The 238,087-nt window shown below is 46.1% G+C and overlaps 6 protein-coding genes and 1 long non-coding RNA gene across 16 annotated transcripts; 3 read left to right on the top strand and 4 right to left on the bottom strand.

The window, feature by feature from the left end:
* Positions 1-48,525: 48,525 nt before the first annotated feature.
* LOC309371997 (cysteine-rich protein 2) lies at positions 48,526-97,283 on the top strand. 3 transcript variants are annotated; one of them, XM_081915193.1, is made up of 8 exons: positions 48,526-48,590; positions 81,170-81,264; positions 86,822-86,879; positions 89,522-89,659; positions 91,403-91,471; positions 92,838-92,932; positions 95,583-95,640; positions 96,098-97,283. In XM_081915193.1, exons 1-8 carry the CDS (start codon positions 48,548-48,550, stop codon positions 96,163-96,165), a joined length of 624 nt encoding a protein of 207 aa, XP_081771319.1. In that variant the 5' UTR covers positions 48,526-48,547; the 3' UTR covers positions 96,166-97,283. The 3 variants fall into 3 exon arrangements, with proteins under 3 accessions (XP_081771319.1, XP_081771318.1, XP_081771317.1); XM_081915192.1 differs by lacking the exon at positions 48,526-48,590 and adding an exon at positions 78,824-78,857; XM_081915191.1 differs by lacking the exon at positions 48,526-48,590 and adding an exon at positions 80,315-80,351.
* Positions 97,284-105,869: 8,586 nt separating this feature from the next.
* On the top strand, positions 105,870-114,881 carry CRIP1 (cysteine rich protein 1). The gene is made up of 5 exons (XM_081915229.1): positions 105,870-106,035; positions 111,197-111,291; positions 113,046-113,103; positions 114,408-114,455; positions 114,564-114,881. Exons 1-4 carry the CDS (start codon positions 105,996-105,998, stop codon positions 114,446-114,448), a joined length of 234 nt encoding a protein of 77 aa, XP_081771355.1. The 5' UTR covers positions 105,870-105,995; the 3' UTR covers positions 114,449-114,455; positions 114,564-114,881.
* Positions 113,315-118,211, bottom strand: LOC309372041. The gene is made up of 2 exons (XR_014169391.1): positions 116,405-118,211; positions 113,315-113,469 (listed from the first exon to the last, which is right to left on the bottom strand). It is a non-coding gene; the product is annotated as an uncharacterized lncRNA (long non-coding RNA).
* Positions 118,212-132,855: 14,644 nt separating this feature from the next.
* On the bottom strand, positions 132,856-153,307 carry ALDH9A1 (aldehyde dehydrogenase 9 family member A1). Of its 4 annotated transcripts, none has more exons than XM_081915124.1 (12): positions 153,210-153,307; positions 151,053-151,259; positions 142,820-142,965; positions 140,842-140,971; positions 138,976-139,110; positions 138,003-138,199; positions 137,167-137,307; positions 136,112-136,300; positions 135,149-135,236; positions 134,382-134,523; positions 133,928-134,040; positions 132,856-133,383 (listed from the first exon to the last, which is right to left on the bottom strand). In XM_081915124.1, exons 2-12 carry the CDS (start codon positions 151,231-151,233, stop codon positions 133,289-133,291), a joined length of 1,557 nt encoding a protein of 518 aa, XP_081771250.1. In that variant the 5' UTR covers positions 151,234-151,259; positions 153,210-153,307; the 3' UTR covers positions 132,856-133,288. The 4 variants fall into 4 exon arrangements, with proteins under 4 accessions (XP_081771250.1, XP_081771248.1, XP_081771249.1 ...); XM_081915122.1 differs by lacking the exon at positions 153,210-153,307 and adding an exon at positions 153,090-153,188; XM_081915123.1 differs by lacking the exon at positions 153,210-153,307 and adding an exon at positions 152,443-152,462.
* Positions 153,308-155,092: 1,785 nt separating this feature from the next.
* Positions 155,093-179,797, bottom strand: TMCO1 (transmembrane and coiled-coil domains 1). Of its 4 annotated transcripts, none has more exons than XM_081915164.1 (7): positions 179,279-179,797; positions 177,786-177,863; positions 177,062-177,121; positions 176,096-176,142; positions 164,809-164,876; positions 161,288-161,432; positions 155,093-155,515 (listed from the first exon to the last, which is right to left on the bottom strand). In XM_081915164.1, exons 1-7 carry the CDS (start codon positions 179,688-179,690, stop codon positions 155,417-155,419), a joined length of 909 nt encoding a protein of 302 aa, XP_081771290.1. In that variant the 5' UTR covers positions 179,691-179,797; the 3' UTR covers positions 155,093-155,416. The 4 variants fall into 4 exon arrangements, with proteins under 4 accessions (XP_081771290.1, XP_081771293.1, XP_081771291.1 ...); XM_081915167.1 differs by having other exon boundaries at positions 179,254-179,412; XM_081915165.1 differs by lacking the exon at positions 161,288-161,432.
* Positions 179,798-179,897: 100 nt separating this feature from the next.
* On the top strand, positions 179,898-212,729 carry UCK2 (uridine-cytidine kinase 2). Its single transcript, XM_081915182.1, has 7 exons — positions 179,898-180,041; positions 198,106-198,265; positions 199,591-199,687; positions 208,109-208,251; positions 209,807-209,904; positions 210,920-210,968; positions 211,307-212,729. Exons 1-7 carry the CDS (start codon positions 179,925-179,927, stop codon positions 211,444-211,446), a joined length of 804 nt encoding a protein of 267 aa, XP_081771308.1. The 5' UTR covers positions 179,898-179,924; the 3' UTR covers positions 211,447-212,729.
* Positions 212,730-222,474: 9,745 nt separating this feature from the next.
* FAM78B (family with sequence similarity 78 member B) lies at positions 222,475-226,998 on the bottom strand. Of its 2 annotated transcripts, none has more exons than XM_081916145.1 (2): positions 226,730-226,998; positions 222,475-223,839 (listed from the first exon to the last, which is right to left on the bottom strand). In XM_081916145.1, the coding sequence occupies exons 1-2, from the start codon at positions 226,990-226,992 to the stop codon at positions 223,317-223,319; spliced, it is 786 nt and encodes a 261-aa protein (XP_081772271.1). In that variant the 5' UTR covers positions 226,993-226,998; the 3' UTR covers positions 222,475-223,316. The 2 variants fall into 2 exon arrangements, with proteins under 2 accessions (XP_081772271.1, XP_081772272.1); XM_081916146.1 differs by lacking the exon at positions 226,730-226,998 and adding an exon at positions 225,604-225,760.
* Between the last annotated feature and the right edge of the window lie 11,089 nt (positions 226,999-238,087).

Below are 238,087 nucleotides of genomic sequence, written 5' to 3'. Positions count from 1 at the left end.
GGAATCTTCACTAGTTGCAGATCTTGCAAAAATCCCTGTAATTGCTCTTATAAGTCTTATTAGAAGAACGTCTTTTTCAAAAGAGTGCAAAGATTTTTATTCACCAGCTGATGTCGCTGTTTGAATCGCTCCCTCTCTGCGATTTTCAACCCCCTTCTCAATCTATGTCAGTCTATGTCCGTCTTATACAATTCATTTCCGTTCCTCAAACCAGGAAATGCCGGTCTAAGAAAATGTCAGAGCGCGTGAGTCAGCAGAAGTACTCTTAGCTGTTGTTAAATTGATTTATACTCCGTTGAGCGTCCGTAGTAGTCCACAGCCAAAGACAAACAGAAGCCCCCAGAAAGAAAGGTTAGCAGCACTTCGTGGAAGAGGGGAGGCAATGCTTATCAGTCTTGTGACAGTTTTATAACTTTGTAATCAATCACCCTCTCATTCACCACTGTTCTCTGAGAGGCTCTGGCTCTTACATTCCCTTTGCCAGCGTAAACAGACAGTTGAAAACTAACTTGTGAACAACAGTTAATTTTGTACTGAAGAGTCTGGAAACATCCTCAAATCTTCACCACTTGGGAAAGGTCTTCCCTTATTTCTTCTTCATGACTTCTTGGTTTATTTCTGTCGCAACAATAATGAAGCCACAGGTATAACTCATAACTCCAGCAGAAAAAGATGGCTAAAATGTCTTAGGTATTAATGGAATAGACGTCTTTTTTAAAAAACCAGTCTGGTATAGCTTGTAAGTAAATCTTAAGTCAGTTGCGAAAAGCCATTTATGTTCAAACACTTTGTTTTAGGTTCAAACGCTTTGTTTTAATCGTAAATTAGCAAGTTTAGTAAGTAAAATAGGCTAATTGTTTAGGTTTGCTTCAGTTTGTTAGAAGTATAGCCATAGACATACCCACGGGCTCGAGCTTCTCGTCAGAGGAGGGTTGCAGGAACTACCACCGAAGAAGTTCCCCCTTCTTGCTCAGCTTTTAGGAGCTTGAAAATGGTCTGGGGGTCCTCTTCTTCGTGCTGCAGCAACACCATATCGCCCTGGAATCTCCTTCCAAGGCTTTGGGGTCAGCTTAGCCTTAGCTCCCCCTTCTAGCTCCGCTAACGAATGCGTACCTCCCGACCTTGTCAAAGTGGGAGGTATGCATCTGTCCGTGAGCAAAGACTACCAGGAAGTCGCCCCAAAGTGCTGTCAAAAACCTCGGCAAAGTCTTTGACCAGACCCTCAGTCCCTGCGTTAGAGAGGCAGTTGATGCCGGTGACTTCCAGGCCAAGGGCATCAAACCAGTCTAGCCCTAGGAGGCTTGGCCGCTGACCTTCGACCACCACCGGTCGGAGCAGGCCCGAAAAATCCTTGAAGGCGATCCGGAACCGGCCAACGCCTACCACGGGAATGTTGTTTCCCTGGTAGTCTCTCAGGTGTACACAGTGAGAGTCGAGTTGCCTTTTGGACACTCTGGGACCAGTCTTTTGATGGTGCTCCAAGACACGATGGACAGAGCAGACCCGGTGTCGATCTCCATGTCACATGGAGCTCCTTCAATGAGCACCGTGACGTTCAGCTTGCGTCGCATAGGCGAGTCGGTTTGGCCAATCATGGTTCCAGACGGGCAGCAGCAGTTGGTGAGAGCGAAACAGCTTTCCTTGGCGGACTGGAGTGACGACTTGGACTTGTGAGTCAGTGAAGGGGGGGTGTCAGACGGAGCCAATCGGCAGATCTTAGCGATGTGGCCCTTTCTGGAACACTTCCAACAGATGGCCTCTCTGAATCAACACTTGGCACGGGAATGGTTGCCTCCACAGCCGGCACATTCCGATTGGCCCTTGGACTTCTGTTAGACCTTTCTGCACTCCCGCTTTGTCTGGTGCACGTCATCGTCTTAACTGGAGGATGCCTCATGACTGCTGGCCTCTTTGTGATGCACTGGAGCTGGCTTCTTAGCAAGACGCGGGCTGCTGGCCTTGCGGATCTCCTGGGTGGAGAGTTCAGCAGCTTCCAGGCCGCGGCCTCCTCAGTGGCTTTCTGTAGCGTGAGGTGTGGCTTGCCAAGGAGACAGATGTCCCATACCCCGCAGACGATTCAATCCATCAGGGCATCATCTAAGTCTCGGAACTCGCAGTGCATTGCAGCCTGTTGGAGGGCAGTGGTGTAGTTGTTGATTGACTCCCCCTCTGCCTGGTTCCGGTGGTAGAACGCATGGCGGGCAGCAATCTTGGACGGCTTTGGTGCGTAGTGGTTGTGGAGCTTCTCTTGGATCGTGTCCTACGATGTTGCCTGCATTGCTACAGGCACAACCAATGCTCGGGCCGTCTCAAACACCTCAGGCCCACAGAGGCTGAGGAATAGGCCCCGCTTACGCTCCTGTGATACTTGCGTCAGCTCGTTGGCTTGGAGGTAGCAGTCAAACCGAGCGAGGTAGGAGTCCCATGATTCAGAGGCTGGCGCAATCAGCAGTAGAGGCACAAGTGAAGCCATGATTCCGATGCCGGCGTAGAGGGTGATGGATGGAACTCTGTTCTCTAGCCCAGTGTTTCCCAACCTTGGGCCTCCAGATGTTTTTGAACTACAATTCCCATCATCCCTGACCACTGGTCTTGCTAGCTAGGGATGATGGGAGTTGTAGGCCAAAAACATCTGGAGGCCCAAGGTTGGGAAACACTGCTCTAGCCAGAACATTCAGCTCTGAATTGGTTCTTTTGAGTGATTTCGCTCAGTGATTCAGATCAGTTCAGAGGGTGGCTGCATCTGGTTGTGCTCTGATGTCCATCGATCCCACCTTTGTCACCAGAGTTAAGTTGTGGGTGAACATATCAGACGACACAGCGATTCTTCAAACAACTCTTGTTTATTCAGACATAACTGAACTGAAGGGCTCAGTTAGCCTGCTTATATAGAGCTCCAGTACCATGTTACTGTAACAACTTTCTAAAACTATCCAATCACTGAATGTCACTTTCGATCCTTCATTTGCATAACTATCTACAGTATCCCCCTGCTGGCCCAGGGTGAGAACTTCAGTACATAACTGTTTGGGGGCTACAACTCCCATCCTCCCTGCCCCTCAGGTACCCACTTACCCAGAGACACACAGAGATAGGCTGATAAGGATTACAGATAAGGACATGGAAGGATAATGTCCAACTCCTCATGCCCTGTCTCTAGGCAGAACCTAATGTATCTATCTGGAACACAACCTCCAAGCAAAGCAGTTCGTATCTCTAAGCAGAATCTATAGTATCTATCTGAGTATGTGTAATGCTGTAACTTTTGATTGGATAAAGACCTGATTCAAGAATGTATAAAGGGAAGCTTCTCCTGTTGGGAGAGGCCGGACTTTGGAACTTATTCCTCTGTGCCACTGCTTGTTGCTGGCAAACAATTAAAACTTTCTTGCTGCGTGGTCATTTGACTGGCCTAACCTATTGCTACAATGGGAGTTGCAGTGCAGCAAAAGCTGGGTGCCCAAGTTTGGGAAACTATGCCTTATCACAAGACTCACTGGCCAGCAAAAAGTATCCCACGCTAAAACAAGCTAAAACAAGACTCACTGGCCAGCAAAAAGTATCCCACGCTAAAAAACCTACAAAATCCATAAGTTTTGCAACAAGGATAAATCTATCTATATTTATAATCTATTTCTGCTTGCGCGTCACCTGTCGCATGCTACTACCCTGTTGTGTATTGAGTCAAAGGATTTTATATCTGTATTATTATTGTCTGTATTGCATTAGGGTAAAGTAACTGCCTTTTGGTTCCAGAGGGTACAGCTACTATTGGTTCATTTAAGCTGCTGTATTTGGATCCTCTGTCTTTTGGTTTCCTCCAAAAGGCAGGACTGTGATTGCCTGAGATGGTTCCCTCCAAAATGTATCCTTTCTAGTTAGTTCCCTGTCCCTATAAATGTAGCTCTCCCCTCCTCAAGTCTCAGTCTTGTTTGCTTTAATAAAGAAGTGTTACAAGAGAACTGTCTCCAGCATATTATGTCAAGACAGCTGAAATCACAAACCCCATGTCACAACAACTGGCGACGAGGATGGGATCTGGAATGCTGAGGAGCGGTTAACGCAGCCCTGCCTCAGAGTCCAGTTTGTAGCTAAAACAAGACTCACTGGCCAGCTGAGAAGACGACCCTGCCCACAGGACAATGGAGAGTCCAAGGGTATTGGAGCCCTTCCAGCCATCAGAGCCCCACACGTGGGAAGACTACGTCGAACGCTTCGAGTTCTTCGCGGTGGCTCAAGGGATCACCGATGCAAGCAAAAGAAGGGCCACATTCCTGAGCTACTGTGGGCCTGAGATCTTCACGCTAGCCAAGGCATTGTTTGCTCCAGCAAAGCTAAGTGAGACATCTCTCAAAGATATTCTTGCCTGCCTAACAAGCCTTTTGGCGCCTACTGAGACCAAGATGGCCCGGCGGATGGAGTTTCATAAGAGGCAGCAGCGTGCTGGGGAGTCTGTATCTGCATTTCTAGCTGAACTGCGGAAGCTCGCTCAGCACTGCGACTTCCAAGATCTGGAAGAGACTCCTGGATCGTTTTATCGGTGGTCTGAGCAGCAAGAAAGCCAGAAGACGCATCGTGGCTAAAGAAGAGGTTACCCTTGCTTCAGCCTTGAAGGAGGCCACCGCCACGGAGAATTATGAAAGAGAGGAGCTTGATGCCAGTCGCAGGGCCCCTAAGCCACAGCTAGAAGTTGCGCATGCCATGAATGAGCTAGAGGCTACTTCGAGCCAGAGCCCAGTCCGTGGGGTCGAGTCAGTGCGTCAGGCCTGCACAGTGCACAAAGATCACCGAGGCAGGTGCCCTGGTTGTGGCGGAAACCATGAGCGGAAGAGTTGTCGTTTCCGGGATGCTATGTGCCAGACGTGCGGGAAGACAGGTCACATCGCCAGGGTCTGTAGATCGGCGGCGTTGGGAGCGACAGGAGCACCTAGACTGGAACATCGCAGACCGCCCACAGCAACCCACGTTCTACAGGACTGCCACTACATAACGGAGATCAACGGGAGGGTTGTGCAGTTTCCAGCGCAAGGCAAGGCACACGTCAAGGTGAAGATTGAGGGTCAGCTGTGCGACATGGAGGTGGACTCCGGATCTGGATTCACTATCGTGTCGGACCAGACCGCGAGGACATTCTTCCCCAGGGGTAAGTTGCCCCCTCTGGAGCCCTTCCCGGCAACTTTGCAGTCATACTCAGTGGGCTGCATCCATGTCATGGGAATGTGTGCCGTGAGAGTACAGTTCCGGGACAAACAGGCGGTACTCAAACTGGTGATTGCGAAGGGCAGTCACCCCAGTCTCCTGGGCACTGACTGGTTCCCCGCCCTGGGACTGAGTATATCAGGGCTTAATTCAATCCAAACCTGCCCCTGAAATGAGCGAGGCATTATGCAAAGAATTTGCTGGTCTCTTTAATGGAAAACTGGTTTGTTATAAAGGGCCCCCAGTTGACTTCGAATTGGACCCTGGGGTGGCCCCAATCCGACTCAAACCAAGGCGAGTGCCATTTGCACTGCAACCCAAGATCGAAGCAGAGCTGGATAAATTGGTCAAGCAGGGAGTTCTCTCACCTGTGGACTCTGCTAAGTGGGAGACTCCAATTGTTACGCCCCTTAAAGCAAATGGGGAAGCGACCCGCGAAGAGCCTTTTTAAAGGCTGCGGAGTGGACTGGGGTGCGGCGCGGTGCTGAGAGTCCATTGCTACCTCGGCGGAGCGAAGCCGCGAGCCATGGCTGGAGAGCGCTGTCTTCCTTCCTGAAATTTGGACTGAAACAAAGAACCCGTGAGTAAAATGAAAATTCGACACTAAAATTTTACCTTTGATTGGAGTACGACCGGGGGATGTGCTAAAAGGAAGTCCACACTCCCCCCCCCCCACAAAAAGATTCAAGCAAGGAGAGGAGCACTAAGGTGGAAAGACTTTTGTGTTTAGAAAAACAACTTGCACGAAATGGATTAAAAGTTATTGTGCTGGAGAGGAAAGAGGAATATTAGAAGCTTTTGTGTAATCCCCCCCCCCATTCTGGACCCGGGAGTGTCCTGCGTGTGAGCCTGAGAAGAAAAAAAAAAGAGAAAGTTTGACAGCTGTCAAAAGAGCTGTTAAACGGACGATTAGAGGCTGGAACTGTGATATTTAGAAATCTCTCTTTGGATTAAAGGTGACATATTGTATCTGAACTGATTGGAAACAAAGTATTTTGAACAACAAAGTAACGAATTGCTGGAAAAGAACTATTAGACTGGCAATCCCCCTGGAGGGAACAAAGGATACTGCAATGGCTGCAGAAGGAAAATTATGGGCAGAGATAGAAAGGATGTTTTTTCTCGTGGGAACTTTACAAGAGCAGACTGCAGATATGAGCAAACAACTTGTGACCTTGAATCTGAAATTGAGCAACTCTGCTGACGATACAAAGTTGGAAAAAAACCTGGCAGCCGGAAAAGAAGAGACAGCTTCGGAAATGGGGGGAAAAGAAGAAGAAGAAGAAGGAGAGGATGTTCAGATGGAAAGCACCAACCAAAAGTCTGCAGCTTTAGGAAACAAAGGAACTGAAGAAGAGGACCAGTGGACCGTAAATCTGCAAAAGGAGAGAAGGACAAAGGAAGAAGCCCCTGGAATATCTGGAATACTGGAATACAAAAAAACAAATAAACATGATTGGGACTTCTTCCTCAAGTTCGAATATGGGAGACTGGCAGATCCATGGCAGCAATTGCTATTGACTGATTCGGTGGAAGGAAAGAACAAGCATGATTGGGACCTTTTCTTTAAGATTGAACATGGGAGATTGGCAGATCCTTGGCAGCAATTGCTACTGACTTTGGTGGAAGGAAAGAAGATGGAACTTGGGACACAACTCCTTCGAGAACTGAAGGCCAATAAGCAACAAAACAGATGGAGAAAGACTAACTGGGGCTTGAGAGCCTCGGATGTGAGAAATCCGGGCTGAAACTGTCCTTTTAGAATAGTGATATGGGAAGGGACAGAAACCGGGCCAGGGAGGGAGGGGGAGAGTAGAATAGTAAAAATTTATGATTGTTGTTCTTTTTAATTTTGATATGGATTGTTTAATAAAAAGGGAGGATTTCGTGGGAGAGAGGGTAGGACGACCTTAGAGAAAGGAGCTAACGTGTAAAAATAGGATAAGTAAACTTGAGCCCAACAAGAGATGTTAAATATTAAGAACAGAGGACAAAAATATAATAGAGAGAAGAGGAAATAACTTGCTGAATTAACTATTGAAATTGGAATGGGGGAAGGAGAGATGTGGGGAAGTCAAGGAAAGAGGGTAATGAACATTATATATGTTTTGTTTTGTGTTTTGTGTTTGTGTGTGTGTATGTCTATAAAATGTGAAAACTCAATAAAAAATATTTAAAAAAAAAAAATTAAAGCAAATGGGGAAGTCAGGATCTGTGCTGATTACAAATGTACTATCAATAAGGCACTCAGGGGAAACTCATACCCCATTCCAGTCGTATCACATCTGTTGGCTAAACTGGCTGGGGGCAAGGTGTTCGCCAAAATTGACCTGGCACAAGCTTACCAACAGCTGCCAGTAACCCCACAATCAGCGGAAGCACAGACTATTGTCACACATAAAGGGGCGTTCAGAGTTAACAGATTACAATTTGGAGTTTGTGTGGCCCCGGGGATTTTTCAAGGGCTCATGGAACGCCTGTTAAGAGGTCTGCCGGGGGTCTTGCCATTTTTTTATGACGTTTTGATTGCTGGAAAAGACCCACAGGAACTGGTTGCGCGTGTCCGTGCAGTGTTGCTCAAGTTCAAGGAGGTGGGGTTGCAACTAAAAAAGGAAAAATGCAGTTTTGGGGTGCCAACTGTGGATTTCTTGGGGTTTAAAATTGATGCATCAGGCATCCACCCCACAGATGCTAAGGTTAAGGCCATCATCGAGGCACCACGACCACAGAACAAGACGGAGTTGCAGTCATTCCTGGGACTTATTAACTCTTATCATTCGTTCTTACCCCAGAAAGCTTCAGTAGCTGAACCATTACATAGACTGTTGCAGAAAAAGAATGTGTGGCGATGGGGGCAGGGGCAGCAGAAGGCTTTTGACTCCTTGCGAGGAATGCTGAGTAGCAGGAGCGTCCTTGCTCATTATGATGAGTCGAAGCCGCTGGTCCTGGCATGTGATGCCTCTCAATACGGCCTGGGGGCGGTGCTGAGTCATAGGGAACCGGATGGGTCGGAAAAGCCCATCTCTTTCTATTCCCGTACGTTGTCGGCCACGGAGCACAACTATGCTCAAATTGACAAAGAGGCGCTTGCAATTGTGGCAGGAATCAAAAGGTTCCATGATTATGTGTACGGTCGCCATTTCTCCATTGAAACGGACCACAAACCACTGTTAGGGTTGTTCAACCCGAACAAACAAACACCACAAATTCTCCCCCCCAGAATGTTGCGTTGGTCTATATTCCTGAACGGGTTCCAGTACACCTTGACCCATGTGCCGGGGAAGCGGTTGTGCCACGCTGATGCGCTGAGTCGATTGCCCCTTCCTGGCGGGAGCAATGAGGATCCTGCTCCAGCGGAGCACATAATGATGCTGGAAACACTTCTGGGGGCTCCTGTAACGGCTACTGATATAGCTGAGAAAACGAGGAAAGATGCTGTTCTCTACCGTGTGCTCACTTGGGTGGGGAGGGGGTGGCCAGGTGGTCCGCAATACCCCACCACAGTGCCCCTGAACTGTCAGTTTCTCTCCCCCACCGCCATGAATGGGCTGTTAATTGTCAGGCGGCAGAGAAACCAATCCCCAGATAAGACAAGGAAAAGTCCTTACCATTTGCTTTTTATTCAATTCAGTATTTACAGAGAGGCTTGGGAATGCAGCCTCTTGGAATAATGGCATTGTCCCAAGTAAATTTCCTCTACCCTTCTGTTGTGTATTGAGTCAAAGGATTTTATATCTGTATTATTATTGTCTGTATTTGCATTAGGGTAAAGTAACTGCCTTTTGATTCCAGAGGGTACAGCTACTATTGGTTCATTTAAGCTGCTGTATTTGGATCCTCTGTCTTATTGGTTTCCTCCAAAAGGCAGGACTGTGATTGCCTGAGATTGTTCCCTTCAAAATGTATCCTTTCTAGTTAGTTCCCCGTCCCTATAAATGTAGCTCTCCCCTCCTCAGTCTCAGTCTTGTTTGCTTTAATAAAGAACTAGAGAACTGTCTCCAGCATATTATGTCAAGAGAGCTGAAATCACAAACCCCACGTCACAACACCTTCTCTCCCACCTCATTCGTCAACAGCACCACCCCCTCAATTGTTGCCACTAAGTGCCCTCTGTCTTTGAGCTCGTTGCTCTCCTATTTTTAAGGCTTGCTGGGTTCTGGGAGATGGTGGGTCTGGGATGCAGTGATAACTGCCAGCCAGCTGCTGCGGCTCTGCCTGCTCCTCCTCTCCCATTATTTCCCAGCTTTTCACCTCATCTGCTTCTGAGCTGTGGCCTCCCTCAAACCCCTGTTGTAATTCTCAACTGTCATCTTCTTCTCTGGAAGGATCAGGCTGGGAAAGCCATCTCCACCATTTCTCCTCTGCCCAGTCCCTGACATCCACTGATGTGGATAAACTGTCCAAGTCACTCCTTCTGAGCCTCCTTATACAAGCATCAAAATGTCAGACTACTTTAATAAAAAGTTTCAGCAAGAAAATATTAACATCAGCTAATATCAATGAGACTTCTGCACAAGTAACTCTAGTTGGGATGTAGCAAGATATATATTCATAGCAAATTTCAAGAGGAAGTTACAGATAGGTAGCCGTGTTGGTCTGCCATAGTCAAAACAAAACAAATTTCCTTCCAGTAGCACCTTAAAGACCAACTAAGTTAGTTCTTGGTATGAGCTTTCGTGTGCATGCACACTTCTTCAGATACACGGTTGATGGACTTCCATTTCATCTGAAGAATGAAATGTGTATCTGAAGAAGGTACTACTGGAAGGAAATTTGTTTTGTTTCAAGAGGAAGAGTATGCTTTGTTTTTGGAAAAGTGAGAATGGATTTATTACTCAACAGTGAAGGAAAGACAAGGCACATGAGTGGGAATGAGAAAGGAGACTTTGGTTCTTAAAGGCATGGAAGCCACATTTGCCACTTTAAGCCTCTGTGCTCCTTTAGGACCTGATGCTCCTTTTTCTTAACATAAAACAGAAGAGGTGCAGTTCAACAAGACAAGGTTGTCCCTTTTCCCTGTTCTTGTTCATATTAACATTAGAAATACTAAATTCGGTAATGAGGTAGGAGGAAGAAATCAAAGGGATTGCATTAGGGAAAAGGTCCTTTAAACTAAAAGCTTTTGCCAATGATTTAATATTAACAGTTGAAGATCCAAAAAAAAGTATTCCCAAAGCTTTAGAAAAAATAACAGAATTTGGCGAAGTGTCAGGATTCAGACTCAACAGAGCAAAAACAAAACGAATGGTTAAAAATATGCAGGAAGAAGAATAAAAAGGATCTGAGGGAAATAACAGGATTGGAAATAGTTTAAAAAGCACAATATTTGGGCATCCAAATCACAATGAAAAGCATTAATTTGTCTGATGACAACTACAAAAAGACCTGGAAAGAAATTAGTAAAGATCTAGAAATCTGGTCAAGATTGAAATTATCATTTTGGCGAAGAATCTCGGTAATAAAAATGAATATATTGCCCAAGTTACTTTTTCTTTTTCAGATGATTCCAATCATAACAAACAAACAAAATAAAAAGATTGGAGGAAAGTGCTGACAAAATTTATCTGGCAAGGAAAGAAACATCACATCAAATATAATTTATTTCCTGATAGGAAAGAGAAAGGAGGATTTGTGTTGCCAAATTTCAAAAATTATTATAAAGCTGAGTGTTTAATCTGGATAAAATATTGGATTCTATTGGAAAAATTAGATATATTAGATCTAGAGAGCTTCAACAAGAGATATGGGTGGCACATAAAATAATAAAAGTCCACAAAGGATTTAACAACCATATTATTAGCAACAACTATATTATTGGAGGCATTTGCGGTTAAAAAATGAAACATGACAGGGAATTGGGAAACGTATAGGCAACTATATAAGCAGGCTGGCTGAACCCTTCAGTTCAGTTCTGTTCTGGCCTGTGAATAAACAAGAGCTGTTTGAAGAGTCACTCTGTCGTCTGATATGTTCACCCACAATGTAACTGTTTCTTAATAGAACTTTTTGTAATTTTGATTCTTCCTTTTCAAAGCCTAATTTTTTATCCAAATTACAAACGTTGTTTAAGTGGTGATATTGGAGCCAGTCTGTGAGGTGGTGCCTTATTATCTTCAAATGATTTCAACTTTATCTGGTCTTCTTCTTCCTTTAATAGTTGCCTATACGTTTCCCAATTCCCTGTCATGTTTCATTTTTGTTTCTGTTATGTACTGAAGTTCTCACCCTGGGCCAGCAGGGGGATACTGTAGATAGTTTTCACTCAGGTCCACATATGCAAATAAGGGATTGAAAGTGACATTCAGTGATTGGATAGTTACAGAAAGTTGTTACAGTTGCGTTGTAACTATCCAATCACTGAATGTCAGGGTGAGAACTTCAGTACATAACAGAAACAATAAAAAATTATTATCAAAAGTATATGATTTCATATTGGAATGGAATTTAAAAGATGAAGTAAAAGAAGTACAGATCAAATGGGCCCAGGACATCGGTCATGCAATACATTTAGAACAGTGGGATAGGCTTCTAAAGATTGATATAAGGTTCACCGCCTGTTACTCCATAAAATAAAACATGAAAATGTTTTACAGGAGGCACATAACAACTTCAAAACTTGCCAAAATATACAAGTCTAGATCCAACCTTTGTTGGAAATGCAAGGAGGTAGAGGAAACCATGATGCATTTATGGAAACCATGATGCATGAGGAATGAAAAAAGATGCTCAAAATTCCTCTAGGAAAAAAAAAACCTGAAGCATTTCTTTTGAGCATAATTGGAAAGGACATACCACAGGACAGGAAAGCAATATTTCTATACGCAGCCGCCGCAGCCAGGCTCCTACTTGCCAAAAACTGGAAAAGAAACTAGATACCCACAAAGGAAGATTGGCTAAATAAACCTTTTGAATTCACTGAAGGTCACTGGAAATGGTTTGAAGAATACATGAGTAAACACTGTTCTACAAACAACATGGTGATATGTTTAGACTAAATGTGTAAAGCTGACTCAGAAAACAAAATATTAAGGATGAGAGATAAAGATTGCTATGTAAATAAGAATATTAAGGAATAAGAAATGATGTACACTGGTGGAGGGAAGTCACATAAGTGTAGTGTTTTTGTATTATTTGTATTTGTATTCAAGTTTTCTAAAGTAAGTGAGTATATGTTTGGTTGTATGTGCATATTAAATAATAAAAGTAAAAAAAATAAAACAGAAGGGGTGCAGTTCAAATGCAGCTAAACTAGGCAAATAATAAGCAATTAAGCCTCTAATACAGAGGTCGGCAACCTAAGGGCCATGGGTCAGTAGTGGCCCATGAGGCTTGTCTAACTGGCCCATGGCGACCCCTGCTGCCCCCGCCACCCGCTCTTACTGGCACAGCGCAGAGCGGGGACTGACTTCCGGGTTGATGGCGCCTGTACACATGGAAATAGTATGTGCACATGGGTGCTCCGCTGACCTGGATGTGCACCGGAAATAGTGTGTGTGCAAGCATGTGGGACCCCTTCATGGATCACTGCCTTGCCGTGGCGAAGAGGCTTGAATAACTTAGAGAAGCTATGAACTATGCCGAGCAGGGCACCCAAGATGAACAGGTCATAGTGGAGAGTTTTGACCAAACGTGATCCCCCTGGAGGAGGAACCGGCAAGCCACTCCAGTATCCCTGCCAAGAAAACTCAATGGACAAAGACAACAGGCATATAAAAGTTATGACGCTGGAAGATGAGCCCCTCAGGTCGGAAGGCGTCCAACATGCTACTGGGGAAGAGTGGAGGACAAGTACAAGTAGATTCAGAGCTGAGGAAGCGGCTGGGCCAAAGCCGAAAGGACGCTCAGTTGCGGATATGCCTGGAAGCAAAAGGAAAGTCCAGTGCTGTAAAGAAAAATATTGCATAGAAAATATTAACATCAGCTAATATCAATGAGACTTCTGCACAAGTAACTCTAGTTGGGATGTAGCAAGATATATATTCATAGCAAATTTCAAGAGGAAGTTACAGATAGGTAGCCGTGTTGGTCTGCCATAGTCAAAACAAAACAAATTTCCTTCCAGTAGCACCTTAAAGACCAACTAAGTTAGTTCTTGGTATGAGCTTTCGTGTGCATGCACACTTCTTCAGATACACGGTTGATGGACTTCCATTTCATCTGAAGAATGAAATGTGTATCTGAAGAAGGTACTACTGGAAGGAAATTTGTTTTGTTTCAAGAGGAAGAGTATGCTTTGTTTTTGGAAAAGTGAGAATGGATTTATTACTCAACAGTGAAGGAAAGACAAGGCACATGAGTGGGAATGAGAAAGGAGACTTTGGTTCTTAAAGGCATGGAAGCCACATTTGCCACTTTAAGCCTCTGTGCTCCTTTAGGACCTGATGCTCCTTTTTCTTAACATAAAACAGAAGAGGTGCAGTTCAACAAGACAAGGTTGTCCCTTTTCCCTGTTCTTGTTCATATTAACATTAGAAATACTAAATTCGGTAATGAGGTAGGAGGAAGAAATCAAAGGGATTGCATTAGGGAAAAGGTCCTTTAAACTAAAAGCTTTTGCCAATGATTTAATATTAACAGTTGAAGATCCAAAAAAAAGTATTCCCAAAGCTTTAGAAAAAATAACAGAATTTGGCGAAGTGTCAGGATTCAGACTCAACAGAGCAAAAACAAAACGAATGGTTAAAAATATGCAGGAAGAAGAATAAAAAGGATCTGAGGGAAATAACAGGATTGGAAATAGTTTAAAAAGCACAATATTTGGGCATCCAAATCACAATGAAAAGCATTAATTTGTCTGATGACAACTACAAAAAGACCTGGAAAGAAATTAGTAAAGATCTAGAAATCTGGTCAAGATTGAAATTATCATTTTGGCGAAGAATCTCGGTAATAAAAATGAATATATTGCCCAAGTTACTTTTTCTTTTTCAGATGATTCCAATCATAACAAACAAACAAAATAAAAAGATTGGAGGAAAGTGCTGACAAAATTTATCTGGCAAGGAAAGAAACATCACATCAAATATAATTTATTTCCTGATAGGAAAGAGAAAGGAGGATTTGTGTTGCCAAATTTCAAAAATTATTATAAAGCTGAGTGTTTAATCTGGATAAAATATTGGATTCTATTGGAAAAATTAGATATATTAGATCTAGAGAGCTTCAACAAGAGATATGGGTGGCACATAAAATAATAAAAGTCCACAAAGGATTTAACAACCATATTATTAGCAACAACTATATTATTGGAGGCATTTGCGGTTAAAAAATGAAACATGACAGGGAATTGGGAAACGTATAGGCAACTATATAAGCAGGCTGGCTGAACCCTTCAGTTCAGTTCTGTTCTGGCCTGTGAATAAACAAGAGCTGTTTGAAGAGTCACTCTGTCGTCTGATATGTTCACCCACAATGTAACTGTTTCTTAATAGAACTTTTTGTAATTTTGATTCTTCCTTTTCAAAGCCTAATTTTTTATCCAAATTACAAACGTTGTTTAAGTGGTGATATTGGAGCCAGTCTGTGAGGTGGTGCCTTATTATCTTCAAATGATTTCAACTTTATCTGGTCTTCTTCTTCCTTTAATAGTTGCCTATACGTTTCCCAATTCCCTGTCATGTTTCATTTTTGTTTCTGTTATGTACTGAAGTTCTCACCCTGGGCCAGCAGGGGGATACTGTAGATAGTTTTCACTCAGGTCCACATATGCAAATAAGGGATTGAAAGTGACATTCAGTGATTGGATAGTTACAGAAAGTTGTTACAGTTGCGTTGTAACTATCCAATCACTGAATGTCAGGGTGAGAACTTCAGTACATAACAGAAACAATAAAAAATTATTATCAAAAGTATATGATTTCATATTGGAATGGAATTTAAAAGATGAAGTAAAAGAAGTACAGATCAAATGGGCCCAGGACATCGGTCATGCAATACATTTAGAACAGTGGGATAGGCTTCTAAAGATTGATATAAGGTTCACCGCCTGTTACTCCATAAAATAAAACATGAAAATGTTTTACAGGAGGCACATAACAACTTCAAAACTTGCCAAAATATACAAGTCTAGATCCAACCTTTGTTGGAAATGCAAGGAGGTAGAGGAAACCATGATGCATTTATGGAAACCATGATGCATGAGGAATGAAAAAAGATGCTCAAAATTCCTCTAGGAAAAAAAAAACCTGAAGCATTTCTTTTGAGCATAATTGGAAAGGACATACCACAGGACAGGAAAGCAATATTTCTATACGCAGCCGCCGCAGCCAGGCTCCTACTTGCCAAAAACTGGAAAAGAAACTAGATACCCACAAAGGAAGATTGGCTAAATAAACCTTTTGAATTCACTGAAGGTCACTGGAAATGGTTTGAAGAATACATGAGTAAACACTGTTCTACAAACAACATGGTGATATGTTTAGACTAAATGTGTAAAGCTGACTCAGAAAACAAAATATTAAGGATGAGAGATAAAGATTGCTATGTAAATAAGAATATTAAGGAATAAGAAATGATGTACACTGGTGGAGGGAAGTCACATAAGTGTAGTGTTTTTGTATTATTTGTATTTGTATTCAAGTTTTCTAAAGTAAGTGAGTATATGTTTGGTTGTATGTGCATATTAAATAATAAAAGTAAAAAAAATAAAACAGAAGGGGTGCAGTTCAAATGCAGCTAAACTAGGCAAATAATAAGCAATTAAGCCTCTAATACAGAGGTCGGCAACCTAAGGGCCATGGGTCAGTAGTGGCCCATGAGGCTTGTCTAACTGGCCCATGGCGACCCCTGCTGCCCCCGCCACCCGCTCTTACTGGCACAGCGCAGAGCGGGGACTGACTTCCGGGTTGATGGCGCCTGTACACATGGAAATAGTATGTGCACATGGGTGCTCCGCTGACCTGGATGTGCACCGGAAATAGTGTGTGTGCAAGCATGTGGGACCCCTTCATGGATCACTGCCTTGCCGTGGCGAAGAGGCTTGAATAACTTAGAGAAGCTATGAACTATGCCGAGCAGGGCACCCAAGATGAACAGGTCATAGTGGAGAGTTTTGACCAAACGTGATCCCCCTGGAGGAGGAACCGGCAAGCCACTCCAGTATCCCTGCCAAGAAAACTCAATGGACAAAGACAACAGGCATATAAAAGTTATGACGCTGGAAGATGAGCCCCTCAGGTCGGAAGGCGTCCAACATGCTACTGGGGAAGAGTGGAGGACAAGTACAAGTAGATTCAGAGCTGAGGAAGCGGCTGGGCCAAAGCCGAAAGGACGCTCAGTTGCGGATATGCCTGGAAGCAAAAGGAAAGTCCAGTGCTGTAAAGAAAAATATTGCATAGGAACCTGGAATGTAAGAACCATGAACCTGGGTAAGTTGGATGTGGTCAAAAATGAGATGGCAAGAATAAATATTGATATCCTGGGCATCAGTGAACTAAAATGGAAGGGAATGGGTGAATTCAGTTCCCATAAAAGAAACAGAGTGGCCTTCATAGTTAACAAAAGAGTGGCAAGAGCTGTACTGGGATGCAATCTCAAAAATGATAAAATGATCTTAATATGAATCCAAGGCAGACCTTTTAACATCACAGTAATCCAAGTTTATGCACCAACTACTGGTGCTGAAGAAACTGAAATTGAGCAATTCTATGAAGACTTACAGCACCTTATAGAAGTGACACCAAAGAAGGATGTTCTTCTCATTATAGGGGATTGTAGGGAGTCAAGAGATAAAAGGAACAACTGGCAAGTTTGGCCTTGGAGTTCAAAACGAAGCAGGGCAAAGGCTAAGAGAGTTCTGCCAAGAGAACAAGCTGGTCATCACAAACACACTTTTCCAACAACACAAGAGATGACTCTACACATGGACATCACCAGATGGGCAGCATCGAAATCAGATTGATTATATTCTCTGCAGCCAAAGATGGTGAAGCTCTATACAGTCAGCAAAAACAAGACCTGGAGCTGACTGTGGCTCAGATCATCAGCTTCTTATAGAAAAATTCAGGCTTAAACTGAAGAAAGTAGGAAAAACCACTGGGCTGGTAAGATACAATCTAAATCAAATCCCTTATGAATACACAGTGGAAGTGAGGAACAGGTTTAAGGATTTAGATTTGGTGCCCGAAGAACTATGGATGGAGGCTCATAACATTCTACAGGAGGCAGCAACTAAAACCATCCCAATGAAAAGGAAATGCAAGAAAGCAAAGTAGCTGTCCAACGAGGCCTTACAAATAGCGGGGGAGAGAAGGCAAGCAAAATGCAAGGGAGATAGTGAATGATACAGGAAATTGAATGCAGATTTCCAAAAAATAGCAAGGAGAGACAAGAAGATCTTCTTAAACGAGCAATGCAAAGAAATAGAGGAAAACAACAGAATGGGAAGAACCAGAGATCTGTTCAAGAAAATTGGAGATATGAAAGGAACATTTCGTACAAAGATTTCCATAATAAAGGACAAAAGTGGAAAGGACCTAACAGAAGCAGACGACATCAAGAAGAGGTGGCAAGAATACACAGAGGAATTATACCAGAAAGATATGGATGTCTCGTACAGCCCAGGTAGTGTGGTTGCTGACTTTGAACCAGATATCCTGGAGAGTGAAGTCAAATGCGCCTTAGAAAGCACTGCAAATAACAAGGCCAGTGGAAGTGATGAACTATTTAAAATTTTAAAAGATGATGCTGTTAAGGTGCTACACTCAATATGCCAGCAAGTTTGGAAAACTCAGCAGTGGCCAGAGGATTGGAGAAGATCAGTCTACATCCCAATCCCAAAGAAGGGCAGTGCCAAAGAATGCTCCAACTACCGCACAATTGCACCCATTTCACACACTAGCAAGGTTATGCTTAAAATTCTACAAGGAAGGCTCAAGCAGTATGTGGACCGAGAACTCCCAGAAGTGCAAGCTGGATTTAGAAGAGAAAGAGGAAGTAGAGACCAAATTGCAAACATGCGCTAGATTATGGAGAAAGCTAGAGAGTTCCAGAAAGACATCTACTTCTGCTTCATTGACAATGCAAAAGCCTTTGACTGTGTCGACCACAGCAAACTATGGCAAATTCTTAAAGAAATGGGAGTGCCTGATCACCTCATCTGTCTCCTGAGAAATCTCTATGTGAGACATCACCTTGCCAACAAAGGTCCCTATAGTAAAAGCCATGGTTTTCCTAGTAGTGATGTATGGAAGTGAAGGCTGGACCATAAAGAAGGCTGATCGCCGAAGAATTGATGCTTTTGAATTATGGTGCTGGAGGAGATTCTTGAGAGTCCCATGGACTGCAAGAAGATCAAATGCATCCATTCTTAAGGAAATCAGCCCTGAGTGCTCACTGGAAGGACAGATTGTGAAGCTGAGGCTCCAAGACTTTGGCCACCTCATGAGAAGAGAAGACTCCCTGGAAAAGCCCCTGATGTTGGGAAAGATTGAGGGCACTAGGAGAAGGGGACGACAGAGGACGAGATGGTTGGATAGTGTTCTCGAAGCTACCAGCATGAGTTTGACTAAACTGTGGGAGACAGTGGAAGACAGGAGCGTCTGGCGTGCTCTGGTCCACGGGGTCACGAAGAGTCGGACACGACTAAACGACTAAACAACGACAAAGCATGTGGGACAGAGAAGCGCCCGTGCGCATGTGCATACACTGTTTCTGGTGCACTTCTGGGTCGGAGGAGTGCCAGAAATAGCATGTGCACACATGCACAGGTGCTCCTCCCACCTGGTTGGAGCGTGGACCAGCCCATCATCGGATAAGGTTGCCGAGTAGTAGCTCTAAAACCATAAGTTAGCAGTGCTGGGGGGCGGGGGGAGATGGGTTCAGTGGGAAGATCCAACAGTAGGACAGGCTGCTAGTACCTGCCACAACTTAATCCGCATCATACCTCCCAAGAATTTGAATCCTGCATTGCAGGGGGTTGGGCTAGATGACCCTCGGGGTCCCCTGTGCTGCTCTACAAGTTGATCCTGAACTGATTTGGGCAGATCTTCTTGAGCTAGGCGTGCAAAGCACCTCCTCATTTGAAATCTCCCAAAACAGCCATTCAAAAGCTCTTGGGGAAGCTAAGCTCTGTGTCCACACGCTCTCTCTGTAGGCACTGCAAGGCAAAAGACTGGTCAAGTGAAGCAGTGGGAGTGGAGAAAGAACAAAGAAACCTGTAACTGACTGTGATCAATTAATTATAAGTACCACTGCAATCGGACCAGCCGAAACTACTGAGTGTCTCAAAATGTATTTATACCTGTACTTTGTATCGACACACATGTTACAGTGAATGATTCTTTCCCATTTCCCCCCCCACCCCGTAAACAAAAAGCCAACTGGATTCTGAGGATAAGTACAACGACGACTTCCTCCAAATATCAAAACTTGCATCCAGACGTTTTAGAAGCAAAATATCTCGGGGTTTTTTAGTTCGATTCTTGCATCAAAGGCAAGGAAAACCGCCGTGTAGCATTATGGGTACGTCCTATGCAAACGAAAGAAGGCTCTCGGCCAATCAAGAAGGCTTGCAGATGACTGGCTCCCTCCCAGGTTTCGATTCCGCTTGCAAAGCGTCTCAAAGGCAGAAGTACAACCGGTGCAGCGCGTGGGGTCGTGTGCAGAGGCGGGAGGCAAAAGCTGCGCTGCATCCGCTGACCCAGAGGGCCGGAATTGCACGGGGCATCGGGCTCCCCACCGGGGCGCGCCGGCCACCAGCGCCATCCGCCCCAGCAGCGGCGCCTCCCGCTGAGCGCGGCCCGCTCAGCCCGGCAAGGAGCGCGGGGCTGCTGCTCCCGCTCCGCGGTCCGGGGCCCGCCGCCTTCGCCCGGCCTCGGGGCAAGGGACACTCCTGCCTCGGCCTGCCGGGCTTCCTTTCTCCCCGGCACCCGAGGGAGACTCTCCTGTGGCCCAAGCAGCGGGCTCAGGCTGGAGAGGGAGGCGGCCCTGAGGCCCAGGACCCAGAGCGCATCGCCGCTGGGGAAATGGAGCCAGGCCGGGCCAAGAGAGGGGCTGCCTGGGGCGGGGGGGGGTGCATCACTGCAAAAGACACAGAGGAAGACCTCTCCCGACACCCCCAGACACCAAGGGGGGACCCTCCCCCTTAGAGGCAGCTCCTGGGGCCGCTCCCCCCCCCCACCAGCCAAGCAGCGCCCAGAGCGCCTGCCCTTGAGGGACACGGGGGGGATTCCTCGGTCCCACACGTCCCCGACTCCCCCCGGCTGCTACACCCAAGAAGGAGGAAAACCAAGCGGGTGGGTAAGCAGAGAGCCGGTGGGAGGAGGAGGCGGCGGCGCTCCAGCCAATTCCAGAAGGCGAGAGGGCGCCGAGACTGACCGCTTCCCTCTGGGAGGAGGGCCGCTATCTCCGGAGACCCCGGCAAAGACACGCCGCCCGCCCCCCCCCCTTCACGGCAGCGCTGATGGGAACGGGAAGCGGAGCAGGATGGCCAAGGGGACGGGAGGGGGCTCCCGATGCGGGGCCAGCATGAGACTCTGTCGGGGGCGCGTCAAGATGGCAGAGGCCCCCCCTGCAAGGAGACTCTTCTGGTGCCCTCCCTTCAGATGTCAAGGAAATGATCTGACTCTTCCTAGAAGACATCTGAGGGCAGCCCTGCTCAGGGAAGTTTTTAAGGTTTGAGGTTTTACTATGTTTTTATATCTACTGTAGGCCAACCAGAGTGGCTGGGGAAACAGCTAGAAAGCGGGGTATAAATCATAACATTATTAGTATTCTTATTAATTATTACTACTGCAGCACTCTACTCTCCATCTACTGGCAGGCTATATTGCCCCATGGGATCCTTGTTCCATGAAGCTGCTCCCCGGCAGGACTCTGGTCCAAAAAGTGGGGTCACCTGTGTCAGAGATTTAATGCAGACAATTTCTCATAGATGCTTCACTCCCTGATTTGCCTCTGTATTGCTGTGCAAACTATTAAACTCTGCTTGCAAGAGGCTGTGAGGAGAGAGTCAAGCCTCACGGATTGGAATGCAAGTCACACAACCATTAGCCCCAATCAGGGTCCCCATCTAGGTGGCGCCAAGGGCCTCCCATTCTCTCCCCCTCCCCCCCATTTTCAATATTTTGCAGCGTGTGGCTGGCCCCATCAAGCCTTCCCACAGCTGCGCCAGGCCTTGCGGCATCTTCTCCCTGTGTGACATCACACACATGGGCCTGCACACCCACCCAAAAGTTGGGCGGAACCTGGTACCTGTGGTCCCATTGTTACTGTGTAAATGCATGTGGGTAGCAGGGATAACTGTAAAGTAAGGTTATCAGATGTCCCTGGGGACAGTCCCTGGATTTGCAGATCTGTCCCCGGGAAACAGGTAGCACCGGCCTCAGCCCTGGCTGGTGAGCCGACTGTGCTACCAGGCTGGCTCCAGGCTGCTGACTGCCGCTGCTGACGCCACTGCCGAAGGGGAACCAGGGATGTCCAGTGGTACAGATTTCCTGCCCCCTCCCCCCTTTGTTTTGACTGATTGGGGGAGGCTTGGGAGTTGCTGGCAGACGGCCGTTGCCCAGTTTTTAAAAAACTCTGCTCATTTATGTTGCACAGGGTGTGGAAGAAGGGCTTTGCACCTTTATACAATATGCATGTGTGCTTGGGCCCAGGATCTTTTGCCTCACTATCCCCACTACAGACTCCCTGTTGCTACTCAACTTAAAAAAAAGAAAAAAAAGTGTCCCTGGATTCATTGAAGAAAATCTGGTAACCATACTGTAAAGCATTCAATATCTACCTAACTCCCTATCAAAAAGTCATGGCCCCAGTCATATGGTAGCTTAATCTCAGAGCTAAAAGTATTTTTGAGAGATTTTGAGCATTTTTCGATTAAAAAAAATGAATTTTAAACAAGTTTTACTGTTGCAATTTCTGCTTTGGCCAATAGATGGCAGTGTTGTGATGTGACGCAGCCAAGCTATTGTAAAAGGATCAAGCTTCTCCTTTTTTCTCTATGCTTTAAATTCAATGCAGGTACCTTGGTTCTCAAACAACTTGGCACTCAAACAACTTGAAACCCAAACACTGCAAACCCATAAGTAAGTGCTCCAGTTTGCGAATGTGCTGAATGTGCTCCGTTTTGAGTGTTACGCTTCCAATTTGAGTGCCACACTTTTGTTTTGAGTGTTATGCTGAGGTCTGTCTGATTTTGCTATTTTGCGTTTTTGTTTTTGCGGTGCTTTTTTGTTTGTTTTTGTGACTGTGTGGAACCTAGTTCAGCTACTGATTGCTGGATTGTGTAACTGCAGTACATTGTTTATTGTTTTCATTTTATAGACCAATGGTCTCGTTAGATAGTAAAATTCATGTTAAATTGGGTTAATTCATTTTGCATTACCTTCTATGGGAAAGCACACCTTGGTTTTGGAACGCTTTGGTTTTGGAACGGACTTCTAGAATGGGTTAAGTTTGAGAACCAAGGTACCACTGTACAGGCAGGATTTTTTGATTTTTGAATTTTTGTTTTTTGCATCCTGAGAAAGTTTTGAAATACTAGCATTTTTGCATTCTATTTGTGCATTTAAAAAATAATAATTTTTGGAAGCTTTTTTTTCCTTTTGCATTTTTTAATGTATTAAGAAATCAAAACCCGATAGAGGCGAAGACTCAAAGTCCTGGGGGAACCAAAACAAGTGAGCAGTGTTTATCATCTTCAGAAATTTCACAGGGCCCCAGATGATTTACACCAAAAAGGTAAGAGGCAAAGATGCTCCAAAACTTAGAAAAAGCATATGGATTCACAAGCATATGCATTGCATATTTAATCTGAGGCTTGAATCCAAGAAGGATTGTAATGAGCATGTGACAGAGTTCCTAATCATTAATAAAAAGGTAGAAATTATAGACTACAAAATAGATGAACAACACACATCTTCCTGGCAGTTTTAGAAATTGGGATAGAAAAGCTATTCGCCGCATAGTTCCTGCAACCTGGTTACAGGCATAATGAATGGCTAGTTGCCTTTTGTCCCCCCAGTGCAGCAGCACTTTCTATTTATATTTTTGTACAGAATCCGAATCTAATCCCTAACCCAATCCTAAACCCCCTGACCGTCAACTCACCCCAATCCCTAACTCTCACCTGCTAAACCTATTCCTAACTTAACCCCAGCCCCTCCCCCTACCTTAACCCAAACTCTACATCCATCCTAACAAACTTTCACCATAACCATCACACTAAATCCAGGCCTAACCCAAATCTAACACTAACTCTAAACCTCACCCTTGCCTCTAAACCTTCCCCAGCCCTAACCCTCACCCCACCCCAACCTAATCCTCTAACCCAACCTTCACTCAACTCTCACCCACTCCAAACCCTCATCCATCCACTTGACCCTAACCCCCAAACTTTGGGTGTAGCAGGAGACCCTAATTAATAGGAAGGTGTACCTGATCAAACTAAGGGCACGGATAAACTCCCCTCAGCCAGACCTAGGAAAGACATCCAGAAAGAAGGTTTGGGGCCACTTGGATAGAGGCAAAGTGGTGATTTCATGCCCGTCTGGTTCATATGTTATGGCTTCTATCAGCATTTAAAGCTAAACTAACGCGGGTGGCGCTGTGGGTTAAACCACAGAGCCTAGGGTTTGCCAATCAGAAGGTCGGTGGTTTGAATCCCTGCGCGGGGTGAGCTCCCGTTGCTTGGTCCCTGCTCCTGCCAACCTAGCAGTTCGAAAGCACATCAAAGTGCAAGTAGATAAATAGGTACTGTTCCAACGGGAAGGTAAACGGCGTTTCCGTGTGCTGCTCTTTTTGCCAGAAGCGGCTTCGTCATGCTGGCCACATGACCCGGAAGCTGTACGCCGGCTCCCTCGACCTATAGAGCGAGATGAGCGGTGCAACCCCAGTCGTCCGCGACTGGACCTAATGGTCAGGGGTCCCTTTAACTTTACTAAACTGCAACATGCCTGGGAAAAATCAAGCAGGTCACCAGAAGAAACAGTGACTTGTGTGCTGATGCCTCAGAAGACAAACCTGAGAATGAGCTGCTCTATGCTGTTCAGTGCAGGTGGTGTCAATAATAATAATAATTTTTTTATTTATACCCCGCCCTCCCCAGCCAAGGCTGGGCTCAGAGCGGCTTACAAGCAATAATAAAAACAAGATGAATGATTACAACTTAAAAACAAAAATAAAATACAACATTAAAATAATGGAACATTAAAATATTAAAATGTAGCCTCATCGCAGGAGGAGAAGGAAAAGAAAGAAAGAAAAAAAGAGAGGGAGGGAATCAAATTGGTTCCAAGTCAAAGGCCAGGCGGAACAACTCTGTCTTACAGGCCCTGCGGAAAGAAATCAGATCCTGCAGGGCCCTGGTCTCATGAGGCAGAGCGTTCCACCAGGCCGGAGCCAGAGTTGAAAAGGCCCTGGCTCTGGTTGAAGCCAATCTAACTTCCTTAGGGCCTGGGACCACTAGGGTGTTGTTATTTATGGACCTTGAGGCTCTCCGTGGGGCATACCAGGAGAGGCGGTCCCGTAGGTACGCGGGTCCTAGGCCGTGAAGGTCAAAAGGTTAAAAGGTCAAAAGCAGCACCTTAAATCTGACCCTGTACTCCACCGGGAGCCAGTGCAGCTTGAAAAGCACTGGGTGAATATGCTCCCATGGCAGAGACCCCGTGAGGAGCCTCGCTGCAGCATTCTGTACCCGCTGGAGTTTCTGGGACAGCTTCAAGGGCAGCCCCGCATAGAGCGAATTACAGTAGTCAAGCCTGGAGATGACCGTCGCATGGATCACTGTGGCCAGGTCGGGGCGGGAAAGGTAAGGGACCAACTGCTTGATGCGGCGAAGGTGGAAAAATGTCGCCTTGGCTGTTGCTGTAACTTGCGCCTCCATGGAAAGGGAGGCGTCAAGGATTACACCCAAACTCTTAACAGAAGGCAATGGCACTAATTGGGCCCCCGCAAGAGGTCCCTCATCCCCATGCCATCCCGACCTAGCCATAGGACCTCTGTCTTCGAAGGATTTAGTTTCAATCGGCTCCCACGAAACCATCCAGCCACAGCTTCCAAGCATCTGGTCAGTGTGTTCGGGGCCGAGTCAGTGTGGCCATCCATCAGCAGATAGAGCTGAGTGTCATCAGCATATTGGTGACAGCCCAGCCCAAAGCTCCGGATAATCTGGGCAAGGGGGTGCATAAAGATGTTAAAAAGCGTTGGGGAGAGAATTGCGCCCTGCGGCACTCCAGACACCAAGGAATGGCGCGACGACATTTCCCTCCCTAGTGCCACCCTCTGTCCCCGACCAGAGATAAAAGAGCACAGCCAGTTACGGGCTATGCCCTGTATCCCCACGTCTGCGAGGCGGTGGTCCAGAAGATCATGATCAACCATGTCAAAGGCTGCTGACAAATCTAAAAGGATCAGCAGTCCTGACCCGCCTCGATCCAGTTGTCTACGGAGATCATCTGTTAGGGCAACCAGAGCCGTCTCCGTCCCAAAACCAGGACGGAAACCGGACTGAAATGGATCTAATGCCGATGTTTCCTCCAGAAACCTACCAAGCTGTTCAGCAACCGCTCTCTCAGTTACCTTACCCAGGTATGGAAGATTTGAAACTGGGCGGTAATTGGATAGGTCTAAGGGATCTAATGAAGTTTTTTTTAAGAGTGGAGACACCACTGCTTCCTTCAGTTCCCCTGGGAATGTCCCCGTGTCAAGGGACAAATTGATAATTTCAACCAGGGGGGTCCGCGCAACATCTGGACACGCCCTAATCAGCCAAGACGGGCATGGATCAAGGAGGCAGGTGGTGGGCCTACCAACTTGGAGGAATCTATCCACATCAGTAGGGAGTATCCGATTGAAATGGTCCAACACTGGACCTGAAGTCAGTCGAGGGGCCTCCAGTTCAGTCACTGTATCTAAATTGGCAGGGAGGTCACGGCGGAGCAACAGGACTTTCTCCTCAAAAAAACTCGCGAATGCCTCACAGCTGTGGGTCGAATTTGTGCTTAAATTTGGTTGTCCTCCTAAGGACATTATTGACCTAATTATTTTAAAAAGTTGTGCTGGGTGAGAGCTAGCGGATGCAATGGAAGCTGCAAAGTAAGATTTCTTAGCAGCTTTCATAGCCATCTCATAGGCTTTCATAAGCGTCCTATAAGATGTTCTTGAGGCTCCGTCACGAGTCTGTCGCCATACTCGCTCTAGCCATCTGAGATCCTGCTTCATTTTCCGGAGCTCCTCAGTAAACCAAGGGGCCCGGTTTCGACGGGGTCGCAGAGGGCGCTTAGGCGCGATCTCATCAATGGCTGCCAAGAGCCGGTTATTCCAGTCCTCAACAAGGTCATCTAATGAGTCGCCAGGAGGAGCAGGGTTCCGCAAGGCTTGTCGGAATCTATCAGGATCCATCAGTTTTCGCGGACGAGCCCAAATAGGTTCGCCACCCAAGCCGGGGAGGAGCAGGAAGTCTATCTTGGCTTTCAGAGCGTAGTGATCAGACCATGGCACTTCCACAGCAGGGAGCATGATCACATCTATGCCAGCCCCAAAGATCAGATCCAGCGTGTGGCCTGCTTGATGAGCGGGGCCCAAAACAACCTGGGAGAGCCCTAGTGTTGCCATGGAAGTCACTAGGTCCAGAGTCTGTGAGGAGGGAGCGGCATCGGCATGGATGTTGAAGTCTCCCAAAACCAGTAGGTTTGGGAACTCCAAGGCCCAGCCCGCCACCACCTCCAGCAGGTCTGACAGGGTGGCTGCAGGTGTGCTGGGTGGTCGGTACACCAGCCAGATAGCCAAGCTCTCCTTGGTGCCCCACACGAGACCAACACATTCAATGCCGGAGATCGCCGGTGATGGCAGAGCTCTGAAAGAGCAATCCTCCCGGAATAACAACGCTACTCCTCCCCCCCGACCCACAGTCCGCGATTGATGGAGGACAGAGAAACCTGGGGGTGTTACCTCATGTAGGGAGACTTCTTCACCTTCCCGTACCCAGGTCTCTGTCACGCAAGCCAGGTCAATCCCCTGCGAGACAAAAAGGTCACGCGATGGTGGCGGTTTTGTTGCCTATGGACCTGGCATTGCACAGCACCAATGACGGAGGTGTGTAATCCTTGCTCTCCCTACCCTCATCCCTTGGGATGGGGCGTAGATTGGAAGGGGTTCGAGGATCACTGCATCTCGAAACCCTTCGCTGATAGAGATATCTAGCCCCACCACCATTCCTCCCTAGCCCTTCAATTGTGGAAATCCCAGATCCCATACTAGCCTCCCCAATAGATGGGTAACATCCCCTCAATAACAAGTCATCCTTGGGCCAGGACTCATGGGTCAAAGTGGTATGGGAAAGAGGTGGAGGTCTGATAGGGTAAGTATCCCTAGAAGATAAAACCCAACCAACCGCACCCCAAGCAGGGGGGACAGTCCCATGGTGTTTCATTAACTGTCAATCCCCCTCTCCCTCCTGGGTTAATTGGAGGATTGTTGGTTCTATCTGTGGCTGTGGAAGTATTAAGTATCAAGAAGACTTAGTAAATCTCTCCAAAGCAGGGGTCAGCAAAATTTTTCAGCAGGGGGCTGGTCCACTGTCCCTCAGAACTTGCGGGGGGCCGGACTATATTTGGGGGGCCGGAAATGAACAAATTCCTATGCACACTGCTAATATTGTATTTGCGTGGCTATTCCCTCCCCCCCACAGGTGGAATAAATGAAGACAACCGACACAGAGTTTTTAGGTTAATGGGCGAAAAATGGCCACAACTTTATTGATTACAGGAAAGAAGGGTATTGGCTTTAGGCATTGGCCCCTAACCGACTATCCGGTCTAACCGGGAAGGGTTAAACACCAACAGGGGGAGCCACCCGAGATGCATATCCCTAGGCGCTCCCCGAGGGGTTACCGCTCGGGGGCGCGCTTTAGGCCCTAGCCTCCGTAGGTTTCGGACGAGGCGTCGCCCCTCGGAGTCCTTTAACGAACTACCCTTCAAGCATTGGGGGAGGTGATGGCGTTCCTCCCCCCAACCTCTTCTGCATGACAATACCCCGGCCAATGCCTACCGCCACCGAGCCGCAAGCCGGCTCGCCGCCAATACCCTCAGACCTGTAACCAATCCGTGACGCCTTGAAAAATATCTGCCAACCAAATATCATTGCCAGCATCAGATAGATGCACGCCATCCCAGCGATAAAGCATTTCCTTGTCAAACCGTATGCATGGGTGCTCAATGACCCGACCGCCCAATGCGGCCACTCTACGTGCCACCGTGCGCTCCACAATCCTCCTAGCTTTATTCACCGCCACGGGTTTCTCTGCATCCCGCCAACATCGCCTTTCCAGCAAAGATGACCAAATTATTGTAATGTTTCCATGGGATGCCCTTAACAATTCCAAGTCATTGATAATGTTCCACATCAAGTCCACCCCTTTCCTATACGCCAGGTCGTTCTCGCCCAGCTGGATGACCAAGGCACTGGGTGGGCCCTCGGCAGCGATTTTATTGGATACTACTGGGAAAAACTCTTCCCAACGCATACCCCTCCTAGCGATCCATGACAATTTGACCCTGCTGGGTAGCCGTAGCTCTTTTTCCCAGCCCCTTTGTTCGGCGCGCCGCTTCGCCCAATAAACGATGCTGTGGCCGAGGATCCACAGTCAAACCACACCAGTACCTGAAATGAGAGAATCGGAGAACCAGATCTGGAGGAGTGCCCGGGGGAAAGCTGAGGGGAATTTAGAAGGGCTTCCGGATGTAACCCCGGTATGCGTTAGATTTCCAGCGCCCCATGTCCATAATTCTTTCTGCCGGTAAACCCATATGGGCGGCGGTGGTCGCCGCCCCAATGCGAAAGGGGTGCGCGGCGTACTCCTCCTGGGGAAGCCCGATGGCGGCAATTGCCTTGCGCATGACCCTCGTGAACTGTTGCTTTGAGAGGGCGGAACCGTCGGAATGCAAGAAAAAGGGGCCACTAGACTCTGGTCTTACACACAGGTATTTTCTAGCATCCTTTACAGGGCAAGGGCTCGCCTTTTGAGTCGCCTGAAGGCGAACCAAGGCTCCCTTGCCAAGCTGATCAGTCTTCGAGCTACGGATTTTTAACATTACATGCGCACTGTCCACAGTTACGTCCTCCAACAATAGCCCCTTAGAGGCTGTGCGGTCCTCACAGACCACTTCGCCTATGTGTAGGGCGCCAAAAAATGCGAAAGAAAACGCTGCTGAAAATAATCTGGCTTCATATCTTGACCAACACAAGGCCCTAAGCTTCCTACGGATTTGGGTGAGTATATCTAGCGTTATGGGCCTTCTCCTGTCCTGGCCGTGAGGCCTGGACCTGCGCCAGCCCTCAAGCATCTTCCGCACCACAAAATGCGAACAGGGATCAACGGAAAATAAGGTTTTAGAAAAGAAGGATATAGCTGCTGAATGAATATTGAGGGTTTTGGGGGCCCGGCCAAGATCTCTAAGGTGGACCAAATACTCTATGACTTCCGACTTGGAAGGTGGCCTGCCTGGCTTGAACCGCTCCTTTTTGATGCGGAAGGATGTGAAGTCTAGCCATGCCTTATTATACGATCTCAGGGTAGAAGGCGCTAGCGCCGACAATACTCCCTTTATTGCTTCTCGTTGCCAATATTCCAGAGATGCTCCGGGAATGGTTGCGGCTGCTGCTGCGCATCCGGCGCCAATGAGCGAAAGCGTTCCATCTGGAAACGAGATAGAGCGTCCGCGATGTTATTATCAATACCAGGGACAAACTTGGCTGAAGCGTGAAGGTTCAACCGCAAGCAGGAAAGGACAAAGTACCGTAAAAGGGACGCTACTCTGGGTGAACGTGACGATTGTTTATTCAAGACTGACACAACCGCTAGATTGTCCGTCCAGAAACAGACCCTATGGTTTTTAAACTGGTCTTCCCATAAGTGGATTGCAACTACGATGGGAAAGAATTCTAAAAATGTCAAGTCCCGTAGTATTGGTTTACCTTGCCAGGAGGGAGGCCAGTTCTGAGCACACCACTGACCCCTGAAGTACACCCCAAAACCCAAGGACCCAGCCGCATCCGAATGTACTTGGAAATCTGACTGCAGCGCAACACTATCCTGCCAAAGCGATATGCCGTTGAAACCATCCAGGAATTGCAACCAAACAAGGAGGTCCGCCTTTACTGCCTTGGAAAGGCGTACCCTATGATGGGGTGATCGTAAGCCCGTGGACAGCTTTGCTAGGCGGCCGCAGAAGGGACGGCCGGGGGAAACCACACGGCAGGCGAAGTTGAGGTGACCCAGGAGGGATTGGATTTGCCTCAAGGTGACCTTTAAAGGCAACATTTGGCCGATAAGCTCTCTAAGGGCAACCAATTTTTCAGCTGGTAAATGCGAGGTTTGGGCTACGGTGTCAAGTTCAATGCCCGGGTAGGTCATGGTAGTGACCGGACCCTCAGTCTTCTCGCTTGCCAGAGGGACCCCCAGTTCCCTAGCTAAGGACTCGAAAGCCAGGAGGAGGGACCTGCACTCCTCAGCGTCACTTGCCACCAAAATAAAATCATCGAGATAATGACCCACCCCTAGTGTGCCAGTTCTAAACTTTAGGGCCCATTCCAGGAATGTGCTGAAGGTCTCGAACGCAGCACAGGCAATAGAACAACCCATGGGCATTGCTTTGTCAATGAAGTAAGCTCCCTGGAATTTGAAACCCAACCAGCGGTAGTCTTCCGGATGAACCGGGAGTAGACAGAATGCCGACTCAATGTCGCATTTTGCCATAAAGGCGCCCCTGCCAAAACTCTGCACCAACCGCACGGCTTGATCAAAAGATGAATACTTCACCGTGCACATTTCTTGGGGAATGGCGTCATTAACTGAGGTTCCCTTGGGATAGGACAGGTTGTGTATCATTCTAAATTCCCCGGGGGCCTTCTTTGGGACAATACCGAGCGGGGAGATATGAAGCCCTTCGATAGGCGGAGTTTCGAATGGACCGGCCACCCTCCCGGCTGTAATCTCCTTCTGTATTTTCTTTGTCGCAATGTCGGGCCTTTCCAGGACTGATTTCTGGTTAGGGGGGCAACTGGAATTGGGTGTGAAGGCAACCGGAATTCTAAAACCTTCAGAGAACCCTTCATCCAGTAGGTGGGCTGCTGGTCTATCCGGATAAAACTTTAACAGTGCTCTCAAGGGCTCCAATTTTATCGGCGAGCATGCTAGGCTTAAGGAGATGTTAGCAACGCGCCCCAGCTGTCCCATGGGCGGGGGCTGCGGATCCAGCGGGGCCACCCCTGTTTCCCCGGGAGAGGTGACCCCGGCCTCCCCGAAAGGGCTGCTGCCTCCCTTTGACGCAGTTGATTGCCGGGTGGCTGCCTAAGCACCTATCGCATTCATGCAAGTACTTACAAGCTACGCGCTGACAGGTACCCTTGTTGAAGTCCCAGCACTGCCTACGGCGTTGGGCCTCCACCTTACCAGATTTTGGCTGTTGAGCGGTTTTCCTCTCGATATTGGGCCCCACATGGTCAAACCAGCAATTGTCCTTCTGGTCCCAGCGCGTTGAAGACAGCAGCGAGGCGTTCCTCCGAAAGTCTTCGTCATACGCCAAAGCGGCTTCATCTCCTGACTGCTCCCGTGCCCTCCTGACGTGTGTCAGGTAGGACACGAGGTGCATGGCCCTCTTGGGATAGCAACCAGACACTACTGCCATAAAGACTTGATAGCCATTAAGCCAATTCTCAAACGTTCGCTCTACCCGAGGTGCCCTGTACCTCCTTTTCCCATAGTACTTTGTTTTCTCCCCTTTCCCTTTGACCTGCGCTGGGGGCAGCAAGGAAAACATATCTACATAATTGCCATTCAATATCTTGTTCCTTTTCCTCTTGGAGAGGAATAAAGTCAGTGGCAGCGTTGGTTGAGACTTTTACGTCTGGAACCAGAGCCCCATCCTTCCAATCAAGCGTGCCATTAAATGTCTTCCTGTGTGAGTTGGCCCTCCGTTCATGCACCCACTGGGGTACTCCTGTGTCCTCCCCCTCGCCCCAATATGTCTCCATTGGAGCGTCACTATCCCCATCTGAGGAAGATGTACCTGTTTCATCGTTGGAGTCCGAAGTGTCCCTCTTCTTGCTTTTCTTGGACCGGTGCTTCTTCTTCGCCTTCCGCTTTCCGCCCCGTGATGTGTCGTCACCGGGGGCCGGGTCGCTGGCTGCGGCTGCCTGCCGAGAGGGCAGCTCCTCCTCAGAAGATGACTCCTCCGAGGTGCTTGGTTGCCTAGGGTTGTCCTGGAATACACTGGGAACATCAACCACCTCTTGGCGGGGGGCTGATGTAGAGGCCACCGCTGGCCTGGCCTTTTGCGCGCTCGCCCTAGGTTTTTTAGCTGGTGCCTTGCCTTTCAGTGGGCCTGACTTAGATTTTTGAGTTCGAGCAGCTTGTAAGCGTGTCCGTGGCCTGCTGGGGGCCTGCTCAACCACGTTAGCTGCACTAGTGGAGGGACCATCCTGACCTTGCTGACTGGGGGGGGGGTGTCTGGTATGCAATCTTGTGACACCTTGATGATGTTTGGAGAGGGAGTGATAGGTGTCCTGCACTGCGCGTAGAATGATTGCAGCGCGGAAAAGAGCTGGGCCGGGGCCTGAGGGTTACATGGGCCTGCTGGTATCAGGGCGTTACCATGCTGAGGTTGTTGGGGATTGTTGTTCCTCTCCATGTCCAAGCTGAAAGCGGTGCCTCGGGGGGAGGGCGCAAGTCAAGTTTTATGCAAATCGAGTTGTCTGCAAATCGAGTATTTGTTTTATTTATTGATTTTTTTTGTTTAATTTATTTAATTATTTATGTAATTTATTTATTTATTCCTATAATTATTTATTATTTATATTTATTTATTTATTTATATTAATTTATATATATATATATAATTACTTGTTTATATGTATTTATATGACTGGGGCTATATCCCTATCTATCTATCCTGCTATAACTGTCTGGAGACCAGGGAACAAACTCCAGTAAGATTAAGCTGGCAGGAAAGCCGCTAAGTATGCCTCTGGAGAACAAAGGCCCTTATTACTGGTCGTTAGCGTTAAATTGTCCTGCTGGCCGGCAAGATAATAGGGCTACTATGGCAACAAACGAGCTAGCCAGTAGCGGTAGTTAACCTTAATGCCACAGGACAGGCGTTCCTATGGCAACGCTAAATGAATCTCCAGGCAGAGCAGGCCTGGAAACGCAACGAAAAGCAGCAGGAATAGCAGTCAATGGGACCAGCTTGCCCTTATCAACCAAGTAAAATATTCTGTATTTATATATTAGCAACCAGAAAAACTGACGGCCAATTTGGGAATAGCCCTATAAATCACAAATATCCCTTTAAATACCCTGTGTAAGGCTACCCAATTATAGATCAGCTCCAATGAATTTAGCGCCAAACCACCAACTAATTATAAAATGCGGGGAAAGCGGCTGGAAAACAGTCAAGGTTAAGGGCCCCTGGGACTCCTTCGCAGTTATGTTACCACCAATTAAATATAAAATGCAGTGAAATAAACCAGAAAACCGGCTAGGTTATAGCCTAGTAAACGTAAAAGATAACTCTGTAGAAGCTAAATCAAAATGCCAACCAATGCCTTCCTCCGACCAGGCTAGGTAACAGATCTGATTTCAATATAAGGGGCTCTGCGGGCCCAAGGCAAAACCTTCTTTTTGCGCACCTAAGCTGCCGCTGCCGCTATTATGTGTTGCAGAGAGGCTGCCTAGTGGAGAGAAGCTTCTCAGGCTTGCCTGCCTATGGCAAAATGGCGGCCGTCTTCAGGCCACGTGGGCGGAAGCAAATGGCGGCCGGAGGCAACCCGTAGCCTAGCAACGGTGCCGCTTCACGCTCCAGAACAGGCTAAACAGAAAATTTTCGGCAACGACAGAGAAACAAGCCCCTCACATGAGCCTATAATTAAACCGCAAAATTTAAGCTACCCGGGCCGCCCGTCCTCTAATCGGCGAAACCCACGGCGGCAGCGAAAACCACAATAGACGCTACCCCGAAAATGCAGGCTCCCTTTCAGTTTCCACACCCCGAACCCTCAATTTATTTAAGCTTAGAGCCAGACAGCGCTCTCCAGCAGCCCCGGATCCCCCTGCCCCTGCCGCGGCGCCCGCCGCACTGATAAAGCAGCACTCCGAAACCCCTTAGGGAAAACCTGTTAGAAATGTCGCGTTGAGAAGCCGAGGACGTAAAGGAGACGAGCCTGGGAACGGCGGGAAGCAACCAGCGTCAGCTGCCGCAAGCACAGCTGATGAGCGGCCACTGGGAAACTGCAGAACGGCTGCTGGCGCGACGATCCGGACTGGCTGAAGGAGACGAACTCCAACGGCTTCCAAAGGGCTAGTGTGAGGAAATGACTCTACGACGATGGAGGAAGGCAATCGCGCTGAAACCGCGTAAACCGCGTCGTCTCCAAGGGAAAAAGGGGCGAGCCAAGGGCTGCCCCGACCTTAAGTGGCCTTACGAAGGCACGCCCCTGCCGCCAGCCGATTGGCTGGCGCCACAGGGGATGCTAATTGGGGGGAATCCCTGCCTCCCACGAGGCTGGCGCCAGCCTCACGGGAGCGAGTGTGGGCGGGGTCGTGATCCCGCAACCCCCCTCCTCCTGACGATCGGAAGGGGCATTGTAGTGCACAAAAAACAGGAAAAACTACAATATTTAAAATGAAGAACGATTTTAATCAACATAAATAAACTTATAAATAATTCAGTGGGAAGTATGGGCCTGCTTTTAGCTAATGAGATGGTTGATATCCTGTTCCATATTTGTCACTGCTAGTCATAGCAAGTGATGCAGGTATTCATCAGTTAGTCTGGATCTAGTTGGAGATTTCAGATGTTTCATTTGGGAAAAAGTCTGTTCACAGATATAGGTGCTGCCAAAGATGCTTGCAAATTTGAGTGCATGGCTCCTGAGATTCAGATACGTCTCAGAGGGGAAAGATGCATAGAAATTTGTGAGGCTGCTTGATTTGAAAGTATCTTTCAGAGAGTCACAATTCTGTAGTTCGACCAATTCCATTTGGTAAATTGGATCAGCAGTTTCAACGTCAAAAGAAAATAGGTTCCGGAAAAGCTGTATGCCCTGCTCATGGATGTGAAGCTCTTTAAATCGAGTTTGAAACTCCTTTTGCAAAATTTCCAGTAAATCCACACATTTCGTTTGGGAATGCAACTGGTGTTTTTCCCGCCAACAGGTTTTGAGTTGTGGAGAGATGGCAGAAGTTTTCTTCCTTCACTTGTTTAATGAGAAGGTCTAATTTTGCTTGAAACGCTTTCACGTGAAAACATATCACAGATGAGCTTCCCCTTTCCTTGAAGTTGAACATTAAAAGTGTTGAGTATTTCTGTTACGTCTGTCAGAAAGGCAAGCAGCCATTTCCATTCTGCATCTTTGAGCTCTGGTACTTTATCGTTTTTCATAAGCATAAAATCATAAACATGTGGAAGTAAGTCATAAAAACGTTTCAAAACTCTTCCTCGACTCAGCCAACAGACTTCTGTGTGGTACGGAAGATCTTCATGTTCAACATTCAACTCAGACAGAAATTCCTGAAACTGTGGTTTAGTAAGGTAAGGGACCCCTGACCATTAGGTCTAGTCGTGGCCGACTCTGGGGTTGCGGCGCTCATCTCTCTTTATTGGCCGAGGGAGCTTCCGGGTCATGTGGCCAGCATGACTAAGCCACTTCTGGCAAATCAGAGCAGCGCACGGAAACGCCGTTTACCTACCGGAGCGGTACCTATTTATCTACTTGCACTTTGACGTGCTTTTGAACGGCTAGGTTAGCAGTTTAGTTTAGTGGTTTAGTACAGTTTAGTGGTTTAGTACATGAGCTCTAATGAAGTTAACACAAGATACCACAGTTTTCATGACACAGTCCAACTTCAGTGATTTTTTACAACACAGTGCTGGTAGGTGGATGAGGCAGTGTATGGCTATTGGATGTGAATGGTTGTGTTTGTCCATCTCTTGGTTAATGTGTGCAACCTCTCCTCTCATAGACCCCATCATGCTAGGGGCACCATCAGTTGTCACACTGGCTATTTTAGCCCAGTCCAGCTCCAAATCACGCACAGTTTCGCAAACTTTTTCAGATATAGCCTCTCCTGTTGTTGTTCCCTTGATGGTTTGCAGTGCAGCAAGCTCCTCTGTGACTTTGAAATTATCATTTGTCCCACGAATGAAAATTAGAAATTGTGCAGAATCATGAACAACAGTGCTTTCGTCAAGTGCCAATGAAAAATAATGTTTTTTCGAGGAGTTTTGCAAATGTTGATGCAATTCCCCCCCCCCATTTCTTCAGTACAGTACTATGTGTAACTGTACGTCCTGAAAGACACAGTGTACTAAATAAATCAGTCTTCAGTCTAAAGGTAATCAAAAGTCCACTGTTCGCTGAAAACCCTGCACTCGGAGTCAACTTTTCTTTTACTTGACATGATTTCCTAGGGATGGAAAATTGCTATTAGGTAAAGGTACTCCTAACCGTTAGGTCCAGTTACGGATGACTCTGGGGTTGCGCGCTCATCTCGCTTTGTAGGCCGAGGGAGCTGGCGTTTGTCCACAGACAGCTTCTGGGTCATGTGGCCAGCATGACTAATCCGCTTCTGCCAAACCAGAGCAGCACACGGAAACGCTGTTTACCTTCCTGCCAGAGTGGTACCTACCGTATTTTTCACTCTATAGGACGTACTTTTCCCCCTCCAGAAATGAAGGGGGAAAGTGTGTGCGTCCTATGGAGCGAATGCAGGCTTTCGCTGAAGCCTGGAGAGCGAGAGGGGTCAGTGCGCACCAATCCCTCTCACTCTCCAGGCTTCAGGAAGCTATCCGCAAGCCTGCGGAGCCCGGTGGGAGTTTCTGCCAGGCTCCGCAGGCTTGCGGACAGGTGCCTGCAGCCCAAAGTCTGGGGAGTGCGGCGCTGCGCACAAGCTGTGCAAAGCCTCCGCCTCCCTGCGGAGGCTTGAAAGGCTGTCCCCGAAGCTGCGCTCCAAAGGTTCTAGGGATCTTTGAGGTTGGCGGTGGGGGGAAGCAGCTCTTTCCCCCACCAGCAGCCCCACAAGCTCGGGGGGCAATGGCAAGGGTGCGCGCAGCCTTTGCGCTGTTCCCCAACCTGCTCTTGAACGCACCTTGTTTTTGAGGGGGAGAAAAAGGGGGGGAATCCCTCCCTATGGTCCGGTGCGTCCTATACAGTGAAAAATACGGTATTTATCTACTTCCACTTTGACGTGCTTTCAAACTGCTAGGTTGGCAGGAGCAGGGACCGAGCAACGGGAGCTCACCCCGAACTGCCGACCTTCTGATCGACAAGCCCTAGGCCAGGGGTCAGCAACCCACGGCTCTGGAGCCGCATGTGGCTCTTTTACACCTTTGCCACGGCTCCGGGGCAGATAGTAGCGAGGGGATGAGGCGCATTGTGCGCCCCAACACTCCCCACTGTGGCGGGCGCTGTACTGGCTGTGACGTCGCATGGGGGCAGTGTGTGCGTTAGTCACGCACCGTCCCGACGTCAACTTCCCGCCCGCTGTCAGATCGGAGGGCAGCAGCGCGCATGCAATGGTTTTGCGGCTTCCAGTTTTTTTTTCTTCGGAAACGGGTCCAAGTGGCTCTTTTTGTCTTAAAGGTTGCAGACCCCTGCCCTAGGCTCTGTGGTTTAACCCACAGTGCCACCCGCGTCCCTATGCTATTAGTCAAATACCAATAAATACAGAGCTACAAAAACAATATACCAGCAATAGTGACTGCTAAACTAAAATACAAAAAGTCAGTGCTCAGAAATAGTGTCACATATACCACATTCCAGTGTATTCGACAACCCCCTGTATAAGGAGACCCAGAGATGCATTTTAATTTATAAAAGGACACAACATTCCATGCAAGGACACATGTAAAAACACCAGGCAGGCCCCACATATAACACAGAGATGCATTTTAAATAAAAGGACATAGCATTACACAGGCCCCACAAAGATTCCACAGATGCATTTTAAATAAAAGGACATAGGTTACCTGTGCCTGCAGTGCCTTGCGAGTGGCAGGGGCTGGTGGCAGCCGGATGCTGAGCAGCGCAAAAGGGCTGGCTCCGGAGAGGGGCTGCTTAACATGGTGTTCAGCCAACTGCGGCTCAACAAAGTCCAGCCCCCTTCCTCCTCTAGGCAGGGCGGGGAGAAGCCGGGAGGAGGCGCTGTTGCGGTGTGTGTGAGGGAGAAGGGAGGGAATGACACAGCCTGAATGATCAGAATCCCCGCGCCAATCCACGGACCATCTGTGGGCCAGATCCTGAAGGCAATTGGGCCGATTCCGGCCCGCGGCCCTTAGTTTGCTGACCCCTGCTCCAAAGAGTTCAGATTCCATTGTTCTTTGAAATACTGACTTTTTGCCATGTCTCCAGAACCCACACCTGTTACACCTACTGTTGTAGATGTTGTTCTACTGTCATGTAAATCATTAACAAATCATGACACCTACTGTACATTCCATATTATGGGCACTCTCAGTCCCATTACTTGAGTTATTTGGTTGTGATTGCAATAAGTTATTTGGTTGTGATTACAAAAAGTTCTTGGTGATGGAGACTGATAGTTCTCTTGTGTCTCGTGCCCAGGGGTCTACTAGCCCTATAAGAAACACAACTTATAGCGCCAGCTCAACCTTTGCATTTTCTTTAGTGCAATCATAATCAGCCTAGCAGGGCCCAGCAAGGATTGGGGTCCACAGCTACAGGTGCCAGTCTCAGTTTTAAATTATTTAAGAATAATAATAATGGCACAACACTTTAAAGAGCCCCACCACGAGGCAAAGCAGCTGCAGCTCCGGCCTTGCCCAGCATTTCTCTTCTGAGTGCCAGGCTGCCTGGGCCAGGTTCTCCACAGACCTCACTATGTATTTTGTGAAGCAGCTGTACCTTGGTCTCCTGCCTTCCACCATCCTGTGAAGGACATGTCAGTTGCAAAGTGCTGCCAGCCATGGGGTGGCATGTGTCTGCCCTCCCTCTGGGAGGAACAAGGTGCTAACCCCGAAAGTGGGTGAGTGGACCCATTGTCTGTCTATTGCAAGAACAGCTGCTCATTCCACTCTTTCTCTCTCTGAGCCACAAGGAAGAGGTTGGGCCTCAACAGGGCTGCCCACAGAGCATACAGACATGAGAGTTGGCACCACCTGTTGCTTGGGGGAGCAGCTGCTGCTCACCCCTCCCTCTCTTGAAAGATGGGGGTGGGGGAGGAGAGGGGGCCACCAGAGCCACTTGCCCCCCTAACCTCCAGGCAGTAAGTTGCAATCCCACAGGCAATGGTCTGATCCAAGGTTCTGTGGGAATAAGTTTCCAAAACTATTTTAGTTTTTCTTGAGTGCTTCTCTCTGTTTTCAGTGGAAAGCAAATTATGCTTTTGAAATATATTTGGTTCTACATTTCTTGCCCAGCTCCGACACAAGCAAACTGTTCCAAAGGCAGAAAATGGCCACCAGACATTTTCCTCACAGCACAGTTGCCTTTACAGTTAGGCTATATACTCATAATACATCCAGTAGGAACACTCTCTCAGAAACGGCTCCTTTTGTTCTCCCTCCCAAAGTGCTGTCTCCACCTCCCCTCTGGCTGCTGTCTTGATAGCCAATCAGAGAAAGGCTCTAGCCCTCTGGTGGAATTCTAAGGGACTGCATCACCAGACTGTGGCCAGGCTCTGCTGTCTGTCACAGAGCTGCAGCCCAAGATAGGAATAGAGGTGGTCCGGGAACACCGGGAAATGAATTCAAATCTCCAGGGCCTGATGAGCTGCAGCCAAGGGTACCAAAACAGCTTGTGGATATAATCTCGGAGTCTATGTTCTTTAAGAATTCTTGGAGAACAGGGGAGGTCCCTGCAGACTGGAGGTGGGCAAATGTCCCCATGTTCAAAAAGTGGGGAAAAGACCCAGGTAACTGGGTACGTTTCCAAGCACAATTCAAAGTGTTGGTGCTGACCTTTAAAGCCCTAAACAGCCTCGGTCATACAGCTGTCATACAGTTGTTCCACTACTTCCTCCTGGGCCAAAGGTCAGCAACCCACGGCTCTGGAGCCGCATGTGGCTCTTTTACACCTTTGCCACGGCTCCGGGGCAGATAGTAGCGAGGGGAGGAGGCGCATTGTGCGCCCCAACACTCCCCACTGTGGCGGGCGCTGTACTGGCTGTGACGTCGCATGGGGGCAGTGCGTGCGTTAGTCACGCACCGTCCTGACGTCAACTTCCCGCCCGCTGTCAGATCGGAGGGCAGCAGCGCGCATGGAATGGTTTTGCGGCTTCCAGTTTTTTTTTCTTCGGAAACGGGTCCAAGTGGCTCTTTTTGTCTTAAAGGTTGCAGACCCCTGTCCTGGGCCATGCTCAGAATTGGTGGTGGGGGATGAGTGTTCAGACCCCTGGGCTCTCACTTGTGGGGTGCCTCAGGGTTCTGTCCTCTCCCCCATGCTTTTCAACATCTACATGCAGCCACTGGGAGAGTTCATCAGGGGGTTTGGGCTGGGTGTTCATCAGTATGTGGGTGGTACCCAGCTCTACCTCTCTTTCAAATCAGAACCGGTGAAGGTCCTGTGTGAGTGTCTGGAGGCAGTTGGAGGATGGATGGCGGCTAACAGATTGAGATTGAATCCTGACAAGACAGAAGTACTGTTTTGGGGGGACAGGAGACGGGCAGGTTTGGAGGATTCCCTGGTCCTGAATGGGGTAATTGTGCCCCTGAAGGACCAGGTGTGCAGCCTGGGAGTCATTTTGGACTCACAGCTGTCCATGGAGGCACAGGTCAAATCCGTGTCCAGGGCAGCTGTTTACCAGCTCCATCTGGTACACAGGCTGAGACCCTATCTGCCTGCGGACTGCCTCACCAGAGTGGTGCATGCTCTGGTTATCTCCCGCTTGGATTACTGCAATGCGCTCTACGTGGGGCTACCTTTGAAAGTGACCCGGAAACTACAACTAATTTAGAATGTGGCAGCCAGTCTGGTGACTGGGGGTGGCCGCCGAGACCATATAACACCGGTCTTGAAATACCTACATTGGCTCCCAGTACGTTTCTGAGCACAATTCAAAGTGTTGGTGCTGACCTTTAAAGCCCTACACGGCCTCGGTCAAGTATATCTGAAGGAGCGTCTCCACCCCCATTGTTCTACCCGGACACTGAGGTCCAGCACCGAGGGCCTTCTGGCAGTTCCCTCATTGCAAGTAGCCAAGTTACAGGGAACCAGGCAGAGGGCCTTCTCGGTAGTGGCGCCCTCCCTGTGGAACGCTCTCCCTCCAGATGTCAAAGAGAACAACAACTACCAGACTTTTAGAAGACATCTGAAGGCAGCCCTGTTTAGGGAAGCTTTTAATGTTTGATGTATTACAGTATTTTAATATTTTTTTGGAAGCCGCCCAGAGTCCAGCCAGATGGGTGGGGTATAAATAAATTGTTGTTGTTGTTGTTGTTGTTTTATTATTATTTATTATTATTATTTATTATCTACAATTGGTTTTCTATGCCAAGCCTTATTAAGAAACCTATTTTTTACAGATGGACTTCTATAATTAAGTATTCAACTGCTTTACTTAGACTTGAAAGACTTGATAAAGATGAAAGAAGAAACAAGACGGTGCTTTTTAATATGACGCAGAACGGAAAAATGAGAATTCCTCCCTTTTTTGAGGGAAGCAGGAAATATTTGCTGGCTGACTTTACAATGACTTGAGATAACAATTTGGGACAACATATAGTGCAGCTGTTTGCAGAGGTTTTTCATTATAAGCGAGAGAGAAGGCTGAATGGATGTCCAGCAGCCCCCCCTCTAGGGCCCGGGGGGGATTGTGTGGTCTCTGAGAGGCTGATCAATCGCCAAATGACTTATATCTGTGGAATACAGTTCATTTACATTGCAATACTGCAAACAGAATGCTCAACAATTTACAGCAATAAGTTAACAATGTGGAAGCTACTATGTTATTAAATCTCAAACGAAAAGCCTGGACAACAGCCTGGATTGGAATGATGTAACAACTTCGGAGTTGCTGCATCATTAAACTTCAGACGATAGACTTGGACAACAGCCTGGATTGGAAGATTGGAATGAAGTCAGGGAAAGCTGCGCTGGCAGTTGAAATATATATATACAGTTGAAAATATATATATATACACAAATAAAGCTGTATTAGACGGATGAAAGGATACTGTATATGATTTCTGACATGACTGAGAATCGCAGAGCCAGGGATGGAGAACTTTAAAGCGTTAAGATGGAGATGTGGAAAATATGAAAACAAGAAGAAGGCGGCAGGAATGAAGATACTGGAGATACACTTCAAAGGTCCAGACTGTGGGGACAAAAAAATTATAATTAATAATTCGGACAGTAATTTGGTCGTTTTTTATTTTAGTTTATTGTTTTTAATTGGATTATGATATGGATTATAATTGGTTGTTTTTATTATAAAATCAATAAAAATGATTTAAAAAACAACAACAAAGAAGCACAAAGGGGGTGCCGCCTGACTGATAACAAAGCTGATTTAGCTCAAGTGTATCAGGTAGCTTGTGAACCTCAAAAGTTACCAAGAAGTACGGTATTAGAGTTGCCATGAGAAGAAGCTTTGCTCTGGGAAGGGGCAATGAAAGAAGAGGTGCAATCTCTTCAGGAGCACAAGGTGTTCACATCCACTTCGCTGCCAAAAGGCGGTGGGGTGTAGATGGGTATTCAAATTAAAGCCTCTTGCTTCAGGCAGATTTAAACACAAGGCACGCCTGGTAGCAAAGTGTTTTTCCCAGAGGCCAGGGTTTGACTTTGATGAGGTGTTTGCACCTCCTGCACGGAGGGAGAGCATGCACTTGCTCCTCGCCATTGCAGCGAAACTCAAGTACAAAGTCAATCATTTTTATATCCAGGCTGCATATCTGAATACAAACCTGGAGGAAGAGCTGTATATGTCTGAAGCGCCAGGTTTTGAGACAGGCGCAGACAAGGTGTATAGGTTACACAAAGTTCTGTATGGCTTACGCCAGTCTGCCTACAATTGGAACAAGTGCTTGGACAAAACCCTGGTATCTTTAGGGTTTAAACGCAGCATAGCTGACAACTGCATGTATGATCATGGGGCAGGAGACAAGCAGGAATTCTGTTTGGTTTTCATTGATGACCTTTTGCATATGGCAAAAGAAAACAATCAAATCAAAAGTTGTTCCACACAACTGGGCAAGAAGTTCAAGGTTAAAGATTTGGATTGTGTTCAAACTTACTTGGGCGTGAATGTGTGCAGGGCTACTGATGGCAGCTTTCTGCTGAGCCACAAAACTAAGATTGTGCAGCTGCTGGCAAGGTATGGCATGCAGAAATGCAAAAGTGCAAAAACTTTGCAAAATCATTGCAGGAGATCTTGGGGTCTTTACAAGGCCCCAAAGTAAAGGTGGTTCCATGAAATTGCGAACCACCTGAAAGAGTCTCCTGCTACTATTTTCTGCAGAGGCAATACAGGCGGTGAAGAAAGTCTTCTTCACCGTCACCATCGCCTCTTGGTAGGCTCGACATTGAGCTCTAACCCATGTCCGGTCCGATTCAGAGTGAGTTTTCCACCACCAGCGCTCTAGCCGTTTCAGCGATTATTTCAACACCCTCAGCTCCATGGGAAATCATGGGGCTGTCCGGGCTCCATGCAATCAGAGAGGACGCATCAGAGCCAGGCAGTCAATAGCCCTGGTTAACTCCATATTCCAATGGGTCACCAGGGAATCAGCTGAAAGGCCATCAACATGGGATAAAGCATCCCCTACCACTCTCTGGAAACCATTTGGATCCATTAAGTGGTAGGGGCGAACCATCCAAATTGGTCCCACCTCCGTGCAGAGGGGAAGGGTTGCGGAGAAGTCCAGTTGCACCAGGAAGTGATCTGACCATGGCACTTCTTTTGTTTCACATTTACTTAGTGTCAGATCACCCACGTCACTAGAGGTGAACACCAGGTCTAAGGCATGTCCGTGACTATGTGTTGGGCCAGATGTATTCAGGGACAGCCCTATGGAGGCCATGCTTTCTTTCTTTCTTTCTTTCTTTTTGGAATAATATTTTATTAAGTTTTAACAATAAAGAAATTATAAAACAACAAATAGAAAAAACACAAGAAGAATACAAAAACACAAAAATACAAAGATACAAAAGTACAAAAATACAAACATTTAACACAAAAAACAAAAATCCCTCTTTTTTAATTTCTCATCTTTGATTAACTTATTTTCCTGACTTCCTCACGCCTCCCTTTTTTGTATTCCATTTAAAAATTGGTTCAGCAAATTCATATCTTCTGTTAGTTTATCCTTAATTATTTTTTCTCACATATTATAGCTTCAAGTTTTCCTCTAGTATCCATCCAGTCTTACATTTTACCTTATTACTAGAACCCCTTCATTTCATTTCAATGTCATCAACATTCAAAAATTTTACAATATTTCTGTAAGTAGATTTTAAATTTCCTCCAATCTTCTTCCACCAACTCTTCTCCCTGGTCTCGGATTCTGCCAGTCATTTCCGCCATTTCCATGTAGTTCATTACTTGCACCTGCCATTCTTCCAGGGTGGGTAGGTCTTGTGTCTTCCAATGCTTTGTGATGAATATTCTTGCTGCTGCTGTAGCGTACATAAAGAAAGTTCTATCCTTCTTTGGCACCAATTGGCCAACTATGCCCAGGAGAAAGGCCTCTGGTTTCTTCAGGAAAGTGTATTTAAATACCTTTTTCATTTCATTATAGATCATCTCCCAGAAAGCCTTAATCCTTGGGCACGTCCACCAAAGGTGAAAGAATGTACCTTCAGTTTCTTTACATTTCTAGCATTTATTATCGGGCAAATGGTAGATTTTTGCAAGCTTGACTGGAGTCCTGTACCACCTGTACATCATTTTCATAATATTCTCTCTTAGGGCATTAGATGCCGTAAATTTCATACCTGTGGTGGAGGCCACGCTTTCCACGACATCCTGAGTGGCCCCTTGTAAGGTTGTGTCGGCATGGATGTTAAAATCCCCTAGGTGTCTCCAGGAGAACATCTGCCATGACCTGAAGCAGCTCAGGCAGGGAATCCCTGGTGCAGCAGGGAGGTTGGTACACCAAAAGGAATCCTGCTCCAACTGGTGGTGGTCGAAGGTGGTCGAGTGAAGAGGTTCCATGAATACCTCTACAGCAGGACTTTCGACCTCATCACCAACCACAAGCCACTCCTGGGCCTCCTTGCCGGTGATCGACCAACTCCACCAGTCCTCTCACCACTCATGCTACGATGGACTGTTTTCCTGGCTGCCTACCACTATCAGCTCGTCCATCGCCCGGGAAAATCAATGGGCCATGCCAATGCCCTCAGCTGTTGCCCTCTTCCAGTGTTTGTGGAAGACCCGGCTCCTGCTTCATCAGCCGTGTGCTCAACTGGGTGTGGAGAGGGTGGCCACAAGGGCCTTTTGCATCAGAGTTCCAGCCGTTCGCAACCAGACAACATGAACTCTCGGCTCATTGCGGCTGTCTGCTGTGGGGAGACCGTGTCGTGATTCCCCAAAGACTCAAAGATTCGTCAAAATGAAGGCATTGGCTCGGTGTTACGTCTGGTGGCCTAACATGGACGATGCCATCACTGCCTGGGTTTCCGCCTGTCAAGCGTTCCAAGAATCGAAGCCTGCGCCACCGGCAGCTAAGGGACACACCTGGGAGACACCCAAGACACCCTGGTCTAGGGTGCACATCGATCTTGCTGGCCCCTTTCACGGCCGGACCTTTATGGTAGTGGTGATCGCCTATTCCAAATGGCTGGAGGTGGCCCTGATGCCCTCCCCCACTACCTAGGCTGTTATCCGGGTGCTGTGAGGCCTCTTTGCAAAGCATGGGTGTCCTGATGTCCTCGTCTCCGACAACGGACCACAGTTCACGTCAGGCACTTTTGAGCGGTACCTTTTGGGACTGGGCATCCACCATGCCCGAATGGCACCATTTCATCCATCCAGCAACGGGCAAGCAGAGAGAATGGTGTGCTCAGCAAAAGAGGCACTGGCACGCCTGGACCAGGGAGACTGGCACGAGCGAGTCGCTGAATACTTGTTTGTGCAACACATCACACCTCATGCGGCCACAGGGCGGAGTCCTGCCGAAATACTTATGGCCTGCCACCTCAGATCTCCACTTGACTGGCTGCACCCGGACTTTGCCGTGGCCGAACCCCCGGGCTGTGCTAATGTGCCACGGTCCTTTGTTCCGGGAAACCAGGTCTTTGCCTGGAATTTTGTGGGGGACATTCCTTGGGTGCCAGCCACAGTAGTGGGAGTCACTGGACCTTGCTCGTACCAGGTGGCACTCGAAAATGGAGGTTTGTGGCGCCGGCACATAGACCAGCTTAGGCGCAGGGTTGGGGATTTGGACACTACCGCGGTGCCCCCAACCGCGCTTGTGGCTCCGTAACAGACACTTACAGATGGTGAGGCTGCACCTACACCTCTCTTGCAGACTGCGGGCGGGGAGCCAAACCAAGCCATTTCAGAGGGTCTGCCGAACTCCCCATAGACTCAGATCACTGCCGTGCCTGACATTCCGCCAACTCCACTCGCAGAGGTTCCACCCACAGCAGCGGATCCAGGGGACTTGGGTTCAACGCCACCTAGGGTTGCGCCACAGCCTCAGCAAGAATTGGGTGGCCCCCCGGACCTGGGTACCGGTCCCCGCCGGTCCAGCAGAGTTTCCAAGTACCCAACCTATTTAAAGGACTATGTTGTTGGACATGTAACACTGTCGGTCTAATGGAAACAAAAAAAATTCCTTCCAGTAGCACCTTAAAGACCAACTAAGTTAGTTCTTGGTATGAGCTTTCGTGTGCATGCACACTTCTTCAGATACACATCTGAAGAAGTATCTGAAGAAGTATCTGAAGAAGTGTGCATGCACACGAAAGCTCATACCAAGAACTAACTTAGTTGGTCTTTAAGGTGCTACTGGAAGGAATTTTTTTTGTTTTGACTATGGCAGACCAACACGGCTACCTATCTGTAACTGGTCTAATGGAAGTGGGTGAAATGTAACCGATATGCTTTTTTGCCTAATTGAACCATTACGTGTAGTGTTGTATGTATATAAGGAAACCATTACAATTGTAACTAATAATAAATAATAATAATAATAAATTTTATTTATATCCCGCTCTCCCCAGCTGAAGCCGAGCTCAGGGCAGCTAACAATAATTGGGCTAGAGTTCTGTGAGGCAAAAACTAATGCCTTATATCAGTGGGGACGGGTGTTATGTACTGTTATGTACCCTGGGCCAGCTGGGGGATTCGGTAGATAGTTTTCACTCAGGTAGATAGTTTTCACTTATTTGCATAAGTGACATTCAGTGATTGGATCGTTACAGAAAGTTGTTACTGTTGTCATGTAGTTGAGCTCTATATAAGCAGGTTGGCTGAACCCTTCAGCCCTGTTCTGTTCTGTGAATAAACAAGAGCTGTCTGAAGAATTGCTGTGTCGTCTGATATGCTCACCCACAACTTAACACCACCAACTGCTTAAGGACATTTTAAAACACATTAGACACTTGGAACAGGGAAGCAATAGCAGAACAACCCCCGCACTTCCCCAAGATTTTGTTCCAAAGAGTCCAGCCCGGGGACTGCACTTAGGCAGGAAGATGGGCCTCCACCAGTGTAAGATGGGAGACACTTGCTTGCCAGTAGTTCATGTGAAAAGGATCTAGGTGGGGGTCTTATTAGGCCATAAGGTGAACATGAGTGGACAATGTCATACAGCAGCAAAAAACGCTAATGCTCTTCTAGGCTGTATCAACAGAAGTTGAGAGTCCAGATGAAGGGAGGTAAAGTACCATTCTATTCTGCCTTGGTCAGACCACACCTGGAATACTGTGTCCAATTTAAGGAGGAGATTGACAAGCTGGAAGGTGTGCAGAGGAGGGCCACCAAGATGTTCAAGGGTCTGTAAACCAAGCCTTGTGAGGAACAGTTGGAGGGGCTGGGTGAAGACAGCCGGAGGGAGATAGGATAACCATCTTCCTATCCCTCGAGGGCTGTCCCACGGAAGAGAGAACCAGCTCCTTCTCCGCCCCGGGGGCGATGGGGGGAGGGAAGGGCACCGCCGCCTGCCTCTCCCTCGCCGGCTTCTCCCTGGGGGGCTCCGCCCGGAGAGGCGCGCCCCGCGGGAAGCGGCGCCCCGCGCAGCCGCCGCCCTGCCCCGCCCGTCCCTCCGGCTGCCGGGTGGGGGGGGCGCTCCTCGCCCGCCCGCGCCACGGCCCGCCCCCTCTCGGTCCGGGCGGAGCGCGCAGCCAATGGGCGCCGGCGGAGGCGGGGCGCGGCTGGCGGGGGGGGGGGGTCGGGCGGCGGCGCCGGAGACGCTCCACTCTGTCGCTCGTCCGCCTCGCGCGCGCCATGGCATCCAAGTGCCCCAAGTGCGACAAGGCCGTCTACTTCGGTGAGTGGCTCCTTCCTCGCCTCCATCCCTCCCTAAGACGCGCCCGCCAGAGCGAAGATGCTGGCTGCCGCGCCCGGGCAGAGCGCTCTGCCCATGCTCAGAGGCCATGCCCGGGCGGGGACAAAGCAGAAGAAGCCGGCGGGCGCCGCCTTGGCGAGCTTTGCGCTTAGCCACGCCTTCGGGGGCTCCTCGTGCGTGCGCGGTCCCCGGGCCGCGCCATCCTCTGGGGCGAAGGGCTTCTTGCCCCCGAGCCCGAAGGAGCGGCTTCTGGGCGCAGCCGCGCACCTCCGCCTCCGCCTGGCCACGCGCGCTCGGTGGAGCCTCCCTCTTCAGAGGCAGTGTAGCGCGGACTATCCGGCGCCCTCGCGGAGCAGCAGGCCCGCCTTGCGAGTGCCCCGAAGCCGATAGGCGGCCGCTCCTGGGAACTGGAGGGACCGGAGCCAGACCCGGCAGGGATGCTCTTATGCAACAACCAAACCTCAAGCCTCTCCACTAGTCCAAATGTACGGAAAATACTTTCTCGTTATCGAATCATTTGCTCTCGCAGCCTCCTCCTCCTCCGATCATTTCTCCTTGTCAAAAATTCACTTTCCCACCCGGCGCATTCATTCCTGCCAGATTCCCTCTCCTACTGAAAGAAAACAGTGGACGTGTCTTCTTCATTCTTACAGAACTCAGATTGTTGCTAGGTTACCCGCTCCTCTTTTGAGCACAGGGCTAATCATGCAGATGTCTCCTAAACAAAATGGTCAATTAAAAATGAGCAGCAGCAGCCCCCTCGGTCTGCAAGAACAGGCCGGTGTGTGTGAGAGAGAGAGTGCTGGGTGAAACCGTTTGCTAAGAGCATGTCGAGTGTGTTGGCGGTTGTAGAAAAGTGGAGCCACTCCCCGACTTCACCCCATCCCACTTAGCATACCAAGGGCTTGGAGTGAGCGGCTGCTACTGGCTCAGTCCCATTTTTTGTTGTTCCTGGAAGCTGTTTCTAGGCATGCAATGCAGGTGCCTGAGGTCAAGGAATTGAGAGGCATCCTGCATCCTTCTTTAGAACCTCTATTGCCAAGAGCAGGACAGAGAGAACTGGAGCCTCAGTAGGATGCAGTGGGGCTCCCCATGCTTAGAACCACACATTAATTTTGTATATTGCACGAGAGTTTGGAAATCTAATGTATCCATCTTCCAGGCAGGACCATAGCTAGGGGGTGGCAAGGTGGGCCCCGCCAGGGGCGCAGGCGATTGGGGGGCACAAAATTGGCTAAAAATATGTCCATAAATATAAATATTGATTATTGCCTCATAAGAAATGGTTTTAAATAGAGGGTGAATTGAATGGGTGGAGGGGGGGTTGGAGAAGAGGCGGCAAGAAGAGCTCATTTGTCCATGGCTAGAGGGTGCAATCTGGACGGTTCTGCCAGGGGCGCAAGATCACCTAGCTACAGCTCTGCTTCCAGGATGACCAGAATATCATATTCTCTGCCCCAAATGCCATTAATACAGAATGAAGGTGAATAAGTGAGACCTGGGCAGTTCATGAGCCACCACGTGATGGGTTTCTGGACAACATTTTAGGGTCCTTAACTTGGCAGCTTGACTGTTTTTGTGTGTTAAATTAAGCGAGTGCTGAACACCTCAGAAAGACAATTTCTAAATCTTGGGTGTTGGTTTGTTTAGTTCAGTCAGTCAAAGGAGGCACGAAAAATGCAGGCAAGTCCTCTTTTACTGCCACTTTCTTGCCTTTGTCAGGGGAACGTTATGGCCTCTTGTTCAGCAGCAGATGGTTCAAAATGTGGGTTTGTAGCCACTGCATAGTGGCCCGGCCAGATTCTGTTCTCTGCCTGGACAGCTTTTGTTCTGGGAATTGCTGTTTTAAATTAGACTGCCTTTAGGGGACCCAAGCGCTCACCAGATCACTTTCTAATGGAATTAGGGTGCAGCATTCCCTTGTTACACCCAGTCAGGCATCATTTCCATGCTGAGGATTTGCTGTGCATTGTTCGCTTTTCCTTCCTGGAATTGGTTGAGGCTCTGTGAAGCATGACATCACAATGGTATCTTTCCTGCTTGTTTCTGTTAAGGAGTTATGCATAAGCCAGTGTGCTTGTTTCTCTCCCACCATCTGCAAGTAAACACACAAAGGAAGACAAATTCGCTGTTTTCTATTTAAAGACATTTGTGTGGGGGTGAAAAAACTCATTACCCCTTTCCTTGGGATCATGTTTGTGATGGGAATAACACATATTCTTTCTTCTGCTCTCTGGGGGAGTTCTGTTCTCTTGAGCATGATATGAGAGAGACAATCTATTTTTTTTTAATGACTCCTGTGAGAAATATGCATGGGAAGCATTAAAGTCAGAACTGAAAACCTGAATGAATTTCTCAGGAAAGATACTTGACTAGTTACTGGCCTGGTTTAGGCAGAACAATACTGGACCAGGAATTAGCCATGTGGTCTTCATTGCACTCTCAGCTTTGACAGAGCTTTTCTGGTTTCTTAAGTCATAGTTTCTCTTGCTATCCAAACTGGGAAACTGGTCTGAGTGATCTTGGAGATGCTGTTTGATATCCTGGTTTGTTGGTAGTGCTCAGATCCCAGTATCTCAGTTCAGATGTTTCTGGAAGCAGTGCTTTAAACAAGAAAGGTTTTGCTGAAGCTGGATGTGTGAGCAGAGGAAGATGGTGAGGTGAATAGGGAACACACAAACATACAAGTTGTTCCTGGTACAATAAGACAGGTATCTTCAGACCCAGGACCCGCTTTTAACCCCATGCATTTGGGGACTCATTTCTTAACATTTCCCCTTATATTTGCATGTGATAGTTCTCCTGTTTGTGGCCCAGGCCTCCGCCTACTAATGGGTCCTCAGAAATGGTTTCTGTTGTCCCTTCTTTAGAGATATTTCCTGAAAGATTTATTCCCACATGGACTTGTGCTTTTACTACTGAAATGCATCAATAAGGTTCTATGATTCTATGCGACAATGAATTCTTATATTGTGCCTGGCTCTCACTCTTAGTCACTACAATCACTACAGTGCAATCACTACAGTGGGACCTCGGGTTAAGTACTTAATTCATTCCAGAGGTCCGTTCTGAACCTGAAACTGTTCTTAACCTGAAGTACCACTTTAGCTAATGGGGCCTCCTGCTGCCGCTGCGCCACCGGAGCACAATTTCTGTTCTTATCCTGAAGCAAAGTCCTTAACCTGAAGCACTATTTCTGGGTTAGCGGAGTCTGTAAACTGAAGCGCATGTAACCTGAAGCGTATGTAACCTGAGGTACTACTTTATTGTGTTTGGAAATACTTAGGTCATGTGTACAGTTGTACCTTGGAAGTCGAACGGAATTTGTTCTGGAAGTCCATTCAACTTCCAAAACATTTGGAAACCAAGGTGCAGCTTCTGATCGGCTGCAGAAAACTCTACAAATGGATGTATGAATTCTACAAATGGATGCCATGTAGCATAGAACAAGTCTTTTGGGTAGTGCCTCTCGTGACTCAAAAATGCCGGTCAGTTTTTTCTGACTGGACTATGTATCTGCCATAATCTGTTCAGCCATTTGTTGTATGACAGTGCACTGATGTCTAGTGGGCTGCTAGTTCTGATCTGGCCGCTGCTAGGCCAGGAATGTTTTGGTAGGAGTTGGTATGCAGTCTATAATTGATGTTTGACAGGAGAGTCATTGTTGGGAAAGGTGGCAGCTTGTGTCTGGAGATGGAGGAGGGTGGCAAATATCTCTTCCCCAAAGTGGGTGATCTTTGCGCAGGTCCACCACATATGAATGGTGGTGCCCGGCTTGGAACAGCCTCACCAGCTGATGGTGATAGAAGGGGAGTCAATCTTGTGCAAACAAAGGGGTGTGCTGTGCCATCAAAATATTGTTTTTAGTGTCATCTCCTGTGTTTTGGCCAATATAGATTTGAGCGGTGGGTTAACCCATAGCCTGTTCCATGTGTCTTCATCAACCTGGGTTCCCACATGGCTCTACAAGATATGGATGAGCTCTTCTTTGTGTCAGTAGTTCATAAAGCTGAGAAGACATACCTTTGTGTTATTGATTAGTTTGGGTGCAAAAGCGTCATCTGTGAGCGCATTGCTTGTGAATGAATCACAGAACTGGGGTTGCAAAGCCTGCCTACAAAAGTTCTTAGCTGTATGTATTGTAGCCAGGAGTGAGAGACTGAGTTTGGAAGCTAGTGCTTATTCTTTACCCATTGGTCTCTATGCAGGATGTCCTGCAGACTGCATATGCCTTTTGACTTCCCGTCCAGCTGCTATAATCTCTTCCAAGCTTTGTTTATTACAAACCCTGAAAGTTAAATTTAAAATTGTGATATTTTATGTATGTATCTTTTGAATCCTGGAGCACAGTCCTGGGGTTCAAAAGTGAGAAAATGTCCTTGCAATTCAACTCCTCCCCCCTTTGTCAGCCCCACTCCCCCGTCAGTCTATATCCTTTGAAAGAGATAGCTGTGGGCACTTTGAAAATTCTGGTGTCTGTTGTTGTCTTGTGGTGGCGAAGCTTTTCATTGCATCTGTAGTAACACATCTGTAGAAGTAATATCCTGTAAGGGGCAGGGTTTTGGGGACTTAAACAGTTAGAAAAAGGAAGGGGCAAAAGGCAAAAAGGATGTCCTTGTGCTTTCCGTGGGAAGCTGCAGATAATAAAAATCTTAGCGCATTAAGCATTTTATTCATTTCAATATTATTATCACATTTCCATATAAATACTGTTATTATCTGCTAAGTTTGTTTGCTTTCCTTCATTTAGTTTTCCCCCCCATATTATTAAATAAAAAATTACCCCACATGTAGAGAAAGAGAACTATAAACCATACAAGAAAGACATCAGATTCAGAAAAGAATTATTATTAAATAATACAAAGATATAATCAAAACCACACAGATTACTACTGGACTAAAAAATGGGGAAACAATGGAAAAAGGCTTAAAATTCAGCATGTGCTATCTGATAAGTAGAACTTGATGAAAATGACTTTCAACATGTGATGGACATGTCCCCAAAGTCTCTCTCTCTCTCTCTCTCTCTCTCTCTCACACACACACACACCGACCTATGAGGAACCAAAAATAAATAAATGCTAAGACACACAATTTTTTAAGAAACCTGAAGTAATCTGTTTTGGCATTCTAACAACCCAATGAAAAACTGATTAATAAATGAAAAACAGATTATTTGTAGCCTAAAAAAGTGTCAAAGCCACAAAGAGATAGAGAGAAATCAACTAATATAGCAGGGATTCAGACTTGTTTTGCTGAACAGAAAGAAAGTGACTGTTTGGCTTTAAGGGAAGAAAGACAAAAAGAAATACAAATGCAATTACTTTTTATAGAGTATTTAAATCACTGTTTGCATCCCCTCATTATCATTTGTGCTGTGGGAGAAAAGAAAGGACACTCTGTTAAAAGGGAAAATTATTTCATGTGAGAGGTCTGTCAGGAAATGCTGTTCCTAAAATGTATAGGCATATACACATACACACCAAAAAAAAAACTGTTATAAAATTTAAATTCCATTGGGGAGGCGAACCCTTTTGTCTTACGGAGCCCCTGGAGCAAAAGACACATTAAGGGTGATTTCCCTCAATGGTTCCAAGTTTTACATAAGGAAATTTGGATAGGTTTCTCCCTGCAGCCCAAGCTCTCCAAACCTCCTCTCTCCCCCCTCCTCCCCCCCCTCTCTCTCTCTTTGTAAGCTGATCTAGCCTCTGTGCATGTGCAGAGTTCATGTCTCAGCAAACCTTTTATACTATTGAAAATGTTGCATCTTTTGGCTAAATTAGAATTTGAATAAGGGAAGGGATGGGTAAAGAGTAGATTTTAAAAATAGGGTTAGATTTTAAAACAAAAAAGAGAAACTCAGCAATTCAAGTATTCACCAAAGCTAGCAATTGCAGCCCAAGCAAAGGGACTGCTTCCTTTATGTACAGGAAAGGGCTAATATCCCTCTGACCATTCACGGAACAATCTGCCACGCCCTTATATATGGGGGGAAATGGCCAGAGAGTCAGAATTCATAAGATTTTTAACATTCTCAGTCATTTCAGCCTTACCATTTGCAAACAAAATTTTCCTGCCCTTTAATTACAGGATGGTCAAGGCTACTCAATTATATGTCAAGGCTCATTCTACTTGATTATATGAATTTGTATGTGCTTAAACTTTGAGTAGACTTTTAAGTCTGATTTTTGTAAATAATAGACAAAATGATAAACACTGTAATCACTCAAATGCCTGATAGCACCAGTTCTGCTTCAAAACATCACAGCTTTCACCTCTCACCTTTAAAAACAAAGAGCAAATCTGGGCTGAATTTCAACTCATCAGCCACAAATTGGGAAAGTTGAAAGGGACCTGGGGTCATCTAGTCCAACCCTAAAATACAGGGTTCATAGCAAGATTTGTACTACCAGAAACATGCACATACTTATGTACACAGACACAACTGGGGAAGAGACCACAAGCCATGCGCCTATCACAAGCCATGCGCCTATCATGTACTAAGGAAGAGGAAAATAAAAGTACCCAACTTTATACAGAACCCTTTTAGCAGATCTTGAAGCTAGTTTGAGTGAGAGTTTACTTCCTTAGACTAAAGAGTGCAAGTTCCTATGGAAATGATCTTTAAAGGAAGATTGAAGTGAACATTTTTCCTAAGATAGGGAGAGGATCTCTTATAAAGCATAGTTAAAACAGCCATAGATTTGATTTAAAAGGAATACAAAAGTGACAATTTTTCCTGAACTTGCAGAGGAATAGTAAGCCTAATCTATGCCCCCCCTTGCAGTTTCCTTTAAAGGAAGCTTACTCGGGAGTAAATTTACCTGGCACAGAAGTAAGAAGGAGAAGGGGGAAAAAACCTGAAAGAGACAGAATGAAACAAGGGGGGGCATTTTCTAAGAAAAGAGGCCAGGAAGTCTTATAGAGACTGATATCAGGAGCCTTACAATAACTCTTCTGTCCAACCAAATCAAAGTTAAAACTGGACTCAGATATTTTTCTTAGAAGGAAGACCATACTTTCATAGGCATATGCTTAATGAAGTACATACAAGGAGGAAGACTCTTTTGAGCCTCTCTCAAATAACAAACATTTGCACACTTCATTCTCATTTTTGTCTTGTTTAAGATTGATAATGCCCAACATGGCTTTCTTAGATTTAAAATTTTGGAGCAAGCTTGCATTTTTATTTTAGATGGCACATTTAAGATAAGCAGCTGCTGGATGTCACCTAAGTACAATTTAAACACAGGAAAAATGTTTCTTAAACACAAATTGAAGGGGACTGTCAGAGTCCAGGTTGGAAATAAGCGCCAACTGGGCTTCTTTCCCATCAGGAGTCTGTGGGTTCATTTCTTTTGATTGAGGTGCACCCATTTTAAGAATTTTAATAGCGCTAGCTTTTACTTTTATACTGCAGTCGGGGTTTTATCCCCACATTTCAGGAAACACAATAAATAACCCACAGTAGACTCAATTTGGACAATTCCGAGAATTAGTACTGTGACACACCGCCGTTCGTCTGGCCTGACTTACTAGGCTGGTACAGCTGTTGGCCTTTCCTGGCTACTAAGCTAACAGTGCGGTCAGCGATCTCAACCCCCCCCTTTGGTCATTATCCAGCCAGGGAGCCCACAGCAACCTCCTGCCTCTTACAATCTAACCTGAGAGTTCCCTACTGGACGCTTGCGTAGCGCAGTGCCAGATTGGGACTCTGGAATATGAAAGATGGAAAGGAATTCAGCGCCCTTGCGTTCTCTGTTCACAGGTCATTTCTAACAAAGATCGCCATGGCAGAGGTGCGGCTGCGCTGGGAGTTATAGTTTTGGGAATTATAGTTTTCAGTGCAGAAGAAATTGCACAACCTTTCTGGGCAAAACTCCGAAGGAATAGGTTGGCATATAGAATTAAGTGGAAGAAGTCACACACAACCCTTGCCTGGGCATACTCCGAAGGGCTAGGGCTGGTGTTGAGATCGAGAGGACAGAAAGGAGAAGGCAAATTTTCAAGGGTTAGTAAGTAGAAGTAAAGTAGAAAGTTTAGATTTGAAGGGAAAAGGAAGAGTTAAAGAATGTTGGTTGCTGTGGTTTAGAGAACCCAACCCACTACCCGTGTTTCCTACTTCATACTCACTTCTGCATGCGCTGTTCCTGGTGATCCCACGATCTCTTGACTGGTTGTTTAAGGCTGGCCAGATCAAGCGTTGCTTCCTCTGGTTAGCCCCGCTGAACCTCTAGTTATTTCCAGACCCTGGGATCGATGGAAGACTGGCTATTCCTCCTGGCAAACTGCCTGGTGCGCGCTGGATAACCAGTCCTTCCTCGCCTCCAGAATCCGGGTAACCAAAAGTCCCTTCATGGTCGCCATCTGTTGTAAAATAAAAAATATGCCCTTTTCCCTTATGGGGTATCCAAGAGCCCATATAGAGTCCTTACATAGGTTCCCTATTGGTAGGAGAGAATAACAGAGACCAACCTGAGAATATTGAGAAGCAAAGCAGCTAGTAAGCTTGATCTTTATTGATCTGTTGCAACAGGGTGCTCCCCTCACTCGCAGGAAAGGCGGAGGACCCACAAAAATGCTGTGCAAGGGCTTATAAAGACTTTTGAAATTCCTATCCTCTGGATCAAGACCACCCCCAGAAACATGCATACATCACAGAAGGGGTGTAACCTAAGACCACCCCTCAGATACATCCCACCTACATCACAGAAATTTTAATATTGTTTTTCTCCTGTTGTTGTTTATCTCCTGTCTAGCAGGTTACTTGATTGGATTGCCTGAGGAGCCTGGCCATTCTTTTGTAGTGGTAAAATATTTATTCCCTGGGCCAGGTCACAGGCTCACACCTTATTCAAACAGACATATCATTGAGACAGGATTTGTGAGGAAAGAGACAATGGGGAGGCTTTTCCAGTTTAACCTTGCAGAGAAAGGATTTGGTCAGTTTAGGAATCAAAATGGTTCCAGGTTGGTCTTCCTGTGTTGATCTATGTATGTGCAGTTATGAACATTACCATATATCTAAGACCATAAAATTCCTATCACAGTTCCTAGAATCATAGAATCATAGAGTTGGAAGAGACCACAAGGGCCATCGAGTCCAACCCCCTGCCAAGCAGGAAACACCATCAGAGCACTCCTGACATATGGTTGTCAAGCCTCTGCTTAAAGACCTCCAAAGAAGGAGACTCCACCACACTCCTTGGCAGCAAATTCCACTGTCGAACAGCTCTTACTGTCAGGAAGTTCTTCCTAATGTTTAGGTGGAATCTTCTTTCTTGTAGTTTGGATCCATTGCTCCGTGTCCGCTTCTCTGGAGCAGCAGAAAACAACCTTTCTCCCTCCTCTATGTGACATCCTTTTATATATTTGAACATGGATATCCTATTGCTTGTTGTTGATGCCTCCCTGAAAAAAACAGGAGTTTGATTTCCATTTTCTCTTTTGTGGACTGAGGGAGAATTATTAGCTCTCACAGTGGCTTGGGACATAACAGGGGGTTTGGCAAAAGACCTGGGAATCAAGTATGAGTGAAGTTGTACAACCCTTGCCAACTTCTAGGTTTGCCTTATTCCTTCTCAATGCCTTCATTTTGCTTTAGGAACTATTTGCACCACTCCTTATTGAATCTCATCTCATAGAGTCTGATTAGGAGGATCTTATCTCTCCTTAATAAAGCAAGATATGAACAAGCCTTTTGCCTGTTAACTCAGCTCCGTCACAACTCCCTTGACGGAGTGAACAATCAGATGAGGAAAACTCTAATTAATCATAGTTAATGAACCACTTCAAATAGTAGTTTGAACTGTAGTTTAATATTCTGGCTTGTTCCAAAGCTGATGACTATAGTTTCCCAGTTTGGAGCACATGGGAAGCTATGGTTAATGAGAGACTTTCTGGATTGTTTTATTATTCATTCACTACACTCCATTGTCTTTCAAGACAGACAGGTGTGAACACAATAGGCAAAAGACTTGTTCTTATTGTCCCTTCAAGGATCCTGTTTCACATTTTTGTTCATTTTAAAATAAATTCTGTCCAGCACATTTTTGTCAAAGAAAATTTACTGCTTGGGGGTGCTGTGGTGTGATGTGCCTTTTTCATTAAGAAAGGAGGAAAATGGGGGTTATTGCATAGAGTGCTGAGGACTCATGTACCTCATGTGGTACCTCAGGTTACAGACGCTTCAGGTTACAGATGCTTCAGGTTACAGACGCTTCAGGTTACAGACTCTGCTAACCCAGAAATAGTACCTCGGGTTAAGAACTTTGCTTCAGGATGAGACAGAAATTGCGTGGTGGCGGCACAGTGGCGGCGGAAGGTCCCATTAGCTAAAGTGGTACCTCAGGTTAAGAACAGTTTCAGGTTAAGAACGGACCTCCGGAACGGATAAAGTTCTTAACCCGAGGTACCACTGTACAAGGAAAGTGAAACGGAAAACAACTCTCTAGTCTGCTTAACCTGACAAAGACGAAGGAGGAGCAGATGGAGCGCACAGTCGTATTCGCAGAGGGGAAATAATTGTCAAACCAAACTGTACCCATTTAAAGATTGCCAGGCTCATTCGCACAGAAACAACTAGGTCACTTGGTAGCAGAGAGATAGCTGTGGCTGAAGGTGAGCTGCAAAGAGCAGGAGCTAATCACTGTATGAAAAACATCCTGAGGCCAACTACCTGTAATGCAGAACAAGTGCAAGATAACTTAGGTTTAATTTTTAAAAGAGAAGAGAGAAAGGTCACTTTTGGAGCAGGAATTTGCATTGGGGAAAGAGTTTTAACCAGAATGAGTTGATTTTTTAATCAAGGCAATGTATTAGTTTCAAATCCCTAACAAAGATTAGCATGGATAAATCAGTTTCTCATTTTGTAGTACAGATTTCCAGAACGAGCTTGCATTGTATACAGTTTGGACCATAATTTGAGAGAAGCACATTTGAGGAGGTGAGATCCTGAGTCTTAGAACTTGTACGTCCACCTGTGCTCTCTATGGGGGTTGTTGTGTATTGAGTCAAAGGATTTTATATCTGTATTATTATTGTCTGTATTGCATTAGAGTAAAGTAACTGCCTTTTGGTTCCAGAGGGTACAGCTACTAATGGTTCATTTAAGCTGCTGTATTTGGATCCTCTGTCTTATTGGTTTCCTCCAAAAGGCAGGACTGTGATTGCCTGAGATTGTTCCCTCCAAAATGTATCCTTTCTAGTTAGTTCCCTGTCCCTATAAATGTAGCTCTCCCCTCCTCAAGTCTTAGTCTTGTTTGTTTTAATAAAGAAGTGTTACTAGAGAACTGTCTCCAGCATATTATGTCAAGAGAGCTGAAATCACAAACCCCACGTCACAACAACTGGCGACGAAGGTGGGATCCGGAATGCTGAGGAGCGGTTAACGCAGCCCTGCCTCAGAGTCCGGATTGTAGCTAAAACAAGACTCACTGGCCAGCTGAGAAGACGACCCTGCCCACAGGACAATGGAGAGTCCAGGGGTATTGGAGCCCTTCCAGCCATCAGAGCCCCACACGTGGGAAGACTACGTCGAACGCTTCGAGTTCTTCGCGGTGGCTCAAGGGATCACCGATGCCAGCAAAAGAAGGGCCACATTCCTGAGCTACTGTGGGCCTGAGATCTTCACGCTAGCCAAGGCATTGCTTGCTCCAGCGAAGCTAAGTGAGACATTTCTCAAAGATATTCTTGCCTGCCTAACAAGCCTTTTGGCGCCTACTGAGACCAAGATGGCCCGGCGGATGGAGTTTCATAAGAGGCAGCAGCGTGCTGGGGAGTCTGTATCTGCATTTCTAGCTGAACTGCGGAAGCTCGCTCAGCACTGCGACTTCCAAGATCTGGAAGAGACTCTCCTGGATCGTTTTATCGTTGGTCTGAGCAGCAAAAAAGCCAGAAGACGCATCGTGGCTAAAGAAGAGGTTACCCTTGCTTCAGCCTTGAAGGAGGCCACCGCCACGGAGAATTATGAAAGAGAGGAGCTTGATGCCAGTCGCAGGGCCCCTAAGCCACAGATAGAAGTTGCGCATGCCATGGACGAGCTAGAGGCTACTTCGAGCCAGAGCCCAGTCCGTGGGGTCGAGTCAGTGCGTCAGGCCTGCACAATGCACAAAGATCACCGAGGCAGGTGCCCTGGTTGTGGCGGAAACCATGAGCGGAAGAGTTGTCGTTTCCGGGATGCTATGTGCCGGACGTGCGGGAAGACAGGTCACATCGCCAGGGTCTGTAGATCGGCGGCGTTGGGAGTGACAGGAGCACCTAGACTGGAGCATCGCAGACCGCCCACAGCAACCCACGTTCTACAGGACTGCCACTACATAACGGAGATCAACGGGAGGGTCATGCAGTTTCCAGCGCAAGGCAAGGCACACGTCAAGGTGAAGATTGAGGGTCAGCTGTGCGACATGGAGGTGGACTCCAGATCTGGATTCAGTATCGTGTCGGACCAGACCGCGAGGACATTCTTCCCCAGGGGTAAGTTGCCCCCTCTGGAGCCCTTCCCGGCAACTTTGCAGTCATACTCAGCGGGCCGCATCCATGTCATGGGAATGTGTGCCGTGAGAGTACAGTTCCGGGACAAACAGGCGGTACTCAAACTGGTGATTGCGAAGGGCAGTCGCCCCAGTCTCCTGGGCACTGACTGGTTCCCCGCCCTGGGACTGAGTATATCAGGGCTTAATTCAATCTAAACCTGCCCTGAGATGAGCGAGGCATTATGCAAAGAATTTGCTGGTCTCTTTAACGGAAAACTGGGTTGTTATAAAGGGCCCCCAGTTGACTTCGAATTGGACCCTGGGGTGGCCCCAATCCGACTCAAACCAAGGCGAGTGCCATTTGCACTGCAACCCAAGATCGAAGCAGAGCTGGATAAATTGGTCAAGCAGGGAGTTCTCTCACCCGTGGACTCCGCTAAGTGGGAGACTCCAGTCGTCACGCCCCTTAAAGCAAATGGGGAAGTCAGGATCTGTGCTGATTACAAATGTACTATCAATAAGGCACTCAGGGGAAACTCATACCCCATTCCAGTCGTATCACATCTGTTGGCTAAACTGGCTGGGGGCAAGGTGTTCGCCAAAATTGACCTGGCACAAGCTTACCAACAGCTGCCAGTAACCCCACAATCAGCGGAAGCACAGACTATTGTCACACATAAAGGGGCGTTCAGAGTTAACAGATTACAATTTGGAGTTTGTGTGGCCCCGGGGATTTTTCAAGGGCTCATGGAACGCCTGTTAAGAGGTCTGCTGGGGGTCTTGCCATTTTTTTATGACGTTTTGATTGCTGGAAAAGACCCACAGGAACTGGTTGCACGTGTCTGTGCAGTGTTGCTCAAGTTCAAGGAGGTGGGGTTGCAACTAAAAAAGGAAAAATGCAGTTTTGGGGTGCCAACTGTGGATTTCTTGGGGTTTAAAATTGATGCATCAGGCATCCACCCCACAGATGCTAAGGTTAAGGCCACCATCGAGGCACCACGACCACAGAACAAGACGGAGTTGCAGTCATTCCTGGGACTTATTAACTTTTATCATTCGTTCTTACCCCAGAAAGCTTCGGTAGCTGAACCATTACATAGACTGTTGCAGAAAAAGAATGTGTGGCGATGGGGGCAGGAGCAGCAGAAGGCTTTTGACTCCTTGCGAGGAATGCTGAGTAGCAGGAGCGTCCTTGCTCATTATGATGAGTCGAAGCCGCTGGTCCTGGCATGTGATGCCTCTCAATACGTTCTGGGGGCGGTGCTGAGTCATAGGGAACCGGATGGGTCGGAAAAGCCCATCTCTTTCTATTCCCGTACGTTGTCGGCCATGGAGCGCAACTATGCTCAAATTGACAAAGAGGCGCTTGCAATTGCGGCAGGAATCAAAAAGTTCCATGATTATGTGTACGGTCGCCATTTCTCCATTGAAACGGACCACAAACCACTGTTAGGGTTGTTCAACCCGAACAAACAAACGCCACAAATTCTCTCCCCCAGAATGTTGCGTTGGTCTATATTCCTGAACGGGTTCCAGTACACCTTGACCCATGTGCCGGGGAAGTGGTTGTGCCACGCTGATGCGCTGAGTCGATTGCCCCTTCCTGGCGGGAGCAATGAGGATCCTGCTCCAGCGGAGCACTTAATGATGCTGGAAACACTTCCGGGGGCTCCTGTAACGGCTACTGATATAGCTGAGAAAACGAGGAAAGATGCTGTTCTCTCCCGTGTGCTCACTTGGGTGGGGAGGGGGTGGCCAGGTGGTCCGCATGAAGACATATTCAGGCCTTATGCGACAAGGCAGCACGAGTTGTCCATGCATAAGGGTTGTCTCCTGTGGGGAGATAGGGTGATCATCCCAGCACCACTGAGAAACAGGGTTCTTGAGACGCTTCACATGGGACACCCGGGAATGGTCAGGATGAAGTCGCTAGCCCGATGTTATGTGTGGTGGCCTGGAATGGACCAGAACATAGAACAATGGGTACGAACATGCAAGGCATGCCAAGAGGTGCGGCCAGAAGTGGCCAGAGCACCAGTTCACTGGTGGGAGCAGTCCAGAGCTCCCTGGAGCCAGCTGCACTTAGATTTTGCTGGGCCATTCCAGGGGAAGATCTTTTTGGTTATCATTGATGCATATTCCAAATGGTTAGAAGTGGCGACGGTCCCTAGCATGGCATCAGCTGCCGTAATCAAGGTGTTGAGGCAGCTGTTTGCAACCCACGGGTTACCTGAGACCATTGTATCAGATAATGGGGCAGCTTTTGTATCCCAAGAATTCAGGGCATTCTTGGCTGATAACTTCATAAGAGGGGTCACCCATCCTCCAATGGGCAGGCGGAGTGCATGGTAAGAACAGCCAAAGAATCCATTGCGCGCTTAATGGAGTGTAACTGGTCAGCTCGCATCGCGCGAATGTTATTTTTGCAGCATGCGACGCCGTGTACTGCAACGGGCAAGTCGCCAGCTGAGCTGCTCTTGGGTAGAAGACTGGTAACGGTGCTGGATTATGTCCACCCGGATAAAATGCCAAACCGTAATTCAAGAGCAACCCCCCAAGCTGAGACTGACACAACAAGGTATCTCGCCCCTGAAGATCTGGTCTGGGTGAGGAACTATTCACGAGGTTCGCGGTGGGTGGCTGGTGTGGTCACCCGGGCTAGTGGACCTGTGTCCTATTATGTGACCTTGGAAAATGGGCAAGTTTGGAAGAGACATAGATCAGCTGAGGCGCCGGGCGCTCAGCAGAGAGGAGTCTGATATTTCATCTCTGGCTAACGATGCAGAGCTGCAAGACCAGGGTGAAAATGGCCCAGAGGTGCAGTCACCAGGGGCCTCAGCAAATGAACCAGGGTCTGCTGGTCCTCAGGATGACGAAGTACAGGTAGGGGACCCTGAGATGTCTGGGACTCCATCTGTTCCTGACGAAACCCCTATAGCAGCCCCCCTACCACAGGTGACACCCAATCCAGAACCGGCAACACCTGTTGTCAGGAGATCAAGTAGAAGTTGTAGGACCCCACAGTACCTGAGAGATTACGTCTGCTGTGCTCACTAGGGGGGGAGGGGTGTTGTGTATTGAGTCAAAGGATTTTATATCTGTATTATTATTGTCTGTATTGCATTAGGGTAAAGTAACTGCCTTTTGGTTCCAGAGGGTACAGCTACTATTGGTTCATTTAAGCTGCTGTATTTGGATCCTCTGTCTTATTGGTTTGCTCCAAAAGGCAGGACTGTGATTGCCTGAGATTGTTCCCTCCAAAATGTATCCTTTCTAGTTAGTTCCCTGTCCCTATAAATGTAGCTCTCCCCTCCTCAAGTCTTAGTCTTGTTTGTTTTAATAAAGAAGTGTTACTAGAGAACTGTCTCCAGCATATTATGTCAAGAGGGCTGAAATCACAAACCCCACGTCACAACAGGGGTTTTCACCCTTGTGCGATCAGGCAGATTCCTGAAGAGGGTTTTTCTGAGGCTTATAGGAACGAAGTGGGTCTTTTGATTAAAGTGTACCTTTGCAAAAACAAGGGCTGGTGGAAAGTGGAAAGTGGGATGGAAATTAAATGTTTACAATGTTTGGTTCATAAACACTCTGAATTTGAGAAATGAATATTTGGACAGTTAGTTGAAAGGCATAAAATATTAGATCACCCACATTGAGAGTGAAATGAAACCTCTAATTAAAGCTCCCACCCACAAAACAGAAACTGACTAATTTAAAGACAGTGGAGAATGCAGTTATGCATTTGTAAAGTTATAAAGCAGGGCTGATCTGCAACTGCAGGGTGAGGCTTCCTTGTGCTTTGACATGGAAAAGGACATTGCTTTTTTGACTGGCAATCAGCCTTTTGCAACTAGATGGAGCCACCCTTGGCACCTAGCGTCTCCACCTGTCTGGCTGCAGTCAGCTGGTCTGCTGGCCCAGCGGCAGCAAAAGACACGCATCCTTTTCTGTAGCACTACCCCTGCCAAACACCTAATTTGCCCAGCAGTGCTGCAGCAAGAGATGCATCTTTTGCTCCCAATTCACCCAGCAGATTTTTTTGGTTGTTGTTGTTACAGGGCTTCCAGGTCTGGTAGCAAGGCAGCAAAAATAAAAGGGGGGGGGGAGCGCCTAGACATTTTACTTTTAGACAGACCACAATCTAGGTCCCAGGAGCCCCACGGCTCCTAACATTCCTATCCCAGATCCTAACACTGGGTGTTAGGTTAGGGACAGGAAATGATATAATTATCCCCTTTTACTATAGAGGGCCTAGGCTAAGTGCCTGCCCTCTTTTCCCCAATGCCTCTCCTCAGAGTGTCTTCTTCCCACCAAACTATGAAAACCCTCTGAGGCTGCTGCTTCCCAGAAGTTTACTGGGTGACATGCTGCTGCCTACAGTTTCTTTCCTGGGCCATGCTGCCCTTCCTCAGGCCTTCCTGATGTTGCGTGCCTTGCTGCAAGGGCTGCCTGCACAGGTGGGAAGGACCCCAAGACCTATATCAAAACACCCTGGCTCTGAGACCACAGGTGCACCTTTTGCAGATTTGAAGAGGTCTTGGCCTTCCTCTAGGAGCTTGGAACAAGCTCTGTTCTGTAGCTGAGCTGCTGGAAACTGTCGTCACAGCCCACCAGCCACCACATGCCTCTGAATGCATACGCCCAGCCAGCTGCTGTGAGGCAGCAAGGGAAAGAATGACATCCATGGAACTACCACCTCCTTGGAAATGCATGCATTGGATATGGTCGAGCTTAATCCCGTGTGTGGAATTAACAACTGCATATAGATACCCCTGACCCTTGGCTACGTCCCAGATGCTGGCTTCCCCCCTTCCTTTCCCACTAAGTTGCCTGCTGTGTCTTCCAGCCATGAAGGCAGGGAAGTTGGAAGAAATAAAGCAGGCTGTCATCTTTTTACTTTCTGAACTGTTGCATTCCGTACAGTAGGAAACATTTCTCTGCTTCATGACCAGCTCACTTTCCTCTCTGGAAAGAACACTGGGCTTCTGTCCTGGCTGCTGGCAGGCTGTCTCTGGGGCATCATGTTGTTGCTGCTTCCTTCACTGGCTGCTTGTTAGAGGGAGAGTTTTGCTTTCCGGGTTGGATTTTGTTTCCTATGTTCCCTTTATGAGCAGCCCAGCAAGTTGGACTGATTGCAGTCTGGTTTCTTTCTTATTGCTTTCCTTTTTATAGCACACCATCACTTCTTCCCTTAGTATGCTCCATTGATTTTGAATGACAAAAACATTAGCAGTTTCTCAGATACTTAAAATGAAGTGCTCTTTGAAAGCTTATGGTGTTTGTGGTTTAAGATGCTACAGAACTTTTTGTTTTGGCTGCAACATGGGTAATGTGGCTAATTGTACAGAAATTTGTACCACTGAAAACAGTACCACGGTGAATAGCTAAGCTTGGTGTGGAGTATGAAGAGAGCAAGTAGAAGCATTTTTAGATTTTCCCTTAATATTTTTTGTGAAGTTCCAGAGATTACATAATCATCATGATCTGGTTTAGGTTGAAGCATATAGTGAACATTTGACAGGGGTGATACCATGTGCATGTGTGCATGGAACAGCAAGTGCCTGGGTGTTTACATTCCAAAGTGCTTTTTTCATTTGGGTGCTTTTTCTCTGGATTTACCATCTTTTGTTTACTTACTTACTATGGAACAGCTACATGATTTTCAGAGTAAACCTTCAGCGTTCCCCCCATCAATTTGTAGCTAAGATAGGCTTTTTACTTCCAATGCTTTGCAGGACTCAGAGGAAACGGCCTTATTCCAAGTCAGACCATTGATCCCTGTAGCTCAGTATTGTTGACTATTAGCAGCTGTCCAAGGTTTCAGGTGGGTGTCTTTCTGGTATTCTGCCACCCAGCTATGGCCCTTCCCACTATTTAACCATTGAAAAAATCAAATAAAAAATAGAGGACATGAGTAATTTTAAGATCTCCCCCTGCAGGAAGAAAAAGTGTCATCAGGGAAATTTCAAGGAGCAAATCAGAAGTACAGTACTCATCACGAATCCCTAGCCCAGATCAACAGGAAGCAATAACATAGGCTGAATTTGCAAACAGAAGCCTTTCACTTAGTAACACAATGGATCTTTGCTAAATGGGATATACTTGTGAGTAGACACTATAGAAAGAGCATGGTTATGGAGAAGGGCATCTTTGTTGGGTAATCTAGAAAGCTATATAGGACTGTGTGGACCACCTTTTAATCCCACGTCCAGGTTATTGTAGAAAATACTGCATCAGCTGTGCTGAAGGGCTTTAAGGGAGAAGCACCTTCTGTTTGTCTTTACTTTCCTGCAGAGCTTCAACAGCACCATGGGATGAGCCATGAAGAGCCAGTTCTCCTTAGACTACTATATTATGCAGTAGGGTGTGGTCCTTACCAGCTGCTGGGAATCCTTCATGGGGAGAGTGCTGGCCCAGAATGTGGCCTTCCTGTGGGGGTTGGTTTGGCCATTGTGAAACAGGAGGCTTGTGCTAGATGGGCCTTTGGTCTGAACCAACAGGGATTTCCTTATGTTCTTAATTTAAACCTCACTGCTACATTCTGCAAAGAATGGATGAGAAACTGAAGAAACCATGTCCCTCTTTTCTCTTAGTTTATTTATTTATTTTTACAAAATACTTCCTTCTTAAGCCCAGCTCCTTGCAGCAAACAAAGAGAAGGATGAAGAAGGGAGAGGTGGCTTCTGTTCTACAAGTTGGGTTTCAGAAGGAAGTGCCATCAATGTCTCACTGCTCCTGCTGTTAAGCTGTGGGTGAACATATCAGACGACACAGCGATTCCTCAAACAGCTCTTGTTTATTCAGAGGCAAGAACAGAACTGAACTGAAGGGCTCAGTCAGCCTGCTTATATAGAGCTCCAGTACAACGTTACTGTAGCAACTTTCTAAAACTATCCAATCACTGAACAAAAAAATTCCTTCCAGTAGCACCTTAAAGACCAACTAAGTTAGTTCTTGGTATGAGCTTTCGTGTGCATGCACACGAAAGCTCATACCATGAACTAACTTAGTTGGTCTTTAAGGTGCTACTGGAAGGAATTTTTTTGTTTTGACTATGGCAGACCAACACGGCTACCTATCTGTAACTACAATCACTGAACGTCACTTTCGATCCTTCATTTGCATAAAAACTATCCAATTACTGAACGTCACTTTTGATCCTTCATTTGCATAACTATCTACAGTATCCCCCTGCTGGCCCAGGGTGATAACTTCAGTACATAACACCCCTCCCCACCAAGATAAGGCGTTAGTTACAATCATAATGGTTTCCTTACATACAGCACTACACGTAATGGTTCAATTAGGCACAAAAGCATATCGGTTACATTTCACATACTTCCACATACTTAGACCAACAGTGTTACATGTCCAACAACATAGTCCTTTAAATAAGTTGAGCGCTTGGAAACTCTGCCAGACTGCCGGGGACTGGTAGCCAAGTCCGGGGGGCCACCCAATTCTTGCTGAGGCTGTGGTGCGACCCTAGGTGGTGTTGAAACCAAGTCCCCTGGATCCGCTGCTGTGGGTGGAACCTCTGCAAGTGGAGCTGGCGGAATGTCAGGCACGGCAGTGGTCTGAGTCTGTGGTAAGTCCGGCAGACCATCTGAAGTGGCTTGGTTCGGCTCCACACCGGCAGTTTGCGAGAGAGGTGTAGGTGGAGCCTCACCATCTGTAAGTGTCTGTTCCGGAGCCACGAGCGCAGTTGGGGACACCGTGGTAGTGTCCAAGTCGCCAACCCTGCGCCTAAGCTGGTCTGTGAGCCGGCACCACAAACGTCCATCTTCGAGTGTCACCTGGTACGAGCGAGGTCCAGTGACTCCCACTACTGTGGCTGGCATCCAAGGAATGTCCCCCACAAAGTTCTGGGCAAATACCTGGTTTCCTGGAACAAATGACCATGGTGCGTTGGCACAGCCTGGGGGTTCGGCCACGGCAAAGTCTGGGTGCAGCCGGTCGAGCGGGGACTCGAGGCGGCGGCCCATAAGCAGTTTGGCAGGACTCTGCCCTGTGGCCGCATGAGGGGTGATGTGTTGTACGAACAAGTATTCAGCGACCCGCTCGTGCCAGTCTCCCCGGTCCAGACGCACCATTGCCCGTTGCTGGATGGATGAAATGGTGCTGTTAGGGCATGGCGGATGCCCAGTCCCAAAAGGTACTGCTCAAAAGTGCCTGACATGAACTGCAGTCCGTTGTCAGAGACAAAGAGGCCTCGCAGCACCCGGATGACGGCCTCAGTAGTGGTGGAGGGCATCAGGGCCACCTCCAGCCCTTTGGAATAGGCGTCCACCACCACCATAAAGGTCCGGCCGTGAAAGGGGCTGGCCAGATCGATGTGCACCCTCAACCAGGGTGTCTTGGGCATCTCCCAGGTGTGTCCCTTAGCTGCCGGTGGTGCAGGCCTCGATTCTTGGCGCGCTTGACAGGCGGAAACCCAGGCAGTGATGGCATCGTTCATGTTAGGCCACCAGACGTAAGACCGAGCCAATGCCTTCATTTTGACGATTCCTGGGTAGCCAACGTGCAGAGCCTCAAGGACGCGTTGACGGAGTCTTTGGGGAATCACGACGCTGTCTCCCCACAGCAGACAGCCGCGATGAGCCACGAGTTCATGTTGTCTGATTGTGAAGGGCTGGAACTCCGATGCAAAAGGCCCTTGTGACCACCCCCTCCACACCCAGTTGAGCACACGGCTGATGGTGTGATCCTGGGCAGATGCGGAGGCCACAGTGGCAGCCGATACGGGTGCTGCAGGAGGATCCTCAATCAGGAGGAGTGATGAAGCAGGAGCCTGGTCTTCCACAAACGCTGGAAGAGGGCAACAGCTGAGGGCGTTGGCATGGCCCATCGTTTTCCCGAGCGATGGACGAGCCGGTAGTGGTAGGCAGCCAGGAAAACAGTCCATCGCAGCATGCGCGGCGAGAGGACCGGTGGAGTTGGACGATCACCGGCGACAAGACCCAGGAGTGGCTTGTGGTTGGTGATGAGGTCAAAAGTCCTGCCATAGAGGTATTCATGGAACCTCTTCACTCCAGCCACAAGTGCCAGTGCCTCCTTGTCAAGCTGGCTGTAATTCCGTTCAGTCAGAGATAGCGTTCTGGAAAAGTAGGCAAGCGGTGCTTCTTTTCCATCTGGAAAACAGTGGCTAAGGACAGCGCCGATGCCAAAAGGTGAGGTAAGGACCAGAGGCCTGGCTTCACTGTACTGTACCAGCACACTGTCCGATGAAAGGAGAGCCTTGGCCGCCTTGAAGGCTGCCGTCTCCCGATGACCCCAGGACCAAGGCGTCTTTGTGCTGAGGAGTCAGTGAAGAGGCTCAGCAACAGTGGCTTTGTGGGGCAGGAATATGTTATAAAGGTTCAGCAGTCCCAGGAATGCCTGCAACTCCGTCTTGTTCTTTGGGATGGGCGCCTGCTGGAAACCGTGGATCTTGGATGTGGTCGGGTGAAGGCCGGAGGCGTCGATAAGATAGCCCAGGAACTCCACCTGTGGAACGGCGATCTGGCACTTCTCCCTCTTTACCTTGAGCCCGGCCTCCTGGAACCTGGTCAGCACGGCACGGAGACACTCGAACAGCTGCTGGTGTGAGTCTGCGGACACCAAGATGTCATCAAAATATGGCACCACGCCCGGAAGCCCTTGCAGGAGATGCTCCATAAGGCTTTGGAAGATGCCAGGAGCCACACTCACCCCGAACTGCAAACAGCGGCAATGGAATGCCCCTTGGTGGGTTACGATCGTCTGGGCTTCAGCAGTGGCATCATCGACAGGCAGTTGTTGATAGGCTTGGGCAAGGTCCAGCTTAGCGAAGACCTTACCCTCACCCAGGGAATGCAGCAGATGTTGGACAACAGGAACCGGATAAGCGTGCTGCTGAAGTGCCTTGTTGATCGTGCACTTGTAGTCAGCGTAGATTCTCACCGACCCGTCTGGCTTGACAGGTGTGACGATGGGGGTTTCCCACTTGGCGTGGTCAACCGACTCCAAAACTCCTTGGGCGATCAGCTTGTCCAGTTGTTCGTCCACCTTAGCCTTGAGAGCAAAGGGAACCTGGAGTGGCTTTAGCTTGATGGGGGCGACTTGTGGATCAAGGCTAAAGGAGATGGGCGTACCTGTACATTGCCCCATAGTGCCGTCAAAAACCTCAGCAAAGTCTTTGACCAGACCCTCAGATGTTAGAGATGCAGTTGATGCCGGTGACTTCAAGGCCGAGGGCATCAAACCAGTCTAGCCCTAGGAGGCTTAGCCGCTGACTTTTGAGCAGTACCAGTCGGAGCAGGCCTGAAAAATCCTTGAAGGCGATCCAGAATCGGCCAACGCCTACCACGGGAATGTCGTTTCCCTGGTAGCCTCTCAGGTGTACGCGGTGAGAGTCGAGTTGCCTTTTAGGCACTCTGGGTACCAGTCTTTTGATGGTGCTCCAAGACACAATGGACAGGGCAGACCCGGTGTTGATCTCCATGTCACATGGAGCTCCTTCAATGAGCACCATGACGTTCAGCTTGCGTCACATAGGCGAGTCGGTTTGGCTAATCGTGGTTCCAGACGGGCAGTGGCAGTTGGTGAGAGCGAAACAGCTTTCCTTGGCGGACTGGAGTGAAGACTTGGACTTGCGAGTCGGTGAAGGGGGGGTGCTGGACGGAGCCGATCAGCAGACCTTAGCGATGTGGCCCCTTCTGGAACACTTCCGACAGATGGCGTCTCTGAATCGACACTTGGCACAGGAATGGTTGCCTCTGCAGCCGGCACATTCCGATTGGCCCTTGGACTCCTGTTGGAACTTCCTGCGCTCCCACTTTGTCTGGTGCACATCATCGTCTTCACTGGAAGATGCCTCATCACTGCTGGCCTCTTTGTGATGCACTGGAACTGGCTTCCTAGCAAGACACGGGCTGCTGGCCTCGCGGATCTCCTGGGTGGAGCGTTCTGCAGCTTCTGAGGCCACGGCCTCTTCAATGGCTTTCTGCACTGGAACTGGCTTCCTAGCAAGACGCGGGCTGCTGGGTGAGAACTTCAGTACATAACACCTGCCTTCTATGAAATCCTGAAGAGCCTGAGAAGCAGTGGCCCCTTATTTTCTCTATGGGTAGCATGTGGCAGGGAGGGAAGGTTGTTTGCAGGAGGGAGCAGCATGAGGCACTGCTGCTGCCTTTCCAAGAGAGAAATCCTTTGTCCTTCCCACCTCCCAGAGGGACATGTAGTTTTTTGCACTTCCCAGTTGGGCTTTGCAGTGAGGTGCTGCTTCTGCAAAACCCAGAACAAGGGCAAAGCCACTGTCTTCCCTGAATTCTAAGCATGTGATTTGTGTCCCATGAAATGGAGGGTTAATAGCAGCCATGACTAATGAAGCAGTGGTGATGATGAAGCAGTGGCAACTCCTGCAGCACTACTATGGCACAATGTATATGCGTGCAGCAGCAAGCATATTCTCCTGTAAATATGTAATTATAACTTAGAAGTCCTGGGTCCTGCAGTCTTTCTAAACAGCAAACACCTTCCCGTGGGTGCTGGGTGGGGAGAGAGGAAACCGTAAGTGGCAGACAGCCATCAGCCCTGCCATCCTAATCAACTTGTCTGGACTCTGTCACAAGCGGCTTATCCTCACTCACTTGGCCACAGTGTCAACGGCTGGTTTGATAGCAAAATAAAAATAGAGGTTGGTTTTATCACACTGGTATGTCCAACCTCTGGACAGTTTCATCCAGCAGCTTCATTTGGCATTCCAGAGGTGATAGCACTTATACTTTCAGGACAATTCCAAAGTAGCACAGAAACTTGGCCAACATGGTCTGTGGGGGCAACTTAACTTTTAAAACTCTGTTTCTTTCAAGATTCCACAAGCAGTTTGCCAGAATTTGCCACCCTAAAGTATTAAAAACTGCTGAGAGTTCTAAAGACCATAATGCAATAATGATTTGTGGATCTCGTGAGATTTGTGAGAGAACATAACATAGCGGATAATTTGTGAGACTGCAGCTGCCTCCCTCCCTGCCTGCCACTTCCATGGGTCCATTTACAACCAACTGCCTACAGAGTGTGAAAGTAATATGTACATATCAGCATATTTGCATTGAGAAGTACAATGCCTATGGACATAAAGGTTGTGTTTGTCTGCAATAGTGACTAGCCGTTGGTAGGCCTCTACTCTAGGAACTCTTCCTTTAAGAACATCTAAGCTAGTGGTGATAACTACGGTACTTCTTGGGGAAGTGACTTCCCAAAGGAATTGGATTCCTTGGGTAAGAAGCTGGAAGTAGACTAGGAAGCATCTGAAATTTTGTCAGTAGAAAATCTGCCTCTGTTTGGATTCCTCCGGGGGGTGGGGTCTTTGCTTTGAGTGAGGCACTTGACTTTGGATGGCCCCATGCCTTTCTGAGGAGGAAGAGCTGTAAGTCTGATTCATTTCCTCTTGTTCTTCAGTGCTTTCACTGTCATACCACTGAGGACAAGTTGAACTGTCAAGGAATTGCAGAGAGACTAGGCAGGATATGAAGGAAATGGGACCTGCAGGTCTAGAGAGCCAGTGTGGTGTAGTAGTTAAGAGCGGTGGACTCATAATCTGGGGAACCGGGTTCGCCTCTCCGCTCCTCCACCTGCAGCTGCTGGGTGACCTTGGGCCAGTCACACTTCTCTGAAGTCTCTCAGCCCCACTCACCTCACAGAGTGTTTGTTGTGGGGGAGGAAGGGAAAGGAGAATGTTAGCTGCTCTGAGACTCCTTAGGCTAGAGATAAAGCGGGATATCAAATCCAAACTACTATTCTTCTTCTTCTTCTTCTTCTTCTTCTTCTTCTTCTTCTTCTTCTTCTTCTTCTTCTTCTTCTTCTTCTTCTTCTTCTTCTTCTAGTTTACAGCCAGAAAAGCATTTGATGTCTCAGCTTTTGAGAGGAGTTGAATAGTGGGCCTTAGCACTGTTTCTTCTGCTCCTGCTCCCCAGACCTGCCTATTAGTGCAGTGGCTAGCTAACGCCATGGCAATTGTGCCATGGGGTTGAAATCTGGCGTTTTTATTCCAAGGCTCAAAATGGCTTGTCCCTATTTTTCCAGAGCATGTGGATTTCTTAGCCACCAAAATGTGTAGTCACCCTGGAGACCGGACTCTGCCACGTTGGCTGCAGCTTTTGGTATGTGAGAGCAAAGGCCGCATGCGTCTTCTCCTTTGCTTGAGGTTCTGCCTCTGGTGTTTGATGTGAGGCAAATGGGCCAGGAAGGAAGGCTCCATTTCGCCTGTTATTCTATGCACAAGAGAGAGTTTTAGTGCGCTCCGTGGCAGCTGATAATGTTGCAGTCAAGCTGGAAAGCCTAAGCCTGTATGCTCTAATTCGAAAATAGCCTAAAATATTAAAAGGCAGATACCTGATCCACGCAGTGTCAGGGAGGACTTCAGTTCTAAGAGTAACTGAGATGGCAGCTGCTGCTTTGTTGCGTTCTCTCCCCCTGCCCGGTTGGTGCTTGGGCTACACTGGCTGTGCACGTTCTCTGCTGCTGATATGGGAGATGCCAGTGGCTATTGCTGTTGAGTGTCAGGAAGAGGATGGTGCTGAATGTGCTGTCAGGGTGTTTTTTTCTTCTCCCTGTCAGGATACCAACACCAAAGTACAGTGGTGCCCCGCAAGACGAACGCCTCGCAAGACGAAAAACCCGCTAGACGAAAGGGTTTTCCGTTTTGGAGGCGCTTTGCAAAACGAATTCCCCTATGGGGTTGCTTCGCAAGATGAAAAAAATCTTGCATCCCCTCACGGGTTTTTTTTCGCTTTTTTCGCCCTTTTCTTAAGCCGCTAAGCCGCTTATCAGCTGTTCCGCTGATAAGCCGCTTAACAGCTGATCGCTGGAAGCCGCTTGACAGCTGTAGCGCTAATCCGCTAAGCTGTCAATGGGCTTGCTTTGCAAGACGAAAAAAACGCTATACGAAGAGCCTCACGGAACGGATTAATTTCGTCTTGCGAGGCACCACTGTAATTTGCCTGAGGTTCTGAGCTTGGGTTACATGGTGTCTGAACCTCTTGAGCTTTCAGAGTCACTTTGCTTTTGTGATGAAGCAACTATTCTGTGTTTACAAATGCCATGACAGCAAGCCATGTTGGGAATCTCAGGTGAGATACACTTACAGTGAAGTTGTTCCCAGTTTGCAACTCATTCAAGGAATAACAATTTCAGGTTTGTTCCAAATCTATTAAATATTTAGGTATGTTAATGTCAAGAGATGAAACACAGTTAGTTACAGTTCATATGAATAAATTAATAAAAGAGGCTTCTTCAGATATCGATAGGTGGGAGTCATTGAACCTTACCCTTTGGGCAAATGCTCTCAAAATGAATATTATTCCCAGATTCATTTATATCTTGATAGGACTTCCAGTTTTTATATCTGGATCATATTTTCAAAAGATAAACTCATTGTTCATTGAAATACCTTTGGGGCTCAGCAGCACCAAGAATATCCTTGCAGAGAATGCAGCTACAAATTAAAGAAGGCGGTTTCGAAATCCCAAATTTGGAATTATATAATTATGTTTACCTACTGTCAAGTACTAAATATTGGAATTCCACTGTTGGCCATAATTTTCCAATGTGGGCAACACTAGAATATATGTACATAGCACCTTTGGTTGGTTGGACAATACTAGGATTAAAATATCTGAAATGTCAGGGGACTCTGGAAACAATTAAATCACAGAAGAATATGGAATACATTGGCTAATAAAAATTTGTTCCATTTTTACATGCTAAACTTTGTTCCAAATTTGTTCCATTTTTACATGCTAAACTTACCCTGTGGGGAAACCCCACAATAAGAATTGCAAAAAAAAGATGGTGATATGGAAAAATTGGATGGAAGAAGGTGTACTGACATTGGAGCAACTGATAGATGAGGAAGATGAATTTTATGCTCTTAATGTTTTAAGACAAAAATATCACCTATCACATGCAGCTCAATGACAATATCTTCAAGTACAACATCTCCTAACAAGTGTGTTTGAGCCATCACCCCTTTCAGCTTCTGAGACACCTGAAATATTGGAGCAATTGGACAACTATTCAAAAATAAAAAGCCAGCAATTACTTTTTATAGATATCTATTAACAATACACAAATTCAATATGCAGACTGCAAGAGATGATTGGAATAAAGAACTGGAATTTTCAATATTACTCAGACAGTGGGAAAATGTTTTAAAATGTTTTAGCTTCAGTACCCAAGGTGTCATTAGATTTCAGAAAATAATATTTAGAGTTTATTGGACTCCTTTACAGTTGTATAAAAAAGGGGTAGCTAAGATAGCTAAGTGTTGGAGATGTGGCAAGGACAATGCCTCTCTGAAACACATGTTTGTATAGTGCTCTTTACTTAACAAGTTCTAGGAGAAAATGCTGGACTGTGTAACTATGACTATGCAGAAAAAGTTAAATCTTTCAGTGGAGAATATTTTATTGAACTATATACCTGCTGTATGGAAATTTTCAAAGGGACAATGGAAATGGATTTTCTGTGCCTGAAAGGTGGCCAAGAGATTGAGGAATTGGAAAAATGAAGCTTTGATACCATTCAATCAGGACTTCCGGGTTGGCGCCTCCAGCAATGGTGGAATTCCTCTTATCGGGAGGAATTTGCTTCGTGGAAATAAGGGTCTGGCCGCCACGGCGAAGGCGGAGACCCACTAAAAATCACAGGCGGGAGAAGCCTGTGAATGTGGATTTGGCTGGCACCTTTTGCGCCTCCCCTACTCGTGGGGAAACCCGGTTTCGGGGATCCGGAGCGACGTGGGGTGAGCGGCGCGGTGCTTCAAATTGACTGCTTCTTTCACGGAGTGAAGCCGCATTGCTGTTGCCGGAGAGCGCTGACTTTTTCCTGTGGACAATTTGATCTTAAAACTACCCGTGAGTAGAGCGGAAAATTGGATTTTTAAACGTCTTAATTTGGCACCGAAACGGGGAGGTTTAAAACAGGAAGTCCGCCTTCCCCTTTTGTATATAGACTGAAGCAAAGAGGCTGCAAGCTAAAGCCTTGGAAAGCCTTCCGTAAAGGATTAAACTTCCATTGGCTAAAATCATTAAACCCCCCTTGGAAGCAGGAGAAGAGGGGGGAAATTTTGGATTGCGTAAGCCTGCAGGAGAGAGTGAAGAAAGTCAAATTACCACCGCTATGAACCTGGAAATGGGCTGCTGGTAAGACTGACGTTTTTGGAATGTTCATTGACTGTGAATAGAACGTTCGTTGACAGCTAGTTAAATAAGAGAAATACATTGTTTCCACTGTCTCCTTCTGCGTTTAAAAAGGAGTAAAAGTAACTGAAAATTGAAACTAACTTTATTGTTGGAACTGTGTTTAAAAGGATTAATACAAATAGAAACTGTTTCCCTCTAGAGGAAGCCTTTGAAACTGTTACAAGAGCTGAGCTGGGGGAATTTCCAGCTGCAAGATAAAAAGCTGTGAGAATCTGGGACTGACCTTGAATCGGTTAAGAATGTCGACAGAAGAATCCTTAGTGGTTGCATTATGTAAGATAAATGATTCACTGGAACAGCTCCACAAGAAGATGGATGTGATAACTACCAAAATTGATAATTTGGGACAAAAAGTGACCAATTTGGGACAAAAAGTGAACATCAATACAGAAACTATTCAGGAATAGATACAGGAATCTACTTTGACATGGCAAATTGTGGAGAAGGCTAGGGAGAAAGTTGTTGTCGTTGAACCTGAAGTAACACAAGTGGAGAGCAAGAGAGCCCCAGCCTTACAGATGCAATTTGATGACCATAAGTTGATGCCTTTCATGATTGAATTTAGAGAAAGTCAAATTTTGAGGATTGGAGCCCTGCTTGGATTGGAGAAGGAAAGTTTGATAGATCCCCTCACGCAGGGATTTGCTGACTTTTGGGACCTGGACTTGGGTCAGGAGGAGATTGGAGTTGTGGGGGCTTTCAGATTTGGAGGAATTTTGAAACACGTCCTGAAATATCTTTTGGATCTTAGTTTTAACTACGGAGATTTGGTTGCCCTGTCGAGAAGGAATAAAAACATTGCTAGGTGGGAGTTTCCCCGAGATCTACTCTTCAGCATCAAAGGAAGGAAAATAAGAACAAGATCAGTAGAAGACAAAGTAAAGTGCATGTATAAATACGAAGAAGACTTGCAGAAGGGACTTGGAAAAGAGTTAAGAGCCTCGGACAGAAGATTACCAGGTTGATGGACTACATGGAATTGGCGGAAATGACTGGCAGAATCCGAGACCAGGGAGAAGAGACGGTGGAAGAAGATTTATAGAAAAATTGTAAAATTAATGAGCATTAGAAAAATGTTAGAATGGAGTTATATGGCTTTAGTAGAAATGTTATAAGGAATTAAGCACAAATAAGTATTATAGTATTAATGGAAAATAAGGTTAAAATATGTTAAGATATGTTAAAATATGACAGAAAATAGAGAAAGATGGAAAGGAATTGCTGAAACAATTAATAGAAGTGGAATACAAAAAGGGAGGTGAGAGGAGGTCGTTGAAACAAGGGAATGACAGATAGGGTATTGAAATGGTATGATGTGTGTTTTAAATTGTTTTTGCTCTGTCTTGTTTAGTTTATTGTGTTAATGTTGTGTTGTGTATTGTTTATATATTGTATTGTATTGTTTTTTCTTTATTTTATCTTTTCTTTTTTCTTTCCTTTTTTCTTTTTTGTGAGGTTTAAAAGTAATAAATATTTTTTTAAAAAAAGATACCATTCAATCAATGGACTGACGATATGACATCACTGACAATTTATGAACAGACTGCTGACAGGTGCATAAATAAATATGGATAAATGCGATAACATTTGGAATGAGTTTATACAAAATGCAGTAGGCTATTAATATTTACATAAGCACTAGGACAATAACACTATGCCAATTTATATAAGAATGTATGGGGATATTGTATATTGCTTCCCCCCTCCAAATTCCCACTTTTATATGTACCTTTGTTGTTGTTTTTGTCCCTCTCACTCTTCCTTTTTTCTGTATCACTATATTTCTTTTGATTGAAATCACCCTAATAAAATATAAATATTTTAAAAGTTGCTCCCAGTTCCAGTAACCATATGGAAGCAGCTTAAGGTCCAAATAGTTTTTACTGTTGCAGAAGATAAGGCTTAGTAAAACTGTTCTGGACATGGATATATACAACCTGTAGGCTTTTGCAGATGTTGTTTAGTTGTTTAGTCGTGTCCGACTCTTCATGACCCCATGGACCAGAGCACGCCAGGCACTCCTGTCTTCCACTGCCTCCCGCAGTTTGGTCAGACTCATGTTTGTAGCTTCGAAGACACTATCCAACCAGATACAGATATATATATCGATACATACAATTACAAAGTATCTCCATCGCTCCAGATAAACTCCAGCAATGCTTGACAACTAACACCAACAGACGGATGACTTATAGACTAACAAACATTACTGAACTGACATACATTAATCACAGATATAGTTGGGGCACTGGGCTGTTAGCAAAGCAACTGGAATGGCTAATCTTTCACATCCATGGGGTGATTTACACTTATGAAGGAAAGCAACCCCTTCTCATGTCCAGTTATTCCAACAAGGCATTGCAAGCAAAAGCAATTTAAGAATTTCCAAAAAGGAAGGGGTTGAACTTGAAAACAGAGAGATTCTTTTCAGTGATCTAGGATTCACCCCAATATCTTAACTGACTTGAACACAAACTTGAATTAAACCTCTGCAAGTCAAATACTGGTTTAACAGCGAATGAGGTTATTTTAGTCTTAAGGTGCTTCAGTCCCCAAGAGAGAAAGGAAGAAAGGGGGTTCATATTATTTTTTCTGAGACGCTATTGCAGCAGCAGCAAGAGGAATAGAGGGTTCTTCAACTGGTACAGTGGTACCTCTGGTTACAAACTTAATTTGTTCCGGAGGTCCGTTCTTAACCTGAAAGTGTTCTTAACCTGAGGTACCACTTTGCCTAATGGAGTCTCCTGCTGCCACTGCACCACCGCCGCACCATTTCTGTTCTCATCCTGGGTCAAAGTTCTTAACCCGAGGTACTACTTCCAGGTTAGTGGAGTCTGTAACCTGAAGTGTTTGTAACCCGAGGTGTTTGTAACCCGAGGTACCACTGTAATTCTGTCTATTTTTCAACTGCCTAGGTAGAGGACTGTCCACTGGGACAGCATCCAGCAACTGGGTCCTGGAAGCAGTGTAGGATTGAAGGGCATCACAACACTTTTCTAGCTACCCATTCCTTGTGGTTGTCCCCATGGAGAGCTCTGGAAAGAAAGGTGTGACTTCTCTCCCACATGCTTGGCTCTTACAAGAGGTGCAAAAAGTCCACAGAGAGAAATGGTCCTCCTTTTCTCTCTCTTGTTCTCCATGTTTGCTCTTGCATCTCAGCAGGAGAAACACAAAAGGTGTCTCCTCTCTCAAAGTGAGGTTGAAGAAGAAAGAAGGAAATGAGGCCCTTATCCCTAAGAGTATCAGTCTAGACTGGAGGAAAGGTCAGCCCAGGTTAGGTCAGAAAGGTCAGTCTAGGAAACTTGGCAGTTCCTGTTTCTATCTGCTCTGTCCTAGGCAGACACATCAGCCTCCAGCGCAAGCTGAGTTGCATCCCAGTCTGGGGGGAGCATCTCATGCCTTTTCAAGATGAACGGAATCTGGGACAGGAAAAGAGGGCAAAGGGTTCACCCCTCCTGGCAGTATCCAAATTGCCCTCCCTGCCTCTTCTGCACATGAATTTGCCTTGCCTTGCTCTGCATTTTGCTTCTCAGGCTTTGAGAAGCAGATGCAAGGCTTCTGACAGGATCCTGCAGCCCTCCTGCCTCCTCTGAGGTGGGAAGTGCTTGCCTGGCTTGGAGAAGGAAATGGGAAGGCTCTTGGACGCTGCCAGAGCATTTCGCCTCCCTCCCTAAGCCAGGCAGAAGCTTCCTGGGCTTTGGGAAGAAGGCGCAGGGCTCTGATTTAGGGAAAGAAAAAGGTCTCTGGAGCGTTCTGCCAGAAAAAAAAAAACCGCTGGGCGTGGTGTTTGGCATGGGGAGCCAGTTTGTAGGTATCTGAAAGTTCATATTTTGATTACATGTTCTCTTGTTTCTCTGCTGTGCAGCTGAGAAAGTAACTTCGTTGGGAAAGGACTGGCACAAGTTCTGTTTGAAATGTGAGCGCTGCAACAAGACCCTGACTCCTGGTGGGCATGCCGAGGTAAGAGTCCCACTGGACATGGCCTGCTGCATTGGGGTAGTTTCTGGGAGCGCTTGCCTTTGAATTGTTAACTGGGTGGACATATTTTAGCCAATAGCCTCTCTTCTGAATTCTGCCAACAAAGTGTTTACCCTCAAGATGTTTGGGGCAATTGTAGTGTCATGCAGGATAAGGTGTTCCAGCTCTTCACTGTCACAATTACCCAGAGGAACAATTGGGGCAGCACCTCCCAGTCTGTGAGGCTCCAGCGCAGTAGGCGCTTTCCAGTTCACAGGGTTGTGTGGGATTTGTTGCATGTTAAGATGGGCTTCCAATTTCACTTTGCACAAGGATAGTTCATCAGGAGTATCTTTTCAGTGGCAGAATAAGAAACAGGAATGACAAATTAGAAACGAAAGACATGATTCTACCTAATTCTGTGTTGCCTGAAAGCAAAAGCTTTTCATTTTTATATTTTTTTTCTAAGTTTCTGTGCCATTTCAGATAAGTTTATGAAATGATTTATGCCTATCTTTCCCCCTTTCTGTCTGTACGTGTAATTACTCCATTTGAATCTGGAGGGTAGTTCCTCTTGTTGCTCCTTGTAAAAACTAAATAAGGAGGTTAAATCATACCTTAGACAATACCTTGATTAATTATAAAAATATTTCTACCTTGAACACTGTATCTATACATGGGGATACAAGGGCAGTTCACAATTCCAGTATAAACAAGAAAATCACCAAAATAATTACAACACCTTAATAAACAACAAAGCAGCAGCAGCAATAACAAAATGTTAGAGCAGCCACAGAGTAGAGCATTTAAATCACCTAGCATTCCATTAAAGTGCAAGGCAAAACAAATGCATTGGCCTCCAGTGGCACCTTCTGCAGGCTGGGTGCAATTGAGAAGTAGGCCGCACTGTGGGTGGGCACAGAGCAGAACAGGCACGGAGTGCAATAAGTCTCATCCCACAAGCATGGTTTGCCATGTTTAGCTTTACTGGGCAGTGTAAAGACAAAAAACCCTGAGAGTGGCTGACTATAGAGGCGGGAAGCAGGATGTTGTACAGTCCTTGGGCCTCCCCCATTGCGTGGGGGCCCAGGCGCTGCCCGGCCAGCTCCCTCCCTCAAGGCTGCTGCTGCTGCTCCAAAGTGCTTGGCATATGCTCCTAAGCCTAAACTTCGAGTTATTGTAAATTGTTGGAAGGTGACTTCTACTCTTCCTTCCCACTTGGGAACCAGAAATTATTATTGCTTCAGCTCTTCTGCTCCTGGCCTAGGGGCACTTTGCCTCCATCAGCTCAAGCAAACACCATTTATTCCCCAATTAATGTTGTAGAGAGAGCAGAAGGAAAGTGTATCTGGGTACTGTATCAAGTGTGCCCGCATAGAGAGCTGTAGGTAGGAATCATCTGCTTTCAAGGCATGAGGTTCCCCATTATGTGAAATCTGAGGAAAGTGACTCACCCGAGAAGCACTTTCTCTCTGAAGGTGTGTCTTAGCCAGCACACTGGAGTGCTTCCAGGGAGCTGGGAAAGTTTCTTCCTGACTGCACCACGTCCCACACTTGGAGGAGTCACACCCAGCAATTTTCTTTCCGTGCTTCACGTGGCGGGTGAGCTTCTCTCTTGTCTGCTAACTGATGACAAGCCTGCTGTTGCTACTGGAAGGATGTTTTCTCAAGCTGTATTTGCTTTTCCTTCTATGGAAGTACAAGCAGTGCATTCCTCGCATTAAGGGAGAAATATGTTCATGCCTTATCACCATTTCCTCTCACAAATTGACTCCTGTTGACAGTTAAGTGCAGATACTGCCAATATTGTTTGCTATGCCTGTGATGTTCATGCTAGAGCAACACGGCACATTTACGTAGGTACTAGAGCACTGAATGAAACCTAATGAACAACTAAACATGCAATACCTGAATACATCCTCATACATATGCATCTCAAAACCTCAATATAAACAAGTATAGACATGTTCCTCCTAGTTTTCTATGTGGAAATATGATACTCCTGTCACTAAAAATTGTGGACAATTGACAAATTCTCATCTTCCATTTGTTATAAGCATATGAAAAGACACATGTAACATCTGAAAAGGCCCATGTCAAAAAATTGCTGCTTTACAGCATAATCTGTTATTGCTGAATTATTTGCTTTGTTCATCTGTTTATAAAACTTAATAAACACAGTTTAAAAAAGAGAGGAACAGGAAAGGTGCTGGTTTGCTGAAAGGTTATTCTGGTGCCCCAGGGCGATGAGGAGGCAGGGAGAGAACAAGCCTCTTTCTTCTCGCTGCAAGCTGCTGCTGCTACTGCTTGCCAGATGAGTAAAAGGAAGGATATTTGGCAGCTGGTGCAGACGGCTTTGGTAGGCCTGCCATAGGAAAGGCGGCGCTTTGTCCTGGATCTTAGGCAAGTCAATCAGATTTTTTGCCAGCTCAGATTTTGATGTGAGCTGGATAATTCAGTTGACTTCAAAAGCTTGCATTTGATATTTGATAATTTGATTTGATTTTTTAAAAAATGCTTTATTGATGTTTTTTTTTTAAAAAACTACACAACACAAAGTACCGGTAATCAACAGAAAGAAAAAAATAAACAAACATTCATTCCATAATTAGCGCTTGTTGTAGGTAAGTTTGTAGTTGGTTTCCACATGACCTCTGGTCCCTGCATTGTGGTTCCCAAATTACATTATTTTTACTACACACTAAGCTTTATCTCTTCTAGGTTATTTTGATAACATTGCTTTTATAAAGTTCTCTTGTTACACGCGGAAAGTCAATCCAGACCTGCCAACGGATTTATGTTTTTGCAGTGTTCTGTTAAATAAACTGTATAAATCTCACTCTCTATTAAATTTTTGATCAGTGACATCTCAAAACCTTGCTGATAGTCTGGCTAGTTCTGCATATTCAAAATATAGTCTGGCTCCCCACAAGATCTCAGGGACGGTAGACTGGCCCCCTGATGAAAAAGTTTGCTGATGCCTGCTCTAACTCTTTTACAGTTTCCCCATATGTGGATTATTGAGCCTTCTGCCTCCCTGCATTTCCAACAGGTGTTTGGCCTAGATTTAAACATTCTGGCCAGTTTGACAGGTGTTAAATACCACCTGTAGAGCGTTTTCATGCAATTTTTCTTTTAAATCATAACATGCAGTGAATTTTAAATTTTTCCTCCCCAGCCGCTCCCATGATTCCATTTGAATATTATAGCCAAAGTCCCTGGCCCACTGCACAATTACGGATTTCACTTCTTCCTCCTTGTCCTCCCAGTCAAGGAGGAGCCTATACATTTTGGAGAATAAAGGTAAAGGGACCCCTGACCATTAGGTCCAGTCTTGGCCGACTCTGGGGTTGCGGCGCTCATCTCGCTTTATTGGCCGAGGGAGCCGGCTTACAGCTTCCGGGTCACGTGGCCAGCATGACTAAGCCACGTTAGCGAAGTTCGTAACCCTAAGCATTTGTAACCTGAGGTACCACTGTATAATGATTTCCTAATCACATGGTTTGAGAAACATTTATGCACTTTGGCCTTCTCATAACCTAGATAAGCATGCCAGCCGTATCTATTATCGAACCCTTCTAGGTCCAGTCTTTTTTAATGTCATCCACTCGTGTATCCTGGAAAGGCAAGCTGCTTCATGAGACAGTTTCAGATCCGGAACTGCAAACCCTCCCCTTTCTTTTATATCGATTAATAATTTATATCGATTAATAATTTTAATAGGTTTTCTGCCATTCCAATAATAATAGTAATAATTTTTATTTATACCCCGCCCTCCCCAGGCTGGGCTCAGGGCAGCTAACAAGCAATAATAAAAACAAGTTGAATGAATACAACTTAAAAACAAGATTAAAATACAACATTAAAATATTGAAACATTAAAATGCAGCCTCATCATAGGAGGAGAAAAGGAAAACGGAAAAAGAAAGAGGGGGAGGGAATCAAAGTGGCTCCAAGCCAAAGGCCAGGCGGAACAACTCTGTCTTACAGGCCCTGCGGAAAGAAATCAGATCCTGCAGGGCCCTGGTCTCATGAGGCAGAGCGTTCCACCAGGCCGGAGCCAGAGTTGAAAAGGCCCTGGCTCTGGTTGAAGCCAATCTGACTTCCTTAGGGCCTGGGACCACTAGGGTGTTGCTATTTATGGACCTTGAGGCTCTCTGTGGGGCTTTAAAGCAGCGTCTTTAAAGCAGCGCCTTAAATCTGACCCTGTACTCCACCGGGAGCCAGTGCAGTTTGAAAAGCACTGGGTGAAGATGCTCCCATGGCAGAGACCCCGTGAGGAGCCTCGCTGCAGCATTCTGCACCCGCTGGAGTTCCTGGGACAGCTTCAAGGGCAGCCCCGCATAGAGCAAATTACAGTGGTCAAGCCTGGAAATGCCAGTTGCATGGATCACTGTGGCCAGGTCGGGGAATAATAAATCTTAATATATCCTTCTGACAATCTTTGAAGCAGCTCGCTGTTCCTATAACCGGGATGAGTTGAAACAAAAAGATCATTTTTGGAAGCACACTCATTTTTATCGTGGAAATTCTTCCCCAAAAGGAGATATTTAGCCTGTACCAGATTTCCAGTTTGTTTTTTATCTCCTTCCAGATGCTGGCATAATTACCCTGAAATAAAATTGGTGTTCTTCACTGTGAGCCATATGCCCAGATATTTAACTTTTTTGCTAATTTCCGGATCACAGAACTCGTGTATTTCACTTTTTTCCTGGGCTTCCATATTTTTTGACCAATAATTTGACTCGAACTGAAGGATACCAAACAGTCTCCCAGCCGCTTGTTGGCTTTTGCCACACTAGTTTTTACTCTGAATATTTTTTCAGTTCCCTTAAGTATTTTGCCTTCTTGTAGCTCTAACCACTTGGCTAGCTCCTTAATAATTTGCTCATCTATAATCTCTTCGGTCTCTTAGGGGATACCTCTCAATCTCAGAGTCAACTCAATTAATTTGGCGTTTTGGTCGATTTTATTTCCCATCCTTTCAAGTTTGTCATCTATTATTTTGGTATTCTCATTCATATCTTTTTTCATCTCTAATATGTCTCACTTGCTTCTCATTTGAGGTGAGATGCTTTTTGAGCCCCCATGTGCCCTTCTCCTTCATGTTTGGCTAGTACCAGCAACTCTTCTGGGAACTGGAACGGCCTTTCTCTTTTGAAGTCCACAGGAGTTAGAACTCCTTGTTCTCATCACTACTGTCTATATGTGTGGGGTTTTTTGTTCTTTTTGCCATGCCTTTGCTCTAATTTTGTGATTTTCTAAATATCCCTGAAAACTGTGTGCGTATTTTATGTTCTCAGTATCTTTTAAAAATATTGATGTATTGTTTTTAAATTTTACAACAAGCACTTTGTGAGTGGATGGCAAATTTAGAATCTCAAATAAAATAACAAAACCTTTTGGCATCTCCAGATTCTTTATAGACTCAATTCACATGAAATAGTCAATGCCCTCCCTTTATGATTTAGTGATTTATCAGCCTTCAGTGAATAATTGTTTGAAACTAATAATCTTTTCTTAACACTGGCTAATCTAACAGTTGCCATTTCTGTCTTAGCACGATGGAAAGCCGTATTGTCACAAACCCTGTTATGCAACATTATTTGGACCAAAAGGTAGGTTTGACCGTTTCAACTCCAGACACAAATGCTGATCTCTCTCTCTCTCTCTCTCTCTCTCTCTCTCTCTCTCTCTCTCTCTCTCTTACCTTCTCATCACTTTTGAGTTTATATAATGTCTGTCTTCACATATCTCTGGTGTGGCACACCTTGTGGTTTGAGGTGTGCTCTATTTTAAATAGGAGCAACTTTGAGCAGAGCAAAACATTACATGTAAACTTGTGGAACAGAGAAGTGCTGAGGTGGATGTTCCACTCTTTCCCTGCTACAACTACCCAAGTCCTATTCCCCCACCCCCAGGTTTCTGCCTCATGAATGAAATAAGAAGTGAAAAATACTGCATGCTTTTGATTATTATCCCAGAGGCAGGGATGCTCTTAAGACAATGACTAAACCAGCCTCCTTAATAACAACGTGGTCTGGCCCTCAGGCAACTCCTCCCCATGCCTGGGATCACTGGGGTCAGGTGTCCCAGTGCAACCCCCGTAGTGGAACCAGCTCCAGCCATTCTCTTGGCTAGGGCCCACTCCCAAGGCAGCTCTGACCTTCTCCCCTTAAAAACAGATTAACTTATACAAACTACAAAATAAACCAATAGGAAATAATGAAAACATGAAATGCATGTTAACATTTGCTTTTAGGGGACTTCCTTGGGTTGAGCTTGAGCTCTTATGATGAAATCCCCTAACATGTTACTGGATAGTGACAGCATCTGCATTACTAAACTCTGGCTTTCTAAGATAAGGGAACAAGGGAGGCCTTTAGGTCGGATGTTCAGATCCTTAGTAGCACAGGCTCTCAACAATACAGTGGTGCCTCGCAAGACGAAATTAATTCGTTCCGCAAGTCTCTTCGTCTTGCGAGTTTTTCGTCTTGCGATGCACGGTTTTCCATAGGAATGCATTGAAAATCAATTAATGCGTTCCTATGGAAACCGCCTTCCCCCGACCTCTTCTGGCGGGCGGCATTTTAAAATCGCCCGGGACAGCGGAGGACTTCTCCGCTGTCCGGGGCGATTTAAAAGCCCCTGGGAAGGCAGGCAGGGGGAACAAAGACTTTTGCCCCCCCCCCCCCGCCTGCCTTCAGAAAAGGTCCAGGAGAGGCGCGGACCTCTCCGCAAGGAGCGCGCTCCTTGCGGAGAGTTGCAAGCGCGCCCAGGCTTTCCCGCCCCGCCGCCGGGCTTCGGGACATCGTTCCGATGCCGGGCGGCGGGGGGAGGCTTTCTCGCCCCGTCGCCCGGCATCGGGACGATGCCCCGAAGCCGGGCGGCGGGGAAAGGCTTTCTCGCCCCGTCGCCCGGCATCGGGACATGGTTCCGATGCCAGGCGGCGGGGGGAGGCTTTCTCGCCCCGTCGCCCAGCATCGGGACATGGTTCCGATGCCAGGCGGCGGGGGGAGGCTTTCTCGCCCCGTCGCCCGGCATCGGGACGATGCCCCGAAGCCGGGCGGCGGGGGGAGGCTTTCCCGCCCCGTCGCCCGGCATCGGGACGATGCCCCGAAGCCGGGCGGCGGGGGGAGGCTTTCCCGCCCCGCCGCCCGGCATCGGGACATGGTTCCGATGCCAGGCGGCGGGGGGAGGCTTTCTCGCCCCGTCGCCCGGCATCGGGACGATGCCCCGAAGCCGGGCGGCGGGGGGAGGCTTTCTCGCCCCGTCGCCCGGCATCGGGACGATGCCCCGATGCCGGGCGGCGGGGGGAGGCTTCAAAAGCCGTCCGGGGGCTTTTAAATCGCCCCGGACAGTCCCGGGGCGATTTAAAAGCCCCCGTTAGGCAGGCAGGGGGGGCAAAGACTTTTGCCCCCCGCCCACCTTGGGAAGAGGTCCAGGACCTCTTCCCAAGGCGGGCGGGGGGGCAAAAGTCTTTGCCCCCCCTGCCTGCCTTCAAAAGCCGTCCGGGATAGCGGGAAGCGCTTCCCTGCTATCCCGGACCGCTTTTAAAATGCTGGCGGTGGGGAGCAAAGCCTTTCGCCCCCGCCGGCCTTCCTGGACCTCTTCTGAAGTCCGGAGGGGGGAAAAAGGCTTTGCTCCCCACCGCCAGCATTTAAAAAAAGGTCCCCGAGATTTCCCTATGGGCTTTCGTCTTGCGATGCAAGCCCATAGGGAAAATCGTCTAGCGAAGCGTCGCAAAACCCGAAAAACCCTTTCGTCTTGCGGGTTTTTCGTCTTGCGAGGCATTCGTCTTGCGGGGCACCACTGTATCTTGATTACTTTTGAAAACACCCCTCTAACACAGACAGTGCTGCTGGGTCCAAAACTTTGAAAGCACTGGGGACAGAGTAAGGGCTGGCGCTCACTGGGAGAGCACATAATTTTGTAGGCAGCTTCAACTCACTATGTAAGACTGCGAAAGACCCCTGTCTGAACATCCTGAAGAGCTGTCTTCAAGTCAGTATGCTAAGCCATAGGGACCAGTAGTCTGACTCAGTTATGAAGCTGCTGGCTCCCTGTATGTTCTGATGCTGGTTTTAGCTGGCTGGGCTAGGCTGAGGAACCTTTTTGCCCATTGCTGCAACCAGGAACATGGTCCAGATGGGAAGGTGTTTATGGCTTCCCTCAAATACATAGACATGGCTGTGGAGAACGGGAAAGCAATTCTTTTGGGGCAGAAAGCCCTTCTGACCTCTCCTGCTCCATTTTCCAGGTGTGAACATTGGAGGGGCAGGATCCTACATCTATGATAAGCCCCAAACTGAAGGGCAAGTGGCACCAGGTCCTATCGAGCACATATCCAAAGTGGAAGAAAAGAAAGCAAGCGCAGCACCCAAGGGACCCAGCAAAGGTGAGCATTGAGTCCCAGAAAAGGCAGCTGGCCCAGGAAGCAGGAGAAGGGGTGCTGCGAGGGCGTTGGGGTTGTGGCAGGCAACAGCCTAGGCACGTCTGCGTCTTCCATTCCCTACTGAGCAATTGGGAGACTCTGTGGTTGGCTCAGAGTCTGAAAACTAGCTTGCTATCCATTTTTGTTGCTCCTTGCATACTCAGTGCTGTGTGTATGTTGCAGTTCCACAGAAATGGAGAAAATTTCCATACATTTTAGGTCCAGGTAACCTGAAAAGCCATGTTCCCTCATAAGAACCTGTCTGGGTTCTCAGATCTTTGGGGGAGGCCCTTGTCTTGTCTCGGTCCCTCTCACCCTCATAGGCACACTGGGTGGTGAGGCAGGACAGGGCCTTTTTGGTGGTGGCTGCTCACAAACTTGGAACTTGCTTCCTAGAGAAGATAGACTGGTTCCCACTTTGTTGTTCTTCTGCTAACTGGTGAAGACTGTCTTGTTCCAACAGGCTTTGGAAACTGGCTGTTTAGAAGGAAAGGGTGGGTGCTGTGCTGTGTTGTGCTGTGCTGTGCTGTGCTGTGCTGTTTTTTATTGTGAATATCTGTGTGTTTTAATAGTAGAGAGAGAAAGAGAAAAGTGACATTTCAAATTGCAAGGTACAAGAGGGTTTGTTTCTTTATTGCCTGGTGCAGTAGTTCAGTACATTTGTCAAGTGATGCTCTGAGCTCCAAGCACCCATTGAAACCTGCAGACAGCGGCAGGTAAGAACTGTCTTGACTGGAAGCTGCCTGGCTTAAGGTGGGCAGAAACTGACCAGTGAGACATGATGTTCTCTCCCACCAATGAAGGCAACCTGTAGCACTTGAACCTTACGCCAATCAGGTTGAGCTTCTGCTGCCTCCTACGTTCTTTTTGCTGCATTAGCAGCACCAAAGTGACCTCCCTGCAGCACAAGTGTGGAGGTCCAGGGCTGCCCAGATAAGGAGGGCTGCCCCCTCTCGGCCTCACTGGCTGACATGGACCAGAGGAAAGCAGAGCAAGACATTTGGCACCAGCTTGGCTGCAGGAGTTGCCAGAAGGAGGCGTACAGTGTGCCATCTGACCATCTTAAGGACTCAATTCTGGATTTATTTAGGGTTTACTCCTTAGCCTTTTCTTCTCCCAAAGATACCCCACAACGCAGCAGAGGGTTAGTATCAGAGTTTTCTGTCTCCTGGATGGGCTCCCTTTCCAGGGTGACAAGCCGCATCTGCCCCTCACTTATGTCCACAGCACGGGCAGAAACCGCCTTCTTTACCATTGGACCCACTCTTGTCCGCTTAGTCTGCCAGAGCCTGTATTTGGGTCCTTCACCTGGTTAAGCCGGGCAGTCAATATCGTTTCCTGGGGTGCGGCTGCTGTCACATGCTGGCAGCTTCTCGGAGCCACAGGCGAGATTTCTCACTGTGTCAGCTATAGGAGAGCAGAGACACCCCTTGTGCATCGACTTCCTAGACCTGACAAAGGCCTTTGACCTCATCAGCCAAAAATGACTCTTCACACAGCTCCACAAGAGAGGATGTCTACCTCAGTGCCACAAGATGATTGTGTCCTTCCAGGAGAATAGGTGTGGTGTTGTCCAGTATGATGGCTCCTCCTTGGAAGCTGTATTCAGAGCTGGTTGGCTGAAGAGGATCAAGGTCTGTCAGATCCAGTTATTGAGGTTGGAGCTGAGCATTTTGGAGAATTCATGCCTTCCCATTTGTGTTTCAGCTACCAGCATTACCACCTTCACTGGGGAGCCAAACATCTGCCCACGCTGCTCTAAGAAGGTCTACTTTGGTGAGTATTGGCCTGTCCTGCAACTGCCCCACCTTAGCTTCGAAAATACAGTGAAATGTTGCAGCTGGATGAAACCAGCGTCACCAAGCCAGAAATGGTCATGGCCTGGAATGGCAGATAACATTTGATTTTTCAAAAAAGGAATATATCATCTCTAGCAGACAAGCAAGCTCCGATAAGAAGTAATTGACTCTCTGGCAGTTCTATGTAGGTATATTTACAAAAAGACACATCCAGACCCCAGCTTCTCGCCTGTTCGCATTTACGTTTGTTGGTCAGTCTGAAATCTCGCCCCTCCCACAACAGGAAGGATGCCAGGCTCCTGCCTTTCCCCTCTTGCTCTTCCGTTGCCTTCTGATTTTATCCAAACACCTGGATTGAGGACTGAGAGGCTGACCTCCCCCCTCCTGCTCACTCTCACTCAACCCAGACTCAGACCTCTGCTTATCTGCTGATTGCCTAGCAACGCTTTGACTGCTTTCCAACTCTTTCTCTCCTTAAGAACTAATAGAGTCTTCTCCAAAAAGGGAGGTTGAACTCCCTTTCTTGATTCTGACAGGCAGTTATCTGCAAAGTTGGTCCCTAGTTCAATCTCTGAGCCTAACTCATCCCCTGCACTCTGGGGGGCTATGTTCCTGACATCCTGATTTCATAGTACACACCAAGTTCTACCTTGGCCTATAGAGTTGTGGCAGAGCAAAGAATGGCCAAATGGAGCAAGTTCCACCAGGTCTGTTCTTGGAAGTTTTTGGCAGAGAACTGATCAGTCCAGTGACTGGCTACAATTTCTAGATTTATACTTAAGTAGCATGCTCACACTGTTAGAAAAGTGGGGCAATTTCTAATGGGACTATTGATGTGCATAAGGGGATGGAATTCCTGCTGACCCTTGTACACAGGACTGAACGGAACAAAGTAACAAGGATTCTGCACCTAGAAAAGTTGAATTCTGTGCCCTATATAAATCATAAAGATTTGCATTGCTGTATGCAGTATCTATTCTGCTTCTGCGAGGGGCAAGAAGCTATGAAGAGCACTGTGGCTTCATCTCTCAGTCCATGGAACTGCGCCTCCTTCTAGCTTTGGGGATTTTGCCCTAAATGAGCAAGCCTTTCATTTCACCCAGACTGGGTGGAAACTTGCTTTAAAGGAAAAGGGGAGCTGAGATTCTGAGGATGCGGAATTGTGGCCAGAATGTTGCATTGAGATTCTTGTGTCAAACCCTTCCGGCACTGCTTTGGATGTGGTTTGTCTGATCTCTGGAGGGTTTTTTTGTCTGATGGTTTTCTGTGAGGCACAAGTGGCATAAGTTGCCATGAGGACAGATTGACTTGCAAATTCGCATGCCACTTCTTGTCTGTTCTAGCTGAGAAGGTGACTTCACTGGGCAAGGACTGGCACCGCCCCTGCCTGCGCTGTGAGCGCTGTGGAAAGACTCTGATCCCCGGAGGCCACGCTGAGGTAAGGCTTGGGTGCAAACGCTGCATTCTAACACAGGTGTCTCCGGGTTGGGCAGATATTTTGCACATTTAAAAGACATGTAGTGCTTGATAAAATTGTCACAAAGTGAATTCTTTTCTGAATGGCTTTCTCCTTATGTAGAAGTAATATTGGTGAAGGATACTGAGAAAACACTGCCCCCCTCCCCGCACATCAATCCAATAGAATCTCTCTCTATGTGCATTTTCTTATGGAGATTTTCCTACTCTAAGGGATAGGTGTTGTTTTCAATTCATAAAAGGTTGTACACTACAAATTTCAAACCACTCACCATAATAGCAACACAGTCACTAGCAATGCATTGTTAGGGGTCATGGTTTTAGTAAAAACACAGAAGCATTTGCCTGTGAGAATGCCACCAGAAGTTTGGGAAATGGCTTACAACCTGAGGATTGGGTTAATGACATGCTTTGAGATAAGCAGGTACACACAAAATGTATCCTGGAGTGATCTATGGTTTTGAGCAACTTCACATGTGCACTTCCAAAATATCATGGTTGTGAAAGCCCTCTGAGAATCGGTAAAAACCATTAACAAGAAATGCTTGTTACATAAAGATAATGAGGAAGAGCCTCTGATTAACTGACTTTTACCAGTGGCAGGTTAATGTGGCATTGGTTTATTCCAAACTTAGTTGTGAAGAGCTTACACAGTATGTATCAGTCCAGTTTAGAGAGGGGTTTTGCTTACCTTTCAGAAAAGGTCCACTCCATCTCCTCTGACATTGGAGTCATCCTGCCTTAATGACTGTGACTTCTCATAGTGTACTTCTAGTCCCTGTGACCTGCACAGGGTCTGCTCTGGAATATTAAACACTCCCTCCTGTTTTAGGTTCTCTTGAGCCACTTCATACAGTTGTTGTGGATTCCCAGCATACACTTCCAGAGCCAGATAACATTTATATGTTCTTCATGTGTGTAAAGTGCTTTTTTGACATAGCATTTCATCTTCTAGAAGGAAAAATGCAATGTGAGAACTGTCAGAAGTTATAAACCTAGAGGCAGACTGAACCTTGTATGTTTAGCTGCCTGTTTGCTAACTGATACAGCAATTTGATGATGAGCCCTGCTTTGTAGCCAGAAATCCTGGCTGCAGCTCTTCCCCTATGAACTCAAGTTGGTTTTGGCATGCACAGCTTCCTCTGCTACTGCTCTGAAAAGCAAACAAGCTGCATTCTTCTGTGTCCAAAGAGCAGCTGTATGTATGCAAAAGGAGCAAGCAAAGAAGGGCCCAGGTGCCCCACAGCATCTGAGACGTTGACCTGGGGGTCTCTCGGGGTTTGGCTTTGTCCTCTTTGCTATTTACCATTTATATGAAACTGCTGGGAGAGTTTGGGAGTTTGGTATCTCCGGTATACTGATGACACCCAGCTCTATTTCTCCTTTTTCAGCTTTCCAAGGAAGTGTCTTAGTTCTAAACTGGTGTCTGTCATCAGTAGTGGACTGAATGAGGGTGAACAAATTGAAACTTAATCCAGACAAGACAGAGGTGCTCTTGGTCACTGTGAAGGCAGAACAGACAATAGGAAGCCTGTGCTGGATGGGGCCACCACCCCCCTGAAAACACCAGTTTGCATTTTGTGTGTGCTCCTGGACTCAGCCCTGAGTGTGGAAGCCCAGGTCTCTGAGGTGGCTGGAAGTGCAGTGGCAGAGTTAGTTGCCAGGTGTGCCTCTTTGTGGAGATCTTGGCTTGGGCCACTGTGATACACGCCGTAGTTAGATCCTGTTTGGGTTCTTGTAATGAGTTCCACGTGAAAATGAGTTCCTATGAAAACGGTTCAGAAGCTCCAACTGGAGCTGCCTGTTTTAAAGGAAATGACTGTGATTTAAAAAAAAAATTGTAATTATCTGTATGTTAATTACCCCCGCCCCCGGTGTTTTTAGCTGTTTCTGTTTTATCTGTATGCCTCCTTGAATTCATGTTAAGGAGAAAGGCAGAATATAAATAAATAGAATAGGAGGGGGAAATTGCAGTTCTGCACTGTTCCTAGTGGCTATACACACTGTACATTTAAATCTCATTCTGTCTCCAAAGGATTCTGGGCAATGCAGTTTACCCCTGACAGTTACCAGTCCCAGAATCCATAACAAACCACAGTACCTAGAATTGTTTGAAGGGGAAACGTGTTTCAAATGGGCTATGAAGGCATAATGTAGACACAACCAGAGAGTTCCAGCTCTGGATGCGAAAGCTCCCATGTTGTTCAGGCACAGGATACCACTGCTTCATATTAATGGCTTTGGCCTATGAGATCTCAGACATGCAGAATCCTTGGGTACCAGCCACAAGAGAGGCAGGCCCAAGCCTTTTGGGTTGCCCTTGTCCTTAGGCACAAGGTCATTTCCAGGCAGGGAGATTCAGCATTTCACTATGATCGGTGCCACACGGGCCAAGTTGGATCCTTGGCCAGCATCTGCTTTTGGGAGGGGTCTTTGAGAAAGACCCCTGCCTCTCCCTTCCCCCAGCACTTCCACACATACCTGTTACTGGCCAGTAGGAAAGGCTCCTTGGTCATGCAATAGTTAGCCATCCAAATAAGCCTTCCAGTGGTGGAGAGACTAGTCTTATGGTTTACAGCAATGTATTTCTCTCCCATTTTCCTTCCCTCCAGCATGATGGACAGCCTTATTGCCACAAGCCATGCTATGGGATCCTCTTTGGACCAAAAGGTGAGTCTGATATTGGGACAGATGGATTTTCTAGAACTCGGTTGTTAAACAAGAGACAAGAAGGTTAGCAGGCCTGACATAAACTGATGTAGTAAGAGATAATTAAAAGAAAATACAATGAGAAGATAACAACAACAACAACAATAATAATAGATACCAGTTTGATCTCAAACTTAAACACCATTGCCCACGTACATGGAGTATTTTTGAAGTTAGTCAGTGCTGTGCTGTGTCCCCAAACAGAGAGAGGCTTTCTTTCTCACATGGGATGGCAGTTACAAGTCAGATCTGCGTACTCCTCTTGGTCCAAGTGGGAGGAGCAACACCATTTGAAGCAGAAAAGAAAGTTAGCACAGAAAGTTGTGCATTCTGCTTTCCTCTTCTGCCTGCTGGGTGTTAACTGGGCCTCTCTGCTTTCAACCATCTTCCTCCATTGATGCTTCTGCTGTTTTTGCAGGTGTGAACACAGGTGCCGTCGGAAGTTACATCTATGATCAAGACTCTGAAGCAAAAGACCAGCCTTGAGAGCTTCTTCTCTCCAACTCCGCTTCCTGCTCAGCCCACTTCCACTCCGTTCTCTTAGACTAATCTCCATGTGTGTTTAGATGTAGTGAAATCAACTCCTGGCTTGGCCCTGTGACAAGAGCGGATGACGTAGCTGTGCTTGCCCTGCTGTCTCCTCCCTGGGTCAGGCTGGCGTTCTATTCCCTCCTCTGTTTTTATAACAAAGGCTATGCTATAAAAGCACAGAGAGCCGCCTCTCTCCCCTGGGTCCTCCTTTACTTTTCCCTTCATCTGTCAAGTGTGTCCTGGGCAATGGCCTGAGCTGTCCTCACATGGCTGCTAGCGGTCACACAAACCAGGCTTTATTCCAGGGACGTTCTGCAGCCAACTATCGCTCCAGCTTAGTGTGGGTCATTTAATGGCTGCCTGCCTAGAGAGGGTAGGACAAGCTGAGCAAAGCAGGGGATTTGCTTCATTTTTTGAGCCATCTTCTTCTGGGGCTGCTGGTATAGCATCTAGATTCCAAACAGCCCCAGATATCGTCTAGCAGGCAAAGACTCAGCCATCCTGGGAGCAAATGCAGCAGCTGGCTCCATCTGCCGGCTGACCTGGACTCCTGCATGCTTGGCCAGAGCTGTCTTGCTCCCACTAGAAATCTCATCTCTGGACGGAATCTGTGGGCTTGTGAGCCCAGGAGAGGGCTTTTGTCATGACTTGGGAGAGGAGGTGAAGGCCTTTGGAGACCTGTGTAGGCCATCTGCCAAAGGATGTATTTGTCCCTTTTTGGCTGATAAGTTTAAATGTGAGGGGTACATTGTGTCTGTTGCTGTGGGGGTGGGGAAGGAGGGGACTCTGGTTACTTGCAAAGTGTCCCATTGTGGGTGTGCCCCCCTAAGTGTTTGAGGTTTATTCATAACTAGATAGTGATGTGCTTTTTGCTTTGGAGAATGGCTTGCCCTTTCCATAGCCTGGGCTATTAGCCAAAGACACAGCCAGCACCAGCCGCGGGGGGTTGGGGGTCAGAGGCTGAATTAATCAATCCGCTTTGCAAAGCCTGCACTACCCAAATTGCAGACCACCTTCTTTATCCCAAACTGCCTCGTCTAACTTTTGCTGACAATAAAGGCATTTGGCAAACAGTTTGTGCAGTTCAGCTGGAGCCTTTGTTTGTGTGGAGAGGGAGGGGCTTTTCATGCTAACCTTGAAACTGTTTTTTGCCTGGTGATGTTTTGTCCTGGCTCCCCTTCAACGGATGACAAAAAATGCAGTCTCATACCCAGAGAACCCTGAAGATTGCTATACACAAGGGCCTTTTCTTCTAAAAGTGTGAGGACAAAAAGTTGGCTCATTTGATTCCTGGGAGGAAATAAAACACTAATCAAACAAACCCTTAACTCCTAAAGTGTTTACTGCAAACAAGAAAAATTATTTTTCCATAAAGCCACCTGAATTTTAAAAATGAAACTATCATAATAGTATATTTCCCCCATCAGAGGGAGCTAGAAGAGCTAAGAGAACCACACAAAGTAGCCTTTTTCTGGGACTCCCGCTAGGTGGTGAAAGGATGGCTGTTAGAAAGCAGACAATCAATCCATTACACATTACCTGTTCATTCCTACGTCTTGGTTAAAATATTAACCTAACAGAAACAAAAGGAATGTGGGGGGGGGGGAGAGATCAACAGTTTATGGTATAAAACCATAAAGCTCCCCTTTAAAATAAAAATGTGGATTAGAAAATAAATACAATACAACAAAAGGTGTCTAAGAAAATCATGTCCTCCTTAAGAGTATTTTTTATTTTAAAAAAATTTAATTTAAAATTTAAAAATAAAATAAAAAGAGGGCTGGTTTAATCTTCCTCCTTACAAACAGAAATTTAGGGATGCTTCTCTCCAAAACACTGACACTGTATGGATTGCTCTCAAGTTGTTCGCAGGAGACAGAAAATGGGCACAAAGAAAAGACTATTGTAAAACCAACAAGGAGAAGAGAATTCCAGAATACAATCCTAGAGATGGGGTGGTCGTACTCTCAAAGGATTATTTGTCCACTAGAGGCAGATATAGATTTTCTGGGTCATCCACATCTCTTCACTCTGCTGCATAGACTTCATTTTTTAATAGAAGAAAAAGCAGCAGCTGCAGTCAAGACAGTCCAACCGGGCTGGAAGTCGGCAGAGACACCAGCTGAGAGCCTCCAGGAAAGAAGAAAAAGAGTTTGGATTTGATATCCCGCTTTATCACTACCCTAAGGAGTCTCAAAGCGGCTAACATTCTCCTTTCCCTTCCTCCCCCACATCGAACACTCTGTCAGGTGAGTGAGGCTGAGTGTGACTGGCCCAAGGTCACCCAGCAGCTGCATGTGGAGGAGCGGAGACGCGAACCCGGTTCCCCAGATTACGAGTCTATCGCTCTTAACCACTACACCACACTGGCTCTCGCTTTAGCCCTTTAGCTCTCGCTGTTCATCTTGGACTTGTCAGGTCAGGAAGCAGGGGCATGTGGGACAGGAAGGGCAGAGGCACAGCCTCACTTGCAGTGACCTCATTCCAGTCATTCTTCCCCACCAAGCAAGCTTTTGCTCAGTTTGCTCCAGGGTAAGCCAGCATCTGACAGATTGTGGGACAAGCATCACATTGCAGTTGCAGGCAGCAGTTCCACAGGCAACCCCACTGCAATCATTCTCTCCAGTCACCGCCTTGGATAGACAGCAGGGGGGAGGCTAGCAGAGAGATCTAGTTGCTCTACTCCAGAAATGCCTTCCCACCCAACAGCCACTCAGTGACCCTCTCCCACAGCCCATGTTACAGCCTGCAGTCCCACAGTGTATTCATTCTGTAGGTTACACTGGCATTTTAATCCTTGATAAAGTCCCAAATGGTCATGCTATTTGGGCAGGGCCAGCACAAGACATTTTGGCACCTGAAACGAACCCAAAATGGCACCCCTCTGCCTGCCAGGAAAAATCTACATCAGGAACAAGGGGAGAATAAAGATCTAGACTGGGGTCTGCTGCCCCTGTGGATCCTGCCAACTGAGGCAGTCGCCTCACCTTGCCTCATGAGTGGGCCGACTCTGCATGTATGAGAAGGTAGCAAGGCAATTTGAGTTACTGTTGCTGTGGGGAAAAGCAGAAAAGAGGCTGGCATTCAGCTGGCTAGCCAAATTCTCCTATGTCCCTCTGCCCATTAGATACTGTGAGACAAGTACCCTGCTCTCCTCAACTGTTATAAACTATAGAATTAGCAGTTTGACTAGAGCAAAGAACAGTCAAGCAGCAAACTCAGCATGATGTGAAAATTAAAAGTGCAAATATCAGAGCCCCAGAAAAAATATATTAAAACTATCCTCTTATAAGTTTACAGTGGAAAGACTCCCCTAAATTCCTGGATTTAGTGGGGAACCTGCAGTTTAAACCAGTTTTTCTGTGTCCAGAAAACTGCCTGGCAGAACAACAAGATTTAATCTCTAGATTGGCTCAGCCATTAACCCATTAAGCAGGCCGTTAATGGAGACTCACTTGCCAGACTGAAAATGAGGAAAGCCCCTCCCTGAGGGGAGAGATGGAGACAAAAGCCCAGAATTTCAGGAGGGAGGGGCAGAACTGCAGTACAGGATGAGGTAAGTGGACAGGCGAAAGGCACAACTTTTGCAGGCTGCCTAGGTGGGGGTGGGGGTTGGCAGAGCACGAGGCGGGGAGGCTGTTTTATGCTGCAGAGTGCACCAGATATGAAGTTTGGGGGTCTCTTGGAATGTGAGACTGCAGCAATGGGAGGAACAGGACTCTTGGGGTGTGAATGCTCTGCACTCACTCTATCTAGAGACAGATGGAGGGGCCAGGTGCTAGTCAGCTGTGCTACGCCACTGCATCTAGACACATATAACCTGTGTGTGTAAATCAACCCTAAATCATAAAGACACCAGACTCCTTGAGAGATCTGAAGGGTGGCAACATGAAAACGGGCCTTCTCTGCAGTGGCTCCCCATCTGTGGAATGCTCTCCCCAGGGAAGTTTGCCTGGCGCCTTCATTATACACCTTTAGGCGCCAGGCAAAAACATTCCTTTTTAACCAGGCCTTTGCTTGATAGATCAACATCCTATACCCTTTCAAAGGTGGCTCTTTTGGGGGGGGGGGGTTATTGAATTATTTTTATTTTTGATGTTATATATTGTGATTTTTATTGTGAACTGCCCTGAGACCTCCGGCTATAGGGCAGTATATAAAATCAATAACTGAATGAATGAATGTTGAACCTCTTTGTCCAACCTCCCTTGCCTTTTTTGGTGCTGCACCATATTGTTGACTCATGTTAAGCCTGTGGTCCACTAAAATCTGTAGATCCTTTTCACATGAACTACTGGCCAGCTAGTTGTCTTCCGTCTTATATGCTTTCTAAGTGCAGAACCTGCCATTTGTCCCTATTGAAATTCCTGTTAGTTTTTGACGAGTTCTCCTATCTGTTAAGATCATCTTGAATCCTGATTCTGTCTTCTGCAGCACTAGCTACCCGTCCCAGATGGGTGTTATCTGCAGATTGAAAGAGCATCCTCTCAATTCTTTCATCCATGTCATTTATAAACAAAAATGGGCCCAGGATAGAACCTTGCGGCTCTCCATGTGTCACTTTTTCCAAGGATGAAGAGGAACTGTTAGTGAGCATTAGTGGGTTTGATCAGTCAAACAGCTACAAATTCACCTAGTAGTTACCTTGTGCAACCCAAATTTCAGCAGTCCCTTTATCATGAGGGACTTTACCAAAAGCCTTAGTGCAGGGGTCTGCAACCCGCGGCTCCGGAGCCGCATGTGGCTCTTTTACACCTTTGCCGCGGCTCCGGGGTGGATACTAGCGAGGGGAAGAGGCGCATTGTGCGCCCCGACATTCCCCACTGCGGCGGGCGCTGTACTGGCTGTGACGTCGCATGGGGGCAGTGCGTGCGTTAGTCACGCACCGCCCCGATGTCACCTTCCCGCCCGCCCGCTACATTGTAAGGGGCATGTATGCTGGTCACTGTTTTGAAGGGGAGTGAAGAACACACACACACAAAAAAGGTAACTTGTTAATTTAACGTTTATTTCTATGAGGAGGAGTAATTCTGAGGGGTCAAAGAAATAATAAAAAAAAGTGACAAAAAAGTTATTTTTATAATGACGAGTTTTGCGACTCCCAGTTTTTTTTCCTTCGGAAACTGATCCAAGTGGCTCTTTTTGTCTTAAAGGTTGCAGACCCCTGCCTTAGTGAAATCAAGATACCTATGAAGCTTGTAACTCCATCAAAAAAAAGAAATGATATTCATCTGGCATGACTTATTTTTGAGAAACCCATGTTGGGTCTTAGTAATCACAGCATCTTTTTCTAAGTGCTCACAGACCAACTGTTGAACTATCTTTCCAGACACCAAAGTCAAGCTGACTGGTTGGTAGTTACCTAGGTCTCCCCGCCTCCACCCTGCTTTTGAAGATAGGGACATTGTCTGCCTCCAGTCTACAGGGACCTCACTTGTCCTAAAATTCTCAAAGGTTATAGACAGAGGTTCTGAGATTCCATCTGCAAGCTTCTTTAGAACCCTTGCTTACAGCTCATCAGGCCCTGGAGATCTGAATTCCTTTAAAGTAGCACCTCTTTTCCTTTCTTGGGCTGCAGCTCCCTCCTTACACCTTTTGTTCTCTTATCACCAGGTTGGGCATTGCTTTCCTTTGGAGTGAAGGCAGAAGCAACACAGGTGTTGAGCAGTTCCATCTTCTCTCTGTCACCCCATAGCATTTAAAACATAAACAGTTGTAAAAAATATATGCACATTCACAAAAAATGGAAGGTAATCAATGAAAAATACACAAAAGAACCCCCTCAATTAAAAAAAGTTTGTTTCTTTGTTGTTTTGTTGTCCATTTACTCAGTTAGAAGAGCTATTCATAGTTCATATGAGTTTTCACCATCCTAAATAAGTTGGTGTCATTTGCAAACCTACACAGTTCATATGACAGCATTATGGGGAATAACTTGGTGAATGTTGATTGTGGTGGAGGTGGGAGTTACCTGTTTGCTGTGGGAGTTACCGGTACCTGTTGCCATGTAGCTTTTGTTTCCAGTGACATTGTTTTTCTTTCTGCTTTGCTTCTGGGAGAGCTTAGGATCACAACAACCTCATGCTCACGCTGTGATTGCATAAAAGACCAGAAACAGACTCCAAACAAAAGGTTGGTTGCTGCACAGCTTCTAATACTCAAGCAAGAAATTTGAGTTTCAGCTTTCAAATACTGGCAGATACAGCCTACATGTCACCTGTGCAACATTTAGTTATATATTTTATAAATATATGTGTATACCGCAAAAAACAAAGCTGTTTACAAGAATAATACCATAAAACCTATAGAGAAATTAAAACAGATCACTGATTAGTTCATCGGTTTGTAAAATCCAGGCCGATTCCCTTCCACCTGGCTTTTGAATCTTCCTTTGCTGAATAGTTTTCTTTCCCTTTATAAAAGAAGTAGGGAGTGCATGTCAAAATTAGGACTAGTCAGTCGAGGACTCCCCCAGTGCTTTTGACTGTCTCCACTATGGGGGGCTAACAAAAGATAAGGCGTTCCCAAGAACCAGCAGATGTACTTCTGGAATGCTGCTTCGTGTACAAGGAATCCTGATTCTGTGCTGCACTTAACTGTCTGACAAGCCAGTCTGCTAAGGGAATTTTGCTTTGATGGCCAGCAGAAAGTAACACAGTTGCTCACGAAGTTAAACTCAAACTCTGAATTTTACCTGGGTAGAAACAAAAAATAAAAAAATGTCCAGTAGCACCTTAGAGACCAACTAAGTTTGTTCTGGGTATAAACTTTCATGTGCATTGTATAATTGCTCTGTTCAGGGGCACCAACCACTGGGGACAGAGCCCTTTTTGCCCCTCCTCATGTCCAAAGAAATCAGTGGGTGGGGAAGGAGGGTCAGAGCAGCCCCTGACAGTGTGGCAGCAGCAGCAGCAAGAGGAGGAGGAACAGCTGCCAGCCATTGAACCCACGCTGCTACGCTGCCAGCTGCCACCGCTGCATTCAGCTCTGCCCAATGTCCTGACATCACGCAAGGCGTCGCCATCGCCCTTTTGAGCTGGCGCCTCTGTCGCTGTTCAAGTGCTTTTCTAAAAGAAAAACAAAACTTAGTATGTGTGGGGAAAATAGAAACTTAGCTAGGGTTAAGAAATTAATTTAGCCTCCCTGCCTCCTGTGGGAGCGAATTCCAGTTTTAACCCTGCACTGTGTGAAGAAGCCCTTTCTTTTATCTGCCCTGAATCTCTGAACATTCAGCTTCATTGGATGTCCATGAGTTTTACTGTTATAGAGAAAAATTCTCTATCCACTTTCTCCATGCCTTGCATACTTGTATAAACTTCTATCATGTCACTTCTTGGGCACCTTTTATCTATACTAAAAAGTCCCAAATGCTGCGAACGAACTTCATAGGGGAGCGGCTCCCTTGATGATTTTCAATGCCCTTTTCTGAACACTTTCCAACTCCCACAATGCCCCTTTTTAGGGGAGTTAACCAGAACTGTGCACAGGAAGCCTTGCCTGGATCCAAAGAAGTTTAATACCGTGTAATATGTGGTCGTACTTTATTGCCCTACGTGAAGACAGATGGGTGGAGCCTCTTGATCTCAGCCATTGTTTTGGATTGAGCTTGGCTATGCAGAGAGCAGAGAGTTGACTGGCCAGAGAGCAGGAAACTGAAAGAAAAGTATCCAAGGCTCTCTCTGCAATAACATGTGGAAGGATGCATGGTACAGGAAAGGAAGAATATAGCTTTGAGGTTTTCGGACGAACTTTTTGTTTCCATAAAAATGCTTGCCATTTCACTTGATACAGCTGAGCCCTGACTGCTCTAATGAACCCGTCTCCATGTGATAAATGCCCCACATGCAGATACTGCCTTCAGGAAAGCACACACACCATAGGTGTGTGCAGCGGGGGGCGGGGGGCGGCACACACTAATTTAAAAAAAAGGATCTAGGGAAGCAGAGAGGTGCAGACAGAATAAAAAGGATGCTGAGGAACTCCCTCGTCCACAAGGCATAGATCCATTCCAGCTCCGGTCTGTTTCTATTTCATGGCTGTGTCTTCCACTGAGCTCCTCTGGCCATCCTCTGTGAGGATGAGGGGCTACTACTTTGTGGTGTGCAAGCAAAGAGGAACAGTCATTCAGCCACCAGCCTTTCAGATTTGCTCTGCCTCTGGCCAACTTGGCACAAGTATTTTTCTCTGCAGGAAAAATCTCCTGTTTTGACTTCCCAACAACTCTTGGTTGTTTGCTAACTTTTTGTCTCTTTACCTCTTCCTTGTCCTTATTTGTTTGTCTTGCTATTTTCTCCCTTCTCTCATTGACATAAATTGATCCATCCATGGGTGCACACCTCAACTAAATTTGATGGGCCACATCTATGATACACAAACAGAACACAAGATCCTGTCATTCATCTCATGACAGCATGTCTACTTTAGCCCTCATCAGGCTGCTGGGAGGGGAGAAAATAGTTCAGCTGGTGGTGACTGTATATAAAGATGTATTTAATACTAGTGGTAAAATTGAGCAGAGCTTGTGTCCATCAGATTGAGGGCAACCAGCTGCCCCCGCAGGATGCTTCATGGGAGCCAAGCAGCTATTATGGGAAGGAACTCCAACACTCAAAGGACGAAGCTCTAACTTTTCTTTTTGTGGAGACAAGGTAAGACAAAAATGCTGAGCTGAAGTTACAGGAATTCCACCCAAAATCTGTTTTATGCTGGGTTACTTCAGCATGTAAGAACAACCAGCAGTGTAGCTGTTCTATTAACATACATATGGCAATGGAGGCAAGAGTCCCACTCTCCTTCCTTAGCCTCAACTTGTTCCTGTGCCAGCCAATGACATATTACTGATTCAGACAGAAGGGTTCAAAGGAGAGCAATAATGCTCTGATTCAGATGAGATAGGGAAGTGCTGAATCAGTGCTTGAGCACATTAATGCACTGAATGAGAGCCAATAAAGTGAAACTCAATTCAGGCAAGATGGGTTCATGCGTTCAGGTTGGTAGTCCAGCCAGTGTTGGATGGAGCTGTACCCCCTTAAAGGAGCAAGTTCACCATCGGGGTGCGTGTGTATACCTAGACCCAGGTATGTCACTAGGGGTGCATAGGGACTCTGGACATAGAATGCCTTCTATCAGCTTGCCACTGGGGAATTGCCCTATTCAGTGGTACAGCAGCTGCTCGGCATGCAGAAGGTTCCGGGTCCAGTCCCCCATGGCATCTTCAGGTAGGGCTGGTGGGAGAGAACCCTGCCTCCAATCCTGGAGAGCTGCTGCCGGTCAGTGTGAACAACACTGAGCTAGATGGACTGATAAGCTGACGTGGGATAAAACAGCTCCTGTCTTTCTGTATTCATTACTGGTCAGAGAGAGAGCTTAGCCCCATATCTCCATCTCTGGTAATCGCTAAGGGGCCGCCTTTGGAAACAACTGAATTCTAACTACCTGGGTATTTCGGGTATTTCCGTTAAACAACTACACTGGTTGGTAGCCAGGTCATTTCTGAGCCCGCCGAGTTCAAAAGGCTGGTGCCTGTTTAATGCAGGCTGCTGCGAACTTGGAGGAGCTTCGCTTGCGTTGAAGCCAAGGGCCGTCGGCTTCGGGCGGGACGCTTCCTCGCGGCGAGGAAAGGGCGAGGCGTCGCTTCGAGGGTGCGGCCCGGCGGGCGGGCGGGGCCGGAGGCGCCCAGGCCAGGCAGGATCCTCTCCGCCAGCAGCGAGCAGGCAGTGCAAGGGCTCTCCGCTCGTAGCTGCCACCGCCGCCTCCGTCGGGGAGACCGAGTGCTCGACGCCGCCATGCCCAAGTGCCCCAAGTGCCAGAAGGAGGTGTACTTCGGTAAGACTGCCCGTCGGGGCGCCTAGACGGGGTGGCGGGAGGCTCTCTTGCCCTGGATCCGGGGCGCGTCTCTCGCGCGGGCAGCCCTGCTTCGGGGACCCGCCGCTTGCCGCGCGGGCGAGGCTGGGCCAAAAGGGAGCCCCCCCCCCGAGGGTCGCTTGGGCCGAGCTGCCTGCGGTCCTGGCGGCGGGCGCAGCGGAGGCGGGAGGGTCGGGCAAATGCGCGTCTGGACGGGACGGGCTGGGCAACTGGGCAACCGGCTTCCCCGGGGAGAAACGGGGGTCCAATTGCAGGACCGGGACAGCTCTGTCCAGATTTGCGGGAGCCGAGCAGCCTCGGAGCCCGCGCTCCCGGGGATTCCTCGACGCCCAGCCCCTCGGCGGCAACAGTGATGGCGACACGGAGATCCGCAGGCTCGGGCTCTTTGCGACGACGACGTGGGCTGCTCCGCGGTGTGGCGAAGGCACAGAAGAGCCAAGTTCGAAGGCTTGGCCAAGCCTGTTGTCTGGCAGACCCAGAAAACTGGGAAGAACCAAGACTGTATTGTCAAGGAATCTGCTCCCGACAGCCCTGTTTGCAATGCAGGCCCAATGAAATAGCGCTAAGTTGGGGGGGGGGGAGCCATAGGATAGAGGAAAATGAGTAGGAAGGAACCTGGAGAAAACAAGATGAGAGGATGGGGACTTCCAGACATAAGTTGCCATGTTGGTGCAGCAGGTCTGGTCCAGCATGGATGATGCAGTGGTACCAGATGAGGGAATAGAATAGACCATAGGAGAGAAAGTTCAACTTCGCCCTCTGCATCCAGCCAGTGAGGCGGCCTTTGGGGGAGCCTGTGCCTCTGCGTCCGAGCCCCTCCCTGTGTGACGTCGCACGTCCACCTTGCAGCAGGGGATACCCACAATCCTGAGGGTGAGTTGGCACCCCGATATTAAGTATCACTATGGACAAGTAAGAAGATAGGCAAACATCTTACAGAGGGGAGTCACATGTAATAAGCATGTATAAAAATTTGGCATCAATATGAACTGTTCTTATTCCTCAAACTCTCCCCATTGACTTCTCTACTAGAACATATGAACAGTTCGATCTAAAAGGACAATTGGGAAATTTCCAGATATGGAAAGAAAATAAATAGAAAATCTTTCAAGATTGGAAAGATTTCCAGACCACTGAACAAGTATAAGCAAAACTGAAGGTAGACCCACTCAGTATTTGCAAATTGGGACTTTTCCGAACAGGCTGACAATTAGGAAATTTGGAAGGAGAAGACTGAGTCAAACAAACTGAAAGATATCTCAAATGTTATCCAAGATACTTAAATTATTTTTTATTAAATATAGGTAAATAATCCATAATTATATGATGAAATTGAATTACAATACAAATAGAGAAATTCCAAGGGAATAATTTTGAAAACTAGTTGAACAAAAAATCCAGTTTTTGTTTCAGAGGGGCTCTAATTTTTCAATTGCCATATCTTATAAATAAAATTACATAAAAATGGCAGTTCAGTGGTACTGGAGGGGAAAAATCTGTAAATCAGGAGAGGGAAAGAGTTGGATTTGACAGGAACCAAAAGGTGATTTTTATTGGGGGGGAGCCTTGTAAGAAAGCAGTAATATTGGCAAATGGTAATAGAAATATTTAAGGAAATGTTTCACATACAAATCTTTACGTTTGCTGAATTTTACACACCGACAAGAGCATTAAAAACATAAAATACAGATTTTGCAAATACCAATCCATTGCAAGGATACTGATCGTAGAAACAACAGAACAGAAGACCAAAAACTGAACTAATCAGGAAAGTTTGGGGGGAATTAGAGGTCATAGAACTAACTGTGATGATGTGTCATTACAAAACAATTAGAGAGGAAATGGCTAAGTGAGTTCTGACAGCCCCCAAAATAGAATTGAGTACAGTGGTACCTCAGGTTACATACGCTTCAGGTTACAGACTCCGCTAACCCAGAAATAGTGCTTCAGGTTAAGAACTTTGCTTCAGGATGAGAACAGAAATTGTGCTCCGGCGGCGCGGCAGCAGCAGGAGGCCCCATTAGCTAAAGTGGTGCTTCAGGTTAAGAACAGTTTCAGGTTAATAACGGACCCCCGGAACGAATTAAGTACTTAACCCGAGGTACCCCTGTATAATGGATATAGGGCTGCCAATAACTTGGATTCATATGTTCATGTACAGATCAATATTTATGTGTATGTACGTTTATGATTGTGAATGATTATGTAAAATATTCTTGCTTTTCGCACACACACACGTATTTAAAAAGGAACAATGTCTAAGTGATACAACAGTCATGTGGAATGAACATACAGTCACAGCATATTGGTTTACACAGCTGGAAATACAAAACAGGCAGCCAGAACCATAAAAAGATTAAACAAATGAATCTTAAAAGCTAAAGAACACCAATTAAGCCTCCTTTTTTCAAATAGGGAAAAGGTGTACAGTATTTGTGTTACAAGTTTGTATGGGACCCAGAGAATTAGTGTTCAAGCATCATCTGAGGGAGTCTGGACTGCCAAGCAGACACTGTGTTCACCTCTAAGACACGGTAATCAATTTCAGAGCTCCTGTGTACATTTGAGGACAAAATGTACAAATCCAACTATATGTGCAGTTATGTCTGATCTGCAGCAGAGCTCAGCCCTGGAGTCTTACAATATGGGAAGGGGAGCTCTGAGCATGTGCAGAGGCCAGGGCACACTTCCACAGGCAGCTTCCTCCTTAGATGAGTGAGGCTTCAAGTCAGATATGCATCCTGCCACTGCTGTATTTAGAAAAACCATAACACTTTGTTCATGTCACTTTTCTTTTCATGTAGTAGGTGCTGTTGAACAGGAAATGGTTAACAGGAAATGATTGCCTTTGACATTGATAGCTCCAGTTCATGGGGAAGTAGCTAGAAGTTTTCTGTAGATGGAGCTGGCTTGATGCCACTGACTTGAGTTGGCTCATATCACCTTTCATCCTGTGCTGCTTTTGGCATTTTCTTACCTATTTGCTTAAGGTGTTAATGCAGGGCCTGATCAACAGAAATCCAGCAATGTAGCTCTTGCTTCAAAATGTACTTGCAAAGCCCTTTAAATCTCCCAGCCCTTATAAATTGTAAACAGCAGTGTTTTAGCCTTTTAAAAAAACTTTATTTTTTGAAGTGTGTCCAGCAAAGTCTTCTCTTTCTGCATGCAGTGGATATTTGCCTGATTTTGTTGAGTTTTTCCTTTAATTTGTGGTTTGTGATCTGGAGACTTTTGCTCTTAGATTTCTAAATGACAAAGAGCAGGGCCACAGTATTCTGAAGCAGCAAAGCTATTACACTGCTGCAAAAGGAAATGAACTTGCAGGAGCACCTCAAGGCATGTTTGAAATTGGGTAGTGCTTGGAACAATGGATGTAGCGCATCTTTAAGTGTGAACATAAAGCTAAACAATGTTGCTGTGAAAAATCTAAGCCTTGTCCCTTGGAAATTATTTGTGAGCTGCAGTAGTTGTAAATAGGACTAGGAGGGGAAGCAGATAGATTGTACTGGTGGTGGTTGAAATCTATGTGTTTGACTGAGCTGATGTGGCAAGTGAGTTCAAATGATACTTGCGGCAGGAGAGGCTGTCAGCCTGCAGTCCCTCAGAAGCTGAACAAGTAGGTGATCTATTTGGACAAACGTGTCGCAGCAAATTCCCAAGTTCTTGGTTTGGGGCTTGCAGCATTCAAAATTTGCCAGGCGCCAAGCACATTTTGCACCTGGCTTTTGGCCACTTGCAACCAGGTGAAGATGCCAGGATGGCACCTGATGTCTCCCCCAACTGGAGGTGCATGTCTGGAGATCCTTGGATCTTGATTGTTTTCACACACCAGCAACACATCCTGTAGAATTCTATCCGTACTATTTTATCTGCACAATTAGAATGAATTTCAGGAACTGAAATGTTGTATGGAAAAATATGGCTTTCGAGACGTCTGCCCCCCAAATGGCAACTAGTCATTCCATTTTGGTGACTGTAACCCTGCTGTAAGGAGCCACTAACACTGAGTGCTTGTATACTGGGCTCTCACTTGTGGGGTGCCTCAGGGTTCTGTCCTCTCCCCCATGCTTTTTAACATCTATATGAAGCCGCTGGGAGAGATCATCAGGGGGTTTGGGCTGGGTGTTCATCAGTATGCGGATGATACCCAGCTCTATCGCTCTTTCAAATTGGAACCAGTGAAGGCGGTGAAGGTCCTGTGTGTCTGGAGGCAGTTGGAGGATGGATGGTGGATAACGGATTGAGGTTGAATCCTGACAAAACGGAAGTACTGTTTTTGGGTGATGGGGCGAGCAGGTGTGGGGGACTCCCTGGTCCTGAATGTGGTAACTGTGCACCTGAAGTACCAGGTGCACAGCCTGGGACTCATTTTGGACTCACAGCTGTCCATGGGGGCGCAGGTCAATTCTGTGTCCAGGGCAGCTGTCTACCAGCTCCACCTGGTACGCAGGCTGAGACCCTACCTGCCTGCGGACTGTCTTGCCACAGTGGTGCATGCTCTAGTTATCTCCCGCTTGGACTACTGCAATGCGCTGTATGTGGGGCTACCTTTGAAGGTGACCCAGAAACTGCGGCAGCTAGACTGGTGACTGGGAGTGGCCGCTGGGACCACATAACGCCAGTCCTGAGAGATCTGCATTGGCTCCCAGTACGTTTCCAAGCACAATTAAAAATGTTGGTGCTGACCTTTAAAGCCCTAAACTGCCTTGGTCCTGTATACCTGAAGGAGCGTCTCCACCCCCATAGTTCAGCCCGGACACTGAGGTCCAGCACCGAGGGCCTTCTGGCGGTTCCCTCATTGCGAGAAGTGAGGTTACAGGGAACCAGGCAGAGGGCATTCTCGGTAGTAGCGCCTGCCCTGTGGAACGCCCTCCCTTCAGATGTGAAGGAAATAAGCAGCTATCTTCTCTTTAAAAGACATCTGAAGGCAGCCCTGTTTAGGGAAGTTTTTAATATTTAATGCTGTATTGTTTTTAATACTTGATTGAAAACCGCCTTGAGTGGCTGGGGAAACTCAGCCAGATAGGTGGGGTATAAATAAATAAATTATTATTATTATTATTATTATTATTATTATTATTATTATTACCACCATTTCTTGTTTGTGTCCCTGCCACGGTAGCTGAGAAAGTCACTTCCCTGGGAAAAGACTGGCATCGGCCGTGCTTGAAGTGCGAAAAATGCAGCAAGACCCTGACTGCAGGTGGCCATGCAGAGGTAATTCGAGGTTTGAGGTGGCTGCTTCTTACCTGCATGACAAACATCCAGGTGGAGCCAGTTTGCAGAGTAACTGCATATGTGCATGTGGCTTTTTCTGACGTGATGCATCTGAATAATTTGCTGCAAACATATGCATGTGCCTCTAAAGTGGGTTGAGCAACAGAAGCAGAATTGTGATGTGTGCTTGCTCTGACAGTTTGTGCAGATAGCCTGCTAACTAAAGCCACTGGCTTCTTCGTCTTATTATTTATTACGTTTATATGCCATCTTTATCTCCCAAGGATATTTTAAGATACTTGCAGAATATCTATGTGAAATGGACTTTAGTCAATGATTTCTGTTTCTTACTGTTTTTCACATGTCTCATTGGGGAGAACAATATATGATATCATCAATTATATTTATTTCTAAAAGCTACCTGTGCATGAAGATGTCCCCTTTTTAAAGTTCTACACAGGACCTATGGTTTACCCAATTTATTGGTGGGTTGTTGTTTCCCTCCAGTTAAATTATTGGGGTTCCCATTGTTTCCCTTGCACATACATATGAGCAGGAGGAAAAGAGGATCACAAAAACATTTCTTTTGGCAGCTTATTAACTGGTCTCCCACCTTTCAGGAGTGAATGTATGCTCCCCCTCCCTCAAGTAGAAGAGGGAAATAATTCAGAAGGAATGCCGGATGACAGACAGCCTTATTGTTCAGATTAGTTGGCTGCAGGTTGTCTTTGTGCTGCCAGGGTGGCTGGTTTTCACACCACGGTAACCACCAGCTAACAAACAAATCCCTGGTTTGCAGTGCCGTTTCTCACGTTCATGGAAGGAGCAAAGCATTGACTGCAATGATTTGCCACTTGGATTGCCCAACTCTGTGTGCGGCCCCTCCTGATTCTTACAGAGTTACAATTTATTTTCTTTAGTTTAACTTTGGGGGCGGGGGGGGGAGAGAGTCCCATTACTAGTCCCATTACCAGCCATCCTGTTCCCTTCTCTCTGTGCAGAAGCTGAGCAGCAAAGGAAGAGGGTGGTGCAGCTGGAACGTTGCTTTGCAGCACACCCAGCCCAGCAGCCTCTTTTGAGAACAGGAAGAGGGGAGCGCATGGGGAAAGGGAGCTGGGGCTGCCTGGCGAGGGGCGGGGTGCCTGTTTGAATGCTTTGTGCATTCTTCCTGAGTGGGTGCGGGTGTGTTGTGTTACCATGGTATCTTTGTGAGAGTTTATTGTGAGCTGTGGAATGAGTGAGTTTGGGTTTCTTCCTGGGTGGGGGAACTGAAGCGCTCTCTCTCTCTCTCTCTCTCTCTCTCTCTCTCTCTCTCTCTGTGTGTGTGTGTGTGTGTGTGTGTTTTAAAGGGAGTCAGAGGACATATTGCTAGGTAGGTGGGGGAATGTGGAGTGGGAGTTTTTGGAGGGGTTGGTTTGGGGTTTTGGAAAGGAGAGACTCTTGTGGGGATTGGGTTTGTCTGTTTGTGAGGGGACTGTCACAACGGTTTGTCAAAATTGGCCACCCCTGCTTTGCCATTATTTGTGGACTCCACTCCTCTGGCGGGGCAAACAGAGCTGCAGGCAGCTGCTCTGAGCAGCAGGCCTGGCTTTTGCCCCAAGAACAGACAGGCAAGTGATGCTCTGCCTTCTTAGCCTCCAGCAGGAATTGGTTGGTGGCTCTGGGTCTGTCCCATCGTCCATACATGCTACAATCCTTCCATCAACTGTCCCGTCTACCCTGCTTCCTCTGAGATGTTTGTATTCTCTCTGCAGCACGATGGGAAGCCTTATTGCAACCACCCTTGCTATGCTGCCTTGTTTGGACCAAAAGGTAAGATTCCTCCAGACAAGTACTTGTTGCTCCAAAGATTTCATCTTATGGAAATAGGATCACATGCCAGAGTATCCCCGTGTATATTGGAGTCTCTCTGGCTCACAGGAGGCAGAACTCTCTCTGTCAAGTAGTTATAAACCGGATGCTGGCCGGGCTGCACATTAAGTGCCTCTGCTGTTTGCTGTTGTACATTAATGTGTGGCAGCCATATGGTGACAGACTTTACTATCACATTTTGAAGATTGCCTTGGAGCTTCCTAATCCAATTCCCACCCAAGCACCTTTGCAACACGTCCGAGGCTCCATTTTCCATCTCTTCGCACCATCTGTGCAGTTAGATGATTCTGAAGACATGGGGAGACACTGGAAAAAAACAACATATTGTAAATGCTTATTGATATTTTTACGATTTCCATTCAGATAAAATGAGAGTATTTGGTCTGGTACAAAGTATGCAGCTATATGTTTAAACTATTTACAAAACTAGGGTGGGTCCCAACATTAAATGCTTTTATTTAAAAAAAATAATGCAAGACAATCTACAGTATTAGAGAATAAATTATTATATTGAACACTCAGATGCAATATATATTTCCGCACCAAGTCTATGAAACGAGCATACAGGTAAATTGCATGTGAATTCTTCTTGCCTTTTACATTCTAAGTTGTAAATGATACATTTTACATTGTTAAAACAGTAAAATAAGATTATTTGATATGCTTTTTTATTTGATATGTTTTTCTGAGAAACACCAGGAAGAATCTGTTTTTTTAATGGCTTCAACAATTCCTGTAATCTGACATAGCTGGTACCAATGGCAAAAGGGTGTGGACGTAGCCCCAAATCCCCAAACTAGGATTTCTGCACCCATTCACAAGTGGGTCTGGGAGATGATCTTCAGTCTCTGTTTGAGGGCTAATTGCCGCAGAAGAGCCAAATAGCCAAATGTACCCTTTGGAGGAGTATATTGAAAGAACTGCCTTTCCATGTGGCAGGGACTGATGAAGCAAGCTGCTTGGTGATCATGGTCCACCAAACTAGAGATGTACTGTCCTTTCATTAAATTAATATGACTTTTCAGATCCCTGGATAACTATGGATGAAGAACTAATCTTGTCCCTTGAGGGAAAAACCCCTTTTCTGTGTATGTCTGGGAGGCTACAACAGAGGGAATTGTCATTATCTTTAAAAAGTCCTGGCCTAGGCCCATTCAGAGCCTCATCTTGGGTGGCTCTTTTCATGGCTAGATAACCGGGTGTGGAAAATGCCACTAGTATTGATTTGTCTGGTTTCCTTTCAGGGTTTGGCCGTGGAGGGGCTGAAAGCCACACCTTCAAATGAAGTTCAGGTAAATTCCTGTTATTAAAGCTTCTTCTTGATAGACCCAGGATTGCTTTTGTAGCCCTGATGGCTTAGATCCATTTTGCTCACAGTATTCTCTTTGCCTTCTTTTTAGGGCTGGAAGGATGGAATTGGCTGTGGATTCCAGCAGTTTCACAAATCATAATAGCTGCAATGTGCCTCCCCCCCACCCCAAACATGTAGCAAGCTAGCTTATTATGAAGGCTTTCAAAAGAAGCATCATGCTAGATAACTGGGAGATTTCCTGCTCTGTATAAATGGAAACATACTTTGAGGTGGAGACCAGAATCTTTTTTCCTAATTTTAACACCGAGTTTCTTGGAAATGAATTCCTGCCCAAAGCCTAGCCCTGCTTTTAGACTCTGCTGTCCATGATGATGATTGTGTCTCAGTAATAAAATATTGATTTGAAGAGGTTTGCTGCAGCTCATCTTTGGAAGCGGGGGAGGCATGATGTGCTTGTATTTGCTGCCCTGGAGGCTCTTGAGCAGACCCTTTGGAATCTTCTTTGGAATCCCAGATGGAATGGATACTAGCCATTGCTGTGGGGATGTTTAGGATAATAGGGAAGGAAATATTTGTTAAGTATTTTTTTTTTAAGAATAATTTTTTATTAACCGACCAATCACATCAAATCAAACCAAATTACATAAATTCCAAATTACACAGCCGAATTTAAATTTTTTGTTGGGGGTACCCATATTTCAAGTTCCGAAGGGGATCCAATCAACTTCTTGCTTCTTACTGCTGTTTTAATGTCTACAAATCTGACCTTATGATGTTCACATAATCCAGTCCTTTCTTATTATTTTTCCACATCTCTTGTTATTTTCATATATTTTTCCTTTCTCTTTGTGACCTCTGATAGTCTCCGCAAGCTGGTTAGAACAGTTTGTAATCCTGTGTGGATATATATATTTTTTATCCAGTAGCCATATCCAGTCGTTTTCCATATAACATCACTTCCATACATCAAAACAGTCTTAGCGTCATTAATCTTCACCAATCTGCCTCCTTTCTCAAAACCTCTGAGGAGATTCACTAGGAATGCAGTCTGAAAACCAAGTCCATTCTTCCTCCCGGCTATAAATCCTTTGGCAAGATGGCGACTCCAAATTAATTGCTGCACCATTCCCAAAAGCTCTTATTGCTTCTCGGTCTCCATAAAGCATATTTTTGGTTAAAGTTTATCTCCACACAGACCTTAATCATCCTGCTTGGGTCAGTTCAACCGACGGTTCTAATGAGGAGGGGTTCTTGTAAATCACATAGAAGGAAAGTAAAAAAGGTTTCCCCCCCCCATTCAGCCCCGTTGTCAACATACCCCGCCTTTGGTGTATCTTCATCGTAAAATATTCCTGTTTCTCCAGCCCATCGTCTTCTTTCGCAGAGGTCACTTAAATTAGCAGACTTCACTCCCCTTCTTCACTTGAAAAATGTGCATTTGCTTCTTTTGTAATTAATTATTCCAAATTGCTGCAACTAGTGCGCGATCAGAGACAGCGTCCAGGAGAGCCGAGGTCCACACGGGGGCATTCTGCCTAGGGCCCTCACCCCCTTCTTTTGAATTAGGGGGTGATTTATGGGCACAGCAGGCAAGGGCAGTGTTCCCCATTTCCTTGGGGCAACAAGGGAGGCGGCCTACTCCCATAACAGCCTCTTAATTACCCCGTGTGGGTCGGAGAGATGGTATTGTCGGCCATCTTCCAATGCACCCCCTAGTGGCCCCGAAATATTTGTTAAGTATTATCCTTCCTTCACTCATGCTAGTGAGTGACGTAGCAGAACAAATCCCCTCTATATTCACAGAAGCTGGCTGGTAGATTCGTTTGAATCTCTACAAAATGACTAATCCAATCTCCCCTTTTCACCTTCCTAAAATATAATAAAGACTCACAAGTCTGTATTTAAAAGTATAACAATAAGTTTACTTACAAGTTGTTCACAGTACACATCCTAGAAGGCAGGCTTTAAGCTTCAGGTTACAAACATATAACGTGGCTTACATCCTTTGTGAGCATGGGCCTAAGTGCTAACAAAATGGATTAGATTTAACTATGAGTTGAATCGAAAAGGAACAAACAGGGCAGAGCATGAGTCATACTCATAGGCTGAGTCACTTAGAGCAGGAACAGGAAGTTACGCACCCCCTGTCTCTGTCCACTCTAGGAAGTAAAGCATGTTGTAATTGATTGTACTGATGTAACACATCCCACAATTGCACCCATGGAGAATTCCATTCAGGCGCTGAAACTGATTAGCTGGTGACATCCATCATAGCCCAATGTGATGCTCCACCCACCTCTGGCTGCTGTCTTGGCAGCCAATCAGCAAGAGGCTTCAGACCCCTGGTGGAATTCTGAGGGACTGCATCAGCTGTGTCCCCCTTGCCTGGGGGGAGAGGTAGAGAAGAAGAGGGGAGAGGGGTGTTGGGGATAGAAGGAGAGGGAAACACAGAAGACACTCCTCACTTTCACAGTTATTTTTACATCTCTCCTCATAGAACTGGGGGACTCTCAAAAAAAGAAGGGAAGTTGTTGGTGCTGGTGGGGTTTTTTAGTAGGGAAAACCCAAACCCACAGGAGGGGGCAAACTTACACTTCTGGGCACACACACCATCAAGCTACTTTGCTATTTGCTTGCATTTCTCAAACCCTGTGTGTAGAATTAAGGAACTGTTACTGAAGCTGGGGTGGATTTGGGGTTTTTTGGGGGGTGGGATTTTAAGCAGATAAAAAGCAGTAGCAAGCAGTCGTCATACAGAAGCCTCAGATGCTACCTCAGATGCTACCTGAAAGGGGAAGGGCAAGGCACACAGGGAAGGAATCACAGTATAAATCCCCAGATACCTGCACATCAACAACAGACAAGGGCAGCCACTTGGGAACCTCCTCACCCAAATCCGTTGTCAGGGATGCTGCAGCAAGCAAACAAAGGCAAGCTTCCTGCTTCCCCCAGATGTGCTTGTTATGTACTAAAGTTCTCACCCTGGGCCAGCAGGGGGATACTGTAGATAGTTATGCAAATAAGGGATCAAAAGTGACGTTCAGTGATTGGATAGTTACAGAAAATGATTACTGTTGCGTTCTAGTGGAGCTCTATATAAGCAGGCTAGCTGAACCCTTCAGTTCAGTTCTGTTCTGGCCTGTGAATAAACAAGAGCTGTTTGAAGAATCGCTGTGTCGTCTGATATGTTCACCCACAACTTAACAGTGCTTGTGCTCTTCCTCGCCCTGAGCCCATGAGAGGACCCTTGGCATAAAGTGTGACAGAACTGGAGTGAGCAGAGGGGGAGACTGGGAGGCAGCAAGCAGGAGGAGGAGGAGGAAGAGGACTCCGGGAAAGATGGCCAAGGCTCACTGTTTGACAACAAATGTCCTACAGTGAAGATAGTCAACAGCGTCTTACACAAGCTACACATTCAAGGGGCTTCTCAAATATTCCTAAACCATGACACAATACACATACACAATTTACTATGTTATTTACATTTAAGTACATTTATATGTATTTTACTTATAATTTACTAGTTCACACTTTCTTTTTGAGGGGACACTTCTGCTGCAGAGGTTCTGTGTTATTGCTGCACTGAAAGAGCAATGTTTTGAACTGTAGTCACAAAATGACCCTTGAGAAACAACTAAACCTTCTCTTTGTACATGAGGCTCTAATATTTACAGAATAAGGTGACACCACTCTTGTTCTTTGAGCATCTTGGCTCCCCATCTCCTACTGCAGCAGCCATATAGAATCATAGAGTTGGAAGAGACCCCAAGGGCCATCGAGTCCAACCCCCTGCCAAGCAGGAAACACCATCAGAGCACTCCTGACATATGGCTGTCAAGCCTCTGGTTAAAGACCTCCAAAGAAGGAGACTCCACCACACTCCTTGGCAGCAAATTCCACTGTTGAACAGCTCTTACTGTTAGGAAGTTCTTCCTAATGTTTAGGTGGAATCTTCTTTCTTGTAGTTTGGAACCATTGCTCCGTGTCCGCTTCTCTGGAGCAGCAGAAAACAACCTTTCTCCCTCTTCTATGTGACATCCTTTTATATATTTGAACGTGGTTATCATATCACCCCTTAACCTCCTTTTCTCCAGGCTAAACATGCCCAGCTCCCTTAGCCGTTCCTCATAAGGCATCGTTTCCAGGCCTTTGACCATTTTGGTTGCCCTCCTCTGGACACGTTCCAGTTTGTCAGTGTCCTTCTTGAACTGTGGTGCCCAGAACTGGACACAGTACTCCAGGTGAGGTCTGACCAGAGCAGAATACAGTGGCACTATTACTTCCCTTGATCTAGATGCTATACTCCTATTAATGCAGCCCAGAATTGCATTGGCTTTTTTAGCTGCCATGTCACACTGTTGGCTCATGTCAAGTTTGTGGTCAACCAAGACTCCTAGATCCTTTTCACATGTACTGCTCTCAAGCCAGGTGTCACCCATCTTGTATTTGTGCATCTCATTTTTTTTTGCCCAAGTGCAATACTTTACATTTCTCCCTGTTAAAATTCATCTTGTTGGTTTTGGCCCAGTTCTCTAATCTGTCCAAGGTCGTTTTGAAGTGTGATCCTGTCCTCTGGGGTGTTAGCCACCCCTCCCAGTTTGGTGTCATCTGCAAATTTGATCAGGATGCCCTTGAGTCCATCATCCAAGTTGTTGATAAAGATGTTGAATAAGACCGGGCCCAATACTTGGATTGTGGAAATTACTGTCTCTGACTTGAACTTAAGCAATCCTACTGAAGGGAGGAAAGGAAACCCTAAATGGAACCTTTCCCTTATTTTTACAAGTAAGGGTCAAGGGCCACCCTTTCCTTTTGCCAGTTCTACTGCTGCTACAGCTATAGCTCCTGCTTATCTTTAGGTGAATGTGCAACAAAGAGGATTACAAAGGCGTTGGCATTAAAATTCATTTGCCAGACTACAAAGAGATAAATGTGACAAATGTCAGATCATGATAGGGTAGGAATAATATGCTTTCAAAAAAGCATGGATGAAATATGCTGCCTTTATTGTGGTTCACTGCAGGAAATTTTAAAGTTACTGCTGCATCATTGGTTGTTTAAATGGTAAATCCATCTAACTAGCAACATGATCACTTCAAACTCCCAAAGCAGAAAGTTAAAAGTGCATTTATCTGTTCTTAAGGGTATTTTTGTTCATGTTGCAATAGGAAATGAAAAATAAAATAATAAAGGTGATACTTCCTTCTAACAGTAAGTGTGAGCTCCCACTTATTTTAAATGGAGTTTTTCCACTTCATTCCAACACCTGGATTGGTGTTTGGGTAATATTGGGTAAAATACAAATACATTGATATGATAAATTAATCTGTTACAAAGCAGGTGGCTGAGTATTCTTCAATAGATTGAGAAGCCTTAGATAACATGGGTGGTTTTTAAAAAGACCGAGGCCCCTGGTGAGTGAGGCTGGAAATAGGGTGGACATCTGCTATTCTGTTCTCAGAAGAAAATTGCAGCTTCTTGCCAAAGAACCCAAACAGTCTCTTGTCATAGCAAGCTTTTCCCAAGCAAATAACCTGACACCGAGAACATGAATAGGAAACTCTTGCTGTGCCATTTCAGAGGTTTGTGGAAATTCTGGTTGCTATAAACATTTAGTCATCAAAGCAAAAAACAATCTGTTACGCTGGGCGTGGGTGGAAATGGACAGATAATGAGTGGAATGAATCAAACAGGAAGTTGGCTGTCTTTGCAACAGATGCATAGTTGTAACAGCCTGAGACCAAGAAAAAGGGGAAGGTTATTTATACAATATCCAATTTATGCTGCTTTTGCCCATATCCTCCTCCTCCTCCTCCTCCTCCTCTTCTTCTTCTTCTTCTTCATCATACAACCCTTCAGCTGTAGATATCAATATAATACCACAAAACACATAAGAACAACAACAAAATAATAATAATCCTCCTCCCACAACACATTTAAAAGTTCATCAAATGTCAGTCAGCCAAAGACCTGCTTGAAGAGGAATGGTTTTGCCTGGCACCTAAAGGTGCCAGCTGAACCTCCCTGGGGAGAGCATTGCACAAATGGAATAACCACCCATACTCTATTTTTGGCATAGCAAAGGAGACAGAATCATAGAATTGGAAGGGATCTTGAGGGCCACCCAGTCCAACCCCCTGCAATGCAGGAATCTCAGCTAAAGCATCCCTGACAGATGCCCATCCAACATCTGCTTGAAACCTCCAATGAAGGCGAGCCCACAAACCTCTCAATGGGAGACCGTTCCATGTCAAACAACTCTGTTAGAAAGTTCTGCCTGATGTTCAGTCAGAATCTCTGTTTCTCCATAGATAATGTGATATCTATGATGTCAGAGCCACCCGTCTGGTCCCAGCTCACAAGAGACCCAAATCCGATCCAGTTTATTTACAAAAAGTCTTTATTGAAGATCATTGCTCCATTTACATTCCATCTTTGTGACTCTACGTCTGTAACGTTAGACCGCTGAAGTACCCTCTGAATCCGTCCCGCCTCTACACCAATTTAAGAGGCTTGTGCTGGACCACCTCTTCCTCTCCTTCCTTTTCCGCAGGGTCTTTCTGCCCCCCTGGGTTCCCCCTCGCCGGGACTCGCCCGAGGCTGAATCCTCTGACGCCTCTGCCCCCCTCCTTCTCGCTTTGGGGCCGGGCTCCTCCCCAGGGCTCTCCTCACTTCCGCGCGCCTCTACATTTGAACTTGGCGCGCGTACGTTGCTTCTGACCTTTCTCTCGACCGCTACACTGCTCCCGGTGCTGCTCTCCACCCCTTCCGGCTGAGCGCCCTGCTCCGATCTCCTTCCCCTGTCTCCTTCTTGCTCTGCTCCCTCTGACACACTGGTAACTCCACCCCCTTCACTCCGTTCCGGCTGAGAAGCCGGCTCCGGTGTCCAACTCCCACTGGGGCTTCTCCCTTCGCTCCCCTGCTCCTCACTGCTTCCCCCTTGGCCTCCCTTTGGTCTGACCAGGGGGGCCCCCTTTTGGGAGTCCTCTGACTCACTGGTCAGACTCATGGACGACCTTTGGGCATCGTCATCCTCCTCCTCATCTCTCTGGGATTCTTCCCCCTCGCTCTCTGTCTCCTCCCCCATCTGCTCTTCTCTCCCTGAAACCCTGACATCCATCCCCCCCTCGAAGCCCCCCCTTCCCCCCTCCCGCTCGGCGGGTGCCGGTTGTGGAAACTGCGGCTCCTCGGGGGTAGGCTCCGGATACAGGTCGTCTACGTCAGTGTTCTCTGCTGGCAGTTCTGTGTATGTGTGTTCGAACTCGGGTTCTTCACCCAAAGCCATCTCAGTCTCTTCTTCCATTGCTACTTCCTCTGGTGCTGCCCGCCAAGGCCCCATCATCCACCTCTTTCGCCATTCCTCCTCTGGTTGCTCCTCCCACCAATCCGAAGGTAGTGTGTCCACTCCCGAACACGATCCCCTGGGCGGGCTCGATTCTGCTGTTCCTTCCTCGGAGGAAGAGAAACCCCTGAACGTGCTATCTGACAATGTGGGTGTGAAAAGCCAGTCATCAAAGTACTCAGCTGGCATGGGTCTATGTGGGAAAAGTGCATGGAACTCTTCTTTCAAAAGGGGTTCATCTAACGCGTAGCCCGGCACCCAACTATTGGCAGTGGCTGGGGTGCCCTCTCTGGCGAGAAAGTATTCAACCCCCTCTGCCCCCCATCTCGAGTCCAGTATCTCTGTGACCTTGTTGAGGGGTTCGGCCCTAGGCGACCCCCCCCCTCTTGGGTGACTCTTTGCGTGGGTCTGGTACTGTTTCTGACTCTTGAAACCTATGCGGGGCCTTGTAGGGAGTGAGCACCAACCTATGAAAGACCGGGTGCACTCTGGAGCCTTCTGGAAGGGCCAGGCGAAATGCTACAGGATTGATCCTAGCCTCAACTTGGTATGGTCCTAGCTGCCTGTGTCCTAGCTTCTTCTTGGCTAACGATTTGGCTGGCATCGCTTGGGCCGCTAACCATACCCAGTCCCCCACCTGGATGTCTTCTCCCGCCCTTCTGTGTTTGTCCGCCTGCACCTTATAGGCTTGTTTGGCCAGCTCCAAATGTCTCCTCAGCTCCTCGTGCACCTCTTGCAACTCTGCTGCAAACTGGTCGGCCTCTTGCGGCACTCCCTCTCCTGGTGCTATAAGCCTCGGAAAGGTTCTGGGATGACGGCCATTGTTCGCGAAGAACGGCGTCACCCCCGTCGATGCGTGCTTCGTGTTGTTGTAGGCAAACTCAGCCATCGGCAGGTAGTCCACCCACGCTGCGGGTCGCTGATTGGCGTAACACCTCAGGTACTGCTGCATGATCGCGTTGACCCTCTCTGCTTGGCCATTGGTCTGTGGATGTCTCGCCGACGCTAGGTCGATCTTGACGTGCAGGATACCCAGAAGCTTCTGCCAGAAGTTGGAAACAAATTGGCGCCCCCTGTCGGACAGGACGGACTGCGGTAGTCCATGCACTCTGAACACGTGGTCGATGAAGAGTTTGGCGGTCTGTTCTGCCGTCGCCACCTTGGCACAAGGAATGAAGTGCGCCATCTTGGTGAACAAGTCCACAACCACCAGTACCGCCGTCTTGCCCCTGGAGCTGGGCAGGTCAGTAACAAAATCCAGGGCTACCCTCTCCCACGGCTGCTGCGGCGTCTCCAGCGGTTCCAGCAATCCCGCTGGCTTCTGGTGTACTGGTTTGGACCTCTGACAGGTGTCACATCTGGCGACGTAATCCGCCACCTCTCCCCGCATCTGGGGCCACCAAAAGTCCCTGGCCACTAATTCTATTGTCTTCTCCTTGCCGAAGTGGCCCGCACTGGGGGCGTCGTGCAATTGCTGCAGAACCTTTGCGCGAAGCTCGTCGTTTGGCACGTAGAGGGCACCCTTGCGAGTCAAGAGCCCGTCTCGCAACTGGAACTCATCGTCTCTCTGCGACCCGCTGCGCAGCTCCTCCATCTTGGATTGTGCAAATTGATCCGCTTGCAACGCGCGTCGCACCGCGTCCAGATCGACTGCGATGGCTGCGCACGCCCATGCCTGCGGTGCGAAAATGTGCTTCGCTGCTATTGGTGCCGTCTCCTCAAGGTATTGCGGTTTCCTGGAGAGTGCGTCGGCTATAACATTGGAGTCCCCCGGGATGTATTCTATTTTGAAGTCGAAATCCGCAAAGAATTCTGCCCAGCGCATGTGTCTTTGGGTCTGCAGCTTCGCCGTTCGCCAATACTCTAAGTTCTTGTGATCCGTGCGCACCTGCACTGTGTGCTTGGCTCCTATGAGGAAGTGTCGCCACGCTTTGAAAGCTGCATGAATGGCCAACAGCTCCCTGTCCCATATGGTGTAGTTCTGCTCCGTCTTGCTGAGCTTCCGGGAGTAGAAGGCGCCCGGCCTCCAATTGCCTTGCGGATCCTCCTGCAGAAGGACGTCTCCAACCGCTCTGTCTGACGCGTCGGTTTCTACCCGCATGGGCCTGCCAGGATTCACGTGCAGTAGCTGTTCCTCGGAGGCGAAGAGGCTTTTAAGCTTCCGAAAAGAGCGCTCTGCCTGTTCCGTCCAAGCGAACTTCTTCTTCTTGGAACTGAGGGTGTCCGTGATTGCTGCCGTCTCCTTTGCAAAACCTTTGATGAATTTGCGATAAAAATTGGCAAATCCGATGAATCTCTGGACTTCCTTCCGATTGCGTGGGCTCTTCCAGTCCAACACCGCTTGGACCTTGACTCTGTCCATGGCCAGCCCCTCGTCGGACAGCTTGTAGCCAAGGAAATCCACCTCCGTCACATCAAACTGGCATTTCTCCAACTTGGCGTACAGCCTGTGCTCCCGCAACCTCTGTAGGACCTCCTTTACATCCTTCTCGTGAGCTTCCGGCGATTCCGAGAAAATCAGGATGTCGTCGAGAAAACATACACACTTCTTGTATAGGAGTCCCGCCAGCACGTGATGCATAAATGCTTGGAAAACGTGGCTGCCATTTTGGAGACCAAACGGCATAACTCTGTATTCATACGTGCCCAGAGGCGTGAACATGGCAGTCTTCCACTCATCGCCCTTCCGAATGCGGATGAGGTTGTACGCTCCACGCAAATCCAACTTGGTGAAGATCTTACCCTTCCTAACGGTCGCTAGGAGGTCGTCAATCTTGGGCATGGGGAAGGCTTTGGGCTTAGTCAGTCTGTTTATGAACCGGTAGTCCACAACGAGTCTTTTTTGGGGCGTGTCTTTCTTCTTCACAAAGAAAACAGGACTGCCTCCCACTGCTTTGGATTCCCGGATGAACCCGCGCTTCAGATTATGCTCTATGAACTCTCTGAGCTCTTGCATCTCGTCCTCAGACATGGAATACAGCTTTGCAGTTGGCAGTTGCGCCCCCGGCACCAGGTCGATCGCACAGTCGTAAGGCCTGTGAGGCGGCAACTTGTCAGCTTCTTTCTCGCAGAAAACCTCCAAGAATCCTTCGTACTTGTGAGGCACTGCCTGCACCATGCCCAGTTGCAGCTGCTGCTCAGCCCCCTCCTCCTGATTGGTTTGGATGCAATGCTGAGCACAATACGATGAGCAGAAGGTGATTTGCCGCTGGTACCACGCTACAGCGGGACTATGCCTCTCCAGCCAACTCATGCCCAACACAATGGGCGTGTCTGACAGGTGGGTGACATTGAAGCTAATGACTTCTCGATGGTTTCCAATCTGCATCACCATGGGAGGCGTCTGCTGCACAACTTGCCCTCCCAGCAATTTCCTGCCGTCCACCGTGACCACGTTCAGAGGCGTCGTTGCAGGCAGGAGCGCTATGCTATGCTGCTTGACAAATTGTATTCCCACAAAATCCGCATTGCTCCCTGAATCAATCGTGATGGGAACTTCCAGGGAGTGTCCATTCGGCAGCTGAAGGGTTGCAGTGAGTTGCACTGCTGGCTTGGGTGGTAAAGGGTCTGTGCGTTGCAAGGGTGCTGGGGACTGTTCTACAGATCCGCCTGGCTGAGCCCCAGTAGCTCCGCTTCCAGCCAGGCACTGTCGTTTCCCTGAGGCTGCTCTCTTTGCACCACTTCCGCTGCCACCGTTGCTAGAGCTGCAGTGTGTTTTTGGAGCCTCTGGGGGCACTCTTTCGCCATATGGTGTGCACTGTCACAGATGTAACATTTCCTGGTTCCTCTAGGAGGCTTCGCCTTCACTGCACCGGAAACAGGGGCTCTGGATGGTGTCTGAGCCCTAGCACCACCAATTTCCATCGGCTCTTCTCCCTGCCTCCCCAAGGGCGAGGGGTGCGTCTGGCTGAAGTCCCTGGGGACAAAAGGGGGGGTTCTCGCTGGTGCACACGCCTGGGGTCCCTCCCCCTCGTGCCACGGGCGTCCCTCATGTCGTATTCCGATTGCCAAAGCCCTCTGCACTACGTCTTCTAGGGTCTGGGGTCTATCTCCTCTGGCGATCTCATCCTTGACGGGGGGGCTAAGACCTTCCCAGAACAGATCTCTTACTGGTTTACTATCCTTCTCCCAGCCCAACGCAGTTAGTAACGCAAAGAATCTGGAGTGATATTGACGTACAGTGGCTTTGCCTTGCCGCAGTCCGTGCATCTGCCTACGAGCAATATCCACATCCACAGATGACTGGAAACAAGCATCCATCGCTTTAATAAATTCATCAGAATTGCGGCGGGCAGGGCCATCTTCGCGCCACAAATTGCGCAACCAAGCTCTGGCCTCCCCATGCAAAAACGAAATTATGAACCCCACTTTTTCCTCCTCATCCTTAAAATCATGACGAAGCAAATGCAGTGCATACACGACGTCTGCTCTGAAGTTAGGGTAGTTTTGCAGGTTGCCATCAAAGTGCGTAACTAGGGCGCCCCCCCGCCGTCCAAGTGCAACTCCCTCCGATCTGGAACCCGGGACCCCTGCCCCTCTTGCATGCTCCCACCTTGTTCGCAGGTCCTGGCAAGCCTTCTCCAGTTCGTCATTCTTCTTCTGAGATGCAATGACTGCAGCTGTGAGGTCGGTAACCTGCTTCCTCAGCGTAAGCAGCTGTTCCTCCGTGCTCATGGCTGCTCCCGTTGGTGAGCTTTGCAAAAAAAAATTTGTGCGTTCTTGAGAGGGTACTTACTGTCAGAGCCACCCGTCTGGTCCCAGCTCACAAGAGACCCAAATCCGATCCAGTTTATTTACAAAAAGTCTTTATTGAAGATCATTGCTCCATTTACATTCCATCTTTGTGACTCTACGTCTGTAACGTTAGACCGCTGAAGTACCCTCTGAATCCGTCCCGCCTCTACACCAATTTAAGAGGCTTGTGCTGGACCACCTCTTCCTCTCCTTCCTTTTCCGCAGGGTCTTTCTGCCCCCCTGGGTTCCCCCTCGCCGGGACTCGCCCGAGGCTGAATCCTCTGACGCCTCTGCCCCCCTCCTTCTCGCTTTGGGGCCGGGCTCCTCCCCAGGGCTCTCCTCACTTCCGCGCGCCTCTACATTTGAACTTGGCGCGCGTACGTTGCTTCTGACCTTTCTCTCGACCGCTACACTGCTCCCGGTGCTGCTCTCCACCCCTTCCGGCTGAGCGCCCTGCTCCGATCTCCTTCCCCTGTCTCCTTCTTGCTCTGCTCCCTCTGACACACTGGTAACTCTACCCCCTTCACTCCGTTCCGGCTGAGAAGCCGGCTCCGGTGTCCAACTCCCACTGGGGCTTCTCCCTTCGCTCCCCTGCTCCTCACTGCTTCCCCCTTGGCCTCCCTTTGGTCTGACCAGGGGGGCCCCCTTTTGGGAGTCCTCTGACTCACTGGTCAGACTCATGGACGACCTTTGGGCATCGTCATCCTCCTCCTCATCTCTCTGGGATTCTTCCCCCTCGCTCTCTGTCTCCTCCCCCATCTGCTCTTCTCTCCCTGAAACCCTGACATATGATATCAATATTTATGGTGTGGCTATAATTAATTACCACCTAATTATCTCTGTTGACAGACTGTGGACATTAGATGGCTAGATAGATAGAAAGGGGGGGGACACACCTTGGAGAAAACTTTTAGTCAGGGAGCCTGAATCAGACTCCATAGCAGCCAACTGCTAAGGCTTTGTTTAAGACACGGGGCTGGCTAGGACTGAGAAAGAGTGAGAGAGCCACTCCAAATTCCTATTCAGCCACTGGATGGCTTTGTTCAAGCCACTCTCTCTCCCACGATATAAGCTTATAAAACACACTGTGCACTGAAAGATGAGATAGAAATCTATGGAGGCAGTCCCTATGCCTTCCTTATGCTCAAGAACTATAACCAGAACCCCAAAGAAACAGGGCTTCCCCTCCTAAAAAAAGCTCAACAACTTTGACCTGAAACCCTCAAAAGGTGGTAGATCACTGCCAGTTTTTAACTCTGCGATTAGATCGCAGTGTCCTGGGAGCTGACCATCCCTGATCTAGAATAACTGCCCTGTTTTGCATAGTGATGGCCGTCAGTCTTGGATGGTTTTAGACAGATTCCTGGCTCTGTCCTGCCTTTCCATGTTTGAGGCAGCAAATCCTTCCGATTGCATTGCTGGGAACCACAAGCAGGGTGAGTTGCTGCTGTTGCCCAGGGGTCCTGCTCCTGGTTGGCCCCTGAGAGTGCAGGATGTTGGACTAGAAGGGCCATGGGCCAGATCCTGCAGGTCTTTTCTTTGATTTTAATGTGTTTATAAGTTGCTCACCTTAAAGATTAGGATCTCCATCCCCAAGCATGGCAGGGGGTTCAACATATGCAGGTGGGGGTGCCAGATCTTTTTCAAATGATTTTTAATTTGCACTCTGACCCTGAGTGTGTGAGCAGATCTTTCTTTGCTTTTCTCCTTTTCCCACTGAGGTGGCAATTGTAGTTTCACTATCTGTCTCATCTTCACAGCAAACCTATAGTCTATTGACATTTAACACTTTCACCATAGATTAACATTCAGCCTCTTTAGAGCACCCTTCAAGTGTTTAAGCAGACATATGCTATCCCAGTAACAACAGTCCTGTGAAGTTACAGTATTTTCACCTTTTTGCACACAGAGGCTGAGATATGGTGGCATCCTTGAAGAAACCTAGCAATGGTGTGTTTCATAGGTGACTCTGCTGTACTTGCATGCTTTTGGCATCACATATAAAAGTTGTTATTGTGGGAACAAAGTCAGAAGGGGGGGAATGACAACACATATTTTATTTTCATGAATGTAGGTCAATTTGAAAATGATCCTAGTTGCTACCCACATCTCTCAGAATTGAGGAAACAAGAGAATGGCTGAACTGTGGCTCTTCCTGGATCCAGATTTAACTTAGTACTCTGTGATGCAAGCTGCTGCCTGGAAAGACCGCAAAGCTTCCCTTTGTGATCAAACACAAGGGGTACTCCAGATGAGGGTTTTAAACACTGCTACCCATTGTTCTCCAACTTCAAGCTACAGAGCTTTTCATGCATCCCCGTCACCTCAATTTTCACTCACTTTCTCCAGGGCAGAGTGGGAATTCCATATTTAATGACTAATGTGGAAATCCCCTCTCTACTGGGCTCAACCAAGCAAAAACCTGTTTTCACTCACAAGATCACTCAAGTGATCTTTGGCTCCTTCCTGCAATTGCAAGGAGAAAAGGTACCATGGCTAGTGAAGGGAGGAGGAACTGCTAAGTTGGCAGTAATCAGCTGATTTCAAGAATTTGTGGTCAAAGGTTGAGCAGCAACGCGGCCCACTTGCTCTCCTGAGAATATGGCAGCTGGGCCAGCCTCTTTGCTTGCTGCGCTGCAAGTAATATAATGGAAGAAACTCCTTTGGAGTTTCAGAAAGGAGGTTGAACAGCAACCTACCAGAGATGCTTTTATCCTGATCTCACTCCAAGAAGTTTCTTTAGGGTTTTGATGACCACTTTTTGCCAGTGACTGATTTTGCTTTTAGCTTTAGGCTCCCCGCCCTGCCTTCTCCGTGGACCAAGAATGAATTGCGTCTAAACATTGACATCTGCCTGCTATGGAAAGTCAGAAGCTGGCTGTTTTCAGAAGTTCACCTCAGACAAAGCACATTCCATTAATATTTTGGATTTCCTATTTATGAAAACAGGGCACATTAAGGGCAGTTATTTTTATTCTGACATTAAGGGGCCTGAGAAATGCCAATCATCATCATCATAAACATGCCATAAGACTTTAGATGATGGGAAAGCTGCTGTGAGAACTGAGGGAACATCAGAAGCCAGCTGAGCAGACCAAATTAGCAATGGAGATTCTCCCTAGTATTTTTTCTTTCTTTCCCCACAGTATCCTCCACAAGAAGTTAAGTCCATGAAGTCAGAGAAACTCCAGATTACTCTCCTACTGGGCTGGCTGATGCCTGTTCTTCGAACAGCTACAGCTCAGCTTCAAGGTTTTTTGGTGCACAGCCAAAGAGACCAGGGGCAAGTGTTGCAGAGACAAATGTCTGTAGGCTCCCATGGAAAGGAACGGCCTTTCCCATGTTCACTTCTACAGTCGTCTACAATTTGGTCGTGAGGGAGATGTCGGCAGTCCCGCCTCCTCTGCTTACAAGTGAAAGTTGACTGTGCTCCCTGAAGACAGGGAACAGGGAAAGAGTGTCCTCCAGTCTGCAAGTAGGATGACTTGTGTTCCTCTTCTTCAGGGATGATGCTCCCACGAGGGGCCTTCCCTCCCCCAGCCATCATGTTTCCACCTTTCCCCTTCCCACATATGGATATTCATTCAAAATATTTATACCCTGCTTTTCAGCCAGAAAAGCTCACAGGGCAGCTTAGAAAACAACAACAATCTGAGCATGACAATCTAAAAGAAGAAATGACCACAAAAGGAAAAGAGGATTTGTAGGGAAGATGCAAACTAGCAAAATCTACTTTTTTATAAATATACAGGGTTCAACAGCTTGGATGGAAACATATGGTTGCATGCCACCCCAATCTTTGTGCGGCAAGAGGTTCCTGGGGCGCCGGCATTTCCTTGGTGTCCTGGAATGAATGTCATCCCAAGATGGTGGTGTCTTTAGGATATATGGTTTTATTTACACATATGTCCATGAGACCGAAAGGTTCTTGCTTCCTCATTTGGTTTCCAGGAGAGCCCAAACTCAGCTTTGGATCCAACACCAAGCAAGACGTTGCTGTCTCCTCTAGCTTCCAGCATCAGCTCAGCTCTCATGCGCAACTCTGGCTATTGTTCTTCTACCTGGGGTCATGTGGTCGAGTGTGAGAAAAGTGTGGGAAATGCCTAAGCCACCCATTTAGAGAGCCACATTGAGCTCATTCTTTGGGCTTCTGCTGATCAGCTAAAGTCATTGTGCCTTGATAAGGCAACTGGTTTGGCAGGCTTCCTCTTTTACACTCTGCCCTCACAGTACATTTACAAAGAGGTAAAGGACCTCTATCATAGACGGAGAGCTCCTCTTCATAGAACGCCCCATAAGGGAAAGAGTTGGCACCACCTAAAAGACATAAAAGGATCTCACAGATCTCCCTTAAGCGGCAGGGTCCCCTTTCTGCCCATCTTCCAGGGGCTTTTATTCTGTCGCCCTGGGGCTGGCTAAGGAATGTGCTAAGTGGACAGAACGTGCAGCTAACACTTTAGCTCAGAGTTTTCCAAATTTGTCATGCTTTTTAGACATGCATCATTTCACAACACGGTAATTCAGTTTTATGAACTGGAGGTTATCCCTTTCTAGCCCCGGGAGGAAGCATTACACGGCACACTGCAGCCAACAGTTTGGAAAGCTCTGCTTTAGCCTCTCTACAGTGGTCCTCTGTAGGGAAGCAACTACCAAGCCTGCTGGGGAGGAGGCTGAACTGTCTTGAGGAAGCAGAGGTGGCTCAACCTCAGCCAAGGGTCGATTGCTTCTGGGTTTTTTAGCTCTTACAGGCAAAAGCACGGAGGGTGTTAATAGCTGATGGAAGATGAAGTTCCTGTGGGTTACTTCCCTTTAGTTTAATTTCTGCCTATATTTTTTGAATTTCTGAACATCTGGCATGTTCCCTCTCTGTGCGGGAGTTACAAAGTGAGTCTCCCAAACTTTCAACTTATCTGTGCCACCTCCCTTCTCCCTTAATGGGCAAGATGTCTGGGGAGGAAACTAAGAAAGCTCCAGGACTGTTTCTGTGAAGAGGTGAGACATGTTTCTCCTCAGAACAGGCAGGAGGGATATGGGAGTAGCCCTCTAACAGAGTCCCCCCTCCCCCTCTTCACCTGCCTGGAGGTGCTAGAATTCAGGATCAAAACCTTTCTCTTTAGAGTTGTCTGCTTTGCCATGTGGCCCCTGGAGAGGAGGCAAATGTCTTCCAGAGGCATTGTCCCTCTGGTGTTATTTATTAATCATCCCCAGGAAACAGATTCACAACATACCACGTTTTGCTTGCCACACCTGGCTTTCCACTTGCATCTTTGGGGCAGGTATGGCCAAACTTGGCCCTCCTAATGTCTGGGACTACAACTCCCATCACCCCTAGCTAACAGGACCAGTGGTCAGGGATGACAGGAATTGTAGTCCCAAAACATCTGGAGGGCCAAGTTTGGCCATGCCTGTCTTTAGGGTGTGTTGGCCACATGCCTTGTGCTATTTCTGCATTGCAAGTGGCTGGACTAGATGGTCCTTGGGGTCCCCCAACACTACAAGTCTAGATTCTGTTTTACAGGACAAGCACAAAGACCCCAGACTTACTGTTCCAAGGGCAATACTGGCCCTAAGAAGCAGAGCACATCTTGCTCAGGCTGTAGGGAAGGAAGTCTGGCAAATACTCCTCAAAATGCCCCTTTCCCCTCTTACAGACTAAGGGAAAGGCCACCTGCAATCCCTTAGAATCCTAGAATTGTAGAGTTGGAAGGGACCCCAGGGGTCGTTTAGTCCAACCCCCTGCAAGGCAGGAATCTCAGCTGAAGCATCCATGGCTCAGTGGGGAAGCCAGAGAGGGAACCACTGCTGCTGCTTTCCCACAATCTGTGAGGAAGGAACATGTGACAGATTTTGTTCCAGGTGGAGGTAGAGGCTCCCAACTTTGGGGAATTGATTCTGAAGCTAGCTGATAACCCGCTTTTTACAAAATGCTGCAGTGACATTGCTTCCTACATAAGTGGCATGGTTTGCCAGAGAGCTCCATCCCTCTTTAAAGCAGCCATGGCTCCTTCCCACCTGGGCACAGCTGATGGCCTCTGGGTTTAAGGCAGTTCTACCAGAGGCTGATTGCATTCACCATGTGAAACTGTCACATGTGGGTGAACAATGCAGCTTGTCACCCCTGCCAGCCCCCCCCCCCGTTGAATTTTGCATTTAAATCAAATAGCTATTAGGGACCCTATGGATCGCATGTCTGTGATGGGTGCACGGGGACGGCTAAACTCTGTGCATGTATATATGCCCACCCCTCCACCTCCACAGCACAGGTGTCCCTTGACGGCAAAGAGAGCTATTACCTCTTGCTCTATGCAATTAATACTGAAATAGCAGCTCTTTTATTTGCTCAGAAAACTGTGTACAAAAGTGCCAGATTAGAAAAGGTAGCAGATATATATGATCTACCTTCATTGCGGTAGTAGATGTCTAGTTACCTGACAGCTAAAATAGAGAGCTCGCAAGCAGATACGTTGTCACAGCCCCTCTAAATGGGAGCAGGTGGTTTTTGGCATGCACTGCTCCTAAAGTCAGAAAATTAGGCAAGAGGCAGAATGTGAGAACTGGTGGATAGGAACATTTTCTCCTATCTTCACTGTGAATTATTTCAAGGAAGCGGAGTAGAATAAGGGAATTCAAAGAAAGAGAGGGGCAGCAACAGCAACACACACTCCAGCCCCCCTCCCCCCATGGCACACAGCACTTCAGTCGAGTGTTAGCTGGAATAAATGGACAAGACCAGGCCATTAGAACAATGTTTCCACGTTGCCCATCTCCACGCAGACAGTCTTCAGCTGAGAGTAATATTCTATTGCTGCTTCGCCATTCTCTCGGCCAAACCCTGCAAGAGAGAGGTCCATGGTAAGACTGCAACTCTATGGCTCCCTGTGAGAAGAACTCTGGAAAACTGCATGGCAGGAATTGCACCATGGAATGGCGAACATAGCATCTGATGCCACTATTTGCTCTTAAAAATATGTTTTTCCTTGTGAAGGTTTCAGAAGTAAGCTTGCTGGCAACTTACCTGTGAGAATGCAAAGGACCCAAGGGAAGGGACTTCCTTACTTAAGTGTATGTACAGGTGAACCTAAAAGCTGGAGTTAGCATGTGCATGTCCTTTCTCACAGGGTGAGCACTGCAAACAACAGATGTATGTATCTCCAACTGTTTCACGCAGGCTGAATGGCCAACACCCAGAACGACCTTAAGCCAGAGGAACTAAATGACATCAGGATTCTTGGCGAGCACCACATCCCTCTGGAAGGCTGCAGCTCTCTTGGTCCACAACCCAAGCTTGGCTAATATTTCCATTCCCTTTTGCCAACTGGTACGTAATAGGCTGAGAACCAGAGCCCAGCACTGTTGCCACCAGCTGAGCAGCTCACCTGACATCTTGTATCCTCCGAAGGGCAGCTCCACAGGGCTGACGTTGTAGTTGTTGATGAAGCACATCCCCGCCTGGAGACCAGCCACGACTCGATGAGCCCGCTGGATGTCCCTAGGAAGCAGAAGGATGGGGTGAAGCACCAGTGTGTCTCCCAAAGCCCAGAAACCCTGCAGTGTTCCCTGGCCTTCCTATGGGACAGGCTAGAGTAGGCCAAATGCCACTAGGCACAGCTGTCACTTTGAAGGAATGCCAGCTGATGAGGATAGCACACAATTCCAACTGAGCAGAGGCAGCAAGCATTTGCCATCATGCTCTGGGCTGATGTGCTGCTTCCCAACTTGCATCTTCCACAGATGCCACATTACAGAGCAGGCAGCCCCATTTACTGTCCAGTCTGGCCCGTTTCATTTTCCATCTCCCTTCCTGAAACCTATGCCCTTCCTTGATGGTACCTGGTAAAGACACCTCCTGCCAGGCCAAAACGAGTGTTGTTGGCTCTTTCTAGGACTTCCTCTTCGGTGTCAAAGGGCAGGATGGACATGACAGGTCCAAAAATCTCCTCTTGTACACATGTCATGTTGTCATTACAGTTTCCTGAGAGCAACACAGAAGTGATCAAATAATATTAAATAGGTATGCAACTGTTCTGAATGCACAAGTGAGGAAGAAACAGATTCTCCCACCCAGTTATTCTGCAGTTATGAAACAAATTGGAATTTCAGATCTACCTGCTTGTTGCATTAGATCTGGACAAACTATCAGCCTATAAATCTATGCAAGTTTATCTGAAAATAAATTCCACTTTGTACAACAGGACTTGCTTCCAAGTAAAGTGTGGACAGCAGCTCAGTGCCTGACAACTGAATTATTTACTGCACCCTCAATACTCTAAATATGAAAGCTTCCTGCATAAATAAAACTACTATGTAAGGAGAAGAAATTACTTCTCTGCACAGGAGGTTATTTATAGTACAGAACATTCAAACATTCAAACCTTGAGTACCATCCCAAACGAATCATCTGATCATGTAGTTCAGATCATAGCATTAGGTGCCTGCAGAACAATGAAAGGGGCCATCAACCTCAGGAAAGATTATTCTTCAGCTAAAAATACCATACTCCAATTTCTTCAGCTAAAACACCATACAAATCTGTGCACTGTGCTCATCTTCCATGGTACTGACCATGTTGGAGAATCAACCAATAATGGGGTTCGTACCTAGCACACAGGGAGACATGTAAAAGCCACCACTCAACTTAGGGTCATCTGGCACATAGGCTTCTCCTCCACACAGCACCACTGCGCCCTGTAAATGCAAAATGTCCAGAGCAAACCATTAGACTCCTTAAAAGGAAACTATGGGAAGCATCCAGTGAAGTTGTTGCATTAGCCATGGGTTTCCGTTTGTGCAATGGAATTTCACCTCTCTGTCTCTTTCCCTCTTGCCCCCCTCCTTACACAGCCTCCCCAGATATGCTCGAGGGTTGGGCAACTCCCAGAACAGATTTAGGGAGAGGAGAGGGAAGGGAAGGGACAGAAGTTGCTGCAATAACAGAACTACTTTGCTGGACAGTGCCCTTTATTTATAGTCCTTTGACCAGTCCATCCTAGTCTCCATAGGGTTCTTTTGCAACTGACAGCATTATTCAGTCTTGAAAAGAGATAATCTGAGCACCATGCAAACAAAAGTCATAACCCTTGCCAGAAGGCAAAGTACAATTGAGGTACAAAGTCCTTAAATGTGAATAGTCAAATGGTCTCGAATTCCTTGGGGTTATGTTGACTCTGGATTTCATAACCTTTAATCTTGCAGGGAGAATGTACTCCAACAGATCTGAAGCGACCTGCTAGATCCATAAGCAGAGAACTGACAGCATGGCCACCCCTGCAAAAGAGCCCTATTTATTTGCTTGACATGAATGGCTGAATCTGCTGTTGCTACTTATGGGGAGGCACAACACTGACAGCACATCCCAAGAAGTCAACTTTCCTGTAAGTTATCAGGAACTGTTCAGATGTAGTCTCTCAGAAGCTAGCAAAAGAGGGGAACACAACTTCACATATATCAAAATTCCATGTATGCCTTGCCAGGCACAGCCTTTGTTTTGAGCACAGAATATGGTGTCTGTATGATGTTCTCGGGGTGAAGAGAAGCTATCTGATATACTTCATGACTCTCACCTGATCCTTTGCTTGTTTAACAAAGCTCAACACCTTCTCTAGGTGGGAATGGTTGATAAGTGCTCCCATCCGTGTGTCTTCCAGCAGGGGGTCGCCAATTTTGATATTCTGTGTCTGTTTCATGACTTCCTTAGTGAAGGAATTCAGTATCTCGCTTTGCACAAACACCCGAGTGCCATTGCAACAAACCTGAGGCACAGAGAGAGATCTAAGAAAATACCAACCAACCACACCTTGCTTGCTGGCTCTGGTAGCCACAATGAGCCACCTGCTCACTGGATCTTTGGCACTAATTTTAAATCTCCTGGGAATGGAGAAAATCAGACTCTTCCACACAGTACAAGAGTGTGAGCTGTAGTGCCACTTTTTGCAAAGCAAACAAATGTTAGAATATAAGAATAGCACTGAAGTGTCTTCTTATGTGTCCTCTGAATATTGAGAATCTAGCCCACCAGAAAAACTGGAGCTGCCCTCCCTTGAATGAGATAAGAAAAAAGTTTGTTGGGAAGTAGAGCAGAAAGATTTTCTTAGAACCCTCAGTGCCACCATGTGGGGAAAATATAAAGAGCAGACAAGAGTGAACTACGGTATAAAGCAAAGCAGAAATGGCCTGAGACATTTGGGTGTCTATGGCCCAAAATCCAAATGGAACTCCATGTCAGTAAAAAATATAATCAAACGTTATATTCTTGTTAGTGGTATCTTGAAGAAAGTCTGACTTACAGTTACAACATGAGTACTCTTGATGGAGCCTTATGGCTTCAAGTTCAAGAGTGGACTAAATACAATAAGTTGCATCAAAGGGGCAAACGTGAACCTAGCAGGCCCACCAGTAAGAAAGGGATAGGCCTTGGCCTCTTGCCCTAAATAGTTGGGACTTTACAGGCATCTGTTTTCATGTCAAGATCAGATTCTCATTTATCTTAAAAACCAAGGCCTTCCATGCTGCAGTAATTTAGAAATGACAGATTTCTTTTTCAGCTGTAGAAGAATGTTACCACTGAACTTTGGACTTCCCTGACAAGACATAAACAAGCTCCTCAGGAGGTCCACACCTCGCCTTGTGTGAGGAAGTTGGCCATGAGAGCTCCTTTTACAGCATTCTCCAGGACACAGTCAGAGAAGATAATAAGGGGGGATTTGCCCCCCAACTCCAGAGTAACTGGCTTGATCCCTTTGGCTGCCATCTCCATGATCTATTGAAGCAAAGATGGAACAAGGTGTATGAGCAACACAAGCAAGTCTATCACAACTCTGCAAAATCTCTAGAGAAGTGAAAAGGGACACCCTCATTTGGGAGTCTGCTGAATAAGCATCTTTATCTTTTGCTTATGGAAGATACAGTACTTTCTGGTGATAAGTCAGGATTAAATGTCAAGCAATTCTGAGCCTACAGTGATGTTACGCTAACACAACTCTGTCTTCCATGCATAAAAGCATTTTGTAACACATGATAGATTTAACCACTCAGGGCTGAAATTTCATCTTGCTTTTCATGTGTCCTTGCCAGACAATTCTCCAGCAACATGGATTGAAAGGCAGGCAGTGAAAGGCTAGCGCTTTCCCCAAAGGATACAACATGGAAAGCTCCGACTGTAAGTACAGTGTTGACATGCTTTACATCTGCGGCTTGCTCAAAACACACTGTCCTCTAGCAATTCAAAAGCCTAAAGGGATTTGACTGAAGCGAATGGCAAAGGCATAAACAGAAACTTCTCCTATCCTGCTCTCTGGGGCCTCTCCAGCTGGCCTTCCCCACTCCAGAGGCATGCCAGGTACTCCGAACTGGCCTTTGCATTGCATGCTTGCGCTCCTGTAGACTTACCACCTGGGAAGCCAGAGGGCTAAACTTTGCAGTTCAATATTGCCAGCCGGCATTGGTGTCCTGTACCTTGATTCCTGTAGGAACGCTCCCGGTGAAAGAGACCTTGGCCACATTCGGGTGCTGGCACAGGAACTGGCCTGTGGCAACTCCACCTTGCACCACATTGAAAAGCCCCTTAGGAACTCCAGCCTCATGGTAGATTTCTGCCAGCATCACGGCGGAGACAGGGGTGAAGGGAGAAGGCTTGAAGACCATGGCATTACCTAGGCAATTCACATGGGCCAAGGGGGAAAGAACAGCTGTGCATTAACTCTATCTGGAGGTGCAAAGGAGAAAGCTGGGGTGGGCAATGGATTTGGCCTCTCTGATCCCAGCTGAATGCCCAGTCCAAACATGATTGTTGAGTAAAGGCTTCTACTAGGGACAGAAGCAAGAAATGGAGCTACCACAATGCTCATCCCGCAAATCCCCATCTTAATTTGGTGGCCTCACAATCCACATTAATGTGTTCTCTCTCCTTCACGGGACGCAGGTGGCGCTGTGGGTTAAACCACAGAGCCTAGGACTTGCCGATCAGAAGGTCGGTGGTTCAAATCCCCGCGACGGGCTGAGCTCCTGTTGCTCGGTCCCTGCTTCTGCCAACCTAGCAGTTCGAAAGCACGTCAAAGTGCAAGAAGATAAATTGGTACCGCTCCGGCGGGAAGGTAAACGGTGTTTCTGTGTGCTGCTCTGGTTTGCCAGAAGCGGCTTAGTCATGCTGGCCACATGACCCGGAAGCTGTACGCCGGCTCCCTCGGCCAGTAAAGCGAGATGAGCGGTGCAACCCCAGAGTCGGTCACGACTGGACCTAATGGTCAGGGGTCCCTTTACCTTTACCCTTTACCTCTCTTCTTCATCTGCCATTTATATATTTGACTTTATAATATTGCAGAGTATTGTTCCCTATTCCATGCATGGGCGCCCTACAAAGCCACCCCCTGGTACTAGCTGTTGGGATGACACCCACATTCTCACTCCTCCTATAGAGCATCTCTTTTACCACAGGCCAAAGCCGGAGCAGACTTCCAGCAGGCAATCTGGAAAGGGTAGTTCCAGGCTCCTATTCCAACACAGACTCCAAGAGGTTCTCTTCTCGTATAAGCAAAGGATCCGCCGGGAAGCTGGATGTGCTGGCCTGGACAGGAAGGACAAAGCAAGATGAGCAGGAGCAGCACAGCTGGTCAGAGTGGCTTGCAAAGTAAAAACCACAACAAACCAAACCAAAACATTTTAAAGAGGTAAGAATAAAAAGAGTATAAAACATATGGTATATTTTATATTATAAAAGGTAAAGGTACCCCTGCCCGTACGGGCCAGTCTTGCCAGACTCTAGGGTTGTGCGCCCATCTCACTCTATAGGCCGGGAGCCAGCGCTGTCCGCAGACCCTTCCGGGTCACGTGGCCAGTGTGACAAGCTGCATCTGGCGAGCCAGCGCAGCACACGGAACGCCGTTTACCTTCCCGCTGGTAAGCGGTCCCTATTTATCTACTTGCACCCGGAGGTGCTTTCGAACTGCTAGGTTGGCAGGCGCTAGGAGCGAACGACGGGAGCGCACCCCCTGCGGGTATTCGAACCGCCAACCATGCGATCAGCAAGTCCTAGGCACTGAGGTTTTACTCACAGCACCACCCGCGTCCCACATTTTATATTATAAAAAGGATTGCAAATAAGTCCCCATTCCTTGAGTCCATTTGAATGGCTTTTTGCTTTGGATTCTGAGTGCAACCTTCTTCCTGAGGAAAAAAGATTTCATTTAATTGCTCCAATTTACCACCTGTGTGGTTCAAGGTCACCAGTGACTGCAGATATTGATTTTTAGCCACTGCATGATCTTCCAGCACTATACTCAAATTCCCAAAGGTTTCTTTATACTGCTAGTTTTCCTTAACTGTATTTTTGAGGTGAAAGGGTTCTGTTTTGCTTTGTAACCTAATAGTTTTTGCATTTCTTCCCTCATGGTGCTTTCTGCGATACGCTTTCGGCTCTGAATTGGCTACCTGGGCGGGCTGGGTGATACCTGGTTTTCAACACTGTGATCTATCAGCAGCTAAATATTGGGATATGCTGATACATCCACCACCCAAGTCATCTCCCCATTCCACAGAGTGAAACTCCCCACGTGCCCACTGGAACCTAACAAATTCAGCATGGAAACATTCTGTAGGGGCCCTGGTTGGTTGTGGCTGCCTGTGAAGTTTCTTTCTGCAGCTTTAAAAAGAAGAAATAATGCATTTTAAATATTAGACTAGTGATGGGGAACCTCCAGCCTGCTTATTCGGCCTGCTAGATCTCAGAGGTTGGCTCAGCAGGTTGTTTGGGGCAAAATTTGCCCATCATATGTGATGACAGGTGCAAGAAAGCTCAAGCTGTGGATACAAGGAAGAAGAAGAATTGAGAATGCTTTAAGTGCACTCCCAATTTTTCCTTTGCATCAAGAAGTCACTGCTCTTTAAACTTGGCACCTTTTTTGTTGCACCACATTTAAAAAGGGCCAACTTTCTGATGCAAAGGAGGAACTGGTAATCCTGATTCTTTCCTTTGTAGCTGAGCCACCTGATGTCATATTAGTTTCAGAAAGTACACAACACTGCACACATGGAACCATTTTTCATGCCCAGTAGAAGAGCTGGACTCCAGACATCACTGCATAAAACGGAATACAAGAATTCTGGAAAAAGTAGCAAACCATATTATCTAAGCAACAAATGTTTCCTGTCTGAAAATTCAGGCTCCTCCCATGACTTGACGCTGTTACCCACATTTGACTTCTGTACTGTTTCAAGGAGTGTATTAGACGACATGGGAAGAATGAAAAAATACAGAGCTAATGGAACAGAACTAACAAATGGAGTTGCAGACTCTCACCTGCTAGGGAGCCAGCTAAGCCAGCATAATACTGCAGACACTGCCAAGATGTATCAATATCTATTCGGGCTTCAGTTATGGATTTGCCATTATTGATTGTTTCCAAGGTAGCTATTTCTTCCCTTCGCTCCTAGAATCCCAACAGAGACACAGTATGAATCAAACTATGCTAGCAGCAAGTGGAACTGGAATTAAGTGGCTGCCCAAGCTTCCTTTATATTCCACCAAAAGAAAGTCTGTGCCAAAAAAGCTAGAACTGCGAAGTGATACACATTTGTGCATATTTCTTTGTGCTCTATAATCAGCTATTTCTAGCCATTCATTTATTAAAATAATGTATATACCACTTTTGAAGCAGAACATGCCAAGGCAATGTGCACTATAATAACTGAAGACAATTCACTAAAACACTACATTTATAAACATTTATATCTGCTGTGTCTAAGGAACAAAAAAAAGGTACCGTGTTTTCGCCCTACAGGGCGCACTTTCCCCCCTCCAAACATGAAGGGGAAATGTCCTATGGGGCGAATGCAGGCTTCAGGAAGCTATCCACAAGCCTTGGGAGCCCGGCGCGACTTCTCTCGGGCTCCCAGGGCTTGCGGATGGCAGCCTGCGGGCTTTTCAGAAAAGCCAGGAGAAGCCGCACGCTCTTTAAAGGGGTTGCGCGGCTTCTGCAGGCTTTTGCGAGGGAATCCCTTCACCTCCCAGAAAAGCCAGGAGAAGCCGCGCAGCCCTTTTAAAGAGCGCGCGGCTTCTGCCGGTTTTGCGGGTGCCCTGCAGAGGCTTTGTGTGCAGCCGTCCCCAAGCTAGAAGAGCGAGATGGAGCTGGGAACAGCCTTCCGTTGCGCGCAGCCGTCCCCAAGCTAGAAGAGCCAATAGAAGCCGTGCAGCCCCTTTAAAGAGCGTGCGGCTTCTGCGGGAGGTGGGGAATACTCCCAGTTTGTCGGGGCTGGTGGGGGAAGGCTTGCGGAAAGCAGCCTGTTCTGGGGGCTGGGGTCGGTGGAAGCTCGGGTTTCCCCCTCCCCAGCCCCGCGCCTGGGGGGAAAAATAATATTTTTCTTTATTCCCCCCCCCCCAAAAAAACCTAGGTGCGTCCTATGGGCCGGTGCGTTCTATAGGGCGAAAAATACGGTACAACAGGAAGGCCTCAATGAACAGATACATTTTTAGTAGCTGATAAAATAGCAGTACTTTTGGCCCCTGCTGAATGCTCAGGGTGTGTGTGTGTGTGGGGGGGGGGGACATTCCACAAGGTGAGCAGCACCATGGAGGAAACATGCAACTCCAAGTAGCTGTAACGTGTGTGTCGGCAGGACGTGGCAGGACCAAGAGGGCTTTTCTCTTGAACTGCTCTTATTTACTACCAGCAACCTCCTGCAATGAGCCTTTAAGCAACATGCAAAATAAAAACAAACATTAAAACATATCAAAATACCACTAAAGTACAAATAATTCAGAATAATGCAGTCAGCCAACAAGAATAAAAACCACCTTAACTCTTTTTGGCGAATTAAGCAATGGCTATATGGCAGAGGCATAACGGCAGCTATGATCCAAGGGCCTCCAAGCACATGTCATATAAAGCAGCTCTGAGCAGTGTGATAAGGTTGGGAAGGCAAGGACACCCCAAGGCCTTCAATCTGAGCAAAGGTGACTTTTACTTACCTAGAGCTGTTAATAGGGTAGTGATTGACACAGCACTGCAAACCAGAATCCACAAATCTGGCTTCCAGGGGCAAATGCACTTCCCTCTCTAGCAACCTCTCCTTCTATTGACACCTTGCACAAGATCTCCTCTCATTCTTTAAGTATTGCACAGAACTCAGGAGAAGAGAGAGGCCAGCAGCAACCACAAACTAGAGTTATTAAGCCAAGTCAAAACTGGTGGGCAATGGCTGAAAAGGTATCCCCTTGGAAAGCAGCCAACGCTGCCTGAGAAGAGGCTGGGCTGGCTCATGTGATTTTTAACACATACCCGTATTATCCTGGCAGCCTCCAGCAGGACAGTGCTCCGTTCCATGCCTGACTTCTGACTCCATATTTTAAAGGCAGCCTGTGCATTTTGCACAGCCAGATCTACTTCCTTCTCTCCAGAGAAGAGAAATTTGCCAATAACTCGCCCTGAAGGGAAAATAATAACAACAATAATAATTCAGGTTTCTAAAACACAACTTGTTAGCATACCTCTGTCACAAAAAGCTTTTTACAGAAGCAGGTCTTGCATTTTGATTTTATGTTACTATTACAGATTTATCTGAATGGCCACATTCCTTAATTTTGAAAAGCCACAATCCAGAAATAGGATTATTATTTATTACATTTGTATACTGCCCTTCATCCACAGATCTCAGGAAGGTTCACAACACAAAAATATACTTAGACCAATGCACACTTAAAAACAAGCACCCAAGATAGTCCACATTCAGCAACAAGAAAAGCAGAATTCTGCACAATCATACTGATTAAGCAAGTTTAATTTGTAAATTGTTTGCTTTGCATAATATATCCTGTTTCCACCAGTCATTAGGAAGGTTAAAAGTGGAGGCAAAACTGGTTTCTCCTAATTTCCCCCCATGCTTTTACAGTTCTACGATGAGTTGACTGAAAATCTTTTGAGATGTCAATAGCTATTAGAATCATAGAGTTGGAAGAGACCACAAGGGCCATCGAGTCCAACCCCCTGCCAAGCAGGAAACACCATCAGTGCACTTCTGACATATGGTTGTCAAGCCTCTGCTTAAAGACCTCCAAAGAAGGAGACTCCACCACACTCCTTGGCAGCAAATTCCACTGTCAAACAGCTCTTACTGTCAGGAAGTTCTTCCTAATGTTTAGGTGGAATCTTCTTTCTTGTAGTTTGGATCCATTGCTCCGTGTCCGTTTCTCTGGAGCAGCAGAAAACAACCTTTCTCCCTTCTCTATGTGACATCCTTTTATATATTTGAACATGGCTATCATATCACCCCTTAACCTCCTCTTCTCCAGGCTAAACATGCCCAGCTCCCTTAGCCGTTCCTCATAAGGCATCGTTTCCAGACTTTGACCATTTTGGTTGCCCTCCTCTGGACACGTTCCAGTTTGTCAGTGTCCTTCTTGAACTGTGGTGCCCAGAACTGGACACAGTACTCCAGGTGAGGTGTGACCAGAGCAGAATACAGTGGCACTATTACTTCCCTTGATCTAGATGCTATACTCCTATTGATGCAGCCCAGAATTGCATTGGCTTTTTTAGCTGCCGCGTCACACTGTTGGCTCATGTCAAGTTTGTGGTCAACCAAGACTCCTAGATCCTTTTCACACGTACTGCTCTCAAGCCAGGTGTCACCCAGCTTGTATTTGTGCCTCTCATTTTTTTTTGTCCAAGTGCAATACTTTACATTTCTCCCTGTTAAAATTCATCTCGTTTGTTTTGGCCCTGTTCTCTAATCTGTCAAGGTCGTTTTGAAGTGTGATCCTGTCCTCTGGGATGTTAGCCACCCCTCCCAGTTTGGTGACATCTGCAAATTTGATCAGGATGCCCTTGAGTCCATCATCCAAGTCGTTGATAAAGATGTTGAATAAGACCGGGCCCAAGACAGACCCCTGTGGCACCCCACTAGTCACTCTTCTCCAGGATGAAGAGGAACCATTGATGAGCACCCTTTGGGTTCGGTCAGTCGGCCAGTTACAAATCCACTGAGTGGTAGCATAGTCAAGACCGCATTTTACCAGCTTCTTTACAAGAATATCATGGGGCACCTTGTCAAATGCCTTGCTGAAATCAAGGTAGGCTACATCCACTGCGTTCCCTTCATCTACCAGGCTTGTAATTCTGTCAAAAAACGAGATCAGGTTCGTCTGACATGACTTATTTTTCACAAATCCATGCTGACTATTGGTGATCACAGCATTCCTTTCTAGGTGCTCACAGACTGTTTGCTTAATGAGCTGCTCCAGAATCTTCCCTGGTATTGATGTCAGACTGACTGGGAGGTAATTATTTGGGTCCTTTCTTTTCCCCCTTTTGAAAATAGGGACAACATTTGCCCTTCTCCAGTCTGCCGGGACTTCGCCTGTTCTCCAGGAATTCTCAAAGATGACTGCCAGTGGTTCTGAGATCACATCTGCCAGTTCTTTTAATACTCTTGGATGCAGTTCATCTGGCCCTGGAGACTTGAATACATCTAGACTAGCCAAGTATTCTTGTACTATCTCCTTAGTTATTCTGGGCTGTGTTTCCTCTGCTGAATCATTTGCTCCAAATTCTTCAGGTCGGGCATTGTTTTCTTTATCGGAGAAGACTGAGGCAAAGAAGGCATTGAGGAGTTCAGCCCTTTCTGTGTCCCCTGTTTGCATTTCACCATCTTCTCCTCTGAGTGACCCCACTGTTTCTTTGTTCTTCCTTTTGCTACGAACATACCCATAAATGCCTTTTTTGTTGTTTTTAACCTCTCTAGCAAGCCTGAGTTCATTCTGTGCTTTAGTTTTTCTGACTTTGTGTCTACACGTGCTGGCTATTTGTTTGAATTCCTCTTTGGTGGTTTCCCCCTTTTCCATTTTTTGTACACATCCTTTTTTAATCTTAACTCAGTTAAAAGTTCTTTAGATAGCCACCCTGGCTTCTTTAGGCACCTTCCATGTTTCCGTCTCATTGGTATTGCCTGAAGTTGTGCTTTTACTATCTCCCTCTTAACAAACTCCCAGCCATCATGAACTCCCTTTCCTTTTAGGTCCATGGGATCTCACCCAGCTATTACTTACATGCTTAAATCATATGTAACTATACGATCCAGAAAATTGGTAAAGAAAATGTTTTTCAGAGTTCTTGGAAAGCTGCCTTTTCTGCACTTGCAATGGATTGGGCTTTCAGACTCCTCTTCCTCAGGCTGGTTCAGGCTGCCTGGTCAGAGTGGTTCTCACAGGTTACTCTGAGCTGTTTCTTCTTCTTCTTCTTCTTCTTCTTCTTCTTCTTCTTCTTCTTCTTCTTCTTCTTCTTCTTCTTCACATTTGTGCCACTGTCCATTTCAACTAGCTTCCCGCCACTCTCAGCAAGCTCTGATTCTATCATCTCTTTCTTCTTCCTTGATTTCTGCTTGTAGCTCTGAAGAGTCTGAGGTACATGAGGCTGCTGCTCCATGTTCCCCAACACTCTCCATGACCTTCTTTGTCTGGCTCCACTGGGACGACTTCTTTTATGCTTTCCTTTCCAGCAACCCACATAGTTATACTTCCAGGCCTGGGGATTTTTCTCATGGGGCTTGCTGTGAGTGTCCAATAAGACTCGCCTTGATCATCATCGTCTTCTGGGCAGCTTTCGGGACAAGCACCCACTTGTGAGCATAGGTGTCTTTTCCATTATCACATGCTTGATTTTTGGCATAACTCCATGACTGCAAGTAACTGCAGGCCAGGTCACATGCTCTTTTCACCATAACAAACAGCGTTCACTGCATTGTCCTTCATAACCAGTTGCTTGTAGGATGTCTTTTTAAAAAATATATAATTTTTATTAGCAGGCCAATCAAATCACATTATTTCCAAATCACATTAGTTCCAAATTATACAGCCAGATTTTTAAATTTTTTGTTGGGGGTACTCATACTTCAAGCTCCGAACAGGGGTCCAAGCATCACTTATATTGCTGCTTTAATTAGACAGTTCTATCCAGTTCTGTCCAGATAGTCTCTTTATTACTTTCCTCATCTTCTTGTTGTTATCATATATTCCTTTCTTTGCGATCTTTGATAATCTTCACAAGCGGGTTGAAAACAAACATCCTCTGTGTAGGTTTTACACTCTCCAAAAATCATATCACATAAGGACAGACACCATTTCCACACCTCCGTAAAAAACTTTCCCTCAGTCTGTCCGTTGATTTCCCCAGGCTTGCCAAGCATATCTCAGAGGGCTCTGCCAGGTCTAGATCACATTCCGATCACCATTCATACTCCGATGACCCTGGTCCTCCTCCCCCCGTCCTTCTTAGGCAAGCCTGTCTTGGCATGACGCCATTTAAAACTGCGTCATAAAACTTTCCTCCGTTCTCTGATGTTTACCAATCCTCTCTTTGATCAATAATTCAATCCACACAGTTCTTGAATTCCTGCTTGTGATTAATAAATTGCAACGATTCTTTTCTCTGGGGTGGAGGGTTATTAATACTCACATAAGGCAAAAAAAAGAAAAGTTTTTTCCTCCACCCCCTTTCCGTTTCACTCCAAACATACCGGTCTCTTAATGGTGATTCATCACTTGATTTATTTGTCCCGCCCGTCGCTCCACTCACAGAGATCCATTAATCAGCAGTCTTTACTCCCGATCTTCGCTTGAAGTATGTGCTTTAGCTTCTTTCCAATTATATATTTCCAATTATATATTTCGAGCTAAAGCAAACCAGTGCGCTGATTGGAGACAGCGTCAGGAAGAGCCAACTTCACCCGAGGGCTTGTGCCAAGTGTCCGCACCCCTTTCTTTCGAATCCGGGGGTGAATTATGGACACCGCTGGCAAGGCAGTCGCCCCGATCTCCTTGGGGGGGGGGGGGAAGGCTGCATACTTCCCATAGCAGCCTCTTAATTACCTCGTGTGGGTCGGAGAGATGTTATTGTCGGCCATCTTCCAATGCGCCACCTGGTGGCCCCTGTCGCTTGTAGGATGTCAGCAGCTTCTCCAAGGGGAAGATCAAGGGGAAGTCTCATACTTGCTGTTGTCATATTGCCACTAGGCATCCAGCACTGCCCTTCTCTCCCATGACCCCAGATCACACTTGCCAAAGCTCCTGCTTCTGACCTGCCACTCTCGGCAACGAGCCCAGGTGCACACATAGCATCCAGATGCAGGTCCTGGCTGCACAGCTCACCCAGAAAGTACCCAATCTTCTTTCTGGTTCATATTCATATGCATGTGGCTTGCTCAATGTACACAATCAGAACCCCAGGCACTTTGGGGTCCAGCGTGCCACTGTGCAGTCTTCTCAACATGGAGGATGCAGCAGACCCAGACCACCACTTCATAGAAGAAGGGCTGGAAAGCTTGTTCTAATTGATGAAGCCCATCCTTACACACTCGCCAATCACTCTCCTTAAGAGATTGCAACCGGAAGGAAGGAGTGTGTAGCATGCTGTCCTCACTTTCAGCTTGTCAAAGTTCTTGAGATGTAAAGGCCATTGTGATATGTCCAATTGAGCCTCTCTGGATTCAGGCTTGACAAGGAATTCTTCTGAATATTGTACATCAGCAACTATTTATTGGGCAGGGTTTCTATTCTTTCTTTTTCCTATGCTTCTTAAGAGACAGAGTGTGGTTCATCTATTATCTTCTGCATAGGACTGCAGGCTGTGTGCTGAACAGGAAAAGCTATTTATTCTGCAACATGGCCTACCAAGAGGAAGAGCTTGAAGCGTCCCATCACACCCATGCCTGCAACAGGGGTAGGCAATTCATGGCCCTTGGCCTAATTTCATGAAAGTGGCGAGGGGGAAAACCGGAAGAAAAGGGCAGGCAAAAACTCACTCACAGCTCTGTCCCTGCCCACCTTTAGCAGGGTAATTAGCCATAAAAACACAAACTGATGTTCAAGACTAAAGTATTATAAATTTGGTTCTTTGGTGTCAATGAACAAGATAATAATTAAAAATAAAATAAGCTTATATAAGCAATATTCTATGCCAATTAAATTGGGTGGGAAATGGTCTGACTTCTCAGACACGGAAACTCAGCAACCTCTATCCCATTTGATGGCACTGCAATGGCATCAGGACACTTTGGTTTACGATGGAAAATGCATTACCACAGATTTTTTAAAATTGCCTTTTCTCCCCAAATAGTTTTATTGAATAATGTAACAAGCCAAGTTCAATATTTGCTTGTTGTTGATTTGCTAACTGTAGCAAGAAAGTGATTTGTCAAATATTTGACACTGCACATCTCTGAAGAAATTGCTCCAAAAGGTTTGTATTGAAAACAGGACCTGACATTATATTGTGTAGACAGACGTATAAAGAGACATACATAGTCATACACAGGGAACTGAATAAATGGTGTTTATTTGTTGAATATTAGAGAGGGGGAAATCCATGCTTGAGGGGAAATGATACAGTAAAGTATCAATGATTTTTGGTAAATGACAGACAATAAAGACTCTAACTTATCATAGAATCATAGAGTTGGAAAGGATTCTGAGATTCATGTAGTCCAACCCCCTCTGCTTAAAAACCTCCAAGGAAGGAGAGTCTACCACCTCTCGTGGGAGACCGTTCCACTGCCAAACAGGCTACTGTCAAAATGTTTGTTCAGATGTTTATTTGGAATCTCCCTTCTGGTAACATGAATCCATTGGTTCAAGTCCTACCCTTCAAAGCAGGAGAAAACAAGCTTGCTTCATCTTCCATTTGGCAGCTCTTAAGATATTTGAAAATGGTAATCCTATTTCTTCTCAGTCTCCTCTTTTCCAGGCTCCCTCAACTGATCCTCATAAGGGTCTGGAAGCTGGGCTTCCAGACCCTTGATTACCTTGGTCACCCTCCCCTGCATATGTTCCAGCTTGTTAACATCCTTCTTAAACTGTGATGCTGAGAACTGGACACAAGCAGGGATGAAACTAGACTTGATTTCACCTGGGTCAAAAACAAGGTTTTAGGAGCCTCAATGGCGCCCCTCTGAAGACTTCACCTGGGGCAAAAAACCCCTGGCTAGCCTTACCATAGCTATGGCTCTGCCACAAGGCAGAATAGAGCAATTCTATTGCTTCCCTTGTTTGGGTCACTACACATCTGTTGATGCAGCCTAGAATAGAATTCCCTTTTCTTGCTGCTGCATCACTCATGTTTAGCATGTGGTCTACTAAGACCCCTAGATCCTTTTCACATGTACGTCTTATAGTTGACCAGGTGTCTTATAGTTGTGCAGCTGGTTATTCCTGCCTAAGTGTAGAACCTTAAATTTGTCCCAACTGCAATTCATTCTGTTAGCTTGGGCCCAGTTTTCCAGTCTGTTAAGGTCATCTTGAATCCTGATTCTGTCTTCTGTGGCATTAGCTCCCCCTCCCAGTTTGGTGTTTTCTACAAATTTGATGAGCATCCTCTCAATTCTTTCATCCAAGTCATTTATAAAGACACTGACCAACATCTTTATAAACATCTTTATCATTTATTATTGTTACAGCAAATACAATAGTTTAAAAAATACATGTGTCTGGACAAAAACCAGTACTCCACTGTCTCCATTATTTGCAAGTCTTGCATATCAGCCCTCAGCCACATTTTTTTACCAATCAGCAAATTCAAAGTTCAAGCATTAAAAGATAAACAATTCAGAATGCACCTTGGCACGAGTGCAGCCAGCCAACAGCTTCAAAGGTCATAGATTCCTGTTTCTTCTGGTTGGAATAAATCTAAGACAGAAACTTATTTGAATAATGTAAATAGTGATGTTAAATTCTCGAGAATAATCTTTTGGAGAAAATTCTTGAGAATATTCTCAATTAATGAAAATATTGGAGAACTTTCATTTAAAATAGTAGAATATGGCACCTTGTACCACTGAATGGCACTGCAAAAACCAGTTACTGGCACTAAATAAAAATATAGAAACAACAACTGTTTAAATCAAGGCCACCTCACATGCTGTTACACATAATTGTATAGGCCTAGGTACTTTATGTGTATAAAGCATTAAAGCTACTTTCTGTAAAAATAATCACACTGTATGGCCAAGATATAGAATTGCTAAGAATAAGATCACACCAAAATAGAAAAAAGGCTATTACATACAGTTGAAATACATATGAATTCAAATGTTCATCATATTAAATGAAAAGCACTTTTAAAACTAAAAAAAAATTGTTTTCTGTAGCTCACATTTCAAAACTGCCAGTGGTGAATGACACAAGGCCCAGTAATGGAACAGGATCAAAAAAATCATTATTCATTACTTACATTGCCAATATCACAGCTTGACTTATTATTTACTAGGTTTTTTTAATGAGTGTTGTAAAACTGGTTCTTACACTAGAATTTACAGTTTGTGGAGTGGAATTTTCTAGTAGAGAATATTCTCGAGAATATCTCACCTCACATCACTGAATGTGAATGCTATCTAAAATGCCAATTCAATAGCAAAGTGATGTACTACAGAGTCTGGGGTGGGGATTCCAAAGCCACCTTTTGCGGCAACTGGGCTGCACTCCCTGAAGCCCACATCCCCCCAGAACATCACCCTGGAGATAATTACCAGTTGCTGGTTCATATGTCTCCTCGCTGTGATCTCCATCCACAGGCTCAATGCGGGCACCCTCTCGGTAGTTGAGGGGCTGCTGCAGCTGAAATGTGCCAGTGATGGTGCTCATTGCTGCACAACGGAGCAGACCAGGAAAACCAGGGAGAATGAGTAAGAAGCGGGGACTGTGAAGCATCTGATAGCTGGCAAGCAGGAACAAGGCTGCATTGGACAGAAGAGAGGCCTATCAACCTCTGCTCCCGTAAAGCAGCAGGCAAGGTGCCTGGGAATCTGCCTACTGCTGTGTCATTTATCTGAAAGATTTATATACTGCCCTCCATAGAGCTACCAGGACAGTTCACAAAAACAAGATAAAACACACTATCTTATCAAGTTTTACCCTTCAAAGAATTTCAAGCATGTCTATAAAACACAGAGCCATGTACAATCCACTTTTAAACCCTCCTATTATTTTACGCAATTGGCTACAGATTGTCCCCAAGAGATAGGCCACACAAATCAGCCAACAGAGGGAAGGCTCCTTTCACCTTGTGCCAAGTGAAATCCAGTTGCTCAGAGCCACTCAGAGCTGTAGAGGAGCACTGTGGGAGAGGGCGTAAGCATGGCACCCGGAAAAATCAAAAGCAAGAGCAGCAAAAGCTTCCTGAAGACTCCTGCATCCATATGGGTGCTGCGTGCAGGGTTGCCCTCCAAACTGGCTCTGGAAAGGGACAGGGAACCCCCCAGAACAGCCCGTGGGGGTGGGGACGGAGATTAGAGTGCGGTGTTGAGAAACTTTTGCAAGCTGTTTTGAGGCTCCCCAAATGATGCATCCTCATCCCCAGGAGTAGTCTCTAACTGCATGGGTGAAGGGTTCAGGGTGGCCCAAAAGCTTCCTGTGGGGTGTATGCCCCTATCACTTACTCTTTTTACAGTTTGTTCACAGAGCTAAAATTCCCAACACAACAAAGGTTCCGAATGCACATTAAATGCATGGCTGTGGATGTGACTGGGTCAAATGTGATTCAATAGCATCTCACAGAGACACTAACAAATCAAGGTGAGCGTCAAGATTTGGAGCAGTCCCAACATTATTTTAGTGTGCATACCCCCTATTCCTTCATCACTTCTATATACCACAATATCATGGGCAGGGGCACAGCCCCCTGGCAGGTTCTTCTTCTCAGAACCACATTTGGCCAGAGGCTATTCAATACTGTCTCATGGAAGACACTCTCCTGGAGCAAAGTTTTATTGTGGCCCTAAGCTTATTTGGGGGGAGGGGGCACATATTAAGTCTTTATCGTTTTCTACATATTTTAGTAATTATTGCTGGGAAGAGAGCAAAAGAATTGAGTTAAGGGAGTTTAAAGCATGAAAATCCATATGCTCAAGAGTATTTTACTTTGTTTCTTGAAGTTGGAAGTGCTTTTCTGTTTGTGCTTTGCTGATAAAACTCCACAGGCGCAGAGAATATTTTTGGAATCTATGAAAGCTCACGCCATGACTGGCTGGTCCTTAAAATACCACCAGGCTTGCTTTATGGCGCTTTAGGGGGGCGGGGGGGGGGGGATTTACAGCGCCAAGCCCGGCTTTGCGGCAAGGTCCTCCTTGACTCCCAAGACCATTTCATTTCCCGCTTTGGGCCCAACCGAGGCAGCGCCGCCGAGCTCCCATGGCCTCCTCTGCAGCGGCCCCGCCGCCTCTCTCCACAGGCCTCCCGCCTTTAACCACCGAGGCCTCTTCGAAGCTGGCGGGGGGGGGGGCGTCTTACGTCCTCGCGCAGGAGAAAGCGAGCAACCAACTGAACCACAGTAAGGACAGCGGCCCTTGGCGCCCCGGCCCAGCCGACGCCTCCCTCGGCGGGACTCCCTGCACAGGCCCCGGCCAGGGAGAGGGGAGGCCCGTCGCGAAAGGCCCAGCGGGGCCTCCAAGCGCTTCTCCGGCCGCCGCCGCCGCAGGCGGAGGGGCTTCCCGGCCTTCTGCCCTGGGGGCGCGGTGGGACCCCCCCCCCCGTGGGACCCCCTCCCCTCTCCCGCGACCCTCACTCACTCCGCCTCCTGGCAACGTCCGCGCAGCCCCGGGAGCGGCCGAGGGAGCAGGGGGGGCGGCCCTTGGCGAGCGCGGCGCGGGAGGGGCCGCCAGGACCCCGCCCCCGCCCCGCCCCCTCACCTGAATCGGGCTTGCCTTTGGGGCAGAGAGAGGATCCAGGCAGGTTTGAAGACTTGCGTGTTGAGGGGAAACCATCCGAGACACAGCAGCTCTTTTCGTTGCCCCCAAATTCCTGTCCCCCCAAACTGCGTCGTGCGCGCTTTCTGCTGTCTCAATAGGGAGAATCTAGGCAGCGCAGTTCTTTACCCCTCATGAGACCCACTCCCAGGTAACTGCAACCTAAACCCGGTGCTCTTCTAAATGTATTTTTTAGCAATTATATTAATGCATACCAAAAATGAATAAAAAGAAATGTTTGCACACAAGTTATTACAATAATAAAAACCTATTGTACAGTTGTATCTTATCTTGAGAAGTGCGATAAAGCTCATTGTTATGGGCTGGTTATTAGTAGCTCTTCTATAGGAAGTTAACTTATACTTTGTTATGGCAGTCCATACTGCTCTGAGATTGAAGGTGCACAATGCTTTTTCCTATTTTACGCTGCGCAGTTTCACAGCAATAAGATTTGTTACTATTTCCAAATCATTTAATACTGTGTTTTAAAGTATCCTAATAAAGTTCTGTGTTTGCAAGGCTATGATGCACTGTTCTCCTCTCCTCTCCAGGCCCCTAAAGCACCCCTTATTTCAAATTAATTGAATTTGGGGCAGTTTAAGATGTTTTACATGATGCTGCTGGCAGATCTTTTTTTGGCAAAAGGGAGATTAACTACTGTAACTCTAGCTTCTGTTTACTGACCCAGTGAGGGGCAAACTCCCTTTCTAAAAAGAACCCTTCAAACTCTGATGTCTTTTCAAGAAGGTGTTGTCATGTTAAGGGTAAAGGGACCCCTGACCATTAGGTCCAGTCATGGCCGACTCTGGGGTTGCGGCGCTCATCTCGCTTTATTGGCCGAGGAAGCTGGCATACAGCTTCCAGGTCATGTGGCCAGCATGACTAAACCGCTTCTGGCGAACCAGAGCAGCGCACGAAAACGCCGTTTACCTTCCCGCTGGAGCGGTACCTATTTATCTACTTGCACTTTGACGTGCTTTCGAACTGTTCCTGCTAGTTTGGCAGGAGCAGGGACCGAGCAACGGGAGATCACCCCGTCGCGGGGATTCGAACCGCCGACCTTCTAATCAGCAAAGCCCTAGGCTCTGGGGTTTAACCCATAGCGCCACCCGCGTCCCAAGCGCCACCCGTGTTAGGTGATTAAAATGTGATTTCTGATGGTCACATGGATAGCAAGGGCTCCATAACTTCTAAAATGAAAACACAAGCCAATACTTCACTGGTGCATGGCACTTGCTTCACCCAACTTTTGTTTCTAGCCTCATCCCCACCAGCTATACAGTCATATTGATTTTGTCCGTTTGTCTTCTGCTGAATCATGCAAGCGGGCACCTGGCCTCATCAGTTCCCTCCCATGATGTTGCAGCACCACCTGGTGGTCAAGTGGATTGGGGAAGAATGGAAGTCGTATTTGGAACCAACACAGAAGGAATCAGAACTGCGACCGTATGGGATGCAATGAAAGCTGTTATACAGGAAAACTGCATCAGCAAGACAGGAGACATGAAGAAAATGTGTGTCTGGGAAATGACCCATCTTGAGGTAGTTGTAAAACTTTTGGAGCAGCACTACAGATGGAGAAGACTGCCGGAGACTTGAAATCAAGCCGCCATTTGACTCAGCAGCAAGCCAAACCTCCCTCAGCTGTCTCTTGACATCGCTTATATACAATGCTAATCTTAACCAACTGCAATCGAAAAACATCCAGGGGAAGCCAGTGGCTGAAACAAACCAGTGCTGCCGTTCTGCAGCTGTCGGGAGTTTGTGGAATAAAAGCCTCCCTCAGAATAGTGTCTGATGTGAACTATATGAACTGGAAGCACAGAGACAAAACAATTTTTGTTTTATTTTCACTTTGGTAAAGGTAAAGGTTATTACACAAGAAAGAATACTACTGCTGCTTACTTCTAAGTCACACTTTTCTCATCAAACAGCATCCCATTTAATTCCACTAATATACACTAATATATTTCTCCACTGCCTCAGAGTAGTAAGTACAAGATCTAGCCCAAAGATGTGCTTTAGTGCTGATCTCTTTGCAAAACAAAGGTATGATAGTTACATAGGCAACATGTTCAGAAAGTCTTCTGTGCAATCCAGAGTTTCTTGTAAAGTCAGGATGTTTCGACTAGTGAGATGCAACTCTTATTTCAGGAGAACTTCCCAGATTGAGGTGGGGGGCCAAGGAATCCTCCAGCTTGCTTGGTGGCAGCTCGAGAAGGAGCCAAACCCAACAGCTTCTGAATATTCTGGCAAACAGGAGAAAAACACAAACTCACATTGGTTTGCTTTCGTGCAAGGGTGTGCATTGTTTAGGGCCCAACTGGGGTGATTTAGGGGTCTTCTCAGCATAGTCGGAACAAAGCCTTGTTGTATTTGTACTCTTCTATATGGATTAGCTCTATGCTTTGCCCACAGAGCACTGAAGAGCACAGCATTGGTTTTCACCAACTAAAAAAAATTAAAGTTTTTAGAAAACTGTATTTTACTGCAAGCAAAGAAACAAACAAAACCAGAGTTCTTCCAAACTCTGCAAGGAGCATTCTATACAGCCTTACATTGCCAGGCCTATCAAGAGGTGTGCAAGTCTAGCACTGGAAAGGCTGGTGTAAAGTTGCAAGTTTTAAAAAATGCACACAAAAAATGCACCTTTTAATTGTAAGAAAGAGCAAGAGACAAACCCCCACTTTCAAAATATGAAACTGGGAGGCTCTGACCCTCCAATACACATTAAACCCCTAGAACCTCGTACTGGTTGAAAACCTCATTCCCCTTTCCCCAACCCTATTTCGAAGCCACTTTTCTCTTCTATTCTGCAGCCCTGCTTTGCTTCCAAGTCTACGCAGCTGCCTCCTCCCCTTGCACACAGGACACCTCCATGGGGAACCTCTTGCACCTGTCCCCTCCCACCAATTGCAACTACAGTACAAAGCACCCTTTACACCTTTCATCCAGTTATGAAGCTGCCACCCCCATCTGATTCTGCAGACCCTTTCTTTCGTCCCTTGGCTTTCATCTTTGTCCCCATTCCCATGCCTACCTCTTCCTTTATTGCACCCCATTTTTCACCTTTCCCTTTCCCCTTCCCCCCTCCTCACTCTTCTCAACTCTCTTGCTCCCAGACCGTTATCCTCTCTCATATTCTGCGGCCCTCTTTGTGCACCCCCAATCTTTAAGTTTGCTCAGTTAGACATTGCCCACACAGCAGTGTTTGCTTGCAGATTAAATGTATGTTCAAAATTACTACACTGAAATGAAAGATAAAGTGCGAGACTGGTTACACTATGCTCAGATTAAGGAAGTGTTTAAGATTGATAAAAAGTTAGGATTCCAGGTGGAGAAATCGAAACTGGAGACAGAACTGCTAGAACCTAAGACCAAGGTACTTTCAAAAATGTATAACTTGCTGCTGAAATGGAACACACAAGACGAATTGGTTAAATCGGCTATGATAAAGTGGGCCCAGGATATTGGGCACAACATTATGTTTGAGGACTGGGAAAGGTTATGGACTACCGGGCTGAACTTCACAGCATGTAATGCTCTGAAGGAAAATGTAATGAAAATGATATATAGATGGTACATGACCCCAGTGAAATTGGCTAAAATACACCATTCGTCTGATAACAAATGTTGGAAATGTAAGGAAAATGAAGGAACATTCTTTCACCTCTGGTGGACCTGCCCTAAAGTGAAGGCCTTTTGGGAAATGATATATAATGAGTTAAAAAAGGTATTTAAGTATACCTTCACCAAGAAACCAGAGGCCTTCCTTCTGGGCATGGTCGGCCAGAACGTGTTAAAGAAGGATAGAACATTTTTTATGTACGCTACAACGGCGGCAAGGATACTTATTGCTAAGAGCTGGAAAACCCAAGATCTACCAACACTGGAAGAATGGCAGATGCAGCTGATGGACTATATGCAACTGGCCGAGATGACTGGCAGAATCCGCGACCTGGGAGAGGAGAGGGTTGAAGAAGACTGGAAGAAATTTAAGATTTATTTACAAAAGTATTGTAATTTGGTTGAATTCTAACAAGGAAGCCAGAGCAGAAATAACTGTCTACCATTAAAATTATAATTTTTTATTTGAGTTTAACCTAAACATTGCACTTAAGAGTATAAACAAGATGATAATTTGCTTGGAAAAATTCGTTTTTAATGATGAGAGTGGAAGCGGGAGACGTGAGGGAGTCCGCAATAGAATGAAAAGATGTTATGAAACCTATTTTGTTTGTTAAATATGTATCTGTAAAAAATCTTAATAAAAATTTTTATAAAAAAAACAAAATTACTACACTGAACCTGGACCTTCATGTTGAAGACAACACAGGGAACCAGGAGTGACACACATTGTATGAAGGTGCAATGGGATATTTGAGGGCTCTGCATTCTTGTGCACAAGGCAGCTGAGAAACAGAAGAGAGAACAGTGCAGCAAGAAAGGAGAGATGCTGAAAGGAAAAATGGGGCTATTTTAATCAACAGCAGAAGTTTGAGTAAACCAGGGATGGACCTACACTGGTGGACTTTCCCCCCTCAAATAGCGCCCCCCACCCAGCTGTAACAAGGAGAAACAGCAGAGATCACAACACAGAAGCTAACACCAAAACACGTAACACAACAGAACCTTTCCAAACTGTACTCAGTCCTTCCTTCAAACTGCCACTTCCCCCCCCCACCCCCTGCTCTCTAACCTCTGCCATTATTTGAAATCACCACTTTCCCCTTCTTATTGATTGATTGAATTTATATACAGGGGTACCTCGCAAGACGAAATTAATTCGTTCTGCGAGTTTCTTCGTCTTGCGGATTTTTCGTCTTGCGAAGCACGGATGCACCCTGGTATTAACGGTTTTAAGAAAAAGGAAACAAACTCGTAAGACGTTTCGTCTTGCGAAGCAAGCTCGTAGGGGAAATCGTCTTGCGAAGCAACTCAAAGAACGAAAAACTCTTTTGTCTTGCGAGTTTTTTGTCTTCCGAGGCATTCGTCTTGCGAGGTACCACTGTACCGCTCTATACCTGGAGATCTCAGGGTGGTTCACAGAAAAGATCAACATAAAAACCACCAACTACTTCACCCCTACTCTACTCAAACCTCTGCTGAGGTTTAAAACCACCATTTTCCTCTCAGTGATCCCCTATACCAACTTCGCTCAAACTTCTGCTGTTGTTTAAAACAACTACTTCTATCCTCTCTCTGTTTCTCCTTCCTGGCTCCATGCCACAGCTGTTGCGCAACCAGCCTTGTCTTTGCTCCCCAATTTCAACCTGACGTTATGCAAATCCAGGGTTGTGATGACACGCTCCCAAACCTCCAATGGGAGCTGTACCTCCACCCAATGGGAGGGTGATAGACCAGTTGAGATAAAATTAAAATAAATTATGGAGGAGAGTGAATCCTTTTTACTTCTGCCACAAAAGTCCCGTCTGCAATTGGGCATGTTTAATCCACTTTGGGGATAGCAAATTGATGGGATGCCATGATTCTACACATGACTGTGGCCTGATGGGAAGTCTTGCACATGACTGTGGCCTGATGGGAAGTCTTGCTCCTAAGCTTCGCTTCTGTACATAATGCTGCACAAACCATTCTAATACTAAGACATTCACTCACCACCTTAGAATGTTCAGTTCACATTGAGTTTAGGAAAACATTGTACTTGACCCGTTCTTAATGCATAGTTGACCACATCTACGGATGAATGCTATATCAATCACTAGTAAAAGTTTAATAAGGAGGTTTTCATGACTGTCCAATTCAGTGTTCCCTTTCCCAGCCTTTAATCTATTGGTGATTAATGCCTATATGTAACCTTTGCTTTGTACTTGTGTTAACCAATCAGCAATAAGCACATACGTGGCAATGCTGTAATATTCTATAAAAGAGACTCGAGAATTGATTGAGGTGCCTCCCAGATGACGCACGCTACCTGTCTGTCGTTATTTCAACCCAACAGCAAATTTCATTCATTTTGACCAAAATTCACAGCAGTTTTTAGATTCTACATTATGGTGAACAGGGATCGAGAGCTCTGTTTTATACAGAGTGACATGGAACCCCAAACACAGATCAAAGTGGAGGGAGCACAGAGTGATTCACACACATACAAAGCAAAACACTCCATTTCTTGTCCCACTACGTGTTTGAATTTTCTCAGCAATGCTAAAACTACTCTATTACCAATAACTGCTTCTGGGACACATCACTGTGCTGCTTTAGCATAAACTTAAGATCTAATCATGCTACCACTTGACACAATCATATCAGCATTGCCCACCACTCCTGTTGTGAACGATAGTTTTGCCTATGGTTAAGCTCTAATTGAATTATCTCTGACTATACTTTTGTGCTCCATTCAACTCCAACTTTAAATTCTCCCAACCCCCATTTACACGGTATGTCTGCATATGTATCTGTATGACCCCCCCCCCCGCCCGACAATAGAGCATCTCACCCTGTATGCATTTGATGAATGGTCTCTAGTCCATGAATATTTATGTTGTAATAAAACTGGTTAGTCTTTAAGGTTCTATAAATTAATCCATGCTAACAGAGGCAACTCAGTTATGGAAGAGGAAATGGGAACAATCTGCCTTGAGGCATTTTAATCAGCCAAATTGTCACATGGAGTCAGCAGAGGAAGAACAAACAAGGGACAGGATGTACATCTTCACACCCAGTCCAGATGCTGGTCAACTTTCCCAGCCACTTAAGGGTCCTTGAAAAACAATCCATGCAGCACTTCACACCCTCAGCAGGAAGCAGGAAGAACTCCAAGGCAGGATTGACGTGCCAAGGGGACATGGAAACAGCACAGAGGAAGTTGCTTACTGCAGGGAGATATTTCAGGCAACCTCAAGCTCAAGTCAGGAGTGAGCAGTGTCCCAGCCAAGGCTCAAAACATTTCCTCAACATCAAAACATCCAAGGGCAAATCAATTGAGACCTAAGCTATTCACATCTCCTGGAGATCACCAGTGCAATGGCCTCAAACATTCCTCCCCGAAGTGTGAAAGTGTTAAATCTCTGCTACCCTCTTCCAATCAACAGTTCTGCAATACTGCAATGTCTCTCTAATGTACTTCCACTCATCAACGGATTCCAAACAATATATTATAATGTTTATACATTAATGTACACACATTTAATTTGCGTGCATTCAGCTTTATCTGCTTCTACAAAAAACAAAAAAGGGGGTGGGAGTCCAGGGAAAAAAGACTGGCCGTCCCACCCACCCTTGCACTTACTGTGTTTTGACTACATGCGATTTTGGCTTTTGTTGCTTTCCCCAGAATGTAGCCCCAGCATATTTTGTGGGGTTACTGTATTGCAATGTCTAATGGGATGGCCTCTGTGGTGCATGTGAAACTTTAGCCCATGCAGAATGAGGCACCTGTTAACCAGAGCTAGTTATTGGGGCCATGTTACTCTTCCGTTTAAACAGCTGCAATGGCTGCTGGTTTGTTTTCAGCACTAAGAACTTAGTTTACGTAAAAGATCACTTGCTCTTATATGAGTCTGTAACTGCTAAGCATGTCCTGCCAATTTCTGAGTTGAATTTGGCTGTTTTTAAAATAGGAAGTACAAAGGCAAGGATACTGAGGACATGGACATGAAATACCATTATTATAATACGAGACTTCAGATATGCTTACAAACACAGTCAAAACAAAAATACTTACGCTAGTCATTTGTGGCCTCCAAAAATAAGGGAGAGCAGCGCTCTCTCATTTACAATAATCTGGAGACAATTCTTATTTGATACATGTGCCCCCCTGAATGAGTGGTTATTTAATAAGCCCAAGAGAAAATATCAAGCTCATATGAATGAGTATCAAAATGGTGGAAGGTTAGGAGAAAGGAGGAAGAGAAGGCGGCTACGGCTGCATCTTTATATCACAGCATTGTAGTTGTGCCAGCCCTCTCTATCAATTATGATAAAAGTAATAAAATGTGAAACACGGTGTTCCCAACAAAGTTTCTGAATAAGGCAACCCTCCACAGAGTAGCACTTACCTGCCGAATAGACATAGTGCAGAGAATGTAGAGGAAGATGAAGGAACAATCTGTATAATCCTCACCCAGAAGATTACGATGGGACAAACCCTGGATGTAGGAAAGTGGCACAAAGGGGAGCTTGGCAACTACTCGGCCATCAAATCTGGGAAAAGCATACAGATGTACTTGGTTATCAGTACAAGTTGTCTGTGGTCCAGACTCACATTCTACAAACAAGGCAGCAGATGGAGCACTTAAGCCAAACAGTGTAACATTCAATGCATAGCATGAAGAGGATTGCCATATTTCAAAAAAGTGAAAACCGAGACACAAAAGTTGTTTCTTTGGGGGGGGGGGCGGGCGCAAAGTCATTGAGCTTTTGGAAATTCACCAAAATCTAGACTTCCAACATGGGTTGCCATACGTCTGGATTTCCCCAGACATTTCAGTGACTTCCACCTGGACACGGTTTCCGACTGACATATTCTGGTATTGTAAGAGCTGCTGAACTGAACTGACAGTTTGATCTTAGAGCTGTTTGTGCCAAAGTATGGAATACAGTGGTACCTCGGGTTAAGTACAGTGGTGCCTCGCAAGACGAAAAGAATCCGTTCCGCGAGTCTCTTCGTCTTGCGGTTTTTTCGTCTTGCGAAGCAAGCCCATTAGCGGTTTAGCGGATCAGCTGATAAGCGGCTTAGCGGATCAGCTGTTAAGCGGCTTAGCGGATCAGCTGATAAGCGGCTTAGCGGATCAGCTGTTAAGCGGCTTAGCGGCTTGGGGAAAAGGGGGGGGAGGAAAAAAACCCGCAGGAACTCACAAGACATTTTCGTCTTGCTAAGCAAGCCCATAGGAAATTCGTTTTGCAAAGCACCTCCAAAACGGAAAACCCTTTTGTCTAGCGGGTTTTCCGTCTTGCGAGGCATTCGTCTTGCGGGGCACCACTGTACTTAATTCATTCCGGAGGTCTGTTCTTAACCTGAAACTCTTCTTAACCTGAAGCACCACTTTAGCTGATGGGGCCTCCTGCTGCTGCCACGCTGCTGGAGCACGATTTCTCTTCTCATCCTGAAGCAAAGTTCTTAACCCGAGGTACTATTTCGGGGTTAGCAGAGTCTGTAACCTGAAGCGTATGTAACCCGAGGTACCACTGTAAGTCTGTAAACACATGCTGGTACAGTCAAACCTCGGTTGTCTAACATAATCTGTTCTAGAAGACCGCTCAACTTCTGAAACGTTCTGACAACCGAGGATCAAGGGGCAGCTGGCAAAGTCAATGGAGAAAAAAGAAAAAAACTCCCCAGAAGCCATTCGGTTTCTGAAAAACATTCGAAAACCGGAGCATTTACTTCTGGGTATTCAGCGTTTGGGAGCTGAAATGTTCCAAAACAGAGCCGTTCGGGAACCGAGCTTTGACTGTAGTAAAACTTACCCAGAAACAATCCGATTGTGAAGAGTGTGCCACCAGGAACCTTAAGCCACTGGAATACTACAAGGACTACAGGAAATTTGTAGCTCCCAGGTGAAAACGCCAAATTTAACTATATATAGTATTTGGTTCAAAGCAGATTAGTCCTCTCCTGATTAGAGCAACCACAATTTCTTTAGGTGTACAGAGATAAAGAAAAACCCTTTTGTTTACTTCAGAGCCCCAACCCTCTGAGGTATACAGATTGAAGGCTGTACAACTTTTTTACAGATTGAAGACTGTGTTTTGGAGCTGAGCTCAGATCGCTCAGGTTCAATATAGTCACTCAGTGTTCAGATCCTTTAACAGAAGGAGAGCAACAGCATGCAAAATAAGGGACAAACTTCTCAGAAATCAATTAACCAAACTGGGTTTTGAAAACATTTAATGAGTTTCCAAAGGGGAACGAAGTTTCTTCCAGGCTCTACTTATACAGAGGAGAAAAGAAACTTGTGCATTTTAAGCTCCTGGCAGGGAGAGAAGTGCATAATGCTCCTTAACCAAGGTTACTGTGGGGACAAATGTAGATGGTGGACTCTAGGCATCGGGCTAACTAGTTTCCAACTGCATGTCCTATAGTGCATTGCTATATGAAGCTCTCTCTCATTTTCAGCAGGTGCTTCTGGTACTGTAAACTCTTAAATGAGTGTTTCTTCCTGCAGAGTTAACAATACAAGGAGCTGCACTTCCAGTACGTGCCAACTGGAGAGCAAAGGAATTTTTGGCAGAACAGATAGGAACAGATGTTTATCTCCCTCTGACATTGTTGTGATATTCTACGTGGTTCCTGTCTTCTTTTCTGGACACAGCTAAAAGAAAAAATATCAGGAAGTGCTACAGGGTATGGGCCCCATGCCTTTTACATTGTTAGGGAAGAAAGATGAATGTAGGAATTTAATCTAATTATCAAAATGAATATGACTAAGTCACTTTGGGAGTTCTTACAAAAACTCACTTTTAATATAATGCAAGAAATACCCTGCTGGAACAGACCAAAATCTAGTCCAGCATCTCAAAGTCAAGGTCTTTCTTAATAAAGCTCACTGAGTAGCCTGACCAGATTACTTGATCTCAGCCTAGCTCATCTCACAGAAATGCTGGGGAGATAAATGAGAATTGAAAAGCACCTTTTCTACTATGAAAAGATACCAACATTACCAATGAGAATCCATATTGCTAGTGTGAGGAGCTCTCAGCTAATTTCTGCTAGAACTGTAACACTGAATATTTGGGATAAAAGTAGAAGATTGAAGTTCACTGCAAACAGAGAGATGCATATGTTTGACCAAAAATCTTGCTGGAGTCTGAGCTGAAATTCAAGAGCCAGTGCAGACAGACAGCTTATGACTGTATGACATGGGAATTAATGGGAAGTCACAGTGGCTACTTCCATTATTTGGAAAACTGCAACTTTCCCCTGCAATCATGAAAATAGCTCTGTGATCTTCCACAGGTCCTATGTCACACATACAGAACTCAGTTTGTGGGAGATGGCAGTCAAATATAACTATGCATGCCTGCTAGTTAGTGAATGAAGGGGTTAAGGACCAGAGCTGTATGGCTAGATAGACTTGGGTCACACCCACTCTCCTCTGCAGAGGAAATTAAGCTTCCTATCCTCTTCTTTCCACCCCCCTTTATATATAAATTCCTCCACACACACTCACACACAGTTGACATCAACCGCTTGCAAGAATGGCTATTGCACAGCTGCAACCACGTCTGCACCAACACTGTTTCCTTTTATGCTAATTCCATGCAGTTCCCAGGAAGGCACAGTGAGCTAGGGAAAACATATACAGTATACTTCCAACTTATGCGCATTTAACTTGAGCATATTCAGCTTTATGCGCATGGCAAAAAAATAAAAAATTACAAAGGGGGTGGGTGGGAAATAAACTCTGGCAATCCCACCTGCCATATCACCCAATGTGTTTTGGCTATATACAGTTTTGGCACTGGGTGCTTACTGTAGCCCCGACATAAGTTGTGAGCTCACTGTACCCTGAAAGAAGAAGAGAACATAGAGCATTGTGAACAGTTCTTAAAGAAAAGAAGAGTGGTAACCACTTACATGGAATTGAACATTCCCATCAGAGCAGTGAAACAAAAACCAATTGCAAACATGGACTTCATGCGAACCTGCAGTCAAAAGAACAATTGAGGACCCATATTAGTGTCTGGCAAATGCAGATTCAATGGAGAGGAAAAATTGGAGAAGTGACTATCGCCACTGAGTGTCTCCTCCCACAAAAACTGATGAATCAACTGAGATGTGCATATGCATTATCTGGAGCCACTAAATAGTCAACCGTGGTGAGGCCAATGGATGTTTATGGAGTCCTCAGCTAAAGGCTATAGAAGGTTAGACCAGGAAACGTAGTAGCACAGGGGTCGGCAAGGCTTACCGGGCATGGGCCGGATCACTCCCGCGGAGATCCTCTGTGGGCTGGACCAGCGCAGCGCAATGCCAGAAATCGCAACTGCGCATGTCCGCAGTGCCAGAAATTGCTTCTGCACACGCCAAGACGCAGAAAATTGCGCCTGCGCAGAAGCGATTTCCAGTGCTGTGGACATGCGCAGACACTATTTCTGGTGTCTGGGCATGTGTGGAAGTGATTTCCAGAACCACGGAAGAGAGTCTCTGCGCTGTGCTGTGCCGGTTTAGAGCAGTGCGTGGGGACTCACCAAGTGGGCAGCTCGGTTTGGGGGCGGCTTTTGGGCTGGTTAAGCAACCCTCATGGGCTGCTTCCGGCCCATGGGCCTTAGGTTGCTGACCTCTGTACTAGCACTTGACTTCCAGATGCCAACTTGCTCTCAGTCTAAGTGAAGCAAAGTAGATTTTAAAAACTTAACTGGCTGGCAAAACTAACACAGTATTAGCACTCGTTAAATTGTCGTAACTATGGTTGGCTCCATTCAAAACAGCCATCCCTATTTCTATTTTAAGGGCTCAGGTCAGCAGTGAAGGTCGCCAATAGCTTGCCTCCTAACCTATCAGTGATGCTGACTCTAAAAAAAACAAGTAATGGCCTCATTTTATGCATCTTCCCTCCTCTTTTTTATTATGAGTTAGCATCTTTTATCCTGAAGCTCACACTTAATAGGAAATGTTGAGCTGACCTTTTCCATCTGTGGCCTTGGCATTCATGAGACTGGGCCATTTTGTTGGCCCATGCTCAGAACATGATTGCTTACTAGGTCTCAATGAGAAGTTTTTCTTCCTTCATAAGAGGTGTGTCCCGTCTTAATATGCTGCTGGGACTGACATGCACTGGTTTCCCAATCCCAGTCTTTGAACCACTGCACCCTGTAACCTGCCCCTTCTTCCTGCCAAGAGCCCACTGTTTACCAACTAGCATCAGTCTCCCATTCCACAGAGGAAGGACTGGGGGCAGGGGTGGTGGTGGTGGGAGATGTGCTTTACTGTAGACTGCTCATCGTTTGGCGTATCCTCCTCCACCTGGGGCACGGATGTCAGGACTCATGACATACAATTAAATGCATCATGTAGTTGCACAGGTATTGTACCGCTGCCTGCCTTAACCCTACAGTTAGCAAATGGGAACCAAAACATTACAAGCCACTTAAGGAGTTTCAAATAAGCTATCCTTCACTAGTTGCCCAAGTACAATTCAAGTGTCAAACGTCACTACAACCTACAGAACACCTTACTTCCCCAAGCAATCCATGGTCACCATATGCAACTATTTAGAGGTGTTCCAGGGGTGGGGTGGTTCAGCAAGTCTATAAAGGTCATCCTAGTTGTGGCACGGAGAGTCGCACTATTTATAGATATTGTAACTTCTTAATGGTTAACTCTGCAAAGGAGATACATGTTGAAGGTCTTCTCTGGATTTGAAACTGTTGCTTGCTTTCTGGAGTGGGACTTTGGAAAGTTGGAAAAGACTCTTTATTGTAACTTCAATGACTGTTACAGTGTCCCCCTAGAGGAACATTGAAATTGCACACCCAGCTGCGGGATTTTTCCATTCTTGACTCTGGGGATTTTCCACGGTAAGATCTGACCGTGGGATTGACCTTGATTCACAGACAAAAGTGTGTTGACTGATAGGACAACAAGATCGGGCAAGGCTAGAGTGCAGCAGCCCAGCGCAGTTTCCCAGCAACGTAGATCATCTGTTCCCTGCCCTCCTGTGACACAGGGGGAAGATTTTAGCACAAGCAAAAATAAATTGAGGAAATGAATGAAAGAGAAAAAGCAAAATAATAATATGTTAAAATAAATTATTAAGTTAAAGTTGAGAAATAAGTACCGTATTTTTCGCTCTATTGGACGCACCGGACCACAGGACGCACCTAATTTTTAGAGGGGGAAATCAAGGGAAAAAATATTATCCCCCCCCCCAGCCCCAAAGAGCAACGGACAGGCTGCGCACTTCCTCTTTAGCCTTGAGCAGCATCTTTAGCCTTGCACAATGGGATGGATCGTGCCCGCTGTCCACCGGGGCTGGACTAGATGACTCCTGGGGTTCCCTTCCAACCCTGCAATTCTGTGACCTCGGAAGTTGTTGGGGGTCTCCACCACTGGAGGCTTTTAAGCAGCGGTTGGGGGACCATCTGTTCTTTAGCTGTGATTCCTACATTGTGAGGGGGCTGGGCTAGATGACCCTCGGGTGGCCCTCCCAACTCTATGCAGTCCTACACTTCTGCGGCAGGAGATCCACAGCCACTTCACACAATGCCCACTCCCAATTTTCATTGGAGAGACATGTGGCTTCACTGTCTAGGTAGGTACCCCCCTACCTGCCACTCTTCCCCCACCCCACTTAAGCCGAGGGAATTCCTGCCCAGAGAAGCTCCCAGGTGAGGCAAGGGTTAAGCTCTACCACTGGTAAATGGCTTTGTATCCTCCCTCTTTCCCTTTTCTCTTCTTCTTCTATGCTAGTTCCTTCTCTTGTGTTTTGTTTAATCTGTTTTTATTGTATACTAAAATAAAAGCTGCAAAGTTTCCTTTTTTATAATATTCCCCCCCCAAACTAAAACGTTAATCTAGATAAAAACACTGATCCAGAGGAAAATAAGGGGGTGGAGAAAGGACGAAAAAAGAAAAAGAGGTAGAGATAGAGAGATTTTTAAAAAGTTGGCTTCTTTAGCCTTGTGCAGCTGGAGAGGCTGTTGGAGAGGCTGCTAGGCAAAAGAGGAAGCCCGGGCAGCGAGTGGGATGGATCGCGCTCGCTGCCCGGGCTTCCTCTTTAGCCTTGCACAGCCTCCCACGGCTGGAGAGGCGCGCACGGTTAAAGAGGAAGCCCGGGCAGCGAGCGGGATGGATCGCGCTCGCTGCCCGGGCTTCCTCTTTAGCCTTGCACAGCCTCCCACGGCTGGAGAGGCGCGCACGGTTAAAGAGGAAGCCCGGGCAGCGAGCGGGATGGATCGCGCTCGCTGCCCGGGCTTCCTCTTTAGCCTTGCACAGCCTCCCACGGCTGGAGAGGCGCGCACGGTTAAAGAGGAAGCCCGGGCAGCGAGCGGGATGGATCGCGCTCGCTGCCCGGGCTTCCTCTTTAGCCTTGCACAGCCTCCCACGGCTGGAGAGGCGCGCACGGTTAAAGAGGAAGCCCGGGCAGCGAGCGGGATGGATCGCGCTCGCTGCCCCGGCTTCCTCTTTAGCCTTGCACAGCCTCCCACGGCGGGAGAGGCGCGCACGGTTAAAGAGGAAGCCCGGGCAGCGAGCGGGATGGATCGCGCTCGCTGCCCGGGCTTCCTCTTTAGCCTTGCACAGCCTCCCACGGCGGGAGAGGCGCGCACGGTTAAAGAGGAAGCCCGGGCAGCGAGCGGGATGGATCGCGCTCGCTGCCCGGGCTTCCTCTTTAGCCTTGCACAGCCTCCCACGGCTGGAGAGGCGCGCACGGTTAAAGAGGAAGCCCGGGCAGCGAGCGGGATGGATCGCGCTCGCTGCCCCGGCTTCCTCTTTAGCCTTGCACAGCCTCCCACGGCGGGAGAGGCGCGCACGGTTAAAGAGGAAGCCCGGGCAGCGAGCGGGATGGATCGCGCTCGCTGCCCGGGCTTCCTCTTTAGCCTTGCACAGCCTCCCACGGCTGGAGAGGCGCGCACAGTTAAAGAGGAAGCCCGGGCAGCGAGCGGGATGGATCGCGCTCGCTGCCCCGGCTTCCTCTTTAGCCTTGCACAGCCTCCCACGGCGGGAGAGGCGCGCACGGTTAAAGAGGAAGCCCGGGCAGCGAGCGGGATGGATCGCGCTCGCTGCCCGGGCTTCCTCTTTAGCCTTGCACAGCCTCCCACGGCTGGAGAGGCGCGCACAGTTAAAGAGGAAGCCCGGGCAGCGAGCGGGATGGATCGCGCTCGCTGCCCGGGCTTCCTCTTTAGCCTTGCACAGCCTCCCACGACTGTAGAGATTGCGCAAGGCTTTTCTAGAGGAGGGAGAAGGGACTGACTGGCCGCGTCAGTCCCTTCTCCCTCCTGGGGAAAAGCCTGCAAGTGCCGCGCGAAGCTTGTGTGTGGCTCTTGGGGGCTTTTCCTGCTTGCCTCCCCCCCTGCATTCGCTCCATAGGACGCACAGACTTTTCCCCTTAGTTTTTAAGACGGAAAAACTGCGTCCTATGGTGCGAAAAATACGGTAATAAGGATTTGCTGAGCTAATAATTTGAATTGGAATACAAGAAGGGAAGGTGCGAGGAGGTCTGAGAAATAAGTTAAAAGAAAATAAGCAATTGAAATTTTATGTGTTTTTAATTGTTTTTAAGTTTTGTATTTTTGTAATTTTTTTGTTTACTTTTGTTTTTGTTTTATTATAGAAAATGCTAATAAATATTCATAAAAAGATAGACTTGGAAAAGGAGAGAGAAAAAACAGGGTGAGAGACTGTTTGGTTACCCTCCGAACGAAAGAAGAGAGAGATAAAATACTGAGTGCGCACTTCCAGAAGACTTTGGAAATCAACGATTCAAGAGTGAAGATTTTTAAGGATATTCCGAAACATCTATTGGATCTTAGAACCAACTACAGAGATCTGGTGGCCCTACTGAGAAGAAACAGAATTGTTTTTAGATGGGAATTCCCCCAGGGGCTATCTTTTACCTTTAAAGGGAAAAAGTTCAAAATAAGATTAGTGACAAGGAAAAATTTTTGAGAGACCACGAAGAAGACCTACAAAAAGAAGTTCTAGAAGAGCTAAGAGCTTTAAAACCAGGAGCACTAGACATAGTACCAACACCTTTGGGATTGGACAAACTAGGAAAAGCAATACCACCGTCAGAAGAAGAAGAACTTTTGGGAGCAGTTGGAGGAAAATAGAATAACTATGCCATGTCTCTGCAATTATTAAGTTGGAACATTCATGGATTTAACTCCCCGGAGAAGAGGAAGAAAGTCTTTCATTTATTGAAAAAGGAACAATTGGACTTAATTTGTTTACAGGAAACACATGTGACTAGGCTACATAGGAAAGTACTGATTAATAAAAGATTGGGCCAAGAGTTTATTTCATCAGACAAGGTTAAAAAGAGGGGAGTCGTCATTTATGCTAAAGAGAGCCTATCACCGAAATTTGTTTTTAAAGATGAACAAGGAAGAATTGTGGCAATTGAAATTCAATCACAAGGAGGAAAATTTTTGATTGTAGGAGTCTATGCACCAAATGAGGAGAAATCTGAATTCTTTAAGAAATTGCATGAGACATTGTTAGACTATATGGATTACAACATTATTATGATGGGAGATATGAACGGAGTGGTATCTACAAATATGGACAAGTCGCAGAGACAGCTGTAACTAAAGATGGCAGACTACCAAAAACTTTTTTTGAATTGACTGACAATATGGACTTAATTGACATCTGGAGAACTAAGAACCCCCTCGGAAGAGAGGGAACATTCTTCTCTGAAGCCAAAATGACATGGACAAGAATTGACCAAATATGCATAACTAGAGGACTGGCACCTAAGACACAAAAAGTGGAAATTTGCCCAAAAACTTGCTCTGACCATAATGCAGTGAAGATGGAGATGAAACTAACATCAACCGGTTCCTTCAGATGGAGGATGAATGACACCTTATTTAGAGATCAAGAGGTTACCAAGAAGGCCCCCAAAATATTGAGAGATTATTTTGAGATAAACTTGAATACCACGGTTGAAAAAAGAGTAATCTGGGATGAAAGCAAAGAGGGTTTCTGATTCAACAGAATGCAATAAAAAAGAGAATTCAAAATGAGAAAAAAGATAAAATTTTGGAAAAAATAAAAGAAGGAGAGAAGAAATTAAGAGCGAAACCTAAGTCACAAGAGATTCTGAGAGAAATAAAGCTATATCAAGTACAATATATGAAAATGATAAATCAGGAAGTAGAATGGAAAATTAAGCAGATGAGACAAAAGGCATTTGAATCGGCCAATAAATGCGGGAAACTGCTAGCTTGGCAGATGGAAAAAAAGACAGAAATTAAACATTATTACAAACCTGGATGTGGAAGGAAAGAACATGCAGAATCCATTGGAGATTAGAAAGTGCTTCCAGAGATATTTTGAACACAAGGGCCACAGAAAGAGACTGATATAGACCAATTTTTAAGAACAAATGGATTACAAAAAATCTCTCAAGAAAACAAGATAATGTTGAACCACAAAATTACAGAACAGGAGGTAGAAGGTGCCATTCAGAATATGCAGCTGGGTAAATCTCCAGGGCAGGATGGACTAACCTCAAAATACTATAGGTCTTTGAAAGACTGGTTAATTCAGCCACTAAAGGAGGTTTGTAATGAAATTTTGGAGGGGGAAAAGGCGCCAGAGTCGTGGAAGGAAGCTTATATTACACTTATACCAAAAACTGAGTCTGAAAAGACACAACTTAAGAACCACCGCCCCATATCCCTGCTCAATGTGGATTACAAAATTTTTGCTGATATTTTGGCTAACAGATTAAAAAAGGTATTAGTTGAAGAGATACATATTGACCAAGCTGGCTTTCTCCCAGGCAGACACTTGTCTGACAACACGAGGAATATAATTAACATTTTGGAGAAGCTGCAAGTGAACATCAATACCAAAGCAGTTTTAATTTTCATAGATGCGGAAAAAGCCTTTGATAATATTTCTTGGAATTTTATGAAGAAAAATCTTCAGGGAATGGGGGTGGGCCAAGGGTTTGAAAATGGTATAAGTGCAATTTACTCAGAACAAAAGGCTAAGTTAATAGTCAATAATGTGATGACAGAGGAATTTAAGATAGAGAAAGGGACACGACAAGGCTGCCCAATTTCCCCATTGCTTTTTATTTCGGTCCTGGAGGTTTTGCTGAATATGATTAGAAGGAACCGTCTGATTAAAGGAGCCAAACAATATAAATTGAAAGCTTTTGCAGATGACCTAGTTTTGACGTTACAGGAGCCAGAATCTAGTACGAAAAGAGTATTAGAATTGATTCAAGAATTTGGTCAGGTGGCAGGATTCAAGCTGAACAAGTCAAAAACTAAAGTGCTTGAGAAAAATTTTACACCGATTGAAAAAGAGAGGTTTCAGAAGGAGACAGGTTTAACATTAGTTAAGAAAGTAAAATATTTGGGGGTTAATATGACTGCTAAGAATATAAATTTATTTAAAGATAACTATGAGAAATGTTGGACAGAAGTGAAAAAAGATTTGGAAATATGGTCAAATTTGAAGCTTTCCTTGCTGGGTCGAATTGCAGCTATAAAGTTGAATGTATTGCCAAAAATGTTATTTCTGTTTCAGTCATTGCAAATTTTGGACAAGATGGACTGTTTCAAGAAGTGGCAGAAAGATATTTCTAGATTTGTCTGGCAGGGCAAGAAGCCCAGAATAAAATTTAAAATACTAACTGACGCAAAGGAAAGAGGTGGATTTGCCCTGCCAGACCTTAAACTTTACTATGAATCAGCAGCATTCTGCTGGTTGAAAGACTGGCTGCTTCTTGAGAACACAGACATTTTGGACTTAGAAGGTTTCAATAATGTTTTTGGGTGGCATGCATATTTGTGGTACGACAAGGTTAAAGCACACAAAGCATTTAAAAACCATATTGTCAGGAAAGCATTGTTTAATGTCTGGATAAGATACAAAGACTTATTGGAAAATAAAACCCCAAGGTGGTTGTCACCAATGGAAGCAAAGGCTCAGAAAAAGCTCAATATGGAGGCCAAATGGCCGAAATATTGGGAAATATTGGAACAAGATGGAGACAAATTGAAATTGCAGAGTTTTGAGAAATTAAAAGATAAAGTGCGAGACTGGCTACATTATTATCAAATAAGAGAGGCCTATAATTTGGACAAAAAAATTGGCTCCCAGGTGGAAAAATCAAAACTGGAAACAGAACTGTTAGATCCCAAAACTAAGATACATTCAAGAATGTATAGCTTGCTATTAAAATGGAATACGCAGGATGAAACGGTTAAATCTGCTATGATTAAATGGGCACAAGACATTGGTCATAAATCATTCATCTTGTTTTTATTATTGCTTGTAAGCCGCTCTGAGCCCGGCCTTGGCTGGGGAGGGCGGGGTATAAAAAAAAAATATTATTATTATTATTATGAAAATGATATATAGGTGGTACATGACACCAGTCAAGCTTGCAAAAATATATCATTTGCCCGATAACAAATGTTGGAAATGTAAAGAGAATGAAGGTACATTCTTTCACCTTTGGTGGATGTGCCCAAAGATTAAGGCTTTCTGGTATTTAAATATACCTTTCTGAAGAAACCAGAGGCCTTTCTCCTGGGCATAGTCGGCCAATTGGTGCCAAAGAAGGACAGAACTTTCTTTATGTATGCAACAACAGCAGCCAGAATACTTATTGCAAAGTATTGGAGGACACAAGATCTACCCACCCTGGAAGAGTGACAAATGAAGGTGATGGACTATATGGAATTGGCGGAAATGACTGGCAGAATCTGAGACCTGGGAGAAGAGTTGGTGGAAGAAGATTAGAAGAAATTTAAAGACTATCTGCAGAAACACTGTAAAATTAATGAATGTTAAAATGATGTTGGATTGAAAATGAGTGGCATTAGCAACAAAGTTAATAAGAATATGCAAAAATGAATTGATAATGGATGAAAATTTAGAGTTATAAAATGAGATAATATAGAGTTAAGATAAATGAAAGAGGGTAAGGATTTGCTGATTTGAATTTGTAAATGGGAATACAAGAAGGGGAGGTGTGAGGAGGTAAAAGAAACAAGTAAATGAGTTTAAAGTTATGAAAAACGGATTTGTTTTTTAATTTTTTCTTATTCTCTTTTTGTATTTTGTATGTTGTATTTTTAATCTTCTTTTTTCTTTTTTCATGCATTTTTGTATTTATATTTTTGGAAAACTTTAATAAACATTTCTTTTTTATATATATATATATATATATATATATATATATATATATATATATATATATATAAAGGTCATCCTAGGATTCTCTGCCAGATCTCAAAAATACCTTCCATTGTTGTCTGCACAAAAACCAAGCATTCCAATCACATGAGTGTTGATCCTTATTTAAAGTTCTGAAACTTGCTTATGTCATACAAATTAGGGAAGGTATAAAGAAATGTATAGGAAACATTAAAACCTTCAATTATTCCCCCAGAACTGGTATAGATACATCAGTACTGGTATGGGTACACTGAATAATAGGTTAAGGATGCCAAGATTTATCCAAAACAAAACAAAAATATTCCTTCCAGTAGCACCTTAAAGACCAACTAAGTTAGTTCTTGGTATGAGCTTTCGTGTGCATGCACACTTCTTCAGATACACGTGTGCATGCACACGAAAGCTCATACCAAGAACTAACTTAGTTGGTCTTTAAGGTGCTCCTGGAAGGAATATTTTTGTTTTGTTTTGACTATGGCAGACCAACACCTATCTGTAACAAGATTTATCCAGTCCAACTCCCTGCAATGCAGAAATCACAGCTAGATATTAGTTGTATTAGATGTTAACTATATAACATAACGGGTGTTATGGGCGCAGGGGCGCGGGTGGCACTGTGGGTAAAACCTCAGTGCCTAGGACTTGCCGATCGTATGGTCGGCGGTTTGAATCCCCGCGGCGGGGTGAGCTCCCGTCGTTCGGTCCCAGCTCCTGCCCACCTAGCAGTTCAAAAGCCCTCTTAAGTGCAAGTAGATAAATCGGGACCGCTTTATAGCGGGAAGGTAAACGGTGTTTCCGTGTGCTGCGCTGGTGCTGGCTCGCCAGCTGCAGCTTCGTCATGCTGGCCACGTGACCCGGAAGTGTCTTCGGACGGCGCCGGCTCACGGCCTCTAGAGCGAGATGAGTACGCAACCCTAGAGTCGGACATGACTGGCCTGTACGGGCAGGGCTACCTTTACCTTTTTATATAACATAACATGGGACACGGGTGGCGCTGTGGGTTAAACCACAGAGCCTAGGACTTGCCTATCAGAAGGTTGGCGGTTCGAATCCCCGCAACGGGGTGAACCCCCGTTGCTCAGTCACTGCTCCTGCTAACCTAGCAGTTCGAAAGCACGTCAAAGTGAAAGTAGATAAATAGGTACCGCTCCGGCAAGAAGGTAAACGGCGTTCCCATGCACTGCTCTGGTTCGCCAGAAGCAGCTTAGTCACGCTGGCCACATGACCCGGAAGCTGTACGCCAGCTCCCTCGGCCATTAAAGCAAGATGAGCGCTGCAACCCCAGAGTCGGTCACGACTGGACCTAATGGTCAGGGGTCCCTTTACCTTATATAACATAACAGTGTTGTTTAATTAATGCATGCAATTACATAATGTATACATAATGTATGCAATTAAAACTGGGTTTTAATTGACATTTTGTACTAACATTATATAATCTTTTGGTCAATTTAATATTTTGTTAATATCTTGAATAAAAGCATAAAAACAAACTGAACACTAGGAACTATAAGTAATAAGTAATGTTTTTTCAATAGCATCTGCAATAGCAGATAATGTAGCAGAAGAGGTAAATTGCACAGCAAGTGGCCAAGGGGGGGTGCCAACTGGGCACAGAATCCAAGAACATCAAGCAGGTGGAGTTGGCTGACAGACAATACTTCACAGGCATTAGTAATGGAAAAGTGAAATGTTGCATTAGTTGATGGTAGCTGTTGATTTTTTTTCTTTTTCTTTATGGTAGCTGTTGCCTAGTTTTCATATAAACTCATCATCACTTCAGTTCACTTCTACCGATCATCTATTTCTTAAGTGTTGCATCCCACAGAGATAGTGGAATTTGGTCTCAATTCCTAGTTGTAATGTCTGCAGGTTAAACACACTGCTTTTCTGAAAAGCTGCCCCAGTTCCTACTCCTTATTATTACTTTCTTCATTTAGGAATCACTTTCCCAAAGGGATTTACAATAAAGGTTCACTTTGCTCTGTTTCCTCACCATTGACAGATCCCTGTTGTTGTTCTTCAACTTCTCCTCCTGCCTCTCTGAAAAAGAGAAACAAATGACTGCAGGTCACAAAGTCAAGAACTTGCTCCCAATAAGGTTGTAAGGGACCTACAGCAGGAAAACAGCAAGAAAAAGGCATACTGAAAGTCTGAGGCATGTAAAGGTCACCAACCCACTTCAGGTGCTCTGACATTCAATACAGATAGTAGCAATCCTGTTCCTCCCCATGGAAGCTCAAGAGCGTTTCTCAATACAAATGCAAAACTGTATACAGTACAGTGGTACCTTGGTTTACAAACTTAATCCACTCCGGAAGTCCATTCTTAAACAAAGCGTTCTTAAGCCAAGGCATGCTTTCCCATAGAAAGTAATGGAAAACGGATTAATCCGTTCCAGATGATGAAAAACAACCCCTAAAACAGCAATTTAACATGCATTTTACTATCTAATGAGTAATGTAATGAATTACATGTTCTTGATTGATTGATTAAATAAATAAATAAATAAATAGAAATAATAACAAGTTTTCAGGAAGCACAGTTTAAGAGCTGATCTCATACTGCATGATTTACAGAAGGAACTTGATTTTTTTCAACAGAGTGTGTGTGAAAACCACTTCCCTCACTCCTTCATGAAACTGTCTGAACTAGGGGTCAGCAAACTTTTTCAGAAGGGGCCGGACTATATTTTGAAAAAAATATATGAACTAATTCCTATGCCCCAGAGATGCATTTTAAATAAAAGTACACATTCTACTCATATAAAAACACCAGGCAGGCCCCACAAATAACCCAGAGATGCATTTTAAATAAAAGGACACATTCTACTCATGTAAAAACACGCTGATTCCCGGACCATCTGCGGGCCAGATTGAGAAGGCAATTGGGCCAGATCTGTCCCCAGGCCTACCCACTCTGAACACTGAAACATGACAAACCATGTAGCCCCCAATGTTACCTATTTTCTTTTTCTGCTGTCGGCCAGCTGATTCTGTAATAGTTTCCTTTTTCTTTTCTACTGCAGATAAAACAACACAGTGAGTTTTTTCATAAAGAAAACGGTTCCTCTTCCCATTGACCCTCAGGCCTCATAGAAATCTCTATAACAAAAATCAGACCAATGGGTATGGCAAGCTAGAGCTGAAAAGTAATTAATAATGGTGAAATGCTTATTTTTGCCTAAATTATATTATTATAAGGCTTCAATTCTATACTGGTTTAGCTGCGTTGAAATTAATGGGTCTTACTTCTGAGCAGACATGGTGCTGTAAGTGTCCAGAAGTGAAAGCCTCCAGAATGGAGTTCATATTGTAACATAAGCTTTATGAAGCACAAAATACTAATTTTTCTTTTTTTAAAAACACCAACTTTGCTGAGCTTCCTGCTCACATTTACTCCCTTTTAAAAGTTTTATCTCTATGCCTATTTAAAATAATACATCATGGATCTGATGGAGCAGACACTAGGCCACAAAAGCTCATGAAGTGTTTCACATTAATACACAGCCCATGACTATTTATTTATCAGCCATATAACTGCATTCTCTGGGTGGTTTACAGACAAATCCATGATGAGGGATCCATTTATTTCAAGATAAAGCAGTTAAGCTCAATTTAAAGAAATATTGCCCAGAATTGGAGTGTTGATGGACAAGACAAGCTCCACCATGCATTTGAACTTACATTTTTTACTCTGCTTCTCCACTTCTGCTTTCAGCCGCTTGTACTTGTCTGTTCTATAAACTAGCACCCATGTTATGCCTGAAAAAAATAGCACAATAATCAGGAAACAGAATAACCGATGTATCTACAAAGCGCTCAGCATGGCTGCCACAGGACTTCCAAACCCAGTAACTTGAGCCCTAGTAGCTTACGGTCTCCTTCCTACAACTGCAGTACCATGAGTTACAAGCTATTCCCAAACTGATTCCACCAGCCCAGTGACAGCATGCATGACTCAACCATCATTCACAAAGTCAGAGGTGGGAGCCCCTAGCAATTGATGTCACTTTCCAAGAGAGATGAAGCCCATTGCCCATCATGGTAGGTCTTGTGAGCACATGAACTTTGAGATATTGATGGTGCTTTAAAACAGGCTTTGGTGCATGAGTAGGAGCATCTGAAAATAACAGACTGGGATTTTAAGTTGGACTGCAAGCATCAACATCACCACTGCTCCTGTACACCACTGCCATGTACACATGTCTCTTCATTCCCTGCACCCAAGTTACAGAATGGCAAGACACCATTGTAACCATTGCAGGTGCTAGTGCAACAGTAGCTGCAGTACAGTGGTACCTTGGTTCTCAAACTTAACCCGTTCCAGAGGTCCGTTCCAAAACCAAGGCACACGTTCCCATGGAAAATAATGCAAAACTTTTTAAAAACAACCACTAAAACAGCAATTTAACATAAATTTTACTATCTAACGAGACTAATAATCCATAAAATGAAAGCAATAATGTACTGCAGTCACATAGTCCATCAAACTGTAGCTGAACTGGGTTCCACACAGTCACAAAAAAGAGCCACAAAAACGCAATATAAATAGCACAAACAGACCTCAGCGTAACACCCAGAACACTTATTTCCAGGTTTGCAGTGTTTGGGTTCCAAGTTGTTTGCGTACCAAGGTGTTTGAGAGCCAGGGTACCACTGTACAGACAAAGAATTCAAGGACAGTCCACAACTCTCCCCCCCCCCGGCGCAAACTGGCATTCATTGGTTTGGCTACATAAGGATCTAGAATGAAGTCACAATTAGTATATACTAGGATGGCTTAATCCACTCCTGAAGGTTAAGTTGGTTAAGTATTTTTCTTGATTTCCTTGATGCAGCTGCCCCCCTGCTCATGTGCAACTCAGCTCCCTCCCTGGCAGGATTTGGAAATTCGAACTTGAGGAATTCAAAGCATGTTGCGAGGCTGTTGCCGAGGTGGGGCGGCGAGATTCCTGTGCCTTTCAGAACGACGAGGAAATTTAGGTGGATCCCTTTGTCTATCCCTACAGAATGGGGAGAGCTCCGCTGCCTCTGCCGCCCCACGGCTGCCGGCTGGTCTCTCCCAGGGAGGCTCGAGCAGACGCTTCTCGCCCGGAGAAGCCACCCGCGAGCCCACCCCGCCCGCCCTCTCCCGGCCCGGGGCTCCCCTCACCCTCGGCCAGCAGCGCCGTGCACACCGAGATGAAGACGATGAGGACGGTGTCGGCGAACATGGTGCTCATCTTGGGCGGCCGGAAGTTGGGCCCAACCGGAAATCCGCGAGGCGCTCTCGAGACACGCGCCGCTCTGCTCCCGGCCTCGCTGGCCTCTGCGTCCCTCCCGGCGGTTAGTCGAGCCTGTCCTCGGTCTCGACAGCGCAGAGAACGCGGCTCTCGCTCGGCCAATCGCAAGCTTCCCTGCCAGGACGCGGGGGAGGGACGGAGGGGGCCTTCCCCCAATCAGCGGCCTGGACGGTCGCGGCCTCTCTCTCAGCTTCCCCCCGCGGTGCCGGGACTTGATTGGCCCGCCCTCCCATCTCCCGCCTCCCCTCGCCGCGGCCGGCGGGCAGCGGTGAGGCGCGAGGAGAAAGGCCGTTTCTGAGGCGCCCATAGACGCGCGTCTCCCGGGGCGGGAGCTGCCGCCTCTTTCGCCGACGCATGACTCTCTTGGCGCGCGGGCTGCACCCGATGCGGCCGAGGGACACGAAAGAGCAGCCAGGCCGCCCCGGGGACCTGTACACGTGACGGGCGCTTCCCACGTGCGTCAGGCGGGAGGGGCGGGCCTGCGAGGGCCAGGCGGCGGGGAGGCCGAGGAGGCGCCGGCCGCAGGCGAGCGGGAGCGGCCATGGCCGGCGACAGCGAGCAGGGCGTGCAGGGCCGCGGGAGGCCGCCCGGAGACGGAGCAGGCGGCGGCGGGGAGCCTTTCCTCATCGGGGTCGGCGGAGGGACCGCCAGCGGCAAGGTGAGCGGGGGGCCGGGCGGCGGCGGAGGCGCCTCTCTGCACGCGCTCAGAGGCACTGTCGCCATCCAGATGGAGAGCAGCCCGGCTGGGGCGGCTCTGCGACCTCACCGGCGCCTCCGTGGCTGAGGGAGCGGGGCTAGAGCGTCCCGCCACGTGCGCGCAGCCGCCCGCCCGCGCTTGAGGCCGGCTGGCTGGAGCCCGGGAGGGGCGGCCGGGGGGCTTCGGGAGCGCGCGCGAGGGGGATCGGGCGGCCACGCGGCGGCCTCGAGGACCGACACGAGTGGGCGAGCGGGCTCCCGTTCTCCGTGTACGGGGGCTCCGGGCCCAGAAGTGGCCCTTTGTCAAGGCAGCAGCTGCGCGTGGAGCTCATTGAAGTAGTGCACGCTAATAGCGAAAAGTTTCCCCCAAAATACAGGCACAAGGATGGCATCCCTTTTTCCCCAGGCGCTGCTCTCCTGCCCCTTAGAGATTGGAGTGGTGGGAGGGGGAAGGTTTGCAGGCCTGCCGGTGAGTTGCTGGGAGCAGGTGCTGAGGGGGAGCAAGCTGCTGGGAGCAACAACCCCGTCGGGTTCCTTGTGCAGCTAGCTGGGTGTCTCCACATTCCCGCAAGACAAAAGACAGATTCCGACTCTCCTGTTCTGGAGGAAAATAAGAGCTTAGCCTGTCCTTCAGTGGCTAGAAAGCCCTCAGGGTGGCTTCGCTCTGCTGGCTTATCCTTTGGTGGCAGGAATATGGTCACGGACTGGTGGGATCCTTCTCTTTCTGCTTCTCCTGCAGCTGGACTGATGAAACTCTAGTCTTGTTTCTGTTTTCTCCCCTCAAGTCCTTAAGACCCTGCATGCTTGGGGGTTTATATACTGTATTAAAACAGCCACTTGAAAACTCTTGATACCCGCTCCCACATTTTTTCCAGGCTTTGTGTTGTTCCTGAGACTTGATAGTCTTGAAGCAAAACAGCATGTCAGAATTCTAGGTTTCATCTTGCACCTGCCCGTCCAAATAGCGGTTTGCAGTTTTTTTAAAAAATAATTTTTTATTAAGTTTTACACAAATATCTCCAATTAACAATTTCCCAATTAACATATTTTCATTATTATCTACGCATTCTCCAAAATTATTATCCCCTTTTAAGATACCTTTACAAACATATTTGCATTCTTGCAATATACCTTATTCTTTCACAAAGCTTCTTTAAAACCCACTAGTGTTGTTTGCTCATCACATACACTCTTCCAAATACGGTCCTCAATGAACTTGTGATCTCCTTGGTATCTTATTTTTCCAGTTAGTTTGTCCAGTTCTGCATATTCCGTTAACTTCATTCTCCATTCCTCAAGAGCCAGTGGTTCTTCCTGCTTCCATTTTTGGGCCATTAATATTCTCGCTGCAGTTGTTGCATAATGAAAGAGTTTATGATCCTTTCTATTTATTTCATTTCTTGCGGTTTGCAGTTTTGAGTGCTGCAGGTGCTTCTGTTCTGGGTTTCGGGGGTGAAGACAACACAGATGTCACCATTCCCTCAGCTTCTAAGAAACTTGAGAGCTGTTCCTCCATTTTTCTTAAACTATTTACTGAGCTCTATTAGGAAAACAAATTAAGAGATGTTTTTAAATAGTGAGGTTTTTTTGTTTGAAATCACAACTCCCACTTTTAACAGCTGAATCAAGTGGCCAGTAATTGTTTGTTTCCTATTAAATTGAATTAATTTGGCAATGATTTTTAATAATTTGAAAATCAATAAAAATAATTGAAAAAAGTAATTGCTTGCTTCCTGTTTAAGTATTTGACCAATAAGTTCCACCTCCCCAATTTTCCTTGTTTTCCAGTGTAAAGCAGCCAAAGTACAAGACAGATGTACTCATGGTAAAAATCAACAAGGTTCTCTTTGGGCTTTATATGTGAACCAAAAATAACAGCTAGCAAGGAAATAACATTAAAGAGAGAGATCTTTAATCCAGGACCCCGGGATGGTTACGTCCAGTCAAAGGTGACTATGGGATGCTTTTCAGGCCGAGGGAGCCAGCATTTGTCCACAGACAGCTTTCCAGGTCATGTGGCCAGCAGGACTAAACCGCTTCTGGCTCAATGGGAAGCTGTGCTCCTAGATACTCTGCCAGTACAGTGGTGCCTCGCAAGACGAAATTAATTCGTTCCGCAAGTCTCTTCGTCTTGCAAGTTTTTCGTCTTGCGATGCACGGTTTTCCATAGGAATGCATTGAAAATCAATTAATGCGTTCCTATGGAAACCGCCTTCCCCCGACCTCTTCTGGCGGGAGGCATTTTAAAATCGCCCGGGACAGCGGAGGACTTCTCCGCTGTCCGGGGCGATTTAAAAGCCCCTGGGAAGGCAGGCAGGGGGGACAAAGACTTTTGCCCCCCGCCTGCCTTCAGAAGAGGTCCAGGACAGGCTTCGCGGACCTCTCCGCAAGCAGCGGGAGCGCTCCTTGCGGAGAGTTGCCAGCGCGCCCAGGCTTCGCGGCCCCGCCGCCCGGCTTCGGGACATCGTTCCGATGCCGGGCAGCGGGGGGAGGCTTTCTTGCCCCGCCGCCCGGCATCGGGACGATGCCCCGAAGCCGGGCGGCGGGGGGAGGCTTTCCCGCCCAGCTTCGGGACATCGTTCCGATGCCGGGCGGCGGGGGGAGGCTTTCTCTTGCTCCTTTCTAAACCCTTTTCTAGGGCTGGGTGGTATCAATATGACATTCAGAACTGTTTTTTGAAGTATGTATCATGATAACTGTTTAATAATTTATTTCTTGGCAATATATCACAAATCATGGGGGGGGGGGATGTGCTATGCACATAGAATCATAGAGTTGGAAGAGACCACAAGGGCCATCGAGTCCAACCCCCTGCCAAGCAGGAAACACCATCAGAGCACTCCTGACATATGGTTGTCAGGCCTCTGCTTAAAGACCTCCAAAGAAGGAGACTCCACCACACTCCTTGGCAGCAAATTCCACTGTCAAACAGCTCTTACTGTCAGGAAGTTCTTCCTAATGTTTAGGTGGAATCTTCTTTCTTGTAGTTTGGATCCATTGCTCTGTGTCCGCTTCTCTGGAGCAGCAGAAAACAACCTTTCTCCCTCCTCTATGTGACATCCTTTTACATATTTGAACATGGCTATCATATCACCCCTTAACCTCCTCTTCTCCAGGCTAAACATGCCCAGCTCCCTTAGCCCTTCCTCATAAGGCATCGTTTCCAGGCCTTTGACCATTTTGGTTGCCCTCCTCTGGACATGTTCCAGTTTGTCAGTGTCCTTCTTGAACTGTGGTGCCCAGAACTGGACACAGTACTCCAGGTGAGGTGTGACCAGAGCAGAATACAGTGGCACTATTACTTCCCTTGATCTAGATGCTATACTCCTATTGATGCAGCCCAGAATTGCATTGGCTTTTTTAGCTGCCGCGTCACACTGTTGGCTCATGTCAAGTTTGTGGTCAACCAAGACTCCTAGATCCTTTTCACATGTACTGCTCTCAAGCCAGGTGTCACCCAGCTTGTATTTGTGCCTCTCATTTTTTTTGCCCAAGTGCAATACTTTGCATTTCTCCCCGTTAAAATTCATATTGTTTGTTTTGGCCCAGTTCTCTAATCTGTCAAGGTCGTTTTGAAGTGTGATCCTGTCCTCTGGGGTGTTAGCCACCCCTCCCAGTTTGGTGTCATCTGCAAATTTGATCAGGATGCCCTTGAGTCCATCATCCAAGTCGTTGATAAAGATGTTGAATAAGACCGGGCCCAAGACAGAACCCTGTGGCACCCCACTAGTCACTCTTCTCCAGGATGAAGAGGAACCATTGATGAGCACCCTTTGGGTTCGGTCAGTCAGCCAGTTACAAATCCACTGAGTGGTAGCATAGTCAAGACCACATTTTACCAGCTTCTTTACAAGAATATCATGGGGCACCTTGTCAAATGCCTTGCTGAAATCAAGGTAGGCTACATCCACTGTGTTCCCTTCATCTACCAGGCTTGTATTTCTGTCAAAAAACGAGATCAGGTTAGTCTGACATGACTTATTTTTCAGAAATCCATGCTGACTGTTGGTGATCACAGCATTCCTTTCTAGGTGCTCACAGACTGTTTGCTTAATGATCTGCTCCAGAATCTTCCCTGGTATTGATGTCAGACTGACTGGGCGGTAATTATTTGGGTCCTCTCTTTCCCCTTTTTTGAAAATAGGGACAACATTTGCCCTCCTCCAGTCTGCGGGACTTCGCCTGTTCTCCAGGAATTCTCAAAGATGACTGCCAGTGGTTCTGAGATCACATCTGCCAGTTCTTTTAATACTCTTGGATGCAGTTCATCTGGCCCTGGAGACTTGAATGCATCTAGACTAGCCAAGTATTCTTGTACTGTCTCCTTAGTTATTCTGGGCTGTGTTTCCTCTGCTGAATCATTTGCTCCAAATTCTTCAGGTCGGGCATTGTTTTCTTTATCAGAGAAGACTGAGGGAAAGAAGGCGTTGAGGAGTTCAGCCCTTTCTGTGTCCCCTGTTTGCATTTCACCATCTTCTCCTCTGAGTGACCCCACGGTTTCTTTGTTCTTTCTTTTGCTACGAACATACCCATAAAAGCCTTTTTTGTTGCTTTTAACCTCTCTAGCAAGCCTGAGTTCATTCTGTGCTTTAGCTTTTCTGACTTTGTGTCTACACGTGCTGGCTATTTGTTTGAATTCCTCTTTGGTGGTTCCCCCCCTTTTCCATTTTTTGTACACATCCTTTTTTAATCTTAACTCAGTTAAAAGTTCTTTAGATAGCCACCCTGGCTTCTTTAGGCACCTTCCATGTTTCCGTCTCATTGGTATTGCCTGAAGTTGTGCTTTTACTATCTTCCTCTTAACAAACTCCCAGCCATCATGAACTCCCTTTCCTTTTAGTATTACTGTCCATGGGATCTCACCCAGCACTTCCCTAAGTTTTATGAAGTCGGCTTTCTTAAAGTCAAGAAATTGAGTCCTAGTATGCTTGGCTGCTCCTTTCCGCTGTATAGTAAACTTCAGAAGAGCATGATCACTCGCGCCTAATGATCCTTCCACTTCCACCCCACTAACCAGGTCATCAACATTGGTTAGGACCAGATCTAAAATGGCTGTTGCTCTTGTTGCTTTTCCCACTTTCTGGACAATGAAGTTGTCTGCAAGGCCAGACAATATAGCCAGCCAGTGCTGCTTTTGATTCCTGTGCAGTTCAGCTCTCTGCTACCTCCTGCAGGGGCAGTGAGTCACAAGGCACTGGCAAAAGCAGCCAGCAGAAACTTCCCTCAGATGCTCTTGCTTTAAGTAGGCTAGTAGGTGGCTTATGGAGATGCCGGTCTGAGCTGGCTCTGGGCTTCTCGGTGGAAGCCCCTTTCCCCCTTCCTTTCTCCTGTGAAACGTTATTTACTTCAGAATAAAAACAAAAACTTTGCCCTGCTGTTTAAGCTTCTTTCCTCACTTCTCCCCTTCTGCATGTTTGTGTATGATAGTCTCCCCACCCTTGTTATCCTTCCCATTTTCTCCTTCTCACCCATGAACTCTCCCAATTCTCCCCTCCCCCCTTTGCTTTCTCACATTGTTTCACCAACCCTATACTTCCTTATGTGCTGCTACTGCTTCCTTTTTATTCCCTCCCACCTACCCCACTGGCAAAAAAGGAAAGGGGAGAAGTGTTTTTATTTTCTGGGGGTGTTTATGTTGTTTGTTCCCCCTAAATAGTTCCCCTCCATATAAAAAGGAAGATTTTAGGAAGAGGTAAGTAAAATTTTATCATTTTTAGACCCGTTAGTAGTAGCAGTTGCCAAGACATTACCACATTTGCCTCTACATAGCTCCATCCTTATTTCAGACATTTTGATGTATTGGTATATCACAGTGTTGAAAACGAGATACCGCCCAGCTTAGCCAGTATTCCTAACCCAGGCTTCCTCAACCTCGGCCCTCCAGATGTTTTTGGCCTACAACTCCCATGATCCCTAGCTAGCAGGACCAGTGGTCAGGGATGGTGGGAATTGTAGTCTCAAAACATCTGGAGGGCCGAAGTTGAGGAAGCCTGCCCTAACCTGTGATCTAGGATGTGCTGTACACTTCTCAATACTTGAACAGAAAACAGTTTTATTGTTAGAGATTCTTGCTTTTAGTCAATGCTAAAAATGATTCCTGTACAACAGATTAAGAATGAAGTGTAATTTGCTCCTGGATACACAAGCTTCTGACATACGGAAAAGAAAACAGGAAAAACTCTCTAGCTAGGCTAAATGGAAGGCTAGAGTTTAACACACCTTATCTGAACTCTCTTTAAGCATTTTCTGCTGGTTTTCCCCTATGGAGAAGTGATTTTTGGCTTACCGAAAATATTGTGATATCTAGGGTATTAGTGTAGGTATGATTGTGGGACTAGTGTGTCAACTCTAAAACAAATGGTAGTTGTCCACTGGTGAGCAGCAGCAGCTCATGATATTATATAAACAAGTTATTTCTAATGAGTCTAAACCATGGGTAGGCAAACTAAGGCCTGGGGGCCAGATCCAGCCCAGTCGCCTTTTAAATCTGGCCCATGGATGGTCTGGCAATCAGCATGTTTTTACATGAGTAGAATGTGTCCTTTTATTTAAAATGCATCTCTGGGTTATTTGTGGGGCATAGGAATTTGTTAATCCCCCCCCAATATAGATAGATAGATAGATAGATAGATAGATAGATAGATAGATAGATAGATAGATAGAGTCCGGCCTGCCACAAGGTCTGAGGGACAGTGGACCGGCCCCCTGCTGTAAACAGTTTATAAATGAATGTCAATACAAAGTCCACCATCATTATACCCAGATGGTAGGGGGAGACTTGCTGAGAATGGGAATTTCTCCCGCTAACAAATCAATCATTCAGAAACAGATGGGTTTTAAATCCTGCCACAAGTTAATAAAATATTTGGGAGTGCAGATAATTAAAAATCTGTCAACTCTAAGGGAAGCAGGCTTTACAACATTAGTTTTACATGTACAACGGGATTTTAGATCTTGTAAAGACCTACATTTGTCATAGTTAGGACGTACAGCTGCTGTAAATACAGCTTTCCTTCTGAAAGCTTGGTTTCTCTTTCAAGTGTTGCCTATCATAAAATTGTCAAGCTGGCAGGCACTCCAAGGGTCCTCTAGCCCAACCCCCTGCAACGCAGGAATCTCAACTAAGGCATCCCTGACAGATGGCCATCCAACCTCTGCTTAAAAACCTCCCTTCCAGGAAGAGAGTTCCACTGTTGAACAGCTCTTATGGTCAGGAAGTTCCTTTTAATGTTTAGTTGGGATCTCCTTTCTTGTAACTTTAATCCATTGGTTCGGGTTCTACCCTCTGGAGAGGAGAAAACAAGCTTGCTCCCTCTTCCATGTGCCTCCCTTTAGATGTCACTCTCCTTCATGGTCATCTGTGAGGGGTTCTTTAACGGTGATTCCTGCATTGCATGGATTAAACTAGATGAGTCTTGGGGGTCCCTTCCAACTCTACAGTTGTGATTCTAAAACTTCCTTGTGTGGTTCAGGGAAGGAAGGGTTTCTGTTAAGCTTCATTGTTTGTACCCTACTAACTTATCCCCATTTCTAGGACACTTGCTTTAAGCTGTTACAGGCCTGAATGAGCTGTTGCCCTCTTCCCTCCATTTTCCTTGTTGTTGTTTTTTATTTTTGTTAACTGACCCTAGCACTGTGTGTCAACTCTGTTGGGTCGGCAGGATTTCTTGTCTGTCTAGGCTTGACTCCCATCAGCTTTCTGTAAATTCTGGGATTTGTCAGGTTATCTTGGGGTGTATATTTAAAAATCATCTTTAATTTGCAGATTTAAATGCTGCTGTGTCTCCTGAGTATGTAGAAACCACTGCCTTGTTTTTCGGTGGTTCCCTTTCACTTCCAGGCTGGCAGGTACTCAGTCATCAGAGTTTGCTATTAGGCCAGGGGATGGTGATAATTGAAGGCAATTGAAACATCAACTGTTAACATGTCAGTAGAAGCAAAGGTGAATAGAGGAAGATTGAGGGGAATTTGCCTGTTTGAACCTGTAGCAGTTGTTGATATCCTGGAAATAGGAATTGGAATTAGGGGGGATACATCCCATGAGGTTAAAAGGCTCTCTGCTTCAGGACTGGCAGCCTTCTAGTACCATATAGCACAGTGGGGAAAGTTTTTGATTGGGTGGGAAAGGGTGAAAGTGTCCTCCAAGAGTGCCAGAAATGTACTGTGAGATGTTTGTTCCAGGCTGACTAGAACCCTGATTTGGAGCACTCCTATTGGGGACTAAGGATAAACTGCAATATATTGTAGGTTTCCTATGGAATTTATTATAATGACTATGCGGAAAGGTAACAGCTAGAGATGTTCTGGAAGGGTTTATACGATCTGAAGAGAAAACAGAGACTGAAAAGAACCAAGTTAGGAACTACCGCCCTATATCTTTACTGAATGTGGATTACAAAATTTTTGCAGACATTTTGGCAAAAAGACTTAAAAGAGTGCTGTTAGGGGAGATTCACAAGGACCAGACAGGCTTTCTTCCTGGGAGACAGATGTCAGAAAATGTGAGGAACATTATAGACATTTTGGAGTTATTAGAGGTGGATATTAACAGGAAAGCTGTTTTGATTTTTGTGGACGCGGAGAAAGCCTTTGACAACATTTGCTGGAGTTTTATGAAGAAGAATCTCCAAGGGATGGGGGTAGGCCAAGGTTTTGAAAACGGTATAGGTGCAATATACTCTAAACAAAAAGCTAAGTTAATAGTAAACAATGTGGTTACGGAAGAAATACCAATAGAAAAAGGGACACGACAGGGATGCCCAATATCCCCTTTGCTTTTTATATCAGTCCTGGAGGTTTTGTTAAATATGATTAGAAGGGACCAGTTGGTTAAAGGTATTCAGGTCGGAGTCAAAAATTACAAGTTAAGAGCATTTGCAGATGACCTAGTGTTAACTTTGCAACAGCCAGACACTAGTACCAAAAGAGTATTAGAACTAATTGAGATATTTGGTCAAGTAGCAGGATTTAAACTGAACAAACAGAAAACGAAAGTGTTGGAAAAAAATTTAACAATGGAAGAAAGAGAGAGATTTCAGGACTTCCGGAGGCGGCGCGAACGGCAATGGCTGCCCTCTTCTAATCGGGAGAGGGAAGCTCTGCTGAAAACGGGTCGTCCACTGCGGCGAAGCGGAGACCCATCCCGAAAAACCACAGGCGGCAGAAGCCTGTGGTCCTGAGACCCGGCGGGCGCCAGGAGCAGCCCCCAAAACGTTGAAGGGACCCCGTAAGGGGCTCCGGATCGCGGAGGGGGCAGCGGCGCTGTGGGTCGTTTCGCAGTCAACGGAGCGAAGCCGCGTTGCTGCTGCCGGTGAGCGCTGTCCTTTCTTCCTGCAACTTTTGAATTTGGAAAGCAACAACCCGTGAGTAATAAGGACTTTACAAATTTCAAACTTTAAAATACTGAATTTGGCTGAAAGCGGATTGACGAAAAACAGGAAGTCTGTCTTCCGCTGACACTGAACTTGAGAAGCAAAGAGCTGGAGGAGTGGAGACAAAGAGCAAGGTTTCAAATAACTGATCTGGCACCTAATGAAACTATTTTTGAGTGGATTAAGGAGTTTAAGTGACTGATTTCATGATTTTATGACTTTTATTGGGACAAGGATACCTTTCTTCTGTTGGATTACAAATTAAGTAAGAAACCCAGGGGCTGGAGCTGCCTGAGTAACTGAGCAGTCAGTCTGCAGACTTGGATACTTTGAATTTAAACTTTGAAACATTCTGAGGGAGTTTGGACTTGCTACTCTGAAGCATCCTTTGTAATTCCAGTGAGCACTGTCAGAAACATTGTTGTCTTTTAAATACCAACTCTGCTAAAATTTACTTTTGTGGAGGTCCCTGGACATTGAATCAGAATTTATTTATTTTATTGGATTTGATCTCTTCCTCAAAGACATTTTAAGCTCCCCCTAGAGGATTTTGGACTTACAGCAGTGACATTGTTTTACTTTCCTTTTCCCGGCCTCCTGTTTGACTGTTACTATCTGGGCCGCTGCTTTCTCATGGGAATAACTCCGCTTGACCTTGACTTTTAGATAACTTTGGAATGAGTGGTACAAGAAAGAGGGGAAGAACCAGACAAGCAACAATAACAACTTACTCCGCAGCTTCACAGCGTAGATCATCTGTGCCTACTTTGCCTTCCAATTTACCTCCTGAGGAAGAAGCGGCTTCCCTGCCAAGGGCAGGGGAGGGAGAAACTGAGGAATTACAACTGGAAGATGTGGCCTCAGGAGCAACTGGTTCTATTCTAGAAAAAATCTTTGAAAAATTGGAAGCCTTGGATAGAAAGGTGGACCAGCAAACAGCTAAAATTGATCAAAACACAGAATGTTTGAATAGATTATCTGGACAAGTTGCACAGAATGTACAGGCTATTGGAGAATTGAAAGAAGCTGCAGGTGAAAATCGGAAATTGGCGGAGGATACCAGCCAAAGATTGGGAGAGCTTGAAAAAGAGGTAAGACCACTCAGCAAACAAGTAGGAGAACAGATCTACCTCTCGATGACAGAACTGCGGAACAGGGAGACCAACTTGAGGATAAGGTCAATACCAGAGGTGGAGGAAGGCAACCTAGCTGAGTTTCTGACCAAAGAATTTACCAAGTTCTGGAACCTAGAGGAAAAAGACTTTAAAATTGTATCAGCTTTCAGGCTTGGAAGACTTATAAAGAAAGAGAAGCCCAGAGACTGCTTGATAATATTAAGATCAAAGGAGGAAAGGGACAAGATTCTGGGCCTGCACTACGGAAAGTCACTGGACATTTTGGATAAGAGAATTGAAATATACAAGGATATTCCCAAACAACTGCCGGATCTTAGATCTGACTACTCGGAACTAGTAAGACTGCTGAGGTGCAACTCAATTATCTTCAGGTGGGACTTTCCCCAAGGTTTATCCTTCACCTTCAGAGGGAAGAAGATTAAAATCAGAACACCGGAAGACAGAGATAAGTTTTTGACTACATACGGAGAGGACCTCCACAAAGGGCTTGAATTACCTCCAGGGCCTGAACCACCAGGGGAACCTACACCTTCGGACCCTAAAGAACTGGAGAACAAAGTACCACCCCAAGGAGAATAACCAGATTTATTCAGGATGTCTCTGCAACTTCTGAGTTGGAACATAAATGGCTGTAACATTCCGGAAAAAAGGAGAAATTTTTTTCACATATTAAAAAAGGAGCAATTGGACATTATTTGTTTACAAGAAACACACGTGACTAGGCTCCACAGAAAGGTATTAGTAAACAAAAGACTTGGTCAGGAATTTATATCTTCGGACATAGTAAAGAAGAGAGGTGTGGTGATATATGCAAGAGAGAGCCTGTCACCTAAATTTTTATTTAAAGATGAACATGGAAGAATTTTGGCAATTGAAATACAACATCAAGGAGAGAAGATTTTGATATTAGGAATTTATGCGCCAAATGAAGGGAAATCGGAATTCTACAAGAAGTTGCATGAGACTATGCTGGATTATCTGGACTATGACAACATCATTATGATGGGAGATATGAATGGAGTCGTATCAACCAACATGGATAAGTCACAAAACCAGAATGTTACGAAAGATGGCAGACTACCAAAGACTTTTTTTGAAATGACAGACAATATGGACTGGATAGATATTTGGAGAATCAAAAACCCCTTGGGAAGAGAAGGAACATTTTTCTCTGAAGCCCAGCTGACTTGGACAAGAATCGACCAAATATGGATAACTAGAGGTCTGGCACCCAAGGTCAGAAGGGTGGAAATCTGCCCAAAGACTTGCTCCGACCATAACGCACTGAAAATGGATATGACATTATTACCAACCGGTTCCTTCAGATGGAAGATGAATGACAACCTGTTCAGAGACCAAGAGATTATCAAGAAGGCCCAAAAAAGCTCTAAAGGACTATTTCGAGATTAATATGAATACTACGGTGGAAAAAAGAACTATCTGGGACGCAAGCAAAGCCGTGATGAGAGGGTTCCTGATACAACAGAATACTGTAAAGAAAAGGACACAAAATGAGAGGAAAGATAAAATTTTGGAGAAAATTAAAGAATTAGAGAAGAAGTTAAGATCCAATCCGAAGTCACAGCCGACTCTGAGAGAAATTAAACTTTATCAAGTGCAATATTCTAAACTGATAAACCAGGAAATAGAGTGGAAGATTAAATTAATGAAACAGAAAACTTTTGAATCGGCTAATAAATGTGGAAAACTGCTAGCTTGGCAGTTGAAGAAGAGACAAAAACTAAATACAGTGACAAACTTAGAGATTGAAGGAAGAAGCATCCAGAACCCCGTAGACATCAGAAAGTGTTTCCAGAGATATTTTAAAAAATTATACACTCAAGGGCCGCAAGATGAGATCGAGATTAAACAATTTTTGGGGGAAAATGGATTACCAAAGCTGTCACAAGAAAATAGATCAATTCTGAACAGTAAAGTAACACGACAAGAGATTGAACAGGCTATTCAGAACTTGAAATTGGGCAAATCCCCAGGGCCAGATGGGCTGACCTCCAAGTACTATAAGATACTGAAAGACTATTTGATACAACCGTTGATGGAGGTCAGCAATGAAATTAGGGAGGGGAAGAGGGCGCCGGAATCGTGGAAGGAAGCTTTTATCACATTGATACCAAAATCGGAAACTGAAAAGACAAAACTCAAGAACTACCGTCCCATCTCCCTTTTAAATGTGGATTACAAAATATTTGCAGATGTTTTGGCAAGTAGATTTAAGAAGGTCCTGAATGAAGTAATTCATAAAGACCAGGCAGGCTTTCTCCCAGGTAGACATATGTTTGCGAATACAAGGAACATTATCGACATTTTGGAACTTTTGCAAACAGACATAAATACAAAAGCAGTTCTAATTTTCATAGACGCGGAGAAGGCCTTTGACAACATATCTTGGAAATTTATGAAGGGAAACTTAAAAGAAATGGGAGTGGGACGGGGGTTCGAGAATGGGATTGATGCAATATATTCCGAACAAAAGGCTAAATTGATAGTTAACAATGTGGTTACAGAAGAGTTTAAAATTGAAAAAGGAACACGACAAGGTTGCCCGATTTCCCCGTTGTTATTTATTTCGGTTCTGGAGGTGCTCCTGAATATGATTAGAGGGGACCCGAGGGTGGAAGGGATTCAGGTCGGAGCGAAACAATATAAACTGAAAGCCTTTGCAGATGACCTAGTTCTGACCTTGCAGGAGCCAGAACCTAGTATGAAAAGAGTACTACAACTGATTCAAGATTTTGGTCGAGTGGCTGGATTTAAATTAAACAAACAAAAAACTAAGGTGTTGGGGAAAAATCTGACAGAGCTAGAGTCAGAACGGTTTCAGAGAGAGACAGAATTAACTGTGGTTAAAAAAGTGAAATACCTAGGGGTAAACATAACTGCAAAAAATTTGAGCTTATTTAAGGACAATTATGAAAAATGTTGGTCTGAAATTAAGAGAGATTTGGACAGCTGGACAAGATTAAAACTTTCTTTGTTAGGCCGAATAGCTGCCATTAAGATGAATGTATTGCCAAAGATGTTGTTTTTGTTTCAAACATTACAAATTGTGGACAAGACGGAGTGCTTCCGGAAGTGGCAGAGAGACATTTCTAAGTTTGTCTGGCAGGGCAAAAAGCCCAGAATTAAGTTTAAGATATTAACTGATGCGAAAGAAAGAGGGGGCTTTGCCCTGCCAGACCTAAAATTGTATTATGAAGCCGCAGCTTTCTGCTGGCTAAAAGACTGGCTACTTCTCGAAGACACTGACGTACTGGACCTGGAAGGTTTTAACAATGCTTTTGGTTGGCATGCATACTTATGGTATGACAAAGTTAAGATTAATAAGGCCTTTAAGAACCATATTGTCAGGAAAGCTGTGTTTAATGTCTGGACAAAATATAAAGACTTACTGGAAAATAAAACTCCAAGGTGGCTTTCACCTCTGGAAGCTAAGGCCCGAAAAACACCCAATATGGAGGCTAAATGGCCAAAGTATTCGGAAATCCTAGAAAAAGATGGAGACAATTGGAAACTGCAGAGTTTGGAGAAAATGAAGGATAAAGTGCGAGACTGGTTACATTACGCTCAGATTAAGGAAGTTTTTAAAAATGATAGAAAGTTAGGGTTCCAGGTGGAGAAATCGAAGTTGGAAACAGAACTGTTAGAACCTAAGACTAAGGTACTTTCAAGAATGTATAACTTGCTGTTGAAATGGAATACACAAGACGAAATGGTTAAATCGGCTATGATAAAATGGGCTCAGGATGTCGGGCATAATATTATGTTTGAAGACTGGGAAAGGTTGTGGACCACTGGGTTGAACTTCACTGCATGTAATGCTCTGAAGGAAAATATAATGAAAATGATATATAGATGGTACATGACCCCAGTTAAACTGGCCAAAATATACCATTTGTCTGACAATAAATGTTGGAAATGTAAGGAAAATGAAGGAACATTCTTTCACCTCTGGTGGACTTGTCCTAAAGTGAAGGCCTTCTGGGAAATGATATATAATGAGTTGAAAAAGGTATTTAAGTATACCTTTACCAAGAAACCAGAGGCCTTCCTTCTGGGCATTGTCGGCCAGAATGTGTTAAAGAAGGATCGAACATTTTTTATGTATGCAACAACGGCAGCAAGGATACTTATTGCTAAGAATTGGAAGACTCAAGATCTACCCACACTGGAAGAATGGCAGATGCAGCTGATGGACTATATGCAACTAGCTGAGATGACTGGCAGAATCCGAGACCTGGGAGAAGAGAGGGTTGAAGAAGATTGGAAGAAATTTAAGACATACCTACAGAAACATTGTAATTTGGTTGAAGGTTAAGAAAGATGCTGATCATAAATAACTGTCCACCACTAAATTAGATTTTAATTTTACGATAAGTGAGATTAAGAAGATTACATATTCTCTTTAGTTAGAGAACTGTTAGATTTCATTAAAATGAAGGGACATAAGATTCTAAATAAGATGATAATTTGTTTGAAAATTTTTTATTTACGATGAAAGTGGATGCGGGAGGCGTGAGGGAGTCCAAATAAGTGATGAAAGTATGTTATGTAATTGAAGTTGGTTGTTATTTATGCATTTGTATTTTTTTAAAAAAAAAACCTTAATAAATTTTCTTTAAAAAAAAGAGAGAGATTTCAGAGTGAAACAGGGTTGGAAATAACAAAAAAAGTGAAATATCTGGGGGTGAACTTAACATCTAAGAATGTGAATTTATTTAAAGACAATTATGAAAAGTGTTGGACAGAAGTTAAGAAAGATTTAGAAATATGGTCTAGACTGAGACTTTCCTTGTTAGGCCGAATTGCTGTTATTAAGATGAATGTATTGCCTAGAATGTTATTTTTGTTTCAGACGTTACAGATCTTAGACAAGATGGACTGTTTCAAGAAGTGGCAGAAAGACATATCCAAATTTGTCTGGCAGGGCAAAAAGCCCAGAATAAAGTTTAAGATCTTAACTGATGCAAAAGATAGAGGGGGCTTTGCCCTGCCGGACTTAAGACTCTATTATGAATCAGCAGCTTTTTGCTGGTTGAAACATTGGCTGCTTCTTGAAGATACAGACATTTTGGATTTGGAAGGGTATGATAATAACTTCGGTTGGCATGCATATTTATGGTATGACAAGGCAAAGGTGTACAAAAGTTTCAAAAACCATATTGTTAGGAAAGCACTATATAATGTTTGGATTCGATATAAAGACTTGTTGGAAAGTAAAACCCCCAGGTGGTTGTCACCAATGGAAGCTAAGGCGGTGAAAAAACTTAATATGGATTCTAAATGGCCAAAATACTGTGAAATCCTAGAACAAGATGGTGAGAAGTTTAAACTTCAGAGTTTTGAGAGACTAAAGTCCAAAGTTCGAGATTGGTTACATTACCGTCAGATAAATGAGACATTTAAGCAGGACAGGAAAATAGGATTTCAGAAGGAGAGGTCAAAGTTAGAAATAGAACTGTTAGAACCCAATACCAAGAACTTGTCTAGAATGTATAATTTGCTGTTAAAATGGAACACACAGGATGAAACGGTGAAATCAGCTATGATTAAGTGGGCACAGGACATCGGTCATGACATTATGTTTGCTGACTGGGAACAGTTATGGACCACCGGTGTTAAATTCACGGCATGTAATGCCTTAAAAGAGAACATAATGAAAATGATTTACAGGTGGTACATGACCCCAGTCAAGCTTGCAAAAATATACCATTTGCCCAATAATAAATGTTGGAAATGTAATGAGACTGAAGGTACCTTTTACCACCTTTGGTGGACCTGCCCAAAGATTAAAGCCTTCTGGGAAATGATCTATAATGAAATTAAGAAGGTCCTTAAATGGACTTTTCCTAAGAAACCTGAGGCTTTTCTCCTGGGCATGGTTGGCCAATTGGTGTCAAAGAAGGACAGGACCTTTTTTATGTACGCTACCACAGCAGCAAGAATTCTTCTGGCAAAGTATTGGAAGATGCAAGAACTACCTACTCTGGAAGAATGGCAGACAAAGGTGACAGACTTCATGGGACTAGCAGAGATGACTGGCAGAATCCGAGATCAGGGGAAAGAGACAGTGGAAGAGGACTGGAAGAAGTTTAAACTATATCTTAAAAACTGTTGTAAAATTGAGGAGTGCTGAGGTGTCAAGGGGTAAGAAGTAGAGAAATACAGCTGTAATTATTAAGTTTAAAGAAATTTAATGAAAGGGATCCAATGGATAAATTGATCAAAGGGTTGCTAAAGAACTTTGGAATAAGGATGCAGCGAAAGGGAGGTATTGGGAAGTCGGTATATGTTTAATGTTGTGTATGTTTTTGTTTTGTAATGTGTTTGTCTTTTATTATGTGTTTGAAAAACCAATAAAAATTTTTATAAAAAAAAGATGTTCTGGAAGGGGAGGAGGCAAATGTTGCTCCCAGCTGAGCCAGTGAAGTGAGCTTTGCTTCCGGTAGAATGATCACAAGTTAGGAGCCCTGCAGAAAGTCTCAGTAAGCTCTTCTGCTGTCTGGTAGATTTATCCTGTTCCTTTGACTAGTGTAGCAAACTGGAGTACATACAATGAGACTTCCTGTCAGGAACATCAGAACAGGCCTGCTGTGACCTTGACCTGGCCTGGGCTGAGCCCAAGTCCCGTAAAATAGTAGAGCGTTCCCTGCTTGGTCATGCCCCCCCCCCCCCAGTGCCCAGATATGATGTACTTGATGAGTGCTGGAAAGAAGGTTGCAGACTGAGCTGGAAGCAAGTTGCACTACCCTTAGCCCAAAGTTGGGGAGGGATGGTCTGTTGACATTTGAAAGACCAGCAGGAGACATGAAATCCTCGCTGGGAGAGAAGCAGCTGGCCAAAGGACAGTCCAGTGGAAAGACAGAGCAGTGGGCCAAAGCCTATATAAGAATATATTTTCTGCCTATGATGACAATGCTCAGGTGTTGTCATTGCCTAATGCTCTGGCTACTGATTTTGAGATCCACCGATTTATATGTGAAAAGGGAAGCAGCTGAAGATACATGCCTGCCCCTTCTGTCAGCATATTTCTACTGGAAAGGAAAAGATGGGGGGGGGGGTCAGGAGGTGCTTGGAATGCCTTCTAGCCATGGGGCACAAACCTGTCTCCTCCCTGGCAAGGGAGAGGCAAGGAGATCAAATTAATTGTGGGTATGTAAGCTTGAAAGGGGTGAACTAACAGGAATGAAAGGACTGCCTGTTAATGAAGGACAAGTATGCCTGCAACATTTATAAAAGAAGTTTTACATGCTTGATCCCTGTCCTATGAACATGTTCCTGCTGGACTAGGTGTTGCAGGGCCTTCACTTTTCTGTTCTTTCCAGGGGACACAGTTATATATTTGGCAGATGTTGCCGTACTCCTTTCCAGAGGAGCCCCCTGCCCCTTGGAAGCTTTCGAATAAGTTGGGTCCTTTGCAACTGGAGGGTCAACACCTGTCAGTCCTTCAGTCCATTTCAGATTATGTTTCTCTCTCTCTCACACTTTGCATCTTTTGCAGTCCTCTGTCTGTGCCAAAATAGTCCAACTGCTTGGTCAGAATGAAGTAGACCATCGCCAGAAACAGGTGGTGATTCTGAGCCAGGACAGCTTCTATCGTGTGCTCAGTACAGAGCAAAAAGCCAAAGCTCTCAAAGGCCAGTTCAACTTTGACCACCCAGGTAACTCATCATGAAGCCTGGGAAGGGAGTAGAGGGGCATAGGCTTTTTCCTTAGCTTCTACTTAGACTTCCCAAAGACAGAACTGGGAAATTGCAATGTCAAAACAACCTGCCCTGCTCAAGAGAGATCATTTGAGAGCTGTTGAGAGGAGGCCCCACCTTGACAATAGGATAGATTGTTATTGCTGCTGCTGCTGCTGCTGCTGTTATTATTTATTAAATTTATATGCTGCCCTTCATCCATAGAGCTTAGAACAGTTCACAGCAAAAAAGAAAATGCAAGATAAAAACACAAAATACATAAAAGAAGAAGAAAAACAAAACAATAACCCTTTCCCCTGCAAACCACTTATGTTCATCCTGCTACTTTAAATTTGCTTGGAGTACAAGCTTAACCAATTCTTTCTTCCCTTCAGCTACCCAAGTTACATAACATACAATGTTCTGATCATTCATGATACTGATTATTGAAGTTATAACAATAAGTAATGAATAATTTTTGATTATTCTGTAGATGAAGTGGCTACCTAAATTAGCAGGTTACAGGCCTCAGAAAAAGAGAGGTAGAGCTGATCCATAGCTATCAAAAATTAAATTAAAGCAATGATATACAGTATAGTGGAAAACAATATAAAGCCAAGGTGAAACTACAATGAGCAAAGAAGCAGGGGGAGGAAGAACAAAGTAGAAACCAGGCCTCCTGTTGGCTCCCCCCCCCCCATTGTACAGGTACCAAAGCTGAAGAGGCCTTTTCACTCATTCCCAAGCTCCAGATTTCCCACTGCAGTGGAAAGTTTTGTGTAAACTTATTTCAGATAGAAAGGAACCATGAGAGCAAAGATAATCTTGTTCACTCTGATGATGAAAGGACTGTTCCTCTCCACTGAGTGTGACAACCATTTCTCCCAAGCTTGAAACTACATAATTGGAGAGGAATTATCTGGCAGCTACCCAGTGATTCTCCCCCCCCCCCCAATACACAGAGGCTGTTTGGCCAAGGCTCCTGGATCACCTTTGCCAGGTAGAGCCAAAATGGCAGGCCCCCCTCCCTTTCCTGTTCCAGAGTTTGGGGGCTTTCTTGGCTGGTGCTGCAGTCAGAGCCCACTAATTCCAAGCCATCCTTTCATTCAGAGGCTTCCTTGGCCACTGCTGTCAAGTGGGACTGGGTAGAAACCTGGCAGGCACAATTTCTGGTTAGCCCAAAATTGTATCTTTCTTGTGATCCAGAAGACTTCACCTAACTAGGAAGGATTTGTGGGACGTTTATGCTTTCCTCTGAGGCTTCCTTCAGCTGTTTAACTTCCCCTCTCTCATTCTTGCTACAGATGCCTTTGACAATGAGCTGATCGTCAAAACTCTTAGGGAGATATTGGAAGGGAAAACAGTTCAGATCCCCGTTTATGACTTTGTCTCTCATTCTCGGTAAGTCTGCTTCTCCCCTCTTTTGCTCTGTGCTTTGGATGTGGCGCTTTCCGTCTGCATTGCTTCTCATGAGCAGATCCTTCCAGTGAGCCCATGGTGGAAAACATTTGCATAAAATGTAAATGCTGCATCTTGCCCCGAAACCAACCTTTAATATCTAATGGTCTAGTCGAAGGAAAATTGTAAAACAGTTCTTCCTACTTCCCTCCTGTTTATCAGAGGTAAACACTAATCTAGTGTTTGCTTTGGTAGAAGAAAACAGGTGGACTCCCATGTTGCGTCGGGTGCGTTCCCTGCAATGAAATGACAAGAAAGGAGCTGTTGCCTTAATTCAGTTTCACTATTCCAAATCCAGTGAATTGTAGCCTAGTGGTCTTCAACTGGTGGGTCGGGCCCCACACATGGGTCACACCCCGATCCAAGGCTGGTCGCGACATGAGCACTCCAGTATGCAACTACATGGTAAAAGATTAAGAAATGGTTCCCGAAAGGCATGTTTGCTCTAGACGTGGGTCTGAGAAGGTAGGAGGTACTTGGTCTAGAGTTTATTTTTGGGCAACTCCATGGCAATGACGACGACGAGACATAATTTCCTCTCCTCCCCCATTGCATCTGCCCTCTTCCTGCCAACAGACCAGAGTTATTCCAAATGATGAGGGTCCTTTTAAAGCTGGACTCCTCAGAGAAGTTGAAGGGATCCATGGAAGCAGACTGTGAACATTGTGCGTGCATCTTGTGAATGAAATCTCTTACATCCTCTCAGTTTAGGCTCCTTTGGTACAGGGTCACATATCAATGTGGATGGGTTCTTTTCATGTTTCTATGTTTGCTTTTTAGTTTGCATAACCTGAGGAGGTAGCAAGTTGTGACATATCAGCAGGGAGCTTTCCCTGATCTCCTTTTTGTACTGTTTTCTCAGAAAAGAATCCTGAATCCAGTCAGACTGAAAGAGCGTTAGACTCGTAATCTGGTGAACCGGGTTCGCCTCTCCGCTCCTCCACATGCAGCTGCTGGGTGACCTTGGGCTAGTCATACTTCTCTGAAGTCTCTCAGCCCCACTTGCCTCACAGAGTGTTTGTTGTGGGGGAGGAGGGGAAAGGAGAATGTTAGCTGCTTTGAGACTCCTTAGGGTAGTGATAAAGCAGGGTATCAAATCCAAACTCTTCTTCTTGACAAATCCAAGACTGTCCATTCTAAGCCCTACAGACAAGGATCATTCCCAGTAGGAAAAAATAAAAAGGAAGCAACTTTAGTTTTGCATTTCCAGATCCCACAGAACATTGTAAACTATCATTGGAGGCACAGTTGTGCAGTCTTAGCACTTGGGGAAGATATCAGTGAGAAATTTAACAGAAATGCCTTTTTAAACCAATAAATCCATTTTTGGGGGTGGGGAGAAGGCAGCAAATCACACATACAGATTTTATGGGGTGTGACTTATCAAGTATTGTGGCTGCATAATTCCATTACACCCAAATAACAGATCAATTTAGAAACTCAGAGTTTGCTTTAAAAACTGGGTGATGAAAGGTAGATGGTCCAGAAGAAAGAAGTGAACTTGAAATCCTATGTTTCTGGCACAAGAAGCTCTGCGCTACCCAGGGACATCAGCCAGCAAAACTGAGCTTTATCTGGTGGTGAATGCAGACTGTCAAAAGTCACCCAAACTCCCATGCAGAGTCCCAATGAAGGGCACTTTTCCTTGCCAGTTTCTAACGTGCCAATAACTTTTCTCAGCCTGGAATGAAGTCTTATTACTAATAGAAGTATTATTACAAATAAGCTGAAATCTTATTAAAATTAATGGACACAGAAATTGTAGTAAATACTGTGACATGGAAAGTTAACATTATAAGAAAGTAAGAAAACAGCTCACCCTAATAAAGCACTCTACTATCAGGCAGGTGACCTGAAAACAGGAGACAGGAGACATTTAAATTTGAGAATGAGAAAATCCAAAGAGGTCTACCTGAAAGTTTTCTTAATTAAATGGATCAGTGAAGTGTGCCTGGACATGCAGTGGTAGAGGAAGACATAAAATAACTAATTAAACTCTAGGACCAAGATCTCCACAGGCAGACCAACAGGCACTCTTGATACATTTCACTAGATACCCTTTCAGGCTAGAGGAGATGAGAGTCAGAACATCTTGTGCAACTTGGATTGGGTCCCAATTTCAAATGTATCAGGATCCTTGCCCTGAAACTCCAGAAGCACAAATCTCACTGCCATTTCACAGAATGCCTTTGTAAAGCAAGACCTGCTTCTCACTGAGGCTTTGCATTTAAGCTGCTGTTTCTCAACAAATGAAGTGGCACAAACTGCAAGGATACTGGAAGCTCTGGACATTGAGGTACCACAGTCTGTGGAGCTACCACATGAAAGAGGTTATTACAACCTTGATCCCTGTATGGGACAGCTGTGTATTCCTGCATTGCAGGGGGTTGCATTGCAGGGGGTTGGACCTCAGGGTCCCTTCCAACTCTGATTCTGATTCTATGATTGTAACTTATTTGAGCAGAAAGGTAGCCCCAAAAACCTGGAGATAGCATTTGTGGGAGGAGGAGGAGGAGAAGAAAAAACTGAGATAAGAGAACTAGAGCCCATAATCTCTTGCAGCTTCCTCCTTTAAAGGAGAATAGTGTCACCTGTCTTCCTCTTTGGGGAAAAAAGTTATAGATATTTCCAATTAAATACCTTTCCCAGTGGTCTCCAGTTCCTGTCTTCTCCTCACCCTTCCTGCCCCACCACCTTTTGTATACAGTCGTACCTTGGAAGTCAAACTGCTTAGTTCTCGAACGTTTTGGCTCCCGAACGGCAAAACCCGGAAGTGAGTGTTCCGGTTTTCAAATGTTCTTTTGGAAGCCAAACATCCAACAGGGCTTCCATGGCTTCCAATTGGCTGCAGGAAGTTCCTGCAGCCAATCAGAAGCTGCGCTTTGGTTTTAGAATGTTTTGGAAGTCGAATGGACTTCTGGAACAGATTCCGTTTGACTTCCAAGGTAGGACTGTATATTGGTTTCTCTTGTTCCAATACTTTTGTGTAGTTTTCCAGTGCTGATAAAAAATATTTGAACATGCAGTGTTAAGGTCTCTCACCACTATTCAAGTTTAGATTATAAACACCTTCCAGATTTGTTATCTTTGCTTATGAAACCAAGGATCCATGGGTAGTGCTGTAGAAATAAACAAAAACCACTGGAAACATCTAAAGTAATTTTTAGTAACATTTCTGATGCTAAAATTCAGTACTTAGATTCTTTAGTCTTATAATTATGTTGTTTTTGTAGTGTATGGCTCAAGACATAGGTAAAAGTAAAGGGACCCCCGATCATCTCGCTTTATTGGCCGACGGAGCCGGCGTACAGCTTCCGGGTCATGTGGCCAGCATGACTAAGCCACTTCTGGTGAACCAGAGCAGCGCACGGAAACACCGTTTACCTTCCCGCCAGAGCGGTCCCTATTTATCTACTTGCACTTTGACGTGCTTTTGAACTGCTAGGTGGGCAGGAGCAGGGACAGAGCAACGGGAGCTCACCCCGTCGCAGGGATTCGAACCGCTGACCTTCTGATCAGCAAGTCCTAGGCTCTGTGATTTAACCCACAGCGCCACCCGCGTCCCTGTTGGTTTCTGCTTTCTTCTCTGTGCAGCGAAGTGCTTGTCACGAGACAGGTTGTTTACATTCCACAGTAAATGCACTGTTGGTTTTCCCACGGGAAGAGGAGACTGGATGTGACGTACACTGGTTTCCTGTTTTTCTCAGTACTCTCGGAGTTCTTTTGTTTCTGAGGAGAGAGGAGTTGTCTCTCTGCTCTAGCAGAGGCAAGATGCCTGCTTGTAAACTCTCAGCATTGAAGTGTAAATAAACTGATATTAAGCATGTGGCATATACTACTCATTCTTCTGCTGTGTAAAGGACTCTGCACAAATCAACATTTTTGGTCCTGGGCCCAGAAAAACACGATCAATCTGACGGATGGGCTCCGGAGGTCAAGTCGGAGTTCCGGCAAAGGAACAGAGAAACGGACCGGTCTTATCTTCTCTGCGTCAAGTTGATTGATTGAGAGGTATGTGCTCATGCTCCGGGCAGCCTGCCAGCTCCTAATTAATGGCTTTAAGGCTGGACTTTGAACTTTTAGAGCCATTTGCCGGGCACAGGCAAAGGCTCAAAGGCACAAGCTTATAGGCTTGGGGGAAACCAAAAGTGTTTTTGAATTTGCCTTTGGAATGAGGTTTGACGCAACAGAGATGCAGCTTGTATAAAGCAGCAGAGATGACGCAGAAGGCTAATGCCAGGGTCATGATGGCTAGCTGCAGAAGGCTGGCTGATGCAAGTGGGGAATCTGATCCCAATCAGCCACATGCTCAGCTCAGAGTAGCCTGTGATACTGCCGTGATTCAGAATGAAGCAGACCGCCAGGGTAATAGCTGCATGGGTAAGGGGGAGTCTTCACAGACGTCATCCCAGAGTGCAGTGGAACCACCAGATGGCGCCAAAGCTTTGAAGGCAGTGAAATGCTACTCGTGTGGACGTCTAGGCCATATGAAGAGGGAATGCAGATATCCCAGGGCCAAGACAGAGCAGCACAGCAAAAGCTCATCGCGTGGAAAAGGCCAGATCAAAGGCAAAGGTCCGGTGTCCAGGACAATGCAGCACAAGGCAATGGTCTCACGCTTCACTCCAAAGGTTGCAAAGGTCCAGAGGACGTCTAGATCTTTCTTCGTTGTTGATTCAGCAGCAACGCACCACATGTGCAACGATAAGCGACTGTTCGTGTCTTTTACACCGCAGGAAGGTGCGATTCACCAGGCGGATGGCCACACGATCCCCAGTAAAGGCTACGGAACTGTTGTTCTTCACAGTTTGGACTTATTGATAAAATATGTTCTTTACGTACCAGACGCCAAAGATAATCTACTCAGCGTTGCGCAGCTGAATGAACGGAACATTGACGTTTCCTTCAAGAACAAGAGGTGCACCATCACAAAGAAAAATGATTATGTATTGCATGCTGAATATGTGGATCGTTTGTTTGTTTTGTATTATGATGATGTTGTGCAGGATGAAACTTGTTGCATTGCAGGTTCTAACAAAAGTTTGCATGCAGAATGTATTCACGATTTTCATCGAAAATTTGGTCATTTGCATTTTGAGGCAGTATCTAAAATGCCTGCCTTGGTTGAAGGTATGACTATTAAACCCTGCAGGTACCACATGAAGTGCAAGGCATGCGCAGCAAACAAGGTGAAAATGGCTGCGAAAGGTAAGGTGTCTAGTAGGCAAGCTACAGAACCATACCAGGTTGTTCATGCTGATTTGGTTGGACCACTAGCGCCCTCTTTGGGTGGAAGTAGGTACTTCATGGTTCTAATTGATGCATTTTCCAGGTATATTTATGTGTACAATCTCAAGCAGAAATCTGAGGCTTTTCCTAGGTTCAAGGAATTCTGTGCTTGGTTGGAAAATGTGCATGGTAAGAAGATAAGATTCTTTTCACTGATCGTGGGGGGGAATTCACTTCTCAGCAGTTTGAAGCTTTTCTGACTGAGAAAGGAATTCAACACGATTTGTCTAGTCCTCGCTCGCCATGGCAAAATGGACTTTGTGAGAGGGCAAATCAGACATTGCTTCAAGGGTTAAAAACCTTGCTGCATGATGCAAATCTTCCAGAGAGTTATTGGGCCGAATCTCTCTCATGTTTTGTTTACAGTTATAATCGCAGGTTATCTTCAGCGATTGGTTGTACCCCCTATGAGAAGATGTTTGGCAAGAAGCCATATATCAAACACATGAGAATTTTTGGTTCTGACATGTGGGTTCACTCGCCACAAAACTCCCAAGTTAGATAAGCGTGGATTGCATGGTATCTTTCTAGGTTATCAGAAAGGTTCTTACAGAATAATGATGACTGACTCTAAAACAATTAAGCTCACAAGAAGTGTTGAGTACAATGCAAAGTGGGGGGAGAATGTGGGAATTTTCCACTGTTATCCTGATGACAGTGATGAGACTGAGGATAGTCAACAGCAAAAGCAGCCGCAACAACCCACACCCACTGATGAAGGTTCTGAGTCTGAGTCTGAAACTGAATCGGATGATTCAGAGGATTTCAAGAGTGCGAAAGCCTCTATGCGACTCTCTGAAAGCTCTGATCAAGAATTGGAAGAACCATTGTTCACAATAGGTCACTTTTCTCCTAAGAAGGAAGAGGAAAGTGTTGAGGACTTAAAGGCTAATTCGCAGGTCACAGAGAGCCACAAAAGGCAGACCTCCAAAGAGATTTGCTGATGAGTTTGCTAAGACAGCAGTAGCAGCTGTTAAAAGCTCCAAGAAGGTATTTGAACCTTCAAGTTTCCAAGAAATCCAGGATTTGGATTCAAAGGAAGCTGAGCCATGGTTAAATGCCATTAAGGCTGAGCTTGATTCCTTAGAAAGGAACAAAACATGGGAGCTAGTTATATGCCTCTCACTTGAGGATTACTCTGCACCCATCTAAGAATCATGCACATGAACTATAAAAAGTTTGCAACAAAAGTCTTTAACTCTTTGGAGGAGTGACTCCATGTGTCAAAAATGAGGCTGCTTCCTGCAGACCTTTTGTCTGTCTGTTCCTAAACTACCATTTTTAGTTCATGGATCTGTTTGAGAACTTTCGAGTCCTCAGTTGTAGTTCAAGGGCATACCGAGTTGAGTGATAGGCTTGGGAAAGAGAAAAAAATCCTTTATCTGCTCATCCCTTCCTTTTCTTGAAGTTAAACCCATCAAAGTTTGGTTTTGTCACTTATTTCATGGGCTGAAAAGAATTCTCAGGAAATTGCAGTCCTATGTGGATGGAGCAACAAACTGCTCCCAATCATTTTATTTATATTTATATATATATATATATATATATGCAGGTTTTGGTGTCCTCGGGTGTCTTCCCGTGTAAAAGTTGGGGTGTCTAGGCGACCCCAACTTTTACACGGGAAGACACCCGAGGACACCAAAACCTGCATTCCTGTACCCGTGAAAATCTACGAAAGCAAATGTGTTAATTGCCAATGGATACCAGCAAAACAGGGTTACGAAGCTAATCCAAAAAGAAACACCCCCCAAAAACCAAGACACAGAAGAAAACAATGGCATGGCCCTCCTTCCTTATATCAAGGGCACTACAGATAAAATTAGCAAAATCCTCCATAAACACAATATCAAAACAGCCTTTTGCACCAACCAAAAAATAGCCAATATCCTCAGAAACCCCAAGGATAAAATCCAGTTGGAAAACCAAGGGGTCTATGAAATACCCTGCAAAGTCTGCCCAGCCACGTACATTGGACAAACAAACAGACGAATAAATGCACGTATCGCAGAACACAAGAATGCCGTCAAAAAAGAAGAAAAAACTTCCTCTCTTTTCCAACACATGAAAGAAACAGGACACGAAATTAATTTTGCAGATTCCAAATTGCTCTTTAACATGGAACATCACCACAAGAGAATAATCATGGAAGCCATCGAGATAGAGAAACACCCTCACAACATGAACAAGCGTGACGACACATCCCGCTTGCCAGACATCTGGAAATTAGCCCTCCCCACAAAAACTGACACCAGATCCAGAGGCACACAGAACGCTATCACCAATCAACCACACCAGACCCAAACCCAGACCCTCTCCACAGATAAATTACAGACACCATCCAGTAGCCAAACCATGGTGGCACCTCCGGATGCTGCACCCCCCTGCAATCCCTACACAGATCTGGCTGACACAGGCCACAAAACCACAGCTCGCCCCTATACACGAAGCCAAGCCAGAGCACAACTAAGTGCAGTACAGCCATCTTCTCAGAAAAACTCTTCACAAAGTTCAAGAGGTCAAGACACAAAGACTTTAGCAACTAATCCACACCTAATGACCCACCTAAGTGGTACTCAGGATATCACTCAAGAAATCACTCAAGATATCCCTCAAGTAATTAAGGAACAAAAGAAGAAAAGGCACACTAGCCTGGGAACTTCCTCTCTGCCCAGAACATTGGAGGCTATACACCACACCCCCTCAACAGTATTTATAGGAACTCAAACACTGAGATCCTGCTCTGTTCCAGTAACAAGAAGCCGAAAGCACCAGCCTGAAGATGACGAGTGAGACCTCGTCGAAACGTCGCCTAGACACCCCAACTTTTACACGGGAAGACACCCGAGGACTCCAAAACCTGCATATATATATATATATATATATATAAAATTATATGCCATGTTTTGGCTCCATGTTACCTAAACATATACAAATAAATAAAACTAATTTAAATGTGAACAATAGCCTAATAAAAAAAACAAAAACAGGAGCATCATAAGAGCTTTGGATCAGACCCTGTTGTCATCTGCATGGCTTTCCTGACCATGCATTAATCTCTTTTGCGCACATTAACAGCAAGGAAGAGGCAGTGACTGTGTACCCTGCTGACGTGGTGTTATTTGAGGGCATCCTGGCCTTCTACAACCAAGAGGTTCGGGACCTATTCCAGATGAAGCTCTTTGTGGACACAGATGCAGACACCCGACTCTCCCGCAGGGGTAAGTTGGTAGCCTTTTCAGATAAAGAGGGGAGTAAAAAAGTTTATTTTAAAAATGAAGTTCGCAACAGTACAAAAGCAAAGCATTGCACTTGAGGATAACGTGGTGGTGGTGGTGAGGGAAAACCTTGTTTTCCTATAGTTGTCAGGCTTCCATGTTGGCTGATCTGAGTTTTCTGCTCTCCTACTTTCAATGCCCACCGGGTTCTGGGGGATGGGGAGTGGAATGCTTTCTAAAGACACTGAGTCTTGTCAACTGTCTCTCCCCTGGTGCTGCTGCTGCTTCCTATTCCTCTCCCAATATTTCCCAGCTTCTCCCCTCTGCAGCCTTTCAGCTGTGACCTCTCGCAAACTCCTGTTGTCAATCTACGCTGTCTCCTCCTTCTCTGGTAGGTTCAGGTGGAGGAGGCGGTATCCACCATTCCTCCGCCTCTACCCAGTCCCTGACAAGAGTGGAGGAAGGGGGTACTTTGTGGGTTGTCATTACCCACCCTTTCGAAAGGGTACATCTAGGGGCAGGGCAGCCCCCTTGCCCGTTCAACTTCTGCCAGCTCCACTGCAAGACACTGTTGCTTCCTCAGCCAGCAGCCCCCAGGCACAGCACAGAAAAGTTGGGAAAGCCATTTTGAAAAACCTTTACTTTGTCTTCCTACACTCAATCTGTTCCTCCGCCCCCTGCTTTTTGGCTTCTGCCTCCAGCAGTAGTTTTCTCTCTCCCTCCCGCTCTCTTCAGCTGCCTCCTTCCCCCAGGGCCTTGCAAACCTCTGGAGGCTCCTGGTGGTTCAGGGTGGAGGAGGTGGAAAATGGATGGAGAACAGTGGAGCATTTACTGTGAAGATGGAGCTCACCTGGATGAACATTGGCCCCCTGGGGCGCCTGTACAGGGTACCCCGGGAGTTCCTCACCCCAGGAGGTTACTCCCTGGCTGCAGAGTTTGTGGGGCACCTGCAAAGGCCAATTTGGGTGCTGTCTCCCCCTGGGATGTGACTTTTGCCCCCGAGGGGCTAGCCTAGCTTGTATAGGCTTTGGGCCTCCCCTTCCCTCCTGCAGACCCCATGGTCCAGCAGCATCTCCCAGTTGGAAGGACGCCTCCAGTTGGGAGGGGCAGCAGCTTCCTCATGCCAGCAACCTGGAGGCAGGCACAGCTAAGAGCTGTTGGGGCTGCTGAGCCCACCGCCTGGAGGCTACTGTTCAGCACCGTGGGAGTGGCCCTGTGGTGTCTTACATGCATCTTGTTCCGCATTGCAGAAGTCTCATACTCCTTTCCAAGCTGGCTTTGAGTAGCGCAGTGTTGTATTTTCCCCACCCAGCACAAGTTCCTGTTCTTATTAACTTCTTGGGGCGGGGGGGGGGGGGATGGGACACTTTGGTATTCAAGTTTTATTTCCTTTGTTTACAAAAAAACTATCTCTGTAGTTTAAGCCTTGCTCTTTGCAGAAAAAGAAAAAGCAAGCCGCTTAGAGCACCCTATTCTGCTTGGCTGGGCAACCTGTCAGTGTAGCTGTGTTCTAGCTCTGCTGCTGTCAGTCTCCTCATGGTTTCTTTTCCCCCTGCAGTTCTCCGAGACATAAGCGAGAGAGGCAGGGACCTGGAGCAGATCTTATCTCAGTATATTACATTTGTGAAGCCAGCCTTTGAAGAATTCTGCTTGCCTGTGAGTAAAGGATATGGTAGCCCCAGGGCTTTTGCATCTCTGTCAGTGCTGGGCTGGCCTCTTTGTGAGTGCCTGGGAGGCTCACAAGGGGGAAAGATTTGTTGGGTGCTTTCTCTTCCCAGTTAGAGCTTTGTATTCCTGTCCATGAGAGAGATTAACTTTGGATATTTTTGTGCTGGACATTCCACAAACAGGTGCTCAGAATAAATTGTGGCATATGAAGTTGGTTTTTTGCAGGCTCTTTGCACTTGTCACAATTTCTCACACTTTTATCTGTTACCATAAGGGCTGAGGGCTTTCTGTGAATGCATCCCTGCTGCAATTCCAGGGTCTCTTTCTGCAGAGCTTCCTCAAGTGATCCTGCAACAGCTGCCATATTATTTAAGTTTTGTCACACTTGAAAGATGTAACAAATGTATCATGGCATAAACTTCCGCAGACTAGATACTGTGTAAAAAGTGCACACAAATCCATATATCATGGGTGTGCATGTTTTTTCCTTGTTATCATTAATTATTATCATTAATAATAACATTAATATCATTAATAATAATATTATCATTAATAATAATAACAACTTAAAGTTAATTTTCTCTATGTCTCCAGTTCAGGGAAGGGCTATCAGTGGCTACTCCGCACTGTGTGTGTGTTCTGTCTCCACTGTCAGGCAATATGTCCCTGAATTGCAGTTTCTGGGAATGACAGGTGGAGAGAGTTATGCTCTGGCTCTGGGAGGCCACTGTGAGTGCTGGACTAGTTGGGCCTTTGGCCTGATCCAGCAGGCTCTCCTTATGTACTTAAGGGGCCACAAAGTCTCCTCTTTTTTGCTGTGAAATGTGGAAGCTGGCAGCAGTTCTGCCAGGGGAAAAGGGGAGCAAGGAAATGTATTTTCAGCATTCATCAGCTGTTTGAGCTGAAGAGAAAAAATTCTAAAGCACTTCTCTCAAACGGGTATGGGTAACAGCTCTGGATTTCATCTGCAGCACCCTGTAATGTGATTTTATCTTTCTGGCAGACCAAGAAGTATGCTGATGTGATTATCCCAAGGGGTGTGGATAATCTTGGTGAGTAGTTGACGTTCCAAGTACAATACTTGCTTTTGACTTGTGCAGCTGTTTCTGGAGAATGTGAAACTGGAGAGGGTAATTATGAAGATTTGGGTTTCTACAGCCTTGGAAACAATGCAACAATTCCTTTTCTTATTCCTGCATTGCAGGGGGTGGGATTAGATGACTCTTGGGGTCCCTTCCAACTCTGCAAGAAAAGGATAGATTTGTTGAGAGAGGACCATGGTGTGGAGTAGAGTGAGATGTTGAGTATGTGTGGAGGGTGATGAGGCATTTTGAAGGAAACGTGGGACTCTGTGCGGACTATATTCTAATCACTCCTCTTCTCTGCCCAGTGGCCATCAATCTGATTGTGCAGCACATCCAGGACATTCTGAACGGAGGCCTTGGCAAGCGCCAGCCCAACGGCTGCCTGAATGGCTACACTCCTCCCCGCCTGCAACAGCACTCAGAAGCAAGCAGCCGGCCACATTGACCTCAGGGCTGCTGCCTTAGGAACTGAATGCCCTTGGTTCCTGCCCTGTATTTACAGCCCCATTGTACAAACACGCTTGCCGGGCTTGGTGGCTTCTTTTCTGACTGATGGATAGATTGGTGAGTCTGTGCTAAGGACTCTTGCTTCCATGGTCAGATTTTGCCTTCCTAGGGTGGCTCTGCTCCAAACTCCAACACGGGGCAATACATTCCTACAGTGAGGATGCTGATGATTTCTAGGTTTTGTGGAATGGAAAGGTGGCATCTCTGTCTTTGGGGAAGATGGTGCTGTGTGCAAGGCATTGGGGGAAGGAATTGAACCAGAACTGTGTGCCCAAATGGCTCTGCCACTAGCTTCATATCACATCTGGACCTCAGGTTTGTATTATCAGCTAAGAAGGGAGGGAAGGGGGTAAGGAAAGCACCATTTTTGGCTTGTGCTTTCAGAAATGTAGATCATTGGGCTCTGCTATGATGAGAGATGGGAGAGCTGTTAAGAGAAAAAGGTTTCAACTGAAGTCTCACCTGGGCTCAGAATGCCCGTTTTCATCCCCCTACTGCTGAGCAATAGTTCTGCAACGGGCTAATCTTAAAAATGATGAGAGCAAGGTGGACACAGCTCCCGAGTGCTGCTTGGCTTTAAGCCTGCACCCATGTGACTATATGGGCACATACTCTCTGCCTTCCCAAGTATTCCTGAGCCAGCCTCAGAACTGGTATTCATCTGATGCCTTTGGATCACCAGAAGTTCTGCATGTTCATCCTAGTGGTGCTAAACACAAGAGTGTTGTGTGTCCATCCCAGCCAGGGAGCAATGTATAGATACTGACTTGGATGAGCAGGGCTAATAGTGAGCATTTCTGACTGGGCCCTGGGAATGAATGGGGAGTGACTAGGACACAGGAAAAGGGGTGCGTGTGCCATGGTGCTCAGTGTAGGGTTGTGCTGATACAGATTGAAGAGCAGTCAACAATGTTTTCTACCACCCCCACCCACCTTAATGGTGTGGTTGGAGAGAGAAGGTGCTTGTATGTCCTCTGGTGTTTTTGGTCCTGGCTGGCTGACAAGCCACAGCTAAATATTAGCAGCTTCCTGCTCCTGTCCTAGAAGGGGAATAGGAAGAGCCACTTGTTTTGCCTGCAAGTCTAGGAGGCTTGTTCTTCAGGGTTTAGATGGAATTTCTGGATAAGGTCAGGTGGGAGAACTCTTGGGACTTTGCTCTTTTCCGTAATTATTGCTTTCAAGATGTAATATTCAGACTTAATAAAGGTGGCATGAAAAGTGTATTGTGGTTTTTGTTTATAATTTTGGTCACGCTGACTACTCTTTCCTAGGCGTAACATCAGGTGCTCTAGAATTCTGTATTTAAAAAGATCTCCTGTAGCATACACATTGAACTCATCTGTATGCATGAGTTCTGTTTGCACACATAAACTATGCCATTCTACATGCATTATCGTAACATGCCTTGCAAAATTTAGAATGGTCTCTTTTTCTGAACAATGAATGAGGGCTGGGAACACGTGACAAAAGGAGAATGGGCTGTTGCTGCACCTAAAAATAAAGTTGCGAAAGGTGCAGAAAAAGGCAACCCAAATCATGAAGAGGCTGGAGCAAGTCACCTGTGGGGAGACCTTACAGCATCTGGAGCTGTTTAGTTTAGAAGGAAGTTTGGGGGAGAGATGAAAGGGCTTTCACAAAATGATGCATGCTGTGGAGAAAGGGGCCAGTGAGATCCTGAGCTTCCCCCACTTTGGACCTCCTGTCTCCGAGCTCCCCGCTCGCATGTTAACCCAGAACTACTTCGATTTTGTTCTTTGGCACACCACCCTTAACCGGTTGAGATGGCATGAAACACTTGCTCAGCAGAAAGGCAAGGCCAGTTTCTGTCCATGATACCAGACATTTTTAGCTGGGCTGAAGCTGTCTTTCTCTAGCACTGAATGGATTAACTTGAGTGACAGCCCAAGCCAACCATCTGGCTCCCCCCCCCCCCCGCCTGCAACAGCAGATTAGTTAGGGCCGAGGGGGAGGGAGACCCAAAGGATGCCTGTCATGGTAATGGGAGGAGAGGATTTCTGAAGTTTGCCCTGCACCAGTTGCACCATCATTTCCTAATAGATGAATTTGGTTGTGTGATAGATTGGATTTCTCTGTTAATAAATACCATAATTTCCTATGGTTGTCTGTTATAGCAAAATAACTGAGTTTTGTAGTGCCTAAAAGATTTTCAGTTTGATATTCAGTTTTTCTTTCCAATCTTGAGACCACAGTATCCTTGACTGTGTATTGGGAGGTGCTGTATTTCAATGCTGCCCTTCCTCCCTGTGCAGTTGAGTACCGGTACATACCGAGTAGGGCAAGGAGAGTGTTTTTTGCCCCCCCCCCCTGGCACTTCTGCTATGGGATCCCACAGGGCACTATTTTGTCCCCAAATCCTATTTAACGTCAACATGAGCCTGATATTGGTAACTGTTTTAGAGCGCAGGGTGGTCAGTATTCATTCTGATGGCACACACATTTGCATAGGGCGTGGCTGAGCAAGCCCTGGACCCAGGGCCAGAATGTAGTGGCAGACTGGAAGAGGGCCAACCAAAACAAACCCATTTCCTATTCTGAATGGGGTTGCTCTCCCTCTGAAGGAGCAGGTGCCTTGCTTGTCATTGGAGGCTCAAGTGTTTCAGGTGGTCCATCAGCTACATCTGGATAAGGGTAGTCTAGCCACTCTAGTCCATGCACTGGTGACCTCCAAACTGGATTGCTGAAAAGTGAACTTTGTGAGCCTGCCTTAGGCCTAGTCCAGAACTCCAGCTGATGCGAAATGCAGCAGTCAAACTTCTGATGGGCACAGATGGTTGACAGAACACTTCTGCTAAAATTCACCCCCCGCAAACATTCCTCAGATGAAAATAGGGACATTTCTCACCCCACCAACTGACCCTCCTCGCCCACCCTCTGAGCATTTCCACCACCGTTACACCAACGGGACACAGCACCATCCCGGAAAAATCCATTAATCTTGATTTGATTTCATTCTTTGGTAGATTTGCAAAAAGAAAAATACACCAATAAATTTTAGAAAGGGGACAAGATTAGACGCGGACACGCAAAGCTTTTTTTAAATAATAAAAAAAGCAGGACTCCTTGCGCTCCACTCTGCTCCCCCTTTATACCTGTCCTTCGGAGTTGGAATGTCACACAGGGCTGGTCTTTGGCAGCAGCCTCTCCTCCACAGCTGCTACAAGCTGCCCAAGAGAGGAGGCTGGCGGCAGCAGCCCAGGAGAGGCAGTGGGATGCTCCCAATGCAGCCACCGCTGCACCACAAGCACTGGCTCCTCCCTAGGCTTGGTGGTGGTGGCACCAGTGGGGGAAAGAGGGACATTCTGAGATCAGATCAGAAACTGGGGTGGCTTTCATAATTCCAGGACCTTCCCTGGAAAATAGGAACACTTGGAAGGCATGAAAACTGCTGCACTTGCTGCCCATATGCTGCCGGGCCAGATTCAGTCCACAAAATTCTTTACCTCCTTGGGTCCAGGGTACCCTAAGGACTGCCTCAGCCTTTCTACCCCAGCTCAATCACTGAGATCATTCGGAGAAGAGCTAATAGTGGCCACCTATGTTTCAGAAGGAAGGGACGCGGGTGGCACTGCCATCCTAGCAGTTTGAAAGCACGTCAAAGTGCAAGTAGATAAATAGGTACCGCTCCGGCCGGAAGGTAAACAGCGTTTCTGTGCGCTGCTCTGGTTCGCCAGAAGCAGCTTAACCATGCTGGCCACATGACACGGAAGCTGTACGCCAGCTCCCTCGGCCAATAAAGCAAGATGAGCGCTGCAACCCCAGAGTTGGCCACGACTGGACCTAATGGTCAGGGGTCCCTTTAGCTTTACCTTTTATGTTTCAGAAGCCCAAATGGGTTCAGCCAGAAGTCAGGTATTTAGCATTCCCAGTGTCATACCGTGAAATGCCCTTCCAGCAGAGATTTGGCAAGCACCCTTGCAGCTGGTTTTCAGATGTCTCTAAGACCCTTTTGCCAACAGGCCTATTCAGTTGTTTAAAATTTATCAGGCTGAGTTGGTCATTTTTAGCAGGACATTAGCCTGGAACTTTGAGGGGGCCCTTCCTCCTCTGGAATTAGTCTCCCAGCCCCAAATGGCAGTGCTGCCTTCCCCCCACTCCCTGGTCTCCTGAACTTAAGGGGATAATTTCTCCATCAACCGCCCCATTATTTGAAATTTGCCAGAGAAGCCCTACTGAAGAGTTCCATCTTACAAAGGTTTAAAATGTTTTTCAAGGTATCTACGAGGAAAAACACACAATGTGTTGGGTTAGGCATCATGTTAACATCTTTGAACCATAACCAAGAAATGAGAAAATCAAAGGTTCTGCAGATGTGAGAGAGATCATCGGAGCCTCTAGTTTAGTCATTTTCCTGGTTGATGAACGTCCAAGGAATCCTCTCCCAAATGTTACTGACCTTTGGAAGCCAGAGCTTTAAACCTGCCCCATGTCCCCTAAATAAAGGAAACAGCCTTCTGTTTGCAATACATGATGTATTTGACAATTTGTTTAAAACCCCAGAAAAGTGGAATGCAACATTGCCTGACCCTCTATAAAATTCAGAGATAAAGAGCAATCCTTTCCCATTTCAGATTAAAGTCAGTGTTTTAAGGCACTCTGCAAAGTCTGTTTGCCTCTTCCTTCCCTGCTTCCAGTCTTTTCAAAATGGCAGAATACCTGATTTTTCTTTCCAAAGTGACTTCCACATGCTCCTGCTCCTATAAATATCTCTGGAAACTGGCAACATCTAATACTGCAGGAGTAAAAACACACACACACAAACACCACAAAGAGAGAAGGAAGAAAACTGAGGGTGCAAGGGCAGAGGCAGTTTTAGAGTATTATGACCAGTTTGGCTGCACCGGACACCACACTGCACAGGGCACCACACGTCGCTGTAGAACAGAGCCCCAAGAGGTGGGGCTGCCAAATTTTAGTGACATGCTGGGCAGCACTGAAATTTGAGAGCCCAAAGTCTGCTACTGGTGAGGGCGATCCAAAAAGAGCAGACAAAGGTATGAAAGGAGAATCACATCGAAAGGAATAGATTCAACCCTCTTTCTCCAATCCCCTCAACTGATTTAATGGAAGTTGTATTCATAGCAACCAATCCTATTGATAAAGGACAACGACAAGGTTGAAGCTTAAGACAACAAATAGCACATGTGAGAAAATCATCCCTCCCTATGTATAGCTCTGTTTCAGTACAACCGACCTCACCCTCCGTTTTCTGTAGACCTTTCATACTCGGGAGCTCACCTGAGGAGGGTGCATGTGTCTCTTAATTGAAAAAAATAACTTAAAATAATAGATCAAATAAATAAGCTGTGTAAGTACTCTTCAGTTTAAAGCAGTTCATGTTCAAGTCCAGAACACAAAGTGTGCTTGCTTCCCTGATGCACAACATTAAGATAAGCACAGAATTTGGCATGGAGCTACGCAGAGTGGAGTTGTGGAGGGCCGCTTTCTCTGGGCTCATCCACACTTCCATTTACCCTGCCGCTCCCCCTACCCCTGGGAAAACCTGTGGGTTAGCACTGAATTGGAACAAACAGCCATTGGGTTTTCTGCAGATGTAGTGCTAAAAGAGCAGGCTTCCTGGGGGATGCAGCAGGGCAGAGGCAAAACTACTCAGACCTGTGCTTGCTAAGCAGAGGACAAGTGTGGGATAAGCCCAGGGTCCAGCGCGGGAACAGCTTTCTCACAAAAAGGGCAAGGCGTTTTTAGCAGAGTTGCCGCCACACAGCTCTGAGATCTGTGAGAGCCAAGGGGGAGGCTGCTCTACTCTTGAGGCCCCAGAAGATGGATCTGAAAAGTCCATAAGGGTTTACTGGCTCTAGTGGTGAAGGCAGACTGCCCAGCCTGCTGCAACAGATGTCTTGGGGATGCGGCTCCTATGCATCCACCCTGGAGGCTGGAGCTCATTGTGCAAAGGCACAGGTGTGACATGCATTTGCACAAAAGGCAGCTGGACACTGAAGAAGGTTAATGTCCAGTTTCAGAGCTGGAGAAGGTTTGTGAGTCCCCATTCTACAAACAGGCTCTATTTTTATCCCTGAGAGATGTTGAATCCTTTCGAAACAGCCTTCTGCACCCTGGTGCTCTCAGCCTGCAGTTTGGACTATAAGCATGTTGCTGGAGATGATGGAGTTTGGTCTAAAACAGCAGGAGCACATTGGGGGAGGCTGCTTCAAGAAGATGGGGGAACCATTTCAAAACAGACATGGCCAACTGGTAAGATTGCATACATTTGGTAGAGGCAACGATTACAGGTTGGTAGGGTCCAGAAAGTCCACTTAACTGACCCAAGGTGCAATTTGCCACACAGTTCCCTGCAACTTAACCCACTGAATCCAATTTATAGCAAGTTGCAAGTGCGATCCAGTAAAATGTTCTAAGATAGCCCGAAGAACTGGGGAAGTTGCAAGTGCGATCCAGTAAAATGTTCTAAGATAGCCCGAAGAACTGGGGAAAGCAAAGACTGCCAAGGCTGCCAGCCCCTAGGAAGAAAGTTGAAGCAGTGCAGGCAGGATGTTTTATTCTGCCAATGGCTGTTGCTGGATAATGTGCACAAAACTTAGCAGAGTAGAAAGGAAGCTCATTCTCAGCCATAGTTTTTGTCTTCTAAGGTGGAGTGGATAGCGGCTGAATCATATAACTGAAAAGCCATGAATTCATTGGTCTAAAAGTCAAGCTTCCTCAATCTCGGCCTTCCAGATGTTTTTGGCCTACAACTCCCATGACCCTAGCTAGCAGAACCAGTGGTCAGGGATGATGGGAATTGAAGGGCCAAGGTTGAGGAAGCCTGGTCTAAATCGTCACTGAGGTTGCAGCAGTTGGGGAGCAGTGAAGGGGCCACAACCCTAATAGTGTGCACCAGCACACTGAGTGTTCACCTTTAAACTGTCATTTATTTAGCTATCGTTTAAAAATACATGCAAATGAGGCCATTATATCCAAGTTAATGCTTATATTTTTATGTCTATATAAATTCTTAACCAATACAACCTCAACATTAAGGAAAAAAATGACAACTTTATAGTGCTAAGCTCCTTGCTCTCTTCCAGCCTTGTTGCAGACACCAAAAACACTTTCTTAAAACAACAACAGCAGTGCTTCCAAAACCTATTAAGGGCTAGGAACTATTGAGAATGCAAAATGTGCCCATTTTGTACATCCTTAATGCAAAATAATTTAATCAAAAGAGAATGCTCAACAGTTATGAAATGAGAGGAGCATTAGTTTTTAGAAATAGCATTGTCCTATGCACAGGTGAGAATTTGGAAGGGGTGCTGTTTAACAGAAAGGCTTGCATATTTACATTGGCAGATGTCAGCCCCATAAAGATCTGGTTGGCTGCTTTCAATCAATATGTAGTATCAGTCATCCTCACCTCTTTGACTGTTGGCCATAGTCTTTTGGCTTTCCATTCCCTCTAAAGATGCTAGTCTTTTTTTATATGAGAAAAAGTAGGGGGGCTTAATGAAACCCACAAGCCTGAGTCACCCCTGAGTCACCCCAATTTTAGCCCAATCATGCTTTCTGCAGCTTTTAGAAACAGGAGCTAAGGGGGCCAATGAAAGGGTAAGGGGTCAGGCCTTCTCTTGCCCCCAATGTAATCTGAGAACTGGCCTTCTCTGCATTTTTCTTGCTTTCTTCAGACTCCATCCCATTCTAAATATACCCATTTCCTGGGATCCTTTAGCTACTGTACTGTATGTCAGAACAGCTGACCCAGGCTCTGCCAGAGACCCTTCTGATGACCCACTAATCCAGTATCTGAACCAGTTGTGCTACATGTTTCAAAAAAAATATTTTTGTTATTGACAAAAAGCAGCCTGGAGTGGGGGCCAGTTTTGACTTGGGCCTGAAATTAGCTAGTGGGCTACACACCTGCATTCCTTCACAGCTGGGCATTACACTCAAACAAAGACTAAAGTGCTTACAATATTAGTCCCTGCTTTGAACATCTTGGGCTCATTCTCCCTGAACATTCCCTGCACCTTAAGTTGTATCTATTGAGTTCTATGCTCTCACTCACCCAAGAAGCAGTGAGGTCCTGCAATGTGCCTAAGAGGGACCTCTTAAATCACCACCCCTGATTGATCTTCACTTGAGCAACACACTTAAAATACACACACAAACACTTTTTAGTTACAGTATCTCAAACAGTGAAGTAGCTTGAAGTAAAGTCAAGTTGTAAGGAGAACGGATACCAATTATCAGTTTTGCTGGCTAAGCCAAACTTGAAGGCCCCAGCCCGCCCCCCCCTCTCTGGGCAAGTTGGTGCCAACCCTTGCTCAAGGTGCCACTAAAATCTGAAAGGCCAAATTCCACCCCGACACGGCTCTCCAGGGTATATTTGCCATGTAGCTGGCAAACAACCTCCAACCTTCCTCATAGCTTTGGAGGTGGTAGGGACTGCCAAGCAACTAGCAGGCAGATCTCTGCCTACACCTGCAGGTTCAAACCCTGGAGGCGGGCCATTCCTCCTGCCCAAAGGTAGCACACATTTATCATGGCAAGTGGGATTGTTGGAATAGCCATGTCTAATGTACACAACACCACTTACTATACTGCACAGATATGGGTTCCATCTTTTATATCCCAAAGCCAAGTAACAGGACATCAGTATTAGTTGTCAATCAGATCTCTATTCTACTGCACCAATGCATGTTTGCTAGCTTGCATTTCTGGCCTGGGGACTGGCTGTCTGCAAGTCTTCAATGGGGGCAGTTTTTGGTTTCTCACACAGGCCTTTTAACGCTGCCAGGGACAAACAATATTGTTGTCCATCTTCAAAAAGAAACAACTGCTGAGAAGCAGCATTCTGAGCAGGGGGCCAGGACCATGTAAAAGAACAAGCATTAGGCACATGATAGCCAGAAAAGGGAACTGGGGTGCATGCACACCTCTCTCCTAATGAGTTTCTTCAATACACCAAAAAGGCTCATTTGCGGGATCAGACCAAAGGCCAATCTAGCCCTGCAGGTTGTTCCCCCAGCCACAAGTCTATGGGAAGCCAGGGAGCAGACATGAGGGCAACAGCCCCCTCCCACTGATGCTGCCCAGCATCTGGTCTTCAGTCCAATGTCTGTGCAAAGCCCACCGAACATGGCAATTTACTCTGTGCTGGGTGAAAAAGTGCCAGTCTCCCATTCTTCTGCTTAATTGGATGGGTCTTGGATTGGAGTGTTGTGTGAGAGGAAGAAAGACTTGCCACCCCCCTGGGGTCAGGTCCCTCCTTCAGGGGATGAGGCCACAGAGCTGAAGTGGGAGAGGAATTTCTGCAAGAGGACCTAGTTGGGCCAGGATGTCTCCCGCCTGAAGATATGCTGTTGCCCTCTTCTACCTCAGAAGCCTTTGTGGAACCTCTGTACTGCTGAGGCCATGGTTCAAAACAGAACAACTTCTCGTCACTTTCTCTACACCATACATAATTTTTGGCCCCTCTATCATGTCCTTCCTTATGTCTTTCTTTCATGTAAATAGTCCCAAATGTTGTAAGCCTTCCTCATGGCAGAGTTGCTCCAATCCCCTGATCATGGCTGCCCTTACTTTAAGTTAGATATTCAAGTACCAACATTTAGGGTGTGATTGGGGTGGGGGTATTCCATACTATCATTGACTGTTCCTTTCCTTTTCTGCAACGTTGTTTATTTTCTTTCCCCCAGAATTAGGATAATTAATTTTAAATGAGATGTTTTATAAGAAAATATATATTTAAAACTGCACTACCTTTCAATAAGCTGTTCCATTTTAATTTTCAGAAACAGCAGAAAATAATAAAACTCTCCATTCAGCTTTTTGGGAGGCCATTATAATCCTTTGTGAAGAACATTTCCAGGAAGAGTTTGTCCTAGTCTTTCAGAGCATTAGGCTCCTCAAACAGTCACTGGTTTGCTGAGGTAATGGAAAGAGCAGTTGCTCCCAGCCAGGGCCAAGCAAAGGCACAGGTCTTGAGAATCCACACAGGCTGGGCAGGAAGACTTTGGTTACATTCCCCCAATCTTCTTTATCAGAGATGAAAACATGGGCAGACTATCACGGATGAGGACACATGAAGAGCCAAAGTTGTAGGGCAAGTGTCAGGGAGATAAAGCCTCCTCCCAGTTTTCCAGAACGGGTGTTGGCTGAGAGTCAGCAACAGAGCAGAAAGAGAAGTAAGCTGACTGCACATCTCTGGAGATTTCACAGGAGCTAAACTCCATAGGTTCTCTTCCCTTTCCTGCTAGGACACCATCACCATCATAAGCAAAGATGCTACCAATCTGTGGTTCTAACAAATGCTCAAGAGAAGTTCCCATTACCTTCCAATCTTCATTTATCCTACATAAAATCAAAAATTCCTCCTCAAATATGGGATGATCTAATAATACTTTCCTTAACTACATTAAATATGGGAAAGGAAAAATTTTCAGAAAACCTTCCCTCTATGTCATGCATTTTCAAATAGTGTTGGACAAGGACTTGGCAACCCAGATACAAATCCCCACTCAGCCATGAAGGTAATTTCATGATCTTGGACAAGTCATACTCTCTCAGCCTAAGCTACTTCACAGAGCTCTTGTGAAGACAAAATGAGGGAGCCATGGATGCCATCCTCCGTTCCTTGGAGGAAAGTGGGAAGGAAGGAAATAAATAAATAAATAAATAGGTAGGTAGGTCGGTCGGTCGGTCGGTCAGTCAGTGGACCTAACCTTGTGAGTTTCTGTCCAGCTCTGACTGTCCATTAACAAGATAACGCTTTTGCTCCAGGTGGTGTTCTTTCTCCCAGTCTTTTCTCCACCATGAGCAAAACTGTCACTGATTGGGAGGATATGGAAAGAAGTAGTGTTTCCAGCATTACCCATTTTCCTTGTTCAATGGCAATCTCAATCTTCCTATGGCAGAAACAACATACCAAGATTGTTAGACTCCAACCCACCCCCCAAACACTGAGCAATATTGTGCCTGGGCTTTTCTGTGCTGGAGAAACATACTGTGCACAGGCAATCTTCTGAAATACAGATTAACTGTGCTTGGATAAAAAGCAGAACTGGGGATGGTGTGTGGTTTTTCATTTTGTTTTGTTTTTATGGTGTAGCCAGTTGATTTGCCTTGCATTTCATCCACAGCATAGAAAACTATGGCAGAACTCCTACACTTACAACTACTTGAAACACACCAAGAAACATGCAAAAGGTCTGAACCCGATGAGGCCGAATCAATTAGCCCCAGAAAGAGGGAGAGTGGGTGATATTATTGGTAGTTCAAAATGTGTTTTAGTTCAGCACCATGGACAGTTTCCTCGGGATAAAGCTGCACTTTCTACAAATGTGAAGCTTAACAGACGGCATTCTTGTCCCCCCCCCCCTGTAAACATTTTCTTCCTTCTAATGAGCAGGTGATAATATTGATTATCAATCAAAATGCATAGGTATCATGTTGTGGGAATATGCCATCCCTTCCTGTCTTAACCCAAAGAGCAGGCATTGCACTGAATGTCTGGTAAGAACAGCCTCCAGGACTACATCTAGTTGGCTGGGAAGCAGCATTGGCCACAGGCACTGGAAATCAAACTCTGGATCTCTGTGTTTCAGCCTCTTTCCACATGAGAACACACTCAAAGTGTGAAACAAATCTTCCGAAGTCCATACGTCCAGCTACTCTACTGTGACCTAGCACTGGCCATTGCGATCTCACGCTGTCTTGAAGAAGCCCTCTTTGCATTTGTATCGCAAAAGGCAGGTGAACACAGAGGTCTTCTTTGGCTCAGTTATCCATGCCAGTGGTGGCAAAAGCCCTCATTGATACCATCAAGTGTATTTTTTATTTGGGTGGTATCACTACCAAAGGCGGTCCTCTTTTGGGTCTCCACATAAGGACCTGGGCATCATTGGCATTGGGTTTCACTAGTGCATTTGGTGGGATGGGTTCCATTCTGCTCAAAATTTTGGGCTGCTCCTGCTGAGTCCTCCCCACTAGCCGGGCTCGCTTGCCCAAGAGTTGCATGGGATCAACTTCAATGTCCACTCGCATCCTCCACTTTATAGTCTGCAAAATAATCTTTTCCTTGGTGGTCATATTCATGGCTACTAGCCACGTCGTAAAGCTTTGGTCCCGTTTGATCCTGGTTAGTAGTGGCACGTTGCTGTCACTCACAGGAACAGCCCACGTTACGCTGGGGTAGAAATTGTCATTCATACTGACGGAGAACCTGGAGACCTTATTGGTGGGACCAATCAAGGTCACTGTTTCTGTGGTGTTCCCATACCAGGGGTAGCTCACTCCATCAGAGTCACTGATGGCTTTTACACGCCCTTCTCTCAAGTCTGGAAGTTCCCAGCTTGACCTAGAGGGGCAAAGCAAAAACAAAATAAAAACATGGGTTAAGAGCTGTATTAACAGTTGCTAAGAATGTTTAAGAGCAAGAGGGAAGAGGGGGGAAATAGGAGGGCAAGGGGAATGAAAGACTAAAAATACAATAAAAGGTATAGAAAAGATACTAAAAGTGAGTCCTATGCTTCAGGTTGGATCTAAATGTATTTCCCAGGCCTGGAAAGATTAAAAACTACCACTCTAAATGGCAAAAGAGCTGAAGTAAAATGATGTACAACACTTCAGTAGCAGACAGCCTTCTAAGCAAATAGCTTTGGCTAGTATGTATTGATTGTGACACAACCTTCTCACATAGACAGCATCCCTTCACTGGCAACTTTTGCAATGATGCCACTGAAGCAGCAGGAAGCTGACTGTGCCCAGCACTTTCAAGCACGCTAATACATCAACCTCAGGGATTCCAGTAGGAGGGATGGATTCAGGTTTGGATCCACTTTTATCTATCTACCCCATTTCACAGTATGAGAACAAAGGGAACCCAAGAGAAAGAGAACAGGGATAGCAATTACTTTAGTGCTACATCAAGAGCATCGTTAACCTGTCCCCTTCTAATTGAACTGCTGCTAATCACTCTTCTGGTAAAATGTAGTGCTGCTCTTTGAGATACTACGTCACTCTCTAAAATAGGGATAAGGAACCTGTGGCCATCCCAATGCTGTCACCATCCAACTCTCATTAGGCCAATTGCCAGCGATGATAGGAGTTGTGCTCCAGAAACATCTGGTGGGCCACAGATGTTTTCTGCTCTAAAATCTGACCTTCACACTAGGGGAACATAGAAGGCTATGCAGTAGATCTATGAGAACCCAACAGGGAGCACCCGCAAGAGCTTCTAAGATGCAGGTTCTCTCTCACACACATGTGCATACCTCAATTTCTACCCCATTCCATTGTTCACTTAAATAACAAAGAGTCTTTCCGCACCTCCAATATTAATATATCTACTGTGGCAGGATCTTACTGCAACTGAAAAACAAACATTGTTCTGGAACAATGTCCTTTGGACAGATGAGACCAAAGTGGAGATGTTTGGCCGTAATGCACAGCAGCATGTTTGGTGAAAACCAAACACAGCATATCAGCACAAACAACTCATGCCAACTGTCAAGCACGGTGGTGGAGGGATGATGATTTGGGCTTGTTTTGCAGCCACAGGACCTTGCAGTCATTGAGTTCGCCATGAACTATATACTAAAGTATTCTAGAGTCAAATGTGAGGCCATCTGCCCAACAGCTGGATGAAACTGGGTCATGCAACAGGACAATGATCCCAAGGACACCAGCAAATCTACAACAGAATGGCTGAAAAAGAACAGAATCAAGGGGTTGCAATGGCCGAGTCAGAATAGTGGGCCAAAATTCCTCCACAACGATGTGAGAGACAGATTAAGTCCTACAGAAAACAATTAGTTCAAGTTATTGCTGCTAAACGTGGTTCTACAATTTTAAGACCTTCTAAAGAACAGGTGATTATGTTCTTAAGTGCAAAACCACAGAATTCAAAGAGGGTGTACTTTCTTTTCCCCGTGATTGTATGTTCTATGCTGAACTGCCTTTGAACAACTGTTCAGAAACTTTCAAAATGTGGTGAGCAATTTATGACTGGGAATGAGCCTTGGGCCTATCAGCAGCAATCTATGTCAGGGAAGACTTCAAAATGCTGGTTTTGACCTTTAAATCACAAATAGCCTTCATTCGATTTAAGGATCAACTCTACCTTTTGCATGGAGGCCACGTTCCCCACAAATGTCAAGCACAATGCCTTTTATCTGGTGGCAGTGTCACTGGGGAACTCCCACAATGCAACTGCTTCCCCAAAGAACCTTGCCAGGGCTGCCACAGTCTTTACTATCAGAAGGGGGGGGGGGAGGAGAGGGTGACAATTAACAAGCTGGCAAAGGGGTTCTTTTGTAGAATCTGTCATACATATGTTGCTACTATCCCTCAGCTCCTCATATGGGGACAATCCATTGACTTCTCTTACAGAACTGCTGTAAGGATTTCTGAAATAAAAGTACAGTACAATGTAAAAATCAAATATCATTATGATTGCTGATTAGGAAGGATAAGAGCTCAAGTGTATCAAGTTATTCCAAATCATCATGAGGCCCAAGACAACCACATGAAAAGGAGCTCCAAAGTGATGTTGAGTCTTCTAGCAACAGGAGGTAATTCACTGCCAGGACAGAACATTCACTTTCCTACACCTGAAGGGGGACGTGTAGCTTTGCAGTGGTTGGCACAGCAGTGCACTGTCCAAGGTGCTTTCTTGCAGGAGGAGAAGGGTGCCTGGTGACATGAGGACAGGTGCACTCACCTGCCCAGGTGGGCTCAATTAGCACTGGTCACAAAGGACCATGTTGCTGTTGGTGTTGGAGCATCGAAAGGGGAGGGGAAGAGACACCCACAGAGAAGCAGCTGAGGGCCAAGCTACACGAGAGGACGGAAGACCCGCAACTCACCAACCTCTCCCATTTTCACTTTTACTTGAGAGCTGCCACGGGGCTTGTATTTCAACTGTAGACATTTCAGCAATTTCCTCCCTGGGTTTGCTGCGATTTGGCCTGCTTGGCCCCAGAAAACTCTAGGCGAGGAGGAGCAGCCTTTGCCCAAGAGAGCAGCTAAGGAAGGTGCTGCTCCCAAGGGCGCCCCCGGGCCGAGGGGGGCTCTTGCTCCCGGGGTATTCTCGGCCGGCCCAGCTGTCCTGCCCGGTGTCTTCCGCCGCGGCGGCCTCTCCCTTTGGGGTCCATGAGCGGGGGGGGGGCGCAGCCATCTTTGTGGGAGGCGCAGGGTTCCTATGGCGACCCGGTGAGCCCCCCCCCCGTCTTCCCGGCGCCACTCACATGCCCAGGTCGCTGTAGGTGTTGTAGAACTCCATGTGGTTGCAGGCCTGGATCCAGCCCACCACCCAGGTGTGGCGCCGCGGGATGGGCGGCATGAGGACGCGCGCGGCGGCGCGGAAGTAGGGCGTCCGGTAGCGCAGCACGATGGGCGAGGTCTCCTCCAGGGCCGTGGCGCCCGGCTCGATGCACGCCGACACGTCCGACACCACGATGTGCTCCCGCCGCACGCGCGCCTTGCACGCCACGCTCTGCAGGCAGCCCATGGCCCGGACCCGCCGCCCCCGCTAGCCCGCCCGCCCCCCGGGGGCCCCGCCGCCGCCGCCCCCCGCCCGCCGCCCCCCGAGCATCGCAGCCCGCCCGGCGGCTCCACCTGCTCGCCGGGCCCGCCACTCGCCGGCGGCTGCCTCTCCGACGCCGAGCAGGGCGCGCCGGGGACACGTGTGAGGGAAGGAGTCACGTGAAGGGAAGGAGAAGCGGGTCAGAGCAGCGGCGCCCAAGCGCGCAGGGCCGCCGCGGGGAAGGAGGCTGGCGGGGCGGGGGGCGGCTGGGGGCTCCCCAAGAGGCGCGGGCCGAAGCCGAAGGGAAGCCGCACAGGGAAACACCTGTAGCCTTGCACCGGGTGCTGTTGAATGGGTGTGTGTGTGTGTGTGTGTTAAAATATCGTTTTTATTGCTTTCGCTATTGTTTATTAAATTTCTATACCGCCCTTCATGGGAAGATCACAGGGCAGTTTACAGTATAAAAGCAACAACACACACATGAGAAACAAAACACCCCCCCACTCCACCGCGCCAAAAGACGCCATTTAAAAGGCCATAAATTGTTTCATGAGCCAAGGCTTCAGAAAAGGGGAGCATTTTCACCTGGTGCCAAAGACAGTAAGGAAGGTGCCAGGTGAGCCTCCCTGGGGAGAGCAGCATCCCACCAATGGGGAGCCCATCCTTGTGTTGTGGCTCTCCAGACCTCGTGGAGGAGGCACACCAAGATGGGCATCTGAGGACTATGCTGGCAGGGTCTGGGCTGATTCAGATGGACAGAGGCGGTCCTGGAAGTATTGCGGTCCTGAGCACTTCAAATTGGCCCTGGAAACTAACAGGCAGCTAATCCGCTCAGGCCATGTTCGGTGTAATATGCTCAAACCATCTTGTCCTGGTGAACAATCTGGTCGCCAAATTCTGCACAAGCTGAAGGCAAGACAACGGTCCAGCACTTCCACTGCCTTACCTGCAGATGTATAGGAGAAGCGGGGCTGTGTGTCATTAGTATATTTGTGACAAAACTCCAGATAACCCCACTCAGCAGTTTCATGCATATGTTAAATAGCATGGGGAATAGAATCAAATCCCAAGGAACTCCACACTGAAGACTCCACAGGGCCAAGCCTCCCTGTCTGGAAGAGACCATCCAAGTAGGACAGAACCATCACAAAGTGGCACCACCCATTCTGCCACTCCAGAAGGATACCATGGTCAATGGTAGTGGTTTTCAACCAGTGTGCCGTGGCACCCTGGGGTGCCTTAAATGGTGATCAGGGGTACAGTGGGCAACCCTAGCTTCTGTTCCTCTTTCCTTCCCTCCCTCCCCTGAGGCTGTCTTGCGTCTCTGCCCCCCAAAGGCTGGCACCGCTGTTTGTGGCAGCAGCCCTGGTTGTAAGCTCCATAGATGAATGGTGCCTGTGGGGCTGGCCAGGGGGTGCTGGTTGCCAGGAGCTGAGGCAGCCTTGGGGTACGCAAGCAAGTGGTTGAGGGAGCCCAGCCAGCCAGTCTGCCAGTCCTTGCTGTTGGGAATGGACAGCAAGTCCCAGGCCCCTGTGGGGCAGTGTGAGGAGCCACCTCTCTTTTGGGCAGGGGGGCAGCTCAGAGACCAGGGGTGGTGGCACTGCTGCCCAGAGGACTCCCGAGGAGAGGAGGCTGAGGGAATACTCCCCAAGGAAGGGTTTTTGAAAAAGGGTGAGAGGCTGCCAGCTCTGCAGGCAAGGGGTGACATAACAGCTCCTGAGCCCCATGGGTCAAGGGCAGGGGTCGGCAACCTAAGGGCCATGGGTCGGTAGCGGCCCACAAGGCTTGTCTAACTGGCCCATGGCGACCCATGCCGCCCCTCGCTGCCCTCTCTTACAGGCGCGGAGCAGGGACTGACTTCTGGGTTGATGGCGCCTGTGCGCATGCACATGGGCACTCCTCCAACCCAGATGTGTGCTGGAAATAGCATGTGCGCAAGCATGCGGTACAGAGAAGCACTCGTGCGCATGTGCACATGCTATTTCCAGCGCACTTCAAGGTTGGAGGAGCGCCGGAAATAGTGTGCGCACATGCATGGGCGCTCCTCCTACCCGGAAGAGCGTGCGTGCGCACACGCTCCGGCCCATCCTCCAACAGATGGCGCGTCAACCGGCTCATCCTCCAATTAAGGTTGCCGACCTCTGATCAAGGAAGCTGTGGACTCAAAAAGCTTGAAAACCTCTGGTCATTGGTATCAAATGCTGCTGAGAGATCAAGGAGAATTAGCAAAAACACGTTTCTCCTGTCTCTTTCTCAACAGAGGTCATCATACTGAGGAACCAAAGCAGTTTCTTTGCCCAAGCTGGGCCTAAACCCTGATTGAAATGGATCTAGAAAATCAATTTCCTACAAGATGCCTCGGATCCAGTCCACAAATACCCATACATAAACCTCGCCCAAGATGAGGAGATTGGCAGCTGGCCGGTAATTACTTAGATTTTTGGAATGCAGGGGGGTTTCTGGAGAATTGGTGTTACCACGGCCTCCTTCAAGCAGGCAGGGACCAGCCCCTCTTGCAAAGAGCCATTAACCACCTCCCTGGCCCAGCCAGCTGTCCCCCTCCTGCTAGTTCTTATCAGCCAAGAGGGACAAGGGTCCAGAGTGCAAGTGGCCACCCTGATTGATCCAAGCACCTTGCCCATGTCCTTTGGCCATTCGAATTGAAACTCTTCCAACGCTACAGGGCTAGACAATGCTCCCAACAGCCCCTGAGATTCATCGGCTAAAGCAGCAGAGTCAAGGTGCTGGCAGAAGCAAACAATTTTATCCTCAAAATGCATTGCAAACAAGTCACAGTGAGCTACCACCAGTTCTGTCACCTCCTTGGGGCCAAAGTGTAAAACGCATGGTACTAACCAGAAAAGCTCTACTGCAGGGGTCAGCAAGGTTTATTTTGCCTGGGCCAGATTGGTCCCTGCGTGTGCGCGTCTGTGCAGTGGAAGTGAGTCCCCATGCTGTGCTGTGCCAGTTTAGCGCAGCGCGCGAGCGAGTACCTCAATTCAGGGGAGGCTCATGGGCCGGTCAAATGACCTCCATGGGCTGCTTCCAGCCCATGGGCCTTAGGTTGCTGACCCCAGCTCTACTGGATGGCACACAAAGTAACACCCCCCCACCTACCATATCAGGACAGACTTGAGAATTGGAGAGGGGGAGTTGACTGTGGTTTATAGGGATTCTCCCTGTCCAGTTGGGGGGAATCTAGAATGTGAATTCCTGGCCACTGGCGGAGGAAAGGGAGTGCGGAGGGAGCAGACCGCCCCCAGCACTACTATTCCAACAGGGTGCCATCGCAGAGCGCCCCCCGGACATGCACCGCACGCACCCCTGTGCTGGACGCCACACCCCCAGGATGCATGCCACGCCTCTGGGGATGGTGTGCCATGCCCTTGGGATGTGCGCCATGCCCCCTGGGGCACCAGCCACGCCCCCACCTGCTCTCTGCCCCCGGTAGCAGGGCATGCAGCTTCACCATTGTTCCTGGCATTGGACAATTGGGACAGATTAAGAATTCTGCTGGTTTACTGCCCGCCTTGCTGCTCAGCAGCCCCCCTGCCTGAGCTGATGGAGCTGACCTCGGTGGTGAGGAGGAGGAGGCGACTGCCTCTGGGATGGCTCAGGACTTCATGGCTGCCATGACAACCATGAGTTATGTGATGTGTGAGGGAGAGGGAGATTTCTCTATCAACTTTTCCCACGGCATGCATAGTTTTATGAATCATGTCCCTTTTGAGATAAACCAAATTATCTCAAACACTGCAGCCTTCCCTTTGTGCCACCCCCTTGATCATTTTTGTGCCCTTTTTCTGAACCTTTTCCAACTGTACAATATCCTTATTGAGGTGAAGCAACCAGAAATGTACACAGCATTCCAAATGTGGTCAAACCATAGATTTGTATAATGGCATTCCAATATCAGCAGTTTTATTGTCCAATCCTTCCCTAATGATCCCTGGCATGGAATTTGCCCTTTTCACAGCGGCCAGACGCTCACTGAGTTGACACCTCCAACAAGCTATCCTAGGATTCCTGGTAAGTCAGCACTGGCTCAGACCCTATGAATGCATAATTAATGTGAAATTAAGAGTTTGGGGTTTGGGGTTTTTTTGAGCCGAAATTATTCTACACTTATTCTACACGAATTATTATTCTACACTTTTTAAATAATGAATTGCATTTGCCATTTCCCCACCCATTCACTCAGTTTTGAGAGGTCCTTTTGGAGCTCTTCACAATCTCTACTTGTTTTAATGACTCAGAACATTTTAGAGTCATCAGCAAACTTGACTACCTCATCCCTAACTCTTGATAATTTATGATCAAGTTAAAACGCACAGGTCTCAATAACAATCCTTAGGGAACCCCATTCTATGATGGCTAAGCTTGCTTTTGTGAGGTACCTTGTTGGATGTTTCTTGAGAGACCAAGTACACTGTGTCACCCATGTCACCTCTGTCGATATGCTTGTTGACACTCTCAAAAAGCTCCAATAGGTTCGTGAGAAGAAGCCATGCTGGCTCTGCTTCAGTAAGTCTTCTATATTATTTTATCCTTAACAAGACTTCCCACTGGTTTTCTGGGGACAGGTGTCAAACTAACCAACTAATTTCTAGGACGCCCATGGTTTCCTTTTTAAAAACTGGTGTTCCATTGGTTCCTTTCTAGTTCTCAGGTATGACTGGTTGGAGTTCAGGTATGCAAGATCTAACCACTTGGCTTCTTAGAGCTATTTTGAAAAGTGCTCTTTTTCTTTGACATCAAGTCATCAAGTTGTAAGAAAGTTTGAAGGAACCTCTGCAAATCATTGCCAGCTTGTTCTAATGTGCATTTTTGTTGCGGATGTTCATTGTAAGGTTTTGATGAATTGCTTTTATTGTTGCTGCTATTCCAATCTCTGGTTCCTGGCACCATCTAGTGGCTAAAACAAAGTAAATCCTGCAGGGCGTAAGCATCTGAGTATGGTTGGGCCAAGAATACTTGTGAAGGATTTCATGGTGCAATAATGCAGGGTTATAACTGAGCGTGCAACCGGGTCTTTGGATATTTTATCAGAAAGGGCTTCTGCATGGCTTCAGATGTATCTTTAGTGTATCTTTCATCTTTGTTGGAAGCCGCCCAGAGTGGCTGGGGAAACCCAGCCTGATGGGCGGGGTACAAATAAATTATTATTATTATTATTATTATTATTATTATTATTATTATTATTATTATTCAGATAGACCAATCAACAGCTGGAAGCTATCCGTGCCAGAGACTCTTAAGTAGGTTTGTCTCTCAGCCCTGTATTCCCACTATCAAGTAGCTGCACAGGGCTTTAATTTGAGACAAGAGGACGGGTTAACCTCCAAGTACTATAAGACTTTGAAAGACTATTTAATTCAACCATTAAAGGAGGTGTGCAATGAGATTATGGAGGGGAAGAAGGCACCAGAGTCGTGGAAAGAAGCTTTCATCACACTCATACCAAAATCCGAAGCTGAAAAGGCACAACTTAAAAACTACCGTCCCATATCCCTTTTAAATGTGGATTACAAAATTTTTGCAGATATTTTAGCCAATAGACTGAAAAGAGTGTTAAATGAAGTAATACACAAAGATCAGGCAGGCTTTCTCCCAGGTAGATATTTGTCTGATAACACAAGGAACATTATTGATATATTGGAGTTATTGCAGACGAACACTAATACAAAAGCAGTGTTAATTTTTATTGATGCGGAGAAGGCCTTTGATAATATTTCTTGGAGTTTTATGAAAAAAAAACTTAAGGGAATGGGTGTGGGACAAGGGTTTAAAAATAGTATAGAAGCAATCTATTCGGAACAAAAAGCAAAATTGATAGTTAATATGTGGTGTCAGAAGAGATTAAAATTGAAAAAGGAACACGACAGGGTTGCCCTATCTCTCCATTGCTATTTATTTCGGTCCTGGAGGTGCTCTTGAATATGATTAGGAAGGACCAGTCGGTTAAAGGAGCTCAGGTCGGAGCCAAACAATATAAACTTAAAGCTTTCGCAGATGACCTGGTTTTGACGTTGCAGGAGCCAGAATCTAGTACGAAAAGAGTTTTAGAACTGATTCAGGAATTTGGTCAGGTGGCAGGATTTAAATTAAATAAGCGAAGTATTGGAGAAAAATATGACTTTAACGGAAATAGAAAAGCTTCAGAAAGAGACAGATTTAAATGTGGTGAAGAAAGTGAAATACCTAGGGATAAATATGACAGCCAAAAACCTGAACTTATTTTTTTTTTAATGATTTTTTATTCATTTTCCAAACACATAATAAAAAACAAACAAAGCACAAAACAAAAACATACAAACACTTAAACATGTATAATTTCATACTCTTATTTTCATACACCTTCTTTCCCCTGACTTCCCCATACCTCCCTTTCGCTGCATCCTTGTTTTACATTTCTTTAGCAACTCCTCCATTCTATTAACTTCTTGATTCCCTTTCATTATATTTTCTTTAACTTATTAGTTACAGCTGTAATTCTCTATTTCTTTTTTTTTAATAATATTTTTATTGGATTTTTACACATATTAAAGACAATACAAAACAAACACAAACATCAAAGACAAACAACAAAAATTTGACTTCCCCATGCCTTCCCTTCACCACATCCTTATTTTGCCATTTTTTCGAGCAACTCATCAATCAATATTTAATCAAGTCCCATTTGAATTTTCTTAGAGTTTAAGATTTACAGCTGTAATTCTTTGTTTCTTACCCCTTAACATCTTATCAGTCCACAATTTTACAATAGTTTTTTAGATATGTTTTAAATTTCCCCCAGTCCTCTTCCACTGTCTCTTTCCTCTGGTCACGGATTCTGCCGGTCATCTCTGCCAGTCCCATATATTCCGTCACCTTCGACTGCCATTCTTCCAGAGTAGGTAGTTCTTGCATCTTCCAATACTTTGCCAACAAGATTCTTGCTGCTGTGGTTGCATACATAAAAAATGTCTTATCCTTCTTTGGTACCAATTGGCCGACCATGCCCAAGAGAAAAGCCTCCGGTTTCTTTACAAATGTCCACTTAAGGACTTTCTTAATTTCATTATAGATCATTTCCCAGTAGGCTTTAATCTTTGGGCAGGTCCACCAAAGATGATAAAAAGTACCTTCAGCCTCATTACATTTCCAACATTTGTTATTGGGCAAATGGTAGATCTTTGCAAGTTTGACTGGGGTCATGTACCACCTATAGATCATTTTCATTATGTTCTCTTTCAAGGCACTACATGCCGTAAATTTAACACCGGTGGTCCATAACTGTTCCCAGTCATCAAACATAATATCATGACCGATATCCTGTGCCCATTTAATCATGGCTGATTTCACCGTTTCATCCTGTGTATTCCATTTCAGCAGCAAATTATACATTTTAGATAAATTCTTCGTATTGGATTCTAACAATTCTGTTTCTAACTTTGACCTCTCCTTCTGAAAACCAAGTTTCCTGTCCTGCTTAAATGTCTCATTTATCTGACGGTAGTGTAACCAATCTCGAACTTTATCCTTTAGCTTCTCAAAACTTTGTAGCTTCAGTTTTTCACCATCATATTCTAAAATTTCGCAATATTTAGGCCAATGTTAAGTTTTTTCACTGCTTTCGCTTCCATTGGTGACAACCACCTAGGGGTCTTACTTTCCAGTAAATCCTTATATCTATTCCAAACATTATACAATGCTTTCCTGACAATATGGTTCTTAAAACTTTTATAGACCTTTACCTTGTCATACCACAGATATGCATGCCAACCAAAACTGTTATCGTATCCTTCCAGATCAAGAATGTCTGTATCTTCAAGAAGTAGCCATTGCTTCAACCAGCAAAATGCTGCTGATTCATAATAAAGTCTTAAGTCTGGCAGGGCGAAGCCCCCTCTATCTTTTGCATCAGTTAAAATCTTAAATTTTATTCTGGGCTTTTTGCCCTGCCAGACAAATTTAGATATATCTTTCTGCCACTTCTTGAAGCAGTCCATTTTGTCTAGAATCTGCAACGTCTGAAATAAAAACAACATTCTTGGCAATACATTCATCTTGATAACAGCAATTCTGCCTAACAAGGAAAGTTTCAGCCTAGACCATATGTCTAGATCTTTTTTTACTTCTGTCCAGCATTTTTCATAGTTATCTTTAAATAGATTCACATTTTTAGATGTTAAATTTACCCCCAGGTACTTAACCTTTTTTGCTATTTCCAACCCAGTTTCACTTTGAAACCTATCCTTCTCCTCTTTTGTTAGATTTTTTTCCAGCACCTTTGTTTTCTGTTTGTTTAATTTAAATCCTGCGACCTGGCTGAATATCTCCATTAGTTCTAAAACTCTTTTGGTGCTAGCCTCTGGCTGTTGCAAAGTTAACACTAAATCATCTGCAAATGCCCTTAACTTATATTGTTTGGTTCCGACCTGTATTCCTTTTACCAGCTGGTCCTTTCTAATCATATTTAATAAAACCTCCAGGACAGATATAAAAAGTAGGGGGGATATAGGGCATCCCTGTCGTGTACCTTTCTCTATTGGTATTTCATCCATTACCACATTGTTCAGAATTAACTTAGCTCTTTGTTCAGAGTATATTGCCCCTATACCATTTTCAAAGCCTTGGCCTACCCCCATCCCATGGAGATTCTTCTTCTTCATAAATTTCCAAGAAATGTTGTCAAAGGCCTTCTCCGCATCCACAAAAATCAAAACTACCTTCCTATTAATATCCACCTCCAACAACTCCAGAATGTCTATAATGTTCCTCACGTTATCTGACATGTGTCTCCCTGGGAGAAAGCCTGTTTGGTTCTTATGAATCTCCTCCACCAAAACTCTCTTAAATCTTTTTGCCAAAACGTCTGCAAAGATTTTATAATCCACGTTCAAGAGTGATATAGGGCGATAGTTTTTAACTTGATGTTTCTCAGTCTCTGTCTTCGGTATAAGTGAAATGAATGCTTCTCTCCACGATTCGGGAGCCTTTTCCCCCTCTAGTATCTGATTGCATACTTCCTTCAATGGCTGTATTAACCATTCTTTAAGAGCTTTGTAGTATTTCGCAGTCAAACCGTCTGGTCCTGGTGATTTCCCCAGTTTCATGTTCTGGATGGCACCCTCTATTTCTTGTTCTGTAATTTTTTCATTCAAAATTCTTTTATTTTGTTCTGAAATCTTTGATAGTCCATTTTTTTTAACAAATTCCTCTATTTCTTGTTCGTTTGTAGACCCTTGTGCGTACAGTTTTTTGAAAAAACTTTGAAAACAGTTACTTATTTCATTTGGTTTATTAATAGTTTTCCCATCTATTTCCAGGGATGTCACAGTATTTAACTTTTGTCTCTTTTTCAGTTGCCATGACAGCAGTTTCCCACATTTATCTGCCGATTCGAATGTCTTTTGCCTCATTTGCTTTATCTTCCATTCTATTTCTTGATTCATCAATTCCATATATTGCGTCTGGTAATATTTTATTTCTCTTAGAATCTCATGAGACTTCGGTTTGGATCTCAATTTCTTTTCTCCTTCTTTTGTCTGGTTCAAGATCTTTTCCTTCCTCTCATTTTGTTTCTTTCTCTTTATGGAATTTTGCTGAATTAGAAATCCGCGCATCACGGCCTTACTTGCGTCCCATACTATTCTTTTTTCCACCTCCGTTCTCAAATTTATCTCAAAATAATCCTTCAATATTTTTTGGGCCTTTTGATAAATTTCTTCATCTCTGAATAGGGCGTCATTCATTCTCCATCTGAAGGTTCCAGCCGTTGTTAATTTCATTTCCATCTTGACTGCATTATGGTCGGAACAGGTTTTTGTGCAGATTTCTGTTTTTTTAACTTTTGGTGCCAGGTTGCTAGAAATCCAAATTTGATCAATTCTAGACCAGGTCTTTTTTGCTTCAGAGAAAAAGGTTCCCTCTCTTTCCAGAGGGTTCCTAGTTCTCCAGATATCGATCAAGTCCATGGTGTCAGTCAGTTCAAAAAAGGTCTTTGGTAGTCTCCCATCCTTAGATATTACTTGTCTTTGTGCCTTATCCATATTTGTGGAGACAACTCCGTTGAAATCTCCCATCATTATGATTTTAAAGTCCATAAAGTCCATTAAGGTCTCATGCAACTTCTTGAAAAACTCTGCTGTCAGGGTTTCTGGGAGAGAGGAGGAGATGACAGAGGAGACGGAGAGCGAGTGGGAGGAGGGGCAGAAGGATGAGGAAGAAGATGACGGAATTCTGAGGGAATCCACGAGTCTGAGCAGCGAGTCAGAGGATTCTCAAAAGGGGGTTACCTTAATCAAGCAAAGGGGAGGAGAAGGGAGAAGCGGAGAGGAGCCCAGTGGAAGACAGAGGAAGCAAGAGACGTCTCAGCCGGAACGGAGTAAAGGGGGTGGAGTCGTCAGCCTCTCGGAGGGAGCAGGATTAGGAGAGAACAGAGAGAGGGGGTTGGAGCAGGGTGTTCAGCCGGAAAGGGTGGAGAGCAGAGCAGGGGGTGGTGTAGCGGTCGAAAGAAAGGTCAGCAGCAACGTACGCGCGCCAAGTTCAAACGTAGAGGCGCGCGGAAGTGGAGAGAGCTCAGGGGAGGAGCCCGGCCCTAAAGCCAGAAAGAGGGGGGAAGAGGCGGCAGAGGATTCAGCCTCAGGCGAGTCACGGAGAGAGGGAACCCAGGGGGGCAGGAAGACCCTGCGGAAAAGAAAGGAGAGGAAGAGGTGGTCTAGAGCCAGGCTATTAAGTTGGTGCGGAAGAGGGGAGGAGTCAGAGGGGACTTCAGCGGTCTAACGTGGCAGACGTACGGCCACAAAGCTGAACTGTATGAGAAGCAGAAATCTTCAATAAACTTTTCCTGTAAATAAGCTGCAACGGAGTGAGGTCTCTTGTGAGCTGGGACCAGACCTGGGTGGCCGTGACAGTAAGTCCCCTCTCTCAAAGCAAAAATTTTTTTTTTGCGAAGCTCACGAACGGGAGCAGCCATGAGCGCTGAGGAGCAGCTGGTTGCATTGCGGAATCAGGTTACCGCTCTCACATCGGCAGTCATTGCTTCGCAGAAGAAGAATGACGACTTGGAGAAGACGTGCCAGGATTTGCAGGCAAG

This window comes from Podarcis melisellensis (genome assembly GCF_964234715.1).
Source record: "Podarcis melisellensis genome assembly, chromosome: 6".
In the NCBI taxonomy this organism is placed as follows: domain Eukaryota; kingdom Metazoa; phylum Chordata; class Lepidosauria; order Squamata; family Lacertidae; genus Podarcis; species Podarcis melisellensis.
This window is presented reverse-complemented; position numbering and strand designations above follow the sequence as displayed.

What these genes read in the sequence shown, in the direction of transcription:
- LOC309371997 (XM_081915193.1), top strand. Translation starts at nt 48,548, where the DNA reads ATGGCATCCAAGTGCCCCAAGTGCGACAAGGCCGTCTACTTCG. An exon ending in CTCCTGGTGGGCATGCCGAG is followed by an intron (nt 81,265 to 86,821) that starts GTAAGAGTCCCA and finishes TTTCTGTCTTAG; the next exon opens with CACGATGGAAAGCCGTATTG. An exon ending in AACATTATTTGGACCAAAAG is followed by an intron (nt 86,880 to 89,521) that starts GTAGGTTTGACC and finishes TCCATTTTCCAG; the next exon opens with GTGTGAACATTGGAGGGGCA.
- CRIP1 (XM_081915229.1), top strand. Translation starts at nt 105,996, where the DNA reads ATGCCCAAGTGCCCCAAGTGCCAGAAGGAGGTGTACTTCG. An exon ending in CCAGAAGGAGGTGTACTTCG is followed by an intron (nt 106,036 to 111,196) that starts GTAAGACTGCCC and finishes CTGCCACGGTAG; the next exon opens with CTGAGAAAGTCACTTCCCTG. An exon ending in CTGCAGGTGGCCATGCAGAG is followed by an intron (nt 111,292 to 113,045) that starts GTAATTCGAGGT and finishes TTCTCTCTGCAG; the next exon opens with CACGATGGGAAGCCTTATTG.
- ALDH9A1 (XM_081915124.1), bottom strand. Translation starts at nt 151,233, where the DNA reads ATGCTTCACAGTCCCCGCTTCTTACTCATTCTCCCTGGTTTTCCTGGT. An exon ending in TGCTCCGGCTTTGGCCTGTG is followed by an intron (nt 138,200 to 138,975) that starts GTAAAAGAGATG and finishes TGAATTGCCTAG; the next exon opens with GTAATGCCATGGTCTTCAAG. An exon ending in CGGAGGATACAAGATGTCAG is followed by an intron (nt 133,384 to 133,927) that starts GTGAGCTGCTCA and finishes TCTCTCTTGCAG; the next exon opens with GGTTTGGCCGAGAGAATGGC.
- TMCO1 (XM_081915164.1), bottom strand. Translation starts at nt 179,690, where the DNA reads ATGGGCGCCTCAGAAACGGCCTTTCTCCTCGCGCCTCACCGCTGCCCG. An exon ending in TCCTCATCGTCTTCATCTCG is followed by an intron (nt 177,864 to 179,278) that starts GTGTGCACGGCG and finishes TATTTTTTTCAG; the next exon opens with GCATAACATGGGTGCTAGTT. An exon ending in ACAGCAGAAAAAGAAAATAG is followed by an intron (nt 176,143 to 177,061) that starts GTAACATTGGGG and finishes TCTCTTTTTCAG; the next exon opens with AGAGGCAGGAGGAGAAGTTG.
- UCK2 (XM_081915182.1), top strand. Translation starts at nt 179,925, where the DNA reads ATGGCCGGCGACAGCGAGCAGGGCGTGCAGGGCCGCGGGAGGCCGCCC. An exon ending in GTTCAACTTTGACCACCCAG is followed by an intron (nt 198,266 to 199,590) that starts GTAACTCATCAT and finishes TTCTTGCTACAG; the next exon opens with ATGCCTTTGACAATGAGCTG. An exon ending in AAGGGGTGTGGATAATCTTG is followed by an intron (nt 210,969 to 211,306) that starts GTGAGTAGTTGA and finishes TTCTCTGCCCAG; the next exon opens with TGGCCATCAATCTGATTGTG.
- FAM78B (XM_081916145.1), bottom strand. Translation starts at nt 226,992, where the DNA reads ATGGGCTGCCTGCAGAGCGTGGCGTGCAAGGCGCGCGTGCGGCGGGAG. An exon ending in ACCTACAGCGACCTGGGCAT is followed by an intron (nt 223,840 to 226,729) that starts GTGAGTGGCGCC and finishes TTGCCCCTCTAG; the next exon opens with GTCAAGCTGGGAACTTCCAG.